Below are 216,000 nucleotides of genomic sequence, written 5' to 3'. Positions count from 1 at the left end.
GATGTTCACACTGTAATTTTCATTTTCATTGAGCTAAAAAGGACCAGTATGAGAATGTGGCCGGACCTTACAGCATAGGCTGTGTATCAGGCCATTATACTAATACGTAATAGATGGCACTAATATTTAGCAATGGTATACAGCGTAAACATATTCAGGTCCACGTAAAGGTAGCCAAAAGTTTAATTATGGGATTTACACCTCTCATTTTGAAAGTTTTTGAAAGATTCAGGTTTTGAGTTTTCTACCTTTGAAAGTCTCTTTTACATTGCAACTCGCTCCAAGTTGGGAGGAGAAGGGATATTTAGCTCCCCTCCTATATAGGTACTAAATACAAATGTGCCTACTATAGCAAACAAACATCTAAACTGAGATTACTAGGAACCTCAGTGCTGCCCACCCAGTGTGAGTATGTTTCTGAAAGCTGGGATGCTCCTCACTTGCAGGATCTGCCGTGGTGTCCATCAGTTTGACAGAACCAAGCGTTTGTCCCGGTTGACAATCCCCTCGCCGGCCCCGGCTGCCAGAAGGGGCTGCTGGCCAGCCGAGCCAGCGCAGACTGGCAGGACTCGGACCCTGGGGATTACCCCCAGCGAGCGCTGTCGTCCTGCGCTGCCGCTCTGCCTGCCCCCCAAAGATCTCCTGCTGCAGACCAGCCCCTCGCTGGCAGGAACCCGCGCCCTCCCTGTGCTCTCCGCGTGGCCGAGCCACTAAAACTGTCTCCTCCCTCATTACAGATGTCTGTTCACAGCGAGCGTGTCTGCGAACAGACCGCCTTGCTTCTAAACAGGAGTTAAAATATACTCACCTGTGACTATATTCCCATCCTCGCCCCTCTTGGTCGCGCAGTGGGAGGTGCTGTCAGAGTTACAGCCGGTCCCGAGCGGTGCTTTTCTTGGTTTTCTTACATCAGCATGAATTTTCAGTGAGGTCCCAGCAGCGAATGCAGTGCTTGACGTGCTCCCCAAAGTGCCCCGTTTGCTTTTTTTTTCATTATATGTTACCAAAGGGGAGCTTTATGTCCAGAAAACAAGGAGCTCATCCATCTCTGATGTCAGAAGTGATTCAGGCTGAGCCTTACGCAGCCCTCAGCTGTTCTTCTGGAGACCTGGAGACTGCTTAGGTTATCAGGGGGAGAGCTTTTTTCTTTTTTTTTTTTTTCTTTTTAGTGTAGTTGAAATGCACAAACCTCGTGCCTCTGCCGGGTGTTTGTAACAGCCCGTGACATTCCACAGCCGGGGGCTGGTTGTTGGGGTTTTGTTTGTTTTGCTTTTTAAGCAGGTGAAAGGCAAGTCTTCATTACTCCGTGGATGGAGTTGGTCAGAAACGATGAGTGTTAAACTATGACAGGGGTGGATACAGGTAGACCTCTCCTTGATGTCCGACTGCCCTGACGTGACACTTCCAAGTGCTACATCACCTAGTATTTAGCTCTTCAGATGTTGCGGACCTGCAGCTGTAGGCAGGCCGTACCTCCTGTGCGGTGCCTGGCCGGTGGGCAGAGCTGGGGAGCAGCTCAGGAGCTAAGCGTGGCCCTCTGGAGAGCTCCACCTGGGGTTTTGCAGCTGTGCAAATGAGGACGGAGGCAGCCGAGTGCTTTCTAACCAGACAAGAAGCTGGTGGCTTCTCTCCCCTCCATTGCGAGAACAGCGAACAGCACCGACACCATTCAGACGTCCATGGTTCTGCTCCTACAAAAACTTCCAACCTGTACGCCTTAGAATACCCAACCCCCCAGTTAAAACTGAGGGGAGGGAGGCGTGGGAGGAACCTGAGCAATTTGTGCTGCAGCGGTCTGCTCACTGACTGTCAACGTACCGCTGGGAGGAGGAGAAACTTTAAAACTGGGAAGGCCCCTGCCCTCGACTAGCCAGGGACCAACTCATTTGCCAGTCACCTGGGCATTAGGAGTGACAGATTTGTCACGGCAGGTCTCGGATGACTGCTTTAGCATCCAGGCTGTTGTACAGTGGGGTGCACTGAGACCCTGTCAGTACTTGCGCTTTATTTTTAAAGCAGTTGAGGCCTGGGTGTAGTCAGGTGGGGAAAGGCCTACGTCGTCAATCGAGCAAAGCATTAACACTGGGTAACTGTGGTGACGAAAGACATGTAGGCACTCCGTGTTGGTACCTAACTGGTTTGCATGCATACAGGCAGGGCTAATGAACCGCTTTTCGTGGCTGGCGGTGACAAGAAGATGAAAACGACCACTTTTGAGTTAGAGGCATATATGACAGTACGCCATTTCCAGGGTAGAAATGTTTTGGAGTTTAGTGGTACCAAATGCTACTGTCTGAAAAGGGGCACCTAAAATGAGGACCACCTCGGGGTGCAGCTGGGCACGCTCACTGCAGTGGTCAGGGGGAGAGCAGTGGGCACGAATGTGCCAGGCTCGCAACTGGGCCACCAAGGGCAGCTGTGGGGCAGAGGAACAGGCTGCTTAGGGACGTTGTAAGCCACCCACAACAGAAGTTGCCAGGGGACTTCTTCAGGAGCCGCGCGTTCAGGGGATTTTTTTTTGCCTTTTTAATCGTGTGCTCCAACGCTGGCCGTACACCGAGGGTTGCTGCAGCATGGAGTCGGTTTCCCCTGGCTGTCACCAACCAGTCACTGGCAGCGAATTCAAGCCCCAAGGCTTTCTGTGGCTGTAGTTCGTTTTTCCTTGCAGTGGTCGCAGACACAACTGCAGCAGTTGGTGTTGGTGCGTGTATTTGGGGGAAAAAAGGACCATGTTCTTGTCTTTAATTAAGTAAGCAAGCCTTTAATGAACTGCAGCTTCGTAAATTCTCCTTTTTTAACTCAGCCCTAATTGCCTTATGAACTAAGGAAAAAAAAAGCAAAACCCTTTAGTCCTCTAATGCAAAACCAGCCAAAGTAGAAAGTTTATTTTTATTTCTGAGGTCATTTACATCTCTCAACTTCAAATTTTAGAACTCCAGTGGCTTAATTCTAGGTAGCTCCCCCAGCTCCAACAGAGTTTGATGTCTCGCTCTTAATTCAGTCCTGAAGTGCCCCTGAGGAAGCCGGAGCAACAGCCACGCACGAGCTTCCGACCCGGGCCTTGGCCTTCCCACCAGCGGTCTCCCGCCGGCGGCCCGGCAGCAGCTTCCCCTTTTGCTGCCGCCGCCCGCCCCGGGCAGGCGCCGTGCAATTCACGGTAAACAGGCTCTGGCACAGCCCTGCCGCCTCCTTCCTGGCAAGGGGAAGGGGCAGGACCTCAGACGTGCCCCAAAACAAGAGCTCGGTTATTTACTGCTAAACGTGAACGATGTCTAAAGCTCATGGAGATCCTGTTTTTCAGAAATCAAATAGCTCTTGCTCTTGCTACCTGTAAGACTTCTGATCTTAGAGAGAGGCGAGGACAGCAGGCCCGCAGGAAGCGCGGGCTTGGAAACAGCGCTTGTTTACATCGCATTACCACCGTCTTAACCATTTCTGTATTTCTCTTCTAAGAACTCGCCCGCAGGCTGAAGTGACACAAATGAGAAACACAAGCAGCGCGGTGCAGACCACTTACTTAGGCGCCCGTCTCTTTCTTTTATCTTTCAGGTCTGCTCTCCACCCGGCTGAAACTCGGGCTCGGCTGCGGCTCACCCAAAGACACCTCTGCAGAAAACAGGCACGCTTGCTGGCTAATTTCAACTGGTTTCTACTTGTTTTTTTTAACCACAGAATCATCAATATTTTAAAGCATTACCAGCCCACCAAACTTCCTAGGAAGACAGCTGAGACTTCTGTAAGACTAGGCTTGCACGCCAGTTTTAACAGCTGTTACATAGTGTGGACTTAATTCATACTTTGTACAATTTTTTATAAAATGTTTTTATCTATTTTTATAATTGAACATAGATCTCTTATGTTCAGACTGAAATACCAATAAACTTAATTGGGTTCTTGTTTTCCTCATTCTGTCCTTCTGAATTCAAGGGAAGGCGTGAGCGCGGGGAGGAGGGCGGGCGGGAGAAGGGGGCCGTTTGTCAGGCCTGCACAAGCACGCTGCGCTCCTCCTCATAAACTCGTGACCAGAGTCTGCCCGGGAGCTTTGTTTTTACAAGGCATTGGTCACTTTTTATACAAAAGTGAGAGTCCCAACAGCTACTTATCCATCAGAAAAGCATAAGAATGACTGAGAAACAGTCTCTATAATGTGGAAATATTCCATGTAATGTTTCCATGGGGCAGGTTTCCCTTCAGAACCTTCCCTGGACAAAGCCTTTAAGAGGAAGGAACGCTCAGTTAGCACAGATCAGCCGTTACGTGAGGTGCCCGGCTCTCAGCGCTGAAGCGCTGCTCCTAGACTTTCGCACCAGCGACTATGGAGCGGTCTCATGTCCATGGTGAAATCGGGGAGAACACTGCGTAATGTGACCCACCACTTCATTATCTTCATTTTTCATCATCAGCTTGAGGCATCTCAGTTCTGTGAGCCACCAAGCTTTGAAACATGGCCTTCTCTCACAGGTACCAGCTGAACTTGGCTTCAAATTATTGAACCGAAACCATCTGGAGGACTTTTTTTTTCTGGTTAACTGCACACTTGTCTTTTTAAAAGTTCCTTTCCAAATACCAGGCTGTTTCAGAAATAGTTTAGCTGAATCTTTTGCTGACTAGTGTAGGATAAACCAAGTACATAAGAAAAAAGTTTCTACATCTGTTCTCTTCGGTGTAGTTGCAGAATTGCACTAGTAAAGGGGGAAAAAAGGCGCAAAGAACAGCTCCCCATTAATAAAGCTACCTCAGCCAGCCATTTTATGAACACATAAAATGTAACAAAAATAGGAGTAAGAACACATGCAGTAAGTTACCATTTGCTGTGGGACACAATCTTTCCTTCCCTCGTATTTTAAGAATTATTGGTGGTACAGCCTTAACATCAAAGTGGTTTTTCCTCCCTATTTCAATTTCCTGCCATATTAAACTGCCAAACACATCTGATCGCCTCCCTGAACTGCTTCACCAGTATGACAATAAACCTGCTTCAAATGGCCTCAGGTCTTTAGGGACAAGAAAGCCTGATGAAGAAAAGTCCTCTCTACTCGAACTCTGGGTTTTCCACAGTGATCAGGCTGACAATTTTTTAAGTGTCACTACTTTATAGATGGTTACACAGGTAAGAATATACATTTATAAATGTAGGAATATGCAAATTTTTTTTTTAAATTTATTTTTTATTATTCCACAGCATAAATCTGTGTTTAAATATGAGAAAGTGCCTACAGGCTACGCGTGCAAAGGAGCTCGGGCACCTGGTCCCAACGCTTTGGCTTCACTGAGATCCCGGAGCTGCCGTGCCCCGGCCCGAGGCGCAGCGGGACCCTCAACCCTTCCGGACCTGCCTCACCTACCGGGTGCTCCTGGTGGCGGCGCGCAGAGCACGGCCGCCAGCCCCACGGGCACCCGCCCGTCCGAGCTCAACGAAGCATCCTGGGCTGCGAGTATATGCGGCTGGAAGGAGGTTTTCGTACTCATCCCCGGCGTAGGCTCAATTCATGATGTTGCTGGGAGTCTAGAAGGAATCCATTTCCCTGCAGCAGCGACTCGACTCTGTAGCAATTCATTAGTCATTAAGCACAGACAGCACCGGGTCTACCTGTCTCACGTTTCCCCCCTCCTCCCACCCCCGCTTTTACTCAGGCACAAAATGCTTCGTTTCACAAAGTTCACAAGCGTCGGACCAGGCGCTGGAATCCAGGCGATCCCACGGAGCGCGACCTCGCGACGCGGGCGCAGCCCGACCAGTCCGGTCCTGCGCGGCCACTGCCCCAGCCCAGCCCTGGCCACTGATCTCCTAACGGCACTGAACGGCTAACGGCACTAACGGCTGGCGGGCTGGCTCGCGCTCTGCCCTATTACGGGGGGCGGGGGGCGGGGGGGAGAAGGAAAAACAAGGGAAAAACTGAGAGACCTGGATGCAGCACCTCTGTTCCGGGGAAGCGTTCACGTCCGAGACCTGAGCTAAAACCCAGCCGACGGCCCGCTTCAGGGACACTCGGCCCTCCTGACCGGCTGCTTCAAACGGCCCTGGGCCAGCTTGCGGGCTTCACCGAGTCCCACTCCGAGGTGCCCTGCGAACGCCACCTTCCCATTTTTCCCCTCCTTACCCTAAGACGTTACCTAGCTCTGGGGTGTGAGGCTATGCGTTTCAGCAGATGACAAATCACCTACGTGGCGGGGGTTCTGTCAGGAACGTAGCCCTGCGTCATCAGTACTTGAAAAGCGTAACGCAAATTTACTTTTACAAGTGGCATGCACCTCGCAGAGTTAACATGAGCTGTTGGAAATCGCCTTGGTCCAAAGCACAGATACATCTTGCTTAGTCATAAAAACTTTTTTTTTTTTTGACAATACTGTAACTTAATCATTTACAAGCTGAAACTGATCACCCGGTATTGGAAATACGTCACAGCGAGTTACAGTTATCACTAGGACTTCACAGCAAATAAAACTTGTAACTAAACATGCACAGATCATTATATATACAGTGATAAAAAAATAACGATGTACATTTTCTTGTAAGAAGAAATTAAGTAAATTCTTTGTGCATTTCAGGATTGAAACATCTAACCTATATAAAATTACTTTAAAATATGAAGCAAAGATTTAACCCAAAACTTGAGAAATCTTTTGTAATCTGCAATATAGCCTTCTCATTTCAGTTTTTCTTTCTCTGACACAGAACAACTTAGGAATTTTATCCTCTAAGATATTTAATAGTAATGTGCAGATATAAAAAAATACGTCCTTTGTGGCAAGCTTGAACATATATATAGAGATATTTACAAACCTCCAGAACAAATTAGCATTAAAAAACACAGAAGTAGCAGATTGACATAGTGCTTTATTTAAGCTGTCTGTACGAAGGAAAATAATGTGCATCCCTATCATATACGTGTAAAAATACTAAGGATGTACAGTGTACAAAAACAGTTTCTTGTAGTTATTTCACATCCTTGTGGGTCATATACTTAAGGAAATAAACAGTTTAAGTATGACCAACAGTAATACGGTTTCTTGGGTTCATAGTCGTGTCTGCGTAATATCCTTAACCATATGACTAGATCTTGCATGGATCTAATGAAAGAACTAGCAAGGTCAAGAAATGTCACAAACTCTAAAGCTACAGGGAGGTAATTCAATTACCAATTTAGAGGTTTTTATTTAAATAAATACTTTACATTTCATGCTTGCCTGTAATGCACTACCAGGAGCAAGATAAGGAATTTCTACTGTAGACAGTACAAACAGTAGCAGCAAAGTGTGTACATTGAGGTGTAATATATAGACCCTGCAGTTAGTAAGGAAAGACCTTACTTTTGTACTCTAGGAGAAGCACATGGCCCCTGCAAGAACAGTCAGCTTTAAGAAGCCGCAAGTAAAGATGGAAAAAAGGTAAAACAATACTGGAATAAACATTCCGTAAGCGACGGGAATGTACTGGAAGATGGATTAGTGTGGAAAGCGAAGCTGTGTGCAAAACTGCCAAAATCCAAACAGAAATGACCTATCTCCTCCAAGATGGCTGCAGTACAAGAGGGCATACTGTATGTCATGGAAGGCAGTACAAGCTGGAGTCAAAGTCTGAAACGTACTGTGCTCCAAGGGCTCGCCCAGGCACCCAGCCACCAGCCCCTCTCCAAATCCAGCCACAGCTGCGAACAGCAAAAGAAGAGCTTCACAAGTTTCTCTCGGCACCGCTCGCCCGTTTGTCTTCCATCTGCTTCTAACACTGGTAAGAGAGAGAATCCCCCACCCCGGGGCAGCACGAAGCGGCCGCTGACTCTCTCTCTAGCATCAACTTGATCAATGACGTTTTGGAAGGCAGATGATACAACGCAAAGTGAAGTCTTAAAAGGTTTTCAAATACTTCAGACAGATACTTACTGCAAACCGCTTTCTAACTAGCTACGCGACGGCGACCTAACCACAGGGTTTCTTCCGCACGCGAGGAACGGCTGGCCAGGGGCACCGCGCCAGTTGGTCATTAGCTAGAGGTGCCCTGGGTCAAGAAACTTATTGCTATTACAAGCTGAAAACATAGGGGAAAAAGCACAGGCACGTAACACGGATTTTGAATCACCATAGTTTTAGTCTGTAAGTACGAGGCCTTTGCAGACAACTAATTAATGCCCGTCTATTAAGTACTCGGTTATTTCACTCACTCGCTCGCTGTGCCAGTGTAGACACCTCTACGCTACCGGTGCAGAACAGACCTGCAACGCACCTGCTGCGCTCCTCTCTCTCCACGGAGGGATAATCTCTACACGTGCTTAGTGTTACAAGGTGACAGAATGAGATCCTACGTAGTTAGAATATACACCATGATGTATTTCTGACTGATTATCCATCCATTACTAAAGCTAAAACACGAAACATGAAAAATTGTCTAAATTAGTCTGCGTCTTTAGCTGCCTTGCTAAAATGCCCACCTACCCCTTGACCGTCCCAGCACATGCACTGCCAGCAGTGGGCTCCGTGCTAGGGCACGCAACTTTCCGCATCAAGAGGCAAAGGCATCTGCATAGGAACATCTCCCCTTTCAGACTCATCTACTCATTCACACAACGCAATAATAATAATAATACTCTGCGACATCACAGTCTTCGTGGGAGCTAACGAGATCCGAACGCAGAGATACTTGGAATGATAATCCCACAGAGTCAGGGTTTTCGGATGTCGTTAGCAAGGGCACGTGCACGCTACCGCTGCACTGCGTAACGTCCCGACTCCTAGCACCAAGGGGTTTATTATTAAGATTATCATTGCTGAAGACCAAAGCTAAAGTTTATGCACGCATTCTGTTAGGTACAAATCTTGGGAAATGGAAAGACGTTTTCCTGTCAGTGGAGCGTTTCTCATGATGTTTTAAATTCAGTCAATCAGGTACCACGGTTACACGTAACATGCTGGGTTTTAGGACTTTTGGTTGAGGGCAAACCTTCCTGGAGAACGGCTGATCCCCGAAATTTACTATTTTAATTATTAAAATAAAGTGCTTTTCTTGTCATCACTATGGTCTCGTTGTTCAAATGCAATTCCTTCATATAGAACAGAAATTTTCTGTTGTGCTGTCAGGCTCTTACATTACGTTTATCCTCAATGGAGCACAAGATGTAGCCTTTTTTGTCTGTTTGTTTTTAACCCTTTGGCACATGAAGCTGGAATTTCTCACCTCCATTGCCAAACAATTAAAAGACAGTATTTCATTCACAAAAATCTGATTCTAAGCAGTATGTACAATTTCAGAGCCTTGTTAAAATTTCCACATGGGAGAAAAGTGCATTATTCCCTTCAGCTTGTACAGTCCTTCCATATATTACAAAATTAACTGCTATAAGCCTGTTCTATCTAAGATGTAGCAGCATTTGCAAACATGACACATACAATCCTTATCTCTAAAAATAAATACTACTGCAGTATAACAAAAAAAAAAAAAAAAAAAAAAAAAAAGAATATTCAGAGTTAAACACCTGGAGAAAAAGCTAATTCACAAACTCAAAATAAAAAGGAGTAAGGCAAACACCTGTTTACCTTGGTGCACACATTTTGGTGAAAAGCAATACCATTATGCCTGTCTACATTCTTCAGCCATCAGAGGTGATGTATATCATGAAAGAAAAAGAAAAGCATGAGAAAGACGTTATCTGGTGCAAATTATAAGACCCCTTAAAGAACTTCAACTGCTGCTTTTATGCCTTCATTTCTTGCATGTATAATGTTCAATTCTCCATGATTGCACATGAACCTGGAAGTTCTAAGTGGCAGGCTGGGTGAGCCCAGCCCTTCTGCTTCTTCTGTAGTATCCAACAGTAATTAAAAAATAATATATATATATATTTATATATATCAACAGTTTAAGTCCTTCTCTCAAACGTTTCCCAAGCAAATTCCAGCCAGATGTTAATGACAGAGACCTGCTTCAAGTAATGATATGCCTAACAAAAACCTTGCATATGTACATCACCACCCCTATGTTTCCTTGTTCTAACCAGCACAAACAGATGCAAGAACATGTTATGGACTAGTCTTTTTAGACTAATTACAATTTTGATTCATCTTCTGGAAGATGATAAGCTGGACCAACACGTTTTTTTGTTTAGCCTCCACTGTGAGGAAAAATAGATGACTACTTGTGCACAAAGTGTACAATGCTGAAGTCGAGTCATCTACCTTCAAAGAAACTGTTAGTAACTTCTTGACGTTGCTATTACACTGAGACTGTGGGCAGCAGCAACAGCAGGAGAGCGTAGTAGAGAAAATCTCGTATTTCATGCAAAACCAAAATGGATTTTAGGTAGGTTTGGGAAAGAAACTTGTTCAATTTGGAACGGTCTCTGAAAGTGCCCCTGCTATCTTAAATAGTATCTAGCACTGGTGGTGATGTTCAGGAATCATTTTCAGTGATAAACCTAAGATGACAGTGAAGCAGCAGAACAAAAAAGTTATTCTCGTCCACTTGCAGAGTAGGAAAACTGGGGGAAATGCGGCCGCCTCTCATTGTCCATGCAGTCCATACCATCCTCGTCATCTGTATTAAGGGAGAAGTTCAAAACATCATTATATTTGCAAGAAAATTTTATTATTCACCTGACAGGCAGTACATATTTCAGGGTTCAATGCTGAAGTTAAAGGCTTAAGTTAAAGAAGCACTTTATTCACATAAGCTTCTGCTCATGCAGTAGAATGATGCTCACTGAAAGGATATCCTTTCAATAAGTCACCATTTATTTCAGGGTCAGTTGTTTTATTTGTTTTATGTTTGCTTGTTTGATTATGATGACCGTCTGAGAACTTCAACCATTACTACCCCTTCTAGGCCAATCAAAACATGCCAGCACATCTAGCTTCTGGTAGCACAGAAGCCGATTGCTGATTGAAGCTGCAAGTTTTCATTGTTTCTTAAGCTGAGTTCAGGAAATTATAATCTTACTGTAGATATAATTAAATATGCCTCCCCTCTGAAGGGAGTTAAAAGGAAGAACAGCTACAAAATGAACAATTCATGCAGGTTCTATGTGGTTCAATTCTTCCATATTATTTTTTAGTAAACTATTTATTTTTAGAGTATTTATTGGGATCAGAGGAAACACGGACTAAGCCAAATTCATAAATATTGTTATTTACATAATTCCTGCAATGCTAATGGAAACCAGGCACCAGATGTTGCCTAACTCCGAGAATTTGGATCTAAATTCTCACATGGATTTTTTAACAGTGCTTATCCTTAAGGACTCCTACTGAAACTGTTACTCTAACAATGTATTTGTATGCAACCTTTCAGAGTTATGTATCTTTTGTATCTTCATATAGTCTACATATAAAAACTAGAGTTAATGAAGGTTTGAGCAATTGCTATGATTAGGCTGCTTGACTTCAACAGTGCCTCTCAGTTCTGTAACTTCAAATACAGTCTCCCTTTTACACTGTTAATTTAAATTAGGTTAATGTACAGAGCTTGTTTGTTTTGCTATCAGTTTGATTACTGTAGATACAAGATATAGTTTCAATATTCACTTAGCGTGATTTGTAAAACTTTGATATCTAAATAACTTGGTAAGTAACTCTGTTAAGCCCTAGCTTGGCCAATCAGATGATGATTCTTGTGTGTCTAGCAGAAGATGACAAACATACAAACTATGGTGAAATTACATTCATTCCCACAAAGAAACTCTGTGCAAGGCCCAGTGCAGCGGTTACATCTACATTAATAACTTCTTTAAGAGCTTTGCTGAAGCACAGGACTTGATAGGAAATTTCATTTTCAAGTAATTATGGTATGTAGTAATATCTACACAAGAGACATCCACTTGTCTCTGGCAGCTCTATTTTCTTCCTTTTGGTCTTCATAAGTATTTTTAAAATATGCCTAACTCACTAAACCTAGAAAACCCACTGAAGCCACTAGCAGCATCCACATGCTTAAAGCAGGGTCCATGTTCCAAGTACTTTGCTGAATTGGGACCTTGACTGCCAACAATCAAACATTTGAAGCTAGTGTTTTCTCTTATTTAAAAAGAAAACAAAACAAAAAACCCGAACAAAAACAAAACAAAAAACACACCAAAAAATGCCCCCAAAACCCAACCCAGAGTGATCTAATATTCTAAGCTTTGTAATTACTCCTTCTTTAAAAGAACACTGTCACTGAGAGTTACTCTTACACACTTCCATATGAAGATTTTTATTAGTAACAGTGAGAATAGCTTTTCCATTCAAACAGAAAAAAACCTTACATGGTGCTTTCCTATAAACTGCTTATTTTTAAGTTATGCATAATTTCTGACTTACATTTTTCAGGCGGCGTTATTGTAATAGTCTGAGCTGTAAATTCTTCATCAAAATACCTGGTGTCTGTCTCAGATGTCACTTGAGGTTTAAAAGGAGGTACAAGCTGAAAGGGACCAAGAAACAAAATGAAATTACTATACCTGAAACTATCCAGATTACTACCAGGAAAACAAGCAAGTTCTTCTTTTTCCCCACACCCCAGATCAAACGAGCAGGTCCGTGGAAAGGCAGCTGAGTCTCTAACTTCTAATAAGAGACAGAAGCCGTTAGAGTCAATCTCAAAAATACTAGTTCAGAATCTAGCTAATAGCACAACACAGCTAAATTCCAAGTATCACTGTCACATGACTTGCACATAAATTGAGCTGTATAAAGATAATTACCTAGAAGCTCTTCAGGCCATTCTAATTACCTGCATAAATGTCAGGCAACAGCACCTCTAGGTACTTCGCCACAATTGGGTGGTATGAACGGCTAAGGCAAAAAGGACTACACAGAGACCATAGTAAGCAGGATGCAATTTTTGTTGCAGGGTTAAGGCCTACATCTGAACTTACCTTTAGAAGAAATGATACAAATGCGAAAATAAATTTTATATTTGAAAAAAGGCCAGTTCGTGCTTAAGTGAGTTGCTGGATCTAATCCTGCCTACTGCTGTCGCAGTACAGTGCGGTATCTCCCAACGGCAAATCACTAGTATTTGCGCACAGCTCACAGGCCGGGCTCCCTTGCCCCTCTTTTGAACCAGCCTTGCTATCCACCTTCTCCTCCAGAACCGCCTCTAGGCCAAAGATTTTAACTGGAAGGCATATTCAGGAATATCGCATTGCATGGTGCCAGTCCAAAACGATACAGCAGTTTAGTATGTATGATATTGCAAATGGCTCGGGGGGGGGGGGGGGGGGGAGCGGGGGGGAATGACACACAACCGACACACTTTCATGAAAATTATTTTTGTATGCGTCCTGGCCATCCCAACCAATTTTGCACTATTAAAACAGATTTCCAAAGTTGTACATCCCCCCAGCAAAGCAGCCACACAATTCCTAAGCACAGAGTTACTGCAGTGGAACATTCCAGACTGCCTTTTTTTTTCATTTTTCTGTCTCAGAGAACACTCAAAAAGTCAAGAAAAAGGAAAAGGAAAAGGAAAAGGAAAAGGAAAAGGAGAAAAAGGCAGATTATAGGAAGCCAAGTAACGTACTCTGCTCAAGTGACCAGCACTGTACATTCTTTTAAAAGACACTTTCACAGTTCTCAGCAACTGAAGTAAACATTAGATAAATTCAGTATGAAAAAAATCCATTAGATAACAGGTTATTATAACAATTTTACTACTTCCCCGATTGGATCATTTTTCCAGATCAGAAACAGAAAATGCCACTTCACAAGAATTAAAACTTTTCATATAAAAATACAAGCTTAAGAAAACTTTTCTTGTTTCTCAAGTCAAGGACAAGAAACAATGTCTTTCCAATGGTGCAATACGCATCTCCAGTAGAATGACCCACTCTTGCTATGAAGTAAACCAGAGACCTTTCATGCTACAACGGCTATGTGAAGAGAACACACTCATTCTGCACTCTTTAACAGCTGTGATTTAGGTCAAAGTAGTTAATGAAAAACAAAAGGAAGGGCAGGGTAAGATCATAATATATAGCAATGTATGGATCTGCAACTGGAGAGGAAAAAGATAATGTATTAGCTGACAAGTTTCTTACTCAAAAACTTACTGGCTAATTACTGGTTTACTCAGGGTTTTTTCCCTTTTTTTTTTTTTTTGTCCACTGAACACTTCATTTTAGGAAGAGAAGCACCATACTAAATGACTCTTAAGGAACAAATAATTACAATAATAATTTCAATCAGGTATGAAAAGCACCATTAAAATAAAATTCGTCAATCATGGGTGATGGGAGGAAGTTAGTGCTCCAGTTCGATGCTCAGTAGCTAGGCTTAGTCAGCTGATGAAACGTCTAGTTATCAATAACATCCAGTAAGTCAGCTGATGAAACGTCTAGTTATGCCAGAAGTTTAGCTGTCTGGGGAGGTGAAACAAATAAAACACACGGAAATCCAGGCTGTTACTAGAAGGGAGGATGCAGATTTATGTCACTGGTGTTTTGAGATTCATCTTACAGCAGTACCTTTCATATCCTGGACATTAAAAGCAGTCAGAAACTTCAGTGACTGCAAAACCAAACCATGCAGCCATGTGGCTCCCCACAACAGCTTACGCTGGTATTTGTACAAGCTATACCCTGACATACAGCAACCATCCCCTGCAGCCTATGGGAAAGAGGAAATGGCAGCTGAGATTAAGATGCACAGAGACACAACTGAACAGAGAGCAGCAGGAAGGTTTCCTCATTCTTTCCATACACTTTACCTCCTTCCCTCACAGCATCATTTCCACCAGCACAGCTGCAGCTGAAGTCTTGTGGACATCCCACTCCAGGCTCCTGATCTGCCACCAAAGGCACACCCCCCCAAGTAAATTCTTTCCCTGACCTTCATATAATTGTTGGAATACTTGCAAGATACACTTCCAGTTCTAATGGGAGAACCTCTAAAATAATTTACTGGTTCCTGCAGAATTCTTGTCAAGAAATGAGGAACCAGCACACAGAGCTCAGGCATCACCTCCAGAAGAAAATGAGAGAAATGCAGTAAGAAATCCTTTCCTAACAACCTTTCAGACAAAGCAGAAGCACAGAATATGGTATAAACAATGTGTGCAAGTGTACGCAGAGGGACACGGTACTTCAACACCACATTCAGGAGACTGGAGACAGAGCCATTCGAGACAGATTTTGTAAGCCATGTCACCAACACGCCAGGCCATGCTACAGAAACTTGGCAACCATCTTTCTGGAGGGCTGCCACCTTTGTTCATTAATTGTCATCTTTTATTGAAAAACAGAAAGCAAGATCTCTGCAAATTTTAGCTGTAACTAAACGCTTAGAAAGACAAATAAGGTGTAACTGCTGCAGAGATAACCACTTAGATTGACACAGAGCCTGAATAAGAACTCAGAAGCTTCTCCATACCTCCCAAGGGAGACTGAAGCTGAGGCTCAATGACAAAGAACCAAACACCCAACATTAACTACAGCTCTGATGATCACAACATGAAGATGCCTTTCTACACCCAGTGGCATCTCATGTTTGGTGCCACAAGGAAATGGTATCCAGCTGCTATGGCCACAGCTTTTGCCCACTTCTGACCCGAGAAGTCAGAAAGTCCAAGAGTAACGTGAGCACCGCAAGGCACACCCAGTAACCTGCGTCCAAAAGGAGTAAGATGAGCTTTTGTTAAGCACCGCCCCCCCTAGACTGCGTGAAAATCGCGCTTCTCGGTCCCGGCTGCCAGGCTTTAGGACAGGACAATTTTCCTCCTCCAGCAGTCTGTGCAAATTCAGGCAGAACACGCTCAAACCAGACAGGAGATTGCACCTTCAGCACCCAGCAATTTATTCTAAGGATGAGAAACACAGATTTTCTGTGTTCATGCATTACACACATACATGTGTGTACGAACAAAGAAATAAAAGTCTAAACTCAGTGTGAGTTCACTGGCTGTAAGAGTGGATGTTCGAGACAGAAATCCAATTTCACACCCATCTGTCAAGCTGAATCTGCCCCGGCCATTTCCAAGGCTTGGTGTTAGAAATGACAGCACAAGCAGTATCAAATTCTTAGTGTCTTTATTATCCCCAGTGAATGGCATTTCCATTTGGCATCCATCGAGATCCGTGTGTGAGAACCACCACTGTTTTTCCACAGTTCAAGACCTGGGAAACTTGCCACCCATCTCTCAGGGGAAGGAAAGGGGCAGGTACAGTACCTGACTGTTACAGTCACACAGAGATGAACAGACAGGCTCTATCCCACACCTTGAGCTTTCCCACGCTTACTCAACAGCTACACAAATACTCCAGTAAGAGAGAAAGTATGTAATGTTATTTGCTCAAAGATAATCTGACAGGAATCATTTGTCTTGCTGTTGTATAGGAAGGGGCTGAAGCTACTTCAAAGTAACTGTGATGCGCTCCATCTGCCAGATGAAAAATATGATGCTTAAGAACATCAATCTGATCTTCCTTCTTCTTTTAATTTAAAGGGTATTTTCCTTCCAATGAACTCAAAATTAACACTACCGTAAGAATCTCATCCACCAACAGACTGCAGCTGAATAGTACTCTGAGATAAAGCATGAAAGGATTAAGAGGAGCAGCTATACACCACCCCCACTGAATTATTCATTTAAATAAACTAGATAACTAATTATAATCTCAAAACTCCCAAACACTCTAATTCTTTGTGTCATATAAATACTGAAGAGTGAGCACTGTTGTTCAATTTCAGGTTTTATTCAAATAGTTATTCCGTCTGAATCTTACTTATGGTTCAACTTCAGTATGACATTCTAAGTTATCCAACTAAAAAAATCACTGTTGCATCCCAACATGTACGCCTCTTCTTTATTAATAAATTACAATGTATGAGATTAATTCTGCTTTTCTCACAGCTTACTTATTTTGAAAATTTATTATAAAAATAACTACAAAGCAGGTATTTCAATAATGTTTTGTATTGTCATCATATGTTGTATTTCAACAATTTCCATCTAGTTTATTATTCAAGTCTGACATATATCAAAAATTGTGTCAAACGTTACAGTTCTTTCTGACTATGAAATTGAATTAAGTATTGGTAATTAAGTGTTCATGATTTGATGTCCAGAAATCAAACTTTCATCTACCTAACACTTTCCTGGAGAACCAAAACTCCAAGAGACAGATTAGCCAAATCAGAACGGTGGAAAAAATAAATTATACTGTGAGAGGAGAATGGGGTCACATCACTGAAATACGCCTTTGTGTTTCATCACAAGCGTGCTCAGCTGGAAGTGCTGAAAACATGTCACAATGCACAGACAGACTTCTCAACTCAAAGAAAAATGTATTTGTATTAACAAACTAGCTAACTTACTAAATGACATTCCAAGTAAACAGTCTATTTTCACATAAACTGAAATTCATTAACTTACAAAATACCACAATAAAACATTTTAAAAGGACACTAGCAAAGCTTGTCTCAAAATGTTGTATTTTTCTGATGTGTATTTGTTAATACATGTTCCCTCATTTATACATCTTTTAAGCTTCCATCAAAGCAAATGCCAGGACCCTAAAAATCATGCAGAGATACTAACAACACAAAACCTTAGTTCAGTCTTTCAACATTAGATCCTCAACAACAGTATTTTAATTAAAAATATGTAAGTCCTTTAAAAGACTGATTTTCCTTTCCTAACAATAATTTTTTGTCCTTTTTTCTGGTATGAGCTCAGTTACCGAAGGAAACAGGAGCTGATGAGGTTACGCACTCTGTCAGTCTGTGCATCCTTCCCTAACAGATTCCGAATGGCTGGGCAAACGCACCATGACAGAGAAAAGACTCGCACACATACACTTCCCACAGAATTTCTGAATCCAGTTTACTGAATAGACAAGAGACACCCCTGTCCATCCCCCGCAAACTAGAGCTTCCACTGAAGGAAAGACAAGTCATCTGAGCTGAGCTTCAAGCCAGTCAGTACGCGCTGGCGTCGGGCCGGGCTCGTGCCCCTAGCCGGCCCAGAAGCAGGCGGCCTGCTGCCCAGCCAGCAGCCGCAGCACGGCCAGGAGCTGGAAGCACCCCGTGGACCCTGGCAGGACACTGCATGTGGTGGTCCTGGGCAGGGGCAGGAGGACGAGCTGGGAGAAGGACACGCAACACAAATCCAAAGGCAGGCTTCAGCCGGGGGTTTTGCCCATCGACAAACTGTGTTTTCCCAGTGATACAATGCTGATACAACGGACAGAAAGAAACCACAAGCCCCAGGACTACAGCAACAAGTTTAAGAATCAGAAGCCTTATGTGTGTTTTCCTCCCTGTAAATTGAAGCAGCTGGGGGAAGGGGTGGTAATCAACCACTAGGTCTGCCCATATAGTTTAAAGTGTCACTCGAAACACAATGAAAAGATCAGACTGGTTAGCAGTTTTCTGATCTTTTTACTACTTCGCATGGCAACAACACAAAAGCAAGTAACGAGGGTCATTTCTACAGGCTTTGTTGCACTGCAGATAATTGTACAAAAATAGTATGACTCAAATAGCAACGGCCTAAAACCAGATGTTGCTATTTTCCTATTTCCCTCCTGCCCTTTCCCTTAAAATCTGATACGCGAAAGTACTTAAACGTGCATTTAAGATTATAGTTATATTGCAGATTTTGCCAGGCCTGAACCCAGGGCTTCAATCACGGGGTTTCATCATCTGCTGTTGTTGTGTCTTAAGTAAAGTAAAAGGTAGTCACCGCTGAAGGGTACGGAACAGCTTCTTGCAGCTGTCAGACTTCACGCTGAAAGTCGCTGCCTCCACGCTGAGACAGGTGCCTTTGCAAGCGCCGCGCCTGCAGCAAAGTCGGGCACCCCAGCTTCAACCGTTACTGCCACTTGCCCCTGCTCCCTTCCCACTACTAACAAATAAATTTGTTAGCACGCCCTAATTTGCTTCAGGAACAGTCGGAGGTATTATCAGAAATCAGAAGGAGATATATGTGTCTCAGCCCAAATTCCCGTACGGTTTCTTTCTTCTTCTTTCATCCAAATTACATGCAGGAGGAAACCCAGCCTTCACTAAAAGGTCTGGATCTCCTTTGACATGAGGCTACCTGAGTGCTTCAAGCTGCAAGCCTGAAGATATACCCAAATTCCTACCTTTAAATTAATGCCCATGTGGTTTTTGTTCGGTGAAAGACTCTGACAGAACATCCAACAACTTAAGAGTATTTCTGCAACCCAAATAAAAATGTCCTAAATCAATTCTTAAATGAGTAACAGAGAAATTTCAGAAAGCTTCCTGATTCTAGCTAAAAATAAAACAAATATTTTATTTAGAAGTATATGGGCTTTGAAGTCTTCAGACTTTGCCAAACTATTCAATTTCTCATACGCAGGCACAGAGATAAAAACTCATGAGGGCTGAGATGATCACAGGAAGAACCTGGCACAGGCTGCTCTCTTTCATATGCCCTCATGGTTTTTCTGCCAAAAATAAATACATCTGATCACAAATGCTAACTACTATACATTTTTCATTTAAAGGCAACGACCTTCTCTGCTCCAGTGTGCCATACAACATTTTATTATCATTCTGTAGTACCAAATTAGTTTAATTAGTTAGCAGTATCAGAGAGCTAATAATGCCGTTTGACCATTTGGATCCATTTGACCTGACAGAGCTACTGTTGGTGCATGAAATACTCTACGTTTACAGATATATAATTCTGTCCCTAATCACACCAGTAGAGCGATAACCTAGTAAGTACAGAGATGGACTTACTCTCTAGCAAAAATGATAAAATTAGTGGCACAGGAGCATAGTGTGCACATGTACAAAACCGTCCCCGAGCAACTCCTTGGAATACACATTATTTTTTGGTTTCCATTACTCTGAATGTGAACTTCAGTTCCTTCATTGCTAGCAGAAAGACACTCCTGAAACGCAGCCAGAAAATTACAGTTTCATGGTGCATAAACCTCAGGCAAGAATACTGTGAAATATTTTTACTATGCAAATAATTATATCAACTATCAATTTCATCAAGTGACCCTACTGCTGAAGACTATACTACTAATAATAAACAGCAACAGAAGCAAGCACAGAATAAATCTATTTGAAAATCAAATTTGTTTGATGCACATTCCTCCTGAGTTATTTTAGAATTCCAAAACCTCAAAAATATTCATATAAGCATTCTAATAAACATACTCAGTGAAAGTTCATTAACCTTATTATTATGTTTGAAGTTTATATTTCAGCGCACAATCTTACTCTGCATACTTCAGAACTGATAAGACTGTGCGTACAGAAGGAACAACTGGATATTTTAACCAACCAGACAAATGGCTTTGTAATAGGAACAAAACTATTTTTTAATTAAAGAGAAAAACATACTGTCAGAAGTCATTTTCATGAGTTATCTTTCCATAAAGAACACATTGCGTGCCAATACTGCACAAAAACAATCCCTATGATCCTTGAACTTAACGGTTCAACTGAGGAAATTAAATTGATTTTTTACTGGCAAATTTAGTTTCTCAAAGCAACAGTGGACAGAGTAAACAATGAATGACTACAATTTCTCCAGTTATAATACTCCAATAAGCCATATCTACCTCCATGAGCATAAAAGCAAAATACCCACATTTATATATGTATATCTTTTCAATATATTTATATAAATTTATAAATTTTTATATATACATATTTTTTTTATACCTGCAAAATACCTCCTTTTATTTTAATAGCTCAGAATAAGATCTTGACTGAAAGACATTTGCCATGTTGATTTGGAAAGACTCAAAGCACATGCTTAAAAATAAAGAGTATCTATATTTTTTTAATTAAATATGATGTTGAACACAGTGTAGAAACTGAAAGCTCTATTTCTAATGCAAAATAATTAAGAAATCGTTTTCAACAGAGCAAGAGTAATGTAACAGCTTTTTCCTTCTCACCCACTCCTAGCACATTGCAATCTGATCAATTTTAGTGGGGGTTTTTAAACTCCAGAAAGGTCCTCAACTTGTATTTTTAGATTTTATCCTCAAAGTGCTTCTCTACAATGTCCTTACATAACCAACCAGTGGTTGAGCTCATAAAGTAACCTGATTAATACACTTGCTCTGATTATTTATTTTAGAGTTTTTTGAAACCTCATGATACTGCCAGGGAAAAATCACACTCGTATCAAGTAACTTCAGAGTACCGTATTTTGTATCATCATATACAGGCTTGTATTTCAATTCCGGTATTTGTCAGAGAAGTACCACACCAACAACCACACATTTTTAAAATTCCAGTTCAACAACAACTGAAAAAACAGTTTGTATCATTGACATTGTAGCATAAACATATTCTGCTCATTCGTATGTCTTCCATTTTCCTTTTATTTGAACAAAGTAAAAAAAGGAGAAAAATCTATCTTTTAAAATTACGCAGCTCAACTGGCAGATTAACAATGTAAAACAGTTGGGGAAAAAAAAGAGAATTTATCAAAATAGAAGGGCTTTATAGCAACAAGTAAATTCTTACACAAGTACTGAGATAAAATCAGCTTCTGTATATAAAACAACTTAAGTCAAAATGAGTTTCACTACTGAGTAAGATAAATTCATCCCCAAAGTGTTGATCATTACAGGAACAGGACTGGGTTTAGAGAAAACTGTTCCAATTGAATTCCCAGTACTCGCTTTCTCCACAAGCTGTTTTGGCTCAGTGTTTTAATGCTATTTTAATTTTCTTAGATATCTCTCTAAAATGAGTTTTAAAAAGATTTCTACTTAAACACAAACAATCAGAAAGTAGATTTTTGCCATGAGTCCCTTCCAATCACATAATTTTCCTGTTTCCATAAATCAACTTTTCAATAAAAGACAGAAGTGAAAAGACAATTCAGGATAAACTTCCATTCCATTTTCTCACATTACCTTGAGTCATACACCTACTTTTCTCTTGAAGGCCCGGGAAGAAAAAAGGAAAGGAAAAGATTTGGACATTTACATAATACAAGAAAAATCTTTGCTGAGTTTAGGTTGGTTGGCAAAATTTATTTTTGGTCAAATTGTTGCTGAAGAACAAAAGCTTAAGTAAGTACACCTAGTGCAGAATAATTATTCATTTGTATTAACACAAAAAGTTGCAAAGAAAAATGTGACTAACTTCAGAGAGCAGCAGTCCTATGACTATCAGTTGAAACCACCTTGCAGAAGCCAGATTATTCAATGTCATCTGAAGACATACCTTTTTATCATATACATCTTGCCAGTTTACTCCAGCAAAGAAACTATGACGCATGATTTCTTTTGCATCATCTGGGCCTCCACCAAGTCTAAAGAGAGTGGGGGAAAAAAATCATATGAAACAAGCGTTATTCTTAAAGGGAGATTAAGTTATTGTAATGGCTGGAAAAGTGACCATTTGTTTTTGACTATCTGGAAATCATTCTCACCCATTTAATATGTAATTCTCACCTGTTTAATATGAATTCAGGTGATCATGACAGAAAATGTGACAGTAGAAGTATCCATGCCATGGTCTATTCTATTTGATCAATCCAACTACAGTGTTCATTACTGTCCGTGATGAGATTTTTTAATCATTCATTCATTTTAAAAACACACTTAAGTCTAGTTTCCTTGAAAGGCCAACTAACATTCTGGCACTATTAAAAACCCAAACCAACCCAACAATGCTGACATAAAATTTTGCCAAGGAGGTGCCAGGCACTGAATCAGTAATGACTCACACATCATTTTTATACAGTGTTCGCTGCTGTTGCATCTGGGTGCTGTAACAATTAACCAATTACCATAAAATAGTCTCAATCTGAGTCAATTAGTATAAATTAATAAATTGTAGGCCTGCTGAGAAGGTTATTTAAAGGCCATTGTAAATAACCACACTATTCACTGTGGCCCATAGCTTGCCAAAGCCAGACTCTGGCAAATCATCGTAGGAAGTGAATTCCACCTACTTTGGGTGAACTTGCCCAAGGTGATTTGAGCTCATGGAAGTGGTCACTGCTGCCAAAAGAGGAGGGTCCCACCCCTGCCCATACCTCTCCCCTCTCACTTGTATCTACAGCACCATTCCCACTGACGACTGTGAGCTGAGTCAGCTCACTAACCTGGAAGAAAACTAACCCCACAATGAGAAAACGAGAAAGAACTGGCTGTTTTTTGTTGCATTAGCAAGTCAAATTTGACTCAACAAGTTTAGTGAGCTCCCTTGAGCTGCTGCTGCTCGTGGAGAAAGGACCACACATCCAGTGAAGGGAACCTCTACCCCTTATAACAGCACATGGACCTTCAGAACTGCTCAGCTCTCACCTAACCTCTTCCTGAGACTGGCCATCCTACTGATCTAACAGAAAGAAGTTGCAACAGAAAAAAAGCTAATCTTAACCGAACAAGCAGCCCATACATGTTAAATATGGACAAGAAGAGTAACACAAGTAGTTTGTGTTTCATTAAAAGGAACTGCTAAAGATATAAAGACAAATTTTAAAAGCAACCTTTTACGTAAGATAAATTCCTCTCTAAAGCATTTATTGCAAGGAGCAATAATTCCCACAACCAAGAAAAAAAATCTGCTGCCAAATTACAAAGTATTCTGGGCTACTACTTAAGTCTTGCAGTAACTGAGTATAAAGTTATTCTCATTTCCAAGCTGTATTCCTCTTTGTTTCTTAACTACTCATTGTAAAATTCTCTACGTCTCTGCTCAGCATCCCAGTTAGGCTGCAGTCTCCAGACTTCTCTCAATATCTTCCCATCCAGCTGCTAAGAAAAAAGCTGAGTTGCAGTTAACCTCTGTGCTCCCACCCTATTTAGCATTAGCTAGCACCAGAACTTGAATATGAGTAAGCTTGTAAATGTAAGCCTGTAATAAACCCTACTGTCTGCAAAGATTAATTAGAAGAAAGTATCTTTTCAACTCTAAAGGTTAATGTATTTGATGGGTCAGATTGTCTGGAGGTTAAAATGCATTAGGAGTTGCTACAGGAACAAATTTTTACTTTGATCTCCACGCATTTCGTTAGTTGGTCACAGTTTGCTTTTACTGTATACAGTAAATTCAGTTAAACAGGCATTGCTGGGCAGCAGCAGAAAGGCTGACCGCTTGTGCCGTCCTGGCTGCTGCACTTCGCTGCACGCAGGCAAATCCCTCAGAGAGACAGGGCAACCAGTCCTGCCCTGAATGCCAGCGAGCAATGCCCACTACTGAAAACTTCTTGAGAACAAACTAGAGGATGGAGGAGGACTGTAGGAGAGAGACAGACAGAAGAATGCCCGCAGCCTTAAATCATGCCAAGAGACTCACAAGAACAGAGAGATTGGGAAAAAGAGGGGACCTACAGGCAAATCTCACTGATTTAGAGAGATTTGTTTTAGAACCAGAGGGGACTGGACACTGCTAGCCCAGTGCAGGAGCCACGGGAAAATGGCTCTCCTAGGCCACAATCCCAGAGGGAAAAGCCCACCACAAAAGGGCACAGGCAGCAGCTAGGTGATACTTGGTTTCAAACCACTTTATTTAAATCTCACTCACAAGATGTATTCTTTAACAAGTTTCTAGTTTATGTGGTCTAATACGTGATCTGTTTACATGCCCTAATAAAATTTATCTGTGGCTGTCTATACGTGTCTTCTGGCATGATCACTTCCAAGAAAAAGTAGTGTAGTCCCCTAGAGACACTACAGCCAACTCAGGGTTAAGTCATACTCTGAAAAACATTTAGAGCTTTCCCTTTGTTCCAGTACACAACCTAAACCTGAAAAGATCCCAATATTTGCTGTGAATGATTAAAAAAGTCTTCTTCCACGTGCTTTTTCCCCTTTTGCTTGTTAAACTCACTTTGTATATCGTTGCTGTATTGAAAAAGTGGAAAACTGAGACAGTATAGCGGCATATGGCCCTTTCCTGTGACTGACAGGTCCTTCAGGCAGGAAGACCAGGCACCACTGGCCTATTTTCATATCACCCAGTATAATTAGAGTATTGATTACACCTGTATGTCCAAGTAATTTCACTTACCGCTTATTTGGATCCTTTATCAGTAGGCCTGATAGTAATGATTTTGCATCTGCAGACAGAGTTCGAGGAAATTTTATGTCCTCCATTAGTATCAGTTCAAATAGTTTCTCATGATCTTGGTTGTAGAACGGTAATCGTCCACACATCATTTCATACATGACAACTCCTAACCCCCACCAGTCCACTGCACGACCATAGTCATTATCTTCCAACACCTAAGATGACAGAAACAAAAACCAGCTGTAAGACATGCACTATTTCAGACACAATCACTTCAGTGTATTTGATGCATCTCTATATGAATGGGTTTCCAAGACTTTATTTTCACGGTGTACTACAAGGACTCCTAGAAGCTGGCCCAATACATGCAACTGCAGTACTGACCCATGCACCTGAGCTCACTGAAATTCCAGGCATACCAGGGACTGTACTGCTAAAAGCAAAACATAAAATTAAGAATGACCTGCTCAAAATGATCATGACTGCGTTTTCCCCTTTCCTATGTCCTCTACCATCCCATTTATAGTGTACACAATTTTAGGAAGAGACACTTCATCTATAGGCACTACTGCCTCAGCCAGCATTCTTCTGGGAGAAGAAGTGAAGCATCTCCTTGCTCAGTCACTTGCTCTCTCCTTACCCAACCTGTAAGAATAAAGCCTCAAATTTAGAAACACCTTAATCTTACTAAGATAAGCTTAGCTTCTTTGTGATCTGTGTTTATATTAAAAGTCTTCAATGTGTTTCTCCTGACAGTTTCATTAGTAGTCCAAACAGTTGAACTGTGCTAATGCAAAGAAATATGATAATGTTTATATGATACTATGTTTACTATGACATTATGTTTATATGATATTATATGATCACAGAAATATGGTAACATTTATGTAATTTGTTAACATAATGCCTCCAATGTCGTGTGCTTAAAAACAACTGACTCCACAGACCTTCTCCCAGCAGCCCCACGGAATTGGAATTAGGAATCTAAGCAGTGTGTCTTGACCTTAATACACCTTCATATTAAACTGTAGAAATGGAGACAACGTAACAGCAGCATACACCCATAATGAAACCATAAGCAATAAGGAAACTGGAGGCTACTGAATATATACATATATAATTCCAATTTCTGTGAATTTCTAGAAGATCATACCCTTTCACTCAAAAAACGTAGAGCAGTTAGAAGTTAATAAATGGTAATTCAGAAAGCACTACAACTGTATGTGCCAAATTGCCAATATTTGCTGCAGGAAGATTTAGAGGCAAAAATCTTAAAACAAGGAATCAGACTTAAATAATAAACAGTTAGAAAGATCAAAGAAATGCAACTAATACAGTTAGACTATATTTATAAATAATTAAATAATTCTTTATAAAGAATTGTTTCTGTATCATTAAAAGGCCAATTCTGAAAGGCAGCACATATGACTGATTTAAAAAAACAAACAAAAAAACCCCACAAACTAATCCACAGAAAACAAAATACTTTTTACAACACGCAGACACATGCAATCACCACCATCAAGATCTCACCCAGCTTCAAACTGTAAGTAGACACACAGGAACAGTCATTTAGATATATAGTAGTAAAAATCTGGTCATGCCTTCAGGCTTTAACGAATAAGGCAACCTCTAACAGATCAGAAATAACCTTTTTCCATGAGTACATTATCCTGTGATTGTCTAAAAAGTGTAAGATGACTTCCAATAATTTCCTCTGCAGCAAGGGCAGACACAGTCCTCGCCCGTCTGGGGACACTAAGTGACCGTGGCCACATCACAGGACACATGCACTACCCCGGCCACTCCTAACAAGGGCTGTCGAGCTCGTTTATCTGCCTCTCCTTTTTCTCCCCCAGTAAATCCTACCCTGCTCTGAAGTATCTGGTACATGCTATTAGGAGAAACAAAATGCAATCTGATCCAGTACGGCAATTTTGACAATCCCACAGTAATTAATGCATTCATATTCCTAGTTTTCACTGTCCTTAAGGATTAGTAGTAGAAACATGATGAAAAGAAGTGTATTACAAATCCCTCTTGTGTATATATGATTAAAAAATCATAAATATTAACACATTAACACATACTCTTTACAACTGTGCCAAAACACGCAGACTTGTTACATCATTGATATTTCCAAATAGAGGGTGAAATTTTGGAAAGTGTAAAATACAACAAATTATCTGAATAAGTACATATGAAAAAACTAGCTCCTGCATTTTAAAATTAATTGTTTTATGAGTTTGAGCATATTGCAAGCTATTTGCTGAAAAACTGTATATGAAATCTGCGACGCTTGTCTTTAAATCACCGTTTCTTCTGCCACAGAGTAAAAGCATTATATATTTTTCTACTCTATCTATTAGCACCGTTACCATTTCTCCTATTTGTACAGTGAGCTACTCTTTGCTTTTGAAGCTAGTAAAATATACAAAATTGCGAGGCAGTAGTAGATTCTTTTTACAAGTAAGTTCAGGTGCGGTTTGCATGTGTGATTTATAAAAGAAGGCAACGGGAAGATGAAACATATCATTCTCTGAACAAGGCACATCACATGGCCAATAGCTAAAGCGAACTGTATCTGGGGCTTTATCTAATTTATGCAGGACTTTACCTAATAATAATAAAAAGTATGAGCAACCTTTTGCTGCATTCCCACAACAGCAACAAAACAGTGGTACAAAGAAAGAGCCAAATGTGATTTTTAACCTCTTTTTACATAAAATCATAAAAAAGCATAAAAGCTGGATTAACTGCCTCCCGAACCCACATATCACCAGCCGGGTTCTCATCCCCAGCTGGCAAAACTGGCAACTCTTTATTTTTGTTTAAATACCTGGTTTACAGCCAGCCAGACAAGCAAGAGCATCAGAAGGCTTTCATTTAGGCAAAAGGAAAACAGCCTGAAAATAGTGTAAATAAAGCAAAATGCATCTCAACTTATTTTAATATAAATGTAATAAAATTGTGCATAATGCATTCACAGTAAATACACACAATTATTTTCTTTAAGTCATTTCTACTCCTCATGGTGTTAAGAAACTCCAGGATTTGTAGACTGTGACAAATCAATGGAAGTGTTGGAGTCCAGCAGCTCCTACGAACGAATCCATACAATTAGGGCAAGCATGCGAACATGTCCATACACACTGCCCCAGCATTACAGAATCCTTTCCAAACAATTCTTGGATTTGAGGCATTTGGTTTTAATTACACTGAACACAGGTCAAGAAACTTTCAACTCAGTGCTAAAATGAACATGACACACAGCTGCAGGCTTTGTACCTATGAACAATTCAATCTTTTGCCTACCATGAAGTGGATACATGCTTTTAGAAATGCTGTGAGGACTGAAACTGCTGTCCCTCCAGTATCAGTAGGGTATCCTTGTATATATGGGGTATCGGCCTAGGCACCTGGCCAGGCACAGACACAGGGGAAAGTCTGATCTCTTGGACTTTGTATGCTGCCTTTAAAAGCTGCCTCCATCATCTCCAGCCAATTCTTGTCCCCCCCCTATAAGGACCCACAAATCTGTCTTTAAGCGAATACACTGTCCTAACAACCCGGTCCCTTCAAGGTCACAGCAGGACAGGCAGCAGGCCCACCAAAACCATCATCAAGGGCACAAGCTCAACCACTCTGGTACCTGTTGTAAACCAATATATTAAGATTTTCTAGGGGTATCACACAGAAGGATCATGGGGAACTCATAAACTACAGAAAGAGCAGCTACACAGAGTACATATTCCAGTCAGGTGCATTTTCATGAAGTGAAGCTACGTGGTTTCTTCCACAAAATTTGTTTAAATAGTCAGATCATTTGGATATATGACTTCCCTTCCTTCATCTGTTTCACACACGTGGGGTGCCAAAATCCTAAGTCACCCCATCAAGATCTAGGTGAGGTTTTAGGAGATGAAAGCTCCAGCATGATGTGACTTCAGTGCATGGATAACATTTATAGTCATTCATCCCTGTTTTACACCTCACATCATCACTGTACCCAAGTGACTTCCCAGTGTTGAGCAAAGCAGGAGGTGGGCTGACTGCAGTTCAGTCTGGATGATACTGTAGATTATGGGAAATAAAACTCAAAAAATGACCAGCATTTTTATTACTTAAGGGAATCTTACGCCATTTGTTTTTAGGGCTCTAGTTCAACAACTGGTTCTTTCAGAGGCAGTGCCACCTTAACTCACACTCTTGTTTCTGTTCCCTCACCTTGCCAAAACTATGCAACACACTACATCAGAGAGTAGACCAGTACTAAGAAAAATAGGAAAAATAAGTTTCACCCTGGGTTATTTTCCACGTGAATCAAGTATTCAAGCCACTCAATTGCCACGTGAACAGTTGTAGTAGCACAAGTGAGAACACCAGGGCAGGCAGCATCGGCTGCGGCACTGCTGCAGAAAGAAATGCTTGTCAAACTCTGCCCCAAAGTTACACACCGAAGTTACACTGACTCTGCCTGTTATTCCGGCACACACCGACAGCTGCAACAGCCACGCTCGCTTAATGGGAAGATTAAGGGCCTGATTCTCTTCCCAAGCCTTGCTTCTCTAAAGCACTCCAGCAGTGTAACAGGGTTCCAAAGTGGGCATAAACTCATTGCTGCACTGAAACCACTGCAGTTTTTACAGGTGTTGATGCTCCTCTAAAACTTACACCTACACCTGCAGTATGAGGGGACAGCCTGGCTTTGTACGGATGCTTTTAAAAAAGCTGCAGAGGTGCTACTGAAGTTTGTATTTTTCCAGTCTTAGATAAATATGCAAGAGGTTAAGTAACACACGCACTGTCTAACAAGCAAGAAACATTAGCCAGGCATCTGCTTCCAGGCACATGCAGGTACTTTAGTGCTTTTATGGATGTTTTCGAGGCACTGGACAACACTGTAGTTTTAGCTAAGGGAAAGCTATTTATTTACCTTAAAGCTTTGTATTGTGGTCAAAAGGCAACTGAGATAGCAGGAATAGCCAACTGTAACAAGGGAAAACAAAGTATTCTCTAGTGACTCCACTGTCTCTGCACACTTTGGGGTTTCTGGAGAGTATTATCAGCAGTGACCAAGTGTACGATGGGATAGTGCTTCATACACAGAGCAAAGACCATCAAGCCCTACATACAAAATAAAAAATTCAGTTCACAGCCTGAACTTTGCCTTTGTGATGACTAAGACAACACAAACACACTGCAGGGCTGCTAAGAGTGCAGTAATTCAATTGTGTTTGTCCCTCACACATAACGATTCATTCTGCTGACAAGTAACTACAGATCAGGAAAGAAAAATATTCTTGTATATGCATTTATTGACCAAAAAAGCAATCTTCTAATACTGTTCCTCACTGCTGAAAGCCCAGTGTCTTGGACTCAAAAATATTAATAAAAGTCATTAGTACCACTGGAAGTTTTCTCTTTCCCAGGAAACAAAATCGATTAAAAAGACGCCCTCTGCTTCACCAGTGGTTGTAGATTTTAATCTTTAGGTTTATCAGTCGATACATCTCCAGATGTCCTTTGCTTTAGGTACGTCAGTCCTTTAAGAGCCTAACATACAGTCCACAGAATTTGATGTGCATTTGATTTTTATGGTGAAAACCAGTGAAAAGATATCTTTTATTATGTCCTTATTACTTCAGCACCTAGAGCTGAAAGTTTTTTGGGAGGCAGCAGCTTGAGACACATCGCAGACTCTTATTTACAAGGGCTTGGGGCAGAGACTTAGGAAGCAGGCAATTAAATGAGTCAGCCAAAGAGAAGTCCATACAGACACATGCAATGCTTTCACAAGATTCTGTGAAAATACTTTTTTTTAGGAGGTTAGCCAGCACCGTAACAGGTGAAGTCTGTGACCATCTTAAATCAATCATGTATTTCCCCTTGCCTTCAGTGAAACTAGGATTCTCTGGTACTTCACTAATCACAGAATACTGGACAAGGTGTGACTGCCTCGGGGACAAACTGAGCTGAATGTAGAAAATCCCTTAATTCTGTTTTTACAGCATTTTCTTGAAACAAAACATCCCTGATGAGCAGGCTCTGGAATATTTTTGGTTACACAGCAGAAATTCACACAACCAAGGAATGTACTTCCCACAGACCTCGAAATGGTAGTTAGTTGCTGTAACTTCTGGACTCTGCAAACACACAAATTTAGCGATAACCTTGAGCATGAAAGGCTTCATACGATTCATTGTCAATCTTCTACAAAGGGTTGTCAGCACTGGGTTTTATCTTTAAAAGAACAATATCAAAATATTGGTTTCGCACTTTGTGCTAGATAATCAAGGCAACTTATTGGAAAAGCAATTACATTTTTGACCTAGTTATGGTTTCTCTTAATACATTAGATATAGACTTTCTGATAGGACATTACAAATAGCTTGCTGCTCAATCAATAATTTTGACAGAACAGATGGGAAAATATTTAAACATCTAAACAAACTGTCTGCACACCTATGTTGTGAAAGAAAACTGAGAACTTGGATGCACCAATGTACTGTTAATTTGAGGGGAAAAAACTGTTTTCAATTAACCTTACAGTTCAGGTGGAGTGTATGTTCCTGAAGCATTCCTGGTAACCCTTCACACATTTTTATTGCTACAGTTGTTGGTCTGTTAACAAATATTCACCCACGTATTATTCAACAAAAGTTAAAAAGTGTATTTGCTAGAACTTTCTATCAATTGTGGTAACAACTACAACAATGGGAAAGTTTATAATCTAACACTAATGAACACAGGTAATACACATTTCTTTATAGAAACAGACTTTTATCCAAATGTATGAATATCCTTCCTGCAAAAAGATATGTTTGCCAAGTATGATACAACTTTAGTTACGATAACTGTATCTTGGTATGAACAGTGAACGCATCGCTGCATCAATTGTAAAAACCCACTTGAATAAATACTCACTGCTTTTATTATACAGAGCTGAAAAGACAAAACATCAAAGTTGTAGATACCCTGGGAAATGGATACCTGAGAATTAAGTCAAGGAAGAACGTTTTCTATTACTGCTCTAATTTTTGCAGGTAGTTTTTCTCCATTTTGTATCTGGCTTGCACTGCTGTTTTACTTCTGGTCCTAATGCAGACTATCTTCCTAATACATTTTTGTACTAGAGATTTCCCCCATCTTACCTAGCTTTTTGTTATGTAACCTTAAAAAAAAAAAAAAAAATAGCAAACTGACATTTTTTTCATTTGCTGGCACACATCGTGCTGCATCAGAAATGGTACGTTCTGGTATAAATGTGAATTAAGCAAAGCCTCCTAGAGTAAAGACCGTGCAATACTAATCCTACAAGGGACTCTGACCTCAGCAGAATTTACACTCTAAAAAAAAAAAAAAAATTCAAGCTATTGCATATGAAAAAAGTATTCTAACAAAAGACTGTAAGAAGTCAATGGCAACGTTGGCAATCAAACAAAAACAAAAACCCACCAAAAAACCAAACCAAACCAAAAAAACAAACCAAGAAAATAACCACATCACATTAAAAAGACCCCTCAAAAGTAAAACTTATTCAATGGACCAAAAAAAAAAACCAACACACAGAAAGCTAAAATTACTCTGTTCTAGAATTAACAGACACCTTTCACAGAAGGCGGCAAGTAAAAGCAAAAGATTATTTCAGTCTACAGAAAGATGGCACTTGTCTCAGAACTCTACCAACTCTACCGTTGAAAGAAAAACCGCAGACCTGTTCATATCTGTATGAATTATCACTGCAGTAGTCTCCGTAACATACACTGCTATAAGATGCAAGATGTGTAAGAAGTAATAAATAATGATAATACTGTGCTATTTCTTTCTGGTTGCTCATTCTTCCTGAAATGATTTTGAATTTTTACCAATGTTAAACAGCATTTGTTCAGCTTTGGTTATGCTTCATTACTCTTGGAAAAACTAAAGGCTTTTGCTGAGATGGAAATAATGTTTGCATTGATTAAATGAAAATTAATGAAAAAAAAGCTTCAAGCACGTTATTGAGACAGTCTTTGTAAGAATTGTCATACTTAGTTTTACAAAAAAATGTGCTTTTTATTAGAAAATTGCTCTCTGCTTCAAAGTTCTGGTTTGAATACAACAGTTTATTTATGGGCAGCGTGGAGCTAATCTGTTTTCTAGTCTTTTGTTTGTTTTATTATTTTTGCATATATGTTATATCTTTCCCCTTGAGAAATCTGATACTGCATGTGGACAATTAGTTTTTGTGTCTGACGATATTAACTACATTGCATGAAAATTCAAATTCTTGTTACTTTATTGGTTATCTGGCTTCAAGAGAAAGTCTAACTCTTGCTCTAATTTATCTGTTGTTGCAGCAACTCTTCTGTATGTATAACTGAGCAATACTTTCATATCCCCATCTAAATGCTTGATCTTGATACTGGTTATTGCCAATAAATGATGTTCTTCTCTGGATACCCTGCCTTGTCCACATTCCATCATGTTCATCTCAGGGCCCTGCTGGCAATGCTAAGCTGACAAAAATGCCCAAATTCAAATCACTACCACTTTTGATGACTTAGGAGCATAAGATGACACAATGTGGTACACTAAAATATATTAAGTTATAACAAAACAGAAAAAAGACCACATTTGAATGTTCATGAGGTGCTAGCATTTCAAGACAAAACAACTTTTTCCATTTCCATTTCCTTTCAACATAAAAAAATAATTTGGTACTTGGAATTCTAGTGTAAAGAGAAAATTCCATGTTGTGAATCTCCCGTAAATCAGAAGGGAAAATATTTTCAGGTATGGATGCTATTCCTCCTCACAGCCCCCACTGGTCCTCACCCAGAAATAAAATGTAGCCAAATATACAACAGACAGCTGTTCAAGAGCACACGCCAACACTAAACCACATTTCCACAGGTAAAATAAATTCTATTGTGCCTCTGCTAAGAATCAGATTATGCATGAAGCATCTAGGTAAACAGAGAGTAAATAAACTTGAACTGCCCTTTTGAAGCCAAAAGAAAATTAGTTAAGCAAAGCACAACAACATAACTAGAGTGTTTGGATACTGAGCAAACTGACTATACTTTCAGGAAAATGAGTATAAGTTATCAGAAGTTGGGGCTTTTTGGTTTTAAGCAAAAGACAACAACCAAAAGCAAAGCATTCTGCCTCACCAGGAAGCAGTAATGTCTCATACTATAGGTTAAGACAAACACCTACTCAAATAAAAAAAGAAAAAATAATTATGGCATCAGTGTTGGTAGAAGACTTAGCAATTAAATATTCATCAGATTAGATACTTTTTATTTTATGGAATAAAATACATCTCATCATTGAATTTTTTTAAAAAGGAATCTTTTTTTTGTTTATATAACTCAATAGGTAAGAGTGTTAAGACTCCATTAAACTAATGCAAACGAATAAGTAAATTCTTCAATCCTCATAGTAGGGTAGGTCCTTGGATATGCTGGTCCACACACAAAAGATGAAATTTTTCTGTTGATTATACCTTCTCTACTTAGCTTTACATTTGCCTATATGACAAAGAGATAATGCTGCCTGTTATAGATTAGCTCTAGTCATACAGGTATCCCCATTACACACGATTCATTTACCATTGTCATAAGAGGGTTAAAATCTTTCTTGTGACATCAGAAGAAAAATATTATCACAACTTCCAACACTACCAATATGTGACATTAAAGAATGACCCTTTTGACAACATTCTTTGAGCATGGAACACAACTGATTTGAAAGCATCATTTTAAAAGGAAGAAAGAATACTACTACCACCTTTCCAAGTCTCTGGCTGATAAAAACTAATGTTATATCCTTGGATAAAACAACACTATATAACATACTTTCCTAAATATACATTGAGCACTCATAGGTTCTATTTCTTTTTAATCAGTAAAGTTTTTTTGGATGGGTTTTTTTTGGGGGGGGCACTCTATTTTGTTCATTCTAACTTGGCGATCAAAGAATTTTTATTTTTACACTATTACAGAAGTGCATTTTTCTAGGTTTCCAAAACCACCTTATTCAACCTTCCCCATCTGTCACCATCTGCTTCTTTTTAGCATGTACTTTTTGTGTGATCACATAAGCATGTGAAAAATAACTAACATTCAGATGATTGTCTGCTGGTACATTTGAGGACTGGGCATAATAAAAGTGAACTGCCAAAACGTACTTAACACTTCTAATTTTGTTGGGTCTTGCATGTAAGCTACATTTGATTTCCAAACTGTTTTACAGTTGGAAAGTTGATCAGGTACTCTAACTCAACAGTAAAACTGAGACTACATAATTAGCTCAGCACTAAAAAGATTATATTCAAAGAGAGGAACAAAACCCAGAAATACATCCACACGAGTTCACACATCCATCTTGACTGAGTCTGTCTGCACAATGTTGCCTGAGGCACAGGATAAGATGCTACAAGCAGCCTACTTCTGGACAGTCACAGCCTGTGTCTTCTCTCCAAGCTACACAGGACAAGGAATAAAGGACTCTCATAATTACAAGGGTGTATGAAATCTCATGGAAATGCTGGAGAAGCAAAGACACTAAGCCAAGGGTAGAAATGCATAGGAATGCAATGCAGTTCCCTAAAAATGCAACAGATACTGCTTCTAGGTGCAAAGTAACTGGAAATTGCCATCAAGGCACAAAAGCTGAATGGTGGAGGTATCTGTTTCCAGAACTATATCATGCTTCAGCACGGCGTTTCTGCTCATAAATGCACTTCTTAATACAGTTTTAATTTGCAAAGAACAAAACAGTTCTAAAGCTAGAGGAACAAACTTACCTCCCACCCTCTAAAAATACATTAACCTAACTCTAAGAGAATTTCATATATGAAATTCTGTCTTGTTAGAGCACCACTACAGGCCTCACAGGTCTTTAGATAAATCGCTATGAACCAGAATACCAACATATTTATATCAACACAGACAATTTGGTGGAGTGTCTTATTATCCTTTCTCTTAGAAAAGAATTAACAGAAGTGAAGAAAATAAAAAGAAGCCCAATAACAACAGGAACTACTACTTCCCCTAAGTAAACCCAAAAAGCCACCGACAATCAACCTCCATTAACACTCACCAGATGTAACCAAATATGAGTGAGAACCTTCTCTCTAGACCATGATGGAAGACCGAGCCTAACATAAAGTTTCTTTTCCACTGTCTGTCTTTATAGTATTGTTCCAACTCTTATAAGTTCATACTTGTCTTAAAGACTTGTGAATGCACATGCCATCCAGCAACATCTTAACAGCTGTTTTCCCTTAATTTGTGCCATTTTCCACAAATTCCCTTTTTCCCTATTGACCTTTTCTATCTGGTAGTTCTAGAGGTGGAAAATAATGGCACATACCTATTATTTCTATAAAAGTTGCATAGAATTTCAAAAAGCACATTACTTCGATGCCTCTATTACCTTTAAATTCAAATACATTTAAAGGAAAAGGAGATAAAAAGGAAACTGCATAAGCCACGACAAAAATTATTCCGTCCTTCAGTTCCTCTATATTCCTACCCAAACAACTCTCCAGCAAGCTCCTCTTCATTTTAAGTTGCTCATCAATTTCTCCTGCCTTTTGTGGCTCTCTGCAAAACATTCTATTAGTTTGTATTAAGAGAAAATTAACAAAATAACGTAAATGTCTTTAGTCCAAACTCTCTTTCCTGCCCACAGCCACATTTTTCCCCATAAAAACTTCTCATCTCTAAGCTGTGTTTTCTGGCCTATCAATCTACCTGTGAGATCATTAGATTCATTTCATGAATTCCTTTTATCTCCTGTTAACCTCCCTTGCTACCCTCCTTATTTTACTCAAATTCTTTTCTCTCCTGCATTAAAAAAAAAAAAAAAAAAAAAAGGTAAAAGAAAAAAAGAAAAAGGCCTTGGCTGTATTGCCCATGCAACTTCATCTTCTCTGCAGTATGATATGCTGGTCTTTTTACATCCTTACCTTAGCTAATCTCTCTCAATTGGCTTCCATTTATCCATGATGTTGGCTACTTTCATCAAGTTCTTTGCAAACAAGCACCTTTGTGCTTTTCCCTGCACCCGAAGGAGCTTTTCTGTAACATCCACATTGCAACTTCTATCTGCATTAAAATCCCTGTTTAAAACACTGCTTTGCTGTGACACCTGCAAAAACTGAAAACATCCATTTCCATGCTAGCCTGTCTCAGTGCATTTCAGTGGTTCCCTCTCTGCCTATATATCACTTAGGTTCAACTCGTATCAGATGACCTATGTGGCAGATCATCATATTCTCAGTCCAAAAATTTACCAGACTGCCTTTGGCAAATATCCCAATCCAATACAAGCAAGCATTAAAAGAATGAAATAAATGCATAGCTGCACCAGTTACAAAATGCTTTTTCTGCCTCTACCGCAACATTTTATAATCTGCATATACCACAACATTCTTAGAAAATTAACTTCAATTCCTGTAAATATGGGAAGAGTGTTTCTTCTTGGTATAACCATGCTTGCAGTACAGGGTGCCATGCTTCCCCTTCCTGAAATTCAGCCACTGAACTTTGATGTCCAAGTTCTAGATTTTGGGTCACCCCTATATCAAAGCCATATCCTTCCCAAAAAGAAAAGCTGTAAGAAAGAAATTAAGTGAAAAGTGAGGAAAGACAGCAGTTGCTTCTTGATAAAAGAGTTTTACCTTTCATTTCTCTGAGATAAAACTCAGGGAAATAATTGATTACATGTGATCTCTCTCACTCCCATTTCTAAAAGATAGATCACCAAAAAAATGCCAAACAAGCATTGTGTAACAGATCTTAATATTTCCTTCATCTCCACTGGTCTCATTTTAAAACAAGTTATAAGACATGCAGATTTTCTCATGCCTATGGACAAAGGCTACGAATCTACTCTGGTCTTATTTATTGTCACATACCTTGAGGTGATAGTAACTGCATAAACTATATTGAAATGGTCTTGCTATATTTTTTTAAAAATAAAAGACTACTGTTCTTATAGGAATGCATTCACCCACCTAGTCTGTACTTTTATGCTAATAAAACCTAATGAGGTCCTACCATTTTCCCTGTTATTAGAATACACCTAAATATCATTGATCATCTACATCTATGAAAAGTCATTTGAATGATCATCTATGAAGTCCCTTACAGATTTGTTCATAGCCAAAACATCTTCTCGCCTGTTATTAAAAAGATTAAAAGCTTCAAAATGCGTTTCTGGTATTTAAACTTGTATCTCCTGTGACACCAAAACTTAGTACCACAGTGACTGCCCCACTTAACTAAGACTCTGCACTTAGTCCTAAGAACTCGAACTGAAATGCAGAGAGCCAGAAACTGCAATCTCATATAAGAAATTACCCTTATAAATGACCAGAGCTGCAAGAACTTTTATTTCTCTGCCCAAGTAGCTTCATTTCCTGAATGTTCTATTAAAGAAAGTCTGTAGAGGTCTGTATCTGTATTAGCAGGTCTTTGATCCTTGACGATCAACTGAAAATATCAAAATCCAAACTGCTTTTAAATGTCTCACAGGTATATTTACAAGTACTTTCTCAGTTTTATTCTTTCTTTATTAAGCAAGTGATACTGTCTGGAAAAGACATATGGTCCTGTCCTGCCTTTGCCACTGCAAAACTGCAAAAGAAACATTTTGTGGTTTTTTTCTGAAAAAAAATCAAGAATACATCTGTGTTTCCTAAATGGGATCACAATTCAACTTTTTTTCATTGGATCTATGTTTATTCTCTGACACCACAATGATCTCTAATGTGACCGCTTACTTTGAAGGATAACAATGGAAACAGACTCCTAAGAAACAGTATCCCTGAAAAACTACTAAGGAATGAGAAATTATAAAATATTTTCTACCTTTCAAATGAGGAATACCACAGATTCCTAGAGCAGAGTGAAATATTAAGTATTACCACTACTTTTACACCAAAAAAAAAAAAAAAAAAAAAAAAAAAAAGTCTTGCATTAGTTCTACTGCAGATAAGGGAATTTCACTATTTATCAGATAACCAAATTATTCTTAAAAGACTATATAATTTCACAAATAAAAAGCTACTTACTTATTCATCAATAACTGTGACCAAAATGTACATCTGTACTGTAAACATAAATAAGCCCTGCTATTTGACAGTGGCAACTATTTTATTCCTAGAGGACATATTCATACCCTACCATCTTTTATGCTTGGCACATAACTCTGTAAGACAAGCACCATCAATGCTATTTTAGTTTTCTTTAAACTGTAGAATACTGGCATTGGATAACAGGGAAGGACTGGGAGAGGACAACAGGCAGGGAATGTACCTGTGGACCACCCAGCTGGAAGCCCTGCAGACCCCTTTAACGGCACAGTGCTTGGTGAAGACATGCATAAATTCCAGGTGGGTGCTAGGAACGATAAATCAGTGATGGTCCAGAAAAGTAATTCTAGCTCCAACCTGGCAATCTCATTACATTTTTTCCCTGTGGCCCACTATCCATTTGATCTTCGCATGGACATGGACATTTTTCTGGGTCTGCCAGGTATCAGCACAGTCAGTCTCAGGTCCTATATGAAAGATCAGGCCCTATCAATGTGAGATGAAAGAGCCTTTTCAACAGAGGGTGGGAAGGACTACTTTGATCTCAGAAACATAAGGTTTGCGGGGAAAACGCAGCAACAGGTATGCTTACTTTCTGATTAAGAGTAATTCTGAAATCACCTTGGGAAATAATTCTGCGTGGATCCACAAGGACACCTTCACCTGAGAAAATGGCATGCAAGGAGGAAATCCACCTTACCCTTGCTTAGCTACTTCCCTGTTTTCCTGTTGGAAGCAAATGCAATCTAGTTTTTGCAAAAAGATGGAACAGTAAGCAGGACTCTCTGCCTCAAACAATGGTCCAAAAAGCATTTGGAGAACCAAGCTCAAATTCTTGTTTGGAACTGAATCCACAACAGTGAATTAATACAAAAGAAAACATTAAGTCAGTTCTCAGGCTAGGTATAGATTCCTGCCAGTGCAAGGTTCCTGGGTCAACTGCTTCCTGGCTGGTTGACAGCAACCTCAGGCTACTTCTGCATGTTACACGGTACACTGTCCTAGTGTCCTCTACCACCAGCTGACAAGTACACGGGAAACTGAACCAAAAGGCCTGCAGAAGGGATGCGCCCATCACAACTGACCTAGATGAAAGAGGAGGACGCAAGGCTATTATTAAAAGGATAAATGCTGAATGGACTTCTCCACATAACTGGAGAATATCTTGCTCCTAAAGAAAGGCTAAAAGGTATCTGCCTTTACACTTACCACGACCAGGCAAAACATAAGTATATGTTGCCATTTGTCCTGGGATAAACAAGCAGGAATTCACCATGGTAACATGATTAAAGTCCAGCTGTAACATTAGGTTCTCATGATCTGCAATTTGTCAAAAGGTGGTAAGTCTTTGGCATCTGGTAATGATTTCTGTTGCCTGAACTGCAATGAGAAGTGATTGTTGCACATTAATTCTCTGACACATGCACATGAACAGACTGGAGGACCCAGTCTCTTGACAGGCCCTTTATCAGTCAGCTGTCCCAGGTATAAAAATAGATACAATTGCCTCAGGTGAACAACTATCCGGCCAATGCACTGTTAAACACTGTTGTAGGAGCAGAGAGTACGAAGGGAAAGTTTATTTTTTGCAATGCCATCCATATACTGCCAACTTCACCCTTTTAAATAAGAACATGTGGATAAAGGTGTTGAGTCTTCTTATGCCATATCAGTAACCTGTCTAGGTTGCTTGCTCTAAACCCTTAATTGCTGAGGTAAAAGGGAATGAGTTCTGTGGTTCCCAGGGTTAATGAAGAGTCAATTTACTTCAAGACAGATTTGCACAGGGTGGGTCTCCAAAAATACTCGTAATGGGAGGTGGAGGAGAGGAGTGGGACTGCTAGAGAACAGAAAGGCAAACTGGATCAAGTAACTTGTGGTAAGTGTCTAAAACCCAGAATGATCCCTTGCCAAGTTTGACGGAAGAGAGCTAACATGTTTCCAAAAGCGAGAGATGGAGAAGCAGATGAAAGCAACTGAATGGGATATTTGCACTCTTTGAGAATGTTTTCAAGACTGCTGACAGGAAGACAATGAGGGGGTAAGAGCTGGCAATGACACCTGTAGTCTATGCCAGTGATGACAGTATCATCCCTTGTGTTCTTCTTGTTGCTGGAACAGATTCTGGGTGTGGAACAGAAGGAAAGTGGCCACTGTACCAAGCCAAACAGGCAGATCTGCAACTTCTCCTAAGTAGCCATAAAAGATTCAAAGCAGGATAAGAATAGTTCTGGAATCCTTAACTGTAGATAACTGCTGACTGTCCCTGCACTAAACGCAAATGAGATGTCAGAAATTGCCAAACAGGAGAGCAACAATCTGCATCCAAGTCCTCCTTGGAATCTATGGGATGGGATTCTGCAAAGGAGACCAGGTATCAGTGAGTTTGTCTTCGTAGCTAGAGCAGCTGGTGACTCACCAAACAGCTGAAGTGAACACACTTAACCAACCAAAATTATTTAGGTACTTCAAACCTGCAGTGTGAGAGCATGACTGCTCAGATTTCTCTTCACTGCTCAAAGAATCAAGGAAGATGGAACCAGATGGATGAAGAGAAAGTTAGTGGCTCCTAAGAATACTGATATTCCCTTTATAGTTGGAGAAAAAGAATGTATCAAAAGATCTTGCTATGATCCAAAATGGTTTCATTAACTCTACATACCATATGAACTTACAACCAACTATTAGCAGTTTTAATTTCCTCCCTGAGTGCAAATTGGAGGAGACTTCAAATTTGCTTTAAGAGGTTTAGAAAGACTCTCAAACCCACAAGCCTAAAACCTTCATTTCCAGACGGCAGTATCCAGAAGGTGATGTGTACTAGTTTCCTTGACATCCCTTAATTGTAAGGTTCAGAATAAAAAATGAAAGGCAATCTAAACTTGCTTGTTGAAATAGGCTCCAGTGCTTGTTGCTGCTACTCAGGATTCAATACCTCTGAAAATAAGAGGGTAAAGAGCTATGCTGAATCAGTGCCTCCTCACCTCCTCCCTTCAAACTAAGGCACATCCTTCTTCAAAGATGATACGTAATAGAGACGTTCCAGTGGTGCTGAGTTGCTGCAAGAGGTGGGGAATCCCTTGAAGAATCCTTCTTAAAACAAATGGTAGGACTGAAGGGCCTTGTAAAGCCCTTTAGGTTGACTAGAAAGTTGTCTCAGTATCAGGTGTGTACGATGTCAATTAGCAATTTCGAATGCTGACAAGAATGGAAATAAGGGCGAATTCAGCATCCACAGAATCCTTCGCATTAAGTAAAAAAATAACGCTGTCTTTCATGTCAATACTGGAGTTGCGTTTGGCAACCCCAGGGGAGAGGCAGAACAACATTTCTGAGCACCACAAATCAGAATTGTTGACTGAAGCCAGACAGGAAAAAAACCACAATTTTGAGAGTGCTTCCCTTGCTTTTTTTCAGTAGGCATCGGTGGCAGAGCTGTCAGCACTAATACTGGAGGAGACCATTTGGGTGACTTGAGCTTCCACAACAGATTCTCAAGTGGCCAAACCAGAGCCGCAAAGGGAATCAAAACAACATCCTCGTGTCTGTCTTTTTATCAGTCCTCGAGAAGTGTGATGTTTGGCACGCCGAGTGCTAGCTAATGGTAAAGATCCCATACTCTGGGATGCCACTTCTGCTTACATACTAGGAAACAGCTAAGTTTTGGTCCCCACCTCAACCAGTTCTGAGGTTGATACACTCAACTGTTTTTAGCAGAAATATCTAAAATTTCAACTCCCTCTCCCTGCAACTGGGGAGTTCAGATGAAACCCAGCAGACTCAGTACCTTCCTATTCCCCCTCGCCTCCACTGACGCTATATAAACGCTAGTTATACAGCTCAGTTAAGCAGGATCATATGTTCCAAGTGACAGACAGATGGAAGATTATTTTTGAAGAAATCATCGGAAGATAAAGACTTTAACAGAGGAATGCAAACATGAGAAGGAAAATGCACGTTAGTGGCCTTTTTAAACACTGAGAAGCACAGCATCAATATACGTACAATCATCATGAAGAACAGTAGCACATAATTCTGAATAACAACTGCATAGTATTAATCAGGCAGACTGTCAGTTCTTTACTAGAATGAACAGTTTTCAGCATACAAACATCACAGTCTAAACTTAAATGAAAAATAAACATTTTATACTGTATTACAAGAATATATTCTAAATCATACCTCGGGTGCCAGGTATTCTGGAGTACCACAGAATGTTTTCATAGTTGCTGCGTCTGTGATGCCTTCTTTGCAAAGTCCAAAATCTGTAATTTTTATGTGTCCATCTTTATCCAACATTAGATTTTCTAACTGTGTGTTGGGGGAAAAAAATATTCCCTTAGTATTTCTTAACAGGACAGACTGATGCATTACATCAATTTCGTACGTAAGTTACAGAGTTATTGCTTGCATTAGAATGTAATTTGTAATTTAAAAAAAAATTACAGCATCTATTATATTACAGCTTTTAACAGTGTTTACTGTTACACAATTTTTTTAAATACATGATTCTTGCTTTGAAATGTGAAAACAGAATATAGCCTGTTATGAAGTATTTAAAGAATGGGAATAAAAACGACTGCAGTATTAACTGTGGACTATCTCAAAAGCATGGCCAACATCACTTCCCAAAAGCTTTTTATTAGCAATACTTTAAATACAGATGGAACTAAAAAGAAGTAAAACATACTTCTGAACAACTTTTCTCAAAAGAAAGTTGGTTTTTTTTTTCTAATTGTAAGGTGTATAGTGAAAATACTAACAAGGAACAATCATACCCATCTTCCTAAGTCTGCATAAAGCCTGAAATAGAATTCAAAGGTATATATTTCCTGTTGAGTCTAACAGTGTCATACAAAGAAGATGCAAAGTAGATGACACCAGCAATAGAAGATTAATGATATCAAATTCCTCTTTCCTTGTTATTTAGAATTTAAATCAGAAATCATGACCTATCATTCCTTGACGAGACAATTCCATATTTTTCCAACAAGTCACAGCATTTCATGTTATTACAACAGATTCTGCTACAAACAGGTAACCCAGTAGTTTGTTTTCTGTCTGTCTCCCTGAGCAGAACCTGTCTACCATTGCCGCCTCCCTCCTCCTTGGTTCCTATACAAAGGAGTCCATGAATGGACTCCACTACTGCGCACATATAATGGGAAAGCACAATTTCCCGTACAAGAAATTAAAGGCTTTTCACAGAAATAAAATAGTCTCATTGTGGAATTTAGAGGTTCCTCCCACATAAGTTAGAAAATATTCCTGTTGAAAGCAGAGGTTATTTTCCATAGAACATGGTCATACTGGTCACTGAGTACCTGGAGCTTCAGGCAACAGAGAATACACAACTGTATACGCAGGCAAACTACATTCCAGTATTATGAATCTTTCCCAAGATACAAAAGACAAAATAATTTTTAAATTAAGGCTGAAATTCTTTTCCTATTGAAGTATTCTGAATTGTTTTAAATATCTTCAAATCATACAAGAGCATAACTCTTTGGTGAGATAAACAGAATGCAGTCACATTGTCCCAATTCCCCATTTCCCTTGTTTGGGGACATTGAAAATTATATTTGAGATTTGTGTTGAAATCCAAGTTAAGTTATAAGTAATGGGGGGAAAAAAAGGATCAGAAGTTTAAATCTCCTTCAAGTGCTATTACTAAGTTACACTTTTTCTTTTTTTAATCAAGTTAAAAGTCATGTGATGTACCCATCTATAGAATACTGTATGAAACGGCTTCCTTCAGCACACACAGAACTTTAAACTGAACACAGATTTTTTTTTTCCCCATTAACTCTGAATAGTGCAACTTTATAATTACTTTGTGTTTGTCCCAATAGTCTCTGCAAAAACAAAAATTTGATTACTTTTTTTTTTTCTTTTTTTACCTTGAGATCACGGTACACAATCTTCCCAGAATGCAGATAGTCCAGGGCAGAGACAATTTCTGCACCATAGAAGCGTGTGCGGTCCTCTGAGAACACCCGCTCTCTCGACAAATGGAAAAACAGCTGCAGGGTAAACAGCAGGGACAGGATTGTAATAATTACTGATTTAGTGGGGGAAATTAACACAAACATAAAACACCTCTCATCACCATATTGTGATGATAGATAGTGTACTCTCAGTGGACACTCAGCACTCTTAGACAGCAGCTGGCTTATCTTTTCCAGGTTTCCAAAGGGAGAAAGCGAGCTGTTAAATCAGCGTTTTAATCAATATACCAATCTTGTTTAAGGCATTCTGCTTGCTACTCATTTAACCTTCAGTTACCAAAGGGAAAAAAAAAAAGTATGCAGCAGCATCATTCTCTACTCGTCCCTCCACCACTTCCTCGGATTTTTATTTTAAGCCACTATCACTAAAATACCCAGATTCTGGATCTGCCTTAAGTTTTTCAGTCATTTAGTAACTTTCCTTTGAACTGAAAAAAGTCTAGTTCTTCAGCAGACTTCGACTGAACAGGTGAACTGGCATTTTACAAAAACAGCACATTCATACTGCTAGCAATATCACAGTCACTAGAAAAAGCAAACCAACAACTGCTTAGGGCTTATAAAAACAAATCTATGCATTTAGTGTATTTCTTTGCTACAATGTAAACATTTCTTTGAGGGTTTTGTCTCTTCCTTAACACTTTGTAAGTAACAGCACTTTGCAGACACTTCTTCAACTGCGGTCTTTCAGTGAAAACTATTGGTCATTATGTATTGCCAGTAACTTCAGCTGCAATGAAAAAGCGTAAGGTGAAGTTTTGTAAGGTTGTCAGCATCTTATGGGATAAAGCATCACCCTCAGAACCTGGAACAACACCTAAAAAAGCAGCATTCAGCTATTTAATTCAAACGCTCTCTAAAATGGCTAGTTTTATTTACTGTGTTAAGAAAGCTTGGGAAAGTCCTCAAGCAAAGATTAGTGAGTATGTTTCTGTATTTTGCTTAAGACCAAAGAGGCCACCTGCCTTACTCCAAGTCACGATGTTTTTGGTTTTACCACAAGAGCTAACAACCAACACAACGGAAATACAGTAAATGTGATCATTTATAAATTAAATATAGACAAGGAAATCCATAACAATGTTTTGGGTTTTTTTATTTTCAGTGCTAAAAATATCAAGTAGATGAGAATTCCGAAATGGCAGGAGAGGTACAAAAAAACCTCCAAAATCCAAAAACCAATAATGTGCTTAATCTGTCACTACCACATCCTACTTTACACCTGTAGGAAATCTACACTGCTGACACAGCACAGAGCAGGGTAAGAATTACTGCAGGTATTTTCAGTGTGCGCACTTTTCCAAATGTAATTAAAAGGTCAATCCTATAAACAACTAGAAGTCAACTTCTTTCCTGACAGTTGTGCTTCAAAAAATGTTCATTACTTTCTTCTGAACCTAAACAAACTTCCCACTAAACTGAGCGTTTTGGCAGCATATATTTGTACAAGCAGAGACTTCACAGAAAACAGAAACTGCAGTATGATTTAAGAGAATATTTCATTTTTGTTCATTGTGTTTGCATTCCCCTTTCAATTTCTTTTTGAATTCTCAAGACACCCTGTATAAAAATGGAATACCGGCATGACAAGGAGGATCGCTATTTTGTTTCTGGCTGCTTGTTTCCCTGTTTAAGCACCAATCCCTGGTGGCGACATCAGCCCTCCCTGCAGTAACCTGCTTTCTGTACTGACAACTGCTTAATGCCAAGGCAAACACAAGACCCATACAGACTAAGCAACTAAGTCTGCCTTCATGAAGTGCCTCACATATGATAAAATTGGGAAAAGAATAAACACATTTTTGCAAGATTTAAATGGGAAACAAACACCGCTGAGTAGATCTTCATCCAAATAAAGCAAAATACAGAATTTATGTAAGTAATTCAAAATAAAGGCCAACTTTCAGATCACTTTTTAATGTGTACAAATAGCAAACACATTCAAAAAATTGATAATATAACCTCCAGTCAGCCCTACATTCATATCTATGCAAAAGGACTATTGCAATTTTCTGGATGAAAGAGCCTACTCCAGTAGCTGAGCAGCAAAGTCTTAGAATCTAAAACCTCAGGATACTTGTCAGCAACAGATGTATTAGTTTCCGTAAAAAAAGTGTCCCAATTCGAGTCTGAGAGTTGATAACCTGACAAGTTAATATAACAAAAATTTATTTTCTTCAGTGTTTATTTCCAACAAAATATTCTTGCTATTAATTCAAAATACTAACTTCAAAGTAAAATGACCAACTAGAAACAACAGCAACAGTTCTGTTTCCCAAAGAGACTACGACTCCCCAAGTCAGTTTATTTGAACGTTATATATGACACTACAGTCACTCTTCATAAACATTCTTCATATTATAGCACCTAACAGTTGTCATCAAACCATACATGCTAGTTTTGAATGAAGAATGTACATTTAGATATAAAAATGCATGTTAAAAGTGAATTCATACACTCAGATATATGCTAAAGATACTAAAGCAAATTTTAAAATTATAGTAGAAAAATCTAATTCAGTGAGATTACAGTATAACTTTCAGCTAATTATTTAGTTGGTTCACTATTTTGGAATAATTATGCCACTCGGCTCTATTTACAATTGTCAGAACATGAAGATTAGATTTGTTAAGTCAGAGAAGGAAAAGAAGAAATCTGATGGAAGGTTATGAAAAAAGCTTTCAACATTTGCACTATTTATTGATTTACAGTTATTAAATATGTGCTATAAAGTCATTGGAATTGCAATAGAAATCACTTTGGCACAAAGAAAGCCATTTTGCACATAACATTTTTGATGGCATACATGAGGGTGCTATAGTTACAGTGAGGACTGGAGCTATAAATTTCCTGGTATGTCTGTATTTAAAAACTGAACAATGTTGCCATGCGTTTTTTTCCTAATGAAAAAATTTAATGGAAAAATTTTAACAAATAAAAGCAAAGATCAAACATAAAAGTATATTCAACTGCAGATCCAAGCATGCCAAATATATAAAAGACACAACCTTGTATCAATCGATATGTTAAACTTCTACAAATGATAGTGACCTGTTTAGCATGTTGAATGGTTGTATGACTGGCTCTTGCTGTTGTATATTGGGTTTCCTCAGCTCTGCAGTTAAACAGATTTTATATTTGACTGTTGATTTGACTCTTTTGCAAAGCATTTGCAGTAGAAGCCTTGAAATTTTGAATTACTTGTTTATTGTTTCAGCCTTTATACTGCTTCTAGGCACATTCTATACCCAAAGAAATATAGCACCCTTATCTTGGACTATCATAATTTTAGGCAAAGGAACATTCTCTCATTTACTTAGAGTTTAGGAAAATAAAATGGGACACAACCGAGATAAAAACAACAAAGCTTACAACAATATTCAGTTATTTTTCATTAGGTAGGTTGTAAATCCGCCGTCTTTATTTCTAGACAGTAATAGCACTTGTTCAATTACAACAAACCATTTAGTTCTCTCTTGCCTAATGAATTGAAGTAAGAGTTGTTGAAAAAAAAAATGCCAAGCAGAACAGAGATTCAGAATTCTGGTGTGGAGAAACCATCTGAACAAATTTTAGACTCTAATTTTATTATACAGATAATTACCAATTAAGTTTGTTGCAAAGTACGGAATTTGAAATTAACCTGAAAGTGCAAAGCAAGGAAGTTAATCAACTTATTAGTCAGCTGAATCAGTGTACTCTGCAGAGTAATGTATGTAATAGATTTCATTCCTAAAGCTTTTCAACCTTTAAAGCAAAACACTGGAAATAAAAAATGGGAAACATACAGTCCAAAAGTATTCCTCAACAATAAAGAGCCATTCTTAGAATATCATTTTTTATACCACAGTTTATACCATTCTGTGTAGCCTGGAAGTTGAAGGAACACTGCAATGTACTACTAACGTACCGCAATCACATGGTACTCAAAATTATATGAGTTACAAAAGGAAGAGTGGGCAAATCAATACTAGCAGGAAAACCATGAATACAGGTTTCAAAAAGTTGACAGGACAAGAACAGCAAAAAATGCACAAAAATGAAGGGGTTTGCTTTTCTTTAAAGTAGGCCTGTGTTCAGCTGTAAGTACTGATAATTTTACTTTAAAAATATTTACATGAATATTCTACATTTTGAACCAAAGTAAAGAACATAGTTTATCATGCAATACTGCATATACTTTTTTACCACACACTCATAAAATATGCCATTTCAAAGTCTTGATAATGGAATTTGGTCATCTCAACTAAGCCAGATGAGTATTTTTTTTTTCTAAAATCAAATCTCAATGTCTTAATGCTACTTTAATGTAATTCCTTCAGTATAACAAAGATATTGAGAAGTAATCACAATGTTAGCTTCTAGCTCTATAGTGCAGCATAGTTTATGATCAACAAACATTGCTAAACGTTTCATCCACAGAGTCCAACAGCAACACTAAAACAAGAAGAAGTTAAGCTTTCATCCCACAACAAAGATTTCAAGGTCAGTTCCTTAAGCAGCAGAAAATTAACTGTAAAAGTTGTCAATATAAGGAAAATGTATTCAATATTTCCGTCAGAATAATTTGCTTGGAAAAAATCCTCTAATGTTTTGCTTTAATATACTTAGTTACAGAATAGGCTTTTTTTTTTTTAAAGGAAGTCAAAAGAGAATTCGATACAGTAATACTTTGTATGTTGTAAGAAAGCACACACATAGACCAGTAAAACTCGTGCAGTTACATTTTCATTATAACGCGTTCCCATATTAACTGAGCCTAACTAATTTGAAGTTACATAGGCAAGGCAAGGCACAGATAAATTGCTACTATTCTGGCAAGATATTAAATTCAACATGGATCTCGATTTTTAACAGGTATAGGAGATTCTTGTTTAGAATCATTTTAACATACTTTCTTCTCTTCCAGAATGAAATTCAGTGGCCCCTTCCTTGACTGCTTTCCTTCCTAAGCATAGGGAGAGGCACTGAAGACTCCTAGTACTGACTACACTTTTTATTACTGTAGTAGGGCAGAACCTAAATTGTGGCATTTTCTTGCTTTCATCTGGGTGAGAGTCAAGAATATGGATACAAATTTCAAGAACTCCTTCATTCGGAGGACTGTTTGGGTAACGAGCTCCTAAAAGACATAATCCATGCAAATTCCCAAGCAATTGACTCAGGCACAACTGTTTAACTCAAAAGAAATCTTTAATCTAAAGGAATTTTAAACAGAAACACACTGAAGGTAGCACAGCTCTGGAGAGAATGAAAAGCAACGTGGTCCTGCTACAGCCAATTTCCCACTGGAAGGATATAATTAAGAGATGAGTTTTCAGCACCTTCAACAGAGAAACCATTGTAAGGAAATGAAACTTCCTTGGAACACAGAGAGAACAGTAGAGGGAAGCAGCAAAGGAAAAAAGTCTCTGTACCATATAGGAGATATGCTTACAAATGGCTAAAATGCTGGCTAAACTTCGTGCAGCTTACTTTCAGTAGTTCTGAGTTAATAACAAGACTATTTTTACAAATATGAAGTCTTTTGTATTTCTTAGAAGACAGTGACTAAAGTCTGAAATTCACAGGAAAATTTGGTAAGACTAAAGATTTTCCTATTAAAAAGGACAGTTTGTTCAACTTAGCATTCCAGATCTCTAGTCAAAGAGAAGCACATAAGCAAATCGAGAGTTTCATCAAAGAAAACTGCCTACTCTGAAAGGCCATTATTTCCCACTGTGGCAAAAATTTACAGTTAGCTTCACTGAATTAGGGAACGATCAGCAAAGAACACGAGCAGCGCTGACAAACAAGAGTGTCATGCCTGAAAAAAAGCGACCCACCCTTGGCAAAGTACATTGCAATCATTCAAATCCCAATAAGCAAAAGCAGGCTGCCACCAAGAAACCCATGACACAAGATGTTTGCAGCGGCTGCCACAAAGGTGCATCACCCAGTGCAGAGGAACGCAAGATACAAGCCTGATCAAAACGCAGTGTCAGAGTATTCTCAATCATAAGAAAGGAGTCAAAAACATTCTCTGTGGGCTCTGCTCTGCGTTCAAATAGGACAGAAAGGTATCTTTCAAAAAGATGAGTATCTAAACAATGGGCTGATGTTAAAAACATACTTTCAAAGTGCAATAAGGTCTTACACAGAGAAAACTAAGAAGAATTAGCTAGTTGATAAGGCATCACTTTTAAAACGCATTGTAGATAGCACTGACTTGGTGACATAAGTTCAATGTCAAATAAGCCAGCTGAGTGTCCAAGAGAAGGCTGTTATCCCATTACTGCTGAGGGAGATTTTTCTGTCTAGTTCAAGTAGCCTGTGATGTCCAGAACCGGGTTTATACCTATCAAGTTAAACAAGCAATCCTCCCATATGAGAACCCTATAGCACCACGTTTAGCCATGGCTGGTAGAGGACAGCCATGGACAAGTTAGGATGTAAATGGGCCTCAGACTGGGCCCAGAAATCGCCAGAGCAGTGAATGCAAGACAGGCGCTCTGGGGGTGCTCAGGCATCAGGATTATAGTTGAAGACAGTTTTATTGTAGGAGAACACAGCAAAAGGACAGTGCAAAACATGGTATCGTGCTGCAACAATACCTGAATGAAGAAACAGTTTTCTAATAAAAATGCTAGTGGAAACACTTAGTCCTTTAACATTACTATGCAGCATATAGTACGCAAAATAAGGAAAAGCCCCTAGTTCATGCTGTAACGAGATACAGTCTGAATAGAAAACAGCATCTAAAAAGTAGATAAAAGCCCTCTTCTTAGATTGCAGTTCTCTTTAATTCCATTTTACAGGTATAGTTTTTGATATTCTGTTCTTCAGTAAAGAGCTGGGAGACAGCAAGGGCTTAAAGGCTAACGCCACTGTAAGAAGTTTAGCACTTAAGTTGAAATTTCCAGAGTACACAGCAGGGGACAGAAGTAATGAAAAATATGAATGCTCCACTCTTTTCTCATAGGCATTTGCAATGGCTATAGCAAAGAAGAGAGTGTATATTTCACATTAGGACAAAAGCAAGACTAGTCAACATTATTTTTGCATGTTTGCACTAGATTATGACTGTTTCATGCCAGAGCATGCTATAATACGCTTGAAGAAAAAACAATAAGCAAGCTATTTGTAATTATTTCTCTACCATGAAATTATCCTTCAAGATACAACAGTCTAAGTTTTAAGAATAGGAACTACTTTTGACAGCATAGTTATAAAACACGTCTACATTTTTTTAAAATAAAGCAATTCTAAAAGTTTCAAAAAAAAACCCAAAACACTTCTAAAGATATTAGAAAGCAAAAAAGGCAAGAAAAAATACATCCTGTAAAGTATAACCCAGTAACAGCATTACCATTACAAGTGCAGAACATCTTTTTTAAACTTACCTCTCCTCCGTTAACATACTCCATCACAAAACACAAACGATCCTTTGTCTGGAAGGAATATTTCAAGGACTTGCAAAGAAAACAGCAAAACCAAACCAATTATCATTTTGTATTAACCCAATTTCTTGCACTTAAACTGTAACAAAATTTAATTTTATCCTCTTAAGCAGAGAGTTCTGACTTGGTGAGAACTTTCAGATTTAATTAAAAGTGTAACTTCCTATCTGGAGCTTGAGATGAATTGACACAAAAACCATCGTGTCTTCCTTCATCTCTGCCACATGGCCATTGATATGAAAACACCAGGCTTATTATAACAAAATACTAAATAGTTACTAAAATACACAATTTTCTACTGCATTTCTTATTGCCATATATGGTACCAGCTATTCTCACTCATCATATTTTATGATGTCCGCTTCCACAATGCCCATGAAGACAGAGATTACCATATTCTTTTTAATTTCTCCCAAATAAAACCTTAAAAGTGATCTTAACCTCCAGCCTGCTTTCATTTCCAAGGCAAGGAGACTCTAGTTTCACATACTATGCGATGTTAAAAACAGTGAGTGCCAAATGAATATATTTATTTACGTATCATTTTAAAATTGTAACAAACGTTATTATCTTAATTAAAATTTTTGACTTATCAATGTTGATTTGATTTTGTTTGGAAAAATAATACAAAAAGAAAATCTACAGATGAAGGCTTGGCCTAAAAGAAACAAAATGCAGAACTATACGTAACAAAAACATAAGGAGACTCACGTGACTTAAATACTGTATGTCTCCTTAAAATATTTGTTTAATAATATCAGAAAGATATAAAGATACAACTGCAGTGACACTGTTCCGTGATTTGATTGGAATTATGCCTACTCCTGCTTACCTTTACACTCTAAGAAACTTTGGGGGACCTCATTTCTCTTGACTGAATTTCCAAGAATATTTTGGCCAAGCAATGTAAATACAATCCTCTGCTTTCTAAAGGGTTACTTTATGATTTTCTAAATAGGACACTTTTATGTTATACTTTGATATTTTAATACAAAAAAGAAAATAATTTTTCCCTATCTTAAAATACAACATGTTAATTATCTTTTGAAATCAATGAAAAGATTTTCTAATATATTCTCAAAGGAGAGGATCAGAATTACTTCTACAGAAGAAAGTCAGTTGTAAAATTAAAACTATTAATCATAATTTGTCATGAATCTCAAAATTTTCATCTTCTTTTCAATATTTTCCTGCTATTAAATATTAACTATATGAAGACAAAAAAGATGGAAGTAGTGAGGTTTGAGTTTTGTTGCTAGATGGGCTACTTATGTTGAACAAATAGTTATTTTTATCATTTTATTGAATTCTTAATTCAGTTTTCTTGGTAAAAATTACTTACTTGAAACTGTGAAATCAATAACTTTTATTAAAAAAGTGTTCCTATATGAAAACCACAAAAATTGCACAACAGTTATATTCTACAATTCAATTTGTTTTCAGTGCAGTTAAGCTTTACAAAATTATTAGAAACTTTATTTCTGAACTCTTAAATACATATTCTGATAACGGATATCATAAGCAGAGATAGCTACTGCTTGTTTACAGATCATCAGGAGAAAGACTACAAAATTTGTTTGGAAATTATGTTCATAATGGCATACCCATCATGTTGAAAATTACGTGCTAATGTACTTAAAACTAATTCCTAATACTTACTGTTAAAAAAGGGTGTCTGGTGTTTTTCAATACTCTGCTTTCTGTAAGTGTATGAGCCACTTCATCCTGAGAAATAAAGAGTAGAAGAAGTAGGTCTGTTGTTATTTAAATTAAATTGTTATTTAATTAATTATGAGGAAAAGGTCAACACTTCCAAAAAGAGAAAGCTACAGTGCAGTTTTGGAAAACGAACAAACCTGAAAGAAACATGAAAAATAATTCATATAAATAAATGTAAATATATGTCGATATAAATGTAAATAATGTAAATAATGTAAATATAAGTTTGGCAAAATACAATTTAATGTATTTTTTTTTCCTTTTTCTTATTTTCTTGCTTTAAAATGAAGTCTTTTACTTTATATCCAATGCAGGGAAGGAAGAAATTATAATATTGGATTTGATAGTTTAAAAATATAGTCATCACAACTTTGCAGTTCTGGTATGAATCATCTGAACAACATATCTACAGAGAGATTGAATCAATTTGCAAGAAACGTGCACGGGTAGTAATTGACAGGCAACTATAAAACCTAGTCTAATCTCACCTAATGTTAAGTAAAGCTAGTTTTTTTGTTTTTTAAACATTCGCTTGGTTTGGTGTTTGTTTTGTTTTTCTTTAAAACAATGTAGCCATACAAAACCCCCTGGGCTGTCCTAACCAGCCAGGCGAGCGCTGCTCCTCAGACCAGGCCCGACCTCCTTCACCGAGGACACAGGCCTCGTCCAGGGGAGGCGGGAGATGTCCACACTACCCCCGTCTCCAGCCAGATTTTGAGAAAGGGGCAATTTGGAGAGAGACAGCGACACTCTCCTGTCCATGAGCCTGAACGCGGACGATTAAAAAGAGCCCTGTGCCGAAGGGAGAGAGAGACGCTAACCCGGCCCCCGCGGGTGGCTATGCCCCGGGCAGCTCACCCGCACTCGTCCCTCTGTGTGGCTGCGGGGCAGGGGGCACACCGGGGGCGAGGAGGAGGCCGGAGGGGTGATGGCGAGGCCCCAGGGGCAGGGCTATGGCCCCTCACGCCACCAGGTTTGCAGGGAGCAGGGGCCAGGCAGGGACGAGGGGGAGAGAATGGCGGGAAGAGGGCTCGCCCTGCACTGCAAAGGCGAGCAGCTCTTAAGGACTAGGGAGAAAGTAGGTTCATATTATGCATACACAGCCATCTTATGCAGTTCTACCAGTAGTAAGTACGTGCTGGGAATCCCCCCTTCCCAGGCTGCCAGGGGCTGGATCTAAACAGCCTGAAAGCCATTGGGCTGGTTTAGCCATTTTCTGTAGCACTAAGCTGCCCTGAGTATTATAGAGAATTGAAGACTAACTTAGTGCAACTCAAACTTCAACCATAATCCTGCAGAAGTAAATATATTTAGTCAGAGTATACTTTATTATTGCTACAAATAATACCAATATAACATTATTGTACTGCACACACTTATCAGACTATGTACTGAAGATAAGGTATTATTAAGCTCGAAAGTAAACACAGATGTCAGGAGTTTTAAATTAGACTTTAAAAATTGTCAAAATAGGAAGTTAAACAACAACAACAGAGTTAGGCGTAATAAATTATGATGCCATTCAGCTGAATAGCAGTGCAACACGTATACATTACAGCCACATACTGGGGGAAAAACAAAAAACACTCCAAGAAGAAAAGCAAGTGTAAAGTTTTATTTATTTATTTATTTATAAACCTCAGTGGTTCACCACATATGGGGTATAAAAAGCTGGCAATGGCCAGTTTTTCTGGCATTGCCTCAGAAGTTTGTAATACTGGTAGCAATTCCCTGGTAAGTGTAATATTAATCTGTCATGAAAATTTAGGATCAACAGATTTAGTCTGAACTGGGCAGATGCTATACAGCCTTCTAGATCCAGCTGTCAAGGCATCACTTTTCAGCTTCGTATTATGCTAACTATTACAGGTATGACCTTCTATAGTGCATATTATATCACATTACAGGCTGAGTTGGGACTGCAGATCTATTCTACCTAGTGACCATATCCTTAGCACTGATCTTCATAGTTAAATGTTATTGATAAATCCCTATGGCATACTCACACACTGACGGGGCGAGACAGCTAAGCTCAGACTCAAGTCTGCTTTTGGTTTTAGTTTGGGATGGAGTGGAAAAACTGGTATTTGGTGACTATAGGGAAAAAAACATCATCATTTCACTTGTGAAGATCTAAGCATAGTCTGTTTTTTATTTTTTCATCAGTTTCTTATCAATATGCAACAATATTATGGAAAACTTAGAAGGACTCCCTTCAAAACAAAATTCCAGTTCTGAGGAAGTCAAATTTAAAAGACCGAGGTGCTCCCATGTTCATCACAGGATGAAAGGCATTCCTCACACACTGAATCTTCTTGTTAGTCTACAAATAGGCAGAAAAACAGATCCTGGTCTGCTTCAGGGAGTGCCAGGTTCTGCCCAATCTATCACTGAGCTACCTTTCTGTTTTCAGGTAAACAGATCAATGAACAGTTGCACCCCTGATCTCTTCAAAATTTCTCTGGCTTTATACATACTTCTATGAACAAGAATTTTCGCTCAACAGAGAGAGACAAAGTTATGCAAGAATCAGTTTTAACCTTTCTAAAAATTCAGTGATATTGTAGCAGCCAGCAAAGTAAAAGGAAAAAACCCTAAAATTCAAAAACGTGGTTTTTATTTTATTGATAGAAAGAAACAAGCTGAGATGCTCTGAAGGCTGGAAGGGTAGAACCGAGCAGCAGCAAAACAGGAGCTCATAGCAGTCAGACATAAGACTACCCTGAGGACCCCCTGGGTGCCACGGGTGAGTAGAGCACCGGGGGAGGATGTCAGGCTGGAGACTGGGCCACAGCATGCAGCAAACAGATAGACTCTGAGACCCACAGGGCAACTCGCGGAGATTGCTGCCATTTATAAAGTCTTACAAGGAGGGCCACTGAGATGCTCCTTCCCATGCAGAATCAGAACACAGCAGCGGTACCCTCTTTTCTTTCTGTATCTCCTGATTATGAAGAAGAAAAGGGTACTCTGTTGCTGTGAGTCCAAATTGTATACATGCCGACCAGCCTGCCAGTGCACGTAAGACAGCTGCTAAGGGCATGCAGAACTCACAGGTCAGTCTCTTCTCTGCTGAAGACATAAATTTAAGTCTCTTCCCCTGCACCAGGGCTGTTTTAATGAAACTCAAGGAAATATAATTGGTTTTGAGGTTTCTACGCCTCTATCAAACTTAAGCAAAACTGATCAGAACATTCAAAAGTTAGTAGAAAGTGAGTGACAAATGAACATAGACTGCAAAACTCCGTAAGCCCTGTTTTCATAGGCCAATAGGAAAATTAGAAAAATCTGAAGGATATTTTAAAATAAAAATATATGTAAACCACAATAGTTCCAATCCACATTCAGTTTTTACAAATACTGGTATTGTTAGCCTCAAGCATTCAAAATTCTCAGTCAGATCCACATCCCTCAAAAACCTCCTTACTTAATAATTGGGATTACTTTTAATTGCGTCTCATGGTGATAAGAGCATGTAGGTTTCCTGCTCTCAACTTGTTCTGTGCAAGTGGGATTCAAAACTTTAGAACTGCTAGAAACAAAGCTCAGAGTAGATTATTTTCATCTTTAAACTTAGTAAAATTATGACCAAGCATAAGAGATAGTAACACTAAACTAATCAAGTTTCAGTGACTGGACAATGCTAGTTTAAACCACTTCTTCAGACATCAGCTTCAGACTTCTCTTGTTCCTCAAAAACTGAAAAAATAAAATTGTTAGTCCCATGCACAGCCATCTTATCTAACAGCAGAAACAGAGCACAGGCCCATTAAATTAATTGCATTTATCTGAATAAACCTGCAGCTGGCCTAGAAAAATTTTGAAATATGTAACATACCCTACAATGCACTTTTTCTTGTTTTAAACTTGGATTGCACTATCTTCCTACCCAGTGAACTCTCTCAATGCTTTAGCACACTCTAGATTATAAGACACTGGAAAAAGGCATGCAAAATGGGTACACATACTTTTTTTTGTAATCTTGTTTTCTGAAGATACACACATATCTCTATCAAACTCAGTTACCATCAAAAATCAAATACACCTCATGTATTAGATATTGATTATTCCATTCAAAAAAAATTACCCAATATTAAAACTATAACTTTTCTTACCTTTGCAATAATGACTTCTTTTTTCAAAATCTTCATAGCATAGTATTTCCCACTAGCCTTCTCTCGGACCAGGATAACTTTGCCAAACGTGCCTTTGCCCAGTAGTTTTAAATAGTCAAAATCATTCATTGTCTATAAGGAGCAAAGAACAAGGATTAGCAAGACTTATGCTAGCTATCCAGTTCCAATATGCACACAAGTGTGTCCGCACATAACCAAATGCTGTTACCAATATAATAAGAACAGTTTACAAAAATAGGTGCACTTCTACAATTAAGTTCGTAATAGTTAACTGTATCCTTAAACCACTAGGATATATTGTTCGATACTATTATTATAGTTCTCTAAAGTCAAGTACTGCACAGTATACTACACACACACACATACTTATTTTTACGAAGTACACACAGAACAAAGTCTTAGCCTATACCAGTATTTCATGAATGCTCCACATCTAAGAAAGCTCATCAACTCATTTATTACCAGGGACACAAGCACATGGCATATCAGTAGGTTTTGTGTAACACCAACCACTGCACTGATGGCTTTTTTGAAACATACATGATCCTCACTGCAATATTATACCAGTAAGACTCTACAACAGTCTTTGCATCAGAGGTGGACTTTTAAAAATTTGAATACAGATTACAGTTACATGGTTTTCACATTAATCAATCTGGCTCTGAAAAGGAAGAGGTGGCAAGTTTTCCTCTTTCATGTGACTCCATTATAGTGACCATTCAAGCATCTAGTATCACCCTAGTTTTGCAGGTTAAACGTAGTACATCCAAGAGCTGGTTCCACTAACAGGCAGTTTGAGTCCAGTAGGTTTATCAGCTCAACTGGAGTGTCACACACCGCAAGAATATGACCAGACAATCTCAAATCCCAAAGCAGTTTAGCCACTTTCATGAGCACAAAGCTTAAGTCAATCATCATCTTAGTTCTGCAAGTTCATTTCACAGCCAGTTCAGAAGCATCAACCCTATGGTCTATGCATTAGATGAAAAGATGAGGATGTAGAAAAAACAGCACAATACTGAGAATGCAGCGACGGCACAGGGTCACCTTGGATTGACAGCAGGGTTTCTTTGGCCAACTCAGGGCCAATCATTGGCTTCCACTGTGTGTTTCCACAGCACATCTTTCAGCATGCTGTGTTCCTGACTTGGTTGCAGCACCACGTAACCACACACAGACCGTTAAGGCACCCAGGAACCTTGAGGAAAGCAGTTAAAAGCTCTGAAAGACAACACACTCACCTATTCTTGTTATAGTACTGTCCTGCAGTATCAATAACCTTCCTTCCTTTGTGAATAATACACCTCAAAACATTTATAAAGAGTAACTATACTCTGAGTCTCAGTTTTGCTAAGTTAAATATATTTAATCCTGTTATGTGTGAGGAAAAGGAAAGATTGTGCCTTATCTTTCACCTTCCTAGTGTCTCTTTCTATCACTACTTGCAGCCTCAGGCAGTTTTCTTGAATACTGGTGTTCCAGATACACTTCTACTTGTGTCTTCCACAATGGAATTAGTATGTTCCTTGTCCCTACCAGAAACACCTCTGACAGTGCCTACATATCTCACACACATTCAAAGTGTAGAGCTATTGGGCATATCCCCAATGTGCAATCACAAATAGTCACAGTAAAATATATTCTCTCTTGTTAGAAAGAATAAAGGGCAGAATTTCCTTCTGAAATTACTTATTCCTTTAAGCTCAAGTGCATGATACTATTTCTGTGAATCTGAAGTTGCTGTCGACAAACTGTGAAAATAATTTATGCAATTGCTCACTCAGAGTCAGTTTGAAATCTGCTCACATAAGGGGTAGAATTGAATTTCCATCAAACACTTTAATGCTGTAATTCCTTAGCTTTCAAGTGTTCAACCTGCAACTTAAAAGCTGCAAAAGGTCTCCAACAGACTACTTAAGGTAACACCTGGATAGCTGGATATTTCAAAGATTTATTAAAGAGAAGATGCTTTTAATGTATCAATTTTCTAGCTATATTAGCAGGAATTACATCTTTTTCCTATGTCATGGTTGATTGGTAGCTTCTAAGCAAACTAACCTTGGTAAATTCCATTCTTTGCTCACACGTAAACATACTTAAACATTTTGCACTGACAGATCTTGTTTTGCTGCCAAACCTGCCTCACATCAGGAAGAACAAAACTGCATTTATCCCAGTAAGAAATATGAGTAACAGAGATTTCAAAGGCTCAGTATACCTTTTACCTAAAGCAAATCCACACAAGTGAGTGTAAAGTTAAAGTTTATGGCCACAGACAAATCCTTAAATGATCAACTTTTCCAAAAACTAGTATAACGTGTTACAACTAGTGATGCATGATGTAGTATGTAAAGTTGTGATCCAAACACTATGTGGCTACTAGCACTTAATCAACTAAAGGTAAGACATCTCAAATATCACAGTCAGTACTTTGGAAAGTCAGGTTATCTACTTCGATAGTTCTATGATAACCATCAACCAAAACCAACTGCTTTTGTGCTAAAGCAGTGAAAATTGACAACACATGAAAAATCCAAAATGCATTAAAAACACAATTCAGGCAGAAGAGAGTAATTCAGGGCAGAATCCTCCATATCTTCAGTCATAAGCTATCACGTTCCCTGACAAAGAAAGGCCAACAGCTTTATTGATAAAGAATACTGACTTAGTAATCGTAACAACTTATCACTTCTAACAGTTAAAAATTTATGGGATCATAAGCAGCCTCAGAGGGGTAACTTCTTCCCATACTTCTGATCTTCTTTGAGAGGCTGGACTTAGAGAGGGACCATCAGAGTCTGAGTAAAATCAGCTCAGAAAAGCAGCCCTTTGCCCGCACACAGAAGGAGGATCTTGGCTCGACTGATCACAGACATGGGTTTGATGCTAAGGGCAGCAAGCCAGTTAAATCGAAAGACTCATTTGCCCAAAATTTGCTTACATAATGTTCATCAAAGCAGTCATGAATCTAGCTGCAAGCTCAGTGAAAACAAGTTAAAAAAAATATATGTATATTTATAAGAGGAAGGTAATAGGTTTGCAAGATTTTGAGCCGTGGCTTAACAGCAGGTTATGGCGGTAGTGCTAGTTCTAAGAATAAAGTCTCCTGATGCTCTCATTCTTTAGAAGCTCAGCAGAAGGCTTAGAGATGATACGCAGTGCAGGGTAACTCAAAAAGTCTGCCAAAGAACACAAGACCTTGGGAGATAAAAACACAGATGCCATAGCTAAGGGTGTACTGAAAACTGGTGGAAAAATGGAAATACTTCCTAAACCTGAGGGATGTTGGTAAGCAAGTTTGGAGGCTCCCCTAAGATTGGATTCTTTCTCCTTGATGATTTTCCCACCTTTTTCATTCCTACCAAACTCTGAGGATTGAATCTTTTTCCTCATTACATTACTTTTTGGTTTCTTCTGAAAAATCTATTCTTTATTCATCCTGCACCCTGCAAAACAAATCTGTAAACAAAGGAAAAGCAATGAAGCTACAGGAAACTGCCCTAATCAAAGAACCATATGACGTTCAGCCTTCTGTAAAGCCTATTTACTCCCCTATGGATGATCTGTTCAAAAGAATGCACCCTACTACAGGTGCTGAAAATTCCTACCAAGGAACTAATTTTTTAAAATTCCTGATTTGCACAAAGATTATACCACTTGGAGTTTTCAGCTGATTTCATCAGGAATAAACTCTACTTACAAAGAATAGTACAGCAAGAAATAAAAGCATTTTGCTAGGAATTTCTAGTGCTCCGAATTTTAGTGATGCTATTACTGTAAAACTTAAGTGGCATATTGATAACATTCAAAAAAAGTGAAAAAAAAAAACCAAAAAAAGTGCTTTTGGTTCTTCCAGCTAATCTGGCCAGGGGTGTTGCTGTCGTGTCTGTTCAAATCAAGTTCCATATCCTAAAGACTGTTTTCTTTGTAAACCTTTTGCTACCTTTTTAGAGAAGAACAGGCCCACTCCTCTCTGTCTTGTTTCTTAATCTGATTATGCTCTTCTACTCATATGTATACCATCTGGTGCATGCACAAGCAAAATTCACTGGGCTTAGATGTAAAATCAGGTGACAAAACAAGCTTGTAGGACACATTGTGCAAAAAATCCCTGAAATGAAAAGAAATCCAATACCAAAAAAAAGCAATAAAAATGCATTAAGTCATTATAACTGAAATGGTTCTGATTATATTAACAACTACAAAAGCTTAAACAGAAGCTGTTCTACAAAACAGAAACAGTTCTAAAAAAATGTGTTTTTTCCCAATTTCAATTAACACAGAGAGAGTGACAACTCCCTGTCATTATGGTCACTTAATATTTTTGATTCCAAAAACTTCTGAGAACCTTTTGCTAAAGTCTTCCAACAGTCAGAAATCTGCAGTGGGATTTTGAGTTTTGGAAAAAAACAAAACAAAACACCCTTGCAGTCATCAGTATGCTCTTCACTGGCTACAAAAACTCCATCCTGCTCTATTATTAGGTGTTGAATATCACCATTTTTCATTTCACCTTTCTTTTGTAGAGTTTGCTTTCGGCTTGTTGCCAAAGCCATTAAATATTCTGCAGCACTGCACATGCACTGTCCCAGCATCTTATTTCAGCATTTCTTAAAGCGTAAGCGGCAAGACAGAAAACAAAACTGATCTTCCTCCTCCTCCTCCTGTTCCCACAACCCCTTTTGTTGGACGGAAAAATGCACTGCACTGTGAACAAGGAAAGCGTACATTTCAGATAAACTACTTATATTAGACAGCATTAATTTTGACACCTTGAAAATGCTTGTTGTTATGCAGTAGTTTTGTACTCCACTAAGAGGATACACAGGCTTGGAACAGTGCTCAGATCTTTAATAGAGCAAACCCAAATCCCTTCCACATAATCGCTCTGCCTCTCAGAAAGACTGACACATCTCGAACGCTGCCTCTGTCTTGCTGTCACTTATCATATTTTACCCTGGAGCACAATCGTTAAACATCTATGCCACAAGGCTAAAGTTCAATGTCAACCTGACAATGTAGGATGAGAGTATTGTTACAGCTGTATATAATTAGTTTTTACCTTTTTCTATAGCGGAAAAAGGTTAGAAAATGGCATACAATGTAACAACATGAAAGAATTGTTTGCACTTCAAACTCAAGTTCTCAAAAGTTATGACATGATAGAACTAAGATTTCCTATGACACCTTTGTTATATTCATAAGGGTATAGTTTTCAGCCACTGATTTTTCTATGATTCTTGCTTCATATAGTGCAACGAACAAAACATGCTCTATGAGTAAAGGCACACGTTCACTGTTTCTTTTCATTGTTCATCATTCAAAGGTATTCAGTTACATTAGCTATAAGACTATTTTGCTCTGTCAGCAGACTTCTACTTAGTTTTCTACAGGTTTCACTTCTAGCTATAAAGAACGAAGCCAGTCCTAGAGAAACAGGTTATTATTTTTCATGCCATTTCAATGCATTTCTTGAGTCATGTCAATCCTGTATAGTAAATGAGAGACATCCGTTTGAGTGATCCATTCTTCAAGAGCAGTCCATACTTACAAAACTTAGGACAAAATGGAAACACAAAATAATAAGGAAATTTTTCTGTGGCACTGAATCTTTAAAACATGCTCTTAGTTGCGTGTTTATCCTGTTGACTCTGGAGATACAACTACAAGTATGTTACAGCCAACAATGTATATATCCCTACTTACACCAAAAGCTGTGAAGAACTGCAAAAAATAAAATATTGTTTTCGCTTACTTCATTGAAAACTAAAGCAGAGTTATTTTCCCAGATAGCAAAAAACAAGGTCATTAAAAGCCAACTCCCGCTAGCCTTTCTCATGCAAATTGTCTAATTTGTACTGGGTATTATTTGCATGAGAAAGGGGGCAAATCTACTTGTCTAAAGAAAATATTTTATCACCATACTTCTAAAAGAGTAAACAAACAAAAAGGAAAAGAGGAAAATAATATTCAAACAATAAGCAGAATGTTAACATGTGCCTGAACAGTTGAACTTTGTTTTTCAGAAGTGCTGTATCAGATAGCATAACAAATAAATAAAACTAGCAGTGCAGCTTTATTAAAATAGAACAAATAAGTACTTTTATGCTTGTAATACACCGAAATTTATGTAGAAATACTATTCCCTGTATATTGTTTTACCCAACTAGACCATTCTAAAAGTTATTTACATATTAGTCTCGTCAGTTATTTTTTAATGTCATTACCTTTCTTTTATGATGGGTTGTTGAAGCATCCATCTCCTCTTCTCCTATATTGTCTATCTGTGAAGTTGGACTACAGTTCATCCTCTCCTCTTCTTGCCTCTGAAGTCTGTCTGCTACAGCCTGGATTGCTTCTGTCCATTCTTCCCTATCATGAACAAGCCAACATCCCTATTAGAAACTCATAAAATACATGCAAATATATGGTTTATAATGTTTTTCACATGCTACGTTGCTTCTGTGTTCAATTCTTACATTACACAGCTGAAGACTCATATAAATTAATCACTTCAATTTTCTTCCAAATTCTGCATTATGTTAAAGGTGGTGAAGTTGATCAGCATCAAAAAGGATCACTGCATGGTTAATGTCAAGAATTATCAGTGTCTGATTTTGTAAATATTTTAATAGCGGAAACTTGAAAACACTTGCTCCAGGTATAATACAGCTCAGAGCATAGAATGTCATCTCCTATCCAATACTACCTGATAATAACTTGCTATTTTAAGGGACTTTTTGGTATTCCCCTTCCCTGTGAGACATTTTCACAGAAAATAAAAAAGATGTATTAAACCACGCCGTGTGTTCAAGTCTTTGTCTGTCTCCTCTTAAAACTCAACTTGTTGGCTAATTTCAAATTCCCCTGAGAAAGAGGCCCTCAAAGATAATTAAATTCCTACAAGCATCATAAAAACCAGTGGCTGCACGGAGGGGCAGGCCTACAATGAGGGTTTCTGTGGAGGGACAAGCAGGGGCAGCTGAGCCCACGGCTATTCTGCATGCTGGTTAACCAGCACAGATACACCAGCCGGCCCATCAGCACGCCCCAGCCCCACACCAAGTGCAGTACATGCTGCTTTTTGCTCAGCCAGCAAGGGATACAGGAGTCTGGTGGTATTACTGAATGCAGTAGGAGGTACTACGCTGCATACACAGAAGAAAGATAGGGTGGAGATACTAAGTACCAAGGCAGAATAAAAAAAATTCTAAGCAAATATACTAACAAAAGAGAAACAGCAGAAAAAGCAAAATTGTTGGTTATTTATTGATACAAATGATATGAATAGAGCCAAATCATAGTATTAGTCTCAACAGGACAGATGCTCACAGTGGGAAGACTCAGTGCATCTAACCAGAGACACAGTACAGAACATTTTAGCAAGGTACACCATCCCATATCTCCTACATGCTGTTGGTGCATTAAAAAAGTTAATTCTTAAGAGTTTGTGTATGTTTACTGAAACAAGAAAAATGAATAAGCAAACATAAAATAAATTATAAAAAACATACTGCTTTCTGTGCCAAAAAAAGGAGCATATTAGGAGGAGTAAAAGGAAAATTCAAGACAGCGAGGCTGGAAAATACTTCAATGCAGGCTTCTGTTGTACAAAATTTAACACTTCAGAGACATATCATGATATAGTTTTGCCTTATTTGAACACACTCATCCCACGTACTCGTAGGCAACTCTTACACTAGCTATGAGCTCAGATAATATTTTACAGAAGCCGACTTATAAATTCTTCAAATAACTGTTCAAATGCACTTAGAATGTGACAGTTCCAAGAGCTGATCGCTGTGCAGTCCCAGCAGAGACTGTGCCAAGGCTTCTACGTGAAGAACATGGAAAGCAAAACAAAAATAAAACCCTCACCGTTCCTCTGGAGTGTCTACATGGAACGTCCTCTCTATGACAGTGGTCCACTGAAGACATCTGATAATGAACGTGTTTGGCTTTGGTCGCTCTGTTTTCATTAGTTGACATTCTAGAGAAATACATGACATTGCCTCTTTTACACACTGCGAGTTAATGGGTGAAGAGCAAATAAAATTACTTAGATAAAATACATATAGCTTATGTATACCCTTCCAGCATGTACCCAGCACATATAAGGAAGTACAGAAAGGCAATACAACCATGGGCTTGAACAAAAGGTAGCAGGTAATGATCATAAGGTGAAGAAAGCAGTCAGAGGAATTGATAGAACTTGTATTGTTGCCCATATAAAGAGTGTGATCTCCATTTGCAAACTGGGTCTGCATTACGAGGGTAAGAAGAGTATTAGATCCCGGATTGCTCTAGTATGCCAAGGTAACAGCAGTAGCCACAGGCACATTTTTCCATCTGTACCTGGCAGGAAGAATGTGACATTTTCCTTTCACTGGTAACCATGCCACAATTACCCACACTACTGTCACTTCAGGATTAGATTTATTGCAAAATACCCTATCTGAGAAAATTCAGATGTTGAAACTAGTCTGATTATTAAATATAGAATAACCCCACACACACCGCCAGTGGGGCTGCCCCAGGAAATCATCTAGTTCTCTTTGTGTCCCAGGGCAGAATCAGGTCTACCTATTCTATTTCTCATAAGTATTTCTCTAAACACTTTCTACAATCCCCAAAAAGCAGTAATTTCAAAACCTCTGTAAGAAAACTATTCCATCCAACTAGATGGAAATTAACTATTTTTATTGTTGGAAGATTTTTCCTAGCATTTCATGCAACTGTTCCTATAATTTAAGCATATTGTCTCTTGCCCTATTGACCAGTTTATTTTATCTTTTCAGCAGCTATCCCTTTTAGACATTTGAACACTATTTTATCTCTCTTCAGTCTTCTCTGGCCTAAATCAGTTCAACCAATCTGTCCTCACAGGTTGTGCTTCCAGATCCAAGATCTTACTTGTCACAAAATTCTAGACATCCACTACACTGCCTATTACTCCTTTGTCACAAGGCCACAACACTGGTAATTCAGGCAATGGTTCAATGAGACTGTGTAATAGATTTTATGATGTAACATAACTGCACTAAACATTACATCTGCAAAACACTGACCCACTAGAACTCTTTATTCATGCAAATATATTTAAACATTTTGTGAAGTTAAGGTTATTCTGTCAAAAGTGTAATTTGTTTTCCTGCAGCTACCATGAAATACACACAAACATCACATCTCATGTTCTGGAATGCTATCACTTGTTCAAAGCTGATCCAGATCAAATGTGTGATCTAAAATGATTTATCAGGTTCACAAATCGATCAATAATGAATATGGCAACAGAATTCCTGTTCACTTACGATCTGCTGTAACTTCCTTTTGGTAGAGCTACCACCTTCCAGTTGACCCACATCTTTTACTGATGTAGTTGACTATTCTTTAGCATAAAACCTTGCACGTATTCTTGGTGAATTACATTTTATTTATTCCAGTTAATGTCAATGCTTTACAAAAGTCATGTCATATGACATGTACCACTTCACAAGGCATGCTATTCTTTCACAGAAATAAATCATATTGGCTGACATATTTTTTCTTCACAAATTCAGGGTCCTGAAACCTCAACTATCATCCACAGTTTTACAAGAATGCGTTTTAAATATTCTCCAAGGAACTGCATCAGACCCAGCAAATTTCTAAACACCTAACATACGTAGGTACCCTCTACCCTGCTTTTGCTTTCTCTGTTATGCCTTTGTTGCTGGTGTTAATTGTACAAGATGCATACTCATAGCTGACCTTCTGAAATGCAGCTGCATACTGACAATACATTAAAGCAATTCTCCTTGATATTACTAGCTCATAACAAGCTTAAAGCCTTAGTTCAAGGCATTGATTTTTATGCCTGAACACCTAAACAATTTGGGAAATGATTCTCTAAGAAATGGCCTCTGTCTCCATGATATAAAGCCACAGCAAGTATCAGCAGACTTACTTGTACGGGACCATCCTTAATACAGGCATGAAAGAACTGATATTAGGGGGGTCTTTGCAAGGACGCCTTGATTTAAGAACTTTCATGCATATTGCAATTTTTGAATTTGAAAAAGCAAAAAGTGGAAGTGGATATGTTTGTCGATAGGATTTTTTTTCTGCAGCTTAGCAGAACACCTCAGAAGCTTGACAGACACATGTATAAGAAACGGAAGAGGAATAAAGTAAATATTGCACTACACACGTGTGTATTCCTTGATGCACAAACCTACGTATTCACCATACATCTATAAATTATGTAAGTCAGACTGCTTACTGGTCAAGGAGATGACATTACATTTAACAAACCTGCATACACTGTGGAGACTCAAGAGACACAGTAATCCAACCTCAGCTAGGTCTTGGGTGGGATGACTGCAAATATTACTCATGAGATCAAAGAAACCCCCATCTTCAGGGATATGGTTGAAGTCCAAGTTATGATCATGATGACAGTGAGGCTAGGGTTAATAGCCTATTTGTTTTCTTAACTTTTTCAGCTGTAGCTCTAAGGAATGTGTTGGGCTACCTTCATAACAGAAGAGACTAGCAGCATTGTCTGCTCTCAGATTATCTCGTCTTACTCCTGACAAAACCATCCTCTCATCTTTAATCCTATCACACTTCAATCATGTAGGCTGAAATTTTCTTTCCTGGGTGTCTGCCTAAAGCTGCACACTGCTGGAAAATACTACTTTTTGGAGACGAGACTTAGAACTTGGCAAACCAAGACCTTTGATGTCCTTTTAGTATTCCCGTGAAAATGTAAGGCATCTGGCCACACTACATGTGGGAGGGATAAGAATACAGTGGGAGGAGGGTAAAAAATTACAGTATCAATTACTAAAGCATAAAATCATTGAAAATCTCTGCATTGAGTATAATCCAGAGGCTACAGCTATCTCCTGCCTCTACACCTGCTGAATGGAAAGCTCTTTCTCCTATATTCATAATGCCTCATCCTATTCCTCAGATAATATGAAAAAGAAACTACCTCGTTGAGGCAAAATCCAATACGGAAAGATGGCCTACAGCAAGTTATTTACAGAAGAGGTGTCAGGAACAAAAGGCTAGGGAATAAAGGGAGAAGAGTGGAAATGGGACAGGAAAAAGACTGGAACCTGTCTGAGAAAGAAAAACTTGGGGGATAGCTAGAGTATAGCTAATCTAGAGTAGCTAGTTTAGGAGAAGGAAGGTAAAAGAAGCTGCCAGGGACAGAAAAGTGAGGTGACTGTGTTAGGACAATCTGAAGGCAAAAAGGTACAGAGTCAAACCTCCAGAAAAGCCTGTACCAATTAAAAAGCACATCCTCTCCAGTGCCTGTAATGGAGCCGAAGATTTTGAATTTCACCATTCATTTTCTGATCGCAAATACATACAAAAATGCATACATTAAAATGGCATTAATTTAAGTTTGCCAACTCAAGCATGCAAAAATTGGAACTAATAGAATTAAGCCTACCTATGTCCAAATGCTATCTATAATATGGTCTTTACCTATATATATACTACATACAGTATAATAAATATATTATACATATTAGTATGTACATTATGTAAATCTGTATCTAGTATGTAGATGTATTATTGGTACTATGTATATTAATTTTTTCAGACAGTCCTCAAAATGATGATGTGCGTTATTAACAAGAATGAAACATATGGATGCATATACTAAGCTCCGTAACTACCAAAGAGTATTTACTCTCTGAGTTTCCATTACAGATGATTAACTAAATCAATTAAAGGTAATAAAAAAACACCTTAGCAACTGAAAATGGCACTGAAAACATAAAAAACCAAAAATACCATTTCACTATCACTGAAGGATACTATTGAAAAATAAAATCTAGAAAAACTTAATGAGCTTCTTTAATATTCTGTTCAAAGTGGCTAAAGATTTAATTTCCTTGTAGAAGGTTAAAATTGAATATGTTCATATCCTTTCCTTCTGAAGAAAAAGAGTTTCAGAAAGAAGTGGAAGACCAATGTATTTCTAAAAGTGGAGTTCTACCCATCCTTCTGAAGTAGATAAAAGTAACTGAAGTCTGCTGATATTTAGTACACCCACATGCTTCATGTGCTGCCGTATACAAATGTATGGGATAAACAACAGTCCTGTCATGATTGCAACATGAATAAAAACTTGTTTGTGAATGTCTTTCACCTACAGCTACGGAGGAAAAAAAAAAATCTATTAAGATGAATAAGTGCTGTAATACACAGTTACTGCTAATTACCAAAATATTTTTCTACTAATTACTGGAAAAACCATAGTAGTTTTAGACAGAGAGAATAGTTTGGAAACTACAAAAGCACAGAAGAACGAGTGAAACTGGCTACTGAGAGCTGGCTCCGAACACTCGAGTGATAGTTGGGTCATTACCAAGAGTAGAGAACACTCTACCATAATGTCTTCAAGTTTGCTACTATACATAAACATATGTAATTAAAGGGCTGAATCTCAACTCAAAACAGTTGGAAGTCTAAATTATCATTCAAAAAGATGAGTAAGCCAGTAAACAGACAGACTCAACTTTGTGTTCTTGTATGCTAGCCATCTACAACTTGGAATTACACATTTTAATCCTAAAGCTTTCTGTCTTGCTGGGATTAAATATTGGTCATGAGAATTTTCCCCTTTAATATTAGAGGGGACGAAAAACCTTGAGGGAGAACACTTGTTCGAAGCAGCAAAATACAAAATCAGTAACAGAAACTGACAACGCTGTTCCAACAAGTCTGTAGCACTCGTTTGGCCATTTTTGGATCTATATAGAGAATGGAAAAAATGAAATAAAACCAGTATAAAGAAATGCAATAGATGTTCCTCAAGTATTGAACTTCTCTTTTTAAAACAACTAAAAAAAGTCAGGTACATACCAGAGGTTAACTTTTGTCTCCATATCCACAATCAATCTGACAATTCTAAAATGTTAGACTACCTTTTTCGAAGAACTGCTACTATCTAAATTAAGTAGTTATGCTAGTTAAACTCTCCTGAGCAACTCGAACTACAAACTGTATTTCAAAACCTTCTGTTTACTTTACACCATTCTGAACCACAGATGACAAAGTTTGCTTGAAGCTGTAATTACTCTGCAAAGCTGGGAAGCCAATTAGAGGGCCTGAAACCTGCCAGTTCCAAAAAAAAAAGCACAGATCATCTGTTCAGATTTTATTAAAAAGTTTAAAGTTTGAATTCTATAACTTTAACCATATAATCACCAGTGTTCTTTTCCTAAATACATTCATTCAGCATAAAACATAGAAAGAACACTAATACCATTTTATTATTTCATATACGGAAGCTTTCAACTTCAGCAGAATTTGTTGATATGGCTAGACAAGAATACTAAACATACAAGCAGCCATAAAAAATTGCACTAAAAAATGAACAGAAGGTTGCATATTTGAGAAATTACTTCTAATACAGACTGAGTTTTAGCACAAAAGATAACTTCCTGCGATTATCCTATGATATAAAAGCAACAGTATCGAACCACTGCTTGCATTGTTTAGAATATATGCACTTTTAAATACATACAGAGTGCTATCTAGATGGAGATAGCCATATCTATCTATGTATCTATCTATTTGCATTACAATTTAACCTTGATTTCTTATTCTTCTCTTGGTCTTTCCTTCACAAGATAAACACTTTTGTCCCAACCTTTGCCTATTCACTTGCTACTCCCATTTTTTCTTTCTCATGTCAAAATTTAACGAACACACTACTTACAAATACCTTTTTGCATTACTGCCACTCTGCACTCCAAATCCACACTTTTCTCTGATGACCTTTTTTGTTAGACAAGTACTAGACAAGTAGCAGAACTAATACACTTTTTTCATAACATTGAGATAGATACACATGCTTTTGCTCATATACATATGAAAAGCCATGGCTTTTACATATATGTACAAATATATGTGTATAAACACACCTCCACACACACCCTTAGCTTGGTCCTCTCTCAATTCTCCCACGTGTTTACCTACTCCCTACGGGAAAATGACTTTTCTGAGGCTTTCCGAAAGGCTCTGTCCTTTCTCACTACATTTTATCTATGGGGAGTATGACCCCAAAAATAAGTTTGGTCACATAGAGATTTATGTGAACAGCTTAATATCCCTTCTTTGGTCCCAGCAAATGCAGTTTTCCCCTAAAAATGTCATCCCCCAAACTGCTGAACAGATCATTTTTCTCCATTATCCCCTTTGATCATATCACTCTTCTCTTTGCGTTCCTCGTTTCTTACCCAGCTCTATCACATCAAATATAGGTAGCTCTTCAACATGGTCTGTCCCCACAGCCTACCCTCATCCTTGGTATCACTCTTTATTCAGTATCAAAATGCCACCCATATTTCTACTGTTCCAATTTCAGCACCATTTCTCAAAAGCATTTCTAATTTCTCTCTGTTTGCCATACTGGTTCTCTTTTAAATCCTCCTTAAAACTCTCCTTCACCATGTCTTAACAAACAGGAGGGAGGAAAAGAGGGAGAGAGAAAAGAAGGGAGAAGAGAGTAAGAATCTAACCTTGACAATGGATTAGTTGTTGATGTGCTGAGACCACTGCCTGTACTACAGGCTAATACTGTCTCATTGTTTTCTCATACTCCCCCCATCTGTTTGCATCCATCTGCTGTCCCTTGTTTTATATTTGGAATTTTAGTATTTTGGAGCAGGGACTGACTTTTTGTTCTGTACGGGTAGAAATCCCACTTCTGTGGGGCTTGGCTCATGACAAGTACTTACATGTGCTTTGATGATGCAACATACATGACTGCATAATAAACACAAAAAGCTTAATTATATTCCTTGAAGCTGAAAAAGATCATCCTTGATGCATTTCATTATGCTGGGAAGTTTTTTATTTCCAATACTCCAAAAAAGTATTGAAATAGCATACATGTCTTTCTGTCATTACAACTAGCTTGCCATTTGCCCCTTCATGCAAAGAGGGAGAATGAAAATAGGAGATTTCTGCATGTTATTGTTGGGTTTTGCCTGGGGTTTAGTTCGCTTTCACGGAAGACAGTAAAATTATACATCCTTCTTTGTCTTTCATGCAAACACCCCAATCTAATTGTGCAACTGGGTGTATCACACCAGCACAAAAACTCAGACCTGGCTATAAACTTTGACCTGCCATGCTCATACTAGGCCCTACTTAGAGATAATTGGAAATTACAGTATGCTATACTGGTGTCTGAGAAAGCACTGTCCATTAAAATGGAAGGATAAGACCAAGGGACTCATTTTCATTCATGACCCAAGCCAACAACTAAATCCAAACTTCTAAGTCAAATGACAGAATACCGACTATACCACCTACAAACCATTCATAAAGTAAGATGAAAGCCTCCCAAAGAAAATTACTGGTCCAGTTTTCCAGAAAGTTAAACATTTCCCCATCCAACACAGACAGTAATATTGCTTATATACATTAGATTTGAGCTCGAATTTCCATAGATGCATTTGCATATGCAGTACATTACGCATACATTGCCTTTTCTCCACACAAGTATTTTCAGTATTGAATGAACATTATTTATTCAATTGCACCATTATTATTATGGAATGAAATCTATACTGTAATTATAAGTATCTACAGTTGCATGCTTATCTCTGGGTTCAGGTCATCCGGTGACCAAAAAAAAAAAAAAAAAAGGGACTTTAAACTTAAATCTCATTGAAAAGTTAACTGTGGAGTTGCACACAAGGTCTTGTCTAATGCCAAAGTATTTTGATGCATAATTTAATCTCACTTAAAATACACATATATATTTTCCTACCCATTTCTTTAGAGAATGTCTTCAGAATTCTTTATAGCCCTAACATCATTCCTCTGAAACCTTTCAATTTTTATGTTTTGAAGATTTTTAAATCCCCAAAATAATAACACCTTGTCTCTGGCCCACTGAAAGATTAAGACTAGGAAAAAGTAGCACAGCTTCTCCATTTATAATAGCCAAGGTTCATCGATAATCATTTCTGCAGAAAAAAAAAAAAATAAAATAAAGGAAAGGTTATAAAAGATTACCTTCTCACAATAACTAAAATTTGCTTTTTCTTTTCAAAGACAAGAAAAAGGGTAGCTGTAACACAGAGTGCTTAGAAAGCACTATCTTTCAACATAGGAAAGAAATTCCAGGTGACATCATTTTTGGCCAAGGCTCAAAGGTTACTGTGAAGGGATACAGCTCTTCCCAATTATTCCCCGTGTAAAGATCAAAATGAAGGCAAAGGGCCAATTCTTAGCGATACCTCATCCCAAATGTGCTATATGATTACCTACATACTCATTGCATATGTGAGAAGTATTTTTTTCATCCGTAAAGCCACAAGTGCTCCTTAAGTAGAACTGAAGTAGAATTCTTGCCCGCTCTGCTTTCCCTAATAATGATGACAATCAAAGACCAAAGTGGTTTATACAAAGCAGTGTTGATTCTACTTACGCAACACTGGCCCAGTTAAAAACAGTGTTGTGAGGCCATGTTGGTTTTTGGGGGGCCACTAAGGGTATAGATCCTGTCACCCAGAGTACTAGTTTTGTTCCAAAGCAGCATAACGGAGTTTTAAAAGCCAGGACTTTTTTTTCAGGTCTCTGCCTATACAGAGAAGTTATACCAATCAAATCCAAATTATTTTTAAACTGGTTCTGACTGCATAAATGCCTAAGCAAAAGCAATTTACATTAACATATTTTATTTTGCAGTTGAAGTGGGCTAGGAATGCACACCCACTCAGTTACCGTGACTCAGTCAATCAAGAGTATCTCTTTAAGCTACAATAGCTTGATTACTTGTCTCTACCTGAAAAGAGCTGAACTGATTTTGAACCAGCCAATTCAAGTAAGCTCACACTTCTGAATTTACCTCTGAAAACCAGTATCAACCAGTTTTAAGTTTCCACAATGAATTTCCTACCAATATAATTACATCGCCTTCCTTTATCTTTAAGCGTATGGCTAGATACCACAGCACAATTTTTTGTGAGTCTAAGTGTCAGGGCATGAGCATTAAGGAACTAAAAGCATACTTCAAATACACAGCGCTCTCAACACCCATGTTAAAAAAAGAAGGCTCTGTTTGGTGTAAAATATTCTGGCTCCACAGGAGAGAAACCAGAGTGATTCCTACGCACTATCCAGTGTCAACAGATCTGGCTGATTTGTTCACCCCTGCAACCTTGCGGCAGCTCCGCAGATGCAGCGCGGGGTGCTCATCGCCGCCTTTCGCATGCGCCCGAAAGCGGGAGAGCAGCAGCCATGGGGAGGCAAAGCGAAGCCCCTGTCCAGGGCACCAAGGGGCCAGTCCTGTATCCTTCCCTGGGGCTCAGCCCCATCCAGCCCTGCTCTGCCATACCCTTCAGTCAACCCTACTTCGCCTTCAGGAACATAGTTATGCTCCAAGGAAGAGAGATCATTCACCTCCATTTCAGGCCCATGCGGTTCCCCCGTGTTTTGGACGGCCAGCAATGGGCTGAAGCATGCATGCACTGCCTCAGGCTCTCCCTCTCTACACAAAGCATCTACCTGTTTACACACCCACTTCCCAATGCCTTCCCCCCACATTTCCTCCCAGATCACCCCGAGGAAAAGAGATGGCTTCTGAACACTCCATCCTATGACAAAACACCACCCGATGAGAAAGGCTTTATTAACAAAGATATATTTAGCACTGGAAGCACTGTCAGCAGTATGTAAAATAACTTCATTCTCTCCGGCCTTCCTGTCATTCCCAACAGAATACACGGACAACACAAGACCAGGGAGAGAGTAATGTTCAGGTGCAGGACTTTAAAGTTATCTTGGAAGAAATCAGGGAGCCACTCTAGGGAAAATGATACTATGCCTGGGAAAGAGCCTTTTGCAAAAGTAAAGCTGGTGTTGCAGGGTGGAAGGCAGCAGACACCAATGGGAAAATACCCGCATGATGGAAGTAACTAGTTTGACAGAGCTGGATATAAAAGTTTTAAACTACAGAACAAGTATCATACAAAGCAGAGCTGTGCAAACTTTCCAGTGTTCAACTCCAACAGTACTATGAAAATAATACCACAGCCTTGGCCTTTTCTGCTTAAATAACAAGCTGTAAGCAAGAGCCAAAGATGTCTATCATTTGGAGAGCAAAAAGTAGACTGAGACCACACTCTCACTTTACAGATAGCTACAAAGATTACATGAAGATAGGACTGTAAAGACATATCTTTAAGTCCCTGCCAACCTAATCAAGATGGTATTAACAGTGATCTCACACTCCATCTGCCTGGCTAGTAATTTATGAAAAACGTACTTCGCTATTACAGGAAAAATATGTTGCAGTGCTTGTGGCCACAAACCTACTGCAGCAGCTCAGGAACTCTTGGATCAGAGGCCATGAGACTGGTTCTTGACATTTACCAGGTACTGCCCATGAGAGCTGATTCATTCGTATAGCAATTTTGTTTGTTTGTTTGTTTGTCCTACTGATGACCCCATCTTCAGACAGATAAAATAGCTGACAAAAAATTTACAGTCCCTTGCAATTTAGAGTGTAATACCATACTGTTTTGCTTTTCATCCTGTGAATTCTACATAGGTACTTCACTTAATTTTATGGGATTCTTTTTATGAGTGAAAAATCTCCTCAATTTTTGCACTGATCAGCAATCATTTCTGATTAAATTATTCCTTTTTCTGCCAGAAAACAGAAAAACTCATCTTGTTTAGCAAAACTATATTTCTTCTAATATTGCATGCCTGTTTCTTTTACTTACATTGCCTAAAAATCAGACCTATAGGGCTTGCTAGCAGCAGAAAGGATTTTTTTTTTTTTTTTGAGGGGGGAGGGTGGGTAGTGGTGGTGATAGTGTCATTTTGGAAAACAATATGAAATCTTTCAATTTCCATCAAGGCAAAGTTCATGGGGCAGCATTCTAATATCAGAATTACATAAGATGACCTCTGGGTATCAAAACAACAACAACAACAACAACAACAACAACAACAACAACAACAACAAAACACCAGTATCAACACACTGGAATTAATTGCTAATTATGCATTTCTTCGCTTAGCAGAACAACCATTTGGATTATCCTTCTAGTTGCTGCAGCAAAGGAAGACTAGATATGCAATGAAGAACATGGTAAAGCAGGACAAAAAACCCTACTGTAGTTCTACAAATGTTCTTTCTGCTGCGCATTGGGGAAAAAGTATCTAGGAAACTACTAACTGCTGCTATAAATGAGTAGGTTAGGATATTCAGAGCAGTAACTAAGGAATAACGGTCTATGATCTAGTCAATTCCTACTCATACGAACAACTTAAAGACATCACTGTTTTTTATGCTGAATAGCAACAAGGTGAAATGAGCCTCTAATATTATTAGAAGCGTTGCACACTCAGTATCATTTGTAAGACTTCTGTCACAATCAGAATATGCAAGCTTCTCCTCCTCTAGTTGTGGGACAAGACATGGCCATGGAGCATGAGATTATTTTCTTACCAAATAAAATACCCAAACTACTTCATATACAAAGACTGAGTCAATCTCAAGAACAATTTCATCAAGAAAATAGGTAAATTCAGTCTCAGTAGCATTTGTTCCATCTTCAGCAATGCAGATGAAGGGAATCCTTTCCCTAAGTATTCATGCTCTTGTGGCTCCAATACTCCTCTATAAAACTAAACACTGTCATTTATTGCATTGCAGTACACTAATACAATTTTGAAAGAAATTGGGTAAATTTTCTAGTGTTCCTTTGAAAGTTTCTAGCTATGATATCCACAACTTATACTCAGGGAGATTTTTTGCACCCTTAGTTTTGCTCTTCAAATGCTTCCATTTATGTTCAGAAACACTCTTCTACCAATCTCACTTTGCCAGATCAAAAAAACTACAGATTTGTCTTTTAGAAACATACTTGGAAAAAAAGAAATCAAAATGTCTTCACTTTATCCAACAGATATACACTTCGTAGCTTTGCTAATATATGCAAATTGTCTGATTGCTTGAAATTACTGATTAACCAGGCTGGAGAGCTGATTACCTGATTATCCAAGAGAAAAATAATTTAGCATGATTTTGTGTCATTTGACAGTCTAGATAGTTTTCTAATTAATTTGAGTTTTCAAGTGAATTGAGAGATACTACTGAAAAAGAGAAAAGAGGTCAATGATCTGAATAAAAGCAAGCTTTCCAGGAATTTTCTTCTTACAACAATCACTTGTCAAATGTTATTGTTAGTTACAGACACTTCAGACACACAGACACAAAAATGAGAACTCAGACTTTCAAAAATATTCAAAAATCAACCCCTGGTAAAATCTTCAATGCTCTTGTAAAGATATCTTGTAGAGCTGGACATAAGATTAGTGGTGCACTAGTCTGACACATGGCATCAAACTTCCAGTGCTACCAATAAATTCTGAACTACACATGAAGCAATACGTAGCAGATATTTTGTCAATATGCTGAGAGAATAATAAATACTGGAAATACGTACTTGCCACTGAAAAGTTGTTGAGTGGATATGGCAGATCCACATCCTGGGGCTTCTCCTTATAGCCTATGAAAGAGCCATCTGTCTTTAACAGGAAATATCTTGGCCGCCAGTTTTTTATATATTCTCCTAAAGAAGGAAAAAAAAAGGTTTATTAGTACTGCAGAAAAAAAACTTTGATGATTAAAAAACATAACGTATTGTCAGTGTCTAACATTAATTATACCAAAATCTTTTCAGGCATTTTCAATTTACAGAGGAAAACTTAACTCCCTCCAAAAGAAGAAAAAATGGAATTGCAGTGGTAAGCCTGGACTATACAATCATGCCTCTGGAATAAGAAGCTACAAGCACTGTATAGTAATATTCTATAATTCTAAATTTTATCACACTATACTCTTCAAAATCCTACATCTTTACACGTATAAACAGTTTGAAATTTGCTGCAGGCAAAAATAAGCACTACAGCTTGACTTTTAATAACAAAATGAAATCTAAACTACTACAAGGTAGAACATTTATCCTGCTGAGCCAAAGCAAAACCCATTAATTTCCTTAAAACATACACTAAGCAAATACAAGAAGACTGGGGGTAATGGGAGAACCTACACAAAATATACTTAACAAATATATCTGAAAGCAAAAGGAATAAAAAAGAAAAAGTAGAAGCCAATTACCTTTTAAGAGGTAAATCCACCAATAAACCCACCACCTCCACCTTCCCCCTACCACATTCTGAGCAGAAGATTCTGCTAGCCGTGAAGTATTCAGGACCAGAAGCATACAGAACAGGTCAGCAAAGACACGATAGCTTAATTAATGCCACTTATTTGCTATTCAAGGGTGAAAAATCTCCTTAATAGCATTATACTTTACAATGCCACATCAAAATCTCAGCAACAATTTCATTTTTAAAGTGCAGTTACTCAGTTAAGCACAGGCAATTTTCAATCTGCCCCATTGCCCCCATCTTTGATTTCTATCAACTCTGCAAAGTAAATAACGTATGTAAAAGTACTTACTAAGATTTTAAATAAGGCACTGTTTCATCATTATACAAGTGAATGTTTTAAGAAAAAAAGTCTATGTAACAATGCAGAATTTCGAACTGTTCCTAGGACTTGTAATCATTTGCAAAACGCTCAGAACTGACCAGCCCAGGGGCTGCACTGCTCCTGGGCTAAGCCCAGCCCTTTAGTACCATTTACCACCTCAGCACCCTGTTAACTGTAGCTACGTAGCTTTTAGATAATTCAAAGGTCAGAAAGAAGTTTAAATCCATCTGACACGGAGATTACTCCATTAAAGGCTAATCTAAAAATTCATTAATCGCATCTTCACCTTTCCATCAGAGCAATCAACTAATTGTCACTGAAGTTCAACATGGGAATTGTTAATATTGCCTTGCTGAACTTGATCACAACTTGTAAAGATTTTGACGAAGCCCATGGCTTAAAAATCTAACTGCAGCCATTGACATTTCTGGTTTTCAGCATGTATTTAAGCAGAGAAGTGGGGTAGGGAGTAGGAGGTGGAGCAGAGGAAAGAGTGAGAAAAATGAACACCAGGTTATTCATGCTGACTTATGTTCCTGGCCCTCAGCAGCAAAATTCTTCCTATTTAGTCCTGCTTCTAAATAGTAGGGCACTTGCTTGGTTTTGTTATCTAGACATTTTCATATAAGTAGAAAGAAAATTGAGAAAGTCAAAGTGTTACTTAATTTGACCACAAAATTAATAGAGCAGATACAGCGCTAGTTACATTTGTATTGACTCAGATCTTTGGGGCTAGTTCAGTTGGCAACATCCCTACTGAACAGAGCCATCCTGAACTGATTTCTCAATGGGAAATCCCAGCTAACATAAAAGCAAACAATGAAAAACCAAACCAAAACAAAAAAAAACCAAAGTATGAGATATTTTTAACTTGGAGAAGAAATACAAGTGCAGTATGGGAAAACAAATGTGTAACTTTAATATCAACAACAGCAGAAAACTGTATCATCATTACATGAAAAGGTAAAGGTATTTCTTGAATAAAGTTTGCTAAATACTTGAAAACGAAATAATCATAGGCCTAAGTAAAGGTATGACTCATATTTTAAGAACGTTTAAAATATGCCCTGCGACAAATTTGCTGAAATCTGCATAGACTCAAAAGTTGAGGCAAAACAAAACCTTACATATCAGATCATCCAATATAAGTTTTAAAAATGTTAACATCCTAGTTGCTTTCTTGAAGGTAAACAGACCATAAAGAGAATCTTCTGTACAATTCTAATAAATTATATCTTATTTAGTTGCAACAGGAAGTGACTGTTATGAGAGAAAGTGCCTGTTACCAGGTTTAAAATCTATCAAGATCTTAGTCTTATCTAGAAGGTGCATTAACTGGAATGCAGGCACCTAAAACTACTGAAGAAGAGTTCAAGGACAGCACGGGGAGAATACCAACATGCCTAAAACAGGTCAGCCATCCAACAGTTCAGGTTTCAAAGAGAGTCCTCCCTTCTGTAAGGAATAACTGGAGATAAGCAGACTCTGCTCTAAGAATCAGAGCTGACAGGGTAAGTACACTCATTTAGTCACTTCAGGGAAGAACAGAAGCCTTCGCTTACTTACATACACACTCACCAGAACTAAACCTGTAGAAAAGGAGACGGTTCTAGCAGATGCCCTTAGAGACCCAGCGCACATCTCCCTGATCACTTACTCCCTCTTCTCCTCTTAGGACAACACTTTAGATATCGCATTTGGCTTCTACTAGGTACCCAGGGTCTCTTAATCAGAAAAGCGAACAGGTTTTTGATCATCTACTGAGTTATGCAGCTGACATTCTGCCTGGAGAAAAACCATTAGAAGAGCATGACTCGCACTTCCAAGCTCGTCTGAAGACAGCTGATGACTTTGGACAAAAGCTAATCACAAGAAGATATAAATATTGAATGATGTGTAAGTACCAGTTTATCCATGAGCACAGCTGTACCTGTCTTCGCCCTGCAAACTATAGCCAGACACAGGACATGTAATTTAAAAGCAATTGCAAAATACTATGGCTTCATAAGTATCCATATATTTCTTTCATAGACATATTTCTTTGAAGAACATTTCTTCTGAATGGTTCCCCAGCATGAATCACGGTCAGACTACTTTTTCAAGACCTCTGTGCAAACACACACACAAAAAAACCCTAGTTTTGTCTTGAAATGACCAATATTCCAATCCCTCTTCAAGGCCTATACATGAATATTTATCATCTGCCCTTTATTTATTTTGTATTTTAATTAACAAATGGGTGAACACTTTTGAATACTAAAGTAAACAGTGGTATCGGTGAACAGTTCACTTAGCTGCTCAAGTGGTTTAATGGCTCTCAAGATGCACTCTAGGTGCTCTCTTATAACTGCGTTCCTTCTATATAATCTGCTTAAAGACAGAAAAACATTTTAGTCCATACTTCTTAATAGACATGTGCTTACTGAGCTGCTTTGAAAGAGAAATCTTCCATACAAAAAATGCTAAAACACAGTAGAGTATGTGAAAAGAAAAAACACTTCCACGTGTCTTCTAACTTATCAGCTCTGCATTAAAAAAAAAAAAAAAGTATGAGCAATATTAAATTACTTTGAAGATATTTGGAGTGTATATTTATCAAATACCTCAACACAAACAAACAACAGCAAATTTACATCTGAAATTCATTAATTCAAGTGAAAAGAAATTCCATGAGAAAGGAGAAGTCCAGGCAGGCTAACCAAACCACAAGATATCCTGACAATTTAATGAAATGGAGCTGCGGTACTTAAAAAAGCAGTGAATCTGCCATAGAGAATTAATCAGTTTGTACCCTGCTTCCTGCTGAGTTAATGTAAGCTAAATTATTATTTTGCTTAAATTTACACCCTTCTAAACTGAAAAACATGTTCTTTTAGGATCTGTTTATTAGACAATAAGAAGTCTCTAATTTCAGCCACTACAGCAAAGAAAGCCAAGTAATTCCTACATCATTTTAATTCTAGTCAAAGTTTTTAAAGCTACTTGAGAAAACGAGCACTATAATATGTATCTCACAGTTATTTACAGACAATAAATACATATACACACACACAAAATACAAATTTAGAACCAGTTTTAGGTTGTTGGGGTCTGCTTTTTTAATAACTGCCGAGAGAATACACCCAAAAGATGAAATAAGACTGCAGTACATTCTTGAAGCACATGAAAATGCAATCTGATCCTCATGCAAAAAGCACCCTCATAACATGCAACTCTTTAATTAATACTGTATTTAATAATACACTGGCTAACAACAGTAACAAAGAATGCTTAATGAAGGTTTGTTTAGAACATGACCCTCGCGGCTGGCTCTGTATTCTCCTCTCTACTGCAACCTTAATGATTTTTCTTTTTTGCCTTTGACAGCTAGTAACAAGAATCCTGCCTTCAGGACATTTCACAAAATATGTTTATTCTAGTGATACAATGTTTGTAGTTTTGATACTGCTGAGGAGCTCCACAAAGAAAAGCTTTCTAAGAAACCACGAGTAGTCAACGAATCCATGTTAGACAAATGTATCACTCAAAGTTCATAATTTTTTTACCTCAACTCAGAATGCAAACTCTCTCTTCAAACATATACTTCACCTCAGATTCAATGGTTGCTTTTGTTAGTCCCACCACCTGTAATCCTTAAGCATATGGAAATTTAGCCATTCTTGAAAAATTATTCAGTAATTTAAAATTAATCTTATTATTAAAAAAACTATTTTTTTAAAAAATCACTTTGGTGAAACATCTACATTTTTCAATATGTAAATGGTTTTAGAGGTGTGAAGGAAATGTCTTTAATATACAGCGCTGATAAGCAACAGAAACCTGAGTTCAAAAACTTGCTTCCTTAAAAGAAGCAACAGCTGCCACACAGACATAAGTGAGATTTAAGGGAAGGGGGGGGAAGAAAAAACCCTCCAAACCCCCTTCAAGCAGAGAACACCAAAAATCTGCCTCTTGTCTCTGTCATCAATTTACTAAAATGGATTTAATAGAAATAATATACAAACAATGTTCTCGCTTTTTTTATTTCTTTTTTAAGGCACTTTTTTGTTAAATCAAACTCCAGTTCCCCCACACTAACATTTAATAAACAGATGGGGAAAAAACTGAATTTAGCTAAGAGCATTAAACAAAATTATATAAAAGTAAATAAAACAAATTAACCATCTGCAATTTTTCTTTAAAAGAAACAACTGTAATTAATGTCAGGTCAAGTAAAATATCAGAAGTAATGCCAGTGGTTTTGAGATTGAATTTACTTACCTTGGCCCTCTGAGGGCAGTGTTACCTAACACATGATTAGAAGCATCATCAGACTATTTGATTAAGTCAGTAGACACTAGTAGATGTAAAGCACTTCTGTTAAATATTTACTTACTTCTGATTTCATGATAACAAATTTGCAATAGAGTTCAAAGCTACTGTAAAAAATAAATGTTTATAAAAATTAAAAAGTATACCTGTCCTCATGATTTGATACAGGTCCTTCAATCTAATGTAAATGTGTAATTATACATCATGCAAAAGATTTGACAAAATCTTACTGCATACCAAAAAATTAAACAAAACTGTGATTTTTCCTAACGTGCCTTAGCATTTTAAAAGCTATTTTTATTATATATCCCCTCCCAAGTATTTGCCAGCAGTTCAAAGAAAAGCAGAATTTGGAACTAACGCTTTTTGATTCTGTCTTTTATACCGTGAGACAGTGATTATTTATTTATAATAACTGTTTTCCCACAGTTCCCAGTAATGCTAAATGACATTTTGAGCACAATTGTACTTATATTAGACAAATTAATTTTTCCAGTCACAACTGGGAAATAGGAAACATTTCATGCTATGTGTGGGCATCGGCTTATACCACAGCTAAGCTTCTGTTAAGTTTCCTGCAAATTGGGGAATTAAGGTGAGAAACTTCAAGTGCCCTTCACTGTCCGTGACGGCGCAATGATCCAGTGCAGATATAAAGACTGGTCAATTTATGTTCAGCTACTCACAGCTGTGTGGCCAGAAACCAGCGAAAACCACACAGATGTTAAGATTTTGCAGAAGGCAGCGAGCGGCCTTGGGAACAAGTTCCTCAGCTGAGCGAGGGGAGAGGAAAGCAGGGACAACCCTCTCCTCCATGCCAGCCAAGATGCACTGAAGAGCAGGCAAACGATGGGATCTTTTTTCCTGAAGCAGTAGTAGGTAGCGATCAAAGACAAGGGCTCCTACCAGTAAAACAAAGTAATTCCAAGTGGAGCGGTGGATTCCCCAGGCAGGGCGAAGCCACAGCGCGGCTCTCCGTGGTCTCAGCACCCACCTCTGCAGCTAAAGCTACGGGGAGGACCAAGCTTCTCAATGGGAAGTTTTTCCCTGCTCTTACTGTGGGGTTTTCTTCCCCCCAGGCTCTGAATGCAACCTACAAATGTGTTCCAGCTAGAGGTTCACTAGGGTTCAAATCATCACCCACCCTGACTTTCTCATTACGACTATTGGAGTGAGTCAGTGTCCTATCCTGTATAAATGCAGCAGTACTTCAGCTCCTGCTGTTTATTCCACCCTTTCCTATTGCATTAATAATCTTTTCTCAAAAATATCTAAAAACCTAGAGGAAAATATTCAATAACAGAGAGACATGCTGCTATTCAAACATCAATGCGGTTTTCAAATTGGGCATCTACAATATCCACACAAAATTACTGATGTGTTTCGGCATCTCATGGAAGATAAATGTTCACAGCACATACTCAATTTTCATACGCACAAAATTTTGTCCTTTTAAAAAATCGTACCAGAAATACTGAGTTAGCTGACATCCTGACAAATTGCGAATTGACCTTTACCATGTCCATTTTGAGCCAACAGGAAGAAAAACTTGCCAGTTTCAACATCACTCTCACTTCCCCTTCATTCTTGAAGGATAAGAATTAGAACAATAAATAAATTAAATGGAAGCTGATATTAACACATGCTGTCTGGAATAACAGAGTCCTGTAGTGCATCAGTATCCCTGAACAACAAAGGAGATCAATATTTTCTAAATATGCCTGCTATTCAGGAATGGAAAACCAAAGTCTATACCCCAGAAATATTTAGGGACACTGCTCACATTTTAAAATTTCTCTCTTGCATAAGGCTTTATAGGATCAAAGCCCAAAATGCTACACTATTTAGCTGCTTCTCAAAGCAGTTTTGTAGTTTTTAATAGTATTGAGATGTATTTGTGGTAAATGCCAAAAAATGTTTTAGAATATTGCCTCACATATTTTTTTTATAGCTAAGAACCTTCACGTTCTCAGTACTTTTAAATATTTATAATTTTTTATATAAGACTATCAGCATCAAGTGGTACTTTGTATCTAAGAAAAAATATTACTTTCCTTTCTTCTGTTTTTATCAAGTGCTAGTAGACCATAGGATCTTTTTCAGATTTTGAAAGTATTTTAAGCGTAGGACAAGCATACAAATATTCATCTATAAATTACACTGAATAAGACACTCAGCTACAGCACCAATGGTTTAAATTCATGTACAAATGTATATATTAAATCAGTTTATTAAATTTTAAATGCTTTTTACATGTAGCTAACGTGAATTATACGTCTTAATATTCTCTACTTACAACTTTTTGTAAAACAGCCAACTCTAGTTTACACAAGAAATCTCAAACTTTCCATTGTTTGCAAAAGAGTATGATAAGTTTGACAATAGCATTATCATTCAGCTGAGTTTCTTTGACAGATTAATGTGTTGTCAAAAATTATATGACTTTCTCCTCTGAGAACTGGTATACTTGCTAGCATGTTTTCGCAAAGCAAACTGTCTCCCTTTTAAAACTGGCACATTGCAATAATTTTAAAATAGCCCTTCTGAAATTTCTCCTTGTCACTAGGTGTGCTCCTAGCCCCAGGTGCGAAGAAGCTAGCACCAACATCGTTCACCTAGGTTTCTTGCTCAAGCACATCACTAAAGTCAGCCCTTTTGCTTTATCATTTAGCCTGCATCATTTGCAAACAACCAGTCTGAGATATGCAGAAGCATTCCTCAAACTGCTCAAGTTGAAAGAACAGCTCCATTACTGCTGTATGCATCAGGAGAACTCTTTGGTTGCATGAAATGCTTCACGATAAGCAGCAATGAAGCACTACCCAGAATAACTTTGACGTCACACCACCAACGACAGAACACAGAAAACGCACAATTCTGCAGAGGAGAACCGACAACTCAACTAACAGGCAAAAAGCAATTCTCCATTTGCAGTGCTGTTGACCTCTGTCTAGGCTCAGATGCAGAAACCAGTACTTGGGTAGGAGGCAGCCACACCTGAATTTTTAGTTAAAATTAAGTTGACATAATCCAAAACTGACTTCTTCCACTCAGCCATGGTGATGATAAAAGGGGACATCAAATGCTCCCGCTAGTAGTTATTGTTATCAATGATCTACAGACCTGATGCTTATTGGAACTAAGATGGAAGATACAAGAAAAGGGGTTCCTTCACTTCTGGTGAGGGGGTGGTGGGAAGGGGTGGATAGGTTCATTCAGATAATGTTTAAGTCATGCTGTGACTGATGAAAAAACTCTCATACATACCGGTAACTGGAAGACATGCCTGCAACCTCAACCACTATTTCATCTTCCATTTTTCAGTTCAATACAGATATCAGAATGTTGAACTCTCACACAATATTTAAGAAGAAAATGCATTATATTAAAGTTTCCATTTTTATCTTTAAAGTGAGACATTACCTGGATAAGACAATGCTTTCATTTAGCCTTTTGGGGCTAACTTAATTTCCCTCCATGCTTGCATCCTTTTTCACGTTTCTTTCACAATATCCTGGAAAGTCATAATCAGCATAAATCACCAAACAAAAAATAAGAAAGGATTTTAATGGAAGAAAGAAAACCATATTCCTATAGAGCAATCAAAATTTATTTTATGTGCAACTGTCAAACAGGAAAATACAAGTTGTGCCTGACCAGCTCCTTGCCTTTGGAGAAAGAACCGAAAATAAGATCAAGTGAAAGAGAAAATTAGTTGCTAATCTCATTCTAACCCCTAGCATTTACTTGTCTACTATATAATACCAGACAATCACCGATTGGCACTTTCTGCATAAGAAAAGCTCAGGATGCAATAGCAGTGGTATGCAACGTATCAGTCTTGAGGTAGACAGACAAAGCTATGTAAAAGCTTGTATAGCACCTGTCCACCAAATGTCTGAGACTGAAATAACCGCATTACTCTTTCTACTTCCACAAGTACCAAATTTATCAAGTTGTTTTTTTTTTTTTTAAAACCCACCACATGGAGAAATCAAAAGTTTTCTTCCCTACAAGAAAAGGCTCTTTTTAGGAATAAACAACGGAGGCATGGAAGATATTAAACTCCTGAACTAATTAACAGAAGTAAAGGAGGCGGTGGGGGACAATGATAATTAATATGTACCCTCCTCCTAACCAAATCTCCACATACATTCATTCTGTATATGCACACACAACAGCAGCATCATAAACCGTCTCAAGTTCTTGCCATTATTCAGTTCGACATCTGCACATGTTTATGCGTCTCTCCAAACAACCTCTTGAACACCCTGCTGGAGCTGTCATTTTTTTCTTCTCCCTATCTGGCAGATGGCAAGTCAACAATCGGCATCAACAGCAGCCGAATATCTCCCCCCTCCATCCGACCCCCCTAAACAGACACAATAATAACTTCTTTGTGCTTCCCCACAATGCAGCTGCTTAAACCATTTCGCTACAAGGCTGCTTTGCCTTAATAAAAAAAAAAAAAAAAAAAAAAAAAAAAATCCCTTCTGTCAAGTCTAAAAAGCAGCATAATGTTAAGCAAGCTAAAGCCACAGCACAGCTGCAAACGGGCAGACACATTGACAGCTCCTCCCTTAACAAAGCCCTGTGAATTGAAGGGGGTTCATCTGAGGCTCACACAGTAATTAGTATAAAAAAGTCCGACAGCCTCTATTATGCTAGGAAAAAAAAACTGGACAGAACTGGGCTGCTGTTTTGCGTCAAGAGTTCTGCTGCAGAGTAGATAAATCATGTTGGGTTTTTTTCCTCTCTTTTTAAAGACAGTAATAAGGAGGATGAGAGAAGCTAATTTGAAAACTTGGACACAGTAATTGTACCATATGGTGAGCATTTATCCCTTCTGAAATACACGCTAACAGTCACTTACATGCACAGTGCTTTGTTTTACAGTTGTTATTCTCTCTACCATATTCATAAAATGGATCTGAATATCCGATACTCCAGAGAAGTTGTGTGTAATTAGCAGCAAAACTGCCTGAGCTTAATATATTGGCCTACCATAGCAATCTAGTTAATTGCAGAAAATCCCATGCCCCCAAATTTAAAGTGTCCACTTCAAGGATTTTTTATTTCTCTCAAACTGGTGAAATATCACACATAATAAAGTTCAGAGAAGTCATTTATTGACACTAATACTCCTTGATACTGTTGGCTCTAAAACGCATGAGCGGGAGGTATTTTCCTTTTCATCCATGCAGTATAGAGAAATTAATTCAAGAACCATTTAACAGTAACCACAAAATACTTCAGTTCTATCACACTTGGGAAAGGAATTGCTCCGTAAACTTAAAGGTGAAACTGAACTTCGGTGCGGGGCACGGGAGGGAGACAAAGACTTCAAATCCACTCCCCCACCTCCACCCCCATATTCTTCCTGGATCATATTTTCCTGTATTTTTGTTAGCAATCCAAATGCTTCATTCATAAGGACCTTCAAAATTTGGAAAATATACCATCCAGCCCTCAGGGTCTGCTTGCTCTTTACCACCATACTTCCAGCTTTTCACCCTGTTCATGCCACCAAATCATCCTGGAATCACAGAAGATAAGGAACCAGTTGAGCGGAGCTGTGAAAACGTGGGCTTCTTTAAATAAAGGGAACGCTGTAGCTAAATGACAAAATAACTAAATCTTAGAAGTACTGCTTACAGAAAATAAGATTTAGTGAACTTCCAAGCAAGGGAAATAAAAAACTCAAGCAAAGTAAAAGATGAAAATTTGGTGGAAAAATTAACCAGACATAAAACGAAGTCTGCAACTAAGGATAATGGTATTTGCAAAGAACCAGAATGGTTTCTTTCTATCAGTCTTTACCTCAGAAGACAACAACATAAATCTGCTTCAGGTAACAGACAAATGCTTTCGCTGTCTCTGGTTCAAAAAGGAGGTATTGGAGCAGAGCGCCAGGTACTAAGGAGTCCCAGAACTAGGCGGAATACATCCACAATGACTAAGAAATCGTAAGTGAGGCGAAAACTACTGGCAAAAACCAGCTACCCTTCAATGATGGCAGTTAAACTGAAAGATTATAAATGGAGAATTATACCCCACACCCCCAAGAACAAAAAAGGTTAAAAAAACCAAAAAAAACAACCTTTACAATTTTAAGTCAATTGGCTGGATGGTAATTGAAGAAAACTGTTTATAATTCTGTTTTTAATCATACACTTAAATAACGCAAACTGACATAAGATAAACAAGGCAGCACTGCCTTTGAGTAGAAAAAACATACCCATCATACATATGGGATTTCTTTAAGAATGTCAAGAAAATAAAATGGATAAAGACTAACTGACACAATTTATTTCAACTTTTTAAAAGCTTTTAATAAGTTTAAGGAAACAGTAGTTGTGTGGAAGAATAAAAGCTGTGTGGTAGAACAGAACAGAAATAGGAAACCGGTAAATGCAAGAGAGCAAAATTGGATTACGTAGTCAAATTTCAATCCGTGATACTCTACAGTTCTCTGTTAGGAACATTTTTAGTTAATACACACAGCAACGATCTGGGATCACCACTGCATATACAGCAAGACACTAAAACTATTCAAGTTTATTAAGAATGTGAAGAATTTCAGAGTGGCAAAGCTATGCCAGTGAGCTGAGAAACACCAGATGAAATACAGTGAAAGAATTACTTGAATTATTAAACAGTTACAGGAATAACCTGAAATACTCATACAGCATGTTTACTTTTAAATTAACCACTAAACAGCAATTAATGTAACCTTTTCTTAAGTATGCAGTATTAAGAAGAAAGAAAGAAAAATATTATCAATTGTAAAGTTACACAATTTTGGGAACACTGAAAATATTATTATTCCATGATAAACAAATAAATTACAGTTTTGCTAACTATATTAAAAAAAAAAAGACAAGAGAACAGAAGGGCTGCAGAGGCAAAACACAGGGAAAAAAAACAGAGTTAGAGAGAAGTAGAGTGAGGAGAGAGAGACTGGATTAGCCTTCGGTTTCAAAGGAAGGACTACGACAAAAGGATTTAAGAACACAAATGGCCAATAGTAGAATATCAGTCATCTCATAGGAACACATTTTCAGAAGAGTTCAGGAACAGATTGTCAAACATTCAGCATCTACAGTTCTAGCTGGATTGTGTAACATCACCACGCAACTAGCTCCCACCAATTCAGCACCCAACACCTATTAGCACCTTTAGAAAAAGCCAGCCACTCCCTGAACGCTGCGAGGCATCTCCAAACTTGTGTGAGGAGTTTTTCTTAAAAAATTAAAATCTCACATTCAGGAAATGGGAGTAAACATTCAACATAGGCAGGTTCTTCCTTTAATTGCTATGCATTTTTGTCCGAGCACAAATCTGGTACTAGCCAAGGAGTACTGAAGGTGAATTAAAGTCCCAGTCCTTGGCCACTTCCGTTCACCTTACATACAATCCACTACCAGCACAGGGCATTTGGGAAAGTGAGGAACGCGTGCAAAGGAACTGTGCAGTGCATCCCATGTCCCGCTCCACTGCATCACCACTGGCATCCACGCAGCTGAGGCAGGTCTACAAAACAATCTAACCGAAAACACATGCCAAGAAAATAGGTTTTGACCAGATCAAAACAATTTCAGCTCACTGTACAGCTAGTATCAGCACAAAGGAGAGACGGGGAATAATTGGCTGCAGGCAAGAAAGATGCAAGGGAGAAGGGGCATCAGCATGAACTTATCCAAGATTAAATACTGATTAATCGGACTGCTGGTCTAACATGTGATTGCAATTCTTGTTTTCCAGTTCAGCTAGAAAATCAGGTTCAAGTGATTCAAATTTCTAAGATCAACTGCATCTCTAAGCAACAATGCCACAATAATTCTGACACAATATTAAACCAAGAATTTCCCTAATATAATTTCATATTCTATACAAGCAAAATACATACACGTCAGAATATATTCTGACATTTTCTTTACACATGCACACAGAAATTATAGATAAAAATATATAGACTAAGGAATATGTACAAATCTCTGTAGACTGGCAAATAATTGAAAAATCACTTAAAATTCACAATTTGAAAAAAGCTGGAGATACAATACTTTGACACGTATTTGTGAAGTAGTTATTACAATTTAATGATATTAAGAAAATCTTAGCAACACAGGGATCCCAATATAAATTGACATTTTGAGTTAGCTGTGCGATACTTCCCATACTAGAAACAGTGCCAAGAAGATAAGAACAATTTGATCAGTAAAGTATTTTCTTAAATTTGCAGACTATAATTAAAGTAATAGAAGCTAAAAAAAAACAACTCAAGTTTTTAACCTCAGGATTCTACATATTTCTAAAGTATTTCACTGCCTTAAAATGAATAAAACTGCTCATAAGACCCACATAAGAATCATAATACCGTTCAATTTTAATATACATATTTTACAGTATTTTATCTTGCATGATTTTATTATATTACAATTGCAATAAATATTCAGGCAAGTGAGGTGTTAAAGAGTCTTAGGCTTCAAGTTTTCCACTCCGAATTAAACGAAAGCTTGACTGAGAAGCAGAAATGCAAAATTCTGGACCCTGCAGTTTTACTAGCACAAAATTTTTGCCTCGTTTTCAGTCACTTTAGAAACTTTTAAAACAGAGCTATAAATTATGAACCCCAGAATTCCAGCCACAAGATGGAACTGAAAGATGACTAACCTGGATAAGACAGAAATTTATCTAGCCAATCTCAGGATGAGGTTTGTTGCTGTTTTTCCGCTAACAGACGCACATTTTGTGGTTTCTCCACTATGAGCATACATTTTTTCCTCATCTGAATTACTGAAAAGTTTTTAATGACTTAGCCTCCAAAATAGTTTTGATGCAAAAGGCAGCCTAATAACTTATAGGATGACCTTAAATAGATCTCAGCAAACTCTACAATTATTTTGTTCAATGCAGAAGTCAAATTTCATACAAGAGAAAACATTGATAATTTCCTCCTACATCTGGCCTTTCTGAAATTCTGATTATACATACAATAATTAACTGGCACTAAATATTTAACATTTGTGACACCAAAATAGTAGGGACCTATAAGGAACTGTAATTTTCAAAAAATATATTTGCGTTACTATTGAATTAACTAAAAAAATTTGATATGGTTTTATTGGACATTTTTTTCCTCTAGAAAGTAAAGAGCACAATTTTCTAATTAATAAAAACAAAATGGAAACTGACTTACAACACTGACTTCAAAATCCTTGTGAAAGTCTGTACTGGTGATGTCACAAATGCTGTCACATCTGAGCGGGTATTGTCTGTAGAAGGTTCAGAAATGTCCATTTTAATCAAAACATTTATTAGAGGTAGTTGTGTCTTTTGTTTTTATTTTAATGAATTACAGAACTCCTTAAGAATCGTGGTTGCAACTCCCTTTAAAAATAATAAATTAGGTAAAATATAAATAGCTGAAATATAAGGATCTGATCTATAATAGATATAGAAACCCATGTAAGAGTGATGGAAATCCATACTTTAGGCTTCCATCAGCCTTTAATAATGATGTTTGCATAATAGCGGTGTAACACACACACATTTTCTAATTTGCTTACAATTTCCTCAGAGTACTAAAATGCCAGTGATAAAGTACTACAAGACAGAAAACACAATTTCTCCAAGCTTGCAGTTATTTTTAAATTAAACCTTTTAACTTCGTGATACTTCGAAGCCACGTATTATCTTCCATTTCTCCCCACTGCAAAACACTAAACTACTAAACAATTATTTTTCTTACATCAAGAAATCCTCACATCACTGGTCCAAATCCCAGAGACAGAGATTTAAAAGAGATGGGGACACTTGTTCACTTCGATGCAAGCTGTAAGTGTCTGAAAAAAACTCTTTTCCTTCTCTCCTTTCTCCCTGTGCAATTTGGGAGCATGGCACCGCCAGAAGGACCATGCTGTGCTATGGGAAGGGATTTGAGCTGCGTAGGTGCCTGAAGAACTCTTAAACGTTCATCTTCCTATTTGGAGCATTTATAGCATAACTATTTATATACTTAAGTTTCTTTTGATGCAAGTCATCTACATTCTATAATCATTCCTTATGTCCCCAGTAAAGATAACCAAACAAAGAAAGAAGCCTTTCCAATAAAGACTTAGAGCGAGAAAAATAAATTCAGGTAAAGAACTTCTTAAAACATCTTTTAAAATTTCCTATCTGTGACATAAGAACTGGTACAAATGACACAGAATAAAGCTATGCTTTTATTTCAAATTCCAAAGAGAAAAAAAAAAAAAACATCTCATGCCAGAATGAGGTATGAGGACATATGGGCAGTCTATCACCTGACTACCAAACAACAGTACTAAAGCTGACACATGTTTGTTAATCCCGAGAGGTAAAACGCTGCTTTGTCTTCCAGGGGTCGTGCTGCAGATGAGTGCCCGTTATGATGGTGATGCATTTTCCCATGCTGACATTCCCCAGGGAATTTGAGTTCCCCATCCGGGAGAAGCGACACAAATTTTTCACCTCCTCTAAGAGTCTTCCTTATTTTTGTTTACCAAGTGTGCACATAAGAATAGCAAGCATCAGCAGCACAGCTGAAACAGTTTTAACCAAAGCTTTTCTTCTGGATGTCTACAGTTTAATTCAGTTAAATTTTATACCAAGACTATTTAGTTTTCAGTGACAGCTTGATCTTGTACCAACAGATCACAGTTTGATAGGGAATGACTGAAATTTAGTGACATGATTATTCATTGCAGACAGCAAGCCCTCTTCAGACAATCTGAGATGATTAAGGGGAGCAACACTTCCCAGAGATCTGGGCATTCTCTAATGTACTTTTTATCTCCGTATGGGGCAGAATAAGGTGAGGTCAAGGGATCAATGATCAGTAAGCTACAGAAGCACTCTAGTCTTCTGGAAGTTTCTCATTCTCCTGAAAGAAGTCTGTTTTCAGACTCCTCCAGTTCCAATAAAACCTCTCGGAGAACTGCAGGTGCAATTTTTCATTATACCTCAGCTGATCTGGCTGAGGAGAAAGCCTGCCTCCTCCTCCTTCCAGTCCTGCAGTCCGGTGGTCTCCCTTCTCTGATCTGTCACTTGTGCAGCTCACTAGTCCAACAGGACAAAAAAAAAGGGGGGCGTGGAGAAGGGCAGGAATAGGACAGTTTCCTGCAAGATCAGATAACTGACCCCATCAGCTGGCAAGTCTTGCTAAATTCATCACCACCATCAAAGGTGGCAAGGGGGGATATGTTCCAGGCAGGGTCTATCTGAACCTTCTCCTTCATTATCAGCATACCGTGAGATCTGATAAGGTATAAAAAGTAAACATCCTCTGGATACTGTTTTCAAAACTTCTCTCTCCCTGACACACTGGGCATCTGTTTAAAGGATCTGGTTATGTGAGTAACAAGTGGGAGGGCTGCAAGTGTATCTATTGTTGATTGTACAAGCACCAACGCAGACAACATCCAGCTTCTTGTTGTGGCCTCTGTTTGTAAAAGGATGGTCGTGCTGCCCTGGTTGCATCCGTCAGGCACATCTGCTCCTTAGGTGAAAGTGCAGAAAAACTGCACTTCATTTAAGAAGGAAAATTAACAGTGACTTACACAATACTTTTAGCACTCTCCCTCTCTCTAAGTCTGTATTTGTGCTACCACAAACACATTTTTATTCTTAACCCAGCAACACTCCACACGCTAGAGAAAGTGCTTTTACAGTGTCTTTAAACAACTCCATTTACTTAACATGTCAAAACAATATTAAGAAATTACTTTATTACCGTGAATCAGTGCCTTCACATAGAAAAGTGTAAAGGACTAATGGGATTAACTCAGTATAATGAGAAAACAAAAATACACAGCAAAGGAAGTATGGGGACACTACATTCAATAAGAGAGCTCGAACTGTCCATGATACTGAGTACAAACGCGCCAAGCTGGTGCCAACAGCAGTACCCAGCTAAGAAAGACTATGAAACACATTAGGAACCACAGTAATTTTATCTTTTAATATTGATACAGTGTTTCTCAATCAGGATGTCAGTGGGGACCTTAGCAAAGAGCATCTGGATTTTTACTGTTTCATTTGAATAACACTCTGAGCAAGTCTTGGACAAATTCTCAACAAGTTCACATTTCATTGCTAATCTGAGTATCACATGTGCAAATCCGTATAGGACATTTTGCGATTTTTATTCATGGTATCATATATTTTAAGACAAAAAGGAACATCTCGTCATTTCAGTATGACCTCTTCAAGGAAACAGGCCACAGAATTTTCCCCCATTATGCATATACTGGTAAAAAACTGTTGTTTTTTTTTTTTAGTGCTTATCTTCCAAAATGCACTCTGTCTTGTTTTGAGGGTATCAAGATGCTCTCCTTAGTATTTTTCAGATCTTTCTCTCAGTCACCCTCATCTTGGTTCTGAATATATCTGGATTCAACATTCAGTCATAGAGCTCCATTACTGCTTACGCTGCTACATTAAAGAGCTCTTTACATTTCTCCATTTAAGTTCTTTCTCATGGCAAGGCAATCTCATACCCCTCAATATCCACAAAGGTTCTCAGACTCTCATGTTGTAAAGTCATTCTCTCCAACGCTGAAAACATTATCATTTTTCTTCTCTCCTATTTCTCCAGGATGTAAATATTCATTTTAATATTAAATATTAAAAGCGAAACTGGAACGGAACTCATAATTCCCATCTCCCTATGCTAATTTACTTCTCTGTATTCTTACTGTGCATCTTGAGAGGCTGCAAGGAAACCATTTTCTGCAGAACTTGACTAGGAACTCTCAAGAATTACAAGCATTAAAGAACCTGAAGATTTTATTTAACTCAATGGGTTTCAAAATTTTTCAGTTCATGGAACCCTAACATCTTCCAGAAGAAACATGGAGTCCTGAATAGCAAGTGCTGTGTCCTATACCCTGGACAAGTTGGCTGGTTTTTTTTTTTTCAGTAACCTTTTGTAGACTCTTCCAAAGCAGCTCACAGATCCCCCTGGATCTGCAAACAGGATGGAAACTACTATTATTACTTTTAACTACTATCAACTTATTATTTAAAATAATACTACTTCTGTAGTGGAAGATTTCTCCATCTCCCAGGAATCTATCTGAATGCTTCATTAGTAGGTTTAGCACTGGAATGGAAGAAAGCTGCCCAAGTAAATCTGATATACAAATATTCAACATCAACAGAAAAATATAGGTAAAAATAAGAAAAATAGTAGGGGAGGGGGGGGGCGGGGGAAGGCAATGGACCAGCTCAAAAGACTGTACAAACAGGCAGAAGACTACTGAAAATACCGTAAGGCCAGGAAAAATGGCTGCCACAATTCAAAAAGAAAATAAAGTAGTTTTCCCTTCCTGTCCCTCCCCCTCCCCCAAAATCCACCTGGATGTCTTAATCGAAAAGTTAAAAGGTGATTATAGGGAAAAGGTCAGTTTTAAGAATGAAAAGCTTGCCCAAATGAGGAGGAAAAGGAAAGACCATAAAATATGTCAGGGCAATGTAAACACAAAATTAAGAGAGCTAGAAAAGAATTTGAAGAGCTTCTTGCAAATGATGTTCATCATCAAAGCCAGGAAGCCAGACAAGAGAGCAGTGGGACTGCTCGATAACAAAAGCACAGAAAGGGAACTCAAGCATAATAAGGCCACAGCAGAGAAGCACTACGAATTATTCGCCCTGGTCTTTACTGCTAAACACACTGGAAAGATACCCAAACTTACACCATTCCCTGTAGTAGACAAGTGAAAGCTAGAAGATTTAATGTAAACATGTAGGAATTAGATGTCGGTAAGTCACCAAGACTGGATGACAGTCAACCAGGAGTGCTGAAGGAACTGAAATGTGAAAGCACAAAGGTGCTGGCCAAGGAGTACAACCCTTCACTACAAATGGCCATACGCCCAGAAGACTGATGGATTGCCATCACAACTTCAAATAAAAAGAGACGATAGAAAGGATCCCAGAAACTACCTGTGAGTCTGACTCCTGGCTCTGGTAAGTCACTAGCGTCTATAATAAGTAAGATCACAGAGCATGTGACACGACGTGGATCTGTTGGGAAAGAGCCATCACGGCTGTTGTGAAGGGAAAGCCTGCCTTACTAACCTGATGGAGTTCTACAAGGGCGGCAATAAACATGAGGGCAAAGGGCATAATGTGTTTGTCAAGGTTCCTCCCCAAACACAATTAAAAAAATTAAAGTTGCCACAGGATTGGAGAAGAGGTTCTTATACAGTCTGAAAGTTGGATAAGGAAGAGGAAACAAACCATGAGGCTTAATGGTCACTTTTCAGCATAAGGAAGAGTCAGGAGGTCCCCCAGGGATCCACGCTGGCATCATTTTTATATGAGCAAAGATGACAAATGAACATTGGGTACATAAATGTGAGGTAATGTATCTAGGAAAAAAAAAAATCTAAACTATGCCTCACAATGTTTACCTCAGAACCACAAATTATAGTTTAGTTGAGTCCTGGATTCACCACTGACAGCTCTATGAAATCGTAAGTTCATGTACAGCAGCAGCCGAAAAAAACCTGACAAAATGCTGGGCATGTCAGAAAGGATACTGAGAACAAGAGAAAGGATGTCATTTTGCTGATACAGAAAACACTGCTGTGCCCACATCTTCATTACCCTGCACAGTCCTGTCTCCACATCTCAGGAAGAATGTAGTGGGATTATGAGAAAATACAGAGAAAGGCAACCAAAATGATCCAGGGGATGGAGCAACCGCCTTTTCTAAGAGAGAATGAAAAGACAGGGGCACTTTAGTTTGGAGAGGAGAAGGCTGAGGTTTACAAAATCACAAAGGCAGCAGGTAAGTGCAGAACCGCTGTTCACCAAATACCACAATACAATAGTTAGGGCACTAGGTCCAAAATAAACAGGTCCATAAATACTAGAAGGATCACACAGAGATATACCAGCTAACTTTACCAATACAACAGTTCTGGACACGGGGAAAGTGCAAGGGGAATGAAAGGCAAGAAAATGGCCAAGCTTGCAAGCTCTCCCTAAACAGCATCTCCTCTCAGTAGGCTATTTCTTATGTTATGCTTATTCAAAAATGTTTTTCTTGTTTGTAAGCCAACTGCCTTGCAACAATTTAAAACCGTAATTTCTTCTCCTCTCTGCTGTACACATGAAGAACAGATTATACAATCACTTCTCTTTTCTTATTGAGCCTCAGTAATTGCAATTCATTCAACCTATACTCATAGGTCATACGCCCTAAATCGCTGATCACTCTCATTGCTGATCTCTGTTTATAATCTTCATAATCTTTAACTGCAGCACCCAGAAATGGATGCAGTTGTCCAGCGAAGACCTTAAGGGCTCAGTGGAGCAGAAAGATGCACCTTACAGGCTCTATTACTGTTTATCATGTCTGTATTTGCCTTCTTCACAACAGTGAGATATAATTAATATCCAGTTTGTGATCCATGTGATCCATGAACTTTCTTCTGAAGAGCTACTTACCTAGCCACTCGTTCTCCATTCATTTCTTTGTAAAGCAGATCATTCTAGAGTGAATGTCAAACTTGCTCCTCCAGAACAGCTTCCAGCTCTTCACACACCACCACGTCTCCACTTTACCAATACCATTCTGAATTACAATCCCATCCTCCAGCACACCTGCGGTCCCTTTCATTTTGGAGACACCTCAAAGCATTAATAACCATTCTTTTTTCCATTACTCACCTCATCAATGAAAGTACTGCCTAGGCAGAAGTCAGGAAACAACCTAACAAAATTCTAATCCATTGTTACTTCCATTTTGATACTGAACCTTTAACAATTACTCAGCACAGTTTTCTAACAGTTTTGCTCTTAGAAACAAATCTCACAGTTGTTTCATCTAAGGTATGTCTCTTGTTTCCTTATGAAAATGTTATTCACAGAATATCAGAAGCCTGACTAAATCCAAGATACGACATCCTAAGCTTCTCTCCTATGCACAACTACCTTGTCAATAAAAAGAAATTTGAAGTTTGATACAATTTAACCTTGCCAAATCCACTGTGACTCATCTCATTTTCTAGATGTTCATAGTCAACTTGTTCTAGTATTTTCCCTTAAGTTAAATTGATGTTAAGCATCTTGCCATATTAAAGCGCATTTTGTTTGAACATAAAAAACATGAAAAGCAATCCAGATAATTTTCTCAGTGTTATTTATTGCATTACAGTCTATGTTATCCATAAATTTTATCATCAATGATTTTGTATTTGTTTTCTGAAGTACTGAACCTGTCAAATAAAGCCAGTTATAAAACTGATCACTGCAGAATAAAAGAAGAGTATCATCACACACATTCATCTCCCAAATTTTTAGACATACCTTCCAGTCTGACTTTGGGTTATATAAAAATAGGAAGGGAAAAAAATGGAATCCAGCTTAGTCTCATAAAATTATGAAGGAAGAAAAAAAGAATCCAGCTTAGTCTCCAAAGAAGCAAAGGATTTATTAAAGGTCTTATTCCTTTGTGTACAACAGGCCACATGACCGATCTCTAACTCTGACATTAACACAACATAGCAAGAGTGTTCCAGAATAATGGCATAATTAACTCAAAATGCCCACTGCAAATATAAAAGAAAAACACCTTCAAATATTCAACAAATAGCACCTTGCCACGACTATTGTTATCTGCTGTTGCCAATCAGTATTGTTATGGTTGTACAAAGACTCCAGTGCACCAGACTGTCGCTAATTATGTATATTCAAGTGATTAGCAAGCACTTGTTGCCTCGTTCACACCACCCTCCAAACAGCAGCCTTTGAGAGGAGAATAGACTGCAAATTTATTGAGAGAACACTGTTAATCCTTTGGGGAGAATGTAAATGTAAACAGGACTATTCTACATCAAGGTGCTTTGACAACAAAAATCATCTGCATAAACACATGCTCAACAACAAACAGGTGTTCTATTTCACAACTAGCGCCCATTTGATGCTTTCAAGTAAGCATTATGCACAAACTGTTAGAAGTACTTTGAAACCAGCTGCAATTACTATAATTAGCTGTTTTCCTACACTTTGGGGTTTTTTTCCCTGTACCTGTTCAGTATTGTGTTGGTTGCAATCTGTAAACTCAAGTGAAGCTAAGGTTCCAGCCTCCTGTTTAAAGTTTACTATCCTCTCAGTTCAGTATGCACTATGATAAGTTTATACTTACCATTAAAGTGCCACCAGTTATAAGATGATGTTTGCATTAAATAACAGCCCTACAAATGTCAGGTCACTCATCCAACACTCATTGTGATTAGGAAAACAAGGAAAATTGCCAAAATAGCACCATAAAAATAGTAAGCCTTCAATGTTCAGGATTTCCCTTTTTTACAGAAATGTCGCCAGGAACTAACAAGGTTTATTTTTAGTAACAAGAACTTTACTTCTAGTTTTATCAGACAATGGGTGGTGAAAAGTCTTGCTTGTAGACAGGTACTCATTCTAATATGCTCCAAGTAAATGTTTCAAAAAATTATTTGGTCAGAATACACATGCTTCCTTCTGTTTAATGAATACAAAATACATACAAAGCACCTGTACGTTATTTTTTATTCTTATTAAAATGACGTATTCAAGTGTCTTTCTGTTCTCACTCAGCCGTTCCTGGCACCTACACAGCTCTTGGTTTGCAGCAGTTCCATATGCTCCACCACAGTGATGCATTTCTATAAGTGAGTTCAACATGAACAATAAAAAAGTCTAGTGGCCTTTTCTCCAAAGTCAAAGCCTAACGTGCTGATTTCATAAGCTTGGCAGTGCCACCTATAGATAGCTAAAATCCAATTGTCCTACCTTATGATTTGCCAGATTTTAACCACTGAACTGAATAATTCCATATTCAGCACCTGCTGAGAGAATATTTTTTTCACAAATGAAAAGCTTAACAACCAAAGACTGGGACTGCCCAGGGAGTAAGAACACAGCTGAAAGGAAGGGCTAAAGATGATAAATACACAGTACTAGAACAAGGACAGGCTACAGGCAATGGAAAGAAAGAAGCTCTATCACCTTAGGTGAAACAGGCAGGAAAATATATGATCAGCAAAGAAAAATCTCTGATATGGCACTTTTCCAAGACTAGGAGACAGCCTACTGTTGACAGGTTAATTTGACATCCTCCACCAATATCAAAATGTACCTGAAGTCTCTCTAATGCTTTTTTCCATCTGTAACAGAAGAGTTCTATTTTTGTGGACATCCACACGAGGTGATTTACAGAGCTCTGTATGTTTTAACAACGGCCACTACTTTCTTCCCACCAACTTCTGCTCAGCTGGAAATTATATGAAAGCTTCGGTTTTGTTGGGCTAGCCAAGCAATACACACTGTATTCATAGCAGCTATTCCCTAAGAGGCAAAAGAATGACCAAAAAGATTAAGAAAAAGTTGTAATATTACAAGACCTCTCACAGAAATGCAGGGAGCATCATATATCCAGAAAATTCCAGGCAAAGCTAATTTTGAGGCTTCTTCCAGAGAGACACCATCCTTTGAGAAGCCCAAACAGAGGAAGACAAACCAACAGTTGGCTCTCATTTTCTCCGTTAGCTGTTATGGCAAAGATGTATGTAGTGAACCCAGCAGTTTCAATTGTACAAGCAATCCTCACAATAACATGGACATTTCTTTTTCTCTGCTGCTTCTTTCTTGACAAATAGAAAAATCTGGCAAGTTATCAAAAAAACGAAGATGACTCTATCTACAGCTTGTATATTCAAATAGGAAGAAACACCAGATTCAGAGTTACCTTAAGCTTTTAATGTATACTTAGAGCCGTAAATTAGAGAATGTTGTCTTATATGAGAGTCATCTTTGTGATTTGTATTCATAGCTCTCATGCTGTAATCCCAAATCAAATTTCACAATACAGTAATACCCAGCCACTGAAAAAATGCAAACACTGCATAGCGTCAACACTACCATTCATTTGACCTGCAGTAAGGTAATCCAAGGAGCTAGACTTTTCTTTTTGGTATAGGGTATTTTTTTTTTATGTCAGTTTCATTCCCTGAACCAACACTGCTCACTTAGATGAACACTGCTGCTACACCAAAAGATGTAGCTGAAATGCATATGCAAAGGTCTCAGTTAGTAGCCCCTTCTTCCCCCTTCTAGAGAGAGCCAGACATTGGTTTAGCTAATCTAAGTATATCATAATCTCTCTGTCTCAGCGCATGAACAGATATGTAATGGTTTAAGCTAACCCTTCTGATTTTGCAGTAAAATAGACTTAGTAACTTGTTACAGAATTTCCGATGGGAATGGCAACTGCTCTACTGTCACCACGTGAAGGGGTTGGAAGGGGGGAACAAACAGCTGTGAAATGCCTGAACAGCTCCAAGTAGGTACACAAATACGGTTCAGTTATTTTATTGTCAAATAAGTCAGCTATATGCTAAACAGAAAATACGACTATAAGGGTGTTTACTACTCATTCATATCATCACCACGCATAAAGTTACATGCAGACACATCCGTTTTCTGTTTGTTTATTTAAGACTCTTTGTGAGACTCAAAGGCAACTAATTAGGAGAAATACTGTACTGAATTCCAACATAAGGAGGAGTTTAGAGCCTGCTATCCCATTTACACACACAAGCATGTACTGTTTCTGTGTTTCAAGTAAAAGTTATGAGACAGAGTAAAAGAAGAATACATAATGGAGGTCACTATCAGCATTTCCAAAGAAATATACATTATTTGATGAAAGTATTAAAGCTTTAGAAACTAGCAGCATCCTGAAAAATCCATGGATACGTTTACATTCACTTTATTACAGGGCATATATTTAAGCACACGTATGAGATGGATATGAAAACATTCTCAAGAAATGCTTTGAAATTGCAAGTCTTAAGTGCATCAAAGAAAAAAAAAAAAAAAAAAAGATACTCATCAGCTATGGGTTCCAAGAAAAAAGAAACATAATTTTAACATGAGACCATTCTGAGCTTTATAGCACTACAGTTACCTCTGATTTACTGCCTTTCATTACACTCTCTCTTAAAAACCCCTTTTCCATGAATGCTGCATCCAGATTTTTCATTTTTTGCATCTGTTCTGATGAAAGGTGAGATCTTCCTAAAAACAGAGTTGGGCAGATGAAGGACAGAAATTTTTGTATCAAGCTAATGTTCTTAGCTGACGTTCCTAACAAGTCTCACACCAGACTATTGTTTTAAGACTATATTCTTCCTGCAAAACACTATATAGTGGTTATACATGCATTACATCCAAGAAGGTCAGATCTGACTGCTGGATTTCCTCAGGAAGATTGAGGATCTTTAGGATGGACCAGCTGCTCCTTCTGAAAGCTCAGGTAAGCAAGCAGGGCGAAGTCTGAAGGGGACAATCAGCCCTTCCTTTCACGACTCCAAAGAGTTATTTGTTAGCTAGCATCCATCAGGAATGAAAAGGTAAGTGACTAGCATGAGCCAAAGTATCACACCTACGCAGACTTTGCATATATTTCTCATATTATTTTGAAGTCTTCCTATTAAGGAGAACTAACTTGCAATGCCAGAGAAATTATGGTACTTATGCTGAAGAAAGCACAAGCAATCTGTGTTCAGTATTCTCCAAATGAAGTAATGTAGCCCACAGTTGTAAGCTTTGATAACTAAACTTCAGCCAAAGGTTTTAATGAAGTGAGAGTTTGTTTAATGGTCGGTAAGGAAAGGAAAATCACTTCGGAAAGTCCCCCTTTTGTGACAAGGACTCCATACAGGTTTTGTACATGACCATCTACTGCAAAAATGAAACACTTGGGGCTGCTGTGAGAGGAGATCCAAAGCAACAGAGGACTTGCAGCTAACAGACTGGGTGACAGAGCAAGTGAAGAGGGAACAGTTAGACACCACCCCAGTTTTGGAAACGACTAGCAGTGAACAAAGTTAGCAGGAGCAATTAAAAAGGCTGTCAGAAACAACGTGGCATGGACAATGCAGTCTTCAAGTCAAACACTCCAGAGCACGAAAGCCTACACAAGAGTGACCACCTAAAGCTCTAACTGTTCATACAGCCCTGGCAACTGGGACCAATGAACTACTCTGCCCACGAGGCAGGACTGCTCTACCAACAAACCAAATGAAATACAACTAGAGGAATGGGATTAGTGGCAGGCAACTTTGGCACGGCCTCATAGCTGTAGGAGATTTGGGTCACGTCTACTGCCAACATGTTTTGGGCATGATTACTGATACTGTTACGATATCATCAATGGTTCAGACTTCCCAAATGGATGTTTCATTGTCTTTTACTCCTTTTAATGATTTGCTGCAGTGGTGAAAGTACTGCTTACAGACAACCTAGAAAACGTAATTTAGCGTCTTGGTTTGCTAGGTAAGAAATAAAGTTTGTGATGTATTAAGTGTTTCCGTAAGGACCCCTCAAACATCTCACAGCAGGGTTTTAGCTGAAGAACATCATCCTTCCTCAAAGACCAAGCTTCTGGAATGACTACACTCTCCCATAAAAAACATGTGCTGTAAGTTGCGTTCTCTGGCTGCCTCCATAGTCCGTCCCCCCTTATTTCCTGAAAAAAAAAACCCAAACCAAACCAGGTCATATGGTTACAGAAAATGTACATACTCTCTGAAATCCTTCTTCAGCAGATTGGGTAAAAGTACTCTGCCGGGTTGTTGTTTAACAAATAAGCAACGTCTAGTTGCTGGAATGGTATTTCAAGGCGGTGAGACAGCAGTACTTGTACAAATATTTAAAATAAGTACATTTTCAAAAGCAGTTTGTTAAACAGGGCCATATTATAACTAAAACACTATAATGCATTTACAACTAAGGCTGACTAAATGAAATTTGCTTACGCCAAAATATCCATGGCAGGGCTAGCGCATTGTGATGGAGATTAGAGTCCCCCACGCTCTCTAACCGCAGTAGAGCAACTCTTTTTAAGCAGCCTTTGTGGTGCTCACTTTCACAACCCCAATACAGGGTAAAGCAGTTGCTCCTCTTATATCCCGTTCCCAGAGCGGGCAGGGGGCTGTACGCAGCTTTCGGAGCAGTGCCTGGGATGATGTCACTCTGGTACTGCAGGGGAGGAACAGTACCGGGAAGCATCAAACCCTCGCATTGTGCATGGGGATCGGCACATGGGGGCAGGTTGTAAATCTGGCCGGGGACCAGCGAGACTTTAGATCACGATTTCACCCGAGGAGGCAGCTGTAGCAATAAACACAACGTTCGCTTCTGTTCCACGGGATGTTCCAAATGTAAACATTAACTCTATAGCTGAATTCCCAGTTTACATTACACTAAGCACAAAGAAGAAGAAATGCAAATAGCTGACCTCTAGTAAAGCTAATAAATCTCTAAGTGTTGATTCCCAAATACTTTCAGATAATTCCCTTCTTCCACAAAATACCTTTGGAGTGACATCACTACAGTTTTAAACAGCAAACTACATTTATGACCCTGAGAAGTTAAACAGGAGGAGGCAACAATGAATGAGATCATCGTGGGGAGGGGGGGAATGTTTCTTTTCACAAATTACCGCCACTTACTTTTTTTTTTTTTTTTTTTTAATTTTTACTTTAAAAAAATTTGCATCCTAAAGCTTTTCTCAGTCTCTCCATTATGTAACAGTTCTTTAGGAAACCGCCAGCTACCCTGACAACTGGGATGTTTTGCCAGAGTGGCTTTGTCTAAATCCTAAAGCAGTACTTGGCTATGCGCAGAGCCCAGTGGCTGCCTGTGATCTGCATGCCAATTAAGAGTGCTGCCCCTCTTGTCTGACAAGTCAGAGACTTAAAGGTCTATCTGAGGTCAGCGAACTGTCTGGGCTACTTCTGTGAGCTTAAGAGACTGAGAAACACAGCCAACAACACGGTCCTTTCCTGTAAGTGTCACAGTGGGCAAAGAGCATTTCATGTAGAACCATCACTGCATTTTATTGAAAGCAGAAAGAAATATATTCTTCGTGTTTTGCTTCTGTTTGCTTCTGAGTCTTACTTTCATTCCCTCCATCACCAATGACATTCAACCCCCTAGCGGACAGGTAGGGATGAAGACTAAACTATTTGTACTTTACAATCAATCAAATAAACATACATACCCAAAATTCAATTAAGAAGATTACCAAAAACTAATAGTGAAATACAGAATGTGTCCAGTCTGGCATACGCACTCTAACTCTGGTGTACTGGCTCTATAGTATTTCATTCTCCAGCTTTCCTTCAAGTCCCCATTCAAACAAGCCCTATATCATATTCTTAAAACTTCTATTTTTTGTTGTAAATCATGAGAAATAGTTCAGCAGGCCAAAAAGCACTCAAAAATGCCCAGATTTGTTATAACACCTTGAAATTCTCTTGTTTTGACACTTACAAGAAATCTTTTAAGACGGCAATGGATATATAATCCATCAACATCAGTAGTTACAAGGGAGCAGTAACTTCCTTCCCAATCTTTCACATCATTTCTACTTTTGGAGACAGAGACATAATTATCTGCTAGCTACACAAAATGTTAACTTTCTTTCTTTCTTACTATTGCTTTTTCTGTAAACAGTGAAATCTTACTTTGTTTTACGAGCTCTACAATGCATGCCAACTTTTTTGTAAATATTTAGCTAGAAGTATGAGCTGAGACAATTTTCTAATCTAAGAAATCATATCATTTACATTCCCAGTTTTACCACCTTTCCGCTGTAATTGGTGATTTAAGCTTCAGTTCTTTTCATGGGAAATTGGAGTTTAAACCCTCTGAATTCTTACACATGAGCATCTTTCATTAACCCCAAAAGGGAAAGGCACCTTGCTTTCCAGGATGATGAAGACTGAAGACAACTAAATTTCACATGAGATATTATTCTACTCTTTTCATGAATGTTTAGTGAGACCCTGCATTACTGGGTATTTACCACACAGAATTCCAAGAGATGAGATGAAGAAAAATGTAATGTGTATCTACTGATTTTTAGAAGGGATTTCGATTTTAGACATTAGAGTTCAAAAATTAATGAGAAAGTGCAAAGTCGCTTATTAACATGCCAGATAAAGCCACAAACTAAAGAGAGAGTTAAGAGAACAGCTTTGCTGAAACCAAGGCTAAATCTCCCACTGAGAAAGGCTGCTAATATGTTTCTGAACTTGCAAACTATTCCTTGTACAGCTACATTAAGAAAAGAACTTTCAGTGATATATTTTTGGCATATGATCTTGAGGGGGAGGCTGCTTTTTTGCTTTATTTTACCTACAGTAATTCATTCATTCTGAATGTTACTGTGAGCAAGAGGGAGAACCGGTACGGAGTAACAGTTACGTAATTGCTAAAACAAAATTCTGTGTGATATTTATAAATATATAGATGTATATTTAAAGCTGCATTAAAAATACTGAAATGAGAACTAGGTTATAGAGCTGTATCTTTCTAAGGAAAGAATTTAATAAAGCATACCTTGTATTTTTTTCAATCCATCAACCTTCATTACAATACCTTCATTTTCCTCATATCTCAAAGTGTTCACCCTAATTCCTTGCCAGAAAGGGCATTTCACAGATACACCCCTACACAAAACTTATACAAAACTTGCTGAAAATATTCCCAAATCTTTCTCCCAACTTTTAGGTCAGACCCGCAGTACTTCTGCCACAGATGTCTAAAAAACATGGTATGCACGTCTTGCATCAGTGAGCTCCTCTCTGAAGCCTCGAGTTTTGATATGATACATCTCCAACTTCTGTTCACTCTTCAACGTTCACAGGCTATTGAGGTCTCGTGGAAATCCTCCCTCTTAATGAAGTGCTGAGCAAAATGCTTCTTAAGTCAGTGTTGTACAAGAAACCTCAGATCTCACAGAACAGCAACTGAAATTGCATCATCATTAACGTCAATAGTGGCTTGGGGCCAAAACATCAAATTTCCATTACGTAAACTGAGGCATTTTCTACCCCAAATAAGTATTATGACCTTCCAAAGTGATCAGGAAGGCCTTGTGTGACCACGGAAAAATAACCCTTTATCTGATGAATTTCACAACCTCTTAAAGAGTAGGAATAAGTTAATGAAAAAAAAATAAAATCAATAAACCCTGCACCAACTTGTGACCCCAAGTATTCAAAGTCTTCAGCCATGCTTTCAGTACTGCTGAAAGGCACATGCCTGACACTCTTTCCATAGCAACATGCACCTCCAGGCTCGCAGTCGGCTGATGAATCACTGACTGACTGAAAAACAAACTCCCAGAAGAAGAAATTCAAACCTTCCTCCACAGTTTGAGGTAATCACTTCAGTTCCCCGGTGCTCTTGTCTTGGGGTGAATTCCCCATGGTTTTCAGAGAAGTGAATTCTCAAAGTTTTGCAGCTTCTGTGTTAGGCCAGGACTGCACTACTAATTTATCTTACCAGCCACTTGATTGCTGGCTGGCATCAGGAACAGCCATACATTAAGTGAAACCTGTTGAGAAAGATACCATGATAAAATTAACTGCTCATTTTGATTTCTCTATTTTGTCTTCTCTCCCAGTATCAATGCAGCATCACAGTGGTCACAGGGGAAACAATTTTACATTTTGACATCACTTACAACACTCTCAATACATGGCCACAACCTCCACATCCGCTAACAGACAAAATCATTGTGCTCAGTACTATGCAGCAGCAGTTGGAACACATAACAACTTCAAAAGGATGCTGACCAGCAAAATATCAGCTGATGTCTGAAATACAGAGAGGCCATGCAGGTTTGACAAAGTCTCACAGTTACAGTACATTTTACTTTAAAAAAAAACCAAACCAGATTTTTACATATTTTGGGATACCTATTGCGATAAATATTTATATAGTGAGCACAGCAGAGTAGCAGTTTGCTATGTGGAATATAAATTATATAAGTAAGACACCTTATCTAGGCAACTTCATCTGGATTCACTCTTTTAGGAGGTAAAAATATGTTTTCTCAAACTCCTTTTTTCTTCCTCAGTTCTCCAGTCTGTGTTATCCTGTAATTCTATTTCAAGCCCTGTTCTTCTATTTCAATCTCCTTTTACTCACTTCATGTAAGTGCAGAGCTACTGTACTTTCAACAATTTTAAGAATTACCTCTAAAACAAAATCCCTAACTTATTCAAGCTTACAGACTTAAGAGACTTTGTAGAACAAGTTTCTGGAACATTAAAAACCCATGTGCTACATTTTCTTCCAATGTGAAGAAGTCCACTTCATGAATCTTTAAAAACCAATTGCAAAGAAAGAGACTATCCTTGACACAATGTATGCCGTATGCATGAGCACAACGATCCCCTCAAGATTTTGGGTTCACAATTGAATCCCATTCCCCATCTTTTGCTAAAAACTTTGGATATGACAAGAAAAAAAAAGGAAAAGTACCAAGGAAAAAAAAGATTGTCCAAAGATGTGTTTCAGCATCCTGGTCCATTGCAAGGTTTTGAGATGAGGTAAGAATGTTTTGCATGTCTTGACAACCAAATCCCATAACTCTCCATACTGATCATCACTGCTCCTTTCTGATAACTCCTAACCTTTTTACAGCAGCCAGTGTACAGTGTATACACTCACTGTCTCCTCCTCAGACAACTCTGACTTAAAAAGCATTTTAATTACTATAGATTTACACGTTTGATCACATTTCTGAGGATTTTCACCCAAGTGGCTGTGCTAGAAAAGCATGGCTATAAACTTCTTTAGGTTTATATGTTAATACAGGAAATCAGATTGAGTGCTTTATCGAGTCTCTTCCTGCTAAAAGATGAATGAGTTAAGCAAAGTAAAATGTAACAGCTCTCCTTCAAAGCAAATACTCTTTGGTGTCTTGACTATCCTTTCAAACCTTTGGGCTTTGTGAAAGGAAGGTCTGCCTTTGCATTTGTTTACATGTGTTGATAATTCAAGAAGTGCTACCTAGGCAGATTTTCCTGAGCAATTCTGATTTCCTCTGCACTCTTCCAATTGTAATACAGCTTAAACAAATTCTAATTTGAGTTCCAAAAGAGATCCAGAAAAACTGCAAACCAGAAATCTTGACATCTGAATTGAGCAAATTAGTATAAACTATTCTCAAGAACAGAATTAGTGGGCAGACAAGTAAGTATGGAAAAAACGTCAAAACAGCCTCTGTAAAAAGAAATTACACCTCAGAAATCTGAGGGTTCTTTTTAAAGAGTTAATAAGCATTTAGATCAGGAAAAAAAAAAAATCCAATTGATACAGACTGTGTAAGTTTCCAAACAACATTGAACAATATCCTTAACCTAAAAAACCTAAACTTCCACAGGACAAAAGGGATGATCCTCACAATAAAAATAAATAAAATAAATAAAGCCAACCAGGGTCAGAAAACAAGTACCAAAAAGGCAGAGTAAATGACCAGTTTTCACAACGAAAAGCAAGGTCATCAGTGGAGACCTGCACTGATCTTCTCTTGGGTCCAACATAGTCATAAATGACCAGTAAAAGAAGGTAAGCGGTGGTGAACCCAAGCTGGTGATTATACAAAGCTGTTCAGGCTAGTAAAGAGGAAAGACAACGTGAAGAACTGCAGAAGGACTTAACATCTTTTGCTGTTCTTTATACTCTTCCCTAGCATCAAATGTAACTACTATCAGAGACAGGAATGTGTTGAGAGTAACCACTGGTGCTATTCTTACTTCCTCGTTAATGTGCAGAACAGGTCGCTGCTGTAGACATAACCAAACTGAGTCAATAGTACACTCCCGACTGAGTTCATTCACGCACACGTTCCAGGACTTCCACTGTCACAAGAGCTAGTCTGGAGATGGATGTTGTTAAATGGTTTCTGCTTGCTTTTAAATGGCTTCTCCTGAACGACACTTCTAGGCAGGAGTCCTCTATTCAATACCAAAATGTTTTAGAGATTCTTTCTCCAATTCTGATCTCTACCTACATGAAACCCTTGGACACAGAGGCCAAGTCTCTCAAAAATTCGTGTGTTTTAACTTTTGGACACAGGTGCTGTAACCATGAGTACTGTTTATTTCAAGGATAATGGACAGATGAAAGGTCATCTTCTTGTGTGAATCCTAGCTCTCACATATTGTTTCAGTGAGAGCTGGCCACACTTAAGCCATATTTGCTTCAAAATGCAATTTCCAAATTAAATCAGGTGCCAAACTTCCACATTTGTTATATCAAGTGGGCAGTTACAAAGAGACCAAAAATATTCTGGTGCATAGGAGAAAGTATAAGCTACAGATGATATAGATTTCAGTATGTAACCAATACAAGAATATCCTTGCAAAAAATACATATTGGGTGGGGGTGGAAAACCGCTGGTACTTTTAGCATTGAAAAAGAACCTCTGCAGTTTCATTTTATTGATGAGTAATTCTCTATCCATAGAGTTCCAGTATAAATATCATCATCTTTATAAACAACTAGGATCAGTTATAATTAGTAATATAATCCCCCTTCTAGATTTTTAGGTCTTGTTCCGTTTTCCTCGTTCTTGACTTCATCCTCCTAAGAAGGGCCATCATCATTTGGGAAACTACCTGATAATCAGGGGCTGATGCCAGGAAAGCAGGACTTTCATAATATTGACTTTGAAGGAATACAGGATCATGAGAGTAGAAGAAAGGGAAGAGAACTGAGCGTTAAACAGATGTTAGAGAATTCAGTATATGAATGTGAAAGAGACTATTTGGTCACGTTTTACATCTAAACAAGTATTTGCAGTGGAAGAGTGAGAATAGTGGGACAAAAAAAAAATTTACTGAATTAAAAAAACAAAAAAAAAAAATCACAAGAAGCAGGTTTGGGAGCTCGGGCAACAAAAACATTTTTGAACAGAAATACAGTTCCACTGGGAGCACAGTGTTTAAATAAACATGCTAAATGGTACTTCCTTACTAAGCACGTTCAGCAAGTATACACAAGCATTTCAAGCCATCTCCTTCCAAACCCATTAGCTTGGTTTCGGTTTTTGTTGTTTTTTGTTTGTTTTTTTTTCTTTTTTTTTTTAACTTTACACTCTTAACAGCCTTCTTATATTAATAGAACCAGTTGAGAAAAGGAAGTAACAACTCTGCCACCACATACCTGAAGAGTCTTGCCAGACATCAAACACCAAGAGTACAAACCCTCTTCTTACACTTGTGCAATGAAAAATCCCAAGTAACATCTACTGTAAACACCATTCTCTGGTCATCTGGACCACAGACTTCAAGGGTGCTCAACAAGATGCTGGACACACTCCTCCCATATGTGCTAATTACCTACACTAAATATCACACCTTACACATGTTATTTTGACAGACCAACAAGTCTGAACTTCTTAGGCAACCAAGAAGTAACCACTACCCAATTTCTTTGCACAATTAACATTAGAAATAATTCTCCAAAACTACATCTGGTGAACAATTTTAAGACTCTGATTTATCAAAATTCAGGCAATTTCATTCCAAATGGGAAAATAAATATATAATTACATATATTTTACGCATCCTGTTACACACATTTACATTTTAAAAGTTCTTTGAGCTCTGTATTGGTTTACCTATTACATTTTTGTCAAATAAATGGAATATTCATATTTAGTTTATATACACTTAAATTATAAGTCTCATATCTGCATTTTGAAACTTTTTTTTTTTTCCTCATAATGCAAATCAATTCCTTTAAATTACCTTGGGCTTTTCGGAGAAGAATATGCCAAGATTGTTCAACCTCTCTACCTTCCTCCTTTGCAGCATAACAACCACCAATTTCTGGACGATAATCAGAGTGCTAAAGGGCACTGTCACCATATTCAAAGCATGAAAGAGCAGACAGAAGCATGGCTGTCACCACCTCCTTGAACAGGAGTAACCCCAGCAGCCTGATCCAATTCCCATGTTACCAAGAGGTAGTCTTTCCACTGATTTAGCTGAAGTTGAATACAACTTGAAACAAGTTGACTCAAGTCAGTTATTTCTCAGGGAATTAGGGGAAGCTACATTGTCATGCTATTGTATAAAAACTTTATAGTAAACGTTCTGTCAAAAAGCTCTAGTAACCAAGCTTTGAAATTTAACTTGGAACTTGCAGTTTGGCAGGGATTCACCTGATGTCAGAGATGTCTGTAGGAAGAACCACACAATTGTGAGGAATATTTAAAAAATAATAATAAAAAAAATATATATATATCACTTCACACCTGCTAACAAAAGGCTCCTTGAGTCTGGCAGCCCAATTCTCCAAAGACTTGTTACGCAGACCATTTTCTCTCCCCAATGCAGGGACTGACCAGGTCATTTCTTGCAATTGCTCCTTCTGACAACCAATTCTCTGCAACAGTGCCAGGCAACTGAACAAGAGCAGAGAGGCTCTTTCTTCCACTCCAAATATTAGCTTTAATGATGTCCAGGTAGCATTGAGATTAAGGAATAACTGGAATAATTCAGGTTGGGACAAATGTATCGCAGAATTCTGAATGGGGCAATGAGGCAGCAGGAGATAAAAAGCACAAGATGGCCAGAGTGGGCAAGTGGATGGCTAGAAAGTTTAGGAGTTGAGAGAAATTCAATATAGTCATAGAAATGAGCTGGGAACACGGAGCAAGAGCTGGGACTCACAATGGTCTGAGAAGACAAAGAGAAAGAAGAGGGCCAGATCTGGAAGGTGTAAGTGCAAATGAATAGCAGCAGGGCAACCAAAAGAGGAGAATATGAATATAGAAGGAAAGGGAATGTGGGATTAAGTGAAAGGGGAAAGAAAAGTGAGTGGCAAGGTCAGAAAGTACATTTCCCAAAAAGATCTGAACTTAGGGGTCCGGAGTTGTTACCTTCTTCTGGCAGCATACAGCTGTAAAAACTGCTGGAAGCAGTGTTTCACTCCCCTCTAGTAGCTAGTTCTCATTATAGATAAAAGCTTGTTACAGCTACCATTTATCTGTTTCAAGTGCAAATGTCTGTTCTAACCCAAACTGAGAGATGATATAACTCCATGGAATATAAATACTTCTCAGTTGGCTTTTAAATAGGAAATCACATCCAAAGCAAACTCCTTTAAAAAGCTGACTAGTTGGTTACTAAGTATTCAAAAAGTTTAAAAAATGCCAGAACTAAAGCTGACTATACAGGCTTAATTTCAGATAAACACACATTAGCATGGGAACTCTGCTCCTGTCACTGAGCAAGAAGCTACTCAGCATTTCCTTTATTCTTTATTTAGGAGTTGGCCCCAACTCCATTTCACACTGTCTGTTCAAATTCTCCAGCAGATACAGTGACTTACACACAGTTACTTATTAGAAAGCCTACCTTGTATGCATATTAAATATAGTCTTAATTTTATGTGTATATATTTGACAGGGAATTTTCCATGATACCTTATTATTTACCTACATCTTAATTCATGTTTTTATTTCAAAGAGTAACTGTTGGCACACCATATATTTTCTTGCACTTCTGTATCTAGAAATCTCCACAGAAAAAAAACCACCCCCCCAAAACCAAACAACAACAACAACAACAAAAAAACCTCAGTGGCAACTGCAATAACATTATTCACTTACAGTATCAAATAATTGAGAACTAGAAAACAACAGAAATTGCTCCAGCTCATATATCATCTAAAATACATGAGTGTATCTTTCACAGTGTTGAACTGCTGAGGTAAACCTAAAAAGAAAATGGACAATTTCCTTTATTTTCTATAATTGCATGTTTTTTCAACAGGTAGCAAAGAACTGGAATATAAAAATTCTTATAAATTTTTTGAAAATGCAGTACAAAACTTGCAAACGGTTATCACATTCCACCCCCAGCCCCAAGAAAAACCCCAAACCACAGAAAAATGATAAACACAGATCTGTTCCTCAATGAGAAATGTCATATGCCAAATGTGATATTTTAACATTTGAATGTTTGGAATTATTTCAATACTGAAAGCTGAAAGGCTGCTTTAAAGAGAAAACAAACGAATACAAAAATCATGCTTTCTTGCTTTCTGCTATTCTGAATTCCTTAAAAAAAAAAAAAAATCATTATGGGGCTCATATCAGGGAAATGAAGTTTATGCTGTGATCTAACACCTCTAACAAAGTGATCAGCAACAGAACAGGAATTTATTCTAAATTATGTCAGTCTCCCATATGAAACGATGAGGATCTTTCTTTCACGTCTCTTTTCATAAACTACTGCTCGCTCTTGTATGTTATAGAACCTAACTGGTCTGATGTAGATTCTTAATACACTATACTATATCTTCCTAAACAAATGCAGATGGCAAATTTGTTTCTCGTAACAACCAAATGCGTATATCTCTTTTTTTCATTAGTTTTGTAACTTATGAAGAATAAATAAACTGAACATGCGAAGTTTTAAGTAGAAAACAGTGTTTTGTCAAAATCGTTTTTACAATGTTTCCACTCAGAAGAGAAGCTGCAGGAAAAGCACACCAATAGTGGGATGGGGGGGGTCTGGTGGTGACTCATTTTAAATGTGATTCATCAAGATTTTCCTCCCTTCTATGATTTATACAGCTATCAGAAACCACTAAGAGAAACTCAACCTTTCATCGTAGCATATACTTTGTGTTCTCTATACAGTATGCTTTTATTGCCACCCCTTAAAAATTGTTTTTTATCATTTGATCAAGATACAAGTATTTTGCAGTAAAATGGTATCTGGTGAAGAAAGAAATGTATCAGAATGATCTCTTTTATCTGGCTGATGCATAATCAATGATCCTCCCTCTACAGATGGCTATGAAAGCATCCAAAAATGCTTAGATGTGAGAGTTCATCATGTGCCACAAGATGCCTTTTTTTTTTTTTTTTTTAAATTAGATTTTTAACATACACCTTCTTCCCTGATCACCAGTCCCTTCAGGACTTCAGCGATTTTTAACAATAAATAACTAAATATGCGAATAGTTGGAGTCCTGACCTCATCACATCTGGCACCGCAATTTATGCGTAGTAAGTACACTATTGATGATTTCAGATGCAAATACTCCAGAATTAAACACACCTACTTGTAGGCAAACAGGCTGAAATAAAAACATACAAATGTCACTTGGAGGCAAACATGCTAAAATAAAAATATACAAATGTCTCATGTATACAGCATATCAGGACTGAACATAACTGCCTTAAGTCTTCCTCCTCACCCACACCCTCTATCTGTATTGTCAACAGGTAACTCAATCACTTTCTGCTACTGAAGGAGTAACTTATTCACAAAGTTAATTTCATTTAGACAAAATTAAAGATTACAGAAACATTTCTAATTTAACAAAAAGCAGAATCATCAAGTGTTAAACCAAGTAAGACTTCTAGGTTTTAAACTGCTTGCACTTATTTCTATCTGTGATCATGCTTTTAATGCTTCAGTGATATGCAGAAATAAATATTTAAGTAAATAAACAGTTTGATCAGCTGGACGATTTTGGGGGGAGGTAGGCTGTGAGAAACTTAACTCTATCTGAAATTTACTACATCCATTAAAAATATTTTCATGAGTAATTCTTAGTACATGTTATAAGTGCCAGGCATAACCAAAGGAAAGCAAACAGCACAACACAATTTCATTGGTAGAAATCATGATTTGGTTCTCTTCTCTAGCCAAACAGCCTGCCAGAAAATATCATCTGAGCATCTTATACAAAAAAGCAAGAAACATATTAAAGCTCCCTTTTACAAAAATTACCTAAAAAGGAATATAATCAATGTAAGAAGGACATCTAAACAACATTGTACATAGTGCTAGACGTCTTAGCTGTGTGAAAATGGCACTCCCAGTCTCCTGTTTCTTAGGCTGTTTTCCTCTCCACTAATACCATAGCTACCAAGACACAATTCTCCATTTGCTCCTTCCAAGCAATACGAGATTTTCTCTCTCTCTCTCTCTCTCTAAGTATCAGCACAGATTTTTCACTCTCCTGTAAGAAAAGGATGGCCACATTCAAGTAATAATCGTTATCATGCTTCTTCTAGTAGTTAAAACCCCTTCTTCATTCTGTAGCCACAGTTAGAGGCTGTATGACAAGGCTTCAAAAGTGAAGCTGCAGCTACTATGAATTCAGATTCTGTGATAATCCAGTATCATCTCCAGCAATGCAAAACTGATGAGCAAGAGAGTTCCTTTAGAACCAAATTGTCATTTTTGTAGCAATAAAACCCCCACATCTTTCATTTCATTTGATACTGAAATACAGACAAAAGCATGACTTGCAAAAAAATTCTTATTTAACTCAGAATACAATTCCCACACATACTTAGCCCCCATCAACACACATCCTTTACCTTCTCCCACCACAAACAGCACCTTTCTCATGCATCCTTTACTTTCTTCCATCCCCTCCCCCAAAAAACACTTTTCTCCTTCCCATTTTGTTCCTCATTTTCACCTGAAAATGACTGACACCTCATTTGTGTGTCACTATCACTAAATTATATATTGGGTTGCTCATTCCACTTGTTGACACTGAAATAATAAAGTTTGAAATTTGCTCTAAATTATAATAATAGATAAGTGAAATTTAAAACTAGGTAAAGCTTCCAATTACTTTTATTACAAAAGAAAACATGTGTTTATTCTAATACAATCTTTACATACAGCCTCCTAAGGAACAGCAGAACTGCCTCTCGTGAAACATGATAGTTTATCATGGCTTTGTAGACTGAACGAGAAATTGTTCCAAAAATACCTCTGTCCTCCTTTTTAAGACATAATAAATTACAATGTCTTATTAAAGCAAGTTTCTATATATTACATATAGGGGGAGCAACATGCATTTTCTACCAATCTTTCAAAAATGTTGTCGCTCCTACTTTTGAGGACACACACCTGAACATTCGGCAGCAAGTTTCACATTTTACACAATACAGGTCAAAATGTACATAAACTCAATTAATGCTACCAAAATCAGAAGGCTATGACAAAGAGAGATTAATTGTTTGCCTCAGTAAACTTCACCAAGGCACAGCACTGTGGTGGTAATATTTTCTACATTTTTTACAAACATATAGAGAATCCTATTTCATGCACAACAGAAAATAAGAGGAGTTTAAATTGTAGTAACAAAGAACCACTAATAGAAGAAGTGAAAAACTGGAAAGTCTATATTTAACTTGGTGCTCAGTCATTAGAAAGGTGCCCCATAACGACCATATGTTACTCAAATATGTTATCACACCTACAATTTCATCATATGTCTCCCAAGAAATTAATTAGCTCTAACTTTTTCAACTTTGACAAAAATGTCTGCAGTAAGTCAGATTACTAGCTGTTGCAAATGCTTCAAAATTCAAAGCTTGCCTCAGCTTTTATTTAACCTTTTAATTACAACGATTGAATAACATTTGGAAGGCAGATGTTCCTTTTTTCGTATATGTAGTTAATAATAAAAAAGACCATTTATTTTAAATTAATATTACTTTTTCAACTACAAAAATGCTACAAGGACAGTGATGACTTTATACAGCAAAGAATAGATACATCAGCAACGTTAAAATACCAGTTACCTTAACTGGACATGGAATAACCTGAAGAGAATGAATTCCAATAAAAATCACATAGTGTGATTCATTTACACAAAAGACTGCGAGCAGATTAGGACTATCAGCTGATCCAAATATACTGAAGCAATACAGAAGAGCTCGACTTTCAGCTGCCACCTCAGTTCACAAAAACTGGTGAGAATTATGTTCAAGATTAACACGGGCACAATGAGAATTCATTCATTCTATGTTTTGGAACCAAATAAAATATAAGGGGAAAAGTCACAAGGACACAGCACCAAAAAGCAATGATATATAACCTAATCTAACAGTACACACTAAACTACCATCCCAGCAGTGGGGAGTCAAGCTTATCTCACAGCAAACCATAAGAAACAGTCTTGGTAGACGTCATTTACAAATCTGATTTATTTTGTTCTGATAGTTACAGAAGATCTGCAAAAGTTATTCCAACAACTTTTTAAGTCTAAAAATTACCCAATAAATCATTACCTATGGAAGAAATACTAACAAAGTTATTTTAATACAAGCATACAGACAAATTCTAAATGTTTTTGCTGCAAAACACTCTGAAGTTTCAGTCTTCATCTCAACAAAAATTAGTAAAAACCAAGTTAATTTTACAATCTATACTTCCTCAATTCTTAAGAAGTATTAGACACATCAGTATAGAGCTCTTCGAAGAAAATTAGTACTTCATCATGAAATCATCAAACATATGAAAATAAAGAGGTTACATCACTGTTGAAGGCTTACATTTAGAGTTTCTTGAGGAACAACTCTATAAAGCTATTAACCTTGCACAGAATTAACAACTAAATGTTCAATGAACAATCAAGACTTTCAATAAAAAGGGTGAAACAATAATGTTTTGACCAACTTTTTCTTAAGGTAGCATGATGTAACATGGCACCATAAAAATTAAAACAAGTAATTCAATACTTGATTATTTCTCCTCCAAGCTCAGAGGAAGGTTCCTATCACTTCATCCACTGTCAAAATTACCCTTTATTACAAGAACGTAAATTTAACCATGCACATACATGTATGAGCACATATATGGAAACACTAAAATGGAACACATTTTTTAACAGGATAGCTATGTTATTCCTGTGATAGTCTACAAGTGTTATAAACCTAAGCTATCAAAGTTAAGCCAAAACTTAGGATAAACCCAATCTTTTTAAATTATGGAGGGGGAAAAAAAAAAGTAATCACATTTAACAAGCCCTAACTCCGTATGCAATGATATCATAACTGAATTAAAAATGAGAAAGAATGAAAGAAAGAACAAAAAAGTGTCTCCCAAAAGCAAAAATAATTCGAAAGCTCATTTGGGTCTACATATTTTCAAATACTTTAGTCCAACAGCTACAGATATTTGAAAGCATTCATTCAACTGCCTTTGTATACCTCTATGCTTATTTCATTGTAACTTTCCATGAGATTTTCTGTATGCTGGAATTGCTAGAAACATAAATTATTGATGTGGATGCTGAACTTTAATTCTATCTTCCTCTATTTTTCTCTAGAAATGTCTATATTCTTACTTAAAGAATGTGGTGTCACTATGCAGTATTTCTAATTAAATCTGCTACGTATAGTTGGGTATACAAAATATAATGGGCCAATTATAGTAAAATATTATCATATCCAAATATAATTTCTATAGCATCAAACATACAGGGACAATACAAGGCTACAAAATTGACTTCAAAATAAATATTCAAAATATTTACAACATAAAAAGAAAAATTCATGAGTGAAAATTCATGAGTACAGCTGTACTATAAATAAAATACGAAAAAATCATACATTAAAAATGAAAAGAAAAAAAATACTGTCTAGACAAGCTCTCTAAAACCAGCAAACCATTACTATCGCCCACTCCATAACTCATCCAATCCTACATTATAATTCCAAGTAGCTTTTCTACATGTCTTCTGCATTGAAACTCAATCAAAATGCAAGTTTTATCTTTGTCTAGAAGAAATCTACAAAATATTAAATTTAGAAATGTTGCTGTGGTGTCTCAGGGCAACTACAGTTCAGCCAGCATATGCTCCAATTTTCTCTTTGAGATAGCTTCTGCAGTAGAATTACATTTTTCATAAGGCAGTGCAATGGATGAGCAAAAGAGGTGAATGAGGTGAATTACAGGAAACACAGTTTTGCCAGAAAGCCTGGCCAACAACAGAGACCAAGGAAATTAGGTGCTCAAATAACAACGCTGTTTCTTTCCCCTATACCTTTTAAAACCAGCAGCTGATATCATCTAAGTGTGACAAAAAGCAGGCATCTCTGATACATTCCCATAAAATTTGCGAAAGCGGACACCCATGTCAAAGGAAGGGAGAGATGTGTAACCGGTTGGGCAGGACAAAAATCCCCAGTAGAAGATGACGTGTTATCGGACGAGAGAAGACTGCACAGGAGAGGTCAAACACAGGCACAAACGCAGGAAAAAGCTTTCAACCAGCCACAGCTGATGGTGGGGCACAAGTCTGCAGGGGCAGGGAGCCGAGCCCCATCCGCTGCAGCCCCTGGGGGCTCTGCAGGCCACCCCAACCCACTCCACCCAGCGCCTGAAGGCGCTTAGAGCCCCTAATGATTTGGGGGTAACTGTCCTCAACACCACAAGCCAAACTAACTAGCCCATCTGCAGGCAGTGCTTCAGCATAAGCAGACTACTAATTTTTAAAAGTGCTCACCCTATGTCTTGCGTTTAGAAAAAAAAGTCTTTCCAATATAAAAAAAAAAAAAAAAAAAAAAGACTGGGATGAAAATCACGCACCTATGCATGTTTCTACTTGAAATATAAAACTGAGTTCACAATATTTTTCTAATAACTAGTCTCCAAACACTTCAGTACAGGTATAAAGACAAGAAGGTTTCTTCCCTGTCCTCCATGGACAGGTGTTGATTCATGTCTCCTTAGGAATGTTCTAAAAAAGCAGATGACACCTCACTCTGATAGAAATCATACCTAACTTCAAAAGAAATCCTTACACAGGCATGTTTTACATCCTTAAAGTGCTTTGAAGATAACACAGAAATAACTGTATTAAAAAAAAAAAAAAAAAAAAAAAAAAAAAACCAAAGAAAACAAAACAAAGATATGCTTTTAACAAACTTATTTTTAAACTGAAATTTTGTGTGCTAGGAATATCTGTATATTTTTAAAAAGCAAATTTTAATGTTTACCATCGTCACCTAGTTCCCTTTTTTCAGGTCAGCCACACAAAGAGGAGCAACAAAACCCAAAGAAAATCAACTGTGATTCAGACTGCTCTAAGTGTATGAACATGCAAACCAAAGTTGGTATGCAAGCCACGTGTTTTAAATGATAGCACAAAATTTTGTTTGGTATTCTCAAGCAACAATCCTTACACTTCTGCATCAGTGATGTTATGACAACCATTAGTAAATATTGTCCAGCTTTTTAGTGGCCAAAGACCTTCTTCCTATTAGTAATTTTAATCAACCATTTTTATATTTCTAATGAATACATGTTAAAAATATATTTTCTATTAGGATATAGAATATATTTTTATATTATATGCAACCTCCAAAGTCTTCACATGCTCTTTGATTTAAAAAAAAAAAAAAAAAAATTAGTTCCTTCACTGCAAATGCCGATGAATTCACCTTTCTTGCCCTCCCACAAGACCCATGTGCCAGTGTGGGTGTATCTGAAGGGAAAATGCCAGTCCATCATAAGAAACATTTTCAAGAAACATTTTTCACCTCACTCTGGAAACCAAGATCCTTGAGCACAAAGATTAGTAGAAATTATCTACGTCTCTTTCAACCCTAGTCTACAAAATCCAAGAACACACCAAGAAAAACCCACAAGATACCATGCCATTATCAGCATAGCAAGAGGATGCCTACCAAGGGAGGAAACAAACCCAGGAACGCTTATCCCGCTCAACAAGTGCTGAGCACCTTACGCACTGATCCGTGTGGCTATTCCCCTTTTCCACAGGGAAGCCACCATTCTTCCAGTGTCTCTGAACATAGCACTGTAACTCCTAACAAACACAGAACACTGAGAGGAGAGGATTCTGCTCTGCTTGAGGGCCAGGTGAATATGGATATTACCAGCAGTTTTGCTAAAGACAACCCAGAGTTCTCCCAAGCACAGAGGCAAAATGACACATTTCACCAAAAAGTTTCTGAAACTGCCCCAGTTAAACTCTCCAGATGTAATTTCTTTTGTAGCAATCAGACTTTACTTGTTATTTCATATCCTAATCAAAACAACACAGACAAAAATAATTTGCTTACTGACGACACTTTTTTCTTAAAAACTGTCTTTTTAATGCTCTTCCTCTCCCACTTTCGTTGCATTGAAATAGCGACTGACATCAGAAAGCAGCTGTGCTGCGCGCACCCCGCCACAGCACCACAACTGCACGAGAGCCTTCCAGCCTCCCTATGAAAAGCTGAAACCTAATTAGGATGCTTAAGATAGCATTATGGATATTGCAAACGATAAATAACTAACCCAAACATATAAGCTATCACAAATGCAATGGATAATTTTTTAATCTTTTTCATCTAAAAATACTCTGGTGTTCCTACATATTGAGGAGAAAACAATCGATGCCACTTGAAAAAAATGCTTGCTTTTCTATTTTGCACCTGCGCTCTTCTGCTGTGAAAGTGTGTTTCACATCAAGATTCTTATCACCAGCTCTCGAGGTGGGCTGAACTGGAGCAACAGCATTTCTGGAAAACAGACCACCAATATACTGCGAGATTCCTTTGCGGATATAAGTGATGAAACATCATCTTCACATTTTTAAGAATATTTTATGGTTTTGTCTGTATTCCATGAGTTTGCAATTATGTGACAAGCAGACTTAAAAATACTTTTCCATTTTTAACATTAAAGAAATTATGCATATAAATATTCACATAACTTTGCAATTTTGTAAGCTACATAAGCATAACTCCATATTGTTTGAAGGCAGACCCTAACTCCTTATTTAGGCACCTTGATATTTAGAGACATTCCAAGGTGTTAATATCACAGGCTCCACAAAATTAATACATCCAGCAGGGGAGCAGTATCTTCAGAAAAAAGAGGGAGTCCCACCGTTAGGAATGTAAAATTCTGGTATTGATGTTCCAACATCCTGGTGACTAGAGGAGAGAGGGGAGAAAGAGAGAGAGAACACAAAATGAATTACTGAACAAAGATTTTACTAATTCAGGTAGAATAACACAGAAGCATGGTAAAAACAATAGATCCATCACGCTTACCTCATTTTAAAGTTCTCTGATCAGCCACCAGCACAGGTCACCTAGGCAGAGTTCAAGCAAAACTCTACTGAGGTGCAAGGATCTACACGGCTCGTCTATCCATGAGGTGCGAGAGGCACGCGTAAGGAGCCCCAAGGAAGCCAGTCCCAATCTGAAGGCAGAGTCTACGCTCATTTGCGAGGTCAAGGCCTTTTTTGAGTCTTCTATTATTATGTTTCACCCTAAAACCAATCTTAAAGTATGTATATTTAAAATACAGTGTCATATTAGCTTGGCATCTGTAATTTTAAGGAGAAATTACCACTGTAAGAAGTAAGGCTGTAACAGACCAGAACAATGCACTGGCAGTGATTCAAGTTCATCTCAACAGGGCTCAGCACAGACATCAAAGAGCCATGCAGGCAAAACCTCCTGCAGAACATAAGCATTCAATTACATGATAAAGTAACATTACAGAGCTTGATTTAACTACTATGGGCTTTCATATTTTTATCTACGCAATGTTTTGCTGTACATGTGAAACATTAAGATATGCTCACAGTTTCATATATAACAACACTACAAATTTCTACAGGAGCTCTCAGGTATTTAGACACAATTCCTGTCTGGTCTTAGAAGCCTCATTTCAATGTCTGAAGCTTGATAACGAACTTCTTAAATGTATCCACTAGCAAATTTTTATTACTACAGATATATTAAGTATTTAACAGTTATATTCCGTTTCCCTTACACTGCCTTAATGCAGTGCAAGTCACAATTCGCATTTCTGATGTGAACGAATATTGATTTTACTCACAGGTCTTTATTCAGGTCCTTCCTTCCCCCCCCAGACATCAACGGCTGGAATTGTAAGCATTACCTCCTATCTGTGTCTATCACCACACTTCTGTCGGGTTTCAAATAAGTCTTCCAAATCTAATGGCAACGAAGCAATGAGTCAAGGTACTACAGCATAATTATGAAAATATTTCTCTGTACAAGGACCGTATTCATAGTCCAGACATTTGCACCAAACCACAAAGGATATTTGGGATATGATAAAACAAGTGAACATTTGAAAATATAATCTACTTTCCAATTTGTAATGTGAGCAAGTGTACTAATTCACAAACACATCCCTCATATTCCATTAAGCAAACATCACTTTATAGAAGGGAATGACAAAATGCAGCTCTTCCCATAGGTACCTTTTCTGAAAAAATTGTACGTATCAAAATGAGTTCTAAAAGTAGAAAAGGCAAAATTTGCTACTGCAAAATTAAAGTGAATTAACTAAGTTAAAATTAAAGTGAATTAGTGAGTCAAAATTTCTCCAATATCACCATCTTACAGTGATGTTTTATGTATCAATGCACTTACATACTACAGAAAATATCTACAAAGTTAAACTGCAAGAAAAGACTATTCAAGTAATACTCAGGTTAGGTTTCCTTCATCCAGAAAAGTTATTTACGCAATGTACAGTCAAACCACCCATTAAAAAGAAGTATCTGTATCATCTTCTAGATTGCTGAAAACAACGCCAACTGGGTCAGTGGACACTCATATCCAATAAAAACAATTTGATTCTGAAATAAGTTTATGAAAATTTAAAAATACGGTATGGCCAAGTTCACAGACCCGTTTCTTCTATTCCCTTGTTTCATGCTTCTTGGAGGAGGGACTTCGAAATTCAGAAGCAGGTTTCAGAAAGCTGATTCACACTCCCAAAACATCTGACCCATTTGGAAAAGCATATTTTAGCCAATTATGGAGTCCTTATTGTGTCTGGCACCCCAAGCAAAGCATCCAGCTACATCCACAGGTAACAATAAAACAGACAAACTTTTTTAGGCTACTCGCAGCAACTAAAAACAGATTTCTAAGTGTTTAAGAGCTGTAATAACAAAGAATGGAAAAGGAATTGACTATTTTACACAGAATCAATGAAATAAAAATCTCTGCTGGCTAGCTTTCTCAAATTTAAAAAAAAAAAAATTAAAAAAAAATCAAAAAAGGGAGAAATAATGATCAGCTGTTGGAAAAATAGCTTTAATGAGCACTTGTAGCACATTAAAACACCCAATTTGCTTAATAAGTAGGGAATGTGAGTCTAAAACGACAAAAGGAGCGTGAAATGCCATGCTACAACAAAAACTGAATCAGAAGAGGACAGAGTGCACTGAATTTAAGCAGAATTCTACATGGAAATGTATAGTAACTTCCCAGGAAAAGTATACCAAACTTCCTATCTCCAGCTAGTACTACATAGCACTTCCAACCTCCAAAATAATCCAAGCCCTCAAAAGTAAGTGCTTACCAACATATCATGCCAGAAGTCCTAGATGATGGAAATCAGGGAAAGCTGGGGACTGGGAGTGGGGGGAGCGAGAGGGGAAATCAGAACAAACATCTATCAGAAACAGTGTTTACTGTTGGCTACATATTCCTAGGTAGCCATTTATTAGGGCAGCTGCGATCATTAAGTTAAACCTGACTGGCCTATCTGTCTCTCGTCACCAGCTGGAAGGTTAGAAAAGGAAAAGGAGGGTCAGTGGGACAGGCCCTCCCTGCTGGGAGCTTGAATCCCAAACATTTCTGTAGATACCCAAAAGCTGAAGCTGTGAACTTAACAGCAAAAATTACTGCTTTATGGGAAAAATCTCCACGTTAAGGTTTCATCTGCTGTGCAAATTCCTGCTAATGTAGCTGTCTTGTTGGAGAAATGCCTACCCACTGCAGGAAACCCCCACCTTTTACTAGGGCAGAACCTGGAGGAATGCTCCTTCACTGAGGGATTTGTTCTGGGTTGTAAGAAGATTATCTCCTCTTCAGTGGCCTCAGGTACTACGGTCGGTCCATCGCTGACTGCTAAATGGAGCAAGGTGAACTACTGTGCTACAGCAAACAGTCACATGTGACTGCTCTCCTAGGAATTACCTTGCTTGAGCTCTAGAATATGAGGTGTCTGGGAGAGATGTCAGTGAGAAGAATGCCTGCACATTTCCCAGAAAAGGGAGCTATATCTGCTAAAGGTTCAGGATATGTGCAGGAAATTTGTATCGCACTAACATGGACATACTGGGTGCTCCCCACTCTATTTTGTTAGAGGCAAGAGAAAGGGAAGGAGGGAAACACTTCAGAAATTTATTTCCTATATAACCACGTTCACAAGCTGCTGGTACAAAAGGAGATCACAGCACCAGAAAGGCTCTCCTAGATCAAGTCCACTCCCAAGCCTATCACAGCATCAGTGCACAGAGCCCTTTTTTGCAATCAAACGGGGCGGGGGGGGAGGGGGGAACCCACACAAACAGACACCCACCCCCCAAAAGAAAAACCTGGAAGATAAATTGCCATTTTCTCTTTAAAATCAGCACTAGCACAAACATGAAAGGAAACCTCTCAAACAGAGGTAAATGCACTGAAATAACATCCCACCTAAGCACAGCCCCACTTTCAAAGAGATTTTGTAAGCCTCACATGATGTATGAATCTATTAAAAATACCTGACAGTAGGAGTCACAAGTAAAGACTACCTAATCTTTCATCAAAACAAGAGCTCTATGGTGATCACTGGTCAAAGATTTTGTACAACATTGCTCACGGCATCTTCACCACCTCTGAAAATTCAGAATATCACTATATTTACTTTCCTCAGGTGAAATCAGTATGCTTTATATAAGCAAACAGAAACTGATTTTTTTTCTAGAGAGTAAAACATAACAAAAATATTTTATTTTGATTTTAAAAGGTCATCTCTTTCTTTAGAAAAGACTAAAGATTACTAAAAAATCCGAAACAGAAACAAAAGATTAAAAAAACCACAAACAGTTAAACACTATTTCCAGCTCTCTTTATAATACATTAAAGCAAAAAAACAAAAAATCCTTTGCAAAAAAAGCCAGTGGCAAATTTAAATGTAATAGGATGTGTTAATAAAAGACTATAATAACACTACCACAGTTAATGGAAATCAACAGATTAAAAAAAGTATTTGAGTATTATTCATCCAGCTTCCCAGAATAAACAAAATATTCTGGATCACTCTGATGTCACCACTCATTAAAAGCCAATCTAACTAATCTTGCCTTGCATTTTTTTTTCCTCAACATTTTAAATGATGGAAGGAAGAATACTTCTCCACTTCTTATTTCTTTGAATTCTCTTTTCACTGATCAATGAGTTGAATGTCACAGACACTGCGAAGAGTCCATTTATTTGGGTATAATGAAAAAAGCTATTTATCTTTAGCATCAACAAAATTAAAACCACCACAGAACAGTTAAGTACATATAAAAAAAAAATAAGAAAAAACAACTTTGGAGTAAGGAAGTTTTTAGCAAATCAGCTACAGAACAATACAGAGCAAGACAAATATTCCAAAACGTAAAAATAAATAATAATCCGCTTACAAATCAGTCATGTATAGAGACACCCAGACAGCAAGAGTTCTTTAGAAAGGTAGTCCAGATTTAGAAATTTGATTGTCTTTGAAAAAATCTGGGAAGAACAAACAATGCAATGATGTTACGAAAGAGACAAATATCGAAAGAGACAAATATCATTATGCTACATATTAACAAAGATTTTGTATGGAAATCAAGGGAAAAAACTGAAACAAGAATTTATTCCTCTCCGTCAGGCATAAAGATAAAAGCTCTGAAATATCACCATTTACAAATTTTGAGCACTACCAAATTAAGGGGGGGGGGGGGGGGGGGGGGGGGAGGGGAACTAAATTGAGAAAAGTCCTGAGAGAACAACAAGACTATAAAGTTTTTTCTTTCTTTCTTTCTTTCTAAGAAAATACCAAGTTTGAACTACAGTTAAAATAACTGGCTAGGCTTAGCCTAGAACAGAGAATATGGTTGGGAATAAGAGGGAGGTGGAATATAATAATCTTAAAATATGCGAGTCTCATAAGGAGGACAGTGATTAATTGTGCTTCACATCTACAGATGGCAGTACAAAAACTGATCAGCAGGGAAATTTAGATTACATATTGTTAGAAAGTTGGTCCAAATAAAGTTTGTTAAGTTGTAGAACAACTTCGTATTGGAAGGTTGCTGGAGCTTTCAAGAACACCCCAGACAACCACCATGCAAGGACTTTTTTTTGGTTTTGACTCAGCATCAAAATGGGGGACAAACAACTGACACTCAAAATCTCTTCCAACACTACACTTTTAAGTCCAATAAAAATGTATCAATACATAATCTAAGTTGGCAGCCTTGTTGGAAACACAGGCCAATATTTTTGAAGTTAACTAGTTATTTTGGTAGGTAATTTGCAACATAAGGACAGCTGCACTAGTTCACCTAGCTTAGTGAGGTTAATGAGGAAGTGATACACTCTTCCATTTTCTTATTAAGACTCGCAAATCTGAACTGCACCTGAACTGCAACTGTCCATTTGTTCAATAAACATTTTTTATACACAGGAAGCACTCCTTCATCATCATAAGTACAACCTTGACAATAGCCACCAATCACCTTCAAACATTATAAAATTAAAGATTACCTAGATTTTAAGAAAAGTGGTTTTGGAGGGGAATTTCTGTTTTGTTTTTAATTGGACATGAGTTACACTCCTTATTCCACTCAGTTTTACTGGACAAAATATGGAGCACCTCTCATTCCACCTGGATCTTCAACTAGACCAAGTGGACTTGTTCACAAAGGAAGAGTCCGAGTCACGTCTTCTCCAGCCTGGCAACAGAAACAGCTACGGGAAGCAGCGAGCTCTCTCTGAACTTTAGCCAGAATCCTAAACTGAATTAAAATTAAAAGGTGACTTTATCCTCACATCTCCTCTCATATTCCAACCCAGTGCTCTAGTTCAGGAAGAAGTCAGCTCTCTCCTATTTGCTTGTTGCTACCCGACATCGTTATTTATGTTAACCCTAACTACAGGTAAGAGTTTCTGGGAGGAGGGGGTGACTACGTTAAGCAGTACACCCAAAGGGAAAGTGGAAGGAAATGCCAGTCTTCCTTCACGAGCAATTCCCAGAACAACATCTCAAACCAGCTATGAAAGGAATAAAGTTGAGTCGGGGACAAGGACAAAATAATGCAGGCATGCTGACCCTACACAGCAGAAAAACAAAGAGTGAAACATTCCGATTTTATTACAGAACTAATCTAGTCAAAAGTCTGGCATAAACTCAGCAGAGCTGTACTCTGGGAACCCACACACTCTCATCCGTGCAAACCAGATTTCTATACCAGATAATCACTCATTCAAGACCATCAACCTGGCAACACCTCTTAGTTGTAACTACTACTATGTCTAGTTTGATTTTCATTGCATCAAAATGGGGGATGAAGTCTTCCTTCAGTCTCTGGCAAAAATCCACTGAGTGTCTCCCTTCATCCTCCTGGAGATCCTCTATGTGGAGGGGTTGCCTCTCTCTCAGAGATCAAGAGTCTGTTACATTAAGATTTTGTAGTATATTGTTTCAAAGCACTGCAAGGCAAATGCACAGAAAAATACAGAATTTCCATAAACAACCAATTCCTCAATAACTAGAATATTTTTCAAATGAAGATTTATACAACAAGGTTTTTTTGTTCCTGCTTTGTTTAATGCAATCCAACTGAATACTTAAATACCCTCTCTCTTCAAGGTGTGTTTTTAATCCTCTGCTCCTGAAAAATAACATGTCAATATTTTTAATGATCATCCTATAATTGTTCTCTTCAAAGAAACCTTGAACAAACAATACAAGGCTACTCCTGCCAACTCACTGACCACAGGTCAAAGCATGTAGTAATCCTGTATTTTTAGCTCCTGAATATTTTTTATTGTTACATACTGTTCAGCAGAAATCTTCAGCAGTGAGCACAGGACAACTGTATTTCAAAACACCAGTCAACACACAACTTGTAATAGTATACCACACAATGTCTTTTCACTTATTTCCAGAGACATAACTTCTAAGCCTGCCTTCAGTACTACTGAAAGTACTTTATTACAAACTGAATACACAGAAATTTCAGTTGCCAAGCACACAAAAGAGCAAACGGTCATGGAAACGAAAGGAGAAAAGATATTCAGGGGTGTGACGAGTTTATTTTTCCATATAACATAACCAAAGGCTGCTCTGAATTTGGCAGAATGGACAACCTCTGATAAAATTTTGTTAAACAAAGTTTTACCTGCAGTCCTAACTGGATCTAATTACACAACAAATCAGAAGCAGAATCTGTCAAAGTAGAAAATCGTGACCACGTAGGCTCTGAAGGACAGACAATAGCTAGATGCCTTACCTCCAATGCATGGGAGGAAGGCATCTAAACTGAGTTCTATCAACACCAAATGTGTAAAGGGGATAAAAATATCTGTAAATATTTTAAAAGAAAAGTAAAAACAAATTACGTTTCCTGAATGTTAAGCCTTTAAGTGCAGCTGAATTGCATTTGCAAGCTTTTCTCACCTTTATGTGGCATAAAGAAATAATCACTCTAACACTCATCATACTATAAGTAGAAGAAACAGAAAAGATGCAGCTATCAATACACCTTTGAAATGTTTGAGGAGCTATTCCCTTTGCCTAAACTTGTTACCGTGCGAAGTGGAACTAACAGCCTTGGATCACTACTTAAGATTCATAAAATGCATCTAGAAGGTGAACGGGTTGTTCAAACTTCTCACAGGAAGCATTCATTCCCACGTGTTAGGTTGGGTGTCAGAGAGATGATTCAACAAGGGGAAAAAACCCAGGCGACCCAAATTTAAAAAAAAAGCCATATCACACACACACACTTGCTTGGGAGTGCCTCCATGTTTCTGAGTGAAGGCTTCCTTTTTTGCCTGGAAAAATCATAAGGGAAAAAAAGAACACAAAACAATGCTATTTACCAAGCTAAGATATTACTGAATACTTACTTTGGACAAACTTAGTTCAGATTGTTCTATTTTAATAAAATGTTTTGCATAACACAAGATCAAGAGACAGACTGAGATAACAGATTTGAAAGCTTACATTCCAACTAGAAGTCTTTTATGAAATTTAAGTTCTGCTAAGGTGTTTCTAACACAAACTTTTGTAACATTAGGCTAACGCTAGGGCAAGTTAAAAGACAGCATAGTGCAGAGAGCTCCTAGTTCAGAAAACCCAGAACTCCTGCAAAGTGACAAAAAGTAGAAAAAGATAAGAGCAAGTGTTCTCAGAGAAAAGAAAATCCATAGTACTGTCATTAACTGTAGGTTACTTGGATAAAGTAATTCTGGATTTTTATCCAGGTAATCCTGAATGCTCTATTATAGATTAAGCCAATCAGTGGGAATGCGTCTGAAGATTTATTTAATTACACAATCTTCTTTCTCTTTTCCTGGCTAAAGAAATTATATTCAAATTCTAAAATAAATGAAAATACATGACAATTAAGAAAATACCTGACAATTAAGTACTGTACTTAATATGTCCTTTTTAATTCTGACCTTCAATTTTTAAGCATCCCTTACTATCTGCAATCTTAACAGAAAACAACCTAAAACCTTCAGTTTACACATATTTGGGGGGGAGGGGGAAGGCCAAAAAGCCCTGTGCCATTTTTGTCTACTCTGAGCCGCTCCTTGTGCATCCAGTGCCATGTCCCACAATTTTTTTTTACCTTAGGCGTTGTTCAATGGAGAGACTCTTTCAGTTGGTGCTTTTTGCGTGTTCCTCCAGCTGCCCAGTGGCATGCTTTCCATGACAGATGCTCTGGCTTCATTCTTAACATATGTTCCAGATGATAATTCCATCTTCTTTTCTGGATAACTTTAGAGCCAAGGGGTTTTTGAGCTGTCTAATGAATCTTGGCATCTGTTATAAATTCATTCCATTTAATACATAGTATTTTTCTAAGGCATTTGCTTTCAAAGGCATTTAGATGTCTGTACCTTTGTTGGATTTCCAGCTTTCACATCCATATGTTGAGATGGAAAGAAATATCTGAGTTGAAGTTTCACACCCTGGTCTTTAAAACATGGATTTTTATGACCATATCTTATTTAGTTGGTAAATGAAACTGTTGCCTTGCCAATTTGTAACGCTAGCTCCTTACTGAAATCCCCAGATGACAGGCACCTTACTACCAAGATACATAAATTTATTCCCTTCTTGTATTCCTTTACTTTCCAGTGTAGTATTTGAGCTGGGAATTTCCAGGGATTAATTATATTTGTCTAGATTTTCTTCCTTATAATTACATAATAGCACTGTAAACAAAACAAACAAACAAACAAAGATAATGCTTTTCATTTAACTTCATCTTCTAATCACTGAAGGACAAGGACGTGTTGCAGCATCACAGAAGCTACTGCAATTACCATGGAACTTTTCTTTGTTACACCAACTTCTCATGATTTTTTAAGTAATTAAAAATTACCATTCTCTCCAATGTAAGCTTTCAGTATTTTTTTTTTTCTGAAACCCTATCCTCACTTTAAACCTTCTCTAGTTTTTTCTTCTTTGATGCTACTGTACCTAGTAATTGTTACTTCATTTCTGTACCAAAGTTGCTCACATTTGCAGCCTATTCAACCCATCTTTTAAATGTCTCCGTTCTCTGTATCCTTCCCATTTTATCAGTCTCTCAAACCCTCAACAAGCTCAACAGCTGCTGAGAACCATGCAAAAATAGCAGCATTTACCAGCAACTCTTTCAAACAAGACCAGAGAACAACTGCGGCCAAGGGAAAGGTGTAGCACAACTAATGACAGACTTTTATGCCGGCAATAACCAATGGCAGGTACAGTATGAACCAAAAGGAAAATATCTGCAAAGCATTCTAATTCTTTCATTTTTATCATTTCAAAGCAGGAACAGAATCTCTAACTACAGTAGAAGCTGAAACCATCACTGCATGTTTCTCTTTCAGAAACGAAAGCACTCTTCAGCATGGCATGAGCATAAAAGGCTTGGAGGCTATCCGCACAACAGACTGAGAAAGTTCTCATCTTTGCTGCTCTCGGTACCTGGTCCGTATCCCAGGCTCCACAGCAGCTCACACCATTCCATAGTTAAAAAAGGCACATCAACGCAGTTAAAATTGAAAAAAAGATCCGCTTCTTTTCTCACAGTGAGGACTTAAGGGAACTGCCATCTTTATATGCTGTTTGAGTCCTATCTTTCTGATTTTAAGCCTCTGTAAGGCTTTATATACACTAAAAGCATTTGTATTTAAGATGGTGCATTTTTAAACACCGTTCTCTTCCTATATGGTATGTTCTAAATAGCATTTAATAATGTGTTCTTCAAGCATTGGTTAAATCATGACGCATAGAATTTCTTGGTAGAGAGTAATTGCTAATATTTATCTATTCTGAGGAAACATTAAGATGTTAATGAATGGATTCATTTCTTGCTTTGTGTATTAAAAAATAAAACATGCACACTCTAAGTGAAGAAATACAAACAGATTTTCAAGAAACTCCAAAGACTACAAGATATTTGGAGCATTTTTAAATATGTTGATTGGCAAAAGACAGAGATTGTGGTAAGCCACTCTTTTTATAAACTGTGCATCTAATCAGTATAAAACTTTCCTCTACACTACAGCTGCAAATATATTGACATCAACAGTCTACCAACCACGGATGGCTTCTAGGGAATAAAGTGGATTGCAAGAAAGGAAAGGCTATTAATATGCTAAAGCTCTAATGCAGGGTCGTATTTACTACAAAAATACAAATGCCTATTGTGAGGCAATTTACCAGTGACAATGATTTCCCTGAATATGAAGACCTGTGACTTTCTATCCAGCAAAACTCACTTTGTTATAGAGATATTTTCCTTTTGTAAGGAAAGGTCAGACACACTATGGATGACCAGACAGTGATGCTTTTGCACTCATGCCGCCGCTCAATAAAAAGACCTTTTTTCTCCCCCTTATTTTACCCAGCTCTGGAGTAGCAAATTGTTACCTCTTCTACAGGAAAATTCATTACAAGAAACCAACACAAATTCAGATTTTATGTTCTCATGTAAGAATAACTTTAATTATTGAACTATGTTCCTCAAAAACACTCAAAACACCTATTAATATTAGAATTTTTTAGACTGTGACCTTGTTTGAGTGGGTCAAGCTTTCATTATCAAAGGTAATAATTATTATTTGCCTATCTACAACAGATTATTTAAACCCTCACCACCAATACACTCAACATTTGTGGCATTATCTATTAATGACTATACTGATACTCAGGAGACTGGCACAAAAAAAAAAGCTCACTTAGACTTATACATAAGTATGTATTACACAGCTATTATATACCACAAATAATGCACTATGACCATAACTGTTTTACCTAACTCTCTCTTTGTAGACTAAATAATATCCACAGCTATCTTCTTGGAAAGGGTGCAGGGGAACACAGAGTGTTAGAAAGGATCCCTAAAAAAAGCTGGGTTTGTTTGGTTTGGTTTTCTGGTGGTTTTTGGGGGCAGGAGGGCCGTTATTTTTATTAGAAGAGAGAGCTAGCATTACGGTTGTGGCAAATAGGAAACTATGAGGTGTTTGTATGTGCCTGGAGAATATGACACTCATTCACCATGAAATTTATCTATTTGGTCTAATATCAGCATGGTTGCCCACACTGCTGCACATTAACAGCAATTCCCGGTCTCCTTTGGAACAAGGATGGTCAGATCAAGTGAGGGAAAAGTCCATCAGCTCTATATAAGCCTCTTTGTGCCAACAGCAGTTCCACGTGAAATCCGATACACGTGGTGTAAATTAAACGTGTAGGATCTTGGCTGTGATTGAAGACCATCTAAAGGGATCCCAAATACAAATGTTTACAGCAAAAATTCATTTCAAATATTCATTGCGCAAGTTGAAATCAAAGATCTTGATCCTTCTCCAAATTTTGGTATATAACCAAACAAACCCAGAAGTAGGCTTGCAAAGAATTAATTTCAGCCAAAATCTACTTTTACAGGAATTCTACCAAATGTAGCAGAAACTCTACAGAAAACGCAAGAGGAGTAAAAATTAACATTATCTGAAGCTTCACTGATTGTCCACCAACACAGTATGTATATTCTGAACTCTAAGAAACATACGTATAATTTTAATCTTGAGTAATACCCAGAAGCCAACAACTCACTAGCCTCAGAAGGATATCTGTCCATCGTAAGCTTTGGGTGGTTTTTTGGTTAAAATAGTCTTTTTAAACAGCTTTCAAACTCTAAACCCAAGAGGATTACAAAGCTACTGTATCATTTGGATTCATGTTTCAAACATTAGCCAAGTCACTATTCTGTTAAAAATTACTGTTTGTTTAAAAACAATAAACACACAGGAATAGGAACTAGCTAACCTCCTGGAGGCATTTTTTAATTCAATCATGTTTAGGATAAAGGGCAGGATAAGGGGCAACGGGCACAAACTGAAACACAGGAAGTTCCAACTGAATATGAGGAAAAACTTCTTTACTTTGAGGGTGACAGAGCACTGGAACAGGCTATCCAGAGAGGCTGTAGAGTCTCCTTCTCTGGAGATATTCAAAACATGCCTGAACACGATCCTGTGCAACCTGCTGTAGGTGAACCTGCTTTAGCAGGGGAGGTTGGACTAGAAGATCTCCAGAGGTCCCCTCTAACCCAACCATTCTGTGATTCTGTGATTCTGTTCAGAACTAGCAAAGAGAGTAAATCAGTGGCCCTTTTCTAAACACGAACTTCAAAGAGAACCATCTTGAAACACAAACTAGTTGTGCTGCAGTCTGGTCGTAGTGATAACCTAAGTTGTGGGTGCAGTTCTACAACCAATTTACTCTTGCAAAGGTGGGGGCTGCCACTAGGACGGAGCTGTCCTGCCCCTCCGCGCTGCCGCTCGCACACTCCCATGTGTGCCAGCACTACTGTTTGTGCAGCTACACGGTGAGACAGGTCAGGGAAATGATCCATGTGAAAGTTAGCTAGGAAAATAAAAATAGTTTCATTTTCAACCAGATAAATTTCCTGGTATGATTCACCATGTCACCATTGCAAGCACAAGTGCCAACACAACCGAGCAAGAAGAGGACACGACACTTCCCCCATTTCAGCAACAGCTTCCACTTAACACAAGTTTCAAGCAAACACAGAACTGCATCTATCGGGGGCAAGTTCACAAGCTCCTAATTAAAATACAGTAGTTGCTGCTGTTTCTCAAGATAAGAATAAACTTGTTCAGAAAAGTTTCCAATGTATTAGTCAGCATACATAAACTGGCATGATATTACAAAAGCCAGCACAGTTCAAAACAAAGTGAGTGAATACTAGCTTTAAAGCAAAGCAATCAATGCTGTATGAAAGCATGCTATTTTGTAAGTATTTTCACGTGTGTAAAAGTTATACCACTAATCCATCTGCACAGTTTCATCGAGTCAAAAGAGGGTAAGTATAGGTAGAGATGTTGTCATGTTTCTATGAATTATTCTCATGGGTCACTGTTCAGGGATTTCCTCCAGTCTCTCTGGAAGACATCTAGCAAAAAAACTAACCTCAAGAACTGATAAAGGACAACTGGTTTTTTGCATCTTATTAACAACTCCTCCCTTTGCACGCCCTAACAGATTTCACCTCTTCCTCTGCAACATGTCAGGAGGATAAACAAAACCCAAAAAATCCACTGCTTCTCCATCAGGCTGAACTTCAACTACTATTAGACTCATTCTACTTCCTGTAAAAACAACGACATTTTAAAAAGCATGAATATTGAAATGTAAGGCACTCAGAAGTTTCACAAGGATGAACAAACTCACATTCAGGAAGCCTCCGAGGTGAAGCAGCAATACTATTTCCATTTTATCTGAGGGAAACTGTGGCTTGGACAAATTCAGGTTAAAATCCACAATACTGAGTGCCAAATTTAAGATACTGTTGGCCCAATTCTTTACGTAATTTACCATCTTAGACGCCTTTCTTCATTAGGAACATAGTTGTCTGCGATTTTATCGCAATCAAAAGCACAGAGCACTTCTATGAAGTAGCAATCGGATCTCTCTCCAGTGGTGTGGTTCTCATTATCTAGGCCTAGTTAGCAGCTATCTGTGAAGATTATTCTGGTTTCAGTAACTTTCTTAGCATGACAATCTTGACAGAAGACCAGCAGGAAGCTATCCCCAGTAAAACTTTTTGCACTTCAACTGTTCAAGTGTGAATAACTGAGGATTGCACAGTTTGGAATTTCAATATAAAAATGGTAACAACTAATGAAACTGAGAACCTTCTAATTTTACATGGTTAATATGCTACCATATTGTAATTAAATATTTCAGGAAAAACTACCCCCAAAGGTAAGACAGCCAACATTTTGAAAGTGAACTTCTGAATCTATCTTGAAAAAGGGAATGTGTTTTCTTATCAGTGTGCTAGCATCTGACACATTCATCTCCTATCTTCCTATCAGTTTTAGGAAAGCACTCTGGAAGAAAGCAAACTATGAATTCAGAATTTACAGTAAACAAGATGTCAGTTGCAATGATCTGATTACAAAGAAACATACTTAGATTTATAAAAAGTAAGCTAACACTGCGTTGATTTGCAAGGGAAGTAATCAATAATAACACAGACTAGCTGGGGCACAGTTAGAGATGGTACTGAAGAAGATTGAAAAGAATGAGACTGGAGGTACATCGACATTAGAGATAAGGAGTATACATCTGAAGTAAATCTCACAATTATCAACTATTACAAGCTTTGCCTTACGCTGTGACCACACCTCATACGTTCCCACTGCCAAGACGCTCTCAGTCCATAGGAACAGACATGACAGTGAGTCCAAAGCAAAGCTCCAGAAACATGCATAGATAGTATGGACACCACAATCTAGGCACCTCTCGACAGATTCGCTCCTGTTGTGCTGTGTTATGTGCTAATGGAGACCTACCCTGAGACCCAGGAAGCCCTCCCAGTGCAAGCCAAGGTCTGTGCTGCTGGAACTGAGCAACACTGTTTTGCCTGTAATTTAGGAAAAACCACACTGCTCTCAATAAATTGGAGGTTGAATAAATCCCAGGCACTACCACCACCTTCTTTCCATGTTTTGGTGGGAAAAACCTCTCATTTTGTCGAGAGGTTGTAGACATGCTCAACAGAATGGTCAAGAGTTCCTCCAAGAAAACAGAAGGCAACCAAGACAGCACTCGAGCGATTACAAAACCTTCTTCCCTTGTCCTCCACCTTTTCCTCATTCCATAAATCACCACTAGCCTGATCTCTTCCCAAAGCTTATTTTTCAATATCTCAATTTGCAGTCTCCGTTGCCGCTTTGGTATTTGTGCCCTAAAGCTTTGACTTCTCAGTCCAGTCCTAAAACTCCTTCAGGGCCTAGTTTCAAGTCACAGCTGTTGACCTTATTAATGTTTTTGACAATTACAGCAGGGGTAGTATAAAAGAAGTGGGTCCCACAGAGGCATAAGCTGATTGACCTAGCTGAAGTGAGAAGAACAGGTACATGAATTGCCTTTAAAATAAAAGAAAGCACAAAGACTTGGGAGGCTCGTTGGACTGGAACATAGGTATATTGAGGGAAGATGATTTTTTGATGAGATATCAAAATCCCTGGTATTGCAAGCAAGTTATCCTTACAATAACATCTTCAGTGTGAAAGTGACATAAACACAAATGAATTTAAGTTTAACCAACAGATTACAGTATACCAAAGGTATTACACACTGTAACTATTTAAGCATTAAGTAAAAATAAAAAGTAGGAGTTTTATTAAATAGAAAACACATATTTGGGAAACAGTTCCTCAAAATCTTCCCCAACAGCATACATTTGACATCTGCTGGTCATGCAGTATTGCCAGGCCAAGAAGGTTGAGAGCAGGAAATGCAGGACAATGAATTTTTAACATCTTGCTTCCCTAATCGCTGCAACAGAGAATGTTAACCTTCCTTCTTTAAAACTATTGCCCCCATGGGTAACAAACTAGTAGAATAAGCGAAACTGGTATGAATGGAGAAAGCCTTCAGAACATGAGCAATAAGGCAGCATTCATTATATAGGAAATGGAACAGACATACAAGAATATGTAACGACAATGTGTCCAGAATACTCAAAAAAACCCACTGCCTAGGTGTTTTCCTGTGTAACAAGCATCTTCTTTTTGTCAGTAATAGTAAAAGCATTTTTCTACCATAAAACTCAGGACATGTGAAAGCCCAAAGCCCAAGGTGATAAGCACCAGAAACATGCCTTACAAGCCACTGAAAGGATGCTAATAAACAGGGATTCTGTTTAGGTATTCAAATTTGTTAAACTTCTTTTCAAAAATCTGAAAATCAATAGCATCAAGGTCAAACATGTTGATACTCCCATGAACATTTCACTTTAATAATACCCTGTTAATACAAACATAGGATAACACCTTCCTCCCTTTGCATATATTACTGCGTCTTCTATCTGACATATTAGTGGCAGGAACTAATATATTTAATCAAAGAACACGCACAGTATTTTAGCCACTGTCATCTACAATTGTATCTATCAATTGCTCCACCTAGAAGATGGTCATTTTTACCAATCGGAATCACAACTGTACAACCATTTAAAAATGGGGAACACGCTGTCTTACAGCTACATTGAAAAAAAAAAAAAAAGAAAACAATTGAAAAAATTTTAAAAATGAATCAACCATGTACAATTATCTAAACTGGCATTCAGCAAGGATATTGCAGAAAAAAATCTTGAGACTGTTTAAAATACCCTGTGTTTCAGGCTTCAATTACTATAGCAAACTGCCTTTACCAGCAGAAACTGGTAAAAATCCAAGGTGGAAAGCTGCAAAAGTAACACTCACCTATTTAGTACCTAAAAATTATCTGGAATAAACAGTTACCTAGCAAAGAGAACACCCCACACTCATCCTAGTTACATCAAGTTTACAATTTTCACATGGTTCTGACCTTCCCTAGGGATAAGTAAGGTTATAAAGGTTACAATTATTCCAGAAAGAAGAGCTTGGTACTCAACTACAAAGTGAACAGGACAGAGGAAGGGCACAGAGGGCCCTTCTCCTCTCCCAGTGCAGTAGCTGCAGGAAAACAGCCTCTAAATACACAGATCTCTGCTCAGAATGTATGTGGAAGAAAAAAACAAACAAAACAAAACCAAACCAAACAAAAACAAAAAAACAGTGTGTGAGGTTTCCCTGACTGCAAGCAACTTTACAGATTTACCTAAATCCATTTCTACACTGAGTGCATGATATAGAAATCTCAAAGTATTTGAGAACTTTAAAAAAAAATAATCTAGTTTAGATATACTGATGTATAAACATTTATGTAAGAGAGCTTGCACTGTCATTTTTTCTCTCTTTGGTCACCATGGAGCTGCCTCTTTTACACACGCATATATTTTATTGGAACTTTACAGTAATTCACATTTTCTATTAATTAGAATTAGAGTAGAAAGATTACAATAAGAAAGGCTTATTTAGCTTCAAGTGATTGATCAATGAAGACTTTACCTTAAACTACTATTCGCTAAGACAATTAGAAAAAAATAGTTTAAATTTCTTCTACTTTGTGTAGCAGATGTTCAGGACAGTCTATTTAAATTTGTCTTTGTTAGAGGTGTGTTAAACTACTCAAGTAATTCAGACAATCTGCAAACAAGATTTCTGACAGGTTGTGAATAACACTCAATTAGTATCATAACTTCTGAGATTAATTTTTCAATCAAGGCATTCCTGCCCCCACCCAAAAAAAAAAAAAAAAACAAAAAAACCACCACACAACCCAATCCAAACATACCACGTGAACTCAATCTCCAGTGCATATTTCCAAAATTAACATCTGTTTGGTCTTGGTTCAACTGTAAAACCCAATGTCCATTAAATTAAATTACTTAGTTCTTTTTCTGGATTTGGGGTGGGGGGGAAGAGGGGTGAGGGGAAGACATGTTACCCTAGGACTGTAAATAATTTGTACTTTAAACAACAACTGTATTCCTATTTGAAACAACAGATATATTCCACTACACTATTTATTCTCCTTGATAGTAGATATAACAATAATAAATATTTTCCACACAGTTATTTCTTAAAATCCCATGATACCTGCATCATGTCCTGAATTGCAAAAATGAAAACAGATCAGCAGTTGAGTGAATCTCATCACCGTAAATCAAACACATCTTATTCTATAAACTCTAGGAATTTAGAAATACTAATACTACTTCAGGTAATTCAATTCTGGATACTAAGAAGTTATGAAAGGCTGTGTTAAAAAAAAAAAAAAAAAAAAGAAAAACACTGAGTGAAAAATAGTATTACAGTATTTCAGTAATACACTGTTTACAGGACAATCTCATTACTGGAAAGCTTCATGACATCTGTTTTTTACCACCATCTCATTACAGCAAACTTCTGAAGTTATCACAGTTAAGCTACTGCAATTTTATACTTCAGTTCCCTCTCTATTGGTATACTAGTACTTCTGTACTTCAGGTGAGCATTGTGAGATAAAATGAGGATATCAAAAATTGTGAGAACATACTAAAGTCACCCACATAAGCAAGTCAGATACATTATCTATTCAATATAATTTGGGTAAAAATATATCATGTAAACCATGTAAAGATTGCCATGACAAACAGCATTAGATAATATAACAGGCTTGAACACAGAAGCCCAAACAGAGGTACGGTAATTGAAGTATGACAACAGAAGCACTGACTTAAACTGACAACATTTTGCTTTGTCTTTAAGTAATAATTTAGCCATCTTGTTATGCAATACACATTAGGTATATTCTCCCCAGATTAAAAAAAAAAAAAGACTTACACTTTCAATTAAAGAAAAAATTAGTTGACATGTTAAATTTAAAACTGGGTCCTTTAAAAAGTTAGCATCTGTGTCAATTTTTCCTTTGTCCCAAATGATCTTTTAATAACATGCTAACAAAGACTCTTAAACCTTTTCATATGTTTAAACTAATTGAAATCTTGTGCACGGGTTATATATAAAGAAATTAGGTTGCAATTAAGCATAGTTATTAATGATTCTTAAATCTAATTGTTGTGACTATTATAGACCACAGACAAGGTCAACTCTACAACTCAGGAAGCTTTAGCTTTAAAGAAAAAAATACCACCTGAATTATATGCATAAAACCCACTTTTGCAATGATATAGCTCTAATCATAGTAAGCACGTTCATCCATTTGAAAAAACAGCTGTTTCCAAACTGATAAATTAAAAACATATCTCCCCCTCTGTAAAACATTAAATGTAATTTAGTAAATACAGTAAAAACACATTCAGTAAAATTAAAAATACTCTTAGAATAATTTAAAAAAAAAAAACCACTCTGCAAAACATAGCGCTTATAAGCAAATCCAAAACGTAAAAGTCACTTCAGCAATTACTGCAGAGTCCTTACCCTAAATACATAAATGTCAAATACGTGTTTTAACTTCTGCATATCAACAGCAAGGTTCGGATCATTGTATTTCAGATTTTTAGTCAAGATCACTTGCCTTTCATCTGTATGCATTAGAGGGAAAAATGCTGGTGTCATCTAAAAAGGAAACTCATAACGGAAGACAACACATCTCTCTCCTAATCTGGCTACAGGAATAACTGGAGAACAGAAAGAAGAAAAATTATTACCCTCTCTGAAACAAAATACACTGAGTCAGTGAATTGCAAGAATATCTTCGCAGCAGCGCAGGGACACAAGGCTGTGAGATGGTTGGTTCTTATCACTAGATCTGAGACAGTAAGTCACAGACAACCATAAGACCGTCCGTACAAAATACATTGCCACTCTTCTCCTGCCTGAGCAGAGACTCCGCTCAAAGAAGACTGCTCCACTGGCTCTCCTCTTGTACAAGTTCTGATGTCTCACAGGGTACATCTGCATTAGTACTTTAGTTCAGATAAGAAGAGTGCTTTTGCAACAAATCTTCCTATCACCCTAGTTAATGCATTTTTGTTCGCTGCATGAAGCAGTCCCGGAGTGCACAAAGCTGGTTCCTTTCTGATGAGACTAAAAACCACAAGATGTACCGCAGGAGCACTACCACTACAAAAGGGGCACAGGAGCAGACAGGAGCCAGCTCAAAGTAACAGCCACTTCACTTTGCAAATGCACTGAGTGTAGATAGGTATCAGGTCCTCATCACCAATTATTTCATTCTCTGAATCTGCTCTCACTGGGTGCCATTACTTGCTCAGGCAGGCTCAGCCACTGTGCTTCAGGGTCTCCTTTCACCTGTGAGATGGGACCTGACTGCACCTGAGGTTCACTGAGCTTCTCAGGCTTTCCTTCCTCTTGGATTTTGTGTCTTCTATTATCCAAAGTTCTCACCTCCAGCCTGTCATCTCTGCCTGTCTGACCATTCACATATAACAGCTTACTCTTCCTCAGTATCATCTACTCTCACCACACTGAAACTTCTTCTCCTAAAGACTACTCAAAGCCTAACGATGATCATCCCTAATTAAATAAACTTGATTCTGGCATTTCTTAACTTTGAGTGCTGGCTGATTTTAAAATAGTAATACTTTAATGGGTTTATCATTTAAGCACACACAGAAAAACAGAACATTGAAGCCAATTGCATAGCATCACATCAACTCTTCAGTGCTCAACAGCAGGGTTAAAAGCTTTACAGACATATAGCCCTCAGCCCTCTATTACTGACATGGATACAGCACTAAGGATAATAAAGCAAACATTTTCTCGGTGAGTTTCACAGCCATTAAGAATTGTAACACTGTGCCCTAACAGGCCCTGTCTTCCCCAGCCTCTCTCTATCAGAGTCTTAACTCAGAGAGAGATCCCCAGCTCAACTTTTAGTCCTCCCCTCTCATTCCTACATCCAGTTCATTTAGGCCATTACAAAGGCAGGTTATCTCATTAGCTGGCCCCTCAAAACTGTTCTTCATCCCACTACTTTCGAGTCACCTTCATACTCCTTGACTGGGCTGTGAATCGCAGAGAGAGATTGTTTCGTTCTTCTTCTTCTATCACAAACATTCCTGACTGCTGAAGGGAACAATTTTAAAAGGTCCTAGGCTATAACCGCATGACCAAGTCATTTGGCATATTAGAAGCAGATCAGTCAACTGAAGCAGCTGGTGCCCAGGCCCCTACGTTTCCAGCACGTAGGGTTTACGAGTTTTATTTCAAGTTAAATTCAGTCTGGAGCCTCAGATCGCATGTTGCACCACACAGGTAGCTCAGGGCTGTCCAAAGGACTGATCACCGGGGCTGGAGTTCACTCGGTGTCCGCCTGGAGAAGAGATCCCATGCTCAGCTTCCTCCAGGAGGAACCTGGTCTGTACCTACCAAAACCACCCTGTGAACTGAGCCAGTGGGTGTCAAGTGGAGATGATCAGAGAATTCACTTTAAAACCGTAATAGCATGATAGCTTGTGGAAGCAGGGCAGCTTTACCCAATCCCACAATGCTTCTTAGTACAGAGAGAGAATATTTAGCTGCCAAAATAAGAAGTGTCTACTGAGCATATTCCAACTTTCAGAATTTAGATTAAGGTTGGATACTTTTTCTCAGCAACAATAAAAAAAAAAGCGTTCAACAACTTCAATTCTCTTGCTCCAGAGCAAGGTCAGGGTAGAAGTTGTAATTACCTGAAATGTATAACCATTGAATTAAATGCTTGCAAATTCTTGACATTGGAAAACACCACTGCACTTTTCCTTTTGTTTTCAGAAACAAATACTTTAATCCAACAACAACCGGAATAAGCCAGGCACAGAAAATTAAGGACAATATTAGATCTAATTAAAAAAAAAAAAGAAAAAAAAAAGAAAAAAAAAAAAACAACACTTAAACCTACACAGTAACCTATAGCAAGAAGGAAAAAAACAACCATACATTCACTCAAAGTTAATTAAAATATGGAAAAATGCTTGTCATGAAATGTCTTTACTTAGAAAAGAAAATAATTACTAACAAAACTGACATCAAAATGTCAACTCAGTAGGCTTTTCTTCAATTAACAGTAAAACAGCATGAGGAGGAAAACCTTTATTTTACATTTCAGAATTTCAAATATTCAGTAAGACAGAGTTTCATTGTACATTGTCCTTTTCTGGACCCCAGTGATTAATATATGCATATTCAGCGCTCAGAGTTGATATCAGGGTGTAATGAGTGACACTACATGAAGGAACTGATGTCATGTAAAAGAAAATTATTTGGATCATCCTAATCATTTTCTAATACATTTGAAAGAAATTTATATGAAATAATCAAACAAGGAAATCAGATACCCAAACTGAGTAAACAACAAGATGGGAAGGAAAAATAATTTAAAATTTTAAATAGTTCCTGTCATGTAAAATTTGATTTGTTATAAATGTAAGTATATATTTCAAAATAGGAAGCAGGCCCTAAGCTTCACATAGTTTAACCCATTTTCATCTACAATACCCAGAATGCATCCTGAAATACAATTTATGCAGGAATAATAACAGAATAATAAACTTTTTCTCTCATTCTCTTGCCTTCTTTGACATTTAATGTCAATCTGCAATAACAAAGCTAATAATGATCTTTGTCTTCACACAGTGCTATTGAAACAAAGCATTTCTTTGTAAATTAAAGGGTAATTTTGTTCCCAGTATTCCAGTCTAAATCTTTCTGGGCTAGAATCACTGAAGCTCATGGCGTAAATCACCCTATAATCCAGATCACCTTCTCTCTGCAAGACAGATGATATTCTTTTGGAAATAATCATGTGCGCAACCACAACCCAAAGCAGAGCAGCATGAAGCATGGAAGATTTCATCTGAGGTTCATCACATCATACAAATGCCAGATATTTCTAGAGGTTTCCCATTAAAAGCTTAACATGCAGCAACCTTCCCAAATTTGTAAATCACATGGTGACACATTATAATGTGACATGTCAGGAACTTACAGGAATTCAAATGTAACAGAAAAATCATACTTTAGACTGGCTTATAATTAGGAACATATTCTTTAATCATATGGCTTCCAGGTCTGCAAAGTAATTAGGTGTATGCTGAGCTTTATGCAAGTATTATGTTGATTTTATAGGGACTGCTTGCATTTGTAATACAAGCTGAGCCACAGTGAATGATTTTGGCATCTAGGAAGTTTCACACAAAGTATCGCATTTGCAACAGCTTCCAGGCAACCTTCTACTGTGCACCTCTTCCAGCTGCCACAACAGCCCACTTAGTCTGATACATGGGTGACAGCAGCTGCAACAGCAAGGTTAAGTGGGAATTACTGAGTCCAACTTCCTCTTCACTATAAACAGGGGCAGTGCTGAGGGTTAAGTATTAACAAGACCAAGGCCTTAATGGCCATTAATTCCATATGGTGGCTGCAGACCAGAAAATAAATCAAGAATGCTCATATGTGTAACCATGTAATGCCACTGCGCACAGTGTACGATACATCAGAAGAACTTTCCATTAAAAGGTAGAACTTACCCCTCTTCTGAACCCAGCCTTCCTTCACAATGGTAACATCGCTCATGATGGCTCCACTCTGAACCCCCAACTCAAAAGAGTATTTCTTTGAGTTATCAGCTTGTCTGTTTGGCTTCTCTTCTGCAGCTCTTCCCAGTTTCTAATGATGAGTCAGCCTGGAAGGAAATATCAGAGAAAGAATTTAAGTCTTTTCTGTTTTTCTCACTTGACAGCCAACAAAAAAGTCTTTGTTGATGTCTTCCACTGACTGAGCTCATATTAAAAATCTGCCTTTCTTTTAATTAACCATATAACAGAATCATGTTTCTAGTCTTACAGCACATTTTCCATGAACACTGTAATACTTAAAAGAAGCAGAATATGTTAAATTTTAAGTCGTATGGCACTCGTATAAAATGCACACAATAAAATTCTCTTCTACTAATGCACAGGATGCTGTTAAATGAAAGGGTGCCAGTACTGCTTCACAGGTCCAACTATGAACTCACAGGAGCTTTAACCATTCCCACATTTGTCAGAATCCATGCAATGGACAAGTGGTTCCTCTATTATGGCTACATTGATCATATCAAGAATGCAAGAAAATGGAAGGACAGGTTCTGTAAAGGAGCTTAAAAACAAAGCCTTAAGTGTTATGGATACCGTTCTTCTCATAACTGTTAAAATCTGTAGACACCAGTTTACCAGCCATGCAATTAGTTTTTTAATGTTTGAATTAAAAAAAAAAAAAATAGTAAAGGCTACAGAAATATAACATTCTTCCTACTTCCACTTCCACTATAACTTCCTTACAGCCAATACAAATCCTTAACTTACAGAAGTTTTTAAAAAAACAGCATCATCTGCAAGTACACAGACAGAAAAACAACTTCTTAGGGTAGAAAATAACCAAAAAAGCCAATGTTTAGTTTATGAAAAGAAGGAGCGCACATTCTCTCAAGGCTTTAAGCCAGGCAGTGACAAGAGTGCTCTTTTCCCTACAAAGCTTGGCTTGCAGGGGACAGAAGGGAAGTGAGCCCTGGGACAGGACATGCCACTCTCAGAAGCCACAACCCTCTCTTCTGACCACCTCACTCCCAGAGTACCTAACAGCTGTGAAGAAGAGATAAATAGCACTACAATCAAGTAGGAAGAGAAGCCAGAGGGCAGGAGAGGTTTCCTTTTGCCAGCAGACTGCCTTTGCCCTCCATCCTTCAAAATAAAGAGGAGCATTTAAATAATACTCATCTGGAAAAGGGTGGGGAGTCAAGAAAAGGGATTTCTCTGATGATGGAGGAACACCCTTCTATGGCTGTACACACGGGAGCACGCATGCACACAGTGCTAGCATGGCACAGGAACCCGCACGCCAGTTTAGTACTATCAAATGCAGCACGTACACATCCATTTAGTAGATTGACCAACAAATGTAAACATGCGATAGAAACAAATATGACTGTGCTAGAAGCAATCTGTGCAACGAATGAATGGAGAAAGGACTGGGAAATAAGCCGTTTTAATCCAACCAAGTACAGGCTAAAAACTGAACCATTATACAAATGCAGGTGTTTTCTTATTTATCATTTAAAAAACGTGTATTTGCACCACACAGCAGCTAGATGGAAGGCTACTTCTGTATGGGTGCTGTGCAAAATAAAACTTGGTATGAGTATTTTTTTCAAGTGGTATGCAACAAAAAATGCAGTACAACCTGATTTTCTAGAAACACTGAAGGGTTCCCATTTTACAGTTTTTCTTTCACTGAACTATTTTTCAAACACATGCAGTATTTCAGCTGCATAAAAGTAAAAACCACAATGCTAAATTCATTAATACTGCGAAGTTCAAGTAATATTGAATACAGTGCCTCTAAGACACCTCCACAGCACGGACGGATATGACAGTAAGGCCCATGCAGGTGATGCACAGCCTTTTGCATTGGCATCATACTCTGCTGTGTCTAAAAGGACACCGGACACCTGTGTTTATGCAACCGCACCCTGCCTTAAGACTTAAATATTGTTTAAGCTTTCATAACAGTTAGAAGAAAATGCTATGTACAAGGCTTTGGAAGGACATGAGACTGCTTCGTTACTGTTAATTGATCTCACTAGCTTTAGCTGTTTACACTTTGTATTATGTAAGTCAACATGGCAGAAATAACATGCATTTCCACATCCTTCACCTTACTAGTGTGAGAGTTATTTTCTGGGTCATACATTATCAGAACTTTTGTTTGCATGCTTCAAACTAGAGATAAGCAAGTCTATCAGCTGTGCGTGGAAAGAGATCCTGACAGATTAGGACACGCGCCTGAAAGCAGGCTGCAGTTTTGCGGTTCTGGATCACTGCAGCACGGTATCAGCTCTTGTTACAAACACACAAATCTTTACAAAGCCAGAGGTGAGTGTCAAACAACTGTGACCTAAAAGTAGCTGCTCTGTGAAGGAGGTGTAAGCACATTAGTATCCAAATACCCGACTTAAGTTCAATTTTCCTACAAGACTTTCATTACATTCTTTAAGAAGTGACCACAGGCGACTTTTTTTTTTTCAGCTATAAAGACAAAAGAAGCAATGTAACACACAGTACTTAGCCTGGGCTGGCATATGCTGCAATATGTTTTACCCTTTTGGCAAATTTAATGTACTTTCCAATTTTGGTGTATGCTTACGAAAAGTGCAATAATTTACGTTTATTGGTAGAGACTAAGCTATAAGAAATGAACTTCTGTACTAAGTAGCAATAATCTTGGCTGCCCACATACTGATCATTAAGTCCATGATTTCAGTAGACACCCAGTTTTAAAAAACAAATCTATGCTTAAAGCTCCCTACTTATCCATTGATTACAATTAAGTTAGTATTACTCAACTAAAATCTGATCTATGACCGATTTTCGTGTCAGCCAGTGTCCCAACAACCTCAAGTGTATGTCTGTAGGATTGCATCCCACTCATCGCATGTACTACTTTACTGAATTTTGAACAAAACCCCCAAAATACAAAAATCTGATAAATATGGTGACAAAACTAACTGAATTATCTCCAGTTTAGCTTCACAGTATTACCAGGAACAACTTATGTAAAATTATCAGCAGTTGTATGGTTGCATTGATCACTCCCTTAATGGGTAATTAAAAGCCAAGCTGAATTACATAGGAAGCTGGAAGAGATAAATCGAAACATTAAAACACTAATGAAAATAAAGGCTATACATTCACACTACACTTTCAAGAAGCCATTTATAAGCATCTGTAGTATTATCCCTTATTACATTCCTTTGAGTCTTTCTAAAAGCTGTATTCCTTTACTCTGAAAGTCACTCAGCAAAGCTCTAAAAGAGCAGTCTTTTGAGAATTACTACTTCTAATTTTGAGAATTATTCTATGAAAAATAGTCATACAGAAATCTTCTTCCCTGAAGATGTAATAAAGGATTGTCTATAGACATAAACGAGTTGCCTGAAACACACAGAACAAGAACTCTCACATGAAAACAGCATTTCATCTATAGTTCAACAATTTCAAGAAAAGCTACTGAAATTATTATTCCACACAGCTGGCACAGAACTTAAATACTTTTTAGCAGTCAACCCTGCTCTCCCAATGCGCTTCAAGTTTCAGCGGCTGGTATATAGTAATTTTTACAGTTTCCCTTATTGCTATAGGATGAACCCACAGAAATAGGGAAAAAATGTCTAAGAACTGAAGTTGAAAATATTTTGCATTCCAGCTGCTTCCTACAGCGAAAAACTTGACTTGGTTTTTATATATGTTCCAGCAACTGGAGAACAGGTTCCGTTGCTTTTTTCCCCCCACATTATCAAACAGAACCTGGAAGATACTTTTCCAACAGTATATTGCGTCTATTCTGCAGACAGTATCAGATAGTCACGTATATGCGTAATACATACAAGAACCTATTGTCTGCTTGCTTTATGGTGCAGGTGTAAAAATTTACTCCATCGCTGGCAGTCATGTGAAGAAAACGCCTGTATTTTTTTTTGATCTGGTAAAAAATAGTAAAGCTTTTCCTTTCTTCTTTGGAAAGCTATTAAGCCACTTCTATAGTGTTAGATTAAACAATTCAGCACACTTCTAAAGAACTAGTATTGCACTTCTAAGTTCCTAGCTGTAGAGGTTGCAAAGTCATCTTTCTGAACAAAGATTAAGCAGAAACTATCACATGCAACAGAGTTACAGATCCCTCTGCCGAGGCTCACAGTTTTCCCAAGCTGTGGTGAAAACTGGCCAACACCTTTTCAGTCTTCATCTTGGAACTTTAAGAATAACAGCAATATAGAGAAGAACCAGCTCATTTCACAATGCTACCATATGGGAACTATAAGACCAACCATTAAAATAAGCAACGGACCATTCAGTAGGAACTTGTATTTTTAAGTCAAAGAAGGCTCTCATGCCCATCCCAGCAGTCAGATACCTCCACAGACCCGCTGGATGGGGAGAAGGAAAGAAATTCCTTCCAAGCAGAAGGACTAAAAACAGTGGTTCAGGTCTACACTTAACAACCGGTATGTGTAAGTGAATGATCGTCAAGATTCATAAGAACAGACAACACTCCCTTGGAATCTGGGCATCCTCCCATTTTCCCCGTGACAAGAGACAGCTGAGTAAAGAAGACAGTGCCCATAAATTCAGTGTAAATTGTATGATTCAGGTCTCTGTTGTAAGAACTTTCATAAACACAGGCTCCTACTTTCAACAATTTTGGAGCTGAGAAAAAACAGATACTCTCACATTTACCAACTCAAGGTACCAGAGAGAATACCAACACGATCAGTTTCAGCGCTTCCAGCAACGATCCCTATAACTTCTTGTAGCACTATCGACTTAGTGATTCATCCAACCTTATTCTCTTAATATAGAAGGGAACTACCATTTTCCCTTTCTACAAGTAATCATTTGTTTAATAAAATGTTTTGGGGAAAAAACCAGCAAATGAATCTTTCTGATTCATTGGCCTGACTCATTGAGATTCTTTAGTCCTCAACATAAGCAGAGCCACATCTCATCATCTCTATCTCCTTATTTCTCGGAAAGGTAACTGAAAACATTTTGTGCATGCACACACAAAACACGCACTACCAAAAAAAGCAGCTCTCAGTCATCCTCTAGTGGCTTCCAACACACACAGGATTGTTTTCCTGCTTTGGGGGCTTTTTTTGTAGCAGATCAAGCTCTTAAGAGGTTTTCTCAAATCTGAGTTTGAATCCTCCAAGACAACCAAACAGGCTGTAACTGTCTCCAGTGCTGGTTGCAATCACAGAGCAAGGAATTCAAAAGATAAGGCTCTAAACTAAAAACAGAGTTGTCTTTAGGATTGGAAGCTGAGATCAAAGTTTTATTTAGATTAAAAATGCATGCATATCCTCTTCCCCTACCAAAGTTGTTATCTAAAAGTCTGGTCAAACAATTAGAGGATATATTGCACATCATCAAAAATTACACAAAAGACTATGTTGCAGAACAGAGATTGCTACAAAACCTACTAAATCAAATTAGCCTATATTGCTAATGGAAGAATCACATTCAGTTGAGTGCTTTATCTAAAAAGTATAGAGTATTTATACAGGCTTTTACAAACTACCTATTCTGGAATTTTGGTTATACTTCAAACACAGCAGAATGGATTATGTCCCTTTTTACAGTCTCAGAAGGACTGACTGATTTAAATACTATCACTGCTTAGATTGATTAAAAGGAACCTGCAGGCAGATAGTACTTGTTCAACTTACTAGAGTCGATTTAAAAGGAAAAAAACAAAAAACAACACTCCAAACAAACACAAAACAAAACATGAACTGGTTTGAGAAGACAAAGAAATCAAAAAAACAGGACTATCCAAAGACAACAGGTCCTAAATTTATAAAATGGTAATCATTATGTACAAGCAATTAAGACACTTAAAGATACCTCTAAATACTTTCCAAGTAGAAAAGTTCATACTTTACAAATTTTAAAACAAATGTAAAAAATTCCAAGATATCTCCATCATAGGCACTGCAAATATTTTTTAAACTGTATTTCATACTAAAATCCTCAAAGTCTTTAAGAATATCAGTATGAAAAATCTACTCCTAGCAACTTTCTTTCATAACCCTTGACTTGGAATAATGAGGGGGATAACACGAAAATGGCACTGCCTACACCTTGTGGTAAGGAAAAACAACATACTTTGGGAAAGATAAATAGCTCTTTTTAAAGCACGCTTACGCGTATGCTTTGTGCCTTAATATTTTCAGTGTTCTATTTTCACTTTCAGTATGTGAAAAAGCTGCACATAACTAATACATGCTCAGATAAGCCTAGGTAGGAGACTACAGGCACACTGGAATATTAATATACAAGTTAGATGTTTTATTTAGATTCTGCAACCGAATAAGTTTATCAGGAAAGAAACGATCACTCAGTATTTCTTTTCCTATTATAATGACAAAGAAAGTTATTTTAAGGGACAAAGGTATAATTAAAGTAAGGTGAACAAAGCCACCCTTGCCTTTGTTTACCAAGGTATAAAGGAAGTTTCTAAATGTAACTAAATTGTTTCTTTAGAATCCCACGTGAAACATTAACAACCCATTGTTTTTCATTGTGTTTATTGACAAAAAGGCTTTAAATCCTTTTTGCCCCCCCCAACCACATAAAACAATAACTCAAAACCAGACAGCAGCAGAGTGATAAAACATATTATAGGTCTAAAATTTAACCAAAGAACACATTTAAAGTAGAAAAGGTGAAGGGAGGGCTAAAGTTACGTATCAAAAAAAAAAGTCAGAGGCAATGAACTTGGGAGAGTTTTGGGACTTAAAGCAAGTCAAATCAAGGATTAGCTGAGCTGAGTATCACAACTATGATAATGTTATTCCACTCAGCACTTTAAAATACATGTAATAACTTTTTATTTATTATTTATTTATTATTATTATTTAACTTGCTGAGGATTAATGCAGGAATACTAATTCTTGCCTTCTTAAGACAAAGTTCCTTTACCCTTTAAAAAAATAGTTTAGTAATGACTCAAACAAACAAGCAAAATTAAACCCAAGTTCCATATTTTTAAAACAAACTAAAATTGGCTTTCTGTGTCTAGAATACTCTGAAAAAGGTAATCTAATTTTCAAAAGCTCAAAGAACCTAGAAATTCCTATTCATTCTGAGATGAGGGATTTTAAAAGATATCTTCAGGAGATACAAAATAAAGTTTCATTACATTCATATATTTAATTATTTGTATGATAGTAACCTTCCTGCAGCACAACATCGTACTGTGTATAAAACACCAAGCACACTGTTGAAGATAATAAAAAAACAGAAATATGTGAAGTGCCATGAGTAACAAGAAAAGGAAAGTACCAAGATAAAAATGTGTTCTCAAACTATTAATATAAAAGATGGAAAAAGTTCAATGACATGTCTACCAAGTAGCTTTCTTTTAAACTCTTATAGTAGAATTTAGTTATTATCTGGATATTGAACAAATTAAATTCTGAATTGCCTTGCAACAATAGGAATGAGCTTTGTGATTCCTTCCCACAAAGCAATCAAAGAATGCTGAACCTACTGTCAAATTCTGACACTGCAATATGACTAGAACATAATCAGCTTCTAACCTAAAACCTTTGGATCTTCTTGTTCACCTTCAAAAAGCATTATTCTCACCAACTTGAGATCACAATTTCCTAAGGACAGGAGTTCTCTACAACCTTAAACGAAGATTGTGTGTTTTTCAAAGGTATGCTATTGCTTACACACATTTACGGCTAGATGCAGAGCTCACGAGATGAAGGTCTTTGGCAAATGTTGTACGAAAAGCCAGATTACATGAAACTCATGCATACAACCTTAACTCTCTGCCTCAAAGTCTATCGATACATTTAGAAAAAGAAATAATAATTTTAAGAAAATCTCGCAAGGCAAGCTGCACTGATCACGTATCTTGAGAAGCAGCCTAAATGCTTTGGGAAAAAAAATTATGTATGTTGGTAGAAATTGTTAGATTGCTGGGTCTCAACTGAGAAATACTGTATTAATTCTCTGGTGCTGAATCAGCTGTACAACAAGGTTTTGACTGTTGGGCACTGCCATTCCACACCCACAAAAAGGTAGTGGTAAGACCTCCATTGATCTCCATGCAGCTGAAGCAGGGTCTTCATCTCTGCTCCTGCTATAGGAGGCACTCAAGTAAGTTTACCACAAGGACAAGGCAGGGAAGCCTGACAAACCATGCTGCCAAGTCATTCAGACATGCATATGAAATACTGAGGTCCCAGTTGCATTATTAAGGCAATTTAAAAATTACTACTGTTCTTTAGTCAAGATATTACAGAGAAAAAAAAAAAAAAAAATCACAGGGCAACGACTTGTTCTTAATGCTATTTTTGATCAGTATGACTCACACCTAGACACACATAGAAATACATGGAAAAAGAGGATTGGTCAAGACGGACTCAACATATATTAAGTTATTTAATCTAAACATTATAAGTGTTGACACAAATAGTATCAAAAATCAGAGAAACATTTAAAGTGACCAAAAGTAAGCATCTTCATATACACAAGCTAAAAATGCTTACTCTCCTTGACAGCAACATTTAATGATATTCAATCCCAGGGGGATTTTTTTAGAAGTATTAACTTTGCCACAGCTTCCTACTACGCCTGAACAACACCTTTAAAATAATAAAGGGAAAAAGAATCCATTTGAAATCTATGGCATGCATCAAAACTACCTGAATGCCCATACTTAACGTTGCTCTAGAGCTATGGAACAAGGACAAAATGCCAAATAATCGACTACTACAGCCTTGTATTTTCTGCAATCTTTTTATTAGTATATATTAGTGATTTGTCTAAATAAGCTTCATTTATAAATTCTTCTCTTCATACAGGTAGCCCAGAATATTGTTCATACAATTAGTCAAGACGAAAATATACACCAAAACTTTAAAGATTACTTTTTACACTATGTAAAACCATAAAAAGTCAACTTTCACATTCAATGTTTTATTATTTGCCAGTAGTTTTTTGTTTCTCTGGCTTTAACAGTTTGTTTGTTTTTTTTAAACACTTTGAATCAGCTTTTCCCTTTACTATGTAACTTATCTTTAGAAAAGAGTCTTTTCTGTATCACACCAACTTGTTGCAAAGAAGAGTAACTAGTGCAACACATTTACCAAGGAGACCCTGCAATACTGGGAGAGTCTCTTCCGTACAACCAAGAGGAGAGGTACTGGTTGACAAGAAAGATTCTCACTGAAAACACACCTTTCCTCACAAGCAATGCAAAACTCCCTGAAGTACATGCTGTGCTAGAAAGTATCCCCTCCCCCCTCCACAGTATTCTTATTAGGCATATCCTAACAGAATGAGAACCTGAGATGACACGGATTAATCTAATATTCTAGAATAATTTTAAAGGGCACTTAAGTTGGCAATCTTTTATAGAAGACAACTTAAAACAATAAATGGGTTGTAAATTTCATGCAAACACTGAAAATAAAAGCAACATTTTAATGTTAAACGAACTCATGGGTGCACACTTTTAACTATCCCCCTCGTTTTGAATTATTGCTGTTGTTTGCAAAGGGAGTACTGCAAATTTTGAATAGAATGTTTATTTTATTAGTTGGGAAAAAGAGAACAGAGGGCTTTTGGTACATAGACAACTAACATACCTACAAAACATACTACAGTATGGTGCATTACTTTTAAAGCAAATAATTTCATTTATGCATTATCCATATCAAAATGGAAGTATGGTACAACAAAGTTTTCACTCAGTGCATTTCAATGTCCTTCCACTCTCCAGTGTCAATTAAAATTAGTAGTATGCCCAAGCCATAAAAGATGCCAAAGAATATTGGTGCTGTTGCAAAACTGAAGGAAAGCTAGGCTACCATCTCATCAAGTCCACCTCCCCTGTTGCATTAACAGCACAAAATAAAACGATAACCAAACACGGTTATAAGAAACTGTACCTTCTTTATACTAAGAATGGCACAGAGATTTTAAATGTATTTTAACATGAACCACTGTAGTAATGGCATCATACCTTCCAAAACAATTGAGTATTTCAAAGTTATTTAGGAAATCATGCTTCTTGGGTATAGAAATGATTATTCAATAGGTCTCTTTAAACTGGGAAAATGTGCACCCAGAAAGTGAAAGAACACTCAATCAGTCAGTGCCAGACAAATTCCAAGTAGTCTGGAGGATCTTTTAGTTATTATACAAACTTCAGACACATGCTGGTTCAAACTGTAGTCGGAAGTCAAGATATGGTTTCTGGTAACATCTTGCAAACAGAAGCTCAGGTTACAAACAATAGCAAAGCACTAGTAGTGTTCTTGGGGTAAGCTTAAAAAAACCCACCAAACTATTTTCCCTTTCACAAAGCATTTGTTACAGTGTCAAAAAGTCAATGTTTTCTAGTGCAAATTAATGCCATGCAGTCCTTGAAACTGTATCTACTTCAACCGGGGCAAAATCAAAACTAGTACCTGTCTGAATTCTCATCAACTTCCCATAGAATGGCAGCATTTTGCTTAACAACACATCATCTTTCCCCAAAACGCAAAACAAATGAGGGGATAAGACACTGAAATACTGCTGTCTATGAACCTATTTATGAAACTAAGCAGACTACTGAATTCGTTCAAACCTAGTTGGAGTAAGTAGGGATACACCATAGAACAAACTGTCTAAAACAAAACAGTCTTGTTAATATGACCTGTGTATATGCACACACCACGCAGGTACATTAGAGAAAAAATGAGTTATTCAAATATTACGTGTAGCCTTCTAGGAAACAGAGACATTTTCTTATCTCTGCAGTTTTTCTTTGGCCCTTATTTGAACTTGACTTACTGGTTGCATCCAACCAAAATATGTCCACGTGGACTATAATTAGCAATCCAATCCAATTAAAGATATTGGGGTCAACTTAAAGGCTCCTGTCAAAAAAAAACCACACAGTCCTACAAACAGAATCTTCTTAAGTAGTACACTTACTTTAAAAGCCAAAATAAGCTTCCTTCCCTATCTCATGTACACTCTTTCCATACTCCAGTGCCGAACAGCCAGAACTGGCCTATGCAAAAACTGGCAGAAACAAGAGATCGTGCTTAAAATGTTACTTGTCAGAAGTTTAGATCTACTTATTTGCATGTTCCTTGCCTTGAGGAATAAAGGCCTCTATACACAAAATGTGGGGAACCATGTTTGCCTCTTAGCGAAGTTTTAGGGAAAACTAAACAAACATTAGCAGAAGAGATGAGAAGTTTCATCAGTACTGAAAAAAGCTGGCAATGCAGGTATCAGGTATATCATAATTTTTGTAACAAAACTCTTAAACAGAGACTAAGTGAGTCAAGCCTGAGACACATTTTCACAAAAACGATGAGAAGATGTAGCCATCAGCTAATAACTACATTAAAGAAAAAAAATTTAGAATAAAGGTCAAAAGAGATTAAATTGTTTATTCCTTTTCAGATGTAAGAAAATAAGATTTTTTTTTAAATTTTTTTTTTACAGACACCTTTTAAATAACGTATCATGGGAGATCGTGGAAGAAAACAGCACTGGCTATTTCATGCCTCTTACATTCCCATCCAAAAGTAAACTAAGAAGCACAGCTCACATAAAGCAACCAAGCAGCCTATAAGCCTGTTACTGCTCGTTACATCACGGTCATTTGCATTTAAACTACAACATATAACGCTGTGATCCAGTAACTTTTTGCTCAGAGGCGCTGTACTGACCTGTCAAAACAGACCCGCATCACGTATGCGCGGTGCTTCTGGATGCCTGCGTACGCAGGCACCCCCGCTGCACCCCCCCGCATTTGGGGTGCGGGCGGACACGTGTGCTGCCCCCGCCTCACCGCGCCGGAGCCTTGGGTGTTCCCCGCCCGGCACCGGCACCTGCCGGGACCCCCCCGCCCCCCGGTGCCTGCGGGCAGACCCCGCCGCAGGCCCGGCCCGGCCCGGGCTCCCCGCGGTAAAGCGGCCGGTAGCCCCTGCAGCCGGCTGCGCCTCAACTTTCGCATGTGGGCCGCGGCCTCCATGATGGCCGGGGCGGGGGGGCGGGGGGGCCGGTTTGTTTACTTGCAGCCGGAGCCGCCGCCGGCAGCAGCGGCGGCAGCATCACTTGAGCGCGGCGCTGCGCCCGCGGCCCGCCGGCCGCCCTGCTGCTGGCAGCGCCGCGCCCGCGCGCTCAGAACTTCCCCGCGGGGGCAACCTGCCCCGCGCCCCGCGCCGCCGCCCCGCGCCGCCGCCCCGCCCCACGGGCGCCCACCGCGCGCGCACGGCCGCGGCGGGCGGCGGCGGGAGGGGGGGGTGGTTGGCGCGCGCACCCGGCGGGGAGGGGCCGCCGCGTGGGAACCGCCGGCCCCGCGCCCGCGCAGGCAGCGCCCCCGGGCGCGCGCCCTGCCCTGCCCCTGTCCTCCCCCCCCCCCCCCCCCCGTTACATAACATCTCCCCGCCGAAACGCTTCCCCCCCCCCGCGCCGCCGGGAGGGCGAACCCCCCCCCCCCGCCCCGCCGGCGGCGCTAGGCCACGGGCGCCCCCGCCCCGCGCTCCCCGCCGCCCCCGGCCGCGCAGCGCCGCCGCCCCCCCCCCGCCCCGCATCCCCTCGCGCGCCGCCGCCCAAGCGCCCCGCCGCCGCCGCCGCCGCCGCCCGGCCCCTCCCGCCCCGTACCTGCAGAGGCGGCGGCGGCGCCGCGGGCGCTGCTGCGGAGCCGGAGGGCGGCGGCGGCTCCGGGGGGAGAAGGGGAGGGAGGGCGCCGCTGCCTCCTCCCCTGTCCCCCCGCCGGGCTCGGCGGTCCCTGGCGGCCGGTGTTCTCCGCGGGGGCGGGAGGAGGCGGCTCCGGCCCCAGGGCGCTGGCGGCGGCGGCTACATGGAGCTGCGCGCCCCGCTACGCAGGGAGGCGCCCGGGCGGGCAGCGCGGCCGCAGCATCGATGCGCGGGGTCAGGAGGGCGGCGGCGGCGGCTCCCCCCGGCGCACTCACCCCGGAGCCGCCCGGGCCCCGCTCTCGGCTCCTCCCGCCGCCTCCGCCGGGCTCGTTATTGACTTTCAGGAAAACTCCCGACGTCACTGGCTCCCCCCGAGTGTCTCCCCCTCCGCGGCGGCGGCGGCGGCGGCGGCGGCAGCGGCATCCCCAGCTCTCGCGAGAAGCGCGGCGGGGACGGGGGGGCCGCCAGACAGAGCGGGGGGAGCCAGACAGAGGGGGGCGGCTGAGGTGAGGGGGGGGGGGGGGGGGAGGCGGGGGCCGGCGGCGGGAGCGGGGGAGCGGCGGAGGCGGCCCGGCAGCCAGGGGCGAGAGCCGAGCCCAGCGGGGCGGCGTGTCCCGTCCCGTCCCGTCCCGCCCCGCCGCCCGGCCGCGGGTGGGAGCGGGAGGATGGATGCAGGCAGCGGCGCCCGCCGGCACCGGGCGCTGCACCGCGCCGCGCCTGGGTCTTTTCCTTTAGGCTGAGGCCGGTGGCGGCGGGCGGTGGCCGCCCGGCCGGGAGACCGCCCGCCTGCGGCCGGGGAGCAGCCGCGGGGGTCCGGCCCCGGGCGGGGCAGGGCAGGGGGACGCGGGGCCGGGGCTGCCCCTGCGGAGCAGAGACCCGCCTGCCGCTGCCCCGCTTCCCGCTGGGGCTGGCGGCAGCCCCTCTCCCTGCCAGACCCCTGCGTTACCGCCCGAGTTTTATTTCCTTTGTTCTCGCACTCGTGCCTTTACGTACTCCCTCACCTCGCCCCGGTGCGCGCAGCGGTCCGCTCAGCTCCGCAAACTCTTGCAGGAACAAAACTACCGGTCACACAGCAGGGAGCTGCAATTCATCCCTTCTTGAAGTGTTTAGTGGATGCACCGGCCTCAAGATTGTCACACTACCTGCAGACTTCTGAGTTAGCCCCGCGGGTAAACAAACATCTAGAGAAACCGTACCCCGCCGCCCACCGGCCCCTGACCCTCTGACACGGGCCACAAGCCCTACAGAAGCGCTTGAGGGCAAGGGTGCCGCGGGGCGCCGAGCGCGGCACCCCGCTTGCGCGGCGGGGGCGCCCCGGGGGCGGCGCAGGTCGGGGGTGCGGGGCCTGCGCGCTGCTGCGGCCCCGGCCCCGGCCCCGGCCCCGGCCCCGGCCCCGGCTCCCGCCGGGCGCCACCCCGCCGCCCCAGCCGCGGGGGCAGGCTCACAGGCACGGCGCCCTCGAGGTTCGCCTTGTGGCTAAGTGGCTGTGGGTCTGTGGGCACACACACGAGTTTAGCGCAGATAAGTATGCTCTCTGTCCCTCGTGGTTTAAATAATACTCACAGGTTCATTTTCTGCATAACTGCATCTATCATACTTGCAGTTGACACTGACTTGTGTCACAACCTGTTACTGCAAAGGGGAAATGGACATTTCTGATTGCTTGAAATAAAATTATTTGCACTGTATTTGTATTCCATCAGTACAGAATTTATTCTAAAACTGGACATGAAGACATTCATCAAAATTGCGTTTAAAAAATGAAAGAAAACAAAAATGTTTCTTTAGAATGCACCCCTTATTTGGTTTTTAAGTTTTCCTTCCTTTCACATCCCACCTTCCTCTACAACCATTTGAAACATCAGTCCCCCTTTTCCCTGTGCCGCTACAGGGCTTCAGAGAGAGTTCTTAGAGGATCTAAATGATCATATGAGTTGGCACAGGACTGGAAAGTTGCCTCCGGGGGCAGTGAATCCTTTCCCTGCTGTGGCAGGCAACCACACCAGTAATCCCATTCATAAATCTGCCGAGTTTCCTCCCAGAACTGCAAAGTTTCTTTGCGGCACTGTTCTTACTGGCAGGCTGCAGCCTAAGCTCTCCGTCCCCTTAATTCTGAAGAAAAGCAAAATTTATTATGTATTTGATTAACGCATCTTTTTGAAGAAGTTTAAAAGTACCTTGCAGAGCATTACTTCCTTTCCCAGAATTTACCATTCGGTCTTCCTCTTTCTCAGAAACACTTTACTAAAGTGAGTAAGCGAGTATCTTATCAACTATAAATATTTACATAGAGCCACAGTATCAATTATTAAAATAACATTTATTCACTAATGTCTCCTTTGGTCGTCGTTGCTATGCTGCTCCTGAAAAACTAAAGGTGTGGTTCTTGGAATGTGCCTTCTCTTTGCTGCAGTTCCTACCAAGGACCCAGAACCTGAGGCAGCATGAAATCCACATGGGCAGTAGCTGCTAGACTGGCAATCAGCTGTTCAGGTGCCAAATGTTGAGTGTGAAATGTAGGCCCATAGAAAGTTGCGGTCTTTGAGATCAGTCAGACCGGGAATTTATGTTGCATTCCTGCTATATGTTAATCCCTGCCACTAACAATCGCAAATTTCTTATCAGTACGTTTGTATAGTTGATCGTCTTAGTTTATTTCTCCTAATTTTCAAAAAGCCACCTATGAGATACTTCTTTTCTGATGACAGCAAGTTTGCTTAAATTTATAAATAGATACTTGGTGTAAATCACCCTGGAAAATCTGACATAAAAGCACATTTGTGTACATCTAAAAAGGAAAAAAAAAATGCACTGAGGTAAAAATATTTTTATTAGAGAGGATAACATTTATCTACAAGAAAAGATAGTTTTCTACATTTTTATTTTGTTACAAATTGCTGAAAAAGAAACAGTGGGCTGAAATCTGTCATACTGATCTGGAGACTAAACATGTATTTTTTAGCAATACTAAATTAGGATAATTTTATCTAGACAATATGGACAACTATTCACGGTCAAATCATTTTTTTTGCTCAATATGACTTTAAAATCAGATTCACCATCATCTTACTCCTCAGAAATCAAATATCATTGCTGTGTTTGGAAATTCATAGTTACTAGCTACTCCTAAGTTTTTGATGCTGCTCAGCCTTATAGATTGACCTCGATGTGCTGAATCTAACCTGTCATTTTTTGTAGGGATTATTAAATGTGCTATATAAATAAATGCTACTGTGCAACAGCTTTTATTTTTTTTCTTAAAGCATATAATCATTTTACTGCTTAGTATCTCACTCCAAGGCTTCAGAATGATTTCTTGTAAAGAGTTAATCACTGTAAATTGGGCAGAAATGACCCCTTGATTAATAAGCAAATAGTGGCATAACTCTTTCAGAAATAACATGGCTGTGATGTACATACTGTGAACATAATGAGGTTGTAGGTTCTGCAGAAATGACATCATTTTCAGATTAATTACAGTGTGACATGAATTTAATGAACATATTAACAACATATGCTAATGAAGAAAGTATTGCAATTCACATGAGAAGGACAATAGGACTGCGTGTAAATTCAGGAGAAAATGGGAACATCTGATGTTACATGTTCCAAATACAGAATCATGAAACAAACAATAAACCCCATTCCTTGTCATCTAAACTGGCACCACCGAGCAGGCTGATAAACTTTTATGTGATCACTTGTAATCGTGATTTCAACAGAACAGAAACCAAAGGGAAAACCTACACATAATCTCTATAAATTCTGTCCATTCTAAGGCAAAAAAGGATGCACCCCCTGTTTCACTTAACATGTTTATGTGAAGTGTTATCACTACCAGAGTAGTCTAAGACTACAGAGATACACATGCTGAAAATAAATAGTTAAATAGGAGAAGCGAAGATTCTGCCTGCAGAACACTGGTTCTCTCTGCCTGTACGGATTGCATCGCCTTCAGTTTAATTTCATTCCTTGTTCCTCATGTCAGCTAATAAGCTTGTTTCCATGCAAGAATGCATTTAAAAAAAAATTAACTTGAAGTGTAGCAATTTAAAAAAAAAAAACAAACAAACCTAACGTTAAAAGGACAGTAGGTCAGATGACAATCTCTGGTTTTAAACCCCGCATTACTGTCTGCCTTGTTATTCTTTGAAAAGCAGGCACAAATATCAGTAGAAACTGACTGACAGGAGAGCAACGAAATTTGCCCTACATAAAGTGGTGCTTAAAATATATATTATACATTTTGTTATAGTGAAGCTAAGGTGTTGCCTGCAAAAGTCGTGGCTTAAGTGTTACATATGTGCATAGTGCTTAAAAAGCTGAAACATGTCTATTAGTGAGCTTAAGTTCAGCTGCTATAAGGGGTGAATGTGTTCAGCTTATGTTGAGCTGTCACTCTGGATTCTCTGTGTTGTCATAGGCACACAGACACTTCAGGACTTTAACCGCTGCCATCCAAATTGTAGTCGTCTCTCCTGGCAATCGGATTCCTCACAAGAAGAAAGAGCTCATTGTAAGGCTGTAGAATTCAGATAAGCCACGTAGGAAAAACGTGGGCAGGGGATGTTGCAATCCACTGGACACTGGGCGGAAACAGAACTCACTCGTGGTCAGTTGGATTTTACAGTGCTCTTTTTTTTTCCCTTTCTGTCACATTCACTTCTAACTAACTTTATTGCTTTAATCCCTTTCTCCTTTGTCTTTGCTCTCTTTGAGTCTCAGTTAATTTCTTTTTCGCACTTCTGCCTCTGAGGCTGTCTCAGAGGGTGATATCCCACTCCATGTCCCTGGATGTCTATGATATGTTGAGGAAAAAAACAACCTGGACACTAGATTTTGCCTCCGCAGGCTGTGTTTTGCTAAACATTCCACCAGTTCCATGAAACTGCTTCAACATCAGCTGTCAGCGGCTGGCTGAGCTGACCCATGTTGCTGGGTGGCTCCTACCTATACTGGAAAAATTGTCTGAACATAGAAAGCTCCTTTCCACAGATGGTCACAGTTCATCAGTGCTTACAGAAGGTACTAATATATAGACTCATATTGTTAGTATTTTAGACTTGCAGGGTGTAGGCTATCTGTGAATAGGCAGTAAAGCAAGATAGCAATAAAGGAATTATTATTCTGTCCACCTATATTTTGCTGAGCAGCACTATAATTATGCTGAAGACACTAGAGACTTTAGATAAAAGGCTGTGTAAATATCAGTTGATAGCATTTATTTTACAGCATGTTATTATTGCTTTATTATTTATCCTCTGACGATCTAAAAAAGTGTTTTCCTGCCCCTTCTTTCCCGTGCTCCCACGCACTGGAGCTCTACAAACACAGAGGAAGGCACATGCCCTACCCCAATGACCTTACCCTGCTTTGAAACCAGATATGACAGTAAGGATGACAAACAACGGGAGGGAAGGATGGGAAGAGGGCAGTAAGATTACACAGTTGCACAGTTTAGCTATATGCTTAACTTGATGTATAGGCCTTCAGCTGAACTTGGAAATTTTTCCTCAGTGAGAAAATAGTTTCCATGGTGCACAGATTTATCTGAGGGAGGTCAATATACTACAGAAGCAACCCGAAAAAAAATAAAATGCCAGCCTTTCTGCCTGAGCTTTTTTCTCTCTCTCTTTCCTATCCTATTTTAACTTCATCAACACAGATAAAATATGTCTTTGAATAAAATTCTGCAATTACCAGCATACAGTGATTTCTCACACAGAACCTTATCTGTGTCCTGGTCTCACTTAATTGAAGTCAATGAGAAAATGCCAGTTGAGGCTAGTTAGGAGGATCAGGTCTGTAATGCATGAGCAAAATCAAGGAGTATAAAGCTCAATGGAGAGAGGGACAGAATTTTAAACAAATGTCTTCTCTCCAGAGGTTTTGTGACTAGGGAAGTTCTCCCCACGTGGTCCTGAGAGGGTCACGGCTGCCTGAAGAAACAGCTGAGGAGAAAAGCTGGCTGCTGATGGAGAGAGGGGAAGCCATCTATTGCCAGGCTGAGTCCAGGTTGTTGCCTTTATTTAGAACGTTCCTCTGTCTTTGGCAAATAATTGGGTTATCAGCGGTACAGTGCACCTTACGCTTTGAGTGTGTTACTCGGAGCACCTTCCTGTGCCCCTCGTCACCATGCAGACTTCACAGTGTGATTTGCTGGACGGCTTCCCTACTGTATCAATCACTTGATTTTTAGTTGAGATAGCCTTCCATCTTTTCAATCTGTACAAGAGTGGCTGAAGTACAAGGAAATTGTTTTAGTGTCAACAATAAAAGTATTCCACTAGACTAGACTGTTGGCTACTCTCATTGCCAAATGCTGCCCTTGATCCATTATGTGTCAGAAAGTACCTGCATTTTCTGGAAACTAAGCTGTGACAGGAAATCAAAGAATTAGCATGAAAGTTTAGAAAATGAAGACAGATTGGGGTTGCAATAACAAGGACCTCCTCAGATCTGATAACTATGTTCTTGTTAATAATGAAATATAACGAGGTACTAAAATATTAATGGAGTATTCATTAATAGTCTTCAAAACTGAAGGACAGATTGCCTTGAAGACTTCAGTTACCGTACACTAGTTTGGCTGGTTTAACTGAACATAGATCTACTTTGTACAAGGCAAAGCTAACAAAAGATAATGCGGAATCTGTCCCTTCCTACGCACCTATTGTATACAGGAATCTGGTATGAAATAAGAGGAATAGCTACAGTAAGATTTTTCTGCCAAATTTGTTAGCAATCTGTTTAGTAAAACTTCATGGTAACAGAAACCTGACCAATTATCGACCCCTTTATAACTTTATTTACCATGAGCTGAAGGAAAAAAAATGTGCATTAGCAAAGAATGGCAAGTTGTAACTAAGTGCAAGAGACAAAAGTATTCACCCATCCTCTCCTAATGCCAAGATTTGAACAGGGTGCTCCTGAGCAGATGGTTTAACAGACTAAAGCATTAGTTTGCTGATCCTCCATGCTTGCTAATTAATTCTTCAGTTTACTAGGATTTAAGATGATTGTTAAAAACAAGGCTTCTCTTAAAATAAACTTTAGGTAAATGTTATAAAATGGTGGTTAAGATTATAATGGCTGTAACAAGAACGTTGTGTGTTTTCTAGAAAAGACATTCATTATCTTAATGTCCTAAGTACTATCCTTAACAATTCTGTCTCTGAAATTTTCTTCTTATAAGAATTTGCTTTTGTTTTCCTAGCTAATTAATCCTCTGACTTCCTGTTGACACTCTTGGGTCAAGATTATGTCCTCGACTTCTGTGAGAATGGCATATACATAACCATGGGAAGGATCTAATCTTTTGTAACAAAATTGTCCCCTTCCCCTGAATTGTTTTAAGCCCGTTATCACACAAAATGTAAAAATTGAAATATCTCCTGTATTGTTTTTAAAGTCATTGTCATTCTAAACAGTTAGGATTTCATGTAGTAATTTATTTCAGGTTAACATTAAAACAATGAATGTTCTTTAAGTATATTAAAATGCAGTATTGTAGAGTAGCTTGCTGCCTATTAGATTTAGACAGCAGGCAAATAATTAATTTATTTCAGATTTCATTTTTATAGCAGTTTTATAAACTGGACGCCAATTTGAAGACAGCAGAACTCCACCCAACAGAAGTTATGGAATTTATACCACAGAAGTGGAAAAAAGAAGCAAGCAAAAAATATTATGATAAAATAACATTTTACAAATGAAGTAGGAATTAGGAAGAAAACAAAATAGCACTAGGAAAACAAGGTCTTCACTTACTAAAGCTAAAGGATAAATTTTGAAGCCCCGCCCGTTGCTGCTTGCAAACGGGTGATCCATGGTGATATTAGTGGACTTTGAAAATTGTGAGTGAACTCTCAGAATGTCTCTCCGATCAGCTCATGATGGCCTAAAAGAAATTCCTCTTCCATGGTCTTGCTTTTCTACAGGAGGCACTGCGAAATTCTGCATTTGATTTTCATGTCTTGTTTTGTTACACGTGTGTTTGTATGTGTTTTGTGATATCTTCCTTCAGGTAGAGGTTTGGATTTACTGGTTAGAATTCAGAGTTTTATGTTATCTCTGTAACTGTTCCTTCTGTCAAAAACATTATTGGTTGGTTGTTAAGTTAAAAACTCTTGGCAATTCCCCTTTCAGAACAACAGATAAGAATTCTTATTACTATTGTAAGGAATTCATAACTTGCCTCATTCTATAATCTATCCATCTTGTAAACCAAGAAAAAGCTATTATTATAGATGATTCAAGGGTGAACTTTTTAGTAAGCTGTCAGTATGTTGTCTTCATAGAACCAGTCTTCAGCTCCTTTCAAAAAGCAATTTTCTTATCCAAAATAACTGCAAGGAATTTTGAAATAGTTTTAATATATCCTTAACAGGTGAATCTACATTGAGGCCACCGAGAATACAACATATTTATTTACATGACATCTGGATTGAAATGAAAGTAACACAATAAGCTGCTCGGGGTGAATTAATGTTAGTGAACTCTAAGTATTAATTTTAATAATTTTAGATACGTGGGTTATTACCATATTAATTAAAGCAGTACTAGAATACTATGTCCAGCCAGTGCTCCCATTTTAAAAGTTGCTGAGAGAATTAAAAAGAATTTAAAAATTAATGACCTGATGTTGAAATCGTACTTTACAGTGAAAGATTACAGTCTGATCTCTTTAAGAAAGGAAGAATTAAGATTTTGTACCATGTAAAATGTTTTTTCTGTGTAATAAATTATGGTAGAGTAATTAGAGTACTCTATGGAGTACTCTATAATTCAGCATATAAAGGCAAAGGTCTTTTTTATGGGACTTTGGGAAAATCTTGTGAATGAAAACTGAGAGGAGACAAACTCCAAACAGAAGTATAGCTTTAGTAGCGAGGAGCATTAAATTTTGGAACAATATTAAATTGGAATTTAAGCAATGTGTGCTAGATTCTCTGTTACTTTATATCACAATTCAATACCCTTGTTCAGCTCACCTGAAATTATGGTCTTGATCAAGAAATTAGGAAAATTCTGAGGTTTGCACTAATTCAGCAGTCCAGATTGGTGATCACAGTAATCTTTTCTGGTCCTAAAACCCGAGCTTGTGAACAGTTGGGGTTTTTTCCTTTGAACCCCAGTATAGTGATTGGAAGACAAATATTGGCTGTTAAATATAGATAAATAGAAATCAAAAAATAGGATGTCCCATGAGTAGTGGAACTGAAGAAGCTGGGATTCTTTACAGCTTAATTCTGTCCTATTTCCCACATCGTTACACTTCTTTACTCCAGCTGCCTTGCAGATTCCTAAAATCTCACCTCTTCAAAAATACACCAAGTCCTCCCTATGTGCCCGAGACCACTGTGATTCCTCCAGTTAATATTTCAGGCTCTGCCATATAGAAAACACTGACAGTAGAGAGCTCCTCTACTCAGTGGCCAGTTTTCATGAGAATTTTAGGAATTTACTCTCTCTGAGACTTTCCCCTCTCTTTGAAACTTGTTTGGAAGAAGGAACATAGATAAAAAGTTATTGGAAGAGAAAGGACAGGCAGGGAGGTAGATGGGTGTACAGATGGACAGTGGAAGAATTTCCTTAGTTGCCAGGCTGAAAATGATCAGAAAAGTTGTCCTTACTTGACTTACCATAAATTTTAATGAAAACTTCAAGAAACTGAGACCGCTTAGATAAATATCAATTCTAGGAAAGATCCTATGCTTCTGCCCTGTGCTTTACACTAGTACATGACAGTACTGGAGTGTTAAATGTCATTTTACTCACAAACCAAATCCAGTCTTTTCTGAGTTGAATAAGACAGCTCACTCTACTGCACGTAGCAATGCTACACAACAGTTTGGGGGGGGAAGAACAGAAGAAGATTATACTTTGAGAATATTTAGGGAGTCAAAATCTGATTGCTAACCTTGTAACTTAATCTACAAACCGGAAATGCACATACGGTTGATATTTTTCTATTACGTAGGATTTATTTCTGGAAGTCTTTTCACTTTTTTCCCTTTTGGATCTGAAAAACATTTTTGGTACAGCCTTAAGCTGAAATTTCAAATGAACATGAAACATTATCTCCCTTCACTAGCCAACAGGGCTGGCTATCAATATGCGCTCCAACTATAGTATCTCCTTATGAATCATTAGTATGGGATTGTAATTATAGTAAAACCTTTTTACTTTTTAGCACACAAAAAAGAAAGATATTGTGAGTTGAGAAAGTGCTTTGTACCATATTTTTTCATTGGGGTTATCTATTTGACAGTGATGTTTTAATCATAGATAATTATAAATGATTCATCAGAATGTTTAAAACCCTACAGAAATGTTTAAATAACTCATGGCTCTTACTGCACAGTAGTACTTTAAAATATTACGCTCATCTTAAAAGAGAAGAGTAAATGTACTTAACACTGTTGTTCTTATCTTCTTGAAGCAAGTTATAAGCTGATTGCTTTGAATCATCTATGAAACATAGCACTACTAATAGACCTCACCTGGGCTGCAGTTTCATAGAATTTTCATCATTCATCTTGTTGTCACTTTATTTATTCCTCACTATCCTTCATTTGTACAAATCAATTCTATGCAAATGAGCTTGCCACTCCCACAGCTTTTTATTTCCCACTTTCCAGTGGTGAATGAAGCTAGAAAAACTTTCCAAATCATACTAAAGGCCTGGGCTTAGTTCTGCATAGGCTATAGGTGAAAATTCAAATGTTTTTTTCCGCTGTCCCAGTCCTTGCAACCATTGGTGGGTTTATTTGTTCCAAAAGGGTTGCAATGCAGAATTACTATGATAACTCTTGAGCCTGTCTATAGGGTTACAGATAACCATGGGAATAAGATGAAAATGGATTTCAGATCTCCACTCTGGATTAAACTTCCCAACTGCATATTTAGAAGTCTAAGTTATGATACTAGTTAGAAGAAGAATTCCCGGAGGGTTTCTGTGTTGTTAATGGAGCCCTGCCCTGAATCACCTTCTAGAAGAACCTGCCTGTCTCCATTCGCTTTGTGGGTGGTCTCAGCAGATTTGGTTTTTAATTCAGAAATGTAATTTGGGTGTATAAAGTTACACAAGGTGAATATTGTCTTGCTTCTACTTGCAAGTCCACAGAAATTTCTTCAAATTTTAAGGAATAATTTGATAATAAAGAATGCTGATCCAGCAGGAAATAATGTTTTAGTGCTGTGCTACTTACATCTTGATTATATCACACCAAAATAAATGTCCTTTTTTTCTTGCAGTGCGAAAGAAAAAAGTCAATTGTTAGAGAAGAGCCCTATACTGACGATAAAGCATTGTCACTCTAGATTAGAATATGTGATAATCCTGTTATTCTTAATTCCTTTCAGTATTTCCCACTATATGCAAGATGCTTCCCAAATGTTTAATCACCTGTGCTCCAAAGAAATTCAAATCTTGCAGCAATTGAATGGAAAGAAGTCAGAAAACTGGGAATGACAGTAAACAATGTTTGTACAGGTCCACAAGACAGATGGCAGTTTTTCATAAGAACTACATTTGAACTAAATGGGCCTTTAGATGAGGTTGTGCAAACTGTAAAGTTGATACGAATATATTTTCAGCTCAGAAACAGAATGTGACAGATAATTATTTAATTCAGTTATTGAATTATTTAATTCAAGGTTTTTTCCCTTGGAGGGGGTAAGGAAGCATTTATTTGTGTTTCTCCTCCCTGCCTAGCTACAAATTTTCACAAAGTTTGTAGAAACATAATACTTCTGAGATTTCTATATCCCTGCCAAATCTGACTGGAATAGGATAATGGATTCAAAAGTTATTAGGAAGAACTGGAAGATGAACAGACAAAGACAACATATGACAACTTGATAGCCTTATGAATCCAGGCTAAAACCTATGAAATTTTGATGCCCTCAAGTTTAGAGGGCAGTGGAGCAGCAGAGCTCTTCAGAGTGCCACTTTATACTTGTAAGCACCATTGTCTTCGCTGCATCTGGCTTCTCAAACAGTAAATGAAGTGTAGACATAAGTTTCCCCAGCTTCAGCACATGGGACCACATGGAACATCTGGTAACAATATTTTTAATTTCCTAGGAGTGGAGCAGCACAAGCTTTATGAGTAACATTCAGTGTCTTTTTATCTTCTAGTGGAAATCTGTTTCATTTTATAAACAAGGAAGTATATCATAACCTAAGAGATTTCTCCAGGAAACAACAAAAAAATAGATGTAGCTGTTGCTGCTGGCACTAAAAGGCACAGATGCAAACACCTGAGCTTTGTCTTAACAATCTTAAATAATACTGACTTAAATCTTTACCTTGCAACCCAGGAAACTGAATTGCATCATCATCTAAGTATAATCTGTGAGCGCTATTTCTCAACCTTCAAACACTAAGTCCAAGTCTTAATTGAAGTCTAGTATCTGGGATAGGAGATTCATTGGGAAGTCAAATGAATACATCTGCAATAGGATTTCAACACCTCTCTGTGGTGATTTTGTGATTATTTTAGTCCATATCTCCCTTTCACAGTTAAGTGGCTAATGAACTTGCTGATCACCAGTTGTCCATTTTTAAATATCCCTACAGCTATGGGAAAGTTGGCCCTGGCTGAAAGGGACCAGTTTCTGGGTGGATTCATCTCCTGTCCACAAGGTGTGCTCCTGAAGGAGATCCCCAGAGAGGGATTATATTGTTTTATTCTGTTCATTCTTTTGAAGCTCCAGGTACTTTTTGAACCTCTATACATTTGCAAAACTACATTTCATTTGTGGTACCGAATTCAGTGGTCCTTTGTAAAGATCATCAACATATGCAGTGGAGAAGGTGATCTGAGAAGTACTCATAAGGGCAGTAAAATTTTCTGGAACCGCTAAAATCAACAAGAATATTTTTAAATTTCATTTTCAAGCTCACGTGCCTGGTTTAGGCATGCTTGCAAGAAGTCTTTGGTGTAGTCTTTGTTAGTATTTTAGTTTAAATTCTGTATTTAAGAAGCCATTCTTCAAATAGATCATATACATTTGTTTCACTGCCTTCTGAAAATCTTGTAATTCTTGTTTTCTGTGTTTCCAATTATCATGAACGTTCTTTTAATTGCACTTTGGCCTGATTATGCTTACTCTCATAATGAACTCTTGTGTCTTCCAGTTCAGAAATGTCTTTCCACTTTGTTAACTGCTCTTCTTGATGAAGTACCTAGAGAATTGCTTGTTGATTAAATTCATTCTTCCTTTATACAGTCTCTTGAATCAGGTGTCCAAAACAGTAATTAAATGAGAAAGAACTTCTGAAGAAATATTTTTAGTAATTTTTTTTTCTCCTGTAAAATCATTCCTTTTGGTGACGATTCTATCCCTAATTTGTGATTATAATGTATACACGCTTTTTCTTAAACCATAATTCTGGTAAAAGTATCTTCATATTACTTTGTAATTTAAAGTATTTCCTGACATTTTAACGTTGACATACTGCATTGTCTTCAGTAGTCCCGATTTTCACTGGTTCAAGAACTATGCCTTGTCTGTTTGTATGTGAGCTTAATATAATTTAAAAAACACAGTAAGAAGTGAAGAAGGCATTCTAAATAAATTACCTCTCAGGGGCTGTGGAAGGGAGATTTTACTCATACATTCTCCCTGAAATTTGAGGTAGTGGAGTAATACAAGTTTAATTTATACCATGTTATTCATTTTAATTAGGTTAGTGGATAAGAAAAATCAAATTAAAGGTAGGTTAAAAAAAAATGCCATTTAGTTATCCATGAAAAAGACATCAATTCCCCAGCAAGGTTTTCTGAGCAATTCGACCATTCTTCCTGAGCTCTGATACAGAGAATGGCATGGAAATGCAGACTGACAGCTCAGTCAACATTCACATTCAGTCCTTAGATTCTTCATTAAGGCTCCTTAGGCTCTTCATTAAGGCTGCAAGACTGCCAGCTGGTTAGATGTTTAGCTGCATATTTCTGCAATATGACCACCATAACGTATAGGAAATATGTATTATATGTTGAGCAACTTGGCCTACTACCAGCCTGTTCAAAGCTTGAACTGGTGTTTCACAGTACCAGCTCCTGCAGCTCAGAACTGTTATATACAAATGTATATGTAATCTCTACTATCCTGAACTTATGTCATGCTGCAACTTTGGACAATAAATCTGAAAAGAAAAAATATTCATCACACCATCCTTTCATATAAAAAGTTAGTACTAAAGGGGAATGGAAAATAAGTGCAGTGCCTCAATTTTCAGGACAAATGCTTATGACATTTCTTCTGTTACATTTCTTCTGAGTACAAAAGCCACCACCAAGTTTAAAAATGTTAGGGGACATATGCAAAGAAAGAACAGCAATGTTTATTAATAACGAACATACTGATAGTTCAGGGCTCAGCAAGAACTTTATATTATTCAGCTTGTTTGGCAAATCTCAGCAACCTTGTTTTCCAGGAATTCAACATCCACGAAAAATCCTTCCCAAATATTTTAAATCACAAAGATGATATTTTACATTTCTGGGGTTGCTTAGCTTCAATTGCTTGCTTTCTCATTTGTACTTCATAGAATCTAAATGTGATCTAAATATAGGTATATAGTTAAATCTCTTTTCCAAGACTGATCCTATTCATTTGGAGTTTAAATCTTGGCTTTTAAATAAATATTTTTTCATCCATAGTTAATTGAAGATATTAATATAAAAAATTAATACTTTTAATTAGTAAGGATATGTTGCAAAGTCCGGTCCCATGTTTCAGGACCCTGGAGAGCACCCGTGGTTCTGCCACGCACTCATCGTACATCTCACACACAAAACCCCAAGAAGACTACAGCAAAGTGATTATTATTAAATGAGATTGTTAATAATCTCTAGAGCATTGAAACATTTTGAGATTCATCTCTGGAAAGAAAAACTGTTAAATTACTTTGAGAATATCATATATGAAACCCCATTTTGCACGTTCTGGATAATCCACTGACTTTGCCTGTTTGGTCAGTTGAAAGAAACCTGAAATAATTTTCTCATAATAAGAATTTATTGACACTTCCCAGTTTGGTGTGAAGACCACAGGCTGTGACTTGGTCTGATTGTGAAAGAAATATGGGACAAGCCTTATTTTGGTAAAATCACAGCATAGACTTCACAAGAAGATTCTGTTTCAACAAAGAAAATAGATTCAGCAGAAATGAAGCAACAGCCCTGCCTATTGAGGCAGATCTGTGCTAATTTGGCCTTCATTTCAGAAATGGCCACGAAGACATCTGTATTTATATATGCACACTATTTTACATCCATAGCAGTCTGTCTTTTCATTCTCATGCAACAACCACTTTTCTAAATGAACAACAGGAGAATTTTCAGAAAACATTAGCTGCAGTCTAGACTTTTCTGTTTGTTTCCACTATTGTTAAGCTTGTTTCAGACTGAAAATAGGCTGGCAGAGGGGGAAAGCAGCAGCATTCACTCTATGGCACAGAGCTAAAGCAGCTTGATTTGATACCATCTAGGTCAAGTGAGGGGTGTCTCTGCTGTAGTCTCTACGTGTCTAGCACATTTAAGATTTATAAGATTTTTGAGGTAGATGTGGAACCTGCAGAAGACCTCTACTCTTCTCGAGTGGCAGCATAGCAGGGGCATCTAAAATGGCATAAGTACCTCAGTATCTGAATAACATCCTTGAAGGTTCATGGCAAATAGATACTCTTTTTCAAAAATAAGAGGGGGGAAAATGCATTTGTACACAATCGGGAATCCGTGTTACTTTGAAGATGTGCCATTTCCAATTAATTTAGGGCTTGTAAACATTGTATGTTGTAATAAGCCAAAGTGTTTATTTAAATCACTGCAGCTATAGCAGATATATCATACCTAACCCATATCTCAGAATGAGTGGCTTTTTTTTTTCTTCTTGATTTCTGTCACATTAGTAGACTCCAATCCCAAAATGCCATTTTTCCTTTTTTTTTTTTTTTTTTTTTGATGTGTACTCAGGTAAGACGTACTTTAACTATATTGCCTTAACTGATGAAACTCACCCCTGTACACAAATCCTTAGGTTTTTGGTTTTGCCTGGGACAGTGGGAAACATTGTCCTGTGGTTTGGTCCAGGACCTGGATACCAAACTCCTGGTCATGGGCACACCAGAATTAATTAGAGATCAAGCCAGGTTCAGACAGCTAAATTAGAAAGCCTGAGATCATACCAAGTTCATGAAGCAAAGATCAGTAAGCCATGACAGGGAAACTATAGGTCATGCCATAGTATAGTCAGAGAGAAACTGATATCAAAGCCCAAAGCAGGGTTAAGCAAGAAAGCTGACAATCTGAAAGATGGCTCTGGATAGTCTATAACTGAGGGAGATCTTGTGTAGAATAGAGACTGTGAGCAATATTTGCACCTCTCACATGAAATCAGTGAACAAATTTTCAGGCATTTTTCTTGGGTGTTTGGAAACTATCCTCCAAGGACATGAGAAAGCATCCAAAGGATAGAGAATGTGGGCTGGAAGACTTTCAGACTGAAAACTGATATTTTTTAGCCATTTCTTTTCTGTTCAATTAATGGTTGCAACAACAAGCCAAGCAAAATCCTAATGTAGACAACTGCTATCTATGAGACAGTGTTTGTGTCTGTAAAGGCAGCAGCCAATGGCTGCCTGCTTGAAGGATGATTCAGTCCCAGGTGCTGAGGGGATGATTCATCCTCAGTTGGGCAATGAGTCACTACAACTTTCTGCACCAGTTTGACTCTAGCCCTTAAACATGTATACATAGACGTTAGACATCATATGTTGATACTACATGTAAGAAAATTCTCTGAAAGATAATAAATGGGTATCAAATGTGAAAATTCCCAGGCAATTTCCCTTAACTTGGATCCAGAGAAGGGTGCTACATAAAGAAGTGGAATTGCAGAACTATGGTGAAAGAACTATTGCAAATGAGGGGGGAAGAAAAGGGTAAATAGAGTTCTGCTTGCTTTCAACCAAACTTAAAGGGTTTTCACAACATTTTCCACCTGAAATTAAAATTACATAAAACTAAGCTTTGAATGGTAAGCCAATGAAAGAATGTAGGTATAAGAACACTGTTGCTATTCTTCACAAAGCATAAAACTTAAGTCAGTTGCATCCCATGAAAAAGAAATAAAAATATATTTATTGGAATCCAAAATTCATCATACCTAGAAGTTTTAAGTGCCTTTTGATTCCCTGAAGCTGCACTTGGAGTTTGTTCCCCTGTGATAATTTGTCAGTTAAAGGTGTACTGGAAGTAGCAAGCAAAGACATCTAAAAAAACCTGCTGTGTCTATATGTTGATTATTATTCTTCTGCCTCATTATCTAGCAATCCAAAGTTATGAGATGGGTCTTTTACTCTGTAGTCACTGGTTTTAAATGTCACCCTTCCCATTTCCCTGTAACTCGAGGGAACATAGTCAAAAGCAAGTAGACAGATTTTGTGTCATGTTTCTGTTAGTGTTTAGATGTCAATCTTCCCTTCATAAGCAGTGTAACATCTCTTGATTTCCCTTATGGCCTTCCTTCTATGTATTTGTTTTCTTCACCTTTTTATGTTAGTTCAATGTTCCTATATAGTATTTTTTAAATGTATACTAGTTATTTTTACACATTATCTTTTACTGAATGTACATCTCTATTTGGAACCATGAAAAATATTTATTAATACAAACAGCATCACAACTAGTATATGCTTTATGCATTTGTATGTATAGGTGTATATTTACAAATACCCTTAATATCTTACGCAAAAACGAATCAGTGTGTAAAGCAGCGGGTAAAGTGATGTGCATATATATACATTGTATATGCTGATACATTGGTGTTAGCAGGGAGTAGAACAGGGCAACTGGAATCTTAAAGTCCAGCACTTATAGTTGTGGACAAAAAATAAGGTATGTTTTATGATAGTCCTATCATGGAGATACAGCTGAAAACTGAGGAGGAACTGACACATTTGGACTCAGCTAATATGAAATTGGGGTAAGGGAGAAACCCAACATTCCTTTATAGTTAAACTGGAAAAGTAAGCCTTTAATTTTATCAGCTACAGCTTGCCTTTTGGTTGGAATCCTTTATGTAACTGAATTTCAGTATAAACTCCTCTGGGAATATTTGTGAATTTCAAATGAATATCATAACTCATACATCTGTTTAAAGTTTCTTTAAACTTACCTGCAGGGATATAATGTCAGTGAAACACACTCGTTTTCACTACTTTTTGTATGTCTGAAAAAACTCAGACTCACAGTTCTTAGAATTATTCAAATAAACTCCCACCTTTCCAAATACTTGCTTACAGACCTATTAGTATTAAGAATACTCTCCTTTATTCACAAACATATCTGTAAAATCCTTATCTGTCGGTAGAGGCAAAGGCACAACCCTGCAAAGGATTACTACTCGTGTTCACTTCATTTCACCCCTGAGGTGGAGGCTGTCCCCTGGCTGCCCACCCCCCTGATCTGGGGAGACCCAGAGCCACAGGCTGACTCTCCTCTGGCTTTGTCCAGCCCACCCCATCACCCAGGGCTTGCCTGGTGGTCGCTGGCCCCTGGCTGATTTTGGTTAACGTCTCTGGAGTTGCCCCTGCCTTGCTGAATGGCAAAAGCAGGTTGGCGCAGGGTGCAGGGTCTCCCCACATGATCACCGCTGAGCGCCCACCTCCTGCCTGGCCCGTGCCTCAGTTGCTCACCACGCTCATCCTCCTCCCTTTGCCCTAAGTGACCCTCCTGCTGTTATTTCCCACCCTCTGAATCGTATCACCCCTTTTATGCAGACATGTAAATCATTATCTTTTAGAAAATAATTTGAATGCTTCTGATTATCTAATATATCCAGATGGCTTTCCTCTCAAATATCCCCTCCTTCAGGGGAGGGGACTCAACCCAATGGGGTTGAAGCAATAACAATAACATATCTCCAGAGCTTTCTCCAGCTTCTGTCAAGAGTGGGACATGCCTCATTTAGTCAGTGGTCCTGGCAGAACTTTTGGAGTCGCTCCTGTCATGTGGTAGTTGGCACATGACCTAGAAAGCCCACGGACTAAGCTTTTTGGTGTCTTTTTCTTGCAGAATTCATCGGGTCAGAGAGCCTGACTTTTTTTTTTCCCCGTTATAGTGACTTATTCAATATTGCATTTCCAATGAGACTCTTGAGCCAGGATCAGTGAGTGTATAAACATGCGTGAAGCTCAAAATATTGGTAGTGTGTAGCAACTTTCAGTACGTTTTTATTTAGGGGACTGCCCGTTCTTCCATTTACACTCTGTTTGAATCCCAAACCCTGAGGACGTATTTCCATAAGGCACCCCACATTTCACGGCAGTCCACCTAGCCATACATACTTTATACTGCTTAGAAGTTTCTCTGTGTTACCTACAGCAGTTCTATGGTCTTTGGAAAAGTAGGAACTTTGACACCATCCTTGCTGGTACAAGAAATAGACCTGAAATATTCCTTCAAAATAACAATGCCAAGTTGTAAACAACTGTCATAAAAGGTAAGCAAAAAGCATGCTGTCCTTGGATTAACAAAGCATGTAAATATTGATGTACAGAATGCCTTCTAATCTGTTACTTGTTCACTGTGGTGTTAACCCTCCCTCAAACTCAAAACCTAGAGAAATCTTATCAAATATTGTAAAAGTTAGGCAATGACAACAAAAATCCCTTCCAGCAGGTAAAAACCGGGATGCTAGTCACAGCCTACACACTGTGTGAAGTGAACGGAGTTGGTACTTATGCTCATAGGTCAACTATGCTTTCCCATGAGCTACAAAAGAAATCTTTACATCTTGGACATTTGTCATCTAGGAGGAGGTCTGCTTAGGACACGTTACCCAAATCCTATTCTGGGACTGCTCCAGTCTTGTGAGACTCGTGGCCATTGTCATCATTCATGTTTACCTTACAAATGTGCAGGCAGTGGAGCCTGCGCTGCAATAGCAAGCACGCATTATAGTCGGGCAATCTCCATTTTGGGAAAAAAGAGGGAGTGCCCTTTTGGACTGAACCTGATCAGTTCTAGTGGCTTTCAGGGGCTAACTTCCAATGGCGTAAAATGCACAGATGCTTAAATACAGACCTAAGCATATTTAGCAATTTGGTCCTCACTATCCCATTTCTGGCATAAGTAGTCCCTCTTGGAAATAAAATAATTGCACACCTTAAATGCTTAAATGAGAAAGGCTTTTGATATGCTTTGCTGATGTGTATTTTAAACTGTGAATTTTTTTCCTTCTTTCAAGTCATTCATTGAGTTTTTAATATGTAAGGGAATTTGACTATTTCCATGTTTTTCACTATCTAACTACTTAATGCTATTCAACTGTTACTTTCAACTATAGCAACAAAACATATATATACATATATATATACAGTGCTATAGCACTAAAGCAAACAATTACAAACAGAAAATCATTACAGAAATATTACAGTTAGAGGAAAAAATAGTAATGAAGAAATAAAAGTCATAAATGAAAGCTTGCTATTGGAAATCAATTATAAATATACAAAGATTGATCTTATAAGCATTATTTAGTAGGTTACTGCATTTATTCTCTTTTATATTGATCCTGCTTCCTTTAGAAGTTAAAAAAAATATACTGTCTATAAGCTAACTGTAAAAAATCAACATGGCATCTTGGGTTGGGTATGAGCTCTGTCTACACTCAACACAGGGGTTCAGAACGTGAAATTCAGGCTCTAAAGAATATCTGTGCAGCTACAGTCTTCTTGAGCCTGAGCCAAATTGCACAAAGTGAATGAAAAAGGAGGTATTTCAGCAGGATTCAGATCAGGCCAGAAAAGGAAGAGTTTTGAAAGTTTGGCACAAATATAATCAATCAAAACTGAGGAAACTGATCTATTGATGAGACAGCATGTTGCTGCAGTTTGAACACAAGCATACAGCATTAGAGTTGTTGTCTTTAAAGCAGACAGATGTGGCTGACTAAGAACTGCTGACCAAAAAGCTACCATTTTCCATCACTGATTTTCATTGTAGTGTCATACTTAGAAACAAATCTTTCCCAGACTGTCTGCATTGGCTTCAAATCTCTTGAGGATTACTTATTTTTTTCACTGACTTTAAAACATGCAGTTTTTCCTTATAAGAAACTTCTGAGTTCACAGATTTAAAAAAAAGGGGGGAAGAAAATTGTCCTAATATAGCGCTAACTTACAAGCTTTTCAGCGGGAAGCCAAACTATTTAGTCGTTCAGCTGATTGCATCCTTGTCAGCAGAAAGGCCCGTCTCACCGTTCAGGATGACACTTGTCAAGGTGATGCTGATGGGAGCGACTTCCAGCCTGGTCTCGGAGGGGCCCCCTGCCATGGCCCCGTGCGTGGAGCTCAGGTGCATTCATAATCTGTGTGCACGGCAGGAGCCTGACGCCAAGGTACCCTTGTTAAAAATTCACAAGTGCTATGTAAATCTGTGTGTGTGTATCTGCAGTGAATGTGTGCGTATTTACGAGCTTGTACAAACCCTTTCCTTTTATTCTCTTGTATATTTTCCTTTTCTTTTTCTTTTCCATTTACTCCTCATTCCTATTTCCCATTCCCCATTCATATTCTTTTCTTCCTCATTTCCTCCTTCTGAGATATTTTCTTTTTTTTTTTTCCTTTATAAGTTCAGTACCTGCTACCTTTATAAAATACATCCCTTAGGATCTTTTTTCCCCATGCTGGTAGTTATGGAAGCACTGCAAGACAAATGTTAGCAAGGTCACTGTGGTTCCTCTATGCCCTACTTACTCTAGCTACAAACTCAGGAGGAAGGAGTTTTATCCATTCTTATGAAATGCTTTGGGATCTATGAATGCAAAAGTGCTATATATGTCCCAAATAGTAATATCTTGCAATATTTTTTTTTGCAATTTCACCTATTTAATATTTGAAGTCAGCCTGCTTTCTGTCCCTGTCAGTACTGATTTACAGCTCATGCCAATTTGTGCTATATTTTTCTCTCAATGATAGCAGTTCGTCCTCTTACCTTTGGAAATGCGATGACTCTTTTGGCCTTGTTCAGATTATATACTGCCTAATTCTAACAATTTATGGCTTTTCGCAAGGAAATGGATCCACGTGGAAGGATCCATTTTCCTGGGTAGGGCTTTTTGATCTCTTTTGGATTGTGTGGATGCAAACATTCACACGTGTTTCCATCTGTAGATGTTTGCCTTAATCTGGCTGCAATTATTTGCTGATATTAATCTTGATGCACACTGATATTCTGATTTTATGGTCAAGTTCTCTAATTCTGCACAGACTATATATACATTTCATTTTGTGCTGATACGCTGAGGAGATGGCATTTTGCGTGCCAATACAATAAAAGACTAATTTTCCAGCTTGTACTGACAGATACCTTTCTAGTCCGGGGGCTGTGATTTTGTTTCCCATTATATCGGTCAAGAGATGCTTGACACCAGGCATTGACATAGCATTGTGAGCAGACATTCAAGTAGTGAGTTAGCTCTGATACAACTTACATTATCAATTTAAAATTCAAAAAGGCAACTTGTTCTAGTTTTTTTGCTTATTTTCCTTTTTCTATTATGTTGGGGTAAACCCAATCTAACTAACTATTAATAGACTCACTCAGATTTCAGCGAGTTCAGGTGAGAGAAGAACTTGAACCAGATTCTCTGAGGTATTTACAGAAAATCGTTCCACTGACAATTTTTTTATTCTATATCTTCGTAACAGATGATGTATACTGTTTCAAGCATTTTGGAATACAGATTTTCATGGAAGAGAGAGCCTCTACAAGAGTTAAACACCTCAACAGACCTTTGGGAGTCTGGGCCTTCGCTCTGTATCTCCTTCATTAAACCCCTTATTGCTATGCGGAAAAGTTCAAGAGTTTACTGGGACTGAGGTAATAATTTCTGGCCAGGAATCCTTTGTGAAGACAGATGGCCATTGCTCATCATGTTAGTAAGAAGGGTAATACTTCTGGTCTTCAGCTGTTAATGTTAGTATATTTGGAGTAATTCTAACTTCAGGTATCAACTGTGTTCCTCCTGTCTTTTTATACTTGACAATTTATAATAATGTACTGAATTTAGGAATATAAGGTATAATGCAAAGCATAATTGTAGGTGTTCTTGTTTTAGCATGTGAAAGGAATAAAGAAGGCACTACAGATCATCAGATTTTATTAAGTTGAAAAATCAAGAATGCTGTCTTTTCAACAAAACATGATACCTCTGAAAAAATTTTTATGAGACTAGGGAGTTACCGGTAGATTTTTAATTATTTTTCTCAAGATTTTCTCAAGGTTTTAAAACATAATTAATTTCTTGTTTATTCCAGGTTATTTTTTAACACATTCATAAAGCCATTGTTGTCTTTTATTTCCATCTTTTCATCAAAAGACAAAAGAAATTGCTGCTTCTTTAATTTGTGGTGCAACCTTTCAGATTTGTGCATAATTGTAATTTTGACAAGCTCCAAAACCACTTCTGCACAAGTAGCTTGAGACAATAAGCCTCACTCTGTTCAATCTGTTCTTCAGAATCAACAAGAGGGGCTCAGCAAAGTGTAATAGCTTACATTTAGCCCAAGAAAAAGCAACTTGCTTACTCTGGCTTCTGATGACAGCTCATGGAACCCATTTTAATATGCTAAAATGAAGTTTTAGGAAGAAGGGAAAAATGAAGGATCTGTTAACAAGTGGAAACTTATGCGATGCCATGAGACTGCCACAAGCCCACCGAGCGAAGTTCAGGCTTTACAATGTTCTTTTTCGTGCAGTCCTACTCATTTCTGCTTGTTGTACACATAAGCAAATGGCTTGCCAAGTTGTTTTGGGTATCATCGTCTCTGTTTTTCTGTTGCAGGTTGTGCAGAAGTGAAAGAAAATTACAGATGACTTTGTGTGTGCTGGCTGCAGATTACTGGTGCTCACAAAGAGAGGATTATTACTTTAAGTGGAGAATGGGGGTTATTCTGTTGATAAAGTACTACAGTAACCTCTGTTCATTCCTTTCATTCCTTTGAAGAAGCTCAAAATACGATCGCGCACTATCACAACCCCTGCCAAGCGACATCGACTACAGCAGCCACAGGCATCCCACACCTGCTGCCTGCTAAGCCTTTCACTGAGCAGCAGCGTGGAGTGGCCCTTACAAGCGAAGGCTCAGACAATCCCTTTCCTGGCTCAACCATCTTCTGGAAGTTCACCAAATCTCTCTCCATTTTAGCCCTTTAAGACCGTTCTGTCACTTGAGGCAGTGTCTTCAGCGTAACGATGTGCTGAGGGCTCTTCTCTGTGATTTTTCTGCCTTTAACACTCAGGCCAAAGTGGTAAACATTCACATATTTTCCTTGATTAAGGGAAAGGAGACACATCTCTGAAGTTAAAAGAGACACTTTTAAATATACAGAATGTGTGCAGCAACAGATATTTCTCTTATGATGGATGGTGCTTATTTCAATCACTGGTGTACCACGTGACGGTGTTCACATTTCTTTGATAAATTATTCTTTGACCTTAAGAATAATAGATGTCTCAGTACCACAACTTGCCACCACCCTGAGTTCTATTTACAGCTCTTTTTACTCAGCCAAAAATCCCAGTCATTCGTCCTGGATGTTTGTTTTCCCTTTAGGATTTCTACTTAAGTTCCTAGAAAAAAAATGGAAACTGAGTTTTGGAGACCTTGATAATCGAGCCCCTGTGATTAGACGTCATGTCTGTCCAACAGAATTATAATGGGGGAAACCTTCTGCAGACATAAAAGTGGCATTTTAAGATGTTAAAGGTGTGTTATAGCTGCAAAGTCAAATAATCACAGTTAGGAAGGAGAAACTGTACTATTGACCACTAAACTTTAATTTGCCCCCCTTGTAGCGTGAACCAGACTCAACACTGAATACCAAATTGTTAATCTCAATGTTTTCTCTGCAGGGCTCTAACCATGGATTGTGATCATCGTCCTTTGTAACACTCCTACAACCACAAGTGGCTGGATTATACTCATGTTATAGAGAGAGACCTGAGACAAGGCAATTCAAGCCAACACCTTTTACTGTCCATTTGTTTAGGGCTCCCAGCTTAAAACATTCAGCTCTGGTTTTTCAAGATACACAGCCTTATTGGAGTGCCATATTTTTGCCATCCTTCCTATACGTTCAAAGCAGGGGCTGTACAGACAGCAAGTCGATAGATGGAAAGCCAGTTGCCCTGAAGCACCTGGACACCCTGTACTCTGAGGAAAGCCCTGCTGACAAACGCAATGCCATCTAGCACTCAGAGCTTGCACGAGCCACTGAAATGCTAATGTGGGTCATGGAGTTTCAGGATGTAGGACTTATTATTTACACAGCGTCCAAAATACTGGCTGTGTCTACACTGTGCCTGAAGCGCTGTGACTAAGGACCCTCTTGAAGGTAAAGTCACCCTGAGGACCAGCACCTGGCACTGCTGTGGACTGGACTGAAGGCCCTCTGAACCCACTTCAGCCTCTGGCAGATGTCGGTCGCCTTCCAGGTTAGCTGGCAGAGCCTGGTCACACCCGGGGAACCACCGCAGAGCAAGGTGGGACTCGCAAGGTTTTCCTCGGCATAAGACTGGTGCAGCCTAGTAGGTGTTGGGCATTTCAGTTTTGCAGGTGGCCCAGCTTGCCTTCAGGGAGCGGCACAGAAATCAGACAGAAGAAAGTCTAGTCTGCCTGACTGCAAAGTTTCATCAAAGCCATACAGCACTGATAATAAGGGAAATGATCAATACTAAGATTAAGAAATTGCTGCACTTTCAAAAACCTATTGTTTCCAAGGATGTAATTGTGATGTTTTTTTTCCTCTAGCGGAGCTATGCAAAGGCAGATTATATTTGTTTGGCATCTGCTAAATTTCTAGCAAATTGATTCTGAACTTGGAGCTACTAAAAGAAGAGTTTGCATCGTTACCCCTTCCTCTGCACCTGCGCTACAATAACATCTCCTGCTGCAGCCAACACGTCCCTTGCACCGGAGAGGCCTGCAGAACCAAAGGCAGAAAATACATGTCGTCTCCACTGCAACACGAGGTGTGGGAGCAGTATTTCCACAAAGGAAAGTCAAATGATAAACCAGCAATCCAGTTTATAAATACCAAATGATAGCTGTGATCAAGTCTTTTAATATAAGACCCTTGCAATTTCCCTGTGGAGAAATGAGGATCTCTCTTCAGTTCATGGATACAGGCAGTCCTGTGAAATCTGATTTCTTATGTCCCCTCCTTGACTCTTCCATGTTCTCTTTACCTTCTCATCAGATGACAAGCTGTGAGCTTGCCTGGTCAAACTCTTGAGCCTCTAATGATCCAAGCGTTCTGCCAGCATTTCTCCATACCTCACTTTCTTTGCCACTTTGTTGTCTTCTTTCTTGCCATCACAGTCCACTCAGGCTCTCTTTTTCTTAAAGACAATTTGATTAGATATTATCACTCCTGGCTTGAACTTTTTGAACAATATGGAGTACCATGCAGTGGTTCCTACTGGGGAAAGAAGAAGCATTCAACACGAATTACAGCATATTTCCTATGTTAGAGAACAGTATCATTTATGTTCAGCTTCCAAGAGGACTGTGATTATTGGTAAACAACAATGTCATCGTCATTTCGTAGAAAGCAGCATGGTATATGTCAAGCAACATTTCAAGGAAACTCCTGTTTGTAAAACTCAGGTGACACAGCCTGGCTTCCAAACATAGCCACTGCAAATATTTTCCTTTAATTGCTGTTCATGCTACAAGTTTTATTGAAGCTGGTGCTTGCATATTAAAATCTTTTTTAAAAATAGTGGAAAACTGAAGAACAAAATATAATATTTTAAATACATATGACAAAAATAGAACAAAATTGATGTATTTTTAAAAACCTGGCATATTAAATATAGTCATAAATATGCACTTCTGACCCAATCTTTCTTACACTTAGGAAAAAAATCACCCCTATATAATTTGAACAGCATGAGTCCTATGTACCATGCCAACCCCACTGATAAAGTGATCAAAGACTTTAAACTCCATTTGACTTGTGCTGGTCTTCTGCATGGGGATAGCTTTCGTTGACGGTGCATAATTATATACAGCTTCAGTGTTTCAGCCTTCAGAAATTTCTTTGGTGATTAATAGTTTTGATGTCAGAATCTTTCTTGATCTTTCACGAGCTTTGTTATCGCAAAGCCAACATTTAATTCAGGAGATAAAGTCTCTTCTCTAGATCTGTACGAAAGCATGTATTTGAATGGATTAAGGAATTCAATAACTGTCTCTGGTTGTGCCCTTATTAGGCAATCACACCTTTGATTCTCTGCTTAAATGGAGAAGGCACAATACTAGCACTGAATGTGTGTTGCCATGTACCTTATCTTACTTACACGTAAGTAAAGAACCTAATCTCATTTCAGATTTACACCTTTAGAGATGCCCATCCCTACAGTTAAGGTACGTTAGAAGGAATGATTTAGACGTGGTTGCAAATTTGTGCTTTAGATGTTGACAGGCCTCTCCTCTCACCACCACTTTTGTTCTTCCATTATCACATTCTCTCACAGTTCAGCTTCAGTGCATGTCTAAATAATGTCACTGCACCAGTGACAGCACAAGTCTAGAAATATTAAGAGTCTCAAATAGGATAGCAAATCCACTGTGCAAATAGTTTCTTTCTTTGTTGACTGTATTCTGCAACTCACACTGAGTGCTGCACTATCCTTCCATTTAAGTCCCATCAAGCCAGTAAATCATTGCTCACCCTGAGTACAGGCCTAGGCGTTTGGCCCTGAATAACTGGAAACAGGGCAGATAAATAAGTAGTATCAGTCCAGTAGTGCTCTCACTGCAGAGATATTTCCTCCCAAAGAAAAGACACCTTGGCTTTCCACCCAGGCAGCTGACCCACGGCCCATGAGCAACAGGGAGAGGGAAGGGTCTTGGCCAAACATTGGGGCACCTACCAGAGCCCCACGTTGTATCAGACAAAGGATTATGAAGGGCAAAACACAATGATAAACATAATTCTAGTTCTGCAGGAGCTTCTAATGCCCCACTTAGCACTGACGGGCACTACACTGAACCAAATGTGAGAAAAAAGCAACAGGATGGAAATAAATATAGGCATTTTTATGCTTACTTCTGGCTTGCCTATGATATACCTTTTTAAATAATGGCCTTTGAGAAGAGCATTCTCCAAACCACTTTTTCTTTCTATTTCATCCTGCAGTGAAGCTGTACTTCTGTTTTTACATGACTTGCTGAGATGACAAAATTGAAGAGTCACCAGTTCATCATTATGTCTTTATTGTAAAGTCAAACAGAAAGAAAAGACAAACAGTGAAGATGTGAGTCCTTATTTTCACAGAAAACAACTGTAGTGCTTTGCAAGGAAGAGGAATAATCAGGTAAAACAGATTAATAATCTGGCAAAGGCAGTAAAAGCTTTCTCACCAATTTATAAAGGTACAAACTCCAAGCCATATCAGAGAATACCTGACTGTGAGTTCAATACACCTGTGATCATGCTCCATAGAGCTCTAAATAATAAAAACATGCAGCTGTTACATTTGAAAGAGATCCACTGCTTTTACACTTACTGTTTTTTCATTTCAGTTTATTGCAGCTTCAAGAAATGAAAAGTATAGAAAAATAAATAAATGCATGTGAATTTAAACGGACATTTCATGCCCATAAATTAAGTTATGCTCATAAATTAAGTTATGCTGGCATTCAAAAGAAGTTTGGGATTTAAAATAAATTGGGTGTCCAAAGGGAGCTGGTGGGTTTTGGGAGGGACTATATCTTGCACAGCTTAGAAAATCCAAGCCCTAATAACAATATACTAAACGCAAATGTGCTATTGGATTAGCATTTATTGAGTACTGAGAAAGATAAACAAAACGAGATGTATCTGAGTTCTATATTTAAGACAAATTCTAGCTATCCACAATGAAAAGCTTTAAATCAGTTTTTAAAGCTTTTCCAAATTCCAGATAACAAAATCTAAAATCAGAGAATATAGCACCTGGGAAAGCATACTCTGAGGTGGTCACTATCCATAAGTAAATGTATATATACATGAACAGATAAATAAGACATGCACAGATAAATACAACACGAAAGATATAAAATAGAACATATATAAGTTTAATTTTATTGTTCCGTGTAGTTTAAACTGGAAGTCACAATGACTGTAGGCAAAATGAACAAAAAATCATGTTTTTATATACTTGCTAGTTCTTGAAATCTTAGACACCATATCTGAGAATGCTTTAAGTTTACAGAGACATGTGAAGAGCACAGGGAGACTTTCACTTGGCTTGTTTCTACTGGGGGAAATTTGATTTTATTGACATACAAATGAATGGCAAAAAGAAATATTATCAATAACAGTTTTAATGAAATGCATCTAGCTTAAGTAACATTAATGCAGCAGCAGTATCTCTAAATATTGTCAAAAGCAGTGGAATTAAATTAATGGAATTAGAAGGAGATTTCTGTGCCCCATGACATTGTGTAAGACAATTAGCAGAGGAAGGCAAACTTTTCATTAGAAATATCGAGCAGATGCTTGCAGAGTATGAGCCTTCTTGCACTGTCATCTTTTTTTTTTTTCGTTACAGATGGGCTACCAATAAAGTAAGAATGAAATAAATTTACTTGATTTTAATCAGGTGTTATCTTTCCTCATCAACCTCCTCCATGGTGTCCAACAAGTGTACTTTTGAAGGATTTTTACCAGCGTGAAAAACTTTTCAGGGATAAATGTGCATTTTGAAACAGATAAGAAACCAGTGGAAGCTACAAGTTGGCTGTAGGAGGAATGAGAGATCCAACCAGTATTTGTGAGTTTACCACCCCAAAGAAACAGGGGATTCAGTTAGGATTAATGATCCCCAAGCGGCTACATATGAAACATGGGCAACCCTGTCTGACTTGTGGCCTGAAAGAGGGAGCACTCATCGCTCAGGGCTCCACTTCTTTCCAGTGACCTTCCAACAGCAGTTCTGCCCTGAAATCATTTCTATCTCTCTCTTGCAATTTTGCGCTTTAGCTGTATTTGACATAAAATGCCAAGTACCGTGACTGAGATTTACTCATGCTTGCAAACGTTGCTTTTATTTGCATCGACTGAAACCCCTTGGGCATCTCTTATTTTGTCTGTAACAGGACAAACTACAGTCATAAATATTCATGCTGCTAAAAGGTATACCAAGAGGGAAAGAGTAGTGCATGAGACCTCTAACAGCCCCATCCACATCTTTTAATTGCTTTCGGTTGTACCATCTCTTGGGTTGAAAAGAGAATTCAATCGTTTGCTCCTTGGTTCCTGCCTAACAAGACTGCCAACAGGAACATGCCAGTGATGGTGATTTGCTTTAGCACGTGGACACTTGTCCAATGGAAATGCCGTGAAATCACCAGCACATGTTACATAAGCCACCGAGCAGTCATCAATGAGTAGCAAAAGGATGCTGCGACATGATCAGTAAATAAGTAGGTGAAATTCTGTCTTGTCTGTAGAGATGTTGGAAGTGAAATCTGCTGCACAGCTTGCGGGTTTATATGAACAGTTTGCTAATTAGAGTTGTATAAAATGGTAATTTTTCAAGAAAATTTCCACCCTTCATAGCAGCCCAGTGTGAAATCTGATATTTTTTGAAAACCCAACAAATGAGCTATTCTCATATTTTAAAAAAAAGTTTCTACAGGCAATCCAATACCACTGCTCAATGCTGCAAATTTTTCAGTACCACCTAAACATTTTTTGCTGCATAGATATTCACCATATTTTGGCATCCTGCAGCTGCTTTCCTCCTCCTTCCCCTGCCTATTCCTGTTGCCCACCAGAATAATGAAAAAAGTGTCAGGAGAGCTCACACAAACTCACTGTCATTTTTTAAGCTACAAATAATGACATTCGTTAAATCAACGCAATAAAAACTAAAAATACCGAAGTGGGTTCATTCTTTTTGAAAGCCTCGGTGTATTCTGCTGCAAGAAAAATCCTTTCCAGTCACACCCATTGGGCTGTTCATGTGCAGAGTTTGCTGTGGAAATTCCTTTTTTGGGGAATTCTTCTGGAGGATTTTAAAGAGGATGCTTCTGTCTTTGTTACTGTCGCCCAGATGAAACCAGAAAGGTGTGAAAAAGCTGAGAAAGAACCGGAGCCCTATAAATGTCTTCAACACAATCTCAGTTCCTATTGTATCCTTATTGCATCACTCTTTTGAGCTCTGCTAACTGAGAATTTCCTCTGTGGGGACAGCCAGAGTAGGAGAGTCTCTTGATGAAGCATCCCTCTCCACAGGGAGAGCTGCCAAGGGTGGATGTGGGATGAGGGCCATTTTTGACCTTTGGCCAGTCCCAAGATCAGGCCAGCCAGAGAAGCTAATTGGGATGGAGCACACTGCTTTTGCCCCGAGTGCAAGCCCTCCCTCTAAGTCAATCTGGATAGTCTCTCTGTTGAAAGAATGGGAAAAAATGTATTTTTAATTCTCCATACTTTTAATTCTTTTGTTCATTTATAAAATACTATTGAAAAAAAAGGTATCCTGAATGTGATTTATTCTCAGTGAACTCAAGAGTTCGACTTTAATGGGAACTGGCTTGTGCTGCCTACAAACACAGTAGTAAAGGGACAATCATTTGGGGAGGTGTGAATGTGTGCACATTCATGTTAGTGTTATTGGTAGCGGTGGCAAGGAGCAAAGTGAGTATTTTTAAATAGCTAGTGCTCCACAATGCCAGGTTTTAACACATAGCCCTCTCAGCCACTTTCTCTTTCCTTTTTAAGCATACAAGCTAAACTCAAGCTAAACTGGGAGCTGCTCTGTATTCCCAGTCTTGTCTTTTTTTTTTTTTCTTTTTTTTTTAATAAATAAAAGTGACCTACATTTGCTAGCTAGGTGGCAAACAGAGTGATTAAAGGGTCAGCTGTGCTGCTTGGGACAAGGATGGGGAGATCCATGTAATTCAAGAAGACTTGAAAGGGGAGGAAGCAATTGCCTTTGGGGAAAAAGGGAATAAATCTCTTCAGGACACAACTGAAAGCTGATAATATCCCAGGGCTCTGCCACAACGCCTTCTCTTAAAGGAAAGGCTGGTTCTCCATCTCCCTGGCTTCCAAAACTTCTCCTTATTTTTTAAAGTGAAATATGGAAAGAATCCAGCCTGTGACCCATCACCAAAGGCAGCATGAAACAATGGGGGTGACAAGTCCTTCTTCCCTGCCCTTCCCTTAGGAAACAGGTCATAGACCATCAGCAAAGATACCTGAGACACGCGGTGGGATGGCACTGCTGGCACAGACTACCTGCGCTGTGGAGGCAAACCGTAGTAAGCAGTAAGGAGATAACCGGTTCTGAAAGACCCTATTTCTCTTGCCACCACACAGCAGCAGTCACCAAACACAGGCCAGTGGCCTATAGCAAACCCAGGACCTGCAGTAAATGCTGAAAAGCCAGCAGAAGGCCAAGAGAGCAGGGGACAGAAGCCCTTCTGACCTTCTGGGCCACGAGCAAATCCCCTGGGTGGCTGCAGGAAGCAGAGTGTGTGACAGAAAGAAGCAAAAAATACCCTAAAGGTCCTAGCCAACCTGACTTGGAGACAAAAAGTTCCTTTTTATGCCCGGGACAAAATCTTTTCAGCTCAGCTGTTGAGGAAGACAGCGTCAGAAATGCTTTCCAAGGACTCCTCCATAAGCCCTGCTAAGGAGGCAGGGGTGGGCTGAAGCCCTTGCATTGCTTCACAGCAGTGTGGTGATGGGGTAGCCTACACAGGTGACTGGAGAAGAGAAAAGATTATTTGGTTATTTCTATCAGATGGTGTTTTGCAGCCATCAGAGTGAAGACCAGGGACCTGCTGTTGTAAACACCATAGAAATAAATCTCAAGGCATTTGCCATATGAGTAAAGACAACGCCTGGCAGGTGGCTGCCGACCACAATGGCAGAGCTCGCAGACTGGGGAACCAGGTGTCTTCCAGTTGCACAATTTGGAAATCCAAGGAATTTCTAAAGTAATGAATGACAGATTTCAGCCGGAGTTTTGCCTAAGAAGCTGCAGGAGTTTCTTCTTAATAAGAAATCTGCCCCTCTCATTGGCTGTCAATTCAGTTACCCAAATCAGATGCAAAAAAAATTTCTTTTTTATTTTCTCTCTCTGTTTTCTCCCTATTTCTTAATCTCATTGAAGAAAGGGACAAACAGATCAGACGTGACTGCAATTTGGAGCCCTTGCACGCAGTAACCTCTTAGAGCTCAAGGAGCTTTTAAGATTAAATTTGTCGTGACAGCTGCAGGACAGGACCGAAGTGGTCTGCAGAGTCACTGGGATCCTCTCCTTCATGGGTCCCCACCGCCAGTGGGAGAGGTCCCCGGCACGCACATCTCCAGGGCGCTGCTGGACCTCCAGCCTCCTTCCGCGCCTACCGCCTTCCTCTCCCTTTTCCCTCTGCCTCAGTTCCCTTTCCTAAATTGACTGACTCACTATTTTTTAATCTGTACCTTCTTTTGACAAGGAGCTGTCAGCTCTGCTCATTTCAATAGCTCGGAGTGGCAGACTGAGTTTATGCAAACCCATTTTCTGGCTCCCCACATGGCAGAGCCGTGTCTCTCCGGTGACACGCTGCTGTCTGTGGTGGGGATGAGTAATTCTGCCACGGTGAGGGGGCGCGGATGGGACCACGGGTGACACCTCCAGCACTGCAGGTCCAGGACACCAGGATGCCACGTACAGCTCTCAAGCTGTTAAGTGCACTCGCGCCCACGCGGGGCCGTAGGTGCCGACGGTGCCCAGTTCCTTGCGCACAGCAACCTGCAGGTTGGACCGAGGTGCCAAGAGCTCACGTTGGAGCTGCTGGGTCAGAGCCGGGACCTGCAGGGATAAGGTCTGGGCTCATCACTCGTGCTGAATGAGCACCCATGCAGTCACGATCAGCTGCAGACCTTGGGCCAGCATGGTATGCCATCTACATCCTACTTATGTTTTATTGTCAAAGCTATTTTGAGCAGTATTAGACAGGGATGTAAAACCTGGGCTTTTTCTCTTATGCAGGAATGAACTTTATTTTGAGATACATGACAGTAGCAAATTTTGACCTTCCTTACTGACCCAGAGCACCAAATCCCAGAGGACATGATGCACCCAGAAGCCCCATCGCCTTCAATGAACGTAGTGTGATCTTTTGGGATGTGGCCAAGGACACAAACTGGGGCAGTCCTGTGAGTAAGCGATGAAGCCAAATAAATAGTGACTCACGGATTTGGCTTTCAGATATTATGTCATTAGTGAAGCACAGAAAAGGCAGACCACGTGTCCCCCAAATCAATACAGGTTAACCTTGCCGATAGAAAAGCTATGGAGACTGGGTGCAGCCACAGGATGGTTGTGGAGCGCCAGCGGCAGCACAACGGCTCCCTCTCTCCTGAGCAGGACGGTCGTGCGGAGAACAGACCTTTAGCCCAGCCCTGGTAAACATGCCTATGGTCAGCACATGTCCAGAGCTGCTTTTTCCTCTGTCCCTTGCAGCTTAACATACTCAGTGCAACTAAACTGACATCAGATGGGCTTCTCCTGATCTGCAGTGGTGGAATAAGGGATTGGGACCAGGGGTCTCTTAGTCAGGATATCAACGTGTGGGCAATTTTTACCGTAACCATAGGGATTATTTACAGCCTGGATACCATGACCCTTATCTTTTTCTGTTCATTTCTCTGCAGCTACATCCTCTACAGAAAAAAATAATCTTGTCATTAAGACAGAACTTTTATCATCACATGCGATTTAATAAGATCAAAATAATTCTGACTGAACGCAGGATGACAAACAAAGTTCTGTTTATGGCGAGATAGATGTAAAGCAGTTGTAGTGGTGATTTAGAATTGATTCGATCAAAGTGCATCTCAAAAAATTGTGAAATAGAATCTACCAGCTAAAACTAATGAGCACAAAACTACATTGATTTGGCCCAGGGTGGACAAATAGAACATCTGGCATATTTGGCACCGATGACACAGCTGGCATTGTTGGACCCGTTTCTGCAGAAGGTACAGATGCAGAAATGGGAGAATTGGTACAAACAGTGCAGATGGAACAGTTGGAACAGATGACAGTGGGCAGAGCTGGCGATGCTGGCACAGGTGTCATAACCTCAACAGCTGGCACAAGTTGTGACAATCCTGGGATTTCTTAGTGCAAGGCACATGTTCATTTTGGCTTTGGCTGCAGAGAGATAAGAGCATTTTATAATTAGTAAATGTGCCATTTAAAAAAGAACTTTTTTTCCCATCCTTAAGGACATCCACCTCCAACTGTTACAGCCTGGAATGTGGAGCATTTCTGCAAATTACAATTTCCCAGAGAAAGCCACAATTGATAAATACAGATTTAATATAAGGTAATTAGACATTTTTATTCTCATATAGATAATAATCATGAATAGGATTTCTTCATAAGAGGTTTGTTAAAAAACATGGTCAGATCTGTAGCCTGATCATGGAGATTAAAACAAGCTTTGTCTTAAAGCCAAGGCTTGTTTACCACCAAATTGGTGGGCTATATTTTCCAAAAGTGCAATGCTTCACAATAAAATGGAGTTTGATAGAAACCACCAGGAAGAGCAGGGCGCCGGGCGAGCACCGCAGAAATGGTTAACTCTTTGGCTGAAAAATGAACCATACTTAGGGCAAGAATGAAAAAATCGAGAAGCCATGATATTGCCTTTTCTTTAGCAATGTGGCTTTGTTAAACATTATTGAAAATACCACCGGTCAGAATCTGATTTTCATCTGAGAAAGCAAATACCTTGTTCTCCCTCAAGCCCCTACTCTGCGAGTAGCTGTAACGAGGCAGGATCCTTTGATTCCCATGAACAGATAAGCAACAAAATGAAGTTGCTTGCCAAGGATTTAAAACAGAAATTAATTCCTCCTTTTATTTCGGCTGTTAAATGCTGTGGAGAGCAGCCAGGAAGTAAATTTTGCTGAACTCTGGGGCCTGATCCTGCAAAACCTTATTCATGGTTGTCTTCAATAGCAGCACAAGCCCGCAATGGAAGGGCTTGCAGGATTCGGCTTCCCTTTTCAGAAGACTTACACCCTGCAGAGAGCTTACTTGTTGGATATATTTCTGAATGCACCTTTTATCATGCTGCTTGCACAAAACCAGTTTTCTCCAACCTGATTTCACTGCACTAAGAGACCGTTGGTTGGTATTTTTAGTAAAGTGACTTCACAGGAAGGAGGATTAAAAAAAAAAAAGGACAAGACCCCAGGACAAACTAATAAAAATACTGAATTGAAAAATATTTAACAGCTTGAAAAACCTCAAATGAGTACGTACTGTCGCGGCTGGAGAGGTTTTTAGTACTCAGCCATTTTAAGCAATTCTTTGTCCTCTGTTTAGTCATGTGCTCCCCTACCTTGCGCTGTACAGTGCAAAACCACTAGTTAGTCAGCCACACTTTATATCAAGCGATAACTACAATTTAAACCCTCATAGAACAAAAAGGGAATAGTTTGGAGTAGAGTTGTGTTGCTCAGCTGTAGTCCCATCTATGCCACAAGGAACGGTGATATTCAAAACCCAGTCTGTAAATGTCCATAAAATTAGGAGTAGGTCCTTCATACTGACGTAGCTGCAGTAACTTTTCTCTTCCAGGTTGCCCAGCTGATAAGCTGACCCTGGCAATTTAAAACAGGTCTGTTTCCTTCAAGCCAAGTTCAGGTAACAGCTATAGCTCTCCTGCTTTCCTGGACGTGGCCATGCAGCCGGCACCACCGCTGCTCCCGGTGGGGACCAGGAGCACCCTACAGCTGGTCACACAGCCATCCCTTCGTAGCTGTCAGCCACCGCTGGCCGGTCACTACCTGCCACGCATGAATGATGGATCTGCAGCAGGAGTCAACCTGAATGCTCAGCACAAGGGGAGGGAGACAAGGACCTTGCCTGGGCTGCTGCCTTACAGCTCGCCGGGCTTCTTGAGAAGAAATAAACATGTGGTTTCCTGTGTTTTGTGAGCACTTTGCTCTCTGCCTTTTATTTAATAGCTGTCTGCACACCCAGCACTTCATAACCGACGGATGTCTCATGAAAACATTCCTCTCTTGCTTCTGGCCGCAAGCTTTTACGATGTGCTTTAATCCCCCCTTCAAACAGTTGCTGCACGTGCTGGCTCGCTGCTGTCCCCAGAGAGCTACCGCCAGGGTGTGATATTCCAGCTGGGGTGGCAACTGGGGGGGCAGCAGCTAATCCCCCCCTCGTACGCCAGCAGACACACCCCAAAGAAAACTGCTGTTGACCTTGGAGTGAGCTTCCTGCTCCTGGCGTGTCCTACAGTAAAATCCGGCCATTTGTTCATGGAAAAAAGGTAATGATGGACGTCTTTTTTTTGCTCTGCTTTGTATATGCAGTGGGTGTCCCTTCATGATACACAATGAGTTTTTCCTTTTGTATTAGGTGTTGCACTTTTATTTAGTCTTCCCAAATTTCTGACTTGAGACCACCGTGTTCTAAAGAGACCAAAGCCTACTTGTAAAATTAACTCTTACGCACCATTTTTATTCCACTTAAACCTTCAAAATAAAGGTCACGTGGGATTTAATTACAATCTATGACTGGTGCCACCTCTCTGCACATAGACCATATTTCAGCCATCCCCCCGGAAAGGAAGCCTCTTAATCATTCTCAAGATGCTGCTCAGTCATCAGAGCTCAACATTTTCTTTTATCTATCTCAACACTCCATGATTGAGGATCAGTTCCCCAGCAGATATGAATCATTGCATCTTCTCCAAAGTCAACAGAACTCTGCTGATTGCCTTATTGAGGATCTGGCCCTGTACATTATGGAGGCAACATCTCCATGAAATTGATTTTGGAAGCAGAAGTGCAATTTTTCTAATATGATTAAAGCACACACTGTTGTGACAGCAGGTACAGGTTGGACATTGAGTTAGCAAATAATGAGTAATGGCCCTTTGTACATTCGGCCACCAGCCTTGATGATCCCCTCCTTTACCCAATCCACGTGCTGCCCACTGTGCATAGCGTGCTCTCCCAGTACCATGTAAATCTCGTTGTCTGGGTACTGGTTTAGGATCAAGAAACCTGCTCCACCACAGACTTCTTGTGTAACCCAGAGCAAGTCTTTTGTCTCCCTGATATCCCTGGTGTGTGAACCTGGGAACACTTCCAAATTCCTGGGTCTAGCTGGGTGCCCCAGCCCACTGGGACAGGACACCAATACCCACTCGTCCTCTTGCCTTTGCTCCACTTCTGCAAAACAGAAGCCTGGGTGTAGAAGCCGCAAGGAGCCGTGATGTGCCCTGGGCAGGTGGCTGACCCTGCCTGCCTCAACAGCCAGGGAGACCAGCTTTCCAATTTCCAGAAAAACCCATGCATAGCTTTTATCAAACCATTGAAATAGCCCTGTGCCCCCACTGGGTAACGTTGTCATCTTACTACTTCTGTCTCTTCCTCATACCTTTGCTACACTAAGCCTAACACCCCGCATAAAAGGAGTAGTGTCTTCATTTACAGCCCGTGAAGTGTCCAGAGCCTTGGAGTCACCGCAGTCACAGTAAGTGTAACAGTCACCAACTAATCTTTTATGAACAGAGAGGCACTAGTTTTTTGCTGTAATTCCATACCTTACTTTGAATTGATTCCTATATTGATGGAGTTAATCCAACTTTCTAAATTAATTTTTAACCTGATTTCTGTTCACTGAAATGATGAGCACTCTTTCATCTAGCAGTGTAACTTCTTTGCTATATCAGAAAATTATCTAGGTTTTTTTTCCCCCCAGTATTTTATGTAGATCTTAAATGTAAATCTGGACAAGCCTGTTGCAGGCTCTGATCCAAAACTCAATTAGGTCAATGGAAGTCTCTCCTTGGGCTCTGAATCAGGGTATTTTCAAGATTACCTGCTCCCCACATCATTTCCCCAGGACTGGTCTAGGTGCTTAGGCTCCACACTGGATATCTTCTTGGGGGCCTGGAGAGAGGAAGGTGACTCACTTCTCTTAGTCCAACATTAATCCAGAGTATTTGCACTTTCATCCAGAGGCACCTCTGGCTTCCTCTCTGAACAGTTTATGGAGTTAAATAACCAGGAATTAACAGCCTGTGCCATGAAACACACTCTCCTGGCCCAAAGGGCAGGTGTGCTTTTGCAGCAAATTCCCAAATTCTGGAGGTCCCTTGCCGACTGTTTTCACCACAGGCTTCAAGTGGGAGTCGAAGAGGCAGGTCTACCTCTCTTTCCTTGTCTTGGGTAATCAGTTAGGTCTATTAGCGGAGCACATGCACATGCGAATAACCTCCAGCAGCGAGTTGCGTCACTGGAGTTAGCACTACGCAAATGCTCAGGAAACAAATGTTGGTGCCTTTGCACTGCACAAATTTAACTCCATAAATTGCCTCAAAGACTTCAGTGGTGCTGTTTGCTGAGCAAAGTACTGTCCTTCTGCATGCTATCAGAACACGGACCTAAGTGCTTTCCTGGACTAGGGCCCAATACCTGTACATTTGCCTTGGAAGATAAAATAAGTAATGATATATAGGGCTGGGTGAGAGTCATCTCATTACATTGTCTGCTTTTTCTTGGCTACTGCAGGTTTTCTGATGTGGCTGCAGCTGAGAGAGGACAAATGTCTTTGCAGGTTCTGTCTTTGGGATTTACTGGGCTTTGTACACTCAAGAACTATACAGTATTTTTTCCAGTCTAGACTGGACCTTCCTTTCCAATCCAAATATGAAATTTCAGTGCTGGGTCTACCCATGCACGCAAACCACACATCCTGGCTCTTCAGAGGTCTAATTCTGTCTCACAGTAGCTGCAATCACTTTAGGAAAGACAGCCTCATTTTTGTCTCAGTGTTGGGTCTTCTTTCTTATCTTAAGCCTGAGCAACCAGCCTCCACTTCCATTCTAGGTGGCCCTTTTCTCTTGTAACCTGAGAATACAGACTTGTGAAGTGCAAAGCCAGCTCCAGCACTCTCTCACTCTTTTCACATATTAGGCACAGCTCTGTATTTCATTTTAGTTGATGAGCCTGGGCAGGGTTTGCACAGCCTCTCCTCCCTGGACCCCACAGAGGAACCTTCTCCAATGAAGAAATGCACTCACTGTTATAAATGGCAGCGCAGAGCATGATAAAAACCGATGATGCTTGTTTTGTCTCACTGGGATATTCTTTTCTTCACTTTCTGGTACCCAGCACACCAGGATCTTGGATGAAGCACAGTGTATTGAGATTTCTGGCACTGATATTGCTGAATTATGTTTAATTCAGCTCCACAGCCACAAACCCTCAGTGCTGAAGGGCTACACATGAGGCTTTGCTGCCTTCCAGTAGGTTTCTATATTCTTTGGTCTCTTCATCTGCAACACTCCCTTAAAAGCAGCCGATGTTCAGACGGTGTGTAAATCATTAGAATAATCTCTTCGGGGCTACTCATCTTTGGCGTTTTGGTAGTTGTCCCTACAGTGGAGTTGCTTCTTCCTTGTGTTTTCAGGGGTTCATGTATTTTTAAGCAATTCTAGCCTGAAGTGGGGTCCTGATTCCAGGCCCAATACTTCTGCAATGTGTGTTGCACAGTCACTACTAACAATACTAATAGCAATACTAATAGCATACTGCTGAAGGGGAAATTAGTTCCACACACCAGCAGTGTTAGAAAATAGGACCATTCATTTCCTGCAGCTGCAATGATTTTGTACCTATAACCAGCATAAAAGAGCAGGTCCTGGAAGGGAAAGCTGAAAAAATCAGTGGGGCACTGAGGGGATCTAGAATCTAACAGGAGAGTCTTGGGAGTAGCCTTTCCTGATCTGACAGAAAATAGCTGGAAATTACTTCTGTTTTGAGAAAGAGGTAGAGGGAGGAGAAGAGGGGGAGAGAGAGGAAAAGGAAAAAGGAAACAGAAAGGGAAAGGGAAAGGAAAAGGGAAAGTGAAAGGGGAAAAACAGGAAAAGCAGCCTGCTAACAAAAAATGTGTTTTACACTAACTTTTGCAAGGTTACTCTTTGAAATCAATGAGATTGACTGATCAAGGAGACAGCTATCTATTTCACAGGACTGTGGCCCAGAAGCTGGCAGTTTAAGAAACCAAAGGTTAAAGGAAAGCCAAGCGTTTGGATAAGAAGGAGAAGGAACAGCTGTCTCCGACGTGGGAGGTGATCAGCACATAAAAATGTTTGGTGAAGGGGCACAACACCAGCACCTGGCAGGGGCAGATCCTCCTAATCCCCGCCAGCAGCTGGCCGCACGCATCACCCTGCGCCCCGGGGAGCCCTCGCCACAGTCGGGGCTTCCTGGCGCTGCCGACCGGGAAATTTAAAAGGCACTCGTGAACCTCCCAATGGGCCCATGGAATCACTTGCCCCTGCAGCGCAAAGCCCTGCAAACCTTCCTTATCCAGGCAAGCTATTCCTACCAGCTTTCACTGTGGGTAGAGATCACAGCATTCGCCTTTCTCACACCTTTTGGTAATTATGTAAAGAGACCATCTAATTTACTTCTGTCATAACCACCCACTAATCAGTATGTGTGCCAGTCTTGGAGACACAATTCGTGAGACTGGAAGACAAATGAAAGGACAAGGCTGCACTCGCCATGCAAGTGCCTCATTCTTCCACTCATGCCTGTTGTGCATCATTTGCTTGTGGTGCAGGACATCCACTTATATCCACTGCCTTGGCAACAGTCTTGGTTTGCACTGCCATAGGTCAGGACCCACTGAATTTGCATGAGAAAATACATAATTACGTGATTTTATATCTTCAGATACCTTATCAGCCAAAGTTTCTAAGTTCCTATATACTTAAACACCAGAAGACAAGGATTGCACTGAAGAGGCACTCGGTGTTAATTAACACTTCCCCTCTGTTATCGGCCCTGCCTGTTTTACCGGAACAGGAGCTTTCTTCCCAGCTTCCATGGGTGATCACATCCAGTGCCGTACCCTGACTCTGTATGCAGCAAACCTGACAAAAACCTGTGCGTTGATCCCAGACTTTCACTGCAGTCTGTGCATATTCCACACACACACACACACAAGATCTCCAGAGCCCTCACTGAATTTATGCAATGCTTTCCTTCATTGTGTGCTGAAATCACAAAGAAGGATCTGAACAAGGAATGTATTCCTATGAGACACCTCTCCTCATGGAGGATAATGGAGATGAGATTTCATAGGAAAAAGAAAGGGCTGCTCTGAATCCAACTAAAGTATCCAGGACAGTCACCCATCAGCAAAAAACCAAACCAAAACAAAACAAAAAACCCCAAGAAACTAGTGTCTGTACAGTTTCTGTTACTTTTAACATGTAAGAAGCAAAACAATCAAAACTTGATTTTTTTTTTAGACCTGGTTGAGCTTAGAGTGAAATAAGTAGCTAGAGAAAAGCTCAGCAAGTCTGATATGGTTGTTATGAAGAAAAGCCAGTACAGAACCCCATGAATTGTCGAGGCAATTCTGTATCCATAACCAATGCCATCATGCTGACAGGCATGTTTTTGTTAGGCTGTCACATCTACGTCAGTTCAGAAGTGGTGTCAGATATTTCCACAACAAATTCTCTTGTTATAAAAAATCGGGGTGCATATTTTTATAACATTAATATATAATACATAAAATGGTTGGAATTCATACCAGTTGGCACTTGGTATGAGAGTCTTGTTTTGGCTGGTATATACAGCATATTGGGAGAGGAGGAAATTTGCTTTCTTTGCAAACACGATGACTTTCCACAAATCAGAATTCTTCCCCTCCTGTTGAATATTGCGGGGGCTTTTCACAATTGAGCGGAACAAATTTAGGGCTGTAAGTAATTGAGAGTTGGCTGCTTGCACACAGGAAAAAAGGAAGACAAACAAAATGTCACAGTGATTATTTTTATCTCTGTAAAGTGTGTGAAATTAATTTATGAAAGCAACATTTTTGCCCTTTTGAAAGTATACGTACACAAGTTAGAAGTCTGGGTGGTTCTCTCCAGGCTACCAGGAAAGCAAAACATGTACTGTATATCTGCCCTTTAATCTAGCAGATCTTTATTTGCAGATCTGGCTGTGCATCATGTTTCTGTATCTGTGCTTTTGCCAAGTGCAGAACCAGATTTGGTTCTTAGATATACTGGTTCAAAGCTGGAGGAATCTCACTGGCTTCAGCATATAGTGCTGAAGGAGAAGTGGACATCCTCTCCATTTCACCCCAGCCTTTTCTATCCATATGGAAGTCCCTGCCTACATGGAGTTTTGCTGCTTAGGTATTATTTATTTTAGGTGTTATTAGGCATTATGCCCATGGTTGGACAGATGGGAAGAAACGAGGTAACGCTCATGGGAGCTTAACCTTGTTATCTTGAACAGGGACTCGTCCCTGGTGTGACACTATTCACTTTACCTACTCACTCCACTTTGATAAAGCTGTGAAAGCAGAATTGTTGCCCAACACCATGTCAGCACAGTATGTTATCAGTCATCGTATTAAACCATCCCAGCCAAGGTCATTAGGAGGACCTTAAATTCAGGGATCAATCTAAGTAAAACAGCGCAAAGCAGCAGATAGGTCAGTCTGTACAAGCTCGGTCTATGTAAAGTTAAGTTGACACTGGCTATCCGGGGAAGGAAATGTTCCAAAAGCCAGTTTTCACAGGGTGAAACCCAGAAAGGGCCACTACGGACAACAGTGAGGCGGCACGAAAGCTGCTTGCTGGGAACACTGAGCTTCCTTCTGTCCTCCTTGCAGACTGCCCCAAGCTGCTGCACGGCTTTAAATACTCCTCCAGGGATTACTCTCAGAATAATGTAGCCTTTTAAGGTCAAACACAAGTAGAACTGTTAGTGGAGAGATTTTAGTTTGGCTTTTTAAATGGCAGATTCTCTGCCACAGGGAAGGGGTGGGAGAAGGGGTTGCATTTTTAGGTGAAGCTCACAGAGAGAATATCAGATGTGCTCCTCTGGGGAAGAAAAACTAAATTACAGTGCAGAAGGTGATTCAGCGTTATACCCTCTTCTTCCTCTTTCCCCTACCCCACCTGCTCCTCAGCTTTGCTTAATTATTTTCCTTTGTCCTTAAAATTTCCTGTAGTTGCTCATCTTTCTCTAGACTTACACGGGTCTTTAACCTTCCACTGACCCTTGAAAAGATCTTTTTTTAAATTATTCCTACCCTGCCCCTAATGCTATCATCTACTTATTCCCATCACGTGTCAAAGAATGCTCCAAACTCTGTAGAAACCCCATTGTACATTTTGATGTATTGGTACAGTTGGTGGTGGCTCTAATGCTTTTTAGCTGGTGGGGAATCTCAGCAAAAAATTTTGTAATAGACTCGGGTACGTGTGTGTGAGTGTGTGTGTGTGTGTACATACATTACCAAAGGTTTAAGACAGCAGTACCATACAAAACAAGAACAGCAGAGAGCATTCGTTATTGATATAACACTATCAAGGAGAGAACGTTTAGCTGTCATACAATGGAGAACAGAAAAAGTGGCCATTATTTTGTAAAGGACCTTGTAGCTTTCTCCTGCTTACCCCTTTTCAGGCTCACCCTGTCGCTGTGAGCTCAGGGCTAGTCAGGGAAACCCCCACTGATGGCTACTGTGCAGGCACCGTGTGCCTCCTCTGCCAGGGTGTACAGCCTCTCCTGGTGGGTCACCATGCTGGGCTTGGCTCTAGCAGAGGCAACATCTGCACTTCATGCATGAAAGAAAGAAGTCTCAGAAAGATCTCACCAAAGGCTGTGAAGTTCTGATAGGGACGGATCAACTGTCTCCATGGTAAGAGCACAGATGTTTAAAAAGTGGGGTAAGAAGCATAAGATGGATCCAAAGGCAGCATCAGCTGCAGGCAAAGGAAGGAGATGGTGGTCACCAAGGTGCTAGAGAGCAGCCTTAATTGTTTGCAAGATCCATGAGCTGCAGTTGCCAGCAGAGTTAGAAACTCAGAGACATGGGGACGGGAATAGGGTGGGGACAGATTAAGAAGAACTGCCAAGCCTGAGTACTCTAGGTGGCAAAGACATATTGCTCTGCATGTTGTCTCCCTCACTCTAGTTAGCGCTCCCTCCATCAGCAGCTCCACTGAGACCAATTCATCAACCAAGCTGTTATTCCAAATGATTCAGGGTACCAGAAACCAGCCCATCAAGAGCTCAGTATTATCATTTATTCACGCCATTGTCAGAAAGCTTTCTTGCCCTCAACATTTTAAGAAATCAGGAGGGCAGCTTTAAAAGAGTACTGTTCATCTTTCAGGGCTGCTGGTTGGAGAACTGTTCCTGTACCAGCATTGTCACTGATTTGCACGCTGAGTTTGGTTACATTTCCTAAGCCTTTTGCATGCTCATTCCACCACTGATAAAGTGAATCCACCAATACTTGCCCATCTGCTCTATCAATAGGCACAAGAAACAGTAAAAACATGAAAAATGTAACATAAATCCAAGTCCTCATGTGAAAGCTCTGTAAACATTAGCTATTACTGTCTAAAAAGATTAACCAAAGAAATGTAATCCAAGTGCTAACAGGGATAAATCTATCTAGGCATGGAGATTATGCAAAGTTTCCTAGGATTTTCTAAATATGGCTAAAATATGAACTTTCGTTACCAGTTTGATGTCTTAATTAACTAGTCTATTGACTATAAAACACAGGAAGGTCTTGCCAGGAACAATGAGCAGCTACTGAAGGGCACGTTACTTAGGGGAATCAGATGAGGAAGTTGGGTGCCCTGGAAGCCCTCCTGTGTGTCATGCCGTTTGATCAAAGCAGGTTGTAAATGTTCTGCTTCATCAGATGACAGCTTCAACAGAAAGCAATCAACGCAGCAGGAGAGACAACCAATACAGATTTTTGTATTTGTTATTTCTTTTTTATATTTGTTATTTCTTCCATGTTTATTTTTGAAAGCAAGGGGTTGAGAAAGCCTTTAAAATAAAATGGACTTGGTGGTGTGGCTGCTGAACCATAATTTAGATTTTGGCTACCTGCTTTCCAAGTATATCAGTGAATTCTCTCTTCACTCTCTGTTCTTTCAGGTAGAAGCATCTCCAAAACTTACCGGGGGAAGAGATGCTCCTTAAATAAGGTAACCTACTATTAGCACCATGTTTCCAAATATAATATCCTTATTGTCTTAATTATGTTATTATGGTGGCCAATTTGGAATGGGATGGAAAAGCTTTTGGAGGTTTTCCATGCCAGATTCCCTGCTTTGAGCATGGAGCAAGCTTAGTTTGCTAATTATAACTGTGGGCTTTTCCAGACACCATGCCCCTTCCAACCAGAACAGGTACAATGTTGGAGTTTCGATGGGCATGACCTCATCTTGCCTGATGCCACATGTTTCTTCCAGGGTGAAGCAGTCTTCACATTCCTGGACATGAGCAGTGTGTAAACTAGTTTATGCCAATGCCATGGATGCTCTAACAACAGGGGAAATGTACCAGATTTGATAATTATGAGTCATCTCATTCCTAATAAGATTAACTGAAGTTGAAATATTCAAAGTACTCACACAGATGAGGTGAACTTATGTATGATTTTGGGTTGTTGAGTTTGGTGGTTTTTTTTTCAAGTCAAAATTTTAATTTAACTTACCCCTCATGTATGTACCTATTACACTCTTCCACAGCCCAAACCCTGCCAACCTTACTTGCAAGACCTCTGTCTGGTTCCAGGTCTCTACCGAACCCCAGCTGTCAGCTGTTCTGCCTAGCTATTTTGTGCTCTGCACAAACCAGGGTTATAACACAGAGTAAGTAATACATGGACTGATACTTTCTTCTGGATCCGGGTGGCATTTTGAAGAGTTAGACTACAAGCAAATGTAAGGCCACAGACCTTAATTTTGCAAACAGTGTGCCCCTGAAGCCATTACTACCTCTTGGACACTTGCCACCACTTGTGGCCTTGGGATTACCCTAAACTGCCTTGATGCTGAGTTAGTCACATCAGCTGAAATTACCTTTACCCCTGATTTCTGCTCACTTATTGCCAGGGGAGAAGGAGGAGTACCAACTTTTCCATCCCTTGGAGAAGAAAGGTGGAAACAACCAGAGGGGACTGGTGATACTTTTGACCTTTTGCAAGGTAAATGTGTGAGTGTGGTCTCCCTTCTGTTGGCAACCTCAGCTTTAGCAGGCACACCGCCTTCCACAAGTGGAAGGTTAGTTTCCTGTCTCAAATCCCAAATTAATGATATTTCTTGCATGAAAACAGTAGGGAAGATTAAGGCTTAGTTTGATACATGAAACTTATCACCAGTGTTGAGACCTCTTTCAAAAGAATCTGAAGAGTTTTGCCCTGGGGTAACAAACCTAATGGAGGGACTTAAAAATGTCCATCATCATTGAAAATACATTTAACTGAAACACTGGATTTTTGTTGCAGAAAATAAGGATGATGTTATCAAAGCTACTACAGAATATATACAATGTATGAAGGGTTTTTTGTTTCTTTGCTTTTTGTTTTGGCGATTTTGTTTTGTTTTGTTTTTTAAAGTGGTGTTTGTCTACCTACAGTTGTAACTATGTCCTTTGGAATACATAATGTAATGCGTTGCTGCAGGAGCCCAGATACTTCAGTTATTTTAGGGCAGTTATGTCAGAATGAAAGGAAAAAAAAACCTCTCAGTGCTTTACATTTAAAAACTACTGGCATGACATGTGCTAATTCATTAAAAAAAATCTCATTCATCAAAACAATTCATTTTTTGTTTGAACAGGCTGAATAAACAATTTCTTACTGATTTAATCCTGGCAGCCTTTCTAGCGACAAGTGGCTCCAGTTCATGTACAAGCACCACAGTGTCCTTAAGTATCAAGAACAAATTGGGTACATAAAGGACATTTAGTGATCACCTCTGCATGACTGCCCAGCATTCCCACTCGCCTTTTTCTCCCCCTTTTTTCATTATTTTTCTATTGTAGCAAATGTCATTAAAATCTTGAGTTTATCAGAACATTCTGAGAAACATCTGGGTTGGATCCTTTCTCTTGTTTCTCCTGCCAATGATGGGCTGACATGGCACGAAATGTCGTCCTGAATCAGCACTAGATTGTGTACTTTCAAAAAAGGTCACAGAATAGTGCTGGAGCAGTGAACAGCCGCTTGGAAATGTGCTTACTGTAGAGCTCACTCTTGTGAAAATAGAGGAAAACTTACAATATTTTCAATACTTTGAAATGTATACATTTGTTTTAATTATTATTTCCTTTTTCAATCAGCCAGTAAGCATAAAGGCAAAATCTTCGCACACCATGATGAAGAACACATGCTAATATCCAACACCATCCAATAGGTGTGTGGCAAAAAAACCCCAAACAAACCAAACCAAACCAAACCAAACAATTATTAGAAACAGATTAACATCTAGCCCACTTGCCCTGAAGTGGTCAGGCAGTTGGACGAGATGATCATTGTAGGTCCCTTCCAGCTGAACTGTTCTAGTCTAGTCTTGTCTAGTTTAGTTCTGTTCCATTCTGTTCCGTTCCATTCTATTCTATTCTATTCTATTCTATTCTATTCTATTCTATTCTATTCTATTCTATTCTATTCTATTCTATTCTATTCCAATTCACTCAGTTCTTCTCTGAGTCAGGTCCAGTCAATCTGAGACAAACCACCTCTCACACTAAGTGGTCGTCTGTCTCCATACTCTGAACTTCTGAATGGGTTCCTCAGTTCGGCACTATTTGGCTACTCTCTGCACCGTCTTTCAGGACAGTTTTGCCTCAAAACTGGTATGAAAAAATGGCACCCTCTTATACTTGAGATCTGTGTCTTTTGCTGATATAGCCATGCTACCATTTTAGTGATGAACATAAGTTTTTCCTGTTTTTTGTGAGGGCAAGTTCTGAAGAGCAACAGCTTTCATGTAACGGGCACCTGGGCTGTTTTCCTTTTGCTGCACCAGCCATATCACCATTAAACCTCAAACTCCACATGCAGTGCCTAACTCTGTGAAACACACACAACCTATTCCATGGTGACCGGGAACCAACACAGGGAGAAGCAAGGACACTTGGTCTACTTGACTGGTAGCATCTACAATGAAATGGGAGCCAGCAAAGACCGAAATGGAAAGTCAGCTTATTTCACTTAAGAGCCAGGAAAAAAACTGATCTCTTTTTTTATGTTCTAGGCTATTTTTCAGGCTTGAGCATTAACAACGATCTTTTCTTATCTTGTCAGATATATTTTATCAGTATGGATAAATACAAGAGTTTTTCACATCCGTCTTACTAGTCAATTTTCATCAGAAGATTCCATGTAGCAGCTTATGAGGACACTGACAGGTAGAAATGTAAACCTTTCAGTGGCACCCAGCACTTAATTTTCCCCTCATAGACCAGGATTCAGGACTTTCCCAACTAGAAACATATCAGCTTAAACATGGGTTTGCCAACAACAGCAAAAATTGGGTTACAATTTCAAGAATTAAAATAATTTTCATACAAAATCATGCATAGAAGTAAGATTTTTTCCTAAAACTGCCCCATGTGTCCTTGCTGCATGTGTCCTTAACAACTACACGACCTTGAGCTGAGCAGTTGGTATTTGTATTAGTCAGTACTTCCAACTACAATTGTCATCTTTAAGAAGAAATTCCACCCTGTTTTAATGGGAACAAATTGAAAAACTAAGTAACAAAAAAAAAACCTTGAAAAAGTTCAGCTCTGCCCCTCCTGGGTATGCTCGAAGCTTAGGTATCCTTCTATCCTCCTTTTCCAAGTACACACAAGGAAAGAACGGAAGCTGGCAGTTCCCAAGTGATTTACAGAAAATCAAATCGACACATGAGAGTTTCCAGAGACTTTTAAAAACATTTAGTTGCGTATGTTCAAATGAAAGCCCATGCAGGGTTTTTTTGGTTTGGCTGATTGGTTTTTCCATGAAAGTAATTTAAAGCTGATGTTTGGAGCCATTTTTATTTTTTAATTAAAGCTTAATGCTGGTGGAAGGCAGGGAGGACTCTGCCAACCTGATAAAAATAGTATGGATGAGGCTGTCTGGAAGATACTCATCACAACATGCAAGCTGCATACACTGGGCAGTCTGCGACACACATTGGGTAGCTGTCACCATTATGTTGCCATTAATCTCACATGGGGAAAACCCCCAGGACTGATTTTGACCTCACAGTCTCCAACAGTCTCCAAGAAGGAATTTAACCAGGGGAGAAGAGAACAGCCGAGTGGCCAAGGCAGAGGGGGGGAACGGAGCCAAGCAGTCCAAGTTCTTCTTACACTTGGGAAAGAAAGACATAAGCTTTAGATCTCATGCCTTACGGACTCATGGCACAAACCCATATTTTCATGGAATATTGAAGGGGGGCTTTGAACTCTTGAGAAAAGCAAATGTTAGGAGAGAGATTCGACCAGTCTGCCTCCAGACACTGCTCTTTTTAGGGTCCCCAGTAAGAGGATGAACACGTTACACCTTCTAGGGGATCTGCAAGCAGAAGGTAGGAAAGGCTTTGGAGTATTGTTTTCACTGAGTATCAGGAGGACACTTATAATGCAGTCAGGGAGTTTCCACCATTTCAGAATTAAAAAGTGGGCCCCGCAACTGGATGGGATGAGGCTCGCATTCCTGTGTTTCCCTGTCTCTTTCTTCTTTGCCATTCCTCCTTGGAGCAGGCTCAATTCCTTCTTATCTCACTCACAGCCAGCTTTGCACACAACATTTCTTCTTTTGGTTTGCATCTTTTTGCCATCCTCTTCTTTTACTCTCAAGCTTCCCCTTCAACCCCAGCTTGCTTTCTGTCCCACATTGCCTTCCCCCATCTCCCACATCCTCCGTGCAGCCCCCAGCTCCTTCTGCTGCTGCGGGACCGAGCAGTGCCGGAAAATGTCATCCTCTGCCATGGGCGGAGGTGGTAGGTTTAGGAGGGCTGGTGGGCCCTGGATGGTTTGCAGTGGTGACTTCTGCATGCCTGCCTGCGGGTGCAGAGAGACCCAGCACCATGAATCTGTGCTCCCTTTGCATTTGGAAGATTTTTTTGGGTAATAGTGGGAGGAATTAATTCCTTAGGAAACATCTGTTGCCTTATAATATTGGAATAAAGCAGCAAAATGGGAAGCTCCTCACCTCGAATTGTGTCACTTTAAAAGCCGCCACTCCCAGTTTTTGCAGCAAAACAAAGAAGGTCTTGTTGGGGTAGTGGGCACCACTTCCCCTGCAGCTGGTGCTGGAGGTGGAATAGCTTTCCTTGCCAGTTGTGGGCTACTTCACAGATGTCCTTTTGTTCCCCTTTCACACTAGCCACAATTTCCTCTTAAACTTTAATCCTCTCTCCGTTTCTAATGTATGCAAATATATGCCAAAAAATCAAGTCGGAGATACAAGACAGAGAAAGTTATTGGGGTGGGGGCGGGAGGGAGGGAGACAAGGAGGCAGCGGAATTTCTTTGTTAGTATAAATGTTTCAAGGATCAAAACTGTTTAGAAAAATATCTGAAAGCAAAGAGCGAAGCGCCTTTATTATCCATGCTAACCTGCAAGAACAGGGAACAGCTGAATACTGCAGAGTTTACATGAAAAGGGCTCTCAGAGCAAGGAAGAAAACGTCTGCTTGTCCTCCCCATATACCAGGTTTCAGCCAATGTGCTGACGGAGGAGAGAATTTCCCCCTCCTGGGATTCATCAGGATTCCCATTTTGCCTCCTTCAAGGTCCAGGCCAGCAGCACGCCTCACGTCCCATGGCTGCTCAAGTTGCACAAGGAACTGCTTGGAGAAACTAATTCTCAAAAGAAGCAGATATACACAGTCATCTCCAGCAACAAATTAAGAGCATGGAGAAATGCCTGAAACGTAAGCAAAAAAAATCCAAACTGAACAAAAAAAAAAAAGATAGAAGCATTAATTGCTACTAAAGTGGGAAAATCTTCCTGGTGGTGCATCCAAGGGCCAGACTACTGATGTGGGAGCAGGTCAGGAGATGAGAGACTGGTTCTGTCACTGGCTGCCATTATCCTGGGTAGCTCATGTACCTCCTCACTTCCCAGGATGTAAAACAAGGCTTTAGATGCTGGAAACTGTGAAGTACTTGAAGACCTATTCAGAAAAATTAGGAGATTTTTATTTTATCAACCCTGAGGGAACAAAAGGGGAACAGTTGTATTGGGTGCCCACAACCTCTACCTTTCCACCTTCTGAATGGAAACAGTTTCCTAATGCCCCCAGTATACCAGCCAAGACTCATTGCCACCATAAGTGGGTGCAAACCAGTTGCATTCGATGAATTTCTGTCCCCTCATCTTTGTGCAGTGCTTGGTTTTCCTCACAAAACAGAAAACTAAGCTAACTGCTGAGATCTAAGGCTTTTGGAAAGGAAGCTTCCTGTGCAGTTTACACACATATACTCCGCTCTTTGTCTCCTCATTTCCCTTTAATGACGCCCCCTTCTCTCTGTCCTCCTCACCTTCCTCTCACCTTCCGTTCCTTTGGTCAACCTTCTCATCTCCACTTCTCCTGCCATCATGTTCTACTGTTCTACTGTCTACCAGAGTCTTTCTCTTTCCCTCAGTCCTCCATGTTTGTGAATATCATGTTAAAAAAAACCCTGTGCAACCTAACTTGTAATTTTGAAAAGCTCAGTAGTAACCTTTTTATAGAAAGGGATCTTTTGGACCTAGAAATGTTGGGTTTTACTAAAGAATACAGAAAAAGAGGAAGATGAAAAGCCTGGTTTGAATTGGTTGCTTGTTGGTTCAAACTGAGAAACATACACCAGGAGGTCTTCTCTCTGAGTCCTTTGTGCAGAACTCAGCACGGCAGGGGAGTTTTCCATATAAAATGGTGCATACTTATATGAAGAAACACATGTGTACAACCAAGACACAATGCTGTTGTGGTTTCACTGGGTGTTAGGTGTCCCCCTCTAGTTCCATCACATATAGGTTTCCTCTTGTTCCTCTCCTGTTACTTCTTCAGGCTGTCAAGGTTGCAGCATGAACACCCACTGCTAGCAGCTGGGGAGTGCTGGTTCAGTCTCTACGGGGCTGACACAGCAGTTGTCACTGGCATGGGATCATCTGAAATTTAAAGTGCTGTGGGACTTGGGCGTTTAGCACGTGCTTTTGCTGGCTAAAGAAAACATGAAGCCTGCTGGCCAGGATGTATCTTACTAATCTCCTTTTAACAAATTTATGGATAGCAATCTCATGAAGGTTTTCACTAGACTCATCTACTAACTTGCAAAGCTATCCATTTCAATCCAAGAATCTCAATTATATTAAGATTTTTATATAGGTCCATCAGATCATATCTGAATGTCTCAGCATCTTTAACATAGTCATTCATCATGAATGCCTCAGTGAGGTAAACCAGTGCTATCGTTTCTCGTTTTCAGAAATGGAGAATGAAGGTATGGAAGGTTAAATTGCTTGCCTGATTTAATCACCCATAGGAAGTCTGTGACAGCGCCTGAAGTAAGAGATAGCTCTCTGAACTGCACCACCATCCCCACCTCTTCCATGAATCCATTCTGATTTCCTAGACAAAAGGCACAGGCAGACCTTGTGGATACAAAACTAAAATTATGCTTTTTAAAAAACTACAGATATGAAAAATACTTCAGATAATGATAACCAAGGGAAAGGGTCCGAGCCTGACTGTGAATGGCAGATTTGGGGGAAAAACTGACAGAAATTAAAAAAATAAGCCCAAGACTGATAATCTATTTCAAGTATATGTCTCTCGTGTCTCCAGGTATCAATGTGCTGGTGTGTAAGACTTCTCCAATATCACACACTATGTAACTTCTAATTTTGGGTCACTCACTTGTTCTGAGTGACCTGAGTTTGTCAGAAGATGTTTCTGAGGTAGACCAGGACAGGAAGAAGGCACAGTTGCTGTTTTGGGTGTTCCTGATTCCTGCTCTGATGTTCCCCTAACCCTGTTATGGGCTACTGCCAGTCAAAACAATCATAATATTACCTGGTCTTGTAAAAACCATCTCCACTTTATTCAGGGGGGAAAACTATGGACCCAAGACTTTCATAAAGAAGCCTACAAAAGAGTTTACTGAAGGCTTGGTAGCTGCAAGATCCACCTGAGTTACATTTGCACATAAAGGCCATAACTAAAGCCAAGACCCAGCAAATAGATGTTCTCGTCTTGAAACTCACTCATGACAAACTTCAGACTCCTGAGTGAGATTTCTGATGCCGGTACAAAAACCTCTGAGCCTAGTTCTTTGTTGGAGGACCAACTCCAGAGCCCTGTCTAAAACCCAGAAAACAACTCTGAAGAAACAAAGGTATGTGAAGCAGATCTTGATGCTATGCTTGAAGGGCAGATGAGCAGTTTCTAAGGTAGCTGTTGCATGAAGTTTAAGATCAGTTAACTGCATTCATTACTGGCACTCCTTGTTAGCCATGGATCTGTTCTGCAGACCAGAGATGACTGCAGATGGACTTACGCACACACAAGGAGCGAGGTGTAGAGTTCAAGCTATAGGTGCAGCATGCATGCATGCCTGCTGTTCCAAAAGTTCTGCCACTTGACCCACGCAGAATATTTTTAAACTTTATTTTTTGGCTGATAAGTATTTCAATTTTGGTTTTTTGCTGAGAGAACCTCTTTTTTTATTTTATTTTTCAGCAGGAAGGCAAATCATCTTTGAATACTGCCAAATATAACAAACATCTACAGATGGGTTGGTCTGCAGCTGGAGGCTTTAACTTTGTAGTATTTATTTGAAATATCAAAGCCAGCAGAGCAAGGCTAAAACATAGTGGGCACAATTCACAGTGTTTTGGCTCTTGAGCAAATAGCAGTTGAACTTAGAGGTTGCGGTTTTTTTTCCTGCTGAAATGGAATTTATGCAGATGTGCTTTGCACTAAATTCATTAACAATTACATCCTGGTGCGGTTTTCACATTTTTGTAAGGGATCTGCATAAGCGCTAATTAGATCTAAAACAATGTTACTGTGCAAATTACAGTGCT

At 39.0% G+C, this 216,000-nt stretch overlaps 1 protein-coding gene across 1 annotated transcript; it reads right to left on the bottom strand.

Moving 5' to 3' along the window:
• Positions 1 to 10,439: 10,439 nt before the first annotated feature.
• Positions 10,440 to 161,132, bottom strand: AKT3 (AKT serine/threonine kinase 3; the record flags this gene model as incomplete). Its single annotated transcript, XM_082306169.1, has 14 exons — positions 160,995 to 161,132; positions 148,299 to 148,453; positions 78,814 to 78,939; positions 66,209 to 66,320; positions 64,558 to 64,702; positions 58,310 to 58,441; positions 54,135 to 54,200; positions 52,419 to 52,487; positions 44,929 to 45,051; positions 43,211 to 43,339; positions 24,937 to 25,151; positions 22,141 to 22,228; positions 12,286 to 12,388; positions 10,440 to 10,525 (listed from the first exon to the last, which is right to left on the bottom strand). Exons 2-14 carry the CDS (start codon positions 148,342 to 148,344, stop codon positions 10,440 to 10,442), a joined length of 1,440 nt encoding a protein of 479 aa, XP_082162295.1. The 5' UTR covers positions 148,345 to 148,453; positions 160,995 to 161,132.
• Positions 161,133 to 216,000: the final 54,868 nt, after the last annotated feature.

Source organism: Platalea leucorodia (genome assembly GCF_965183815.1).
Source record: "Platalea leucorodia genome assembly, chromosome: 3".
Lineage (NCBI taxonomy): Eukaryota > Metazoa > Chordata > Aves > Pelecaniformes > Threskiornithidae > Platalea > Platalea leucorodia.
Note: the sequence above shows the minus strand (reverse complement) of the source record. Positions and strands in the feature narration are given on the sequence as shown.